General features: G+C 38.5%; 6 protein-coding genes and 1 long non-coding RNA gene across 9 annotated transcripts; 2 read left to right on the forward strand and 5 right to left on the reverse strand.

Moving 5' to 3' along the window:
• Positions 1 to 34868: 34868 nt before the first annotated feature.
• Positions 34869 to 45883, reverse strand: LOC122189508. Its single transcript, XR_006181839.1, has 3 exons — positions 45865 to 45883; positions 41232 to 41279; positions 34869 to 34901 (listed from the first exon to the last, which is right to left on the reverse strand). It is a non-coding gene; the product is annotated as an uncharacterized LOC122189508 (long non-coding RNA).
• Positions 45884 to 52073: 6190 nt separating this feature from the next.
• On the forward strand, positions 52074 to 77654 carry NPHP3 (nephrocystin 3). Its single transcript, XM_042888751.1, has 27 exons — positions 52074 to 52421; positions 52681 to 52806; positions 54077 to 54227; positions 55503 to 55655; positions 56923 to 57056; positions 57287 to 57447; positions 59337 to 59484; positions 60029 to 60103; positions 60637 to 60816; positions 62192 to 62295; positions 63001 to 63115; positions 63943 to 64086; positions 64625 to 64722; positions 65211 to 65313; positions 65941 to 66023; positions 67011 to 67149; positions 67695 to 67859; positions 68490 to 68587; positions 69432 to 69554; positions 69934 to 70123; positions 70262 to 70503; positions 70879 to 70954; positions 71801 to 71928; positions 73775 to 74015; positions 75686 to 75811; positions 76694 to 76809; positions 77011 to 77654. Exons 1-27 carry the CDS (start codon positions 52074 to 52076, stop codon positions 77189 to 77191), a joined length of 3948 nt encoding a protein of 1315 aa, XP_042744685.1. The 3' UTR covers positions 77192 to 77654.
• Positions 77655 to 79327: 1673 nt separating this feature from the next.
• UBA5 (ubiquitin like modifier activating enzyme 5) lies at positions 79328 to 88118 on the reverse strand. Of its 2 annotated transcripts, XM_042888312.1 has the most exons (12): positions 87973 to 88118; positions 87808 to 87853; positions 87621 to 87710; positions 86486 to 86595; positions 85962 to 86048; positions 85597 to 85681; positions 84626 to 84730; positions 84282 to 84409; positions 83314 to 83449; positions 82820 to 82895; positions 82266 to 82372; positions 79328 to 81707 (listed from the first exon to the last, which is right to left on the reverse strand). In XM_042888312.1, exons 1-12 carry the CDS (start codon positions 88116 to 88118, stop codon positions 81624 to 81626), a joined length of 1200 nt encoding a protein of 399 aa, XP_042744246.1. In that variant the 3' UTR covers positions 79328 to 81623. The 2 variants fall into 2 exon arrangements, with proteins under 2 accessions (XP_042744246.1, XP_042744247.1); XM_042888313.1 differs by lacking the exons at positions 87808 to 87853; positions 87973 to 88118 and having other exon boundaries at positions 87626 to 87710.
• Positions 88119 to 88489: 371 nt separating this feature from the next.
• Positions 88490 to 116087, forward strand: ACAD11 (acyl-CoA dehydrogenase family member 11). Its single transcript, XM_042888311.1, has 20 exons — positions 88490 to 88752; positions 90094 to 90193; positions 90444 to 90569; positions 91682 to 91843; positions 92055 to 92219; positions 93340 to 93487; positions 94024 to 94145; positions 94833 to 94939; positions 95074 to 95197; positions 96546 to 96623; positions 97006 to 97144; positions 97259 to 97366; positions 98512 to 98610; positions 109851 to 109917; positions 111901 to 111986; positions 112195 to 112266; positions 113099 to 113253; positions 114535 to 114651; positions 115094 to 115203; positions 115686 to 116087. The coding sequence occupies exons 1-20, from the start codon at positions 88616 to 88618 to the stop codon at positions 115798 to 115800; spliced, it is 2337 nt and encodes a 778-aa protein (XP_042744245.1). The 5' UTR covers positions 88490 to 88615; the 3' UTR covers positions 115801 to 116087.
• ACKR4 (atypical chemokine receptor 4) lies at positions 100640 to 105467 on the reverse strand. The gene is given in 2 exon segments (XM_042888314.1): positions 100640 to 102615; positions 105177 to 105467. Coding segments are annotated over 2 exon segments (1149 nt in total). The 5' UTR covers positions 105254 to 105467; the 3' UTR covers positions 100640 to 101543.
• A 1241-nt stretch (positions 116088 to 117328) lies between the features above and the next one.
• Positions 117329 to 169215, reverse strand: DNAJC13 (DnaJ heat shock protein family (Hsp40) member C13). Of its 2 annotated transcripts, XM_042888308.1 has the most exons (57): positions 169113 to 169215; positions 162832 to 162912; positions 159259 to 159334; positions 158636 to 158785; positions 158211 to 158252; positions 157429 to 157629; positions 156137 to 156343; positions 155964 to 156059; positions 155749 to 155840; positions 154815 to 154981; positions 154640 to 154719; positions 154391 to 154560; positions 153414 to 153513; positions 153067 to 153174; positions 152499 to 152654; positions 151703 to 151759; positions 150287 to 150408; positions 149076 to 149151; positions 147980 to 148075; positions 147696 to 147839; positions 146436 to 146450; positions 145692 to 145774; positions 144389 to 144542; positions 142246 to 142349; positions 142013 to 142172; positions 141325 to 141387; positions 140900 to 141001; positions 140661 to 140765; positions 139776 to 139978; positions 139249 to 139333; positions 138895 to 139049; positions 138312 to 138357; positions 137920 to 138074; positions 137160 to 137361; positions 136306 to 136421; positions 135378 to 135456; positions 134690 to 134825; positions 133535 to 133719; positions 132905 to 132979; positions 132656 to 132775; positions 131726 to 131905; positions 130827 to 130994; positions 130127 to 130240; positions 129776 to 129892; positions 129074 to 129251; positions 127992 to 128083; positions 127584 to 127683; positions 127144 to 127218; positions 126906 to 127018; positions 126346 to 126515; positions 125362 to 125404; positions 124707 to 124880; positions 123532 to 123711; positions 123177 to 123317; positions 121993 to 122136; positions 121081 to 121180; positions 117329 to 118162 (listed from the first exon to the last, which is right to left on the reverse strand). In XM_042888308.1, exons 2-57 carry the CDS (start codon positions 162897 to 162899, stop codon positions 118065 to 118067), a joined length of 6738 nt encoding a protein of 2245 aa, XP_042744242.1. In that variant the 5' UTR covers positions 162900 to 162912; positions 169113 to 169215; the 3' UTR covers positions 117329 to 118064. The 2 variants fall into 2 exon arrangements, with proteins under 2 accessions (XP_042744242.1, XP_042744243.1); XM_042888309.1 differs by lacking the exon at positions 146436 to 146450.
• Positions 169216 to 189739: 20524 nt separating this feature from the next.
• ACP3 (acid phosphatase 3) lies at positions 189740 to 208338 on the reverse strand. The gene is made up of 11 exons (XM_042888872.1): positions 208225 to 208338; positions 202416 to 202511; positions 200950 to 201036; positions 199933 to 200085; positions 197387 to 197485; positions 195944 to 196048; positions 194855 to 194987; positions 193390 to 193472; positions 191518 to 191624; positions 190793 to 190962; positions 189740 to 189858 (listed from the first exon to the last, which is right to left on the reverse strand). The coding sequence occupies exons 1-11, from the start codon at positions 208336 to 208338 to the stop codon at positions 189740 to 189742; spliced, it is 1266 nt and encodes a 421-aa protein (XP_042744806.1).
• Between the last annotated feature and the right edge of the window lie 5815 nt (positions 208339 to 214153).

A 214153-nucleotide genomic window follows, 5' to 3' on the forward strand; every position in this document is an offset into this window, starting at 1 on the left:
AAGAGGAAGAGGAAGAGGAAGAGGAAGAGGAAGAGGAAGAGGAAGAGAAAAAGGAAAAGGAAAAGGAAAAGGAAAAGGAAAAGGAAGCAGAAAAAAAGAGAAAAAGAAGAAAAGAATAAAAGGAAAAAAAGAAAAAGATAAAAAGTGAAAAAGAAAATAAGAAGAGAAAAAAACAAGAAGAAAAAGGAAGAAAAGAGGAAAAGAGAAGCAAGGAGGCAGGTGAAATATATGTTCTTTACAGATATGATTTTCCAAAATTATTGCACCACTGAAATCAATTACTTTGCAAGGATATCATAGAGCACTACTTTGTAGATTGCAGGTATTTCTAAATAATTGCATTTATTTTTCTACTTAAAAAGAACAATTGTTTTCTTTCACTGAAATTAACTTATTCTTTACTTTGCTGTTTTCCTTCATCTTGACAAAGATAAAATGAACTCGTAACTCTCACCAGGGCTGAAATTGATTCAGTCTTCAGTAGATGAAGTTCAAAGGAATTGCACAGACATAACTAACCTTATGCAGAGAACAATGAAGAAAATCCATCTGCACATTTTTGTCACATGCATTAGATCAATAAACTGATTATCTCGAGAGTCCTTATCAGCTGTGTGTTCTCAGTCTACTCTTCAATCTATACAAATTTCATTATGCCGAAATTTAGGTATGGACCTGGATCTCTTGGAAATCCTTGGTCCATACAGTAATCAAAATGCTTTTATCATATACTTCTCCATGATGGGATCTTTATGTTTGACTGCCCTTTAATAACGCTGGGTGCTATAAATAAGAAATACAGTGGTGCTAAGTGAGCATTTATCTGGGTCTTACAGTGTTGACTATCTGATGAGATCTGGAGAATAAAGCAGGCTCAGAAGCTCACAGAATTAATTACTGAAGGAGTTGCTCACATAACAAAAAAAATATTCAAAGAAAGTAGCACAAATGCAACAAAATTAGACAATTTTACATCTGCAATATTGAAAAGGTAAAATTGAGTTGAGTCTTCTAATGAGTCCTAATTCAACAGATTAATACAAGCCCAACAAAACATGACCACTTTCATTTATCTACTAGAACTGATGGCTACTCCACCTGATATGAAGAGAAACAGTAAAAAATTGAGGTATTTGGAAATATCTGCATTTAGGTTTCTTTATGCCTATCTTACTGTGGCCCTTCCTTTACAAGCATTTTTGAGTTCAGAGCTAAATTTATGTTTACATATATTTTGATTTGTTGACTTTCTGCCTATAGCTGTGTGTTCCGCTACTGTTAATATTCCCAGCTGTATTTGAAGTGCTCTCCTCTATGCTCTATCTCCAATCTAAAAACTTACAGTACTGCTATGCCTTGTTATGTCTACACAGAGGACAGAAATTTGCGTTTCAGAGCCACTGGGTAGGAAAACCTTGATGTCATTGCAGCAAGTTGTAAATCACATGTAAAATGGGAGCTGTCCTCATTTAAATTTGAGCAGTTTCTCTAGTTCTCTCATAGCAAAGGTGTTTCTTTTTTCAATTATAGCTCTTGTTATATAGTCTCAGCATAATTTACAACAGCTGTACATAGGACGTCCACCAAATAGGTGAGGGAGTACCTAATGAAGGTGAATTGCTGTTAGTTGGTATGAATTACAGGCCCCTTTACGTCCTCTGTGAGCAGTACACATAGAACAGCAGAGTGTACTGACTCAGGAAGTGCTTGGCCCTGCATTTTCTTCTATTTTATATGCAGCATTCTTGCAAACTCACCATATCTAGATTTGCATGTATGACATAAAATCTATCAACTGTAGTATACATTTAAATATTAAAATTCTCTGTACACCACTCAGTGAAAGGACACTGTTAGCTAGCTTGTTTTACTGAGAAAAAAAGTTCAATCAACACAAAATGCATTTATTCATTCAGGCCAGGATACAACATCTAAAAATCTGAGAGTGCGTGTCACTTGCAGGGCCACTCCTTTACAATACAATCTTTTTTTAATTCTTTCTTTCAAAATCTAACGTCACTGGGTTTTAATCTTTTCTATTTAAGTTCTGTAATTATGAGATGAATATTTTATCCTCTACTATATAACTCTAGGATGTTTAATTTCAGATGATGAACCATATTTTAACTAACACATTAAAATGCAAGATAATATCCAAAACGACTTGGGTTTTCAAATGCATTGATACATGGGGTGTGAACCTTACAAGGCACTTCCATTGTACCTACATTTAGTGTGAAATTGCTGTTATCTACAAGCTTATCACCACAAAGAATTGACAAACTGTATCAGCAATATATTATCACAGAGAAAACTTGTAGATTTAAAAGGGGTTAATCACACAGAAGATGTGAGCCTCAGTGTAAATGCTACCTACTTCTGTTTTGTTTCTCCCAGTGTTGCTAAAATCCATGTGTCTCTTTGGCAATTCCCACTCTCTGAGGAAGAAAAGATGTCATAGAGTTGGTGCTCTTGCACGAAGATATTTGGGTGCTCCAGAATACCTCTTATTACTCAGTTTTCTTCCACTCAGTCTCTTTCATTTCTCTCATTTTTACTTCTGTTAGCTGTTTTTCCAGTGAAGTAGTTAGAAGGAGTTGAGCCTAATTGTTTATGCGGGCTATGGCTTGGAATGTATCCATCCCTTGCCATGTCCCTTGCAAGAGGTCAACCTCCATGAATGGCAGCCAGATTTTAGCAAGCTAAAAAAGATGACAATGTGTGTGTCATGCCCATGAGAAAAATAAGTTACACACATCTGCAGCATTTGTCTAAGAAGACTCAACAATTTCTTGTTGAGTTGCCTTAAAATCCTCACTGGAGTACCTCTGCAAGGCACTAGATCTCGACCAGTCTTCAAAATTAGGATCTAGTCTGGATCAGTGCTCAGGGTCATCTCCATGTAGAGACTGCAAAGCCTCACTCCTGAACATTACACTCGTCTTCTTCCCTTGATTGCCCAGTCCTGTCTTACTGATGGCCTCTTTCACTTCCTTGCCTTTGTGTGGGAGAGATGTCTGAGAATAGTGGGTGAGCTTAAAGGTGTTGTTTTTTGTCTAGCATGAGTATTGTAGATGCTTTCGAACTTTCAGCACTGTCAAGTCTGTCACCATGACAGAGAAAGAAGACTGGAATTCTTGTATATATATTTGAGTTTGTCCAGACAGCCAGAGATTAAAACACTGTCTTGATACTGGCAATTGTTTGCTGCACCATACTAAACTGTTTAAATGGAATATGACATACGACCAGTAAAAATTTATGCACCAGTGTCTGGCAGGTCACACCAGAATTACAAATCATAGAATCACAGAATATCCTGAGTTGAAAGGGACCCACATGGACCATTAAGTACAACCCGTGGATACGCATAGGTCACCCCAAAATTCAAACCCAATGTCTGAGAATGCAGTTCAAACACTCCCTGAACTCCAGCACCTGGGGCTGTGCCCACAGCCCTGGGCAGGCTGTTCCATGCCCACCACCCTCTGCACAGACCCCGTCCCTCTCCTCCAGCTGCCCCTCCATTGACGCAGCTCCATGCCGTTCCCTCGGGCCCTGTCTCTGTCGCACAGAGCAGAGCTCAGCGCTGCCCCTCTGCTCTCCTCAGAGATGAACTCGTGATATTACTGTTGGTAAACTCTTCAGTGCAATAGCCCCAAGAGATTCTTTGTAACTCCTGCCTCTACTGTATAATTGCCAGCAATGCTATGATGTAAAGAAGGTATCTGTACTGTATAATACATCTGAAGAGAGACATCTGTTTCACAACTTTCAGCTTTATACATTTAGTTGTCAGGGAGCAACCAACTCGCAAGGAATGGTCGAAGGTACGTTCCCTCTCAAACCAGTCAATGTAAAACTCAATAAATTGCTAATCAGAACAACTGCACAGGTGCTATACTCCCCATACTGTTGAGAAAAAATACTTCTAGTCTCACTTCAGAGGTGTCTCTCCTCAGCGCAAATTACTCCCTAAGTCTAAACGCATAAGCAGGCAGAGTAATTTCCTGGGTGCTCTCAGAGCTCTGCTGCAGGCTGCTGGCCTGATGATTTCTCTTGGAGAAGTATTCTTTGTGAGATCTCCTAATGGACTCCCAGAGCTGCTAAGTGCTATAGAACACCAATGTTGCTGCCAGCTCTCATTCCGCACAGGGAACACATCAGCTTATTTTCGGGGGGGCACTTACTGGGCAAGTGCAGCCCTCAGTCATGCTTGGGCATTCCCTGCTGAGTAGAATAGGATATGGAAAGCAGGTTATACTTGTCTCTGGGTCACCTCTGTGGTTAATTAATATCCCATATCAAATATTGAATGGGTATCAGTTGCTCTAAGCACGCTGTATAGTTCTCAACCTCCATGTTGAGACTTATTTTAGGATAACCTCCCCTAATTTTAGCAATATGGCTCTGGCACTGTGCAGCTCCATTAGTCTACTCAAAATCCAGAGGTGTATCATAAGCTTAGTAGCAGTATTGTGTGTGTTGTCATCAGAAAATATTTCTTCAGGAGAGATAGTTTGGCATCAAACTTGTCATCCAGAAGTCCTTTGCTATGTGCTAAATGTACATTAAGGAAGAATAATACATGGTTGCAACTTTGTCTTTTTTCTTGAGTTTCTTCATCCTTAAAGCTTTGTCCCAAAAACTCACATGACAATTTCTTCTCGGGGTCTAATAAAATCTCAGAAGTTATTTCAACTCTGTTTTATATTGAAATTAATGGACCTTTTGCAAGAAATTACACAATTTATTGGGTTTGTGTTTGTTCAGATAGTATTATTAACAATTGTCACCAACATAGGCTTTAAAAAGTCAATAATCTGAAATAAAATTTGACAGTGCATAACTGGTATTGCAGATAGCAATACAATCACTTCACAGAAAATGTGTTGCTTCCATAAGATTCCTTAATTCAGTTGTATCAGTTAAATTGTTGACTCCGTTGTAATCTCTGTTCACAATGGAAAATTACATTGCCTTGGAAAAACTAATTACCATGTCTGGCCATTTCTCTGTAGCTCCTAGGACTTATATTAACTCTAACAAAGGATGGAATTGCCATAGCAACTGCCAATCTGCTTGCTTTTGCTGTTTTTGTTTCCCCGCTCGGAAGCCCACACCATTAGCCAGTTTCATCAGATGACCATCCATGAGAGACAGAAGCCAATGCTTTTAGAGAAGACAATGCTTCTCTATCAGACCAGGATGCTGGAAGTAGACAAAACAACGCATGAATGCAGATGATAATTACAGCCCAGCTGCACTTTGGAACTTTGAACGGGGAGATTCTTTGTCACAGTCGTTGAAATTTCCAACAACACACTTCTACAGCAAATGAGAAACTTAGGAAACTTATTCCTAATAGCAGAGTAATTTCTCCATCACCAAATATAACACAATGGCTAAACTACATCAAGTTTCTTAGAAGGAATGAATCAAACTATAGAAATCAATTAATAGCTAGAAAGAACTCTCAGGACTCTTCATACACTTTCTTTGATTTTAAGTAATAGGTCTGCAAAAGCAATTAAGTGTTAGAACTATGTAGTATATAATATATACTATTACATGATATTATTCTGCCTTTGTTGTCTTTTGATGAAAATACCTTCTCAAATTGTTCATTTCTTGGGAGAAAAAAACCACCTCTGTGTCTGTGCTACATAGTGTAGGGAATCTGCTTTAGCAGGGAGATGGACGAATGGACTCTTGAGGTCCCTTCCAAACCCTGCAATTCTGTGATTCTTTTCAAATATATGATATTATTTTCAGTTCTCCCTGCAATATTCCTTCTATTTATATCCTAGTAGCCTGTTATGCCTCATATGCCTAGTAGCATGGGAATTATAAGCTTGTTCTTTAGAACAGGGCAAGTATGGGACTGCAGAAAAATATTTCAATGACATCAGCTGCATTTGGCATGCTATGATTTAACTGGCCGTGTCTATCATCTCTGCAATTTAGAGGAAGTACAGTTCAGCTGACACATGTAAAAAGTTTCTGTGACCTGTTCCAGAGGTTTTGAGTTGTGGTCATAGAACAAGGACTGAGAAGCAACATGCTAGACAGCATATTCATCCCCTACCTGCAATCAAGGTTACTCAACACTCAGACCTCTTTTTGGATCCATCTAAAGCAGGGCCATCCAACCAAGCTTTTGCTATTACTGTTCTTAAGCTGCTCATGGTGGTGATACAATTTCTGATTTAAAAAATGATTTTCAGTATCTCCAGTGTTTCAAACTACTTCTTGTTTCACAAGTAGAGAAGCAGGACAGAAGCATCACCATATGCCTAACCCACCAGGGACTGGTTTCCATAGGACCTGGAGGAGAAATGATTTCCTTATCTATTGAAAAACTTTCTGAAGTACAAACAATGTGATACACAAAAATCCCCAATTTTGTTTCTATTATAGCTGCTGGAGATCATCTTAAGTATTTGGGATGATACTATTTAAAGGATAACCTTTTCTGTTAGGAAAAACAAAAACCACAACACAATCTTTTTAACTCCAGAAGGGTCTCAGCTTCATAGAACTGTAGATTCATCTGAGTTGGAAGGAACGCTTAAAGGCCATCTAGTGCAACCTCCCGTAATGAACAGGGACACCTCCAGCTGCATCACATTGCTCAGAGCACCATCCAGCCTGTCCTTGAGTGTATCCAGGGACAGGGCATCCACCACTTCTCTGGGCAACCCATGCCAGTGCTTCACTATCTTGATCATAAAAAGAAATTCCTTATCTCAAGTCTTAATCTCCCTTTCACACTTCAATTCTTCTGATCCTAAAACCTCACACATTCCAATTCCACAAAAATGGCTTGAAACAAACTTTTCCATCATCTCTCCTTTTTTTGTGGAAAGAAGGAAAAGCAGTCTCTTAATATATCTTGTTCCAGAAAACAAGTACTTACGAAGAAAAACAGTGCTTTCAGAAAGCTTCCTCTGAGGTTTCTGGAATTATCTGGCCAACAAATAAGCCCCAGCAGCCCTATGGGTTTCTCCTACCCTTTTATTGAATGCTTTGTGTTCCATGTGGCTGTTGTCTCATGGGCCTGGACTCCTAAAGCTTTCATTTTGAGCCATATCTTATGCTGTCTGGAATCCAGACTGAGAAAGAAAGCCTGGATTATGAGATAACAGGCCCTGTCACCAATTAGAGACATTCGTTCTCTGTGAACACAGAAAAAGAATATTTCAAAAGCTCCTAGAAATACATATGGAAGGCCATTATCTCTTTTTAATGTATACTTTGTATACTTCTTAGGCATCTGCATATTGATTAAAAATACCTTTGCACTTTATAGTGTAACTACTTAGAACAAATGCTTTTATAATATGTACCATATTTTATGATATTTTTGCCATAGGGAAGGAATTCCAGCCCATACTGGAGAGTAAAGAACTGCAATAAAGTTTGCATTTAAAAATTAAATATCCTAATTCTGTAGTTCCTTAAAATCACCCAGGGAATATATGTAGAATTTATTTCTCCAAGATCAAATGTTTTTCACTGAATCACCATATTAGGAAGTCTGCATGTTCTATTAGTAGTTAGTTATTTTTTAAGAAACAAGCACTATTTACCCTGTCCTTCTATAAATCACACTTACAGCTGTACTTCAGTTAGGAAGTGTAAATATTTTAGATCAGAGTTGAATAATCGCATTATACTTCATTCCTAATTTACATGTAAGAGTACCTCCTAGCTGTTAATGAAGTATACTTATAGCATCAAATACTATATATACTACTACCAAATAATACAGATTCTATTTTGGAACCTAATTTGCTCTTTACTTAAACGGATGGCAAAATCTGATGTACTTCAACAAATGCAGAAACAAGACCAGAATCCTTTCCTCTGACATGCTATAGAAAAGCACCAAAAATCTGCAACAACCAACGGAAAGAAAACTACCTGATATGCTCAATATAGCTCAAGAATAGTATAATCATTTGCCACGTGTAAAGAAGCAGTACAAATTCCCTTTATACAATAACCTTTAAAAACATTATTTTTGCAGCAGAGAGATCCAATACTCCATGGTTTGGAGTGGTGTCTCTGTAAAACACACCTGCCTCCACAGGCTGCTGATGACAGCTCCCAATTCCCAAGAAGCCAACTGTCTTGCACCTTGTTCCCAGTGAACAAGCATTGCTATTCTGGACTGGCACTACTGAATTAAATTTGTCCCATGTGTTTTCCACAGAGTCTTTAATGAGTGTGAGCTGCCTGGAAGCAAAGCCTTTGGGAGCACAAAGCAAACAGAGGAGCAAACTTTTAATCAAAGAATCTAAGTACGCTCAGAGCTTGATTGTGTGAAGGGTGGGAGGAGCTGAGGGTTCTCAGCATCCCACAGGAATCAGTAAGCAAGGCAGAAGGTGAAAAGCTTGCAGCCAGAAAGTCAAAATCACCTATTCTCCTAAATCAGGCTTTGTAAAGCGTCCCTTGTAGTGAGTGATTCACTAATACAGACAAATTCACAAGAAGTCATGTGTATTTTGAAATAAAAGCCCTGAGAGAAACTGTATTATATTTTGAGATATAAATAGATCTGAAAGTTCCCAAAGCTATTTAATGGCTTTCTGATATCATCCCCTTAAAATGATTCTTACAATCCCCTCTTCATGTCAAGATTTTAAAAGAAATTATATTCTGCAAATTCAGACTGAAAATTCATTAAGGTAAGGACAACTTTGGAATTTCCCTTTTCTTTAATTCTTTCTGTGAATTAATCATAAAAAAAACTACGGTCATATACACTTTGAATCTCTGTTGCTTAACAAATATTTTCCAGTCATACCCTGTGGCTTCAAGTATTTGTGTTAGAACATGTTTCATGCATCCCAAATCTCCTTCTTATCAGACTGTGTTATGGAAGGGTTACTTGCAATATTGAAAACCTCATAAGCCATGCAGCATAGGATGTAAGATTTTCAGATATGCAAACAGTACTCAAAGCTAAGATTGCTGTATCTTTACAGAAGACTTCCACAATAACACTCTGCTGGATAAGATCTGTTCAGATAAGAGCACGTTGCCAGATATGGGTCCTAGAAAGGGTTATAGATCCACCACACCCCATATCAGAAGCTGTAAGTACCTCTGAAATCAAGGCACATGCTCAGCTTTGCAAGAGCAGCTCGGGTGGATATGTAAACAGTACTTTCATCAGTTAGCTAACTAATTCTAAGCTAGGCAGAAAATTTCTACATGTGTAGCAGTGGTAACATGGGGCTTGGTCTGTACTTAAAAAAAAAAACAACAATAAAATAAATATATAAACTGTTATTCTGCGCTAAGCCTGGCAGCAATAGGTGAACTAGCTAATTTGTAGCTAGTTTCATTGTATTCAGAAGATCACTGCTGCAACGCAGCAGTGTTTGCATAAGAAATGCCCACTCAGAAATGAAGTAGGTCCTGGCAAACAGAGTGGTACAGTGGCTGCAAATGCAGTGGGCATTCAGCAAAATCCTTACACTGATAACAACTCCCTGAGCATCTTCTCTGAGCATCTGTGAGATGGGATCACTGCCATTCCCTTCCAGAAGGACAAATCAGTCATACAGCCAAGACTTTACTTCTGACATAGATATTCAAGCTATCCCAAGATTCATGCAAGGTGTGGAGGTGAAGTAGCTATATAATTGGCTGCCAAAATTAAGACCAAATGCCCAGAGAAAGAAAAGGATTTTCATATAAACAGGTTTATGGCTTTTAATCAGCTCTTTCTTTTCCAGTCCTATTGATAATGCATGGTTAGGACTGCCCATGCTGCTCATGGCACTGACCATACTGAATAATCTTTATATCCACTGTTATAAACATATTGCTTTGAAAAACTATTGAGATTTCCTAATACGTAGAAATGGGAACAGGAGATCAGGTTTTACCTGAATTCCATGAAATAAACATTCCTAAAAATGAACAGCATAAAGATTTACTGAACTAATAACAAAACATAGGTATCTTATTGAGAATTAGCGTTGCACAATGACAGTTTTTTCACCTGGGACCACTTGAGTGAGCACATCAAAGGAAGAGAGCGTAGTAGCTAATATTTTTTTTATTCTGGATAATAGTTCTTGTTCAATTCTGCATTTTATTTCACTCATAGTTACAGATACAACATTTTTTAACATGTGGTTAAAGTATTGGTGAACTCTTTCATGCATACTACCAAGACACATCTGTCCACCAGACTTACTAGTTTATTCTTTGTAACAATTACTTGAAACCTGGCCTTATCTATAGCTGGGAAATAATGAAATTCTGAATGTGAGTAAAGTCATGTTCTTCACATACTGTCAACAAGTTCAATCAAAATAATTCTTTTTTTTTTTCACTAACAGTTTTCAACATAATGCTGTAAGATGCTGAGCACTTTCCTTTAGGCTGCATCCAAAATGCTTTTCCCCAAAATGAGTGAGTAAACTGTTTTCCACATAAGTTCTTTCTGCTAGAAAAACTCCTGCTTAAAGAACACTGCTATCGAAGTGTTAGGACCAGATATCTGACAGCCAGAGTCTTTCTGACCTAAAATATTTGATGATTTTATTATTATAAGGTCAGCCAAGTACTGGTAGGAAACACTGATAGGTACAGCAACGCAGCCAAATAAATCCCATGATATCATCAATTAACGCAAGAGAGTAAGTTTCTGAGCACCAACAGTGCACCCGATTGGTGACAAGTCTCAGCCCTAGAAATGACCTCTGCTGCAGAGCTCAGGCACAAATACAGAATTCCTAAGACTCAACAATTGAAAATGTGTTTGTCTGGGGCTCATTTGTACACATTAAAATTCAGAACTATATAATTACTTGGAAAAAAAAAAACCTATATGCCAAGTCATAACTAATCCATCTAAAACCTTTGTTTTGCATTTATTTTCTGTTGGGATTTGGGGCCCAACTTCACTTAGTTGTCATTTCTTTTTGGTGTGTACTGTGTGACTGAGGCTTAGAACATCAATTATCACATCATAGTGCTCTGCATTGCTGGTGATTACAAGAGACCCAAAGGATAAGGAGAAGGTTCCCCATAGGATCCTGCATTCTGTGGATTTCTGATGGCAGATCTGCTTCTGGTTGCTGCTTAAGAATGTAAATTTAGAAAAACAAAGAGCCTGTCTCTAAGCCTATTATAATCAATAGGACTAAGTCTATTAATTGAAGTGTCTTAAAAAACTCAGAGATGTCAGTGGAAAATTGTATCTGACTCTGGAATAATCCCACAAAAGAATAGCATAATAATCATGGGATGGACATAATGTAAAAGTGAGGAGCCCTGAGCTGCAACCCAGATTGTCCAGGCACTTAGTTGCTTCCATGGCATATTCTCTAGACTGCTTTAGGTCTGAGCTTTATTCCATCTGGAATGCCTAATGCTCTTCCCAGTGGGGAAAGTCACTATGAATTTTCTAACTGGAAGTGAATTCATAGCACAGGGTGCAGACCATTTTCACCTGCTTTGAGATGGCTCACTATCTGAGCAGCTTTTCACTACAAGACCTTACCTTTAAACATGGTACGTACAACAGAGACAAGTAACTCACCAGCATACACACTACTTTCCAATTAGTTACTCCCCATGCTTCCTTTTTACCTATCAGAATGCAAATATCTTATAAAGTTTATCTGTTAGTTTGTGAATTTTCATCCCTTGAGAACAAAATGAACCATCTGCATGTTGCCTTTAGTTTGGTCTAAGCTTAATTTCGTGTCTTCATTCTTAAATTAGAAATTAGTTATAAGTAATATGCTGTTCTGTAATTAAGCTGCCACAGGGAAGATGCTGAAGTCTAGGAAACATTTTTATGGAGTCATTTCTCTTAATGATGTCCACATTTCATAATCGGAGTGTTCCTATTTCAGGAAGATTTTGGAATTCAGAGACTTTAAAAATGTAATATTCTTGCCAATAAATGCAATTGTGCAACAAAATAGTATTCTAAAAATTAAGTGTTTGATACTCTTCTGCACTGGACAGCTGCACCTATGGAGCACCTCTCATCACAACAGTGCTTGCTGACTTGATATGGAGTAAAACGGACCAATTTATAACCATTCTGTGTCTGCCTAGAAGGAACAACAGAGTTTTAATTCTTAATTATGAACAGCATCATTTATGTTCTTCTGAGCTTTCTATTTTCTCTCCAGCTCATCTTAGCCCCTGACTGCTTTCAGAATGAAAGGTTTTCACACAGTAAACATCCTTTTAAGCTTTGGCTTTTATTTCCATTTACTATGTTTTTTGAGACCATGTTTTCCGCAGTTTTCTACCAACTGCTGAGGAATATTCTGAACCTTTGAACACTGAGCGGCGGGGTTCCATCCTAAGCTCAAAGGATGCAATACTAAAGAGCACCACGAAACTTGTTATACATTTTAAAATTCATCTTGTTTTTTTATTTTACAAAGTCCTAAAAGTTTCTTGCACTTAATGACCTCCTTTTCCTAATTTCTCTGTGTATGTTCATTTCTGAGGTCCAGATATTAACCATTTCAACATCTTATTTAAAAGCCTTTCACTTAAATGTCTTCCTTTATTCTTTCTCTTTTTTCTCTTTTTTTTTCTTTGTTACCTTTTCATCTCCTTTCCCTTCTTTTCCTGTCCTTCTTCTTCATTGTCATGAGTGAGTAACTCCATTCAGTCCAGTGAATTTAAATTGCTCTAGATCCGGGTCAAAATCATGCTTTCACAAATTTTGGTGTGATGCACTTTAAATGAGTATCCTGGTTTGAAGGACTCACAGATGGACACAAAGAAGTGCTCTGTTTTAAATGACAGATCAAGAAAGAGAAGGCATGGAGACAGTCCCCACCTGCAAGAAGCTAAAATAAAAGGTACTTTTCCGTGATGGTTGCACCTTGGATAGTGAATGGTGTGAGACTGAGAAAATAAGCATCTGTATTGAATATCAGTCCCTGTCTGTACTGGTGGAAGCTGTCCCAAAGCCTCTGTGGCTGAGCACAAGGCAGGCGTTTGGTTTCCACAAGCTTGTGTGCTGGAGCAGAGGAGACAGTGCCTGCACAGTGCACAGCCACACTGCCATGTGCTCTCCTACAAGAGAGGAACAGCTCTGGGGAAATGATAAAAGCCATTTATGATTCAAATGACCACAACACTGATACTTACATGGTAGGAGTGAATTAACTCGTTCACTGTGTCTGGAAAGGGGTGAATTAACTCATCTAAAAGGATATGCCCACTCCTGATTCACATCAACATTTTTCCAAGCTGATTATTCTCCTTTTCTGAAGGATTATTAACATTATTTTTTCAAACCAAAATCTAAATCATTCTACTACTACAACAAGGCTTTTGCTAATGGAAAAAATAAAGAAGTACTGTAGAAGGCAAACAAACAATGCTATAAAACAGAGTGCTAGGAAATACTGACATGAAAAGCATGATTTGAATGGTAAGCATTGGTGTTTGGAAAAAGATCTCTTTTTATCCTTCAGTTTGCCTAACACTGTTTTGTCCTGCAAAGAAACAGCTCACCAGTTTGGATGATTACTGATAAGCTCCAGGAATTTACCAGTGACAGTGGAAGGGGCCCTCTGATTGCTAAAAGCAGGTTCTTGAGTGGATTAATTTTGCAGTTCATATTGACATTTTTATTGGTGCCATGCTACAGACATGTTTTCTGGGTGTCAGCAATGGTAACTATCAGAGCTCTTTCTTGAGATGAATGTAACTATTTAATTCCTAGTTCTTGATCTAATGCAGATACCCCCATATTTTGCTATGCTGCTCTGGGACCAAGCAGCCCTCTGGCCTCCGCACTAATCATGAACAAGTACTGGATCTTTTTACCAAACGTTGCATTTTCCAGATATCTCTGACATTTACTGCTTATAGGAGATTTTAATAAGGATAAAAGCATCCAGAGCAGAGGATACTAACAAAAAAGTAGCTCCTGTCTGGAGAAGCTTTGAACAATATTAAAGAAGATAAATGAAATCGTAATGTATGGCTTAATAATGGTTGATCATACATTCTCTTACATACTCCCCTACAAACACACACACAAATTAACCTTTTCAAAAGGATTTTTGCAGAGATTTTCCTGACAACGTACTAAAAATAAAAGCAAATAATTAAATATGGATTAGCTGCTCCAGGAGATAAAGCCAAACTCCATTGATTAAGAAAATGCTTTATCCTTCTTGTTGAGGCATTGGCAATCCTAAAGTCTACTAAAGTGTCCAGTAGCTGTTAATAACATTAAAATAAAATAAAATAAAATAAAATAAAATAAAATAAAATAAAATAAATCTATGTGAAACACAGACACAACCCATTTTCTTCTTACTCCTTGTATGACTCACATTTTCTTTAGGAGTTACTGATGGTTTCTGAACTAAAGGATATTGGGAGATTTTAGAGCAACAGCCTAAAACATGAATGAGAATAAGAAAGAAATGCAGTACCTGCTTGGACAAGGCAGCTGTACTAAGACAGTTAAGGATGGTGTATTAACCATACATAAAGTGTACTGTCCTCTTTAGTACCTTAAGCAATATCAGGGCATCACTAAGCCTGCACTAGCTCCACACGGACAACTATCTACCACTAGAAAAACACTTATTATATCTGACAGATTTCACAATCACACTGGGACTTGAACTAAAGTACATTACAACAAGCAAACAGCAATCACTCCTACCCTGTATTGCTTCAGGGCAGAAAGGATTTTTTTTCTTCCAGTTCTTTTCTTCTCTGAGCTGCAATGTCACAGTATGCTGACATAACCACGGTAGAAACTATCCAGTGTGTTGTATTTCCCTTCCCTTCCCCTTTTCCTTTCCTTTTCCTTCTTTTCTTTTTTTCTTCATGTAAAATTCAAAATAAAAATGTAGTTATCTTCCTATTTTTTATGTTAGTCACAGAAAGCAAATTTCATCACTTTCCCCTGGTAAAAGTGGGCTTCTTGCCCAATGGGTCATAGGTTCACATTTGACCTTTTTTTCAGGGCAGTCAAATGCAAATTAAAGCACACTTTTCCCTTGGGATGTTTTACATTGTTCAGTTGCTGTATCTTCCAGCAAAATTACTGTTAACCATGTGACAGCTTTGAATCCTCTCAATAAAATACCAGCAAAGCTCATCATCGCATCTCCATAGGTTTTAAATGATTTGGAGTTTACAGTCAGAACTGCATTTTCCAGCTCAGTGAATCCTTTCACTGACTGTTGCTCTAACATCCTTGTTGTTTCCCATCATTAAACAGAAAGTCACCATACGACTCACAATAATTTGGATTTAATTGCAAAGATATGACTTTGGTCCAAGAAGATAATATGGGAGGGAGGGGTGGAAGGATTATTCCCTTTTTCTAAAGTGATGACAAAATTTCTTGGAAATGTTTTCAAATCCCTAGCACCATATTTTTTCCTCCTTTCCAAAGGTCCTTATTAGATTTCTTCTAATCTAAAACATTCCTGGGGTTTCTCTCTTGTGAAATTGACTAATAAATGGTGTGGAAACTTGGAATCTTTCATAAAGGCTCCAACAACATGAAAATAGTTTCCATAATGAATAGATTTGGATCTCTAACTCCCTCCATAGAAATGTTTTAATCATAAAAGACAGAATGGAGTTCTCAGGGGGCTGTAATTTAAAATAGTACTGAAAAATATTTGCATCTACTATGTAATTGTGAAATATGCTTTAGTGCCCTGTTTACAATGGGCAAGCAGATGATTATTTTATTGCAAGAAATAACTGGCATCTTGAATGGATGTTTTGTGACTAAGTGCATTTTTGCTCCTTGAAATCCTCACATTTCTGTCAGTCTGAAAAATGATGCAGTCTCAGCCTACATCCTGACAATTTGTAGGAGGATATCCAGCATTTGGGTCAAGAAAGCACCTTTAATATATAAGATTTTTCACACGTATTTGAAGCAAATGAATATCTCACATGAACAGCAAGATGCTGTCAAAAGCAGTGTTCTTCCATAGCTTCATGCTATGGCTGTCTCAAGAATGATGATAGAGAGAACAGGGCATAAATCTAAATTTCTCATTTTCCACCTCCACATTTTGAAGTGCTGAAAATGGAAGAAATACAGAAAGGCAACCAAGTTTGCAGATACTGTTATAGCTCTGTGAATCTTGGCTCTACCTACAACCAGGACTGCAACAACAAAATTTCATCCCAGCTGCACATCCTGCATTTATTAGCAATTAACACCATTTTGATTTAATTTCTATCTGCTTCTATTCCTTTTTACATATGCAGCATGTTCCACACCAGCATTTGAGTTTAACCTTCTAGTATGACTGATAAATATGGATGTGATGGGAGGTTCGTGGCTCTGTAGGAAAAGAAAAATAACTCTGGGATTTGATTTTATGTATAATTAAGTAATGAAAATATTAATAATATAGTTTATATAATTTCACTACTAATCTAGTATTGGATGTGTAAGTAGAGAAAGAGTGACAATAGACTTACTTACACACAAAGCTTCCTGTGACTGCAAACATCCAGAAGGGAAAGTTAATTCTGAGCAGTTCAGTGAATGATAACTTATGATAACTGATAACTTATTTAACTGCAGATAGGCTGGCTTGGGAAGAAGGAAATTGTCAAGAATCTTTACTTAAAATCAGAATTCAATCAAGCCTTGAATTTCATTTTTCATATTATAATAATTTACTCTTGATATTGCAACAAAATTTTACTTAAATAAATTGTTAAAAATGTATTCCAGATCCTGTCAAATTGGGCAACAAAATATTGGAACATGAGGTAAGCAACAACAACACTGGGAGCATATTTAATTTATAACAGAGATCAATTTTCCCATGCGGATAATAAACAACTTCAAAGAAGTTGCGTTCAGAGATTCAAAATAGTACATTCTTCCCACTATTAGATACAATCTTAGTGAGAGCAGAAGCATTGCTGAAGAAACACAAGCAAAACAACATTAAAAAAAAAAAAAAAAAGCAGATGTTTTGAATCAAAACTAGAAAACCACCAAGAACTAAGAGTGTTAAGGTATCTGGTATGGTGCAAAAGTTATTTCAAGTGTAAGGGTATACATATACTCAAAATGACCTAAGATTAAGACAGCATCTAACAACCAAGTATCAACCAGCACTGTCATCTTATAGAAGTGTTCTGTATCCTTCCGTCTCCATTAGAGGCTATTCTATAATTCATAAACATTTTCTTGTGGCTCTGCTCAATGAAGATACATGTTCGCTGTTCAAAGTCATTACTATGCTTTTGTGACAAAACTCGTATGGAAGACAGTACTCGTATGCAATGCTGCTTGGAAAAGCTTAAATTTGTCTTATTCTTTTGAATTGCCAACTGAAATTCACCCAAAAATAAATAGTTCTGTTAGGCATAACTTAAAAATCCAGCAGAAGAAGCTCATAATTTGATGTTTTTCAATAACAATAACACATGCAGAGGCCTAGCATTTTTATTTCTATTAACTTGCATAGGACTTTCTCACTAAGGTGGTATATTGATCTCACAGCTCTTGTTGCAATGTTCCATTTTAATATACTGACCAAAAAAAAAAAAAAAAAAGGCAGCAGGATAAGCAGGATAAAATGCTCAGGAACTTTTGATCTAACATCTCTGAAGAGCTCCACAAGGACCTATTATAACAAAGCAATTGGATGATGTGATGACAAAATTAAATTGAATGTAGAAAATTGCAAGGTAGGAAAGAACAATTTAAACTACTCATATGCACTGATAACTTCTAAATTACTTAGAAGATGCCAAGGGGAAAGCAAACAAAACAAGCAAACAAAACCCATGAGTCATCAAGAAGAACTGAATAAAGACATTTGTTCAGGGTGCAGATGGTGCCTAAAAATCAAGAAAAGACATGAGATTGTATTAAGAAGGAAATAAGTTATACTATTGGAGTTAAAACATTATTAACTACATCACCGCTGAGTCCTTGCTTTGAATAGGGCATTACCTATCAAGCAATATTCTCGTAATCAACTGAAGAAGGCTACCAAATAAAAAACCTACCTTACCACTGAATTATAACAGATCAAAATTAGTACAGCCTTCAAATAAAGTTAACATTTCAAAAGAAAAATGGCTTGGTAGCTTGGGATCTCCACTACGGTTCTGGAGAAGAGGAGGCTCAGGGAAACCTTACTGCTCTCTATAACTACCTGAAGGGAGGCTGTCGTGAGCTGGGGGTCGCCTCTTCTCTCATGTAAGTGGTGACAGGACCAGAGGGAATGGCTTCAAGCTGCATGAGAGGGGATTCAAGCTGGACTTTAGGGAATACTACTTCTCTGAAAGGGTGGTCAGGCACTGGAATGGGCTGCCAGGGAGGTGGTGGAGTCACCGACCCTGGAGGTGTTCAAGGAACGTTTGGATTTTGTGTTGAGGGATATGGTTTAGTGAGAACTATTGGTGATATGCGGATGGTTGGACTGGATGATCTTGTAGGTCTTTTCCAACCTTGGTGTTTCTGTGATTCTGGCTTTCTTTTACTGAGCAGTTTTGGAGATTCATGTTGGAAGTAACAGTATTGCATGATGCTTGGGGCCAAATGGAAGAATTTGAGTGCTTTGACTTTAATTCCCTCCTGGAATTTATTTGTGCTGACTGCTGACCAAACTGTCTCAATCTTAACATTAAAAAGACAGGAATTACTTAGACACTGTCTCTTCTTTTGTGTGTCTGTTTCAAGTCCAGCCATCTCTGCATACACTGAAGATGAACAGACACGCTCATCTTCCAGTCTGGATGCAGGCACACAGTTTGTGCAGTATTTGTTTCTTATACAGACATATGGTTAGCTGATCTGTTTCATGAGGAAAAAGAAGCAACAAATGCCAAACTCATGCCAGTTGTAACATCACTGGGTTTAAAACAACATCAAACATAAAAATAAGAAAACTTTGCCAGAAAATGTATGACCAGACTCTCATCTGTTGCAGCTATGTTTTTGTATCAGTGGATTTCTGACAATTTACAGGAGGCTCTGGTCACTTTTATACTACGTTTGTACATCTTTATTTCAGGGATTTATTTGTACATCCTTTTTAAGGGATTCTTGATTCTCTCATTTTCTCTGTTTCACGCTCACAAAAGAACTTTCTCCACCATCTGACGTGAACATAAGAGTCTGACAATGAGTTCAATACTAAATGAGATGGAACTCTTGAATTATTCTTACACCGCTGTTAAGGCAGAGCCAACACCTATGGGAAGCCACCTCTGAAAGAACTAGATGCCACACAAGTAACATTTGTTGACTTATTCCTTTACAAGCTGATTTGCAACTGGGCATTTTTTTGTCAAGTTCCTTTGTTTTTGGTAATGAGGAGAGATGAAAAAAAGTGAAGAAATAGTTTAGGAAGAACTGAAAATACTGCACCACTTATGTACAGTTTAAGCTCCATCTCGTAAGGTCTATATAAAAGAGGTCAAATACTGAAGCGTTGAGTTAGGCAAAAGGAGCCAAAGGTACAAACAGCTAATACAAGCAACTGAGTAATTTTATATACAGTGCTTCTTGGCATAAGCAAAATCAAGTTCAGACTTTCATTACTGGATTACAATGTCCCACTTATTTTGACAAATTGGCCTCTTGATCTTTGATAAAAAAGCTTCATTTATTTCCAAAAATACACTTTAATTCCCATGTCCTTTTCTGGCAATCTGGCTAGTAAGGGTGTTTACACCTTCCTCTAGGCTGGTGTAATGCTGTGACAGAATGCACTCCTCAGTTTTTACAGTTGACACCTACGGATTTAGATTTGATCACAGTGCTGCCAAGAATAAAGCTTTCTGTAGGTACTTTACTTTGTTGACCAGGGAAGAAATATCAGGATTAGCTCAGAAAGAAGCAGGTTATCTGTGTTGATGACAGGAAAGTTGACTTGAAAGGTTGATCTGGAATATGCTTTCAGAAATTCTTCCCCTTTGTTTCTGTGAGAAACCGATATTATTGCAGTCACGTTTCTACCATATTTCAGAGCTTCTCTCAGTCTTCTTCAATAAAGTAATATTTTTCAAGGCATTTAATTCCTAAGTATTGACTAGTAGAGGATTCAAATTAAAGAAGACTTCACTTACATTTAACTCATTTTACTGAAATAATTTTTTTTCCTCAGGACAACAAAATATCACCTCATCCATTCAAATATTTTTATAGACAGATTCAAATGAAATTACAGGAATGAGGGGACAAAGAGCTGAAACAAATGCAATTAAATTGATCGTTTACATGAACCCAAAGGTAAGGTCACATTTCCAAATAGGGTCCCAAAACCTTAACCATGTCCTAGTATTTACAGGCAATTTCAGTGTCATTGTATTAATTTCAACGGAATTGTACCCATTTACAAGAACAGAAAATTTGATCCATCCATTTATACTGTCAGCATTCTTCCGACTAGAAGGCAAAGCCATAACTAGTTCTGACAGATGAAAAACGAGGCAAGAAAATTGAGATTGGGTTGTTTATCCCATCTCTCGCTGAAGCTGATTAGGTGCAGATCAGCCTAGGGTGTGTGGAACATTCCCTGCTGGTACAACTTTTAAATACAAAATAGATGGCCTCCTAAATGGACCTAATGAATAAAGTACTAATTGCAGATTCGTTTTCTTAGTACTCCGTTGTGTGAATTGTTAGATCATCCGAATGCTCATTTTGACTCAACAGCCTAAGCAGCTAAACCTGGAAACCAGCCAACAAGTAGATATACACATTTTCAGTTCATCCTTGAACGTCATATTTGAACGTTCTCTTACAGTTTGCAATTCTTGTTGACCAGATCAGCTGAGCTACTCGTGCCTTAGAACACCTGGTCACCAGTTGCTCAGGTTCTGGCTCATGTTATTTTTGCCCACTTCTTGGATGAAAATTAGTCAAATTTGGCAGATTTCAGAGTAGTCCCTTGGAGAGGAAGTACTAATGATGGATGCACAAGTGTTTTTACTGTAACCCCATTTGCACACAAAAGAAGAAGAAGAACTCCTACTTCCCTGATCCCCATCAGGAATGCCACACCTTACTGTAGTCAGCATTATCCTAAGATTCTCTTTCCCTTCATTTCTCAAAGGTTAGTGTGACTTTGGCTTCTTTGCTTTTCATTTTACTGCATTTCCTTTTCCTTCTTCCCTTTCTCCTGTTAGTCATAGTTCTGCATTTGTTTTGTAATTTCCTAGGAAAAGAATTTAGCCTTAATGGCTTCTGCTTTAGGCTTACCAAAAGCCTCTGTTCTGCCTGCAGCTTTTACTATTTTTGCTATGGTTGAACAATAAGGAATTCTCCCTCATCTAACCTATGTGGAAGAAAAATTACTAAATACAAGAGTCTTTAAAAACCGCTGTTGCATATCTTCTGCATGTGCTAGGTTCAGGAGCAGATTGGTGACTGATGGAAGAAAGTAATCTCCACTGCCAGACTCCCTGCTGGAGTATAAGAAATGCTTGTACTAGCCTAAAGATAAAGTAAAACTAGAGGAAGTACATGCCCTTCTACTATCTAGGTGAAAAGAAGGCAAAGCCAGGAAAAGCCAGTGTACAGAGAAATCTGAAAGCATGAAGTCACACGAAGAGATCCATTCTGCACAATGTAGCTTTCACTCAAGACCAACTCAGCATGGCAGAAGAGCAAAAAGAAATGAAAAGAATGAGCACCAATATGTCTAGAGAGTGATTTATGAAACTGAGTTAGAAAATAATCACCTTTCCTAGATAGACAGGTTTCTTTCTTTTTCCCAAAACAGCCCCGTGCAAATGCTGCTGCAAAATTAATTCTGAGAGCACTTTTTCATGAAGATGGGATGAAAAACTATTTTGTTGGTTGTTAATTTAATTCAAGTATGGTATGCATCACTGTTAGATGATGTTTAAACAAAAACCCTTTGAACTTTTACAAAGCTTGACAAATTAATCATCTAAATACATCTGTCAACAAAGAACGTAAGACATTTATAATGCATTCATTGTTATATGCCAATTAACAGCACCACGTAGCAGCATGTAGCCTTTCCTTACGCTCTGATGTTGATCAGCTGGATAGCTTTTGCCAAAATAATCACCATCTTCAAAACATCTTCCCCCTACCCAATAGTGAGAGAAAGCTGCTGTTGTTTCAGATATATAGATTGTACTCTTCTCACCACAAAAAATAACTGTTTCAAAGAAAACTGGTTTAGAAGTAAAAAGTGCTGGAAAAGACAAGATCTCAATCAAGCTTCACTGTCATGTATTTTAAGAAATCTCAACTAGATCTTAACCGGGCAGTCATTAACATGTCAAAAGTGACCTTACTTGAACAAGGGCTAAAAAAAAGTCCCAAGAGTCATTTCACTGATGATGGTCTTCAGTAAATCTCTGAATAAAATGCTTGTGAACAGCTGAGAAAGAATTATGGAGAGATTGACATGGAAAGAAAATGACACTTTCAGGTTTATGAAAATACAGAGGACAAAATGATGCATAATGTATTTCAGGTGCTGACTCTTTGGAATGAACAGTGAAGAAAATCAAAATTATTGAGGTTTTCCAATAAAGTAATTGCTTGACAAAGCACAACATGAAAATGTGAGAAGAAATTAACACCATTATAGGAACATATTCATGCCAGCTTTCCTCCTGAATGCTTCAAACATAATGAGCAACTAGCATTCTATGGTTCATCCTACCAATTGCAATTATGGATAATTACCTAGGCATGTGTTTTACCTACTTATCAAATGTTTAGAAAGGAATCTCTCTGGAACCTGCAAGACTTCTATATTTTATGTGCCGTGTTTTGAGTCTATCACAAACAAGCCTTTATGAGAAACTAGGTCTTTAGACGTGAAGATCTAAAAACTGTCAAGGATAAACATTTTTGCACCAATCTCTCTAATAAATTCATGTCACAGGTGACCAAATCTTCAGCTCATAAGTAACAGAGGAGGGAAAACCTGCTGTTCTGAGAGCTGGAGTATCATGTGATGATTGTAAGAATAAAAAAAAGCTCTTCTAAGAAGGAAGGGAAATTTGCAGTGAAGACATAAAGCTGTGGTAACTGAAGTCTGCAAACTGTTGCAAAACCTTGTTTCTATTAAAAAATATACTGTAAAAGCTGAAAACCAAGTATTCATTAGGAATGAGGATTAGAATGCAAGAATAGGGCTTCTCTGCTAAATTGTATGTTTTAAACAGAGGTTTCCAACTACACGCATCTCTGCAGAAGGAAGGGCAGTCATATTAACTACTGGGTAGGTAATTTAGTACAATGTATGAAAAAAAACACCTTAAATCTGATATTCTTCTGGGCCTCAGAAGATCATTCAAAAATCAAAATGGACAAACAAACAAACAAAAACAACACAAAAACCCAACAACCAAAGCAAGTCTCCAAGACAGACTGAATAAACCATGCTCAGCATTTCTGGATAATTCTTCTGCTATTTACACTGTTCTTATCAGATTCGTTTCTGCAGAACACATGCAAACAGACTCCTACCTTACTCACAAAGTACGTTGATTGTAAAAGCACTGTTTCAACAAGATCACAATAAACCTGAAGAGTGACACCCTAAGCATCAAATGGACTAGTTTTCTCCATCCCATATTTTTCTCCTTTTCTTCAACAGCTTTTGAAGAAGCTCTAAGAAAATGGAGATGCACTCAGAAGAAGTGTTTTATCAAAGCTCGGATTGCAATTCTTAATTCATCGTATAGACTCAACAGATGTCTGCAGATGGATTCAAAACAAACAAACAAACCCAAAAAAATACTAGAAGAATAACAAAGACATATCCTGCATTCAGTCTGAATATATAGTACAGCTTTTCTACTCTTGCTGAGCTTACCTACTGTTAAACTGGGTTAAACATGCCTTTTGAAAAGAATTTCCACCTTGAACCACCATGTATATAATGTGCCAGTCCCTTCAAGATCTTTCTTGTTCATTTACTAGATGTACTTGGAGCTGACATAGTTTATCATAGCATTTGTAATACATTACATGACATTTTACTTGCATTCCACTATGAAATAGAGCTAACACCAATATGAAGAAGTTATTACAATTAATAAAAACAAAGATGTATGAAGTCCTGGTTCTGAAGTAGGAGAATGGCAGACAAAATGCAAAGTACAGAGATCCAGCTGCTAAGAGAGAACTGGTACTGTAGTTGGTGATATTGGCACTGTCCCAAACTGCTGCCTTGCTTATATCCACACAAAACTAATCTTCCACAGACTCATTTATAATGGCCTCCTCGGGAAAAAAAACTTTCAATTCATGAAGGAAAAAAAATATATTCAAGTTCAAAAATACCTTTCATGAATTATCTAGCAATAAACATTCCAAAGTCCTGAAAAAAATCCATGGGTGTATCCATTTTGTTCCTCAACGCTTTAAAAATACTCAGACAACATGAAAAGGCACTGTCAGGGCCTTGAAGACGCCATGATTCCCGCAGAGCTTAAGACCAGCTTCCTGTAGTGCAGACAGCCTTGAATCGAAGTGACTAATTAATGACATCAGCTCCTTGGTAGCACAGGTGCCTTTTTTTTTTTTACTGTAAGCAGTAACAAAACAGCTGAAAACTGGAGGCCATGTAACAGTGAGTGACCAAGGAACAGACACCAGAATCACTGCCACGGTTGTGAGGCATTCAGGTGCAACAAATAAAATATCCTTCTCTCCCCTTTGTGTATTCTTAATCTCTTCAGATGATGAGAAGACTCAGGGAGTTGAACGCACTTTCTGATGCACTGCCTGCAAAATACAGGGGAGGCAGATAAAATAAGGAGTGAAGAGATTAAAAGAATGTTTTAGAAGCTGTAGTTTCAATTTGTGCTCATGGAAACTATTAGCATATGAACAGCAAATTGCACGAATAGAGATACAACTAGTAGCAGCAAACTGGACATTCTCACACACGGAATCCTCTATTACTTGAGATAAGGGAATTAGCTCTGAGAATGTAAGAGCTACAAAGGAGCCAGTTTCTGAGGGGATAAACATCAATCCACACTATTACTGATACACAAGGAAAGTACATGGAGCTCTCCCACCACGGGATGATGCAGAAATACCCAACTCCTGACCGCTTGGTTAACAGCATGCTTTCCATGACGTGAAACAGACAACAAACACCAATGTTCTTCTGGCTCTGCTGACACATCACTCACACTGCAACTAGACAGCAAGCTATGCTCCCATGTGTTACTACAGGTGGCAACTTTTAAGATACGATTTTCTCATTTCTTATGTTAGCAAGTACGTTTTGAGATGGACACGTTAAATATCTTAATGAAAACTAGCATGTAGGTGTTTTGCCTGTTATACAGTCTGATGCATCAAAAACATGCACACACACACAGAGCACTGCTCATTTCACACAGCTCATCCAGTGAAAGGAAGTTGTTGCAGGGTTTCAGCCTAAATAGACTGAAAGAAAGGATTCCAAAGCACTGTGAAAAACTCACTGCACAAATCTCCAGTCAGTAATAAACTCTTCCTTCCAGCAAATAGGTAGCAACTGTTTTCTAGGAATGCTAATATCTCATTATTTTGTTAGAAACAGATATGTGATGAAAAAGTGCATCATCTTCTGAAGGTTGCCGATAGCTGCTGAACAAAAATAGGACCCCATTTCCTCAGTCCTTTGTTCCCTAACTTGACATTTCTCACTTCATGGGCAAGAAAGTCATTATCTTAAAATACAGTGTTAGAAAAGAAAGAAGGAAATGAAGTGGGAGGAAGTTATATGTGGGGAATATTGAGGCACAACTTCAGAGCTCTAGATCTTCCAACAAGGGAAGGAAAAGGAGAAAACCAGACATACAATCTTATGTTCGCTGCTGAATAAAAATATCTGCTGGCAATTGGTGCTTGTCTTCTCGCTTACAATCCCATTGAGTTATTCCTTTAAGTCTGTGTTTGAGGGGAAAAAAAAAAAAAAAGCAAATCTCTTACTAATTGGAGTGCCTATTAAAACCTGAAAAGCTCCAATAAATTCCAAATTATTGTACAGCATCAAGTGGCTGATGAAATGCTTCCTTTTCTTTTTTCCTTTCTTACTTCTTTTCTCTTCAGGGAACATCTGAACAATTTTGAGAGTTGGAAGAAAACTAAAAAGCCCCATATGGTCAGATAAAAAACTCATTGAAAATACCAGAAAGCAAAACAAAATCCTTACAACTTCCAGAGCAACAGTTTAGTTGGACTCAAATACATCACTATGCATCAAAGTGAGTTTGTGCCACAAGCAAAATTTTCTGTGTCTAAGAATCTGCACATGTACACATGGATACATAGAAATACAAATTGGGAACCTCAGTTCTTGGCAGCAAAGGTATCGCTCAATTGAGGCTGATAAAGCCTAGGGCTGATTTAAAGCCCTACTATACGTAGCTTTGTACAGCATGGATTTCACTCACAGATATATAACTTGCCTGCTTACCAAGTGCTGAAGAACAAGAAGCTAGGGAGACACAGGAGGTCTTTTTGGTTTTGTTTTTACTCTTTTTATCAGTAGTTCAGTACAGTGCTTTGAATGCAAGCATTTATATCAACACTGACTCCATACAAAAGATTTCACTAGTTTTGCAAGCACAGATGCACATCAGATAGCTTTCCTGTGGCTACCTCCTGTACTGATCCAGTGGTGTGGACGTAACTGTGAGTCACACTGCCAATTGCCCACGTTAGACAAAGATTAATAAGGTAATGTTTCTTAATTGCAAATCTGTGAGAGAGCTTAAAGAAACATTCTGCTTTTAATCTTGAATTGCATCAGAAGTCTAACTATAACTGCTTAATTTTCTGGAACTGCAACGTTTTCCCTTTACTCGTTGTCATATAATATTTATAAGATACCTACACCTCCGCCCCTAGGGTGCTTCATAAGCAATTAAAATGCAATCATCATAATAAAGAAATAAATAACCTTAATTAAAACATTGCACAGGAACCTTCCTCAGATGCAGAGCCAGTGGGGAGCTGTCTATCTCCGAGAAATTTTACATATCTATCAGACTGAGATCCAAATGCAACATTGGGTTTCATGCGCACCATCGGGGTTTATTTCATTCCCTGAAGGCGATGGATTCATACCCCACCAAATAGATGATAGCCACATGTAGATTACTTCTTTGTTTGATGTGATTTTTTTAATTGCTTCATTTAATTAAATTTTAAGAAGTGTTCTGGATGCTTGGACCACACACAACCATCTCCCCCACTCCCCTGCTACTCTTCTTAACCTCTTTCTTTCAAAAACAAACAATACATCTTCAGTTATGTCTCTTCTTTTTGCACTCCTTTTGCATTTTATTTGTCCTCACTGGGCTGTTACGTTACAATCTTTAGCACTTCCTTCTCTTTTCTCTGTTCAATGTTATTTTTTTTTCTGTTCAATGTTACCGTTCCCTCATCGTTTCATACAAGGGAGAAATCTGCAAAATAGTCTCTTATTCCCCGTTCCCCATCAGCAGGGCTGGATTTTTCTCAGCTCTGAAGACTACAGGAAAAGAACACTATTAGTTTGAAACATGGCCATTTTCAAAAGCACTACACAGACCTTTTCTGGGTACTAAAACTTCAGAATTGAAGGAGGTGAAGCACAAAGAATTGATTTATTTTAAGTGATAGGGCATAGAATAGTAATTCTTCCTGAGTCTAAACTCTGTGACAAAATAATTTATTCTCCAACTACAAAGCAGTTTTTTCTTCTTTACATGGCATTGTATTTTAATTTTTTATACGGAGTAATCCATTCCTTTTATATATTTTTATACACTTTACAGTAACTCTGATCAATTTCTGATTCATAAAGTCTGTGACTTCCATTTTCAGAACAGATGCTTATCTGGCCCTGAACATCTATCATGGGTGTCCAAAATCTTGGCTCACCTGCGTCGCACTGAGTGAAGAGAAATAGCCTTGGACCACATGCAGAATATATTGTATAGTTAATATACATGAGTGTCAAAACCTATGTTTTTATATTTTTTACTAAAACATTAAAAAAAGGCAACAAAATCATAAAACAAGCGGGAGGGACACTTAGGGCAAATCATTTCTTCTGGATAAACAGCAGAACATGCAAATATTCTGCTGGTTTTGAAGAGCATGATGGAAATAGTCTTGAATCTGATGTTTCTGCCAGAGATATTGGCCATCACAACCCCCTTTCACACTTTTCATGAAAAGCCCATGCCCTTAAAGATGCTTGGTTATGGGTATAGTAATGGCAATGGATGTTTTCAAAGACATCAGAGCAGATCTTCCACCCAGGATCTTTTCTCTTACAGCTGCAAGTTCAATGTGAATGGACAACAAAATTCTCATGAAGCCCCACAACTAAAGATTCTACTGAAAGAGATATCTTTGCTATAAGAAAAAGACAGAAATGAGCACAGTCATTTTTTGCCTCACCCAAGTAGGCGTTTTCCACAGTCACACAGGAAGAGGTGCAGCTCAACTTCTTCACACCAGTCTGCTGTAAGATTGATGAGCTACATGTATTAGTTATGAATGATCCTTTCCACACATTTTGAAGACAAAGTCCTCAAAATCTGTACTACTGGTATTCACAAAGTGCCACGTGAGCTCACAGCTCTCACATGTAGCAATGAAGCATTCAGATTCTGACTGAGACATTTTAAATTCAGGAGATATCTCAGGTTCTAGATGGGCTTCAGAAGAGTAAAACACAATGGGATAACAACAATTCTTTCTTCTCTGGAAGGATTTCAGGATCTTTCCTTGCATAAGGCATTTCCCACTTACTTTCAGTTAGTTACTGAAGGCGAATTTATACACCAGGCTTGTCCTGTAATAACTCTGTTCAGAACATATTCTCCTGAGCTGTCTTTTTGTATTTCAATTCCAAACTAAAGGAAAATGAACTACAGGGGGCTGAGTTGTGGCAACATACGTAAGAGAACTACGATTAGATGCTGTACTTAAGGGACACAGTTTAGTGGGCAAATATTGGAGAAAGGCAGATGGTTGGACCAGATGATTTTGGAGGTCTTTTCCAACCTTGGTGATTCCGTGATTCTATGATTTTGTTCTATTGCTTTGAAACAAAGCATCATCGTGTGTAGTCACCCAATAAATTCAGTATAAAAACAACCATTCTTGTCACGGGTCATCTGATCAGATACTTATACCACTGTGCACATACATGCACGGCTAAAAAGGTAAGCTGTTTTCTGACTGACATCCGCATTTGGCAACTCCTGACATTGTTCTTAGCTTAGTTTCACAAATTACAATAATGTGCTTGATTAATTCATGGCATAATAGTCTCAAGAGGGCATCACATACCTCTGCATTTTATTTCTGATATTCAGAAGCACATATGGCACACACCGTCTCAGCATGGGCTCTCTGCAACCCACTGAAACAGCAATCCAAAAACCCACCAAGCCTCACGTCACTATCATTATTCGGCAGGCACTCCTGTCACTCCAGCCTGCAGCAGCTGCAAAGGCTGGAAGTAGCAGCCAACCCTTCTTTCTTTGTCTTTGTTACGTCCTCCTCCCAAACCAAAACAAGCAAATAAACAAAGATTTTATTTTGCCTTTTGTTCTTTCTTTCTGAAGTCATTGTAATTTTGCCCGTCCTTTCTGAGCACTATTTTTACGCTCTAGAAATACAGTGTCTCAGTAGAAGAAAGAGCTTAGAACATAGAATTTGTCCAATAATAATTACAAGTGAATCAGAGTAGATAGACATACCATTGCTCTATTTCCAAATGAATAAAGATTCCTGGGAGAAAAATGTTTTCAGTACTACTAAAAAAGTAAAGGACTACTGAAAGACCCAGATCACATTAGAATTGAGACTGAAGACTGTGACAGGATTTCAAACTGACAGACTTTGATGATAACTTACTACAGGGTATTCTACTATTTTTGTGAGAGAATGGAAGACAACCAGAGATAATTTTGGATGTAAAACACAACTAAAATTCTGTAATTCATAAAAACGCTTGTACTTCAATATGGATTTGAACCTCAGGAGAAAATTTAACAGCTGTAGATTCAGGAGGAGACATGCTATAACTTTAGTTTTTATATTTTTGGTACAGACAATGTCTTAGGTACAAATAAAAGAATAAGCATGTGTATAGATCTATGTAGTAAGATATCTTAGATATATATACATGCATCTACACTACAGGTATGGTAGTGGCATATTTGGCAACACACGTGTGTATCCATACCCATGAATACATATGTAAATGTAGCAATGTTTGTGATTTTGATAATAGTTTTATTTTTATTATTTTGGTAATATTATTATTATTTGCATGAATAATTTGGTTAAATGTGAGTATCAATCGCTTTTGTCTTTAATTCTATGACAGCTCTTGGAGTTACTGAGAGGAGATGTGAGCGTGTTTTAATTTGTAAATTCTATTTTAAAAAGCACCTGAATGTGGGTGCTTTGTTCATCTATAGCCATGTTTAGATGAGGAAGTTAGCAGGCAAATTTGAAATTCAATAGGTAATACATGCTCATTTCCTTTATTAACACTATTTCCTGTATTAACACTAAGTGTACAGAGTAAGTTAGAATAAACATGCAGAATAATTTTTCATGCAAAGGAAATAGATGTCCATAATATAAGACAGAGAGGAATTACTATTTCAGATTATAGTTATAGGTAAATTTGAGTGGGATAAAAAGTAAATTATCCTCTATACATTGAATGGTATTTAAGCAAGTTGCAACCCAGAGTAGGTGAAAGGTTGCCATCAGAAAGGGATTTATCTCACAATAGACTGGAAAAGAGAGTTTAACAGTAAGAGAAGCTAAAAGCTATCATCTTGTGAGATCTAGATCGTTTTCATGGATGCACTCATATATCTAAATATTTTTGTATGGGTTTATATTGCAGAGATTGTAATGAAGTCTTTATGGCTGATTTTAAAGTAATTCCATGATGACTGATTTATCTCATGTGCTTGCAAATCCCAGAGTTCTTTGTAACCATCATTACTCAATAAAAATATTGTAACAACATTTCTAAATCCAAATCTTACACTTTTCTCAGTTAAAGAAAAGTAATAATTTATAAGTTCCCCATTGTTTTTTATTGTGGAAGCCCTCAGGTGTAACATCTGATTCGAAAATACCTAAATCCTTTCCAGCACAGTAAGTGCTCTAATATACCATTTCATTTTACTCATGACAGTTTCTTCTTCCATTAACTATTCCTTCAATAAAAAGTGTCTTACAGTTCATATTAAATTAATATAAGTAGCAAATATTTGCCTTGCAGGTTCATACACAGCTAGGAGCTTTTAATTTACATACCAAAAACTACACTGGCCAAAATATTATTGAAAATAATATTGTCTGATGGTCTGTTGTCTGATGCTGTGCTAACATTTACATAGACAAGAGAACTCCAAAGGATGAGTGCAACGTCCCTTTCACATTTCACAAGTCTCATTTTTCTTCCAGACAGAACTTGAAAAACATTTTACTCTTCATCCTACGATTTATCATAACTAATTAATTTCCATAAATTGGGAGAATCGCAAAGATTCACCTGAAGACCGTTAGACAGATCACAGGTTTAATATATGCTGTGATTGAATTACTGCAGGTATCAAGTGTATTATAAATGAAATAAGAATTCTGAATGTATGTTTTAATTCATCTTAAAATTTTAAATCTGCAGTGCAATACTTGAGATGTAGCTAAAGGTTTTTTCAGAAAACTGTAGCAATAAATGCATGCTCATTTGTCTCGTGTCACCTGCCAAGGACACATATTTAGAATTTGTTTTCCTGAACTTGCCTCCACTGCCATTCCTTGAGATGATTAAAATCTATAGTTCTACCAGAACCCAGAGCATGGATGCTGTCTGTAAATAGTGGCATTTTTGCTGTGGCCCTTAGAAGGACAAGACTTAAACCGAAGCCAAAATGTAACAGCTTCCTTGTGGACCCCTGAGCATACAGCAATTACAGATCAGGTGAGACATTGCCAAGGCAGCAGCTATATAACTTTGTGAATCAACACAACTACTTTTGTATTTATATCTAATTACAATAATCTACAATAGTCAGTGCTTTGGTCAGAGTTCCTTAGTCAAGGCAAGAGCAAAGCCTGAAGTAGATTCTGATCCAAATTGCCAAATTTTTCCACTCACATTCACCTTCAAGGGGAGCAAGGACAGCTCAGCACTCTGTGCACTGCACTCACAGGGGTTTACTTTCATCAAAACACCACCAAACTATGAGAGCTAGGAGTCAGATGGTTTCATAAGGAATGAACACAGACAGCAATTACACTGGGTAAAATGGGTAAATTTCTTGTAAGTTATTTGGGCTTCTCATGCCCTGTAACCATGGCAAGTGCTCTCTCAAATGGAAAATGCCCAGCAGCTATTAAAATAGTATTATGACAAACTCAATTTGATTGTCTTATGGATAGCTTGAAATTGAATACACCAAGGTCATTAACCTTCAATACCCAAATTTTATTTTTCTGTAATTATGTTTTCTAAACACAGGAACTCTGTATATCAGAGCCAACAATACACACATTACACCACTGAACAAAAGTTGACCTTCACATTTAGAATTCATGGACAAAAATACTTTTTAGAGCAAGCATTTATTTTAGACTATTTCCCCTTCTGAGGGATATTCTGAATTTCAGGTTAAGCTGTTTTCCTTCCTTTGTCATGATTTGCCCCTAACTATGTAATAAAAATGCTCATACAATTCACATTGTATGGTAGTTATTAGCTCTTCTATTGCTCTTGTGTTGTTTGGAAATAAGTATGTATAAACTCAACTTGCCCATTCTTTATTGTGCAGTGGCACGGGATTATAGCCCTTCATTTAAAATTCTGGGTGTGTTTTATAGAGTAATAACTGCCTGAAAGCATTGTATTCTTCATGATCACTCTTTCAGAACATGAGATCTCAATTCTTATTGTGACCTTCAATGCAGCTGCACTTAAGGTAATTTTTCCTTTCATTGCCGTCTCAACACTTGGCACGTTTAGAGACCCCTCTTAGAAACTGTAGCACATACAAGCCTATTTCAGAAGAAAGTTTTCACTCCAAGCAAGCAGTTGGTTTGCGACAAACGTGTTGCCCTCCTTCATAAGGTGATGTATTTAAAGTCATATTGTAACCCACTTTTACTAACAGTTATCCACATTTACGGACAAAAGAAACAGCGTCAAAGGAAATGGCTGAAAATGAAATGAGAAGGACAAAAGGGAGATAAAGCAGTAAGTGATAGAGCACCCTACATGTCTGTATAATAAGGGAAAAAAATCAAATTGGCAGAAATCGTGTGCATTCTTTTTATGTTGACTTGTATTTAGGATTTAGTTACTTGTGGAACAAAATCACAGTTTTTTTTTTTGTGTGTGTGCACAGGACCTAACAAAGTGGGTCCCAAAGCATATCTACAGATTTCACTGCTACAGCCTGGTTTCTCAAAGACCTGAGGATTTGGATCTGAGAATCTGTAGTGCCTCCTCATTACATTCCGTGTTAACATCTATTTCCTAGATGTTAGAAATGGGGAAAGCAGCCGATTCTCTGTTCCACCTCTGCTAATAACAACAATCTTGTGTATGAGCTATGGTTTTAAACAAAGGTAATTTGATGTTTCTCTCAGTTTAGGTCCTATAGATTACTGTTAAGTACACATAACTTACACTATTAAAAGCCTCATTTGTTAGGACATAGAGGAGAAACATCTATCTTGCTGAACCTCCTGAGCATAGCAAAGAAAAAATAAACCACTTAATTCAGCACAGGGCAAAGTTCTTGCCTTCCTTCAAAGCGTAAAAGTACAGTTCTGTTCTTAAACATAAGCTGATAGAGTTCATCTATCTGTAGGTACAATTGCTTAATTATCATGGTGAAAAAGAGAGTCAAAAAATCACCTATCTCATCACAAAGGGAACAGCAACATACAAATGGTAGACCTGAAATCAGACAACAGTATTTTCGTTTCGTCATTGCTTGAACCAGGATCAGAATCAGTTTCACACCGGCTTTATTTTGTTAGCCTGGCCATTTTTGTGATCTCATCTTTCAAAATTTTTTTAACCCAAAATATCCTTGTGAAGTACTTCAAGACTACTTTTACTCAGTTAAATTCTGGTGATCTTTTAAAACAAATAGGCCAGATAATGCTCTGTGACATAAAAGCACTCTGGTGTAAACCAGTGCCTTCAAGAGGATTCTTCATGGATACAGAGATCTGAGCTATCACATTGCAGTGGAGGGTCAAGGCCTCATTCTCAACATTCCATAGGGATGCTGAACAAACTTTGCATTAACAGCACTCACCCTTACTGGGAAACTGTGAACAGTTTTGTTTGCCATTCCTGTCCTGCAAGCGTGTGAATGTTGCATTGCATCTCTCCCTAAACCAAACTCTTTTAAAACAAAACTGAAAGCACTGCAATCCAAAGGCTGCCAGTGTATCTAACTTATACCATTATGCACAGACTCAGAATTTCAAAATTACATATAGTTGACTTTTTTTAAATAATTGAAGGTATTTTATTAATCCCTATTGTTCCCTGCATACATACGACATATAAAAATTGATGGTCTTTTTGATATTTAGCAAATATTAAGTTGGATGTTTTATTTCAACTAAAATCCTGTACAGCAAAATAGCACAGGTATCACAACTAAAAATAGTGCTTCAGTGCAAAATATGGAAAATTCAGTTTGTTTTCTTTTGTTGTAGGACTGTATGATTTTTCTTCAAATGCATAATAATAAGGAAAAAAAGTGCAAAATCTATTTAGCATGATGGAAAACAGAGGATTTTTTCAAGTAAACATCATCTGGCATTCACATCTTTCTCAAAGCCACAGCTGTGAAAGGGATGCACTCAGACCAAAGATGTCTTCCTGTAAAAGAGGAGCAGTCTTGTAACAAGTTTGATATTCTACACACTCCAAGAAGTTCACTTTTTTTTTCTATTTGAACACATCAGAAGCAAATATCATTGCACCTTAAAAAGTACATATGTGGGCTAAAGAAAAGTTCATAGTAAATAGTTTCATGGTTTGTTTCTGTCTTTAATCTGCTTTTAACTCATATCCAAGGTTGAATGCCATTTAAGGAGATGACTGCTGCCTAAAACATCAGATTGAGTTCTCCTGTCTCAACATTATAAACCAAAGTAAAATTAGACCTTTGTCTTCCAAATGATGTGGATATATGCTTTGTTTTATGCACTTCAGACAGTTTCTACTTCCAACAGTTCCAGATCCCTGGGAAGCTGTGCACCTGTATCAGGCCAAAGTATAACAGTGCCCTTGTACCTCATGTTTAATGCTTGTTACTGAATAGGTCAGGTTGGTGACTTTGCTCTGAAAAGTTAGAACCTTGCCCTATGTGGCTGAGCTCTGTTTTATTTCTGTGCAGTTAAAACATAAGGAAATAAAGTATCTTCTCACAAAAGCAAGACTATCAGTCCCAGGGATGGCTTTGTTCCATACAGATGGCAGGGGAAAGCAATTTTCAAAAAGAAAGACTCAGCAGAGGAAAAATGCAATTGTAAAAAAATCTACTGTGGTGAAGCACTGATATAAATCAGCGTTTATGCAAGCACTTCACAACACTCCTTTTAAGAATACATGAAGGGCTTGAAAATAATGTCTTTACTGTGTTTGAACATAAAGAATCTTAGGTACCATCCAAAGACAAAACACAAACTTTCTGGTTGCTGGTGCTTGTTTCTCAAGGGATATTGTTATTTTCTAAAGGCAATAGAAATTACTAAACTTAATTTCTGCCTACTTCACCAAAGAAAAGTTCTCAGTGTTGAAAGAATCTTAGGACTGAGCCATTGGATTTTAACCAATGTAGTATCACAGTCATTTGGTGTCAATTAGCCTGATCAGTTAACCTGTTTTCTCAGTAGTTGATGTTGTCTAAAGAGGAACTACAGGAAAAAAGGAGACAGGCTATTCAGCAGGATCTGTGGTGACAGAACAAGGGGAAATGGCTTCAAGCTCAAAGAGGGTAGATTTAGGTTAGATATAAGGAAAAATCTTTTACAGCGAGGGTGGTGAGGCACTGGAACAGGTTGCCCAGAGATGTGGTGGATGCCCTGTCCTTGGAGACTTTCAAAACGAGGATGAATAAGGCCCTGGGCACCCTGATGTAGCTGGGGTGTCTCTGTTCATTGCAGGGGAGTTGGACTAGATGGCTTTCGGAGGTCCCTTCCAACTCTAAGGACTCTATGATTGTTACAAAGTAATGCAGAGTGGGGCTGCTGATAGGATCTTCCCCGGGTTGAGAAGACCATCTCCACCGCCATTTGGAATGTGGTTTGTCTTCCACATCACTGCTGCAACCACTGAAATACACCACTGTGCTGATATCTGTTGTTTGCTTACCATGAAAACATTCAGTGTCAATGACCATCTACGGGTGCAACTTAGTCTTATTATTGTGATTAGACTCAGCCCATTGATGCAGCCTATCCATAGCCTTCTGCAGAGCCTTCCTATGCTCAGTCAGATCAGCAGTCCTGCCCAACATGGTGGTTTCTACAAACTTACTGAAACTCAGTCATTAATAGTTAAACAAATCTGGACCCAGTACTGTGATCTGGGGAGTGCCAGAGGTGAATGGCTACCATGTTTGAGCACCTTCATAGTGGCAGTCTCTTCTATCTGGGAGTTTGTGCTATAGCATGAGCCTGGTGCCTCTCGTCCTTCCTCCACTTAATACCTCTGGGAAAGGTCAGGTTTAATCTTCCATGCACCTTGTAGGCAACTGCAGCCACCACTCAGAACCTCCCCAAGCCTTTTCTAAAGCTAAGCAAAAGCAACTCCCTCTCACTGTCCTGGGACGCTTGGTGCCCTGAGCTCTCCCCAGTCCCAAGGCCCTGGGATGGGACTATAAAATGAAACATAAAACACAAAAATGATGAACCCAGCTGCTCACTTCAGCTTTGCCTGTCCAGGTCAGGAACAAGCCTCAGAGATGACCTAAGGTTTTAGGTGCCTATTTCCATGCCTGCATACAAGCCACTACCTTGTTTCTGAGCCTTCTGTTGAGCTACTGGTCCTAGGTTCTTTTACAAACAGGTCACTCTTCAGACATCCTAGTATTGTCTTTCCCAAAAACGTTTCAGAATCTAATGTCAAGAGAAGTCGTTACCATGCAGCAGATGGCAGCAGAGGCGCAGTCTGACAAAATGGCATCTGACATAGAAATGTGCATGAAGCAAAGGTGTGGAATTGAAATCCTCCATGCAGAAAAAAACATAATGGCTCTCATTGACATCCATTGACATCTGCTGATTTTTATAGAGATCAAGAAGTGGATGTGAGCACAGGGAGGCAGCGGGTGGTGTGTTTCAGCAGTGGCAACAGTGACACGGTACAGATTTTGAGGACCACAGCATGCAGGCTCTTGTTCATCACTAGCAGAAATGCATAGCTGATGATGGAGAAAAACTATGTTCAAAAACAGTGTTTTGTTGCTGAAAATTTGCTCTATCAAATAATGCTACTGTGGTCTTTGTATCTGTTGTAGTTTCCATTGAAATAAACAGGAAGTATTACCTTCAGAGGGACCTACGCATTTTATATGCAGCCCAAGACAATTCCTCTTCACTCAGTGTGGTCCAGGCAAGGCAAAAGGTTGGATACCCACACAATTCTAATCAGAACCACGCTTTTCACCTTCGTGACTTTAGCACATCAGAACAGATAAACCTACGTAACCTTTATGGCAAGTGATGCAGTGACATTTCTCCATTAAAATCTCAAAAGAGCCTTTGAAGTGTCCTTAGTTTGTCATGTCTGAATTGGATTTTAACTGAAAATTCAACAATGAGTTATAATCTCAGCAAAGAGCTCTTGAACATATATTTTGTCATCACTGTATTGTCACTGAACTGAGAAGGACATCTCAGATTCTGCAGTCTCATGGTTATTTCATCCTAGACCAACTGACTGAATACTGTGTGTGGTCACAGTGCTTAGGAGCAATCAATCTTGTTCACCAGGAAAAAAGGTTAGATGGAAAGCAAAAACAAAACCAAAAATAAAATCCAGTGTAAAAGAGAAATACTAATAACAAACAAGTGATGCTGCCAAGCTATTGCTTCAACCAGGAGCTACAAAACTATACTGATGCTAACACAGAATGAAAATAGAAGTAGTAAAATGAATATTGCCATTAATAGTTCTGAGGGAACTCAAAAGTTCTCTTTACAAAAGCTTCCTGTGCTAGTAGGAATCTAAAATCTAGTAGGACCTTTTATATCTTATTGCTCACCGCCTTTCTGTCAGAGCCAAAAGTCCCAGTAGCTTACTCTCATCTGGATTTGCAAATTAGTCATGCTAAATCTAAACAAAGATTTCTTTAAAAACACATCTGAATATGTTGCGTGATTTCACTGGCTTCTTTATCCTTTACCAACTGGACACCATATCTTGTTTCCCCAGAAAAGCACCCTGACCTTGAGGCTGTAGGGAGATGTACAGCAGAGTGCATAGTGTGTGGGGGTAGAGAGAGAAAGCTAAAGGGATCATGATTCTCTAATCCAGTGATTAGGACTCCTTCTCTCTTCCAGCAAACTAAAAAATATCTGTCTCCAGATATACTCAACTACACCCAAATAACTTAAAGATTAATTCTTATTTCAGTTTATATGTTTGAGTTATGGAGACATCAGGGATCTCAAGAGAAACCAGGTATAAAGAACACATGGATAGAAAAAAAAAATATATTCTTTCAGGTAGCTATTGTCTTTGTTCTTCAGTATTCTGTCTGGGCAAATCTGACTCTCCCCTTGTAGTGTCTATAGAAGTCAGACATTTAAAGTCACTTATTGCACGATCAGAGCAAGAGACTTAAGAAGATGGCACATCTAAATTTCTTTCTGGAACAATCTTTACTCAATCATGAAAACAGCTGCAGTTCAGTAAGTTATCAATTTAGCAACGTGTTTTATAAGGCCTGCAAACATGTCAGTACTTGCTTTGATATCCATGGGGATAATCTCTCCTGCCATTTTTAATAGAGATTGGCGTCACTCTTGGTTTTTTGTAAAAGTAGCTTTGCTTTTAAGAGTTGCAAGAAAACTCATATAGCCTTTTCCATCCATATCCTCTGAGAAGATTGTTCAGAAATCCCTGTGTTGCTAGGCTAGCAATTCCCTTGATGGTAGCAGTAGAAGTGCCAACAGAGACAGCCATGTGGGCTGCTGAAGCTCAGCTTTAAGAAGATAAATACTGGAAAGTTGTTAGCATGTACATTTGAAACTCTGATTTCAGTTCTAAACTTGCCCCTGTATAAGTTCTGAACTCCTGCCTTCCAGCAGAAGCTCCTGTTCACGTAGATGAATATAAGATGCTAATTTCCTTTAGGTTTCCATTGCTCTCAGTTCAAATTGTGTAGCTGGAAGTGCTCACTGTTGAGGGATGCTGCTGTATTTTATCATTCATCCAGCTGAACTGAACATCATTTCAAGAAATCATTCTGGACAATGTGGAAATTGCTAAATGAATGAAAGAAAGAGTCTTGGGTATTTTCTATGGAATTCATGCTGTCAGAAAGAGCATCTGTTTTCTCATGTGCTGCATTAGCTCTACACATATGAACTGAATTTAACAACAGTGTAGGATTATCTCTCTAAAACAGTGTGTTGTATTTGTGGAGTTACTTTATATAGTTTTCTAAAGAATATGTTGGGCCATTGGACTAGCAGCATTTTTAGCACTTCATTGTTTGCAGTGTTTAAATTCTATATGAGAGACATGTATCAAAACCAAATGATGTTTCTCTTTTCATAACTGCAGCAGATTCTGAATGTCCTGAGGCTATGAGTGACTGGCACAGAGATTAGATAGCACTGCATAACAGCAATGGCTGGAGAACAGTAGAGCTGCATATACTGCTTTAAACATGTATCATTTTAAAAATGTGACTCAGATGAAGGAATATTTTGTGGTCAGATAAGTTACAAATTATTTACAAACCAAGTCTACATTGCAGCATTGCTGAAATAAGAACAACGGACAATAATATGGCATAAGGTTTAGTTATTTTTTCTCTGAAACATGTGAGGCATGCCACTGCCCTAACTTCTCCGGGGGTATTTAGATTGAAGGTATAAAGGTCTTTGATTACATTCCAGGTTCATGCCACAATTTGTCTTTCTTCAGGATACTGTAGCAGTGAACTAAAGAAAGTAGAAGGAAGGAAAAAAAGACTAGCATGCAATGCAAACATCAGAAATGTGCATTTGTAGAATTTGTCATGGTGTTTAATTGATACCCCATGTCTCCATCTCTTGGAATGGCTTCTGTTTATGGGTTGTGACTGTGTATATGCATCTGGAAACAGAACATAATATTGTAAATGAAAAATGATTGTAATCTTCTGAGCTGAAAGCATGGGATTGGAGATTATCTCCTCAATATCAACTCATACAAGCCCTTACCAGGTAGGTCCAACTGGTTGTTGTATAGCAAGACACACTGAAGATCTCCACATGCCAGTGCTAACCAACTCTCCTAAGGCTGTGCACCAAGTTTGTTGTGGTAAATGTTACCTCAACATATCAGTTGTAAAGATTACATTCAAGTGCAGTGAATTTGATCTCTGTGAGATATACTAGATTTACAGATCATGCTACACAAGTTGCATTGTGTGCTGTTTGTATGTGCTGTATGGCTGCAGTACACGCAGATATTTCATGACTGAAAAAGATACTACCAGTAGATTTTACTGAACCTGACTTGAAGACTTCAAAGAACTGGTTCACTGGGTAATTGTTACTTCATTTCTGAGAAGCTGTTTGTTGTGCTCTCCTCTTCCTTCCACAAACTCATTTTCTCTGCCTCTCAGTCTTCATTTCCATCCCATTCCCACCTTTCAATGTCTTTCAAAGCATGCCAAATAGTAAGACAACCAGACAGGTACTAGCAAGACCTCTTCATTCCTGCTACTGAAGTATAGCTGTTGCAACAGCAAGACATTTTTCTACACTCCCTTAGGTACTGCTTCACAGCACAAGTCTGAGTGCTCACTTAGCACCTAATTCAGTCTTCTGTCTTTTTTTTTTTTTTTTTAAACGATAACGACAACAGTGGTGCTGTGTAAGGAGATACCATGTATGATAATGGAAGGGGGGAAAGATGGGAGAGATGTTTCTGGCTGGGGGTCAACATGGATCAAAGGATCTTCAGTCAGCTGAAAGACTACAGTACCTCTTAATGTCTCTATGGTAGGAAACAGAGCACAGGTGCTACAAATCACTGGGGAAAGGCAAAAAAAAAAAAAAAAAAGCATACATTAAATACATCAGAAAGTTGTCTTTGCAGCCACAAGACCCGGACGTCTTTTATAAAGCTTCTGCTCTGCACAAAGACAGAAAGCTACAATGACATCTAACTCCCCAGAGCAGTTTCTAACAAAAACAAAGCAAAGTTTTTTCTCCATTTTACTTGTTTTAAAAAACTTTTATATTGACTTCAAAGGAAAAATATACTATGAAACACCCCATGTATTTATAAGCACAAACTGCCACTTTAAGAATAAACTAAGTAAAGCCACAAAATGCATAGCTCAGGCCTGTCAAAAACATATTACACTTAAATCAGAAGAAACATTTCACACTGCCTCCTCAAAACAATTTTACTAGCATTCTGTTTGACTATGAAATTAGTTGTGGAAACAGTAAACCTACCCAGCTTTAAATTGTTAAACGTCAGAGCTGGGGTTATGTTCACAAATGATGTAGAGCACCAACTGAATGACCTTTATTGAGTAAAAAATTTGTTGCAATCTCTGGTGAAGCCTTTCCATTGACATGACTTCAGATTAGGTGTTATGTTAGAATAAATACTGGCTATACCTAACAGTGAAGGAAACATTCAAGATACTACTTTGTTCTCCCTCCCTCCCGCCTGTCACTTCTTTCTCATGCATCTGCTAAAGCCCAAGGCTTATTGGAAACATTCAGAGCTGTCTTTGAAAACTAATCTGCATGGAAGAGAAATCGAAGTAATGACAACCTCTGCTCTTCCTGCTACTCTTGAATTGTGTACACAGATAAAAGAAACTAATTGTTTTTTCTGGGTTAAGGACCCGTTTGTGTCTCAAACTCAGGTAGCCACATGTTTTTGTTTTCCCTCATAAAACCAAAATGGATTGAAAATGAAATGGGCACCAATGGGCACCTTCAATTTAGGGAGTCATGATGGGGCTCCCTCCATTCTCTCATTTTCTCCAGGACTCTGAGAATTCATCTCTACACTAAATGACAAACTGTCTAAATGTGCTTGGGCTCAGAAACAAATCTCTCTAAATTCCCTAGGTTGGCAACACAGCACTATCTTTTTGGAATGGCATTCAGGTGCTTAGTTGTGTCCTATGCCAAGATGTGCTAAAAAAATGAATCTGGGCCTGTCTTCTTCCCATTGCAGTTCAGGGTGTGGTGTCAACACAGTAACTTGCTACCCTGGAAAGGATGCTGATTTGTTTGGATTCATCTTTTCAAAGAAAAATGTATCAGTCAGCCTACAGCACAGAATGATGTTTAAGTTGTGTGGCCTGCTTTTCTGAGCATGGGTATGGGCATGTTACATGAAGTGCCTCCTTAAGCAGCAGGCATTTTCAGAAGGGTGCAAAAGCAGAGTACCAGCCTAAGTACACAGCTCACAGACAAATGAGGAGCGCACAGATGGGATGCAGTGCCTGAAGCCCACATGGAATGAGCAACAGAACCGAGCACGCATTTTGTTTGGTGGTGATTGGGTAATGTCTGTGTGCTTGGTAGCGAGTCCTGATTTTGTATTTCAGTGTGGTCATGTGAATTTTGATGATGCTCAAGGAGCTAGCTATTTAATTAGTCACACCTGAGGGAATTTTCATTCACTAAGTGTTTGAGTGCCTTGCTCTTCTTATAGGACACTTCTGTTGTCACTGTATGAGAAGAACTGAACTTCTGTCAGTTATTTAAAATAAAACTTGTGAAAAACAGATGTAGAAAGAAATAAAGAACATGCTAAAAAATTTCTAATTCTTCCCTAACAAATGGGAAACTTACTAATATCTGTGGAAAATGCAACAGATAAAATAATAGGCCCTGGTGAATGATATATAAACTATTTCTTTATTGACTTGAAACCAACTGGTAAATTTACCAGATAGGGATAATTGCTATAGGCATGTTCATGCTTCTGCTACTGATCTAGCTGTTTAATTGCTCTTATAGGTTTGCTGTTCATTGGCTGTCACGTGTGTAATTTATGATCTAGTTCTTCAAAGCAAGGGACTCTGTACTTCGAGTCTCATCTATCTTCCTTGTAAGTACTGTTACAGAAAACTTCTGACAGGAGCATCAACTATAGATGCATAAAGCTATACAAAACAAGTGACTGAAAAAGCAATATACATGCTCAGAAAACCAATATAGTCAGCTTGCAAGATTCTGTGTGGAAAGGACATGAAACTGATTATTCCTATAAGTGATACGCATATATTCGGTTATCAGAGACATTTACTGTTCACCTACATTAAGCTGTGCAAAACTCAGCATATTTGGCTCAGTGCTTGTCAGCTAGAGCTCTTGGAACAACGGGGGACAGAGGAATTGTAAGAATAGTGGGCTGAAGGGAAGCAAAGAGAGACGGAGCCTGCACCAAGACAACACATTTGGATGTATGTGAGGAGGGGAGAAGTGGATATTAACAGAGCTTCCTGCAGTCATACTTCCATATGGTTAAACAGCTGTGCTTGCTTCTCTCAGAAACATACTTTGCTGTTACTGCCTGGAGCCTGATTCATTCAGAGTTACACTCTGGGCCACAGCATAATAAAGCAAAACCTTACTTTCTATTTGGATTGTAATAATTAAGTGCCAGGTACAACATTAACAAGCTTCTAGGCAACTTAAAAATCTAACTCCTCTTTCCATCAGCATTCTTAGTACATGATTGAATTGGTCTTACACTTTATTGGAGCCATATGAAAATGGATCTATATCTTATGTGTACTTAGATTTCTTTATTTTGATTACTTAGAAGTAGAAAATGAGAAATATTATTACTATACACATCAGCTAAATCACTCCAGCTGGATTGTGAAGCTGAATAGTACACAGCAATGCCAGCAGAAGAGAGTGAGGAAAAAAAAAACTAAATGTGTAAAGGAGAAACCAACCAAGGAAGATATTCAGTGTCCTGAAGAATTTTTTCCTTAATACCTGATTCTTTTTAGACTCATAACCACAAAACTGAACAGACCATTCATTCCTATTTCTGTATGTTAAAGTCTGCAGGTTAATGTATACTATTCAGATTGCAGAATCTTATCTTCCAAATCTTGATCAATGTCTATTTTAACTGTTGTCTTTGCTTTTGATGAAGGAGGGAGGAAGAGCATGTGGTCATATGCTATTTAGTTTCCCCCTTTTCTTCAGTCACTTCCTCTTTACTTTGCTATTATTCTTCAGGCAAGAATTATCAAATAGCATACATTAGCCAGACTTGAAGTTGAAACAAGGAATTTGCTCAGAATATTTTAGGAAGATGGTGGAACTTTAGATGCAGCTAAGAGATGTTTGCTGACATCTCCACACTGGGTGATATTGGATAAAAAAGAGTCATAAAGAGTTGTAAGATGATGTTAGGTTTGGATTTGAGCTATTTTTCTGGGAACTTGGTCCTGAGATAATACATTCTGAATTGAATATCTTTTTTTCTGTAGCACTTTTGTTTTTCTCCACTTGTATTTAGTACAAGTATTACCAATACATCTGTGTACACAATACAGGTAAGATTAATTAATATATTCTATGACTTTTCCATAAAGCTGCTACAGCTGGCAGTGCTGGCAATCAGGAGTAATTCCTGCAGATTCTAATTAGCTTCAGATTGTGAGGAAAGAACCAAACCCAAACACTACCAGAAATGACATCTCATATTTGAAAGTGTCTGTAACCAGAAAGGTATTCCTACTCTGCAAGTTCCCAGGAAGGAATTTCTCTTCTAAATATTGTAAGGGAGAGAAGAAAATTAAAATATAGCACCATTTTCATTGCATTTCAAAATCTTTAGGAAGACATACACTCACATTTATCTGCTCCTTTCAGAACAAAAACAAAAAGCCAAACCTGTTAGAGTATTCCAAATTAAGACCATAACTTTAAGTCCATTTTTCTTAGTCACATGCTGACTCAAAAAAATATATGTTGTGGAAAAACATGGTACTGCATTACATTTCTTAACCATCTCTTCATACAGTTATAAAGATTATATCCAAAAGAAGTTGATTTGACTAACGTATGCATTCCTTAAGATATGATCAAATGTTTCACAACAAGGAAGAAAAAAAAAAAGAACAGTGCTTGTGAAGAACTCGAGAACTTTTTGTGAAAATATCAAGAACCACTAGAAATATCACTGAATATCATAAAAGATATAAACAGAGAAAACTTCTCTTTAAAAGCACAAGTAAAAAATTATCTCTAAAAAAACTTCAAAAAGAGAAAGTAAGATTATTAAGATTATTTCAATTACGCAGATCACATCATGAGTTTTCTAAAGAAAGCATAATCCTCTACTAAAGCAGCTTCTTCAATTTGACAGTACAAGTTTTGGTTTGAACCCAGAAACCTCTTGTGGAGCTTTAATATCATCTTAACTAAACTTAAGAAAAAAAAAAGAAACTTTGCACAGGTTATTTTAAGCATTCCAAAAAGAACTTTTGCAAGTTTAATACATCAGGGTTTTTCTGTGCATGCATACAACCAATGAATAGACAGATGTTATAATTACAAAATACACCAGAGTTTGGCTAAGCTACTATACCAAAAAGAGAATAAATAAGAGTGCTTACCCTTATCCCACACTCACTGTAAAACTGCAAAGAAGGGATCTCCAGAAAGAGACCCTTCCCCACCGATAGTCAGCTCTTAAATGGACCAAGGAGAGGTGCAGCCAGGCTCCACCCCTTCCATCACACAGCTGAACTGCCTTCACCTGTGCTCCTCTGGCTGACTCAGTGCTCGCCTCAGGTGGTCTATCAGAGATTCAGGCTGTGATTCAGCAGTTGTCATACAGCATGCAACAGTCCAAACTTGTGAATATGTCTTTCTTTTTCATCACTTTCTCCATATATGCTTTTAATTTACTAGTTATACCTGTACAGCAACTATTGATACATCTGGACTCTGTTCTGGTAAACAGGAATTAAAATGCATCAGAACTATGTTTGCAATTGTGGTATATTTTGCATCACTTGAAATTTTTCAATTTGTGACTCCATTTTCATCTGACATAAATCCATGACCTGCAAAATTTCAAATGGAATGTATAGAGGTGCAATCAGACATTCAACTCAAAGAGAAATCAGATTATGTCTCTTTACCAGTCCTTCACAAACTCCATCTGGTCAGAGAGAAGCACTCCTCACTGCACAATCACGCCTCATTCATGTCATCGCTTTTTAGTTCTAGGCACACATTTATGAATGACTGTATTCAAAGATGAAGCACAGGAAAAGTGCCATCAAAAATCCCTGACAAACACCTTGAGAACTCACTGAGAATTGCAGCCACTACCATCAAATCAGACTGATACATTAATGTCACAAAAACAATGTCAAATATGTAGTTTTATGTTTGTATTGCTCTCCCTTTAAAAAAAAAAATGTTTTAATAAAACAAATTTTGTTACTTATACACATTAACTATGTTACATATAAGGGCTGTTCTGTAAGTAATGCCTCCTGTTTTATTACGTTGACACACAACCTCAGAGGCAGATGTTGGCGGTATGGCAGTAGAGGTTGAACCTTCCCACCAATATTCCATTGCATGTTGTTGCTGCGTGACAGATGGCAGCAGAGCAGCAGTCTCACAGAATGCTGTCTGACATGGAAGTGTGTAAGAAGAAAAGGCATGGAATTGAATTCCTCATGCAGAAACAACTGCCCCCACTGACATTCATCGACTCTTGCTGAATCTTTCTGGAGGCCAAACTGAATGTGAGCACAATGAGGTGGCAGGCGATGCATTTCAGCAGTGGGAACAGTGACAGTGGCTGGCACAGGCTCTTGTTCATCACTGGTAAAAATGCATAGCTGATGATGGCGACTCCACACATTTCCCAAACTGTTACAATTCTTTAAGAAGCTTTATTATAGCTAGAAGAGTGTAGCTTTTGAACTAATGATTTCATAGCTGTTTTAGCAATTTCCCTTCTTCCACCGCCTCATGTATCCCCATTATCTTGAGGTCTTACTGTCCTCTAGTGGTGAAGGACTATGACAAGTAAAGTTACAGGAGCATTTAAAAGTGGATATTCTCTCCATTACAACTTTCATCTTCTCCACATAATTTTCAGGCCTCTCAGCAAATGAATTCCTAAAAGCAGCTGCTGATCTCAACCGGATAGACAGTAATAAAGTTACTAAGTGTAACGTAGTAAGTTCAATAGTTTCTTGAACTGTGAACTATGGCCCAAGGCTGAATTCGTTAGGTAGTGTACAATTAACCACCAGTATATTGTATTATTTTTAAAAGGAAAATCAGCTTCCTTAGCAATTCTCATAAACATGCCCATAAAAATAAAGTGTGTTCAGACTTTAGATGGCTTTTTCAGCCTATTTCTTCAAAGTGCAGTCTTCTAAGTATTACATTTGTTACAAAGTTTTGCTTATAAATGCACACTTCTAACTTGCCAATCTAATGATGAATTGTAATAATTTCTGAGTTATTCTATCTCCTATATCCATTTCCAGCACTTCAAAGTACTAGAACCCCCAGGTAAGCCATTTCATGTTGGTCACAGAAAGACCGTGCAAGGCAGAAGTCAGTTACAGTGATGGATACAGCCACAGCCATACAGGGTCACATGAAAAAAAAGAAGACATCTACCTTGTCACCATCACCAGACAGCTGCTGGACCCTACAGACCTCTCAGAGCAGATGGTGAACTACGGAACTGCTGATCAGCTCTTGCTTAGCATAAGGGTGTCAGAAGAGGACAGACGCAGATTCCTTTCATGCAGATGAACAAAATGCAGGCACCATAACTGGGCAGAGGCAACAGTGATTTCCACACTCAGAGCTTAAGAGCTGGCAGTTTCAAACTTTTTTTTTGGAACAACTAGATTATGAGATTCAAAACAGATCGTCTGAATCGGAAAATCCCCCACAACTTAATTGTGTTTTATATCAAGACTCATATTACACAGAAGTAAGAAGCTGAACAAAAAGATCAGCCATTTCGCTTATTCAGACTTGCTGCACAGCTTGGAGCACTGGTGAAAGCCAACGTGTTAATAAAAGGCAGTCCAATAACAAGCAACCTTCTAGAGCAAGCTATTCACTGACACTGAGAAGAAGTAGAATCATATATAATCCAGGAGAAAACTAACTTTTGAAAAATTACCATCCAACTTTTCACTGCACATCCTCAAGTAGATTCACACTTTTAATCACACTTTATCAGACACAGATACTTTTGAATAATAAATGAAATCATAAAAACTGATCAATTTGATTCAGGGCAGGCACAGACAACTCATAGTCTCCTACAGAGGTCTGCTTACAAACTTTGTGACTGTGATATGTAGACATGAAGGACATTCCAGTATCTCAGTTAAAAAAAAAAACATTGTTTTGTAGATTTGTTCAGCTGTCATTTATGTAAAGCACCTTTTGCTTATAGATCATCTATTCTAATCATAACAACTCTTATTTTTAACAGGTTGTCAATCTCTGGCAAGCTATAACCTCAAAACCTTCATCAGATTCCTTCTGTCTTTCTATATCCTGCCCCTGTACACTAAATTTTACAAGGATATGTAATTGTATACTGGATACACTATTTTGTAAACTGAACATAGGCTAGCTTGGAGCTCATCTTAACAGTGTATGTAAATAACCAATCTTATTTCAGAAAGCTAGTTCTTGCAGCTTTACTTACCTCCGTAGGACAGATCCTCAGATCCTTAGATTTCGTTCATTAGCTGTTGACAACTCCTGAAATTAAACAAAGTCTAAAGTGAAAAACTTCAACAATAAATCATGTGATATTATATTATACATTAAAGACAAAATCAATCTCTCTAGAGATGTTATGTAAATATTTCTAAACTTCAGCCCAGTATATTTTAATTAACAGCAAACAACGTTTTAAGACAAAGTCAGGGCAGCTAATCAGAATTCAGCAAAGGGAAATGGCACGCAATGTGATGCTGAGCAATAAAACTGGGAAGTAGACTTTTCGAAGTAGCCAGAGCTTAGAGACTGGCTGAACAATGGCCTGCTCATGGGAGGTGCTGAGTGACTACCTCTGCATCACTTGTTTATTTCTCCACTATTTTACTTATTAAACTGTATTTACCTTGACCCACAAGTTGTTGGGTTCTTTTTTTGCTCTTCCAATTCTCTCCCTCATCCTGCTCAGTGAGGGTTGTGAGTGAGTGAGAAGCTTAATTGCTGGCCAGGGTCAATTTACCACAACATCTCACACATGAATTGTTTTAACTGCCTCTCTGTATTTGCTAAATAATAGCAATGTTAAACATGAAGGTGCTGAAGTGTCCCAAATGTCCATGCTGAATGGTGAAGAACATTATGACACAATTCACCCAGCATCGATGTCCTCAAAGGATTAAGGGTTGGGTTGCTCCAAACGAAGCTTAAAAGAATAATGTAATAATGTGAGTCCATTTTTAAAGAACTTCCTATGATACTTCATCCAGTGAACAATTTTCTGGGTCAGTTCATTTCAGAAAGTTAAGACAGCTCATCCTTAGATTTTCTGTGACTCTACTTCCAACATTTCTGCAAATATATGAACAGCTGGATGTCTTTCTGAATTGTTCTAAGGGGTGGTTTAAAGCAATACTTGTTTGTTTACAAATTAGACATTGAAATAAGATATTCTAATCTCTAAACATTAGAGAAAACCAACCCATGAAACCACAGGGAAGCAAGTATAATCTTTCTGTTCAGAAAGGCTTGTGCTAATATAGTCTCTACTACTCATTAAATTTCTGTAATGCATCCAGAGGCAGCATTAGAGAAACAATATCTACAGCCTTCTGAGCTATTTGCTACTGTTAAATGGATATTAGAAGGAATCCAGGAGCTCTTACAATAATGTAGTTTTTCTTCTGGGCTTAAAGCCTGGAGATTTTGACTTTCAAAGACTCTGAACTTGACAATAATTCAGTTTAGGCATCAGCATGAACATATTTCTGATTATTTCTAGAGCTCAGACAGCAGAATCTTGCTTTGTTACAGAATTACAGGCTCATTGGTTGAATCACCTTGGACATTATTGTCATTATTAGAGAAGACAGAAGCTCTCTTCTTACAGTTATAACATATTATATATACATTTTTTTTTTTCCTCACTGAAATGGATTTTAACTGGAACAGAAAACCAATATAATCACAAATGATATTCAGACACTAAATTATTTTCCCCCAGGAAAACATAGGGGGAAAGTCATCCAAAGTCCCATTAGTGGCAAATAGCACATTTTCTCCAAATCCAGAATTTCTACTAAGGGAAATACTTCTCCTCTATTACACAAAAGAGTAATTTCTCCCTTAACAGATTTTGAGATTCAGAACTGAGTCACTGGAAATATATTTCTAGGAGATTTCTTCTTTTTTTCTCATATTAAGATTGGTCATGGCTAGCACATAAGAGAGAAAAAACACTCCTTGAAAGTAGTGACATTATTGTTTTTCATGCTGACAGTAAAAGAAGTTCTGGGATTTGGGAACAAAATATTATCCTGACTTTAATGGATATATATCTCTGAAATACCCAGGATGGTTGAAGACACAAGACAAAGCTTTTGAAGAGGGTGACAGAGGAAAATGGTACCTAAGCCTGCCTTCAGCACAGAAAACTTATTTTTCATGAGACATAGAACACACTTAGTTTAAAAAACTATCTACCAAACATGCCTTGACTAAGGATAACTTAAGGGGCAGATAATCTACAGCTATCTTATTCATAAAAAGGAAGATTTTAAAATGGAGAATCCAAAAGTTTAAACAGAGCTGTGGAAGTAGCACAACTTTGGATTGGGTTGCCACACGCTGCAATTACTAGCACCTACTTCTTGGTAAACCCAATATCATCCATTCTCCTTTATTCTCCTTCAGCGTGTTCTAATAGTGTCCAGAGAAGGACAATAACAGCGTGAGGGATCTGGAGCACAAGTTTTATTTGGAGCAGCTGAGGGAGCTGGGATTGTTCAGTCTGGAGGAGGCTCAGGGGAGACCTGATCGCTCTTTATAGCTTCCTCAAAGGAGATGTGGTGAGGTGGGGATCGGCCTCTGTTCCCAAGTAACGACAATGGAATGGCCTCAAGTTGCTCCAGGGGAGGTTCAGGTTGGATATGAGGAAGAATTTATTCTGAGAAAGAGCAGTGGCACAGGCTGCCCAGGGAGGTGGTGCAGTCACTGTCCCTGGAGGTGTTGAAGAACCGTGTGGATGTGGCACTGAGGGACGTGGACAGTGGTATGATGGTGATGGGTTGGACTAGATGATCTTAGAAGTCTTTTCCAGCTTTAATGATTCTGTGATTCAAAGGTCACTATTTTAAGGTGGTGAAAGATAGATAGTTCCCCACAGTGCCTCATCCTTTTATAAACACATACGTTAGGCTTGTTATATCTCAGTTTAGCTCTTTTTTTTTCCCTAAAGCAGCACCTAAAAATCACCTACACAGTTTCAGAGGAGCAGATTCCCGCTCCCGTCGGCCGCCGCACCGTCCCTGTCAGCCTCCACGCCCTCTCCCGCCGCGTCTCAGCCCTTCTCCTTCCCTTAGGGAAGGCTCCCGCTCCCCCCGCGGCCGCCAGCGAGCGGGACGGGGCGGGAGAGAGGGAAAGAGGGAGGCGGCTTCCTCCCGCCCTCCCTTCCTCGTCCGGCGGCCAGCAGCGAGCCACGGCCCCCGGGCCGGGGGAGCACTGAGGGGCGGCGGCCAGGGCGGGACAGGGAGCGAGCGCGGCCCCGCCGTCGGGCACCTTCCCTGGGCGCTGCCCCCCCACCGCCGCGACGGCCCCCCCAGCCATGGGGACGGCGTCGTCGCTGGTGAGCCCGGCGGGCGGGGTCGGGGAGGTGATCGAGGACACGTACGGCGGCGGCGAGGCCTGCGAGATCCCGGTGGAGGTGAAGCCCAAGGCCCGGCTGCTCCGCGGCTCCCTGCGGCGCGTCGGCGCTTCGCGGCCCGGCGGCCTGATCGGGGCCAGCTTCAAGTCCACGGCCTCGGTGCAGGAGCTGGAGTGCGTGGCCGAGTACGAGCGTCTGAAGAAAGAGTACGAGATCTTCCGCGTCAGCAAGAACAACGAGGTGGCCTCCATGGTGAAGAAGGAGGCCAAGCTGGACAGGGAGAACAAGCGGCTGCGCGCGGAGCTGCAGGTATTTGCAGCCTCTGGGTCTGTCCTGCTCTCGTGGAGGGCTGTGGCGGGAAGGTGAGAGCCTGTGGATGGCTCGTCGCGCGTCCCTGAGCCGGGCTGGGAGCCGTCGTGCCTCTCTCTGGGCATGGCTTGGCATCTCCTTGGAGTAAGGAAAGTTGCGGGGTAGCACTGGATTGAGATGTGGAGTTTACTAGCTGGAAAGTGAGCTAAAACCGTTTATTGCTATTCTCTCGGTAAAATGGTGTATTCGATCTTTTCAGGCACTTCAGAAAACTTACCAGAAAATACTTAGAGAGAAAGAAAGTGCGTTAGAAGCTAAATACCAAGCCATGGAGAGAGCCGCCACGTTTGAACATGATCGAGACAAGGTCAAAAGGCAGTTCAAGGTATGGCCTGACTTTCCTTTTCTTGGGAAAATGATCAAAAGTCAATAAAGTTGACACTTAGACTCATTCCCTAAAGGAATATCTTTAAAACAGTGTTCATGAAGACCTGCCCTAAAATGATTGCAGTATTGTGGTTGCAGCTGATTATTTCCTTCCAGACAATCCTACCAAAACTTCTCCGTAAGATTAAGAGAAAAAGCAGAAAACAGCTTTTAAAATACTAAAGTAAATTATGCAGAGATATGTCCTAAACTAAATTCCTGTGTTATTCCAACACAGATTCTTGCAACTTTCATACCCAAGAGTGACAGGAAAATGTGGGCCTCAAATTGGCACATGCTGAAGAAACACAGACATTTGTTTCTGAATCTACTTATATTTAGCAATGTAAGAATTCGAACTCACATTGAGGTGTATATTGGTGCATCTCTCTTGGCTGCTAAAGTATGAGAGACCATTGAAGAGAAAAGCATTTGTACTGCTTTGAGGAAAAGTCAAACTGATGCTTCTGCTTTTCCTTTACTGCTTATGAGGGTACATCCACCACCTATCACAGGGAAACAGACCTCAGTTTTGCATTGTTTTCAAGATTCTTTGTATCTTTAATTATAGCAGGTGTTCATATTTAGCAGAAAAAGAACTGTTTTTGACTTCATTTAAGAAAATGAGACTGGAAGAGGATTTAATGTCATTCTATCTAAATCTAGTTTCTTGTTTCCTTCTTTTTGTGATGGTAATATTTTAAAATAGGACATCTGGAATACTCAATTGCTTTCTATTTTAGGAAATTTAAATTGCCACTATAGTCAAAACTAAATACAAGATTATATGTAAATGTTAAAAATACATGGAAAAGTAAAAGAGGAAGGAAAGTTAATTTGAAGGAAATTACCACGTGCATTGATTTCAGAAGACACTTAATTTAAAAGGTCAGGAAAAATGCTTCACATTTTTAATGAACTTCCCATACTAATGTGGACTCCTAACATTCAGAATAGTATGCTAAGCTTTAAAATGGTAAAATTTTCATGTCAGATAATTTTTAACTCTTTTTTTGCTCATTTATAGGCTTCTGATTGGTTTTTGTTCACATCCTCCTGCTTGCTTTTTTTTTTTTTTTCCTGCTAAATGAGTACTAGAATCTTATCTTTACAGTTGAAAGTATGTAATAGGGATTGAGGAATCTGATATATTTCAAAAGATAATGGTTTGTATTTCAAATTTAGTCTTTTTTTTTTTTTTTTTTTTTTTTTTTTTTAACCACCTGTAGATTTTTAGGGAAACAAAAGAAAATGAGATTCAGGACTTGCTGAGGGCCAAACGGGACCTAGAAGCAAAACTTCAGAGACTCCAGGCCCAAGGAATCCAAGTGTTTGATCCTGAAGAGTCTGATTCTGATGACAACTGTACAGATGTCACAGGTGAGAATTTCGTCCCCTGTATTTAGTGTTGTAATGTGACTGAAAGTCTGTGAACAGTAGAACAGAAGGCAAAAAATTATCTTCTGCTTATTAATCCAGCCTGAAAAGCAACAGAAACTATTCTAAAGAATTAAAGGAGCTGACTTTGCATATGTAGTTTATATTACGGAAGCCCCAGTTTTCTGGTCTCAGACATGAATCAATGAAGGAAATATAACTCTGTCAAGAAATAAAGAAACGGTGACTTAAAATAAAATTGTTCTATGAACAATTCTGAGTTTCCAGTCTATTCTGAGCTTTCTTCTGAGTTTTCTTAATCTAGATCTGGGAGATTATGTTCTAGAGGATCCAAAAGAGTACAGTTGAAACCAGAGGGAATCTTGGGTTGACTTTCAGTCTGTAAATCTGTGATGAAATGTGCCAGTCTCAGCTGCTGTATTTTTCAAAGTAGCAGAGCTAGCTGTTTAACAAACGTGATCTCATCAAAAGAGCAGTTTTGCTGGAGAATTTTTTGAAAGGGAAACCCTAGCAAAATTAATGAAACAGAAGACAAAACCTCATACACGCCATAAGAGATACCTGCTAACACAGAAAGGCTCTTTGCATGCCTGTTGTCCATTTGATGAACCATGGTTGTACAGGTGTTTGTTTCTGCCTTTTGTCTTACATTCGTTTTTGAATTCACACTTCCCTTATGTTTTTCTTAAGTCTTATTCCATTTTCTGTTTACCTTCATTAAAGAATATTTGATGTCTTGGGAGTTGATACAGTTTGACAGAAGTGTAATGCGTACATATTACAAAGAGATGCTGTGAATGTTGTCTCACAAAACACAGAAGATGTATTTCAGTCCTGACCTAGAGCCTCTTTGTGTTGTTTTAGTTCTGGGACATTCCTAAACAAAAGCTGTCAGTTTTGAGATGTGAACAAATGGCTGCATCAATACTGTAAACAGTTTTCCTGATTTGTAATCCAGGACAGCATTTGAACCCAACTGATGTGAGCAATCCATGTAATAACAAGCAACAGCAAATAACCTCACCCTTCACTAGTATGGCTTCCTAGTAACTTCAGATTAGCATTTTTTATTTGCTGCACACAGAGGTGAGAGCAAAACTGCTAAAGGAGAAAGAATTATGTTCAGTAGCTTGTGACAGGTGATATCAGCTCAAATATTTAAGACTGATAATTTGCCCTGTTTAGTGACAATGAAGGGGGTTTTGGTTTGTTTATTTGTTTGTTTTTTGGTGTTTTTTTCCCCCTCCCAATTTTTAGCTGCTGGGGCTCAATCTGAATATTGGAATGGAGGAGCCTTGGGAAGTGAGCCATCCATGGGCAGTATGATGCAACTTCAGCAGTCTTTCAGGGGGCCTGAATTTGCTCACAGCTCTATTGATGTTGAGGGACCATTTGCAAATATAAACAGGGGTAAGTAATGGGGAACTATATTATTGGGACAGTATGTATTTATGTCATTTTTGTATCCATTCCTACATAATTTGATGGAAGAACTGAGATACTTCTTTGTAACAACAGAAGGAATCTGTGTACATGCCAAGTTGTGTTTAATATATTTGGTAGCTATGGTATGTGCAGTATTGAGTTTAGCAAATAGTAGTGAACAGCTCCCAGTTGTGAAAAAACCAAAACCATTCCTCATGTAGATTAAGGAAGACAGTTATCTCTTCCAGTATTGACTGTGGCTCTTTTTTTCCATTTTGGTTAAAATTCTCAACTTCCTGACTGTTACGTTGGTGTTAGCATAAAGTGTATTCCTTTTTAATCATTTTCTCATTTACATAGTTTCTGATTCTTCTTAGGGTTCAATTCATTGAAATGCGGTGTGGTGACAAGGATACATTGTTATATGAATCAGTGTTAGATATTTTGTTAACAATAATTGTTACTTTTTAACTTTGTTTCCCGTATTGCCTCTTGCAAATTGCCTTCCACTACTCTCTTTTTCCTCACTGTTGGCCCTGGAACCCTTCCTGCGTGGCAGTTCCTCCCTTTTTTCTTTAGTCCTTAAGGCTCTGATTCAGAAGTTTTTGCTTACAGGGTGGGAGGGGAGAGTCTGCTCTGTGATAGCTCCAGCTTCCTGTACTAATCTTTCCACTGAGCCATTCGGTACTGAAAGGGGGATGTATTTCAAGCTTGAAAGAATGATGAACCACAAAATGAAGAACTTAGGAAAGCTTTAAAGTTAGTTACTGCTGTAGTGAATTGGCATGTAGTACAAACAGAGAACTCTGCTGTGCACTCTGTCTCAAGAAGAGGTGCTTCTGTGTTTCACCTTCATTGACTGGCGTGGTCTCATTGAAATGCATGCAGATCAGAAAGAAAAAAAGTAGTTGTTTGGTTATGGAGGTTTGTAATACTTCCTGCATACTTTCATTCATTTTGCAATCATCAACATGATTTTTGTGCACACGTTTCGTCAGTGCTGTTTGAAATATCCTTATAATTATAATACCTATATGTTTTAAAATACTGCTTTGCCATATTATCAAATTGTATGGTGCTATCAGATTATACGTGTTCTCTAAATTCATTTTTTTAAAATGAAAATAAGTGTAAAAAGGTTTTTACTATTTGAAATTAAATGTAGTATTAATAATGTTAAGAGATGATTACTTATCCATTATCCAGCATAATCAGATATGGAGATCTCCTGACTTCATTTTTTTATTGGCAGATGACTGGGATGCTGCTGTTGCCAGTATATTACAGGTTACTCCTCTGTTTTCCCACTCTCTGTGGAGTAACACTGTGAGATGTTTTATTATTAGCACTAATGAGACTCAACCAGAAGTGGAAATCTTCATTAGAGTGAGTACCTGACAAACTTTTTGTTTTCCCTGTGATACTTATTCAGAAATGTCTCTAATATTTTTTAAGAGCTTTGGTAACTATGTTGAGTTCCGTGAATTCAGAGCAAGTCTTTTGTCAAGGACTTCAGGGGAAGAAATTATATAGAAGAAAAATAATGAGATTTATCTAGGAGGTCCTTAACACTGTACAGATACAGAAATAAAGCAGTTATTCAAATTTGCTTTCAGAACTACTCACCAAAACTTCAAAGAATCTGTGAAACAATGGGCTACTTCTTTCAAGTTGTTCATTTTCCAGCAGAAAATGAAAATCATTTTAAAGAAGTACGAAAATGGGAAATTGAAAAAAGTTCATTAGTCATTTTGCTCCTACATCTGACTTTGCCAAGGTAAGTGTTTTTTAGGCTGGGAAAGCAAATGGAAACTGGTAACTTATGGAGAGTGCATAGCTTATTAAAATGTCTGTGATACTTTATTGAGTATGTTTCCTGAGATAGCATCTTCTGAGTGATATTTACTGGTGCAAACAGTTAAAAGAACGTATCAGCTTTGTTGTCATTTACTTTTTCCTGTATCTGTAGATTCTGTTAAAATACAGCATGAAATATGTCTTTGTAATAAGGAAATGTTTTGCTTTCCAAGAAGAGATTCTGCCAGGCATGTTGCTGAAATCTTAGGAATTCAAAGTGGCTGGCATAAATGTCTTCAGTGTTTTTCATTTGCTTATCTATCCTTACACCTGCCCATAGTATTTTGTTTTTGCTTTTGGTCTGTCCTCTATAATCTTTGTCTTCAGCTTCTTTCTGGACTGATTTCACAGCTCTTCTGTGCAGTACCTTGCACCAGCTCTCTACAAATGGTCTTACTGAACTTACAGTGTTTTAAGGCAAATGGTGATGCAGCATGTTCCATTTTTTCAGTGTTTTGTTGTATTTGCCTAATCTTCTAGACGAAATGTAACTCACTAAATGAAAAACACTGAACTGAAGATATTCTTAGAATTGTATTAGAACTATTTGTGTATTTGGGAATTTTGGGCAGAAAATTTGGTTTTCATGGTTTGGGAGAAAGGAGAATAAATCTTGCTGAAAAAGAGATAAAAAAGGATTAGAAAACATAATATAAAAGTTCATGGAATAATCATTCCAAAACACAGTATGGAAGCAAAAATCTGTAAGTAGTGATATGCTTCAAGTTTCAGATCAGGGACAGATCTTGAAGCTGAAGATTTCACAGCTGTTGCATTATTGGAGGTATCTTGTATTAACTAGACCTGCTGGTTCTGTAAGTAAAACATCTTTCCCCAGAGAACTAAAAACTGGCTTAAGACAGTAGTAGCTCAGATTTACAGTAGTCGAGTGCATGAGGGAACAGCCAGGTACCACAGATTATTTTCTTTGTTTTCATATAGAAGTCAGGCTGCAGCTGCCATGTTTGTTCTCTGAGAAAGTGTCAGCTGCTGAGAGGCCATTGCCCCCCAGGAGAACACTGCTGCCAAATAACCCAGCTTTACCTACACATGTCACAATTAATTCCTCCCCCCCCCAAAAAAAGCCCCAAACAAACAAAAAACCAAGGAAACAGCAAAACACATCAACAACACAGGAGAGTATTTCTGCCAGCAATATTCACTTATTTCTCTTACAAAATCTCTGATGAAACTCATAGTGCTCATATGAAGAAAATAATACTTGAGAAATCCTGTCTGCTACTGTCAGCATCCCCAGGTTACGCAGTTGTGGAACAGGAGTAGATTGCTCAGTTTGATATCCATGGTATCAATTCCTTCACACATACTAAGTGCTATGGAGATTAGCTAAGGGACTACCCTACATCTTACAAATGCTAATGGACTGTTCCTTATAACGTGTATTCCTTCTTCAAGGAATAAGACAGATACTTCAGAGAGGTGATTGCATGGCATATATGGTATTTGTTAATCGTGTGTGAATCAATTTTGTTTCCATACAGAGCAATTATTTTTCACTCTGCATTTTGGTATGATGGGAAGATAGACTTCTAATTTACAGAGCATTGACCATAAAAATTAATAAAGTTTTCGTATTTGTAGTACAAGTAGCATGAATTTCTCTTTTACATGCTCTTTGCTTCTGGATTTATCTTAAGTTCTCAGATGAAACATTTGGTTATCCTTGTTGTAAATAGATATGACTTTTGAATTAGATTTTGCAGTGAAACCCATCTTCGGATCTTGTGTTGATTGAGCTATTTACTACAGCAGTGTAATATAGCACAAGAATGCTGATTTCCAATCTAGTTGTTTGTTGGAAGACTGTGAAGAAGCCTTCTTGAAAAATCCAGAAGAAAAACCCCGTCTGATTTACCACAGAATGGGTGATGACAGAGTCAGCTCAGACTCAGTGCAGCAGTTAATTGAGCAAATTTCTTATGTGAACAAAGCAAAGGTATGATATTTCAAATGCTGTTAAATTTTAAAAGGCTTACTTTCCTGCGATGAATAAGATCAAATGTTAGTAGTCTAAGAAATTCAGAGAAATTACATTACACTCATTGCTCTGAATACTCATTATATGAGAAGGAATTGAATCTGAAATTTATGAAGATTATGAAATTTTCATTGTCAGGGGAAAGAAAACCCACTGCAGTTTTACTGAAAAAAAATCCTGTACTGTAGGGATGGAATTTCTCATCTATATTTAGCCATGTAAAAGGCAAAGGTATTTAACTAAGGTCCCTCTGCAGCCACTGAAGACATGCATGTACCTCCAGAGAGATTCTTTGCATCTCAGAATAGATGATCTCCCTCTGTAGAGAGGACTGTTGAGGACAGCTGAGACTGAATGCCAAAGTTTTAAATGCTTAAGCAAAGTGAGACCTACCTGAGGAGTACAACAGAATTGAGTTTAAATATGTTGTGGAATATTTTAAGTCCTGAATATTGATCCCAATTGGATTCAGGGTTACTTCATCCTTCATTTATTTTTTCAGATGATTGATCATGTGGGAGACGTGGAGGAAGGAACGTATGAGATCTATACTTGTGTGGAGAAGATAATTAAACAGGTAGGGTACTTCATGCTTTGCAGCATCTTTTCCTACTGAGATTTATGATCTCAGATGCCGTCAATGTGATTGTGATATGCTGATTCAGTGTAATTCAGGTGTTCTTTTTGTGTTACACCACTAGTCCAGGAAAACTTGGAATGGAAAAACAAAAAATACAAAACTAAGCAACATCTTTATGCAAAGAAGCAGGAATAACATGGTTGAGGGGTTGAGCATTGGACTAAATTCTCTGTTAATGTGATGTTTCCAATCATGGAATAATAAAAGTTTGCATAGTCCGTTCTCTCCTTAACCATCCTTGTTGTGTATTGCTTCCACTAGCAGAAGAGTGAAATTAGTTTATAGAGACCTGTGATTGATTCATGTAGTAGCCTGTTCAGTTACAGTCCCTGCCAGTGTGAAAGGAAATGAGCACACTGATGTTAATAGAGTAGCACTCATACACCCTGGCATTGAAAGTTACACTGTAAGTATCTATACTTCTAAAAATTATAGTTGTGGTTGTTTCCACATTATTCTGTTTCACTCAGGATATATTGGGCTGTGAAATGACAGAACTAGAAGGCAAAGATTTGGGTAATAAGGAAGAATCCACTGCTCCTGAAGAAGAAGTTTTTGGTGATGTACTGTGGGATGCACATGATGAACAGGAACAGATGGAAGCTTTTCAGCAAGCCTCTAATTCAACATGTGAACTGGGATTTGAGAAAGTAGGTACACTGCAAATGTATATGGATGCAGAGGAAACCATCACTCATTTCCCTGTCTTGTGAGGCAAGATGTAGTTCTACTGAAGAAGTTGTGTCTGAGAGCATCTTTGTGGCTGCTACTCCTTAGGCCAGGAGAAGCCATATGTCTTATATAGATGGCATATTTATTTTCTGGGAGAGATGCCAGTTTGCCTGTTGTTGAATGGCATTGATGAAGAAGCAGTTGTTGTTTCTACACTGGGGAAAAGCACTAGACTGATGTGCCAGAAATTGAGTGTCCTCCTTTTAGCTTTGAATATCAATCAGGAAAAGCTCGGAATGTCTTTTTTGAAGGAAATTGGAGCTCTATGTTGACATCTGGAGTCAGGCTTTTTGCAGATGGCTAATGCAAAGATTTCATCTCATTGTACAAGCAGAGGTATTTGAAAATAATGTAAATTTAAAGGTAAAGAGGTACTGAATGACTTGGTACTACCCTGTTATTGGAAATAATATTTTAAAGTGTTTCAATATGAAGGTGTCAAGAGCAGATATATGCAGGGGAAGGGGAAGTATAATAAAACGTAGAAAGTAAAAGCATTAAATTCATGGAAAGTGATGTCACATCTGATATGGGCAACATTCTTTGATGCTGTGATGTAGTGTAAGGATGCAGTTTCTGTGTTATTATAAATTAGGATCCCAATTTTACTGGTACTGTTTATTCTTTTACTTTGCTGTTCATTTATTGGCAGTGAATTGGAGGATGAAGCTAATTTTACTACATACCAGAACAGTAAATAATAGAATATTAAAAGGAAACATATATATGTATCTTAATGTGCTTCTACTTCTTATTTGCAGACAGAATATTTCTTTGAAGTGAAATAAGGGCATTTCATTTTGTTTTGCTATTAAATCATCCTGAACTCTGCCATAATGTTGTTGGTCTTCCATGTGTGAAAGAAAACTTTACTTTTGTCTGCTTAGTGGCTTCATAATCTCATGCCAGATGCAAACTTTGAAGGCTTTGTCCTGGTTAAGGTATCCAATACAGAGGAATAGTTGAGACGTGGAGAGGGAAAAAAAGCCTTAGTACCCAATTGCTTTGGTATATTAACTCCAATTCAGTTTATTAGCACTGGAAGTGCTTAATATATCAGGCTTTGAAAAAAATGTGCATGTACTTTACACTTTATTCAAGAGATTATAGACCTTGTGATTTGAGATTTCATTATAGATGTTATTTCCTTTTGCATTTGCTATATTTTAGTATTTATTTCTCTATCTTAATAAACTTGCACATAAGTGTAGTCTTTGGATGGTGTACAGTAACAAGCAATATGTTTTATTCTCAAACAGCAGAATGTTTACAATGGTTATTTCTTTTTTATAGTATTTTGAACGTCTAAATGACCTAGTAGCAGCACCAGCACCAATTCCACCTCTGCTTGTATCAGGAGGACCAGGTTCTGGGAAATCTCTCCTTTTGTCAAAATGGTACTGTAATTAAAAAAAACAATAAATAAAGTGTTACTTTTTTTAAATTCAACTTTTCCTTGTCCTTCCCCTTTATCTTTTTTCCTATTTTTCTTTTATCTTTTTTGTCGTTTTTGATGAAATTCAAGAAAAATGTTTCCATTACATTTAAAATATTGTATCAATTTGATAAGAGGTAAAGCGGAGTTGCTTGCAAAGCTCTGATGTTATCTGTCCTTGCGCAGCATACATAGGTGGTTTTTGTAGCTCATAGTGTTGCCCTTCTCTTCTACCTAAAGCAGTCCTTTGGAGTCTTTTTCACTCAAATAAATGAAAGATGAGACCAAATAATTTATCATAGCAATACATTTTACAGTCACTTCTAGGTTATAGCGAGATTTTCTGTCATAAAATAAATTGATAGTGCCATTACTTCTAAAAAGCTCAGTATGATGTGAATATCCAGTGCTACAAAGGGTAGATGTTAATGGCCACTGGTTCTGGGTGGAGCAAAAGTGAAAACAGACATAAAAGGTTCATTTATACGTCAGAAAACATCTGACATTTTGTAAGATAAACACTGAACGCCTCTAGCTCAGACATTCTACCTCCTTTTGGCAAAACTCATTAAGTTACATTTGCAAAAATAGACTGTTATGAGTAGGTGTTATTTTTTTGTGTTTTTGTTGTCATTGTTTCATTGTTGTTTTTTACTTCTCTCTGTAGGATTCACTTGCAACAGAAGCATTCACCAAACACTCTGATTCTTTATCACTTTGTTGGGAGGCCCATGTCTACCAGTTCAGAATCTGCATTAATAATTAAACGCCTTACTTTAAAGGTATGCTGTATTACTATATACTCTGCTTTGCCTGATTCACTGCAAAGTGCCAGTGTCTGTGTGTAGATCAAATGGAACGTTTCTCCAGGTTCTTCTACATCCATCAAGAGCAATGAAAGTGTAAGACGTTATAGAAGGGGGGGAAATTGAAACTATGCATGGAATGAAGATCTCTTAAATTGTATCTCTGGGATATTTGTAATAGTTACACTTCCAGTGACAAATACTGATAGCTTATAAAGCCATATAAGCTTCTTCCAAATTTTTCTGCCATTCTGCCAGAGAAGCGGATAGTATCTCTTATATGTTTGTGGGAATCTGAGGCTAGATTTGCCAGGTGGCACTGTTCTGTTCTTAGACCAGTATCTCTTCTATGTCCAATTATTTTTTAATTGTGTTAGATGTTTGGGAAATAAATGAAAAGTATTTTTGTGCCAGGGTCTGAACTCTTATTTCCTTCATATGGTGGCAAAAAAAAGACTTCTCGTAATAAAACCTTTAGGAAAATGAAACAAATTTTGTGCTCCTTGCAATTTTCTCATGTATTTTAGAAGTCCACCTTATTTAACTGTGCAACTTTGAAGTCCTTTTAAGTCTCCAGATCCCTTGTCCATTGTGTAAACACAAGTTCTCCTTATAGAATTATATAATGAATTCAACAAATTTTGTGTGTTCTATATAAACTAGAAGAAGAGAATCCTATGTGAACTTGACTGGAATTACCCCAACACTACATAACTTTTTTCTTTTGTGTCTGTGGATCTTTATTCAACTTTTATAGTTGACTTTTAAGGTAAAATTTGTTATGTTTGTTTATAATTCTGCAGCTTATGCAACATTCTTGGTTAGTGTCACCTCTGACCTTGGATCCAGCTAAACTTCTGGAAGAATTTCCCCGCTGGCTGGAGAAACTTTCTGCTCGTCATCAAGGCAGCATAATTATAATTATCGATTCTATTGACCAAATACAGGTATATTTACAGAATGCTTAGCATTTGTCTTTCCAAAAGAAACTTTGACTATTGCTATAGGTTCAGCTATATCTGCATAGCAGAAACATAAATGTTTTCTTTAGTGTAATGAGCACATTTAAAGTAATTTGCGGGAAGTGCAGATGAAGTAAAATAGTCTTCAGTTTTATAGATTAGATTTGCAGGGTTTTTTTTGCTTTGTTATTACCTTTTTAACACCTTTGTTTTTGAGCAGCCCAGATATATTTATATTTATGTATAAGTTCTTCATTATGAACTATTTCCTGGGCACTCAAGTAGCCCAGTCTTCAAAGTAAACGTGTTAACGGTGGTGTTCTATCTGCTTTATGTAATGTTCAGGCATGCTGATATCACTGGATCATTTAGTAGTGTTTCAAGAATCAGATCATGAACAATTTGTAGCTCTGCATTGGAGAACTCAAAACTCCATTCTCTGAGCTGTGTAATGAATGAAACCTATCAACTTCTGGCATTTGTTTTGAGCATTTGCATTCAGTGATCAAAATTTGTTTTTAAGCAAGCTGAAAAGCATATGAAATGGCTGATAGATCCACTGCCAGTGAACGTGAGAGTGATCGTATCAGTGAATGTAGAAACGTGTCCACAGGCTTGGAGGTATGTTATGTTTATGAGATGTTTCAAAGTAGCATGTCTTAAAGTAGTTGTTTTAAATTCAAGTTACTAGTTGAAGAGCAAATTGCTCAGATTTATTAAGGCCTGGAATTGTAATCAATAGGTAAGGTTTTGCAACTGTTGAGTATAATGGAAGCTTTTCAACGGTAACTGCAGTAAGGACAGTTTTATTTGTTACGAAACCAGATTTTTGTTTTATTCTGAGGTATTTATCCGTGTGACCGTATGGGAAGATATACTAAACACAGCCACGTGCATATTAGGAACCACAATACTGTGATGTAGATCCAGGAAAAAAAAAGTGGAAATTTGGCCAGTGATCATTAGAATTTCTTAGTGGCAGGGAGTAAGTTCAATTACTGATTTGATATCCATCATTAAAAACTATGGAACTTTGATGTACTTTATTTCCCACTCTTTATATGCCATCTAATCAGGTCTGAGTATAATTTCGTTCTCTTTTACTGAAGGTTGTGGCCTACTCTTCATCTTGATCCACTGAATTCCAAAGATGTTAAAGCTCTCATTAGTGCAGAATGTAGCTCTGTGAATGTTAAATTGACTAAAGAGCAGGTAAGTCTTTTGTAGTTCTTTGAAAATACTTTAGTAAAACTTCTGATGAAAACATGGAAAGATGAAATAAGTACAGCTGCCAAAAGAAAGTAATATATTTAGCTAAGTAATACTGCTCAAAACAGAATGCAGTTTGAGGTGTTTTTTTTTAATGGTTTTGGTTTTTTTTAACCTCGTGGCTCATAGCATCAAAGCACAGATGGAACAGTGTAAATTATTAACTGGAAAACTGTATGGTGCAGATATTGCTGTAAACATGTTCTTTCATTTTAGACTCACAAAAGGTTTAGTATTGCATAATAATGTAACTGTGATTGACTAAGTGCGGAAAAATTATTTCACCCCTTTGCCTTGGAGATTGATTCTGTGAGGTAATCCTCATCCTTAGAGATGCAGTGATTAGATCCTAACTGTTCTAATCCTAAACTAGAAGGGAAACTTTAACTTGCATGTTCTGATATCTAGAAAAACAACCCAGTATTTTGGGCACTAGTTTCATGTCATACTCTTCAAATGTTATAAATAGAAATGTATCTGAAACTCCTATTTTCTTGTCAAAATATGAACTACTTATTGGTGTGACTGATTTATCTTAGCTCACAGAGGTTTTTTTTTTAAATCTTACAGGAGAAGAAGCTTGAGAGACATTGTCGTTCTGCCACAACTTGCAATGCTTTGTATGTCACTCTTTTGGGCAAAACCATTGCTCGGTAGGTACAGATGATCCTGCAGTTACAGTCAGTGCTGGGTTAGAAGGTTGTGAGTAGATTTGTGAGCATTTTGAAAAACAGTCATTTAATATAGAATGAATCCTGCTAAGAAAAAACAGCAGAACAGTGTCTGAAGTTTTCCCACGTCACTGATTGGAAATGCAGTGGGAGTAAATGGGGGTATATGATCTCTGCCATTTTGATACTAAGTGAATCTGAATGTATCCTTCTACTTTTCTTTCCTTGTTTTGTTCCTTTAGTTTCTAGATATGGCAATTACCTTAATGCCTTTTAGTGGCATTTGGAGAATGTTATTGTTTTGTTAAATGGTTTAATTCAGGTCTGTTATATTTACTGATGCACTAGATAGCTTGCCTCATAGATTTTAGGGCTAAAATAGAGTTCAGTGTTTGTTTAGTTTAACATCCCACACACGATATTTTACTGTCTAATTCCTGCTGTGGGGAAAACTAGCCTTCCTTCTTGTGCAACAGAATATGTCCAAGTGCATTGGTTTATTATTAACCTAGACTTCATCTTGTTGAGAAAGCCCCATTTATAATTTAGAGATTTGATTCTAATTTACTCTGGGTGAGTGATTTTCTTTCTTTCTTTTTGTTGCTGTTTTACGTTCTGGAATGCTTAATTGCTCTTGAAAACACGCCTTGTAAATGCATTAGGAGAAACAGCAGCATGTGGTTTTATCTTCATCCAGTCTGATGTTCTTAGTCTGTGCTCTTGCTGGAGGAAAGAACACAGCAACATACCTTTTCTTGGAAATAAAAATGTTGCAGTTACTCAAGAGAAATTAAATAGGTGGCTTCAGGAATTTTAGCTCTTCTGCTTTTAATCTTGCCAGGTACTGTGAGCCTTTTGAACTCAACAGAAATTCAGAGCATTTTTGAGGTAGATCTTTTTGGAATTTTGTTTGTTTTGCTCAGCCAAATGTAATATGCTAAACCACGTTCTTTTTGTCCATCTTCTCAGTGTTGGAAGTGCAGGAAATATTGATGAAACCCTTCAACGGTGTTTCCAATGCCAAGACACAGTGTCCCTGTACAGGCTTGTTCTGAGATCAATTCAAGAATCGTTGTGCAGTGATAAGGAAAAAAGTCTTTTGAGAGAGGTAAGCAGTGGCTGATCTATATAGGAAATGTATATTGTTTCCTCTAAGGATTTATTCTTAAATTAAAAGTAAATACTAATTTACATATGTTCAAATGTGTAATTCAGGGAATGTTGCATTATTAACTATAGACAGGAAATTTTATTAATCTAATTTTAACTATTATTTAACATACGACTTCTCTGTGTTGAATGTGAGGTAAATCATTATCTCACAGAGCAAAACCAAACTTCTCCACTAAGATGTGATGTGGAATCAACATTTCCTTTTATAGCTTGACCAAAGGGTTAAGCACAGTAAGTCTAATCAAAACATGATGTTCTGTGAATGTAGGGCAAGGTATGTTTGATTTCTTATTCATCTTCCTGACTCTACAGAATTTCTTCATTCTGTTTAACTTTCATTTTTTAATTAGGACATGATACTTGACAGTTGCAAGAAGTTCTTTGGTTCTTGCAGCACCTTCAGTGTATTTTACTTGGATTAAAGTCCTTTTCAACCCAGGCCATTCTATGATTCTATGATTCTGTTTCTGCTTTACATAGATACTGTGTGTCATTGGTGTTAGCCACAATGGTGTGAGTGAATCTGAGCTGATGGAACTGTATCCTGAGCTGTCTTCTGCAGTGCTAGCCTCACTCGTTCACAGCCTGCACAAAATGTGTATGCTGACATATGGCTGTGGTTTGCTGAAGTTCCAGCATCTCCAGGTAACTTTTTTTAGTTCTAAACACGTGAAATTGAAATTCTGCCAATGCAAAAGCTTTTGTCCAGATTTTGGTCTTGACTGCACTGTGGTAGATAGCAAAGACGTTTCAGTCTATTTATGTCAACTTTATACCTAGTTACACTCAGAATTAATTTTTCTATCTTGAAATTTAAGCTGTTCATTTGCCCTGTGACACCCTTAATCCCTGCTGTTCTGTTGTTATTAATAACACAGTTATTAACGTCTGTGTTTGCTCATTCAATTTTCCTTAACTTCTTTCCTGATGCTAGAACTACTTTGAAAACTACTAGAGCTGTGTTACCACTGGTGGTCAGTATTGTTCAGCAGTTGAAAAGCTGGAATTTCAAGCATTCAGAAATTTCTGACTATTAGATGTTAACTCAGTGTGTCTTAGAAAGCACTGGTTCCATAACAACAAGCTGAATTGGAGGAGAAGGGAATGTTATCTGGATAGCCAGGTCTATGCTGTACTGCACGACAACATTTGTAGTGCCTTTGGAGGAAGACTTTGCAACATGAGACTTGTTTGATTAAGTAAATTCTTTTGTAGTTCTCTGTATGTCATTTGTATTTAACAAATACTCCTTCTCTCAATTATATTCTCTTTCAGGCTTGGGAGATGGTGAAATTAGAGTATATGGAAGAAGGTCTGAATGTTATTTCAGCCTACAGACAAAAACTTGTGGACTATTTCACCATGCAGCTAAGGTAGATCGTAATTCCTCAAGATGTGCTGAACCACAGGCTTTATGCCTTTCTGGATATATTTTTTTCTATATTCTATTTATATTTTATTATGCTTTTTTGTACCCAGATTGTAAATAATTGCTGCAAAATAACCCTAGAAAACCCTTGTTGTCATTTGTCCTGTTTGTTACTGATATATTGCTTTTCAATCTTGGAAAAGATTGAGGACAGTAGTGGGAAATATACATGAAAAGAAGTTACCATGTGATAATCTGTGGTGTGAATATATAATGCTTCTGTTATTTTGTGATAACTGACCCCATGTAGGTTTTTAACGACTAGTGAATGCTAGGAAATTTGAGGTTTCTTGGAACTTGAAGAGAAAAGAGACTTTGTATTCAGCAAGCAATAGCACATACATAAGAGGAGGTCCAATAGTATACCAGAAAGGCTACAAGTTGATGCCTATACTGAAAATGGGTTTGCATTTACAGTCCTCGGTCAGTTTACCAGCTGTGGAGTGCTGCTGCTCAGAGCATGAGTTGGGTAGCAGCTAACCTACAGGGCCACAGTGTACCAGGGAGAGGAGGCATAAAGGGTCAGTATTTTCTGGGCTACAGTTAGGCTGGCAGATCCAGATTAGCCCATGTGAGAGAGAGGAAAAGCTTCCTGTGATTTCCTGGGGGTTCCAGGGCTCTGTCAGGTAACAGTGGAATGAAGATGTGAGAAAAGAGCACATAGGTCTCATAGCAGTTTGTCTATTTAAACCTTCAGGCATGGTACATGTATATTTGCCTTTTTTCACATCACACTGATGAGTAGTGTTAGGTCTCTATTAATATTTTTGTGGCTTTTCTTTCAATAGTCGAGACCGAGTGACTTGGAGAAGTGCAGATGAACTTCCCTGGCTCTTCCAACAGCAGGGTGACAAACAAAAGCTACACAAGTGTCTTTTGAATCTCTTTGTATCCCAGAACCTTTACAAAAGGTACAAAGTTAGCCGCTGTTTTAGGGGGTATAAACATTTCAAAGTGTTTTTTTTTTATCAAGCACATAAAATATGAAGTATTTGATAGTCATTTACTTTAAAGTATAAATCAGAAAATGATAGATATAGATTTAAGGAGCTTACATAGTAGAGGCTGAAATGGCAATGCACTGGTGATCCTGCTCTCATGTAAATCATGTATTTTTTCATTTCTGGGGCTTTGATAAAGGTGTAAATAGTACTGTTAAACAGCAACAATCTCAACAGATTGTAGCATAAAGAGAAAACTCATTCATATGGCCCTATTCTTCTAACCTAGCATCAATCTGAAGAGAGGTGTCAGAGATAAGATGAGCTTCTTATTTCCTTGTTAAAACAGGGGACATTTTGCAGAATTGCTGAGTTACTGGCAGCTGGTTGGGAAAGATAAGAGCTCTATGGCAGCTGAGTATTTTGACTCTCTGAAAGAATATGAAAAAAGCTGTGAGGGAGAGGAAAGTATGATCTGCCTGGCTGATCTTTATGAGACCCTGGGACGGTTTCTTAAGGACCTAGGTCTTCTCAGTCAGGTGAGTACATTTAGAGACTTGTAACAGCAAGGAGGGAAATTGAGCAGAGCTGATCGTGTGCTTTCTGTTGCAGTTGTTAAAATATCGCAGCGTCCAAGATGTTGCCTGCTGTTCATATTCTGAACCTCGCTGTTACAGGCTGTAGCTCCTTTGCAGCGGTCTCTGGAGATTCGAGAGACTGCGCTGGATCCAGACCACCCAAGGGTGGCACAGTCACTTCACCAGTTGGCGGGAGTTTATGTTCAGTGGAAGAAGTTTGGGAACGCGGAACAGCTGTATAAACAGGCCCTGGAAATCTCTGAAAATGCTTATGGAGCTGAACATCCTCGGGTAGCCCGGGAACTCGATGCTCTTGCCATGTTGTACCAAAAGCAGAACAAGTAAGATTGACAACGCTGGTTTTTCTTTAATGTAAAAGTGCTACAAAAATAACTTTGCAGATATTTTCTTCCTGAAGCCAGGCTGTTTCTATAGTTCTTTTTTAGAGTTTCCTAAGTTCAACAACAAGCATATCCTCTGTATTCCTGTAGCAGGCCACCCAGTAGAGGTCAACTGCTCTGACTTCTAATAAGTCAGAGATGAAGGAGGAGCGTTGTCTGGCCCAAGGCATTTTGGATTGTCTTTATCTTGAACAAAAAGATAAAGTTTTTTTCAACATTCTTAAGTTCTCCTTATGCACTTAAATAACTTAAAAGCTTTTCAGAACACCCAGCTACATTTGGCATTCTCCTAACGCTGTAAATAACTGTTTTTAGATATGAACAAGCTGAGCAGTTGAGGAAAAAGTCCTTCAAAATACGCCAAAAAGCAGCAAGACGAAAAGGCAGTCTGGTAAGGAAATGGTTGATGTTTAGAAGGAATGCTCTGTTAAACAGATGATAAGTGTGCCTGCAAAATCTGATGCTCGAATGCTTTTGATAACTGAAGGCATAGTAGTGAGGGGCCTAGCAGTGGCTTTGGTAACTGCCCTTAAACTATTCTGGAAGTGGAGATGAATCAGGACAACTGGTATGGAGCTGAGAAGTAGAAAAGAAAGGAGTGGGTATATACATTTTAGGGGTGCAGAATTATTGCTATTAGAATTAGCTGTCAAAACAGCAACGGAGAACGGTATTCTCCAGAGATAACAGAGGCCTTTATCCTACAGATACTATGGAATAGAATCCTTACAGCAGTGGATAATCCCAGTAACAGAATTATGTGCCACGTTGAGGTTTTTTGTTTTTTTCTTTTCTGTTTCTTTTTTTTTTTTTCTTTTTCTTTCTGTGTCAGCTGCATGTTTTTAAGCTGCATGTTTTTTGGCGGCTGAGATCCACGTGAAGCCTCAAGTTATACTTTAAAGAAATGGCATTTAGGATAGGTGGTTGGCTTTATCTTTTTAAGTTTATAAACTTAGGAATTCCATCTGAATTGGTTATTTGAACTGTGGAGTTTAAATAAATTAGTATGTATGATATAGGAAAAAGGAGAGCTGTAGTACAGCACAGTAACTTAAATTTCATGGAAACATGTTTGGTGAAATTACCATTAGATTGTAAGTAAGCAGGATGCCATTGAACAGGAATTAAGTAGAATAGTTTTGCTCCTTTGGTGTAAAACTTGAGTCTTCTAATTTTCTGTCTTCAGTAACAAGCTTTGAAAGTAGTGATGGTTGACTTACCTTGTGTTTTGCTGTAGTGTGGCTTTGCTCTTCTACGTCAAAGAGCCCTGCAACTGGAAGAGCTCACACTGGGCAAGGATACACCAGACAATGCTCGAACCCTCAATGAGCTGGGAGTCCTTTATTACCTGCAAAATAATCTTGAGTAAGTTGTGTTCTTTGTGACACCTTCACTGAGTGTTCTCATAGATCACACATGGAAGCAAAGTGTGGAGAACTAATATTAAATGTAGAGACCTGGTCAGATGCGCATTGTGGTGATGCCTGTGGTTCATTCTGTTTTTGTTTACTGTGAAATTCACTCATGTTTTATAGTCTTGATGCTGCTAACTTGTATTAACAAGTGATGTATTTCCTGCATTCAGAACTGATGTTTCATGATTAAAATTAACTAGCCAGATTTGCAAGTACCAGTTCTCTCTCAAAATATACACCCTCTCACAGAATTTTTGTCACTGTCCTTTGTAGCGTTCATTCTTGAACATAAGGATTGTTGTTTTTCACATCACTTATCACTATCACAAGAAATCACGAGTTAAATATTTATTCACAGTGCGTGTTATCCTCAGGTCTTTTAAGGGCAAAGGGGAAGATGGAGCAGCACAACTGCTCTCTAAATGCAAGTAGAGATAAGCAGGGGTGTCGATGAAGGAGAGTGGCATGTGCAGTGCAGTTCTCATCACATGGTTAGAGATTTCTTTGGCCCACAAAGTAGCCTAGAAGTGTGTGCTATGAGTGAAATGTAGAGTCACCTTATGTCCTGCTCTCCTGAGCTGAATCTTTCCAGGAAAAAAGGAAAGTTCGCAGCAAAAGCACAGGAGTAAGTTCTGAAAATGTTTTTATGTTCTCCCTCTATTTGGTGTTTGAATTGCATGTGGTTCTTGGAAGACAGCAGTAATATATTTTAATTTAGAATCTGCATCTCTGTTAAATGTGAGATTTTTACAGTGACGGCCCTGATTTGTAACAGCTGTTGGAAATAGGTGGTGCTTTTTTCATTGTTGCTTGTTTTGTTTTACCCTCATGAAGCCACATGAAACTGGCTGATCATAGAGGACTAGTATCTATCTAATCTCATACAGAATACAGAATCATTTTAAATTCCACATTGCTCAAATGTAGTTCAGTGCAGCCAATTTTTAGAGTAAACACATCTCCGCTGTTTCACATGAGAGTGAAAGTATAAACCTTGTTCTGGTGAAGGTTTAAGTAATTTTAATGGTTGTTGTGTATCTTCTGAATCTGTGAGTCCAAGATTGAATTTCTTGATAATTTGATACAATTAGAGTGAAATCAATGGCAGAAGAGTGTGTTTCAGTAGCAGCTGCTATGTATCACACTATGTATCACACTTCATCCCATGGTCCTTGCAAGGGAGAACACCTTTTGACACCTGTGTTAGAGCTCCAAATTTGTATGTACAGTTCTACATAAATATCTTTCTAATGTGAATTTTTCTGATTTACTACACTGATGGGAACCAGAGTCACACAAAATTGGTGTGAACGTCAGGATGACAAAAAACCCAATTATAATGTATGCTGCCAGTATTACGTGGGGATCACTGATTATTTGTGTTAGAGGAAGTGCTGTAAATCCATAATAGAATAGTAGCACACTATTTTAGTGAGATGAATGCTTTTGATTGGAAAGTGCTTCAATGGTGGCATCACAGTGTTTTTTCCATGTTGTCACTTTCAAATAGATTCTCCTATAAGAATCTAGCTCATTATAATTGATAGATGTGATCACCTGATCATGAAGGAGCTATGGGATTAGTTTAATGTTTGCTGAAGTCTTCTAGACTGATTTTTCAGTTCTTCACAGAGGTACTTCAGTACTGCCCTGAAACATGTAAATTATCTCTGATTCTTAGGGCTGGCTTACATGGTTTCTACAGTTTCTGAGACTGAGTTTATTCTGTTTCAGTCACATCAGCCTGTATAGACATTAGCAGCTTTAAAATATTGCTCCACAAATGTTTTCTGTAGGACAGCTGAACTTTTTCTGAAGCGCTCCCTGGAAATGAGAGAAAGAGTCCTTGGACCCAGCCATCCCGACTGCGCACAGTCTTTGAACAACCTGGCAGCCCTGTACAATGAGAAGAAGCACTACGAGAAGGCAGAGGAGCTCTATGAAAAAGCCTTGGACATCAGGAGGAGAGCACTGGCTCCAGACCATCCCTCCTTGGCTTACACAGTGAAACACCTGGCAGTGCTGTACAAAAAGATGGTAAGCAACAATCCTGCTACCTCTTCACATCACCTAAATAATGTAAGGGCTTGCAGTGTCAGTCTTCCATACAAAACCAGTGGGGCTTATACACGTACACACATGTATAAAAGATGCATGTCAGAGGGACTTTGTTTCCAGAAGGCCTAGTAACAATTTCAAGACACACTTTGCTTAAAGGAAAGCTATTTGTGAGTAACGTCTTCAGTGTCTTACAGTGTCTAGTATTCATCACCACAATGGAGAATTTCTCATCTGCTTAAAACCTAATGCTTTTGTTGCAGTAGGGAAGCTCTTGCCAGCTGTATTTGAGTTCTGTTTCCTACACGACGTCCATTTACAAGAGTTCAGTGAGACATGTCTTGATGGAAAAATCGTGTTTTAGATAATACGTTGAACTTTACAGACAATGTGAGAATAACTTGAAGATTCCTGATGGAGTCAGTGCTTTACTTAAGGCTAGCTCATGAGAGAGCGAGCACTTAACAAACTGTGTGGCCAAGCCACTTCAAGCTTATATTGATTCAGTGAAAGATGAGAATTATGTTCCCCACAAAATTCATTGTCTGGAATAACATTAACAGAAGTCTCTACTTCTCTGTGTTTCATCGTTTCCAACTGTAAGTGCGTGAAATGGTTTTGGGTTTTATATTCTCTGCTCACCTCAGCTTCTAACTTTGATGCATCTAGAAACTGGAAAAAGCACTCATATTTGCATCCAACAGCTCTTTGCTAATTTGAAGTTGCATGAATTAAAATTTGTGGTGAATTAATGGCACAGAAGAGTGATAGAAGAAAAGGGACAAGTATCACAGATACAGAAAATGACAATTATTTATAATATTTTTTTCCAGAATTGTTACTGATTGTCTTCAGTCTATGGCACAGTGATGTTTTGAAAAAAATAAAGAGGAAGTTTGATTTGAATTTTGGAATTACAGTGAACCATTATACAATTTGTCAATGCTATTAAATAGAAGAATGCTAATAATAAAAACCTGAGCATACTTCTGAAGTATATCTGGTTAATATATGAGTAAATTAAATTGGGAAGAAAACATTTACTGGAAAAATAATCTGCATTAATACTGATTGGAATATGAGAGGAGAATTTTAGGGAAATTGGCCTAGAAGTCAAATCTCAATGTGGTGAATGGGAAGTGATGGGTTGTTGATACAGCATTGAACACCACAGCTGTTCCAGAGAGGACAGTGCAAACAGCGCTGAGAATTGCTCCTAAGTGAAGGCAGCTACATTCCCATTCCCATCTCGTCAGTAAAATTTAGGCACTTTAGATCAAAGAATAAGGTCTCTGCTCTCATTTATGGCAGAATGAGGAAATGCAAATGGAGAAAATTACTTAGAAAAGTACAACTTTAGCAGTCTTCAGAATTATACTTTTGTGGAAGAAAGTGAAATAAAAAAGAAGCAGCAGACATAGCTGGCAAACACATTAACTGGAGTTGAATATGCTCAGTATTTTGGAAAATTAATCTTAATAACTATTCACAGAGAATAATCTGTGTGGAATATCACTGTGAATTGACCAAAGTTAAACCCTTATTCTGGAAACAGTAAGACTTGTCCAAGCTTTTTGTTGAAAATAGATTTTTACCGTCATCATTTTGATACGAGACGACTGAATTGTTTTTTGCTGCGCTGTTTGTAGGGAAAGCTTGACAAGGCTGTTCCTCTGTATGAGCTAGCTGTTGAAATACGACAGAAGTCGTTTGGCCCCAAACACCCCAGTGTAGCAACAGCTTTGGTGAATCTGGCTGTTCTTTATTGTCAGATGGTAAGTTTGTCATGTCTGATGTGCTTAGCATTCCTGTGGTGGGCTTTTTTAATGACATGCACCTAATACCAAAGTAATGTAATTGCATTTATAAGGGAACTATATAGAACCTACAAATACTTACTTAGGTTTCATTTAAAAAAAAAAAAAAAAAGGAAGGATATTTGACAAGGGAAGTGTATGCAGGGGATGAATAATTGCTGAGTGGTGTTGTATGAGGACAATTGGGCTAATGCTTTGTAGATTATTCAAAATGCCCACATGCTTCATAGGACAATAGCAGAAGATGGCATTTCTAGCAGTGGCAGTCACTGTAGTATGATGAAGCACAGCTCCGCTGCTGACTCACTGGGTAACATAAGCTTTTGAAATCTGTGTCCATGAATGAAGACTGCCCATCTGCAGCAGCTGTGACACTGTGTAGCTAAAAATTTGAGAGCCTTTACAGCTGATTTACAATTAATATGAGATTTAAAGGAAATGTAATCATCTTATTACTGAATTCCTTAATTAGTGTCAATGGGAGCAAGCTGTTTCTTGTATTCTTTGTTTTTGCAATCTGCACATCAGTTTTAATCGGTGATTAAAGCTGCTTCAGCAAAATTAAAGAGCGTTTGGTAACTATATTGAGATTTCCAAGGCTGCCTAGGAGGACCATACCTGACTGGGAACTGGTCAGTGGGAATGGCATTTGCAAGTGAAAGCTTGTGGCTTTAACATTTTCAATTATCACCCTCATCTACCAGCAGTAGAACACAAAGCACCTTACTGGTTGTTGAATATGCATGAATTTCTACCCAGGATATGCTGCTACTATGTAAGGAAAAAAGCAGTAACAAAAGTAATACACTTTTATAACAAACAACTTTCTAATACCTAAAGAAAAAGCAGACTGAAGCTTTACCTCTTTATGAACGTGCATTAAAGATTTATGAAGACAGCTTTGGTCACATGCATCCTCGCGTGGGAGAAACTCTGAAGAACTTGGCTGTGCTCAGGTAAGATTATATGCTTTAGCCCTATAAAATCATGTTACTATAAAGGGTAGCAGATAAAAAAGAAACATACTGGACTTGTGTATTAGGAAAGTAGGGAGTCTTAATTACACTTGCTGATTGCATGGTGTGCATTTCAATGTGAACAAAGTGAGAGCCAAGTTTTATCTGTTTGTTTCATCTTTGTTTTACTCTTCTCCAAAGCTATGAAGGGGGAGATTTTGAGAAGGCAGCTGAACTTTACAAGAGAGCCATGGAAATAAAGGACGCAGAGACTTTGTTGATAGGTGGAAAAGCAGTTTCTCGACACTCATCAAGTGGAGACACATTCAGTTTAAAAAGTGCATTGTCACCAAACATTTTCCTGGAACCTGGACAAAGGTGATAGAGACCTGCTCAAAGAAAAGGTAGTTTCTATTGCTGTTTTGTTTTATATAAAATTATTAAGAAAACCTATTTTTCCTGGGTTAAATTACTACTTTGGAACTTAAGACTGTCTTCACGAATGACAGGAAAACATATTTAATCTTGAAATCCTTCCACGTTAACTTTGTGAACTGTGTGCTACAAAGTGAGTTTCTTCCATTGTATGCAGATATGTGTATAAGGTACTTGCTCAAGCTATAGTTAATGCCAAAAACATAGATTTAATACCTCTTAGCTTAAGTGCCAGGATTATAACAAGATAAACTGAACCAATGGGATATATTTTATATGGTAGTTCTTACTTCTGTGTTGTAACAGCCTGGCTTAGTGCATTTGTGTATTTTTGTTTCATCAACCTTCTTGACCTCTTCAGAAGCTTGTAAAATTGTTTCTAAAGCAATAAAAGTTTTGAAAAAGCACAATATTGTTTTACCCAAAGTTTTACCTTCGAGGTAATTTCATCTTTAAGCAAACTTAGTGTACAATTAATGAATATAAGATGCTATGCTATAACAGAGAGCTTGGCTACCATGTTGTTACAACAAAGCAGGAAATAGAAATGATAGATACACTCACCCCTAGCCTGGGCTCACATGAGAAACTCCGGTGGAGCGGATCTCCAGAAAGAGACCTTCCCCATGGCAGTCAGCTCTTAAATGGGTCTAGGAGAGGTGCAGCCAGGCTCCACCCCTTCCATCACTCAGCTGAATCGCCTTCACCTGTGCTCCATGGCTGACTCAGTGCTCGCCTCAGGTGATCAATCAGAGGCTCAGGCCCTGATGCAGCAGTCCCCATACACTCAGATTCAAGAGACTTCTTCAAAAATAATTGGTTTCCTTGGGAAACAAATGTATCTGAAGGTATCACTGTATACAAGTAAATCTCTTGTCACATTCAACAACTGTAGTTGTTCAGTGAAAACGCTTCCAGTGAGGAATCTGAATGAAAAGGAGTATGATATGATGCCTTATTGTTAAACCTTTAAATAGACTTCCATTTTTTAATCTCATTGAATCCTTTGCAATCCAACAATGCTTGTGTAAGCTACTGATACAAAATATTTTGCCATCCAATAAAAAGATGCTAATTAAATCTACCTGCTATATTTTCTTTTAATTTCTTAGTCACTCAGAAGAAGTATTTCCCAGTCTGTTTTTATTCAGTGCATGTTAATTTTTCCACTTGCAGAGTCAATTTTTCCCAGTTTGGAATTGAGTTAAAAGGGATTGCTCTTTTAGAAAGGTTTTCATAGCTTGGTATATTGGGCAAAAGGAAGTGTGTATGAAACTGGCATGCAATGAATAAACATGCAAGCCAGTATGTTAAGGCTTAGTTGAAAAAGTATTAAAAAGTAGCTCTTGAATTTCAGACAAGGTACCAGTAAGTGTTGATCCTTTGTAACAGCACTCTGGTCGTTTTTCTCTTTAGAAAAAGGCTTTTTAATCAGAGGAAGTTTTTCCTCTATATTCCAGCCACCTTAGAGACTCATGTTTGCAGGATTGCTACAAAGCAAGAAGAAAAAGAAATCTCCTCTCCACCCTTCTGAACTTCTATTTGTTTCTGTTGCCTACTGTTCTAAGGTGTGATGATACCCTTCTTTAAAGCCCATAGCATGAATTAACAATGTCTGAGCTACCTGTTAACTGTTCTGATTTTAATATGCAAGTGAAATAACTTGCTCTCAGTTTCCTTAGCACTTCTAGTTAAATAGGAAACTGCTTTGTAGACCTCCCCTGCCTAATCAAACTTTCCTCACTTAATGATTTCTAGTTCTGAATTATTACTGTTCTTCCTTTGAGTGACTTCCCTCCCTGTTTCTTCATCAGTCACACAGCTGCTTTTGGAGGAAAAAAGTAAGGCCCCAGAAATAACAGATCTTGACCATCCATGGTCCAGTTAGCAAAGGTAGTGAAGAAATAGTAAGCATTTATCAACCCAAAGAAAAACGTTAACAGAAAGTGTAATGGGACTATGATTAATAGTGGAGAGTCTTGTAGGCACTGAGTTGGCCATAAGCTTTGTAGCTATGGTCAAAATATTCTTAAGACAGTTTTGCATTGAAAAAATAAACAAACCTAAGCAAGCTATAGACCAGTATAAGCCAAATTTTGAATTTTATTTAATAGTTTTATAGAGAGTTCCACCTCAGAAAAGAAAGTCTTCAGTTTCAGTGGAGATTTAATCACATGGACAGAATATCAACATTTCAGTAACATTCATGACACACAGTAAAAACAGAGATCTTTGTTTATAGGACTGCCAACAAACAAAGCCAAACTAAAACGGTGCAATATGTTTAATTTGTTATTTCATAGCAAAAGAAGTAGTAGATTTTTCCACTAGGTTTTATGGTTGGAATATATTATACTTGTAAATGTCTTTTTTTAACTGGAAAAAAGATTCTTAAAGCTGCTTTTTGTTTCTGTCCTGATGCTGTTTACTTTTAAATCATTTTAACTATTTAAACAGTCTTCTCCAAATGTTTTCCAACTGTTCCAGTATATGCTGCTGACCATCTGAAAGTAACACAGAAGCATTTGCACACTTTGAGAGCGCACAGACAGAAAGGTACGAATTTGCTCAAAGAACTACATATGCAGGACAGTGGTAAACAGTTACCTCCCATAAAGCTGTCAATCATGTGTCAGCAGTCCTGTCAGTCAAATAGCTAAGAGTCCAGTTTAACTGAACTTGTAGAAATGAGAGAACCGTTTTCCTCAATCTCCTGAGTTGTGTAGGCTTCACTTTTACTGTTCCCAAGAGAAAGGTAAAGTATCTCACAAAGGAATGTGACACAAATTAACACATAGACTATGCTAACACAGACTCAGTGACACTGATTCAGGTATGTACCTTTTTTTATGATCTCCATATTTCCCTTTCCTCTTTACACTTGATTTCTTAAAACGTTTTCTCCAAAACTGAACTCAATCTAAAACCATCTTCCATTTTACAAAACAACGCACCTCTCCCTCAGAAAACAAACAAACAACTTCCAATGTGATTTTTGTATAAATAATATAGTCTCATGTTAACTGTGGAGAGAACACATTTTGAAGCTCGCAATCATTCCTCTGAAATCAGAAACAACTTCTTACACAAGCTACCCTAAGAGACAGAAGCACTTCCATAATATTACTCTCTTTTTACCTGCTGCTCGGATATGGCTGCTAATGCATACTGGCAGTATTTTAACTGCACTGTGCTGCAGAATTATTTTTGGAGAGCCGAAGTTAGAAATATTTTCATTACAGTAGATGCTCCAATTTATGTTCTTCTAAGCCAAATCTAAGTAGTAGTGAAGTTCTGGATCAGACACCCCTAGTTGAAATACCTGAAATTGGTACTTCCAGGTTTGTAGGTACTGGCACTACGTAATGTGTATGTTTACAAGTCAGTTCAACACAGGATCATTTAAAAGTAAATACCTCTGCCTTAACATTATATGCAGGACAACTACAATAGCTCAGCCATTCAACTTAGGTATTTGCAACACTAAACCTTTAGAGCATCTCATTTTAGAAGCCTTCCTATACAAACATTAAGTACATTAAATAGCCCATATGATGGGGATAGTTTAGAAACCAGTTAAAACAGTTTGATTTTCAGAGGGAGAAAATCTCCTGTGCATCCCAGAGTTACTGTTGATCTTATGGATTTTGCCATGGAAAGCACCCACCTGCTGAAGTGATGGCATGCCAATAGGCAGCCTGCCAGCCTAATTACCTGCTAATAAAAGCTCCTGCATCTCTTCATACTCAAAGCATTATCACATACAGGCAGCTAATTATGAATAAGCAGTAGTAAAAAATGAAAAAAACCACACAAGTTAAATATCCATATATATCCATACCAGGAATATTTAAGGCTGATGAAAAGGCTGAAATGTTACGTTTACTCACTGAAAATACAGACAACATAATTCATGCCAGGACTTTAAACAGAGTCCAGTGAACAACCTAGTTCAAGTCCAAGGAATAAAAGAAGCAGTAATGAGGGGGGCACTGTCAGCTGCCCTTGACCTATTCTATCTGTTCCAGTCAGCAGATTTCATCTTTCATTTGTCCCATGCTATATTTTCATAACCTGATATTGCATATCATGTGCTATGCATACATTTTTTTATTATTTCATCTATCTTTTTTAATTTTCCATTGATTATCTGGACCCCAGAACGCTGAAAAATTCAAACTTACAGTAGTGCAACTCTGTATGTTAAAACCATGAAAAGACAATGAAATATAAACAAGGATAAGTCTGTCTACTTCCCCCCTATATAACAGTTCAATTTCATTAGATATGTAAAGATAAGCTTCAGTGGAGGGAAGAAAAGTCTACTCAAAATCTGATGTCAATCCAAACTTCTATACTTGTCCTTAGTATCTGTTTTGCTACAAGTTCCGCATTTTGGCCATGAGATCTTCCAGGCTTTCTTCAGACTCAGCCACTGTTTCCTCAGCTGTCAGATTCTCTTCCTGGTAGTAAAAGGAAGAAAAGGTCAGCAACAGAAGCAGCACACTAAATCATCTCCACAACCAAGCTTTACTGCAGATACGTCACACTTTCCCAGAACCAAGCACTCCATTACAAGATAAGGCTCAACTCAGCACACTTTGCAAACTCTGTTCTGACTGAAGTTTGAAAGTTCTGCTTGCAAAACACACATTCTGTGTTCCCCAAATATACCAACTGCACTTTGACAAAGATAAAGATGGTAAAAATATCACTCACAAAAAGAGCAGTTGAGAAATTCACATTTCTTTTCCTTCCCACCCCAAGAAATACATTCACTCCTATCATTTCAAAACTGCATTCACACTAACATTCATATTTAAGGGAATATATGTCATGAAAACACAGAACCATAGGAGACACCAGCTGAATGTACTGAGCTTCAGTTCTACTGGACTTGTTTAAGATGATATTTTAAGGTTTGAAGGGTAACCAAAGTAGCTAATTTTATACATATAATCTATAAGATTTACTTAAAAAAAAAAAAAAAATAGTGTCATTGTAAATAATAAATATATTACCTTGTTTGGGATAGTATATGCTACAGTAATTCCAACAGGAAGATCAGGTACTGGACCAGAAGCAGCTTTCAGCTCATCTTCTGTAGTTTCTGATACTAATTCGATGCCTTTGCATTAAAAGGAATAGAGAACTCCATTAAGAGAGTCCTTTAATCACTACATTATAGCAAGAACAAAATTGCAGCTAATTTTCTGAAATAGAAAAAAAATTTAAAGCAGAAAGAGCTTCAATTTCAACAACTTCATTAACAATACTGCGATTTCCCTTTACAATATATTAAATGCTTCCAGATATGTAACTTTCAGATAAGAACAACCAAGCATATTATTTAAACATTACTAAGCTTTTGAACCTAAAACATGCTCATTATGATAAAACTATATCAAATTGTTTTAGTATTTCTGTCAAAACCTGTGACAAACCAGCAGCAATTACACAATGTAAGTTAGAAACAATAGGATGCATGAGAAGTCCATGCTCCCTCATCCACAACAAACAATTAAAATGCTGTTCCCAGTATCATGCTTCACTTAGTCATCAGCTGATTACTTACCCCAGTCATTGTCTTCATGCACTATTTCTTCTTCCTGATCAATTTCTTCTTGTTTTGGTTGTGCAGCTTCTTTTATCTGAAGGAAAAAAATTTAAAAGATTTAAAAATTTAAGGTATATATAGCAGTTCAATTTTCAACAGCGAGGAAGATCAAATCTAGTATTTGTGCTTGTTTTAAGGTACACAGTTCACTGTTTTGAACTTTGTTAGGCATAAAAAGGCAGAACACCTGCAAATTTTAAAACGTCCATTAACACTCAGTAATATGACTGCCAGAAAGGCTGAGCACGTTCATAGATCACAGAATGATTTGGGCTAGGAAGAACCTTGAAGACCATCTGATTCCAACCTCCTGCTGTGGGCAGTGACACCTGCCATCAGACCAGGATGTCCAGAGCCCCTTCCAGCCTGACTTTCAGCATCCTTAGTTTCTTAGCATCTGTAAGTTCTCCCCAGAGCCTTCCCTTCTCCAGGCTGAACAACCCCAATTTTACCTTATAATTTTCTTGCTGTTTCCTGCAATTTTGATCACTACATTGTGGATTTGGCTTCATAGCCATAGTTGGAAAGAAATCCTGCATCGCATTGTAGCCAAGATAGTAACTCACAGTACCAAAATTTAAAAGATACCTGATAAAAGATAACACAGACAGAGAAAGCAGGTCTTTATACACAAGTACAAACCTGACAAAGAACTTTTAGAATACTCTTTCATACCAGTGTTAAAGGCTGGTACTTTGTTGTGCATGAGCTACTGTCTCAGAAAAAAATGTGTTTAGAATAATAGGTAGGCAGTTTTCCCCTGTGCCCTAATTCATTGCTTAAAACACACAGGTGCCATGTATTTCAAAGGGAGAATTTTCAGCAGGAACCAGAAGCAGTTAATCATCTTTACTTAAGGCCATGCCTGTGATGAGAACAGAGATTTAAATTAAGAAGCAATATTTGCATCCTTCATTAAAGAATAACACGTGTTGGTATACAGTTTTTTACAATACCTCTCACTGTGCAGCTGAAAAATGGATCTTCATTGTTTGCAGGAATAATTGCAAACATTTTTTATTCTTCATAACTAGAATTTTCTGGACAACTGATAAAGGCAAGATAAGGCTAAAAGTTGTCTAAATGAAGTCTTATTTTCAAAGTATAAATGTGATTAAAGACTAAAATTTCAATAATATCAAGTTTCAAAAATATTTGCATGGAGTAACAGAAATTCTTGGGGAAAAAATGAAGACTTTTCCTTGCCCCGAGATGTTACATTAAAGAGAGCAGCTACAAAATAAAGACACCAGCAATTCAAGCAGTGTGTATCCCAGCCCTGTCTGATGATGCCAGTACCTTCAGTAAATAAGTCATAAATTTAGAAAAAGAACCAAATTCATCATTACCCAAGAAACCTGAAGGAACTGCTCTCTTATGGTGCTGCTGTACATTGCCTAGCAGCAACTCAAGCACTTACTTCAGAACATTCTGTACGAGAATTCCAGCCACAACACCCATGGTTGTGGGAAGACTAGCTGCACAAACTCCTTCTCGTTTTAATGTTTTCTCATCAATATTTGCAGCAACCACAAGTGGAGGAGCACACTGAGGGGAAATGAAGAAATACAGTTTAAGCAAAATGCATTAAGGAAAAAAACAAAAACAAAACCCAACGAAAACAAACCAACAGCCACGTCTCACACGTAATTTTAAGCTACTCCATTATCTGTGCTAGGATTACATTCACTAGACAGCTGATCTTCATACTGCCGGTCCCATTTCAAAAGACAGGAACCAGCAATTCCTCTGAGCACCACATACCGCAAAACAAGCGGATTCACCAGGAATGATCAGCTGGATGTGTCCTGACACTGCATTTTCACTCACTCCAGACTCCATCCAGATTTGTCCAAGCTCATTGCAGGCCTTAGAAACACAGAAACATACGCATCAGTACTGCAGAAGTTTAATGGAAAAAAAAAAAAAGAAGTTGTGAATTAAGAAGGATTAAACGTACTGACTCTCGTGCTTTAACACAGAAAGGCTATTTCAGAAAGAAGAACATGAAAAAGTAAAATAGAAACTGTTCATGAGAGTCAAAGGACAGATCAAAGGATAGACTAAATTTCTTCTCATGAAGCTGTGCCTTTGTGAGTTCCTGAGGACCTCTGTGCTTTGAACAACTACATGCCTTAGTGATGCAGTTACTACAGACCCCACTACAGGATCTAATTGCAAAAACTACTTATAGAGTGTTTTTTTTCCTATGCTTTGAGGCACAGATCCAGAGTATCTGTGTACACTCAGTGCATACAATCTGCAGATTAAGCTCACTGTAGGATAACAGAAACCATGCATTTAGCATTCACCCTGCATTGATTGCTAACTATAAAGCAAAACAGGATGACTCGGTGTACAGCTTTAAGACATTTTTAGTATGCAGAAACCTGTATACAATTCGATACATGAAATTAGAAAGTTTGTTAAGATTTAACCTACAAAGACTTAACAGTACCTTTCCTTAAACAAGGTAATTTGGAAATACAGAAAGCACTTACAACAACAATTCTTCTACTAACCATAAGCTGCTAGTAATTTAAAAGACTTTGCTTATATTTACATAAAGTATGTGTTATAAGAGCTGGGTAAAATATCAGATTCTGTTTCCTTAAATTGAGGAGGAACTTTCTTGGAAGATTCTTGAAGTCCCCGTCTTTTCTGCAGTCCCCACAATTCCTATTAGTACTTATAAAAGAAAACTGACCTTCATGAACTCATGCCTGTGGTCTTACCGTGTTAATTGCCATGCGAGCTTCAAAGTTGTCCACACAGCTTAGAACAAGATCAACAGGCTTCCCTTCCTCTAGTGCACCATTACTGAAACAAGTATCAGAAGCATGCATGAAACTGCTGGCAGAACGTAACACCAGCATAGCAATCAATGTATTTCTTTAAAGTACAGAGGCACAGGGGAAGTATACTTATAACCAAACTTGGGCAAACACAAGGTACAACTAGCAGCTCAATTGCAGTAGGAATAGCAGCACACTGAAGCTGGAACTTAAATATAGGGCCATTTTATATTAATATAATTTTTATATAGTATACACTCAAAATATATCAGGAAAAACTGTATCTATTACAATATATATTTTACCTTATTCTATCCATGAAATGTTCAAAATTGTCCAGTGTGGTGATGTTGTAGTTGTGTACTTCAAATTGCACATCAGGATTAATATTTCTTAATGAGAAAATAAAATGAGGCAATGTTAATGAAGATGGTAACTGGCATTTCATTCCCTAACTCTACAAGTACTGCTATAGTCTTCAGCTTCCATTCTGAAGGCTAAAAGGCAGCATAATTACAAAAATGTAGAAATTAGATGAAGAGACCCTCCCTCCACCCTCAAACAAAAGGAAACAAACCACCTAGATATTGAAATGTAATAATTTATATTAAACTTCTGAGCAAAATTAGCTATGTGCAGAAAGATTCACTTTTAAGGTTCTGGGAAGGACAAAAATGTCCCTAAAATATCAGCCATTCCCCCAGCTGCTTCATTCTCAAATTTCCACACTAAACCATGCTGCTTTGTAAGCAATTAAGCGTGAAACATTGGTTTGCTGTAGTGGCATCCTGGATAGATACCATTAGATATCCACTTCTCTAAGTCGTACCTCAAGGTATGCTCTGCTGCTTGCACTTTACTTAATCCAGCTTGATGAGGTTGGAAGAAGAGTCTGTTCATGTTTGCCAGTTCCACTTTGTCATAATCAAACAGAAGAAGCTACAATAGAGATTGTATTATGTGATCCTCCAAACAAAGCAGTACATAGAGCTCCAGAACAGGCCATTTTAAACAGCTGCTGTTTAAATACACAAATAGGCAATCTGTGTGGTTCTAAACTAAATACATTTGAAAGATTAGAGAGATTATTTACATGAACCCTATCAACTCTGTTCTCACTTTCCTACTTGCCATTCTAGCATTAACTAGACTGTGTCAGTTCTTTTACTTGTGTCTTGGCATGTAGTTCTTCATGAACAATTAACTTCAAGTGCCTACAGAATACTCATATGTTGACTGATAGGAATTTTGAATCAATAAATTATTGAACACAAGAAACATCCTTTCTAGGTACAGGATGCTGGTCTATCAGAATTGCTCCTGTAGAGAAAGGAGGAATATGCTTTGTAATGAAAAAACTTGCATCAGCTCTGTATTAAGAAGATTCTTAACTTCCAAGAGTAAATGGAGAGGTTTTGCCTGCAATTATGAACACCCAAGCCATTCCCCAAATTCCTCCTTTTAAAGAACAGGCTGTTAACTCTATAGCTTCTCACTATCTATACTCACATCAGTTATTTTTAACTGCTGCTACATGTTTAGCTGTATCACATGAAAAAATAATTTTTGTGGGTAAAAATACATTCAACATCTGATGCGGTTCAATTTCTTGAGCATTTACTTATTCTCATAGGCTTTAATGTTCTATGTGAGCTATACCCCCTTCTTTTCCTTTGTTCTGTTTTCCTCTTGCAATAACCTGGTGTGATATTAGACAGATGGACTCACATGAGAGTGCAGAGCACACAGAGAGTTCATGTGATGCAGGGCTACTGACCTAAACAAACGTTATTAGTGTTAAGAAAAATGCAGACTTAAGATCCTTCACTTATTTTATTTCAACGCCGTTCACGAGTGCTTTCTTCACAGCACTTCTACTCGGGCAAAACCAAGGGAGGAATACCAACTCTAACTTTTAATGACGCGGACCAGTCTATGAAGAAGTACAAGAAAACTCACATTACCTTACCAATGCCACACCTTGTCAACATCTCAGCAGTCACACTGCCAACTCCCCCCACGCCTACTATCGCAACTGTGAAAGTACGGATTTTCTGCAGGAAGAAATAATGCACAAATCAGTGCATCGCCACTGTGGAGCCAGGGGAGAGGTGGAAACACACAGCTGTCTTCGCGCAGACACACGCTTACCTCATAATCTTTGACAATTCCCATTCTTTTTAACGCCATCAAGCGACTGCAAAGAAAAGCAGCATCATTATAAACAAGATGTTTTTTATATTTCTCGCGGAAACTTTGCTTTTCAGATATTCTCATCACCCTCATTCCTTCCCTCCCTCTGCAGCCCGTTCCCACCTGTAGGGATTGGAATCCGTCACCTCGGGGCTCATGGTCTCGATGCGGCTCCTCGCCGCCGCCCGCCCGCCCCGCACCACCTCCAGCTCCCGCTCCAGCTCCCGCACGCGGCGCTGCAGCAGCTCCACCTGCCCTCCCTCCGCCATGGCAGCGACACGTCTGTTCTCGGCAGCGGCTTCCTGGAACGCCGCGGACCCGTCCGCCGCTCCCGCCACCTCAGCGAGCGTTCCCGTGGCGGGCCGGGCGTCCGCCGCGCGGCAGCAAACGCGCTCCGACGGGCCGAGAGCACGAATCAGCCTCGCCAGTCCCGCGCGGCACCGAAACCGCGCCCTGCGAGCCGCTTTCCTCCGGGAAAACCCGGCCGGCACCGAGAGCCACGGCACGGAGGACCGCTTTCGGTGATGGACCAGGCAGCCTCCCGTTGTCGCGGCAACCCCGGAAAGGGCGGCTCCGTAAGAAGCGTAGCGTCTCAGTGGGCGGGCGCGAGGTAGGTGCGCAAAGGGCGTATCGCTTGCGGCGGGTGGATCCGCGAGAAGGGTAGCGCCGCCGAGGGCGGGTGTGCGACCGCTGCGCGGGGACCGTATCGCTGCGGTGGGTGGCTGCATAGAGGGCGTAGCGCTGCCCCTGTCGGCACGGCGCGGGGATGTCTGTGGAGCCGGGCACCAGCGAGGTGCGGCGGCAGCACCGCTTCGATCAGGGCGGCCTGGATCGGTACCTGTGCCGCCGCCTGCCCGGCTTCCCCCAGCAGCCCGCGGGGGCTCTGTCCGTCAGGCAGTACAGGTGAGGAGGCTGTTCGCAGGCCTTCAGCGGCCGTGCTGGGGAGGGCGGCCTGCAGCCGACCGTGTGCTGGGCCACCTCGGCAGTTCGCTTCGGGAAGGCCGAGTTAGCTGCGGGGACCTTTCACACACATGGATCGGTCGCCGCAGCCCAGCAGTGTTGGCGGACTTTTGTCAGAGTTCAGGGAACGCGTCGAGAATCTGCTCTTCAAACGCTCGACAGATAAAAATGCTCAGCAATGTATTAGAGGCATAATAACAGGAATCACGGAATGGTTTGGGTCGGAAGAGACCTTTAAGATCATCTAGTTCTGACTCCCTTCTGTAGGCAGGGACACCTCCCTCTGATCCAGGTTGCTCACAGCCCCATCCAACCTGGCCTTGAATCTTCCATGGAGGGGGCATCCACAGCCTCTGTTCCAGTGTCTCACCACCCACACAGTAAAGAATTTCTTCCTAATATCTAGTCTAAATCTACCGTCCTCCATTTTAAAGCCGTTTCCCCTTGTCCTGTTGCTACACACCCTTATAAAAAGTCCCTCTCCAAAGGGAGGGAAATGTCCTGAGGAGCATGAAGAGAAATGCCTGCTTGATTTTGGTGTTCCAATATTTGTGCAGTCTTCAAATGAACTAAGAATAGGTCTTAAAAACAGTAAAGAATGAGGAGAGAATAGCATGTAGGTGAGCTCAGGTCCTTGAGGAAGGTAGTGATGAGTGAGTTTGATTGAGCTATGATGGGCAGTGTGTCAGGATGGGTTTAAGTAAGCTTTTACATAAATATGTGGAGAAGCATGTAATTCTTAGGATTCTTTGTCACTGCGACATTTATTCTTTAAAACATAATAGTTGCTATAGGCAGTCCCCTAAGAATAGCTTATGTATCCAAATAGATGGCCAGGCCTGAACACAAGGGGGTTTGGTGCTGGAATTCATCAGTGGTTTAAAGAGCTTTTTCTCAGCTTACATTGTTTAAAATACAGCTCACCGAAGAAAAATAGTTGTGGGCTAGTGTGAATTTTGCCTGAAAACTCGATCATTTAATGATGTCTCTTTAGGGTGAAGAGGTGAATACTATCCCCATTTCACAGAACAAATTATCTTTGACTACTCTGCAGCAAAGAGATATTTTCATATTAAGTGTAGCAATACAGCCTATGGCTTCTGATTTTGTAGGCTATCACTTGCATCTTTGTAAGACTATATTTGAAACAAAACTTGAGGAAAAAACTCTTTTCTGTGTCTTGCCATTTTGTTCAGGCCTTGTCATGGTGAACTTTGCACCATTTCCATTAAGTTTGCAAATTTGCATCTACGTTGCAAGTAATTACAGTCTTTCTCTTTGTAGCTCAGGACAGTCAAATCCAACCTTTTATCTTCAGAAGGATGGGCGGGCCTATGTGCTCAGGAAGAAGCCCCATGGCCCCCTTTTGCCTAGAGCCCACAAGGTAGGTAACACTCCTCAGCAAGCTCCAAACACTTTGTATTGCAGGTGGACTAAGTTCTTGTACAAGGTAATGCAGCCTTTTTCAGTTGAAGGTGTCTAAAAGTGCAGTGAATTACTTGAATCATTTCCAGTTTTCTATGCTGTACACTTGATTAAACATTAAAGAGGGTAGATTGTCATTAACTGTACTCAGTAAGATGATTTATGTTTAGGAGCTTTTCACTGAACCTTATTTTCTGTGTCTTCTTCAGGTTGATAGAGAATATCGTGTGCAGAAAGCCTTATTTTCAGCTGGATTTCCAGTCCCTGAACCCCTGCTGTACTGCAGTGATGTTTCTGTCATTGGAACAGAGTTTTATGTGATGCAGCATGTGCAGGTTGGTCAGCCAATCTGAGAGATTTTTCTTCTCCCTACTATAAGCAGATTTTAAGCTGTCTAGAACTTACTAGTCTTATTCAGCTTTTACTAAACTTTGAAGTTTGGTACATGCAGCTATGTATTAAGGCATACCAATATAATTAATCCAATCATATTTTTGAGAAGTATTAACTATCAGAGATTCTTACTGATTTCAGGTTCTCCAGAGCTTGTTTCCAGCTCTGCCAAAATATACAGTTCATTATTTACATCTTCTCCTTTATGCTGTCAGATGAATGTTGTGAAATGTCTTCATATTGCTGAAAAGGGTACTCATAACTCAGCCATAACAGTCAGGCTCCAAAGTTATTCTGGATTCTTGGAACAAATGGAACCCATTTGTTACTGATAACAGTAATCTATGTACAGTCATGTTTTCCTTTAAAAGCAAGCAGGATTCCATCTCAACCATGACTTTGAGAAAGAACATAGCATAGCTGTGCCGTCCATCACTCTAATCATGCTGTGGCTGAGTTGATATTGTTTCTGTTGGACTTGGTTGATTCTGAGTTTAAGTCTGCTGGTACTGTTTTTTTATTCTCATGGGAGGAAGATTTGAGTTTAGGCCTCTTTCATAATATCCTCTTCTATGAGGCTGTGCTTGTTTGGCAAGTTGTGATGTGTGCCAACACATAGTGCAGGGTTTCGTGAAATTCAGACTGTATGGAGAGCTGAAGCCCTGAAAAATACGGCTGTGAAAATATCCAGTTGTCTCTTGAGTGTTCTGGGATACTTAATTATAGTCTGAAATTTGGGATCTGAGGAAGAGCATTCAAACAATTTCAGATTGTATAAAACAACAGCACATGCAAAAAAAGAAAAGAGAGTGGGAAGATCATGGGCTGTGAGATAAGCGAATTTAATGTATTAACTGAAGGGTATGAAGAAAAAAAACACTGAGTTATACCCTTCATCTATCATGGGCAAAGAATAAGACAAGTGAGGAAGGAATTTTTTATTGTACAGGGAATACGGGTTCACTGCATTTGTTTTAGCTGCTGAAACATCTACCTTTACGTCTCTTTGTCTATGCCTGCATCCCACCAAGTATCTGATTTGCAATGTTTCCAGGGTCGCATCTTCCGAGACCTCTCGCTGCCTGAGGTGGGCCCAGCAGAGCGTTCTGCTTTGTATCTCGCAATGATAGAAGCTTTGGCTCAGTTGCACTCCTTTGACTTGCGGTCACTGGGTCTCCAAGGATATGGCAGAGGACCAGGATACTGCAGAAGACAGGTACAGCTCTTGGAATAATTCTCTCGTTTTGTCAGGTCTTTAATATTTTGTTCGCAAGCTGATTTGTTAAACTTAGATTACGTGTAAAAGTAACCATCGTATTTTAGCGATTCAACATCTTCAGATGGTTAAGTACCAGGGCACGGTATGAAGTTACTGCTATGTTCCAAGTAAATTCTGTAATGCTATTAAAGTGTTTGTATTTTTTCAGGTATCAACTTGGAAAAAGCAATATGATGCAGCTGCTCATACGGATATTCCTGCCATGAATGAGCTAGCCGAGTGGTTAGCAAACAACTTACCACCTGATGATGATGAAGAAGCCCTAATTCATGGGGACTTTAGAATAGATAACATCATTTTTCACCCAACGGAGGTATTTGAAATGTATTTGTACATTTTGTGCTTTGTTCTCCATTACTGACTCTTTACAGGGTAGATAATGGCATGACAAGGGGAAATGGTTTTAAGTTGAATGAGGGAAGATTTAGGTTGGATGTCAGGGGGAAGATCCTTACAGAGAGAGTGGTGAGGTGCTGGAACAGCTGCCCAGAGAGGTTGTGGATGCCCCGTCCCTGGAGGTGTTTAAGACCAGGCTGGATGGGACCCTGGGCAGCCTGGTCTAGTATTAGATGTGGAGGTCGGTGGCCCTGAATGCAGCACAGGGGTTGGAGCTTCGTGTTCCTTGAGGTCACTTCCAACCCAAGCCATTCTATGATTTTGTTGTTTGTACATGTTATGGGGCATTCCCAAGGATGTTCTAGTCATGGTTTGCTCTGTGTCGCTGTACTATCAGTATGGGGTCTGTTTTTGATGTTTGGTTATGAGCAGGAGCAAAGGATCTGTATTTTCCTTAGCATTAAAATAGTTGCAGTAATATACTTCTGCTTACTTTTCTCGTAGAACTGCTGGGATGTGAAATGATAAGAATTTTTTTTTACAAAATGTATAGAATTTAACTTACAGTTGGAATTATAAAGATGGAATTTGAGTTTGCGCTGCAGTGATGGTTGTAGTGTGGCTGGATATCAGAGTTGTGGCTGTGTGCAGACTCGGTCCGCTTTGTCATCTGTTCCCTGGGCAGCCCAGAAGTCTCACAAGAGGTTGCCTTGACACAGGGAGACTGAATTTCTGACCCCCTTCATGGAAAAGCCACAGATCACACAGATTCACATCTGTGCGTAGATCAGCAGATAGATGCTGGTTGGTTCTTTTGACTAGAACAGTTTAGAATTCTCTGACAGAAGAAGTATTACTCAAAAATGTATAATTTGAAGGAGATTTTCAGTGGAAAAAGGTGTAGTTTTCTGCCACTAGGTAAATGTTAATGTTTTGCAGATCCTTACATAGTGCTGTATGAAACCACTTTTGCTGTAGACAGCTACAGTGCATGTTTTTTAATTTCAAAGCAATAAAGCTCCTGGATACTGAGTCTGTTGTCCATCTGCAGATCCTTCATTCTTATAACTCATTTGAGGTTTTTATTTTTATTTAAGGCTCGTGTTTTGGCAGTGCTGGACTGGGAACTTTCAACCACTGGTCATCCTTTAGCAGATTTAGCATATGCTGCTCAGTTCTACTTTTGGCCTACATCTCTGAATGTCCCGGGTCGAGGATCTGTCTTCAATTTCAAAGGCACCATAGGTATGAAGTTACAGTCGTTTTGTCAAACTGAATTCTATGGTTGATTTGTATCTGATAGATTACTTTAACAAACAGCAGTAAAAAGTTAATAAGTACATCATTTTGCAATTGGAAAAGAGCTCTTCTGTAGTTTCCTTCATTGTAGGAGATGTGCTGATTGTTATAAGGTAGTTCTGTTTTAGTAGGATCTGGGTTTGCCACAGTACATTAATTCTACAAAAGGTTATTTTGAGCATTTCTTAGAGATAATGGGGGAAAACTGAAATTTAAATACGAATTGGTGATGTTTGTATAAACCCGAAATAAAACAAAACTGTGGTGCAATGGATTTCCTGACTGAAGGGGAACTGGGGGGAAGTATATGTGGAATTCTTGCAACACCTGTTTCCTTTTCACTTTCCTTATCTGAGCACGTGAGGAATGATATGTTACGTTTTTTACTGTATTAACAAAATGACTCAAATGTTTGAAGGATGAGGTAAATGCTAGTAAAGGCTGAGCATTCTAAAATACTCTGTTGTTTTTTGTTTTTGTAGAAAATCCCTCATTTGAAGAACTGATTTCTGTTTACTGCCGCTGCCGGGGTATTAGCACTACAATCCCAAACTTGAATTTTTTTCTTGCTTTGTCATATTTTAAAATGGCAGGGATATCCCAGGTAATACTCCCTTTTTTCTGAAATGTCACATTTTGATGATGAGTATATGTAGGTTGGTCACATTTTTCAAATGCTGAAGTATTGTACAATAACAGGAAAGGTATTTCAGTTTGTCCCTTTAGAAGCAGTATCTTTTAGATGCTTAAGACTGTGAGCTCTAGGACAGAATTCTTGCTGCATGAAGTACATAACGTGAGATATTCAGCCATTGTAGAGCAGGAATCTATTTTGTAGTTGCAGCCTACGATAAGGTTACCAAATGTGTTGTAAACTACCTGTTATTAATTTGGAGTAAGTCTGTGTATGTGTGTAGTTAATATAGTTGTGAATAACAACGTGTGCATTGCTGTCTGTTGGCTTGTGTATAGTATCCAATACAGGTGCACTCATTTAGCTCTACTAATTTTTATGATTTTCTTCAGGGTTTTTAACAGCTCCTCTGTCTGGCTTGTTTTTTTTTTTTGTTCTTGTCCAACTTCCTCTATTCCTGTCTATTATATTAGAAATACACCAAAAGCAGCATCATATCCCAGTAAAATCCATCTGAGTGCTCTTTCCCCCCCCCCCCCCCCCCAATCAAGAATGTGTATATTTAAGTGTAACTTCATAGTTGAAGAAATCACCAATCTAGAAGAGACATGTTTAAGTACACAATTATACCATTTAAGTCTTTCTTCTTGGTTGTAGGGTATATATGCTAGATATCTCATTGGAAATGCTTCTGCAGAGAATAGCCATGAATTTGCAAAGATGGTGAAGCCTTTGGCAGAAAAAGGGTTAGAGCTCTCAAAAAGGTAACATTGGTTTAAACTACTGGTCAGAGGTGAGGCAGAACTTACAGCTTCACTTATTTAAATGCCTGTATAAGGCAGCTTATATCATTGTGAGGGAAAATCTGGTCTTAATTAGTGCATTGGGTGTTGTTTAGATTGTCTTTCAGCAACATGCAGCACAGTACTTCTGGAGAGTTGTTCTATCAAAGCAGGAGAGGCCAAGAAATGCTGCTGAAGGTAAAGCAGTTCATGAAGCAGCACGTATATCCAGCTGAGAAGGTAAAAGCTTTTTGTAAACCTATTTATGAATGAGCATTCTATGAGCAGAGGTTATAAGAATGTAAAACCATGTGCTGAAGTCATGTCCCTGTGTACTTTCCTTCTTCTTTCAAGAGCAGCCTTGTTTTTCATGCAGTGCTGTTTGTGGTATTGCAGAACATTAATAGAAATCATTATTATGAATGTGATTTTTTTTTTGCAGATCTAAAGTGTTATATGCATTGAAAAGTTACTTTTAAAACTTTTTTGGTTTTTGAAGTTTAAGGTGTACTTAAAAACCAACAAAACCAAAGTCATTTTTAGAGGTATTTTATGAAATACCTTTAACAAAAGCTCTGAAGTCTTTCATTCTCATGTAGAGATGCTAATTTCCAGCAAGAGTTGTGTTCCTTTTCTTTAGGGGCCTCACAGACAATATTCAACTTCATGTGTTCTAAATCCCACTTGTTTTTCTCTCCCTTTCTCCTTGTGAGCTAATTTGCTTTTCAGTTCCAAGAAGAAAGTATAATCAAGACAGGCTGTCTAACAGTTGAAAATCTTCACATCAAAGTTTCTCAATAGTCCTTCTGTAACTAATTTTGAATTGTCTGAGGAACCCTCAGAGTAATTAAGTGTACTTGATTAAAAACAAATGAACCACAGATAGCCATGAAAGCTCTGTGGATGAGTAGAGTTGGGCTTGTAAATTATTTCTGGTAATGGGAAATGTGAGTCAGGACTTGTAAATTCTGCATTTGTTAGATGATAATTTCTTTGTTCTAAAACAGGTCCTAGGGCACTTTTGAAGGAGTGCTGGACATTACAGAACACTAGGATTACAAATACGTAGTCTTACTTAGTAACTAAACGTTGATGCTTGAGATGACTGTTTTGATAATCTGTTAAACAGCTGACAGAAAACAAGTGTATCATTTCAAATTTATAAAAAAAAAAAAGATAAATGAGTTTATATATCTGAATATATGGGAAACCTGATGTTTAGGTGTCGTCACTTTGGGCTTCTACTTGTGGTTTTAATTTGGGGTTTGTTTCTCTCATGCAGTGCTGCTGGTCAACAGTGGTGTTTATTGTCAGAAAACATTGACCTGCTGTTGTCAGCACACGTTAAATGTCTGCAAACCATTTCCATGTATGAAAAAACGTACTGATGATTGGGGTCGTCTCCATGGTGCATCTTAAATCTTGCAAAATGAAATGATTGCAATTATAACATTTTGCAATGAAACCAACGATAAAAAGTTGTGCTGAATATTTCATTGTGGGACACTGAGGTGTAGGGGTAGAAAAGAGAACATAATTTGTGTATGTTATAGCTTTTGTTAATTTAAACAAACTTTATTTCTCTTAGGAAATAGCAGAATACTATGCTAAACATGGAAATACTGAGGAAAGATGGAAGAAACCACCAGTGCTTGAGAGGCTGAAGGTATGGGATGGTAAATATTCTTGAGCGCTCTCGCAGTAAAAGAAACGGGCACGGACCTTAAGAAATGTTGTGTGCTGCTGGAGAAGTTATCCCATCTGTGTGGAAAGAAACAGTGAGGAAGCAAAAGGAAAAGAAGAAAGTGTGCAGAAGGAGTTGTGAGACACAGATGAGAGAGGAAAAAAGCAGCCCGTGAGTTCTGTGAGGTGGACATCTGAACTTTAACTCAAAGCTGTAGCTGTTGAAAATAGCTACTGAGGAAAGCCATCAGATACTTTGGACAGCGTGTTAGACATAGGAAGGAAGAAAATGGGCAGCAAGACAGAATTTCATTGCTGTTTGAAGATGATTTGCTAATGTTTTTCCCTGCTGATTCTCTGAACAGGAAATGGCCAAAGCAGAAGGTCTGTGGAATCTTTTTCTCCCAGCGGTCAGCGGTCTCAGCCAGCTTGACTATGCACTAATAGCTGAGGAAACAGGGAAGCGCTTCTTTGCTCCTGAGATTTTCAACTGTCAGGCGCCTGGTTAGCAAACACTGTGCCTTAACTATGGCACTGAGAGCATTAAAAACATTGGGCATCTAATGCCTTACCATTTGTGTGTCTGAAGAAATAAACATAACCACTCGTTTCTCACAGACACTGGAAACATGGAGGTCCTGCACATGTATGGGACTGAAGAGCAAAAGAAAGAGTGGCTGGAGCCCCTTCTAGAAGGGAAGATTAGTTCTTGTTTCTGCATGACAGGTAAGTTTTTGTTCCAGAAGAAAATAAGAGGCACATGGCAGAAATTTGACGATGACATGTAAAAAGTATAAAATCATAAGTTTTATGTGTTAGAGAATGCAGCCTGGTCTAATCCCTGTCTTAGTAGTTGGCAGCCCTGCCTGCAGTGGAGGGGTTGGAATGAGATGATCTTTGAGGTCCCTTCCAACACAAACCATTTTATGATTCTGAGAAATTAATACTGAAATTTCTGTGATATCTGTGATTGTGTTTGAATATGAAGTCATCTCTAGGATATGAGCACAAAGTGAATCAACCTTGCTGCCCCTCCCTCATACTTACTATTTCTCATACTCTGCCAAATTACGATTTCCGTATATTTTCAGTTTATTTTTAGTTGTAGTAAAATATATTTTATTGTGTGAGCCAGACTTAGAATTTATCCTGGTTTATAATGTGTTTTTGGGTTCTCTGGAAACATAGGCACAAGTCTGGTGATTTTGATAAGTATTGTGGTTTTGCGCTTGCTTTATGTTGGTAGCTCAGCATTATATTCCTGTTTGATCTTCAAAGCTTGTGGCATCGCTGGAAAAGTGGGCCCTTCATTTAGAAATGTAGCTTTTGAATATATGATGTCAGAACCTTGATCTTCCTGCATCAACAGGAGTCGAGAAAACTCAGCCTTGCAGAGCCAGGTGTTCACCAAATGGGAGAGGATTCTTTCCCTTGAAAGATGATAGCCTTCTCTGTTGTGGATGATCATTGGTGATGCTTTTCTGGCAACTTTATTTCATAATCCATCAGAAGAGTCATTTAAGTTTCTTTATTTTCATTTGAGAAAAGCCTGGGAGAACACAGGTTGAAAAGGATGACTGTTATCTGCAAATAGATTGGGGGAGGAAGGATTTAAAACATCATGGAAAAGAAGAAGGTTTACTATAAAGGGAAGTCTGAGTTCAACAGCCAGCAAGTTTAAGTTGGCTATGAATAACTTGTCATCAGAAAATAGAAAGTTTTTGACCACAGCAGAGTGAGGTACTGAAAACAGCATTTTCCACTGGGAGCAGAATGGTGATGTTTTTAGGGTATATCTAAATCCATGTGGTGGTGGTACTACAGCTTGAATACTTAATTCAGTGGTTGTGTTGTTTTTTTCTTTAATACAGAACCTGATGTGGCTTCGAGTGATGCCACCAATATGCAGTGCAGCATCGAGAGAGATGGCAGCAGTTATGTGATTAATGGCAAGAAATGGTGGAGCAGTGGTAAGTACAGAAACACTGCATAGGAGTGACTAAGTCTAAAATTCTCCTTAAGAGTTGGAATAAATAACTACAAAATCTGAAATGTTGCTCTTCCATTTCTGAATTGGAAAATTTCTTCTTGAGTAAAGGCAGTTGAAGGTAAAACAACGGAAAAAGCAGAATTTGTGGTTTTGGGTCTGTTTTAGAACCTCTTAATTTAGTTTGCAGAACAAATGCTGGTATTTTTCTTCAAAGTATACCTCATTCCCTTAGGTAACTTACATGTTTATGGTCGTAGTCTTAAAACAGTTTTTATGCAACTGTCTTTGGCAGCTTGTGTTTGAAATTGAGTGTATTGTGGCATTCTGGTAAACTGTGGCTGATTGTTAATCTAGTTTGTGATGCTGATAGTCTGCTTCTTAAAGGGGATTTTTCTTTTTTAACAAGAAACTTCCCAGAAAAATCAGTAGGTTGAACTGTAAGTGCTGAATGTCCCTGACTTTGGAGTACTGTTTTTGGTGTGCGTGTTTGCTTACCAAAATATGAGCGACCTATTCTGAAACATCACCATTCACTGAAAGTTTGGAAGCTAACCAGATAAACTGAGTTGGTAACTGAGTGAAACGTGGATGTTTCATTTAAGTACCTTTGTGTGGGCCGGCTCCCATGCATAGATTGATGTGCAATACCGAGACTCACCAGAAGATAGAGCTCACTCAGTTTCTTAGCAGTGCAGATCTGGAGGCAGAGGGAGGCGTGGTGTCTCAACCTGAAAGCATCGCTTGGCTGCTAGCTGCTACCCTTGCTTTGTATCTCCCACTTACGAATTGCAGCTCCTGAGGGAGCAATGGGAAAGTTCTTTCGGAGGTCGTTCACAAAATATATTACTCTTTAATTGATTTCACAGAATCACCAAATGGCTTGGGTGAGTTATGTGTGTCATAAGCTGGGGAGGAACTTTTTATAAGGGCAGGTAGTGACAGGACAAGGGGAAATAGCTTTAAACTGTAAGAGAGTAGATTTAGATTTGATATTAGAAAGAAACTCTTTACTGGGAAGATGGTGAGACACTGGAACAGGTTGCCCAGGGAGGCTGTGGATGCCCCCTCCCTGGAGGTGTCCAAGGCCAGGCTGGATGGGGCTTTGAGCAACCTGGTCTAGATGGAGGTGTCCCTGCCTATAGCAGGGGCGGTAGAAATGGGTGATCTAGTTGTTTATTTTTTCTCTCAAGTCTGGGTGAACATACAGACCTTGGATGTTTGGGAATTGCCTGGAGTTTGACAGCCCGGTCAGAACATCACTCCAGGTGCAATCACTCTGTACATGTGAAAACAAATATAACTCACTCACACAGGAAGTCCTTTGCGTCATGGAAGGACTGGAGATTATTACCAATGCATGCTTTGCTCATTTACAGTAAATCTAGTCTGGTTTAAGCATATCAGATTGATGATGTGTGCGTAGGCCGTGTGTCAAGCATTCCTAATTGCTCCACTATTCCTCAAAATACTGGACAAAAGTTCTAAAGGCTTTTTTTATCTCAACAGAGAGAAAAAGCTTGTGTCTTGCTTATGCTGCAGTTGTTTGTTGTCTGTCATTGTAGAGCTTTTTCTTTCAGTCTACAATTATGTAATTAGGAACATTGTCTGAAAAGGAGAGGTTCTTGTTGTCTTTCATAAGCTCTTTATTAGAGCCTGCAGGATGGTTGGAGGCTGAAAGAATATGCTCTAAATAATGCTGTTTTGATGTGTTTAGAAAGCTAATTTGTCAATGTGTTTTAAATCCTCCAAGAGATAAATAGGAAAACTGCAGTTGTTTATTTATCTTTTTCCTGGAATCTCCACCCCAGTACCATTGGTGGCAGCAGACAGCTTTTGGTACCTCTGAGTGGAGAAACTGTAGATACCCACCATTCGTGAGTGTGTGTGGAGTCAGAATCCCTCTCATTCACAAAGCAAGTAATTCATCCTTTGAGTGATTAAACCCTATGCTAGAGAGGCCAGTACCTACTCAAACAAAGCAAAGCATATAAAAAATGCAAGTCAGTACACACTGAGTATATTTTATTGTATCTTTGCATATTTTAAAAGGCTTTAGTTACCTCCCTATCTCATTATTTTACAAATTCCAACCAAAAATTCCAGGCCCAGTGTCTGAAAGTTAACTTTAAATGAGCATTTCTGCTCTTGCTTTGCTTGCATTACCTTGACATTCATGTTTCATCTTATGTTTACAGAGATCTGGAACGTGCCTCTTGTTGGCCACTGGGCTTATTGAAATTTAGGATGAGCAGAAAACGGAGAGATGAAAGACTGGTTTTGGTAGTTACAGAGCAGGAGTTAGTGTTTCTCGTGGGGGCTGTTCTTGTTGCTATATGTTTGTGCAGGCACATAGAAAATGACTTTTTTTCTTCTCTCAGTTCTCAATTGTGAACTAATATCTCATTTTAAGCTGCACCTGTGTGTCTGGAGTGAAAACTAGGGAGAAAAAAATGGAAGTGAGTTATTAGTCAAATGCTGTGAAGTTCTACAGAGCAGTTGGAGAAACATAAGATTATTGAATTTTGGTACAAAGGTTCCTCTACTGTCAATTTATTGCTGATGTTTTCCTTTTCTGTTTTAAATTGGTTGTTTAGACGTGTGCTGATTTTTCACTACACAGCAATTTAATATTCTGTTGCTGTGACCCTTTTGATTTTGTTTTCTTTTATTTGCTGCTATTTTTAAAAAATTATTTAATAAATACCTTGATTGTTTCCAGCATTTTCAGTATTTTTTCCTGCCTGGTGCTTAATTTTGATCTGTTCCATTTTTGAACTCCAGTGTAGTGTCTTGGCTTGTCTGCAGGCTTCAAAATTCATGTGAAAGATGACTTGCAGAGAAACAGCTGTCGAAATAATAGCCCCCGGGTTAGTAAGTAATCCCTATTTTGATTAAGATAATGAAAGGAACAGTCTATATAGTGAAGCTAATTGTTTCTTCAGTACGGACTTCAGGATTCATAGAGATTTCTTCAGGTACTTCATGCTGTTGTTGTCTTCTCCAGTACCCATAATTTTTTGCTATTTTCATAACACGCATTTTAAAAGAAGCACCCAGGAAGGCATACAGAATTGGGTTGAGGCAGGTGTGAAACAGTGCTATGCTCTTGGTGACCTGGAGTGCAATGTCTATGGTTTTACTTGCCTCACAGTCAGTAATCAATAGGTAGATGCTATCTATGGCTCGCCAGAACTTAACTATGTTGTAAGGTAGTTGGGTAATTATGAAAGCAGCCACTACTGCCAGCAGAACCATGAAGGGTCTAGATTTTTTAACGTTTGCAGATCTAAAGATTGCCCGAGCAGTGACTGAATAGCAGGTCACCATTACTAGGAAAGGAAGCAGAAACTCCAGGATAACTTCTAGGATCTGAATGGTTGCTTTTAAAAGTGTTTCCATGTTCGCTGGAAATATAGGAAGGCATTCATTCCTATTATTGTGCCTCATGACTTGGTTAAATATCAGTTCAGGTATGCTGAGCAGTATGGCAGACAGCCAGACAGAGATGCTAGTAACGCTGCAGTGTTTTCCAGCTCTTCCGTGACGTTGGGAGGTGGCCCTGTATCTGTCCACACTGATGCAGGCCAGGAACAGCATGCTGGAGCTGAAATTCATGGTGTAAAGGGAAGAAGTGAGCTTGCACATTGAGTTTCCGAGTTCCCATCCCTGCACTGCATTTGCAGCCCAAAAGGGGAGCGTAAAGAGCAAGAGCAAATCAGCGATGGCTAGGTGCATGATGTACGTATCTGTCTTGGTCTTTGGTTTCTTGCAGTAGGCATAAATTGCAACCACTAATGAATTTCCAGCAACTCCAACAGTGAAAGTCAATGCATACAACACAGGGAGGAATACCTTCATGAATTTTCTCACATCTTCTTTTTCACAGAGAAACTCGTATGTGTTGTAATCTATATCAGAGTTGAGGTAATGCTCATCATCCTCAATCCAGTAATCAGTTGAGTTGTTCACCCAGCCCATGGCAAAGCTGAAAGTCAAATAAAAAGAAAAAGGGGGGGGAGGGGGGGAGGGTTGGGAAGACATCAAAGAAATAATACGGGCTTCAAGTTTTAAAACTTGATACGTAAAACACAGCTGTCCTAAGGAGTCAGTTCCTGAATGGCTGTGGAACAGACTGAATTTAGTCTGCTCCTACAGATCAAAGCAATGTGGGTACCCTGGATCTTGCCGCTGGAGACAGCTCACGATGGTATGCACCCAAAGGAATCCTACCACATACAAAACTGCCCACAAGCACCCAAACAGTTCTCAACTTCAGCTGTTTTTTCAAGTCCTATCTCATGATGAATTCATTTTGTAAACACTGACTGTATCCTCACTGCCTGTTTAAGACTGAAGTTTAAATGTTCTCATCTTCAGTCTTCAGCAAGTCATGTCCTAAATAATTTTCTTCTCTAGGAGCTGTGTTCTCTAAGTGATTAGCTGAACTTCTTTCAGTTGTAAACTACAGTACTGCAGTGCCATGTTCCCTGGAAATAAATGGCATTAAGATTTCTTCATGGCACTAGCAAAGAGCTGCTGAGGATGAAAATCACATGGCCCTTTCTCACCTTCTGCAGTGTCTCAGAATTTGAGGTCAATGTTACAAGAAAACAGATCCTTGTCAGATATTCTGCACAGAGCTCTTAATTCATGTTTATTTTTTTCAATCTTGGCAAACTGAATGCCTGTTTTTTAGATAAGGTTTAAATGAATGGTTGCTAAGTCTTCTCCTCAGAAATATTTTTTAATGTGTTCTGTTTGCCAGGAAAAAAAGCTACTGACTGATGTCATATTCAGGAACACAGATTGATTAAACAGACAGAAATGAATAATTTCTGTTCTTACTTGATATTTCTTCCAATACTTGAAGGGATCTTATAAACAGGAGGGGCTGTTTACAAGGGTGGATAGTGATAGGACAAAGGGGAATGGATTTAAACTGAGACAGGGGATGTTTAGGTTAGATATTAGGAGGAAGGTTTTCACACAGAAGGTGGTGAGGCACTGGAACAGGTTGCCCAAGGAGGCTGTGGATGCCCCATCCCTGGAGGCATTCAAGGCCAGGCTGGATGTGGCTCTGGGCAGCCTGGTCTGCTGGTTGGTAACCTGCACATAGCAGGGGGGGGGTGAAACTAGGTGATAATTGTCCTTTTCTACCCAGGCCATTCTGTGATTCTACGAGTTGTATATGGATGTATATATTCAGTGGATCTGCTATATACACTTTATAAACTGCTTCAGATGGCAATTAACTGCTTGGTTTGGCTTTCACTCTTTATGACTTTGTTGGATTTTTTTTTTCTTCTAACATTTCAAAACACTTTCATTAAACTTTAAACAATGATTACTCTCAGTTTAAGACTTGCAATCTGTCATGTACTGCTGCCCAACTGAAGTGTGCGGAATGGGAAGTCATGGAATTCCATTCTTTACTTTGGCAAGGGTTACCTATTTGTGCCTGGCAGTGTCTGTTAGCAGGATTTCTCAGCCGGGGTAATCCTTTGCAGCTTTACAGTACTTTGAGGAGAGAATCAGACATCAGCTGTGAATGTCTCTTTTTTTAGTAGAAGACTACAGGACAAGTTTAATGCTCTTAGCCAAGGCTAGAAGAAAAATAAAACTTTAATTGAAAAGCTTGGGCTGTAATCTAAACTGTTGCTGCAGAAACCGTCTGGGAACACTTAATCAAATTGGATCACAGGCAGATTTTCTTGAAAGCAAAATGATAAACATTTTGGTGCAAACTTTCAGAAGTCTGGGTATGACAAAGCACTTTGGCTGTGACAGGGAGCTTGCTCTGCTGCCTGACGTGATTTTGGCTGACTGGACTTCGTGATGGCAAGAGATATGTAGTGTTCAGCTGTTGATACATCTCTCTTAAAAATAAAGTGATGTTTTGGCTAGCATACTTCTTCATATTTGTCACTCCTGCCTGTGTTATTGCTCAGGCACACGTGCATGCACTTTGCATAAAGCCCTGCTGTCCTGCGGAGCTGCTGAATGGCAGTGGAAGGGACTTAGCCTCCGTCCCACACAGTGCTCTGAGTGGGATTCCTTGTAAGATCAAAGCAGTGTGGGTCTGCTGAGTGTTACAGTTGTAGACACCTCAGGATGTTGTGCACAGAAAGGAATATTCTCACGGACAAGGAATGTTACCATGTACAAAACTGCCCACAGTTACCCAAGCAGCTCAGAACTTTGGCTGCTTTTTCAAGTATTTTTTTCTATGAGATACAGTTTTCTTAACAGACAGCATGGCATGGTATTATTCCAACCTTCCATTTAGACACAGATTCAGTGTTTCTGTCTGTTTAAACTCTATGTGGGATTGTACAAGCACATATTGAATGAAGTTAGTGCTCCCAGTTTAAACAGATGTTCCTCATGCATTGAGCAGTAACCTGTCTGACCGAAATAACTGAATTTTAACATTGGAAATGATATCTCTCTGTAAAGCTGACCTAATTAAGAGTAAAACCTAGCTTTTCTATTTGTAAGCATATCACACTTAGTATACAGAGCAGTAAGAAATAAAGCAGAACTAACCTTTTGTCAGCAGGCTGGCAGGAGATGCTCTAAGTGAGATGTGCTTCAGTGGAATGGTCTGACTTGGTCCGACGCATTACATTTTGTCAGTAAGCACCACACCCTCAATCTGGAAGGCAGTTGCACTTTCATTTTGATTTGCCAGTTTAAAAAAAAAATAACAACAACAACAACAAATCCTGTTTTCCTTGGAACCTTTCCTATTGAACTCTCACGTTTCCTATTTTCCTTCCTGTTCAACCCTGAATGCAATGTTCTCTGGAACGTCAGTGCTCTTTTCTTATTTCTCCACATTGTCCAGATATGCTTCACATAATCAAGAGGCTTTTGACAAATTACACATTTAAAATGTGAAGAGGAGGAAAAAGAGGAGAGATCTGTCTGGGGCAGCTGCCAGTAGGGAGTCACCGTATTGTTTCATCAGAGCAGTGCTGTGCTTTTGATGGCTACCTGTAGAAGGATTGAACAGAGCCTTATATGCTGTGTTTTAGTAACAACAAAAAGATAAATTTGCTTTTTGTGAGACAGAGGAGTTTTCTCATCCAGTATTGTGCTGTGGGATGAAACTAGGAATGTGATACCTAAAAGATATGAAAGAATCAACAAGTATGTGAGCAGATAGCCCTGCACCCTGCGGGAGAGTTCTCAAGGCCTGATGTTGCCAGTCAGGCTCATAATCAAGTCACTGTTTGGTAATGTGTTTTTATAGGAACTGTAAGCAAGGCAGGTGTTGTAGAAGAAAAATAAACAATGCTGTTTCCTTTGAGGCAATGTTTCTTCTGCTTTTGGTGTATTCCCTGTGCTATAAAGCGTTGATACTTTTACAGGAAAGGAAGGATGGAAAGGTTCTGAGCTTTGCATGCAGACATTTTGCTTTTGCACTGAGGTGTGAACTTACCTGTACTAAGAATTCCTAAGAAGGCTGGATCTTGCTTAGATTTCCATGATCTGTACAGCTCAAGTTGGCTTCTTGTGCAAGAATTACCCTGTGCAGAGTGTCAGGAGTCCCTCGTGATCTCCCAGTGTTTTTATTCTGTTTGGATTTTCCTGTATCCTTGTGAGTTTCAGTAAATGCAGTATTGATGTCGAACAGGGAGAGATGTTAGGCAGACCACAAGTCAGTTTTTGCTTTTTGCCATGCTGGCTCAATCGACCCACTTGCTGTGGCTGAATCAGTCATCAGTCTTTTTTTTGAGTATTTTGGAACATGGGAAAGGAAAAGTTCTTTACTGTGGTCAGCAAAGAAAGTAACAGGCAGATTCTTATAGCCTCATTTACGTTCACAACAAAAAAGAAGAATATTTTGGGAGAGGAATTAAAAGCTAAAGAAAGAATTCTGCAGTGTTTGTGCATAGTTGTGTAGTTTCCATCTTGAGCTGTCATAGCACTGTGGTGTTTCCCCACAGCCATAGATAAGGATATTTGGGTTGCTTCCAGCATATCTGCTTCCTGCAACTTGTGTCACTGCTTAAGAGGCCTGGCTGTATCTCTTTAAAATAAGTGAATCTTTCAGTTCTCTGGAATTATCTTTGTCTTAATACTGTCTCCATCAAGATAGAGTTATCGTGGTAGAACTGAGAAAGGTCCTAGAGATATGGAAGATGGAGGAGAGGGAAGAAAACATTCCTAAACTCTGCAGCTGCCTTCACTGGTGCCATCAGAGGCTGTGAACTCAGGCTGGGAGTAAGTAGTGGCCACACTCAATGCAGAACTGAGTCGCCTCTGGTGATTTTCTGCAGATCCCCAGCACTGTCTGGCTTCCTGTTTCCTTGAGAGCCCATTATAACCTTTACCATACATTGGGTGTCCAGCAGTGTTATCTGGAGAGAACTGTAGGACTGCAAGTGTGCCAGAAAGTAGAAAATACCTCTTGGGAGGGTGGTCCTTTTGTATCCATTGGAAGATCTCACTGACGGCAACCAGTACCACACTGCCATCCACCTGACATCTCACAGGACAGTCTGAATCATCTGTTCATCAGTGCCTTTCTAGGAAGTTGCCAAGCCAGTAAATGTCACACACTGGAACAGGTTGCCCAAGGAGGCTGTGGATGCCCCATCCCTGGAGGCATTCAAGGCCAGGCTGGATGTGGCTCTGGGCAGCCTGGTCTGGTGATTGGCGACTCTGCATACAGCAGGGGCGTTGAAACTAGGTGATAATTGTGGTCCTTTTCAACCCAGGCCATTCTATGATTCTATGATCTTTAGCTGGGAAGGGTAACATAACGCAGCAGGCTTATCAGTCAGCAGCCAACATGACAAAAGTCATAGGTATTCTGAATATTCAGGTAGTAGATTGTCCTGCCTTAGTGTCCCTAGCCAAACATTTGAAGGCTGGACACTGAAAAATGGTTACTAGCTTATGAAACCAGGCTGTAGAGCAGCTCTTTAAAGTAAAGTCTGTGCTGTTTGTGTCTATGCTACATTCAGCATTTTTTACCTAGAAGAATTCATATGCAAGTTGATTTTTTGAAGGTCAGTATTTTGAGTATCTTATGCCCTCTGGTAACAGTGATTAGGCAACTGGTAGGATTCTGATCAACCCCCAGAGTGCATTTTTAAATATCCCTGTCTTTGCCTATGCCGATGTCTGAAGGGTTTAAAAATACAGAAAGTTGCTTAAACTTGCAGTGTCTCCAAATGTAGCAGTGTTGTGGTATAAAAGTTGTGGACAGGTTGTGTGGATCTATGCTTAAAACTCACCTAACACCTCTCTTATTTCTCTTTGTTGAATTGTTTCTTGCGAAACTACTGCTAACTCCTGCCAAAAGGACAGGCGTCTCTGCCTCTTACCCCATCCTCCTGCAGCTTCTTGGAATTCCATAAGGAATGTTTGAATGCCATTTATAAATGAGGGGTTTATTCCATCCAGGCAGTCTGCGTTTTTTCAAAGCGATGCAGTCTTTCGGAGACCTACACTGCACCAGGACTTCAGAGTTGGATAAACAGCTCTGAGAAGTGGGAATGGCCAGGAAGCTGTCTTCCTTCCCTGTGCACAGATGGATGAAAAGTTCATTTGAAACTTACTGCTGCTCCTTGAGAAGTCCTCGCCAGACATCTCCTTCTCAGTGAACTCCTCACTAAGTTCAACTTCTGCTTTTTTTTTTTGTTTGTTTTTACATAGAACAGAGGAATGCTGCCCTTTTTGAAGCAGGGATATAACTTGAAGATAGTTTACAAACTGTTTGTCGTGATTCCGGAAAATAACCTTTGTTGTAAACCACACCAAGATAAATGTGGTTTAACCACATGTGCAATTCTTTGGGGAAAAAAGTTGAATGCTGCTCATGAATACAGCATTTCTCCTTTTATGGTGCTATGCTGCAAGGTGTATCGTGTGCTATGTGGGGGCTCACTGCCTGCTTGTTGTATTTGTCCAGAGGAGTCAACTGTCTGAAATTCTAGTGAGTTGATTGATCCCCTCCCATGCCAGCTTTTCATTCAGCTATTTCAGTGTGTTGGTGTAGTGCAGCCTGTAGGCCACAAATAACTGTGCTTTGAGGCCAGCGGACGAAGAGCATATTTTGCAGAAGAGGAAGGCAGACAACCAGCAGTCTGGCCCTCAGAGTTTGGTAGAATGAAAGAAATCTCTCTTCCCACTCCCTGCCCATCACAGCAGTGGTTCTCATAAGGGAGCAGCTCATCTCACAGCCAGCTGATTGCACTGTGTAGACTGGAGGCTCCCAAACCCGGTGAGAACAGCTGCCAGAAAAGCTACAAAGCCTTCTTTGTTTCTGGCATCAAAACACCTGAAGTTGGCATGCGTCAAATCTTTGAATCTCCGTGGAGCTTGACATCTCCCTTGTGATAGAGAGAAAGGTGCTGCCAATAGTTACATATGTCAAGTATAATCCTGCCCTTCCTTCCCTTTGTTGCCTGCGTGAGACGTTGAAAGGAATGGGAACATGCTTTGGTACAAGGAAACTTTTAAAGGAAAAAATAGTGGGGATCAGGTCTCTTAGAATTATGGCACCTTAATCAATGGCCAAATCTTTTAGGACTTGTACATTAGAATGGTACAGAGGTGTGTATTGATGGCTTGAAGTGCTACCAAATTATTTTCAGATAACTATTTACAATGAGATCTTTTTTGAAGCACAAACTAAAATCATACGCATAAGGGGGAGCAAAACCCTAATTCCAGAGCTGCTGAAGTAGTAGCAAAGTTGTCAGTGGTAGCCTTCAGTAGTCTTATTTGCACAACTCAAGGGCTGTCATGGGGTTGACATTTCATTCCCATACAGCTCTTTCAGTCTTCACGGCTTTGAGAAGTTTTGCTTTCGAAATGGCAGCGTCACAGCTTCAGGTTTGCTTTTGGGTCACACGTTAAGCTGTAATGCAGACAGAAGTAAATGGATTCAAGTTCCTTCTTGTTCTCTTTTCTTCAGAAAAGATGGTGGAGCTGGACCCTGGAGGGTTGGATATTTGGCTTTTGGTTTTCTCCTCCCAAGTTGACTCCCTTTTTCATATTAAGCAATAGGATGGATTTTGTTACTGTCTGATTAAGATGGATTTTGTTACTTACTGTCTGATTACTCAGTATAAACACAGAAGTAGATTGCATTCCTTTGTTCCTGCAGCACGAAAGGAAAGATTTGTCCATACGAAGCTGCATTTGATTGTACACTGAGATTTTTATATTGAAAACTATTCTTGTGTTTGTGACTTTTTTAAGGTGCTGGGAACCCAAACTGCAAAGTTGCAATTGTAATGGGCAAAACCAAGAACTCCTCAGCATCCAGGTAAGGATTCTTAGGAGGTTCAAAGAACTGCCTATAATTTGTTTTCAGAAGGTGCCACTGCTTGCAAAAGCTTTAGACAGGGTAGCATGAATTGCTTTGATTGGTTGGTTGGATGTGGCTGTGACTTGCAGAGAACTTCTGAACCCTTGGCTGTGTTTAGCTAAAAATACAGATGACTGAGATCCTGATTTTTTTTGTTGTTTTGGTCAGCTCTGATAACTGAAACCTCACGACCTTTTCACCAACTTGCATCCTAAGGCTTCCCCTTCCATTGCACTCACTGCAGTGCTTGTGCAGCTGAGTGATGATGGATTGGATCAGGAAATTCTTAGGGTAACCTGAGTTTGGAGGAGCCTCCGGGATCATGCAGGCCAGTTCCTGGCTCCGTGCAGGGCCACCCAAAATCACTCCTTTGAATTTTGCCTCTCATTCTCATATGCTGAATCCTTGTATTTGGGGCAGAATGCGTGTGTTAGCTTGTGAGAAGGGTTTAGCTTAATGATGGAAGTTTATGACGTGAATGCACCTGACACTTTGTGGAATGTTGCATCCTTTCAACAGTAGCGTGCTCCTTTTTTTTCCTTTCAATTTGCAGTTTCTCAAGTCTCAGGCTTACAATTTACTTTCTAAGTGTGATTTATGAAAGCAGTTAACAAGAACTGCTTGCTTAAACAATAATAACACCAAAACCTTTCATAATTTTCCTGAACAGAATGAGTACATGAGACATATCAGAGACCTACTAAGGTTATTAACTAGGTTTTTCAGAAAAAATTATCTGCAGATATAAAAAGTTTGAAATATGGGGATGTTTCTGTGAAGTTACGTGCAGTGACACCATTGCACATCTTTAATCAGACCTTCTGATTGCATTCCTATATCATAGAGTCATAGAATGGTTTGGGTTGGAAGGGATTTAAGATCATCTGGTTCCAACCCCCTGCTATAGGCAGGGACACCTCCCTCTAGACCAGGTTGCTCAAGGCCCCATCCAGCCTGGCCTTGAATGCTTCCAGGGAGGGGGCATCCACAGCCTCACTTGGCAACCTGTTCCAGTGTCTCACCACCCTCACAGTAAAGAATTTCTTCCTAATATCTAATCTAAATCTACCCTCTTCCAGTTTAAAGCTATTTTCCCTCATTGTGTAGCTGAATATATGTGAATATAATATTAACTTCTTTCTGTTTCAAGTAAATAATGCAGTGTATCTTGTTCAGCTGTTTGTTAGTGCCACGCTAAAACTGCCTCTTGCAAAAGCCACGTGTAAAATGCTTTGCAACTGGGCCTGCTGAAATCATGCAGCTTGTAGCACATACAACTGGAAACGTTTGTCTCTAAGTTGGATCGTAGCCCAAATTCCAGTGATTATCAGAAATTTCTGGATGTGTTTAGGCTCCCTGGGGAAATAAGCATTGTTTGTTTTCCAGGATCCAGGGGTGGGTTGTCCAGCAGCCGTGTGAGCTGTGGCATATGCTGGGCTGTCTGGAAGCTGCACAAAGGTTGATGGAGGGAATGACAGGATGCTGCTTTCTAGAGCTGGAGCTCAGAGACTCAGGAGATCACCTCCAGTCCCGTGTGACTGACAACCCTCCTTAAATGTCCTGGAGGCATTTAAACGAGAGGATTACTTTCCTGAGTTATAGGCAAGCTAAAATGAGGATGATGATAAACATGTTCTGAGAATAAAGAAGGAAGGCTGGGGGAGGAAATGGACTGTATGAGACAGAAGCAGATGGTAGAGCATTGCAGAGGTGGAGAGGGAACAGCTTTTCATTCAAGGTATGTTAGGTGGCAGTGGTATATTTGGTGGTCCACGCATGTGCCATACTACTACATGCAGACAGGATGGCTGCAATATGCAGAAGTAAATGTCAACATGTATGCAACTACTAAATTGAGGGTAAAAAATAAAAAAAGTGAGGGAATAGGACAGAGAGGAGGCTAAAAATTAACCACAATATGTACTTTCTGTCTTGATGCAGGTACAAGCAGCACAGCATGATCATTGTCCCCATGGACACCCCGGGAGTGAGGCTGATACGACCGCTCTCGGTGTTTGGCTACATGGGTAGGTGCTAGGAGTTACTGACTGTGCATCTGTTACTGTTAGCCATCCCAGGAGCTGTAGTAGTACTGATCAGTGTTGGGTATGAAACAGACCAGTAAAATGCATGTAGAGAAAGCATTAGGAATTGAAGGCCTCTTGTTTTGCTTTCTTTAAGCATAGACATTATCCTCCTTCATTTACCCTGCTGCTGTTTTCTCTGTACCTGTAGATGAGATCCACGGAGGACATTTTGAGGTACATTTTAATGATGTACGAGTACCTGTCTCCAATATAATACTGGGTGAGTTTCAGTATTAATTGCTCCTTAATATGTACAGCAACAAATCAGATTTACAAAAACGGTGGTTTATTTTATGAATCACCAGAAATTAATGTAAACATTTAATGGAGGATTCCTTAGATAAGGTGTGTCCAGCTGTGGTTGGCAGTCTGCCTGCTGCTTGGATCTAACTTGCTGAGAGCAAAATGATGACTGAAGGAAGGACGTAGCTGTAGCTGTTGTGCAAAAGTGAGTTCCTGGGTGTGGGGCAAAGCAGAAAGTGTAGATGATGTTCTTTCCCCCACACCAGTCCTCATGGACTTCACTTTAAAAAAAAAGAGCTTTCTGCTGCAGTCTGTGGCCGTCCAAGCCTGGGTAGCTGCAGATTTAGAGGAACTGAAAGAAAAATGCAAGAAAGAGCAGGCCAGCAATGTGACCTTCTGCAGGGAGAGTTTTGCTCTAGTTCTCTCCATTGGAAAATGACAATTTAAATAGTTTTCTCTTTTTAAAAAGACTTTTATTGCGCTGAAAGAACTTTCTTTAGTACTCTTGGACTTGGAAACCCCAAAGTCTTCCCTCAGCTTCTTATAAATGCATTTTTCAGTGTGAGATTAACATTTAAATTATATCAAGTAAATCAAACCCTCTCAGCAGCCATCTTAAGGTGATCTTTGTGAGTAGTATTAACAATGGGTCAGTATAGATGTAGGTAAACAAGCACAACACTTAGACAAAATAAACTTCAAAGTTTATTTCTAGCTTTGCTGCTGTGTAGACCCTTCTGCTTGGAGCCATAGATCACTTCAAGCAGAAATCAAGGGATCTGCCTCTGACTGTTTTTCTTTCCACCCAGGTGAGGGAAGGGGGTTTGAGATAGCACAAGGTCGGCTCGGGCCAGGCCGCATTCATCACTGCATGAGGTCCATTGGTGCAGCCGAAACTGCTTTAGAGATCTTGTGCCAGCGTGCAGCACAGAGAGAGACTTTTGGGAAGAAATTGTACCACCACGTAAGCATGTTTTCACCTTGTCTCTATTCACATCTATTCCAGCCATCACCTTTTGTTTTGCCCATATCTGGAGCTCAAATACAGTTGCACAAGAGCGTGCTTACTATCTTTTATCAATAGGAATAAGAAGTTGGCACTCTGGCCATCATCAGCTTTTAAAAGTTGGTTTATTGTATTTCAAGTGTTCCTCAATCTTACCCAACAGCTGGGATGACTATTAGAAAGAAACTACTGGAAAGAAACAAGTGAAGGCAATGGAAAGAGGAAGCTGAGACAGTGTCTGGCACTGCTTATAAAAAAAACTTGTGCAGACCCAGAGGGAATAATCTTACACGTACATTTTCCAGTCGTAGCACTGCCAAACCTGCCTTCGCTACCAGAGTGAAAATTGGATGAGGCGCCCTCTGCATTTCTCAGAAGTTCACCACAGGCACCCTGATGCAGCAACAGGCAGCACCTTGGGGCAGGACACAGCTGCAGAACTGAAGCAGGTTCTGCCCATCTGAGAGGGGAAGCTGGTGGCTGTCTGGGGTGACAGGCTGACCATCACCTCCACCCTGCCCCTGTGGAAGCGACAGCCCTGGGAGCTGGCAGCAGGAGGGAGCGTCTGAAAACCTGCACAGGGGTTCTGACCACCTTTGCTGCTATAAACCAAGCCCCCAGACCTTGCACTGAAGTGAGTGCTGTTCCTGCCAAGGCTGCAACATTCACACTCCTGCCAGGAGCATGCCTGAAGCTGGCTCAGGCTCCAAATGGCTTTTTACTGACAAGCATCACGTGAACAATGCACTATGTGGGCTGCACAGGGAAATGAGCTAAGAGCAGGGAGGGGCTGCTAGGAGCATGTTACAAGCAACCACCATGTATTTCATGCTTAGTTTGGCTCAAGGGAGCTACTGTTGGATCACTGTGAAGATAAATGCAGCAGGCACAACCCTGCAGCTGTTTGCCTGCATATGTAACACACCACCACTAGCTTAAGAAAAACAGAATTGAATTCTCTCTTCCCAAATTTTTGTATACTAGGGCATGTCGCACAGGGAAGATTGTGAGTTGTGGTGTCAAGTGAGGGAAAGCAAACCAGCCTTGAATGGCTTCAAGAAGAGAGGTAGCAGGCAGTGTGGATGGGCACAGAAGTGGGAGTGGATCAGGATCTGGAGTCTCTTAATGACTGAGCAGTGTGGGCGTCTTCCTAAGGGCAGGCTTAAGCTGACCAGGCAAAGGGCATTAAATGACTTTTTGCTTCTTTTTTCTCAATGTTTTTGTTTTTTGTCTCTGCAGGAAGTTGTTGCCCACTGGATCGCTGAGTGCCGCCTTAGCATAGAACAAGCTCGACTGCTTACCCTGAAAACAGCCAGCAAGATTGACACGTTGGGCAACAGAAAAGCTAGGAAAGAAGTAAGTTGTTTTTTTGGCAGCCTTGGACTAGGACCTGTGAGATGAATACCTGCACATTTTCAGAAGATAACTAGTTGAAATTAAGTGAAAACATGTTGCTAGAAGTCTGCCTAGTCACAGAGCACAGCTTCGCGTTGCAATGGAAACTGTTAGGGTGTGCTTTTGCTGCTCCTACTGAGAGTATATGAAACACTCAGCTTAAGGACTTCAACCTGGTGAGATGTACTTGAAAACTAAAACAGTTTAAGTATGGCTTAGCACACCAGCATAGTTTTGCATGGCTGTCCCTCCTAGAGACTTTCTTGGAGCAGGAATGGGAACAGCACAGCTCTCATTCAGTCCTCCAGGAGACCGTAGTATCTGATACCAGTTTTCAGTAGAACTGTTAGGTAAACATACTCACTTATGAAACTGCTATTAGTAAGTTCTCTTCTGCCTACAGATAGCCATGACCAAAGTGGTTGTGCCTCGAGCTGTGCTTAAAGTGATTGACTGTGCAATCCAAGTGTGTGGTGGAGCTGGAGTTTCCCAGGATTTTCCTTTGGCTTCTATGTGAGTAAGGAAGACTTATCTCTGCTGTCTGAGGGCTCTTTTTAAGATAAGATAATGGTGTAATTCCAGTACATGTTTGTTTTTACCTCAAGTAGCCAGAAGTCACGGGCCAGGTGCCCACATACACAAACTGAATTTTATTATTAAATGGCCATGCTTTATCCCAACAACAACAATCACCAGACAACCCACCCCAAAATAGCAAAAAAAACCCACACACATAGCTGCCAAAGGAACTAAACTACTCCTAACATGCAGCATAGAGGAGCTGTTTCTAAAGCTCTGTTTAATCCCTTGTGCATCCCTTGGCCTTCAGAAGCCTTCAGAATTTCCAGCACATGCATCTCAGCCCTGCCAGAAGATTTCAGCTGCAACGTCTCCCATGCAATGGCTCTTTTAATAAGACTGAAGAACATGACCAGTCCGGTTCGCTTTTGCAGCAGGGCTGGAACTCTGCCCCTAATTCAGATCTCCCTGCACAGGTTTGCATACATTCGGACCTTACGTGTGGCAGATGGGCCTGATGAAGTTCATCTGTCAACAATTGCAAGGTGGGAACTACTTGATCAATCAAAGAAGCTAACTGCAAAAATCTGATGTCAGCAGAAATCCCTCTTACGTGGATGGGGGACTTAGAAAAGATGACGCTGCTCAGTACAATGCTGTTTAAGCTAAAAGTGAATGAATACAAAATTCTTATTCCAGCTTGAAGCAATCAGTATTCTCAACCTTTACCCGTAATTATTGCATTTACTAATCACTACACTTTCCATAAAATTTTTTTTACAATCCCACACCTGAAGTAAGGGCACACGTAAAACAAATCAACAGCAGGATGTTCCTGGGTTCTTTGTAACACTGAATAAAATCTGTTTTCTAACAGGCTTAAAGTGCTTTATTTGCTCTGAGCCAAAGCACTGCAACTTTTTATCGTCAAGTCAAAGCAACATAAACTTCATTACTGATCAAATGACATAGAAATGCCTTCCTCTTTCCAGAACATGGCTCCAGTCCAGTCCTCTTTCCTCACCCCTTCTCACTCCCTTCCTTTTCAGTGAACATTACATTCAGTCCTTCTCCCACCCCCCTGCCCCCCAAGTCAGGGGTAGTGCAGTGCAGGACAGGGCTAGGACACAGCAGATCATCTGTAACTGTTCTTTATTTTAAACAAACTTATCTCCTCCCTTTTCTTCCTTTAGTTTTCCCTTGCATCCTGCCTTGCACATCTTCAAGCCTCCTCCTGGCTCCAGCTCTTTCTTAAAGATATCTGTGCTTAGGTGGCACTTTCCCCTCTGAAGGGCTGAATTTTGACTGGGTCTAATGCTGACTTGCACAGGGCAGTTCATGGCCACTGCACTCAAACCCAGCTCTGCTATTTTGTGTCCCTCTGTGAAGTTCTCAGAGGTCACAGTTCCTCATTAACAATCCACTTTTGACTCCAGTTACTTACAACACAACTCATTAATACAACAGAACCAAGCAGAGAATACTGCACCATCAGTAGTTCTACTTCCTATAAAGGCAGGGCTTTTCAGCTTATACAGGGTTGATCAACAACTAACAACTAACCAAGGATAACAAGTGTCTTCTTTTAACATAACCAACCCTAGCCTGATACTCAGAGAGCATGCATAACTGCCAGGCTTAAGGTCAGAACTTGCTGCATTCTCATCCTGAAGACCAAGCCAAACTCTGTGAGCAGTCACCAGAAAGGTGTTCTAGCAAAAGCTGCTCAACTCAGAGTAGCACAAAGGCAAAGTATTTACAGCTGGAAGCTTCCTGCAAATAAGTTTCTTCATATCAATTCTTTACATCTGAGATGAGAGCTCCTGTCAAGCACTCAAATAAGAATCTACATTTCCATTTGTCTTGGTTTCCTCTTGCTTCCTGCCAAGAATGTTTCCTTGGGAGTTAAGAACGTCCACAAGTCAGTTGCTGAAGTGCATTTCAAATATGAAAACCTACACTGTTCTGGTTTTGGAGTTCTGCTCCAGAGATTCAAAACCTTCACATTTGTCCAAGCAAGAATTGCCAGGAACCCAGTTTAGCCACACTCTGTAAGGCCTCTGACCACCCTGACTTCCCCACGCCCTCAAAGAACTGCTACGTAAGAACACCACTTTTATCTCATTAACAAGGCTCTTAATTCCCTTTATTTTAAAATTTTATGTACATATGAATGATCTGTATAATGTACACTCAAATATAGAAAGTTTTTATATACTGGATAATGTATAGAACATTTCACAATTACACTAATCTCTTACATAACATGTCAACTTGAAGTTTTTTGCTGAAGCTTTTTCAGTTTGGTAAAGCCAGTTATACATACGAATGTCTGATGCTGTTTGATCTCAGGGAAATAATGTTAATGATTAAGGACACAGTGAACCAGGAGAGGGACAAACCCTTTGGAAGTCATGTTCAGTGGGGAGTGATCGTGTCCGACTGGGAAGAGAAGGGATGCCTTTTTAGTGGGGGTTGGTGAGGTCAAAGTGATTTTAGCCCAATTCCTCTAGACTGTAGCTCAACTCCAGTCATGCTATTTCACAAAATATAAAAACTAGGAAAGTTTGATTCACAGTCTTGTAAACAAATACAAAGGAACAAAATGTGCTTACGTACAACAAGAAAAAATTCTTGTGTACCCATTTCAGCTGATCCACAGAGTGCTTTCTTACGTTGCAGTGTGATAGAGCCACTGACAACTTTTTCCTAAAAAACAGTCATAGAAAAAGGAATAACACTGTCATTAAACACTTGGAAAGGCAGTAATTTCACTTCAACATCTTGGAGGAAAACAGAGTTCCTCATCACTGGCCAGTCTGCCTTTGTGTCTCTTTGATGAGAGATTCTAGTCCTTAGCTGATATCTCCCACTTCGTTGTCTACCGGGGGCGGTATGTTGGGCATTACAGATGACGTCGTCCCTGCAGTAAGATAACCAGCAACTCCAGGGCCTTTTGGAAAGGAAACAGAACACCAGTGGTTAGTTTCAGTTCTGAAAAGTGATAAAACAGCCTAATTTTAGACTCTGTGATCTTTGCAGGTCCCTTCAAACAGAGCCTTTCTATTCTAATTCCCCCTGGTAACACAGATGCATAATCCAAGTCAACCAGACAAGCATTTGAAAGTTTTCTTTTGGATTCTTTGGGCTGTAGGGACACAAGGCGTTAAGGCAGTAGTTCCCTCAGTCATTAGGTGGGGTAGCCTGCATAAAGCATTCTCAGACTCGCTCAGTAGGTAAAAAAAGACAACAAACAACAGCATTATCCATCTCATCTTCCACCACAGAACGGGCAGTAAAGAGGAGGTGGATTTCCTTCACCATGGAGAGAAACCACTGCAGAAGTGAAATGCCTTTGGGCACAAGCTCTACTACTGGGAAAGATTTCCCAGGCACTTGCAGGAAACAGAAGCACAATGTGCTGCTGCCTTACAGCCAGGCAGAACTGCCCTGCACTTCTTTAGGGCAGCTCCTTGTGCCACTGCTTAAAAACTCAGCTTCGCACTGCAGCCATAGCCTCCCACCTCCTTCTCCCCCCCCAAAGCTCACAGTTAACACTTAGTCATAAGGAAACATACAGCAAACAATGAAAACTTGTGCTGCAGCATGAGGTGTTTTAACAGTGATTCTTATCAGATTGACGACTGTAGAAAACTGCCAGCTCTCAATGTGTTTTTCCATCAATAAGTGACCGACCTGCTATCCAGCATACAATGCACATCTTTGACACAGCGAGTCCTGCTTGCTCCTCTGCTCTCTCCATAAATCATCCTCTCTGATTTCTCCTCTATTTCCTCCCTTCATTCCCCACCCTCCCTTCCCACACTACAACAAGGAGCCGGAAGACCAGAGCATGGTTTATCTCAAGACAAAACAGTCCTACACTGCTGCTGCAAAAGCAGGAGAACCGAGCAAGCAGCACCACTGCTAAGGTGATCCCTGCCTTTGGAAAGGGACTCTGCAGCACCTCAGTGGCTCCTGCAGACAGAGCCAGACCCAATCATAAACAGCCCAGTGCAACAGTTCACCAGTGCTCCTGTCCCTCAGGCTTTTCCATTACTTATTATTTTCCATACTTCAGGAGTTCAATTCATCCATAATACCAGCAGGAATCAGCACCTGCAGTTTTTAGTTGCCTACTGCTATGTGCAGAAAGAAGGCAGGTTTGTCAGTGTTTTTGTATCTGGGAACACACGTGTTAATTCCATGGCATGCATCTGTTACTTGGAACGCAGCAAATGCAGCATGCATTTTGCATGATGGTATCTACCTGCTTTAGAGAGCTACACAGAAGTTAGCAAGCTGCCTGGCAGAGCAGATCTAAAGCCCACTTCTCAGGTGAAGGGGACTGCTGCCAGTTAGAAGGGAAGGAGAAGAGACACCTGAGGGAAGAGAAATAAGCAAGGGAAGTTTCAAGGGAAGTGCAAATAGCAAAGCAATTTGAAGCAAAGGCAGAATATAAGGTGAAGCAGGTCAAAAATAAAGCCTGTAGTTTGGTTTCCATCTGTGGTTTGCGTTTGTACAGCGTTTTCATTCTATATTTGCAAGCAGTTAAACATTAAGCAATCTAAATGCAGCACAGTTTAGAGAGCCACACTGCCCCCAGTCTGAAGCCTGACAATTTCTGGTAGAAGCTTCAGCCAGGCTTCACTTCACATTTTTAATGCACAGTATTTAAGAAATACCACAGAATTCAGCACCAACCACATGAAGCGTTCAATTCTTCTTTGTCAAAGTGGCATTAAATAGTAGTGATGCAATATACAGTAAATTTCTGCAAGAATCAGTGAACTCTTGTTCAGAGCTGAAGTATTCTTTTGTGAAATGACATAAGAGTTATTGGCACATAAGTATCTGCTTCTATAATCTCCAATTCCAGATTTTACAAGTTCTTGCTTCATTTTCTCCAAATACATGCCAGTACCTCACAAGAAACTTTTCTGCCTATACACTCATCTGATTTATACCTCCTTATTTCAGTTGTGCTCTTAATCAAAAGTTTAAATCAAGATTCCTGTATTAAATTAAATGAGAAAGTTCCATGCAGCATTGGAAGCCATCACAGTGACCTGTCACCAAAGACTAAGCCCATAGCTGGGAGGCTAAACTGCCATGCCATTACCAGCAAGAAGTTCACACTGTCTGCTTTGTGTATCGAAGAAAGGTGTGAGTGCTCTTCCACACCATCAATGAGACCAGTGGCATCATGGGGCACAGCTCCAGTCCTGATGGTACCAGTAGGGGACTCACCTAGAGCACACCACAGCTATGTTCATGTGTGCTGCAAGCTCCATATGCTGGCATGAGGCCATTCCCACCAAGGAACATGGCTTCAAGCTCGGGCTGCTGGCATTCAAACTGTTCTGAGCTATGACCACAGCCTGTACACTACGCAGCATAATTCACAAGGCAAAATTAATACTATTCACCTACTTGAAGTATCATTGCCTTTCAAAGTCTTAGTTCAGTTTTGAGGAGTTTTATTCTTGATCCCCCAACACCAACTTCAGAAAACAATCTGCTCTAAAACCAAAGTAGACTGATCCTGAGAAGGAGTGAGAAGCTGCCCTCGTCCATTAGATCTGATTAAATCTGTCACTAGTGTAACCTGCAAGACTTGTTGGTGCCCAGACTACATTTCTGATTATTTTAAAAGTAGGTACAGGAAAGGCTATCCAGAGAAATACATTCTCTATCAGAAGAAAATGAACTCACTAAAAATGTTTTTAGAAACTTCAGGTATTTCTACAGCATTCAGGCCGAGCGATGGCACGAGATACTGAGGATAAGCACCACCTCCAGAGTTAAGTCTGACAACTGAGTTAACAGTTCAGTATGATGCAGGACCAAAAATAGGAAGGGATTGTTCACCTGTGAGGTATCCTGCTGTTTGAGTCTCAGAAATGAACAAGTCATGTTTCTGATCTTTGAAGGCACTCCACACAGAAGAACGAGACAGAATTTCATTTACCTGCAGAATTTGAACATATGAGGGCAGTGAGCGACACAACATTCTATGGGAACAAACATATTTCCTAGAACTAGAACTTCCTGAAGTGATCACCAAATACCAATAGGCTGGAATACAGAAATCACAGATTTACAAGGAGACTGCAACAATTTGGTTTTTTTTTTTTTTCCCATTTGAACTGTGTGTATATTTAATAATAAATATTAAATATTTATTTAATAGCCCATAAAGAAAACTCATTTAGTTGCTTGACTTTCTCCCTCATCCCACTATCAGGCAAAAAGAAAAAAAAACAACACTGCAAGCATTTGTTTGCCATGCATCCATAGCATAAGGAGAAAAGGACTTTTGCTATACTATAGCAAGATAAGGACAAGGCTTTCCTGCAAGTAGGCCTTAGCTTTGAAAAGCATTCAACAGGGGCATGAGAAAAGGATTTGAACCAATTTGCATTTACATCCATAACTGCCGCAGTTGTCTGCAGAAGCATTCATCAAGACAACAAGAAAAAAAATCAATTTCTAACAACAGTTCTGAAGACATGTCAGTAAAGCAACAGGCAGTCTGCAGAATACTTCTTGCACTTGGAATTTGTGTTTTTACCCAGTGCTTCTCTCTGTGCATTGAATCGGTGCCTCCTCCACAGGAAACCAAGACTGACAAGCTCTAACAAATCATGATTTTGTAGTTATTCTTAGTAATGTTTTGGGTGGAATGATGCTCATGAAAGCCATAACAATCCTAAACAAGGGATGTTCAGAGTTGGATGTTCCATACACAGAAAACTCAGTTCAATGCTTTTCAGTATGTACCTGTTCTCCATACTGTAGGCTGCGAGACATGGATTTCAGAGCTTTAACAATCTGAGCTTTTGTTGCAGATGGGCTTTCCAGGTTCTCAAGACCAATACCTTCAAGTAGTTTTAGAAGATAAGGGACCAAATCTGCCTTCAAAGCCTGCAAACATCCATAAAAGAGTCACTTTAATATGGACTAGGAAGCTCCCGATGTTCCATATTTTACATTGTTGTATTACTTTTTTTGTGTGAACCAGAAGTAACAACACCTATTACAAAGCATTTATTTAGTCAGTCAGTTTTTCCTGAGCCTCCCAAATACAGATAAGCAACAGCAAAAATACTAACCAACAATCCTGCTGTGCATAGGTGCAGGTTCCATTGAATTACACCTCTGCTTCCATGTTATGCTTTCTCAGCAGACAAAAGAGAACGCTACTGTAATACAAGAAGCTTCAATGCTTGGGCAACACCTTTGACCAGATCTGCATTTTGGATTCCTGACTTTTTTTCCAACATGAAAAGCACATTAATTAGGTGGCTTTCAGAAGGTCTCCCGGACACCGAGTTGAATCACAGAATCATTTGAGTTGGAAGGGATCCTTAGAGGTAATCCAGTCCAACTCCCCTGCAGTGAACAGGGACACCTACAGGTGCATCATCAGGTGCTCAAAACCCCATCCAGCCTGACCTTGAATGTCTCCAGGGATGGGGCATCCACCTCCTCTCTGGGCAACCTGTGCCAGTGCCTCACCACCTTTACTGTCTTCCTTATGTCCAGTCTAAATCTCCTCTCCTTTAGTCTGAAACCGTTTCCCCCTTGTCCTATCACAACAGACTCTGCTAAAGAGTCTGTCCCCTTCTTTCCTACAGTCCCTCTTGAAATACAGGAAGGCCGTGTTCCCATCCATCAGCACTTCCAAGCCTTTTCCAGCAGGGCTGTGCTCCATCCAGTCTGTGGATCCCCCAGCCTGTACTGATGGTGGGGGGTTGCCACAACCCAGGTACAAGTCCTTGCCCTGGAATTCACTGAACTTCCTCTAGTTCTCCTGAGCCCATTCTTTGAGTATGTCTAGGTCTCCCTGGATGACATCCTGTCCTTTGGGCACGTCAACTGCAGCACACAGAATGGTACCTCTGTTCCTATGAGCAGACTTGATAGCCAAATATCACATCTCTACAGAATGAGAACATACTTACTTGGGCTACCAGGTCATTTTGTTCCTTCTGAAACATTCGATTAAGTGCTTCACAGGCCACACCAATTACATCTGGTCTCTTTTTCATTCCATTCATAAGAGGGCTAATGGTCTCAAGTGATGCCATCGCTCGAACACAAAGCTATGAAGAAAGAAATCAGAGCACTTTACTTTATGCCAGATCCAGTCAGCCACCTCTAAAGTTTCCACAAGAAATAACGTTTCCTTTATGCTATCAATTCTCCATCTGATGTTCCCAGCATGCAGTATTTACAGTCAGAATAACACACTTCTATGAAATTGATACAAATACTCCAACTGCACTTTTCTGCCTGAATGCTCAGATGATCCAGTACCTCATTGTCAGACAGTATGTGTATGACCCGAATGGCACTTTTAGGAATGGCATTGTTCTTGTGGTTCATAGCTTGGATTATCTTGTGAAGATGACCGAGGGGAGGGACTTGATCAGCTAGCTGAGGCTGGGCACTGAACAGGCACACAGTTGCTGTGGTAATGGTTTCTAAGGTTTCTCCCTGTAGGAAAAAAACAAAACCAGAAAATATAACTCAGTAAAGCCTTACATATGTAACATTTCTTTACTGTTCCACCTTATAGTATGCACTGCGTTCCCAGTGTTTGTATCATGTGGCTTTGCACTGAGACTTCAAGCAAAAAGTTCAGGAGAATGCAATCAGCTCCAACAGCAAGAGACGTCCACTGAATCTCTGGAGCACAGGTTACATATTAATTACCATTAGGTACCATTTTCACTAACTAGAGAACCTGATGTTTGGCTGCAGCCTATGTATGCACAGCAGCACATGCTAAAACGTCCAGGAGAATCACAACACCGTAATGCCTCTTAAATGCTTCGGAAGTTTCTGCAGTGCACAACAGCACTGACACACACTGCATTTCGCATGCTTCCATAGACTGCCACCATGTGTTCCTAATAAAGATGTCTGTTCTGTTCAGTGTGCAATTTAGTTGTCTCCCTGCAGATACAAGCTAGAAGCTGTCTGAATGCTGTTTAAAAATTCAGTTAGTATAATTAAGCTGCCAGCTTGAAAAATAGTCTTATTTAAACTACCTAACGTTAGCTCTTCTGCATTAAGCTAATTCTTAGGTGGGAACCTTATTTAGGTCATATAATTTACACCATCAGAGTGGGAAATTGGAGTTGCAGAAGGACACTAGAATTGTGAAGGCGTGAAAGTTATTAGGCTGCATCAAACAAGTGCAATTTTGTTTGGTTTGGCCAGTCACTGAATAACAATTCCTTAAGTCTTGTCATTACTCTATCATAAGCCTCTAAGACTTAGAGATACTTCTGTGGCTTCGGGGACTTTAAAATTACTCATACGCAGAAGTCGCTTAAGCATACCTACACATTTCTACATTGAGCAGACAAACAAATCATTCATGGTTCAAAGAAGGTGTAAGAATCAAAGTTAATCAAATACTGAAAGACCAGTAACGCGAGATTACTAGACAAACTCAAAGAGTAGAGTCAGAAAAACAATCTTACATGAGGGTTATTCTTCTCCAGTAGTTCAGTGAACTTTTCCAGCAGCGCAATGAGAAATTCTCTCGGTTTCCGTAAAACCCAGGCCGGCTGGGCAATAAATATCCTTAAGAAGACTCCTCCCACTGAAAGTTCACCATCTGCCTCACCATACACCACGGCAAAGTCTTCTGGAAGCTGTTAAGTCACAAACAACAGGGAGTTATTACTTAGCAACGAGTATTTGCAAAAACAGTAATTGTTCCTGACAGACCTAGCACAATGGAGCAGTTAGGACTGTCTCTGAGATTCAATGTGTTATTACTGTTTCTGAACACTGACTGACTTTTCACCTGGTAGTTTACGACAGCTACCTAATAAGTCACAGGACTTCTTCCAGCAAACTAGTACTCCCCGGGGTCACTGAATTACTTAAGTCTTGAAACGAGCTGAACTGTCAGAGAACTCAGAGTATTACTGGCAAAAATACTGCTAAGTGTCTGATTTCCAAATACAAGCAGAAGTGAAAATTAAATTAGAATAGTCATTGCAGCTTTGAGTTCCTGTTGATGCTCTGAGAAAGAAGAAAGCACATAAACAGAAAGTGACATACATCCATGTATTATCAGCTGGCTTATAGTCTCCCTGAGGAGATCTCAAGCAGAAAAAGTACTTTTACCTTCCAGTTAGTGTCAGGGTTGTCCCTCTGAAGTTTAAAGTGCCTGTAAAAAAAAAAAAGTATGTTTTAAAGAGCAGTAAAAAAAAAAAACAACAAACCACCACCACTCTTCCTTTCCTGCTTGATACCATATCAATCTCCCTCCATCATTTGTAAGGTAGTTCCATTAGTTTTTAAATCCCATTCTCCTCCTCCCAAATCTTGTGGCAGTGCAAGTTTCACTAATATGGATTGCAAAGATTCTACTTCTTACAGACAGAGCTCTGCGATAGTTTCTGTAGTGACTCTGGTAGAGACATGGAATTTGCCATGGAAAAATAACAGATTTCATTTGGAACGAGCTGAGAAGCAGGTGAAAGCTGAACTGTTCCACATATGCAGGGTGGATCAGCAGTCTCTACTCTGCAATTTGTCACATACTAAGAGACTTAAATATATATATAAAATATTAAATTATATTATATTAAATTATATTATATTAAATATATAAGAGACATAAAGCCTACGTTTTCTAGGTTCCAAATCCAGTAATTCATGGCTATGTCAAAACTTAAGCTCCTATTTTGAAATTGTTATTCACTCTCATACATGCAAAGGAGGCTCTGAAAACAGAAACAGAGGCTGGATACAGCGCGACTACTATCTGAGTTTACACATGGTGTGAAATAGTACAATGGAAATACTGAGATTGCTATCAGTTTTGGCCTGTGGGCATTTGGTTTTCCATCTTCCCCTTATTATGGAGCAGAACTCCCCAAATGTCACTCTCTGGTAAGCCTTGAAGTTAGTGTGGGAGTGAAGTATGGCCTCTGTGCAGCATGGTTGTTGTTTATCCTGTGCTTTTTCTCTAGGACCTCTTATGCTCCTTTTTGTCTCTCATTTCTTCTAACATTTGCCATATGAAGGAGGAACATTTTGTTGCCATTCAGTATCACTAAGAGTGTCTCAGCTGAGGACATAGATAAGCAGCAGGTCTTCACATACTCAAGCATCATTTCTCGAACTGTTGTCGATACTTTCTCCCTGGAGTTGTCATTCCAAATTAACTCTGGATTTTCATGAGTTCCCTCAAAGATATGAACAGCAGCTTCGGGGTTGTCTCTCATAGCATCCATGAAGACTCCAGGCAAAAATTTCATCAGCATAATCCTAACCTAGGAAGGATGAACACAACTGACCTTTAGTAAAACGTAAGGTCTGAAACAAATCAATACTTACTGACAGAACAAGTTGAGAACTCAGGAAGTGTGGCTACAGAACAGAACAGCGCTGTGACTTCAAACAGTGCTAGCTAATGTAAGGTTTGAAGTCTAGGTATCTAATGTAGTCATTACAAATGGAAACCAAACTGCTTATTAACAGAAGTGTTTTATTCACTGTAACTAACAGCCCATTTAGAAATTAAAAGTTAACTGTTTTTTGAGAAAAATAGCTTGCTCTTCACATGAATGTTTAAAGTCGCAGAAGAAATGGTTTCATTCAGTCTTTAGAGAGGTTGGCACTGTCAAGATAAGAGTTCTAACTAGAGCCATTACAATCCTTACCTTTGGACCCACCAGCTTATCTGCAGTCATTTTGGCAAAGAGCTCTGCTGTTTGGGCTCGGACCTGTGGATGAGTTGAGTTGCAGAACATATCTAGCAAGTAGATTAAAGCACCTGTACAAAGAAATAAGAGAGCATTCGAGCTTTCTTCTAGTCACAGGTAGCATAAATTTACTGATTTGACCACTGTTATTTTGAGTCACGTTTCAGAGAAATGGGATTTTGATTTACTACTGTACCTTTTGCCATGGCCTCTTTAATTATTTTGGTGCTAGATGTCAACGCATACAAGGTTTCAAGGACAAGCTGCCGACCTGCCAAGAAAAGAAGTATTATTAAGCTACACAGCAAAGTTCTTTACTAATCAAAGAACTCGTGAGGAATATCAATCACACATTCTCATACAGCAACTTAATTGAATGTTTACTACCTAAATTCCCTAAAACAGTCAATTAAATTACATGCAATTCAAATACAATTTGAATATCTGAAATTCAGATGCTTCAGCTCACACATTCAAGGCAATAACCAGGTTACTCAGAATGGTTTCAATAATCATCCCTGCTGTAACAGCATTTTAACATTGCAGTTAACAGTAAGCACAGTCAGCTCCATTCAAACTAGTTTTAGAATTGGAGCACTTTGCCCTGCAAGACTCCAAGAATTATACAGTACATACTTGAAGGTAAGGAATGCAGGAGTGCCAGTAAGTTCGCAAGAACCATCGCTTCAGCAATGTTGTTCACACATTCTTGGTTACTTGTTACTATGTTCACTACCTGTAAAAGTGAAAAAGCAAGGCTTGATTACATTCCAGCTTTTCGGACATCATTAAGAAAATGCAGTGCATGGTGAAGCAACTTATTAGCCAATATACAGCCTTTAATCCTGACACCAGATTGACTTATGTCAGATGAGAACGGGACAAGGACACAAGCTGTAACTTGTTCCTCAAAGGAGCTGCCTGACAGCTTGGACCCCAGGCCTTGACATGTTTTAGATGCTACTCTTCACAGCTACATCATCAGGCTGACACATGCTGATTGGCTGTTGACTTTTTGTTGCTCTTTTGTTTGTTCATTTTTACCTCCAGAGCCAACTGCTGCACCTGGCCAGCTCCATGAACACGCAGAAGGGAGAATATCAACTTAAAGTGGCCTATACATTCACATTCAGAACCTGGAAGAGATCAAAAATAATTCACTTCACATTTGCCCAGACATTCACTGAAGGCCATCCTAAGCCCACATTTGACTTGCAAAGAGATGGTAAAGAATAGATGCTTATGTATAGTCAAGTAATTACAGTAGTTCCTACAAGAGGGCAACTACTGCAGAGTTGAATCTAGCCTCCACAAAGTCTCGGGTCAACAGTATTTCAAAAGAGTAGGATACTTCCTCTAAGGCAAGAGACTGCACCTGTTTTTGGATTGCCTAGTTCTATGCATTTTTACAGACAAACAAGGAAGTTCACTTATTTGAAGTATCGCTGGTTCACCAGTACTTCTTGTCCTCACATACACTTGTCTGATTTGTGCAGCTCACCTTCTTGCTGCCTGCATCAGTAACAGCTACCTTCACAATTACAGCTGCAACATACAGGTTATTCTCAGACTGGGTTCCGTATCACTAGAAGCCATAAGTGTAACTCTGGTTGCTGTTAGAACCAAAAACATCTCCAATCATAGTGTCTCAGACTTTTCCAGTCTGAGTTCCTTTGACATGTACTCATAGATATTTGCTGACCACTCTCAAGAGTATTCTCTCTTCCTGCTTAGTAAGACACTGGCATATTTATTGCTATGCAGTACTCAGGTCCAGGGGGCTCTTTTTTGCTTGTTTGATGCAAGGAAGTTCTTCAAAGGATTACAAAATGTTACTTAAGCCCTCCTGGCAACATCAGTCCAGAGTTACAGTTAAAAGCTAATGTTTTAGAGAAGACAGATAAGGCTCAAATTTTGCAGAAAACGAATACATATACTGATAGTGTTCTCCAGAAAAAAAAACCCACCACAAAACCAAGCCTGTATATAAGCCTATCAAGAATACTAAGGTCTGCTAGCCAGCAAAGCTTTCTTTCAGCTAAAAGGAAGCTAAGACTAGAGTTCTGTATTTTAAGTTTGTCTTTAAGAAAGCCCACCAGCAAAGTGTTTGGTTTTTTCAAGCCTACCTGGGTTGTGTTTTATCACATTTCTCAGAGCCTCCAGAGCCATTTCAACTCTCCGTAACCGATCTCCATGTTGATTGGACTCTACTTTCCCAGTCTGTGTTATTGCCATTAATGTATGAAGGTATTGTGCTTGTGAACCTATGTAATCCAGAAGGCTTGCAGCAAATGCTTTAGGAAGCTTTGAAGAGATGAGAACATTTTCAGTTTTGTGATGCAATAGTATTCATACGACAGAAACATGTAGCCAATCACTTACCCACCTTTAACAACTCTTCCCAAACAAGAAGCATTTTTCCACTATTGTGGCTGTAGCATTTGACCCATGGTAATCCTAATAACATATTAACACACCCTTAGAAAGCTACTTCAGTTGCTTAACATGTATAGCTTTTCCTAAGTACAGACAGGAAGCAAAGCCAGGTGGCAGAATCACCACCTCCTGCTATTGATCTGAGAGTCTGCAGTACAAGCTTGTGGAAGAAAGGTATTAAACCATCCCTAGCAGCACATCTTTACATCTTTATGACAAACTCATTCTTGTCAGTTTATTCTGCTCCAATAGAAACATCCCAGAACACGCTCACTCTGTTGGACATAACTTCCTTAAAATCATTTTTTCCATTCATTTGTACCAACAGATAAATAAAGTAACATTCCAATAACAGTTTGGGGTTTAACGAAAAGATTCCAGTCAGATCTCACCTCTAGTTGGAAGGTAGGAACCTCATTGTAGACTCTAACAAAAATTTCTCCCACAATAAGCTCTTTCGCATGGTCACTGAAGACAAAATCAGATCCATAGCTCTTGTCACATTCACCCTTTAAACAAAGAGACAAGCAGGTCAAGCTCAGAAAGAAAACAACCAAAGAAAGCATAAAGCAATAACCTGGGCAATGGAATAGATAACACTTAAAACAGATATCCACCAAAGTTTTCTGCTCACCTATACCACTGTATTATAAGCAGATGTACCAAAACATGACATAATTTTAAATCCCATTACCATTCATCTTTAATTTATTTATCCATTTTCAAAATATGGAACATCTTACTCTCTTAATCATGCTTTCTTGTTGAGATTCCAAGAACTCAAGTAATTCAGCTCTTGTCCCGTTGTTCCAGATCAAGTAGGGATTCTCTGTGTTACTGTTAAGCATCTTCAGGGTCTAAGAGACAAGGAATATACAAGATTTACTACGTCTACTCTGCATAACCAAAGCTAAGTTTTAATCTTCATGTTTATGATATAAGTACATTTAATGTGGGTTTCATAAGCAGGTTTAAAGTGTCAGGCTTTCCAAATACCAGGAAAACAAGTTAGTTATTTGGTACAGGACAGTCTGTATTGTAATTTCTCTTTATTCTTCCTCAAGCTGCACTTCAGATTCTCCTGGTTTTGACAGTGGGTAGCAACTAACTGCAGCATCACATATGTTACTTCCTCAGCACTTTCATTGAGAAGTTCAGTCCCTGACATTGTAGTTCTTAAACTACCAATGCTTAACTCAGCTTCTTTCCTTCCATGTTTGTCTTGCAGATCTTATTCTACAGGCTGTTGATTCTGACCATTGAGCCTGAGGCCAAAATAGGTTTTTGTTGTTGTTGTTATTACTCCAGATGCAGAGAAAAATTACATTGCTGTTCTCTGTACCACGTTGGTGTAAGAGAGCTCCTGTGCTTTAAGAATGTTACAAGTGACTAATTACTTCTTCCCTAACTCCCCAGAGAAAGTTTTGGCCAACAGGTACTTACCTCAGTGGCACTGACCACAGCAAGTTTCCTTGCAATATAGGGTGTCAGCATTCCAGCCAAGCTTTTTCTGATTGCTGGGTTTTCAGGTGTAGCTTGTTCTTCTGAGAGATACCCTCCAAGTCGACTCAAGGCTAGCAGACTGAGTTTAGCAAGGCTATTTGCTACCTCCTGAGAAATATAAAAGCAGTTTTAAGACAAGAACTAGCTGGAAAAGTACCACAATAACTAGAAAGATTCATCCAAGACTGTCACACCAAGGTAAACAAAACTCATGTTCTCTACTTATCAGCATCACTGATGATGCACCGACACCTAATACTGTTATTGGCTCAATAGATGTAGTTATACATGAGTAGAAAAAACTGGGTCACAGAAATGAGCCAAAAGCTACAGAAACTGTTACACTAGATGGCTAATGTTCAGCAAACAGTTCCTGCTAGCAGCTGTCAAACAACAGTGTACACCTTTTCCAACAGTGCTACTAGAGTTATTAAATAAAATACTGTTCAAAACTCATCCCATTCAGCAGCTGAGGAAGAAGTACCCAACTAGTTAAAGAAAATGAAGTGTGAGCCACTTATGTTGCCAAAGGCCAAAGTAACAATGCAGCTCTGAAGTGGTACGTTAGATATGTTCATGGATATGTTCATGGAATCCCTAGCTGACACTCCAGAGAAGTTGTTTTTCCTTCTCCTAGCACAAATTTACCTTTTTACTGTTAACCATACATAAAAATCCTCCGCTGTGTGAAGTCTACTAGAAATCATTGTTCTTTAGTTTTAATGGTTGTCCTTGCAATTCGCTGATGCTAAAAAATATTTGAGTACACTTATTTTATTAGTAAAAGATGGCAAACAACTACCCACAGTGTCTGAAATCCTGCACCTTTTTAACATTACCTGGTGATTAGAATCTTCACTTTTCTGAATACCGCTCTCCTCTAGTGTGTAGTCATAGTTGAAGAGGTAACCCAGCAGGTACCACAGAACTCCCGCTTGGAACAAGTGCGTTTGTAGCCAATAATCTAAAGCAAAGGAGCTAACACACTCTACTCCCAAAGAAGCTACACGTGGTATGTTCTGAAAGGAAAAAAATTCACTTAAGCACTTGTAACAAACAAAAGCCAACTGGCTGCCTTACCAAAGAGTCAAAATTTGTTAATCAGCACTTAGATGGAGATGACGAAACGCGTGCAGTTGAAGTCCAATGTTCGGTAGCCAACAAATATACCTGATTAGTCAACATCCTTCAAGGAAGAGTCTTTGAATAGTTGTTTCTTAAGACTAGAAATGAGTGTGGATGAGCTAAGGGAATAACAATTGAAGGTAGCATAGATTCCCAGGCAAGTGGTTTTTGGCAATACATGTGCTGTGCAGGGACTAAAGAACCTGTAATCAAATACTATGTAGTGTCATTCAAGCTTTCACATTTTCACTTACTATGAGAAGTTGGAGATGAGCTTGCTGTTCTCAGTTCAATATAAACTCTGCATTTATAACAAGATTCACGTTCTAAGAGCTAATTAGCAAAAAATTTCTTGAAGGTTGTTCCCAGAAATTAAGCTGATTTAAGAGTGTTTATACAAGACAGCACATCAGTTAACAGTCAAAAGCATGTGAAACCTTGACAGTAAACTTAAAATACAGTCATTAAAACTGATACAAATAGAAAAATAAAGAACAAGGCACTAGAGTTCAGTATCCCATAAAAATAAACTGGGATCTTACATACGTCTTTTCTACTGTGCTCCTTTTTGCCTTAAAATGAGAAGACTGCCCTAAACAATGAATAGCTATGTATTCATTTAGGAAAAGGACAAGAGCTCTTACCTTGCCATAATACAGTAACCTACAGAGGTCCTTAATGATGTTAGGCATTTCTGTAATTTTCTCTCTGCATTCCTCAAACTGAGCTGCCACACTGTAACATTTACTAATATATCCACACACCTATAAAAAGAAATACTTCACTGGCACCAATTGAAAGGCAAATGTATGTTTACAAATTCATCTTTTTTAAAATATATACATACACAGTTTCTCAGAAGACTGATATAAATTAAAGTTGCTACAACTTACCTGTACAGACATATCATCTGGCTTACTAGAATGAGTCAAGACTGCCACACAACGATTAAATGCTTCTTGCAGTACCTGTGAGGATTGGATGATATGTAAAAGTTCAGTCACAACAAAAACTGACAAAGGTTGGCAGAAATAAAACAGGTTTGGTAAGCCCATATATACTGGCTGAATGGAATTCCTGTTTGACAAAGCAGTCTGTTGCTCACTCGTGCTTCCTAGGAAAAAATTCCTTCCAAGTGCTGGCACTAGCATTTGGGGCTTGACAAGAGTGGACAGCATTCATACGTGAGCAGATATTCGCAAAAAAACATTTCTGCTTACGTGGCTTCTTCATGTTTATCATTGTTTCACTTACAGAATACAGAAGCCCTCAATAGAATCCAATAAATAAGTAGATAAACGTCGCGTGTAGTTTTCTTATCCACAGTTGAGCAAACACGTCTAAGCCTGGAAAAGAGTGTACTCTGCAAGAGATTTCTCTTACTATGTCCAGAAAAGAAAATATGTACAAATGGAACTAGGTCTCAGGAATGATCCCTTAATGTATCTGATGACCTTTGCATTGAGGAATCTAAAAGACTTAAATCCAACAAAACCACCTTCAATAAGTTTCTTTCAATCTACCTCCATTCCATTTTCTCTTCGCAGTTCTTCTGCGTTTAATGCTGAACAATTGACTGTATAGAAAGCAAGTTCTGTGGCAGCAGGCAACAGAGGAGATTCTTTGGAAAACAAGAGGTCATCTGATGTTTCAATGGTAATAGTCTTAATCAGCATAGGATAGCCTGCATACTTGTAAGGTTTCAACTCTGGAAAAAAAGAAAGGTCTTGAAGATTCCATATAGGCAGAGTTTATGCCATTTAAACCATAACATACTTATCAGTGGAACATATATGAGCATATAAAGACTAAGAATCAAAGAAAACCAGCGCTTAGGAAAATCAGAATAAAAGGGAGCAGCCCACACAGTCCGACTCCCTGACACATCACATAGTTCATGCTGAATGGAAACTGACAAAATATAAGGGAAAAAAAATAAGATTCACTAAAAGAAATACTTCAAGGTAAAAAGACTTATCTACAGCTCACAAAGCCCCCAGGCTAATAGCTTTCCAAATAATGTCCATCTCCAGGAAAACATCTGTTCAGCTTTGCTATGTCTTCCCTAAGCCAGGATTGTCTTAGGGTTTAAGAAGGAGCATGTAAGGTCCCATTTGTTTGACACAGCAATTCTGTTCTAGTTTTATTTTTCAATACTTTGAAAGCCAGCAGAGATTAAAAAAAAAAAAAAAAAAAAAAAAAAAAGAAAAAGCTGGGATTAGGGAACTCAAACCATACCTCTCTCTCTCATTCAGGCCCTGAAAGAGGTGGTGCTACAGGGGACTCCAGTCAGAATTTCTGCATGATCACACTTTTGTGGTTATTAAAGCGAGAAATCTCAGATTACCCAGCATCTGCTGTCTACTTACTTCGTGCTAGTGAGGACCTTTCTGAATAGATGAGAAGTTAGTTATATATGGAGGAAGATTCACACTGATTAGTACTGGAGCAGAGAATTTCAAAAGCTACTTCAGCTTTTTCTAATTAGGTTTAATTAGAAATTTTATTTCGTGGAAAGAAGTCCTACTTTGAAGCCCACTAGCAGACTGACATAATGCTGTGGCAAGGCAGAAACTACATCAACAGAAAGCAGACTAAAGAACTTTGAAGGGTAAAGCTGACCACAACGTCCAATAAGGAAATGAATTTAAAACATTCTTCTGAGATAGCATGCCTACCTTCCTTATGCCTGTTGAAGAGGATGCTTTGAGTTTTCAAAATCAAAATGATGTTTTCAGGATCTGGCCCATCTATCACTTTGGCAGACTTTGTGCATAGAAACTCGTATGCTTTATTAACTTTCTCAAACATGTCCTGCAAATAAAAGTAACAACTTCCAAATTACTACAAGTCTACAGCTCAATTTGTACACAAGTATAACAAAACATCCACCAGCCCCTATGCTGGTTTTGTTGCCTTATAATGCTTCAGAAAATATTCTGGATAACCTCAAGAACTGTTGACAGTTCTGCTGTTCACAGTTGAGTTTTCTTCTATTTTCTGAACTCCACTATAGGAGAAAGACTAAAACTATTTTCTTGTAACAGAGATCTAAAGTTTATTTGACAGTAAGAATGGGCAGAGGACTCAGTGTCTTTGAAAGTGAGCTGTTAGCTTCTTTACATGCAGAGTAACTGTTTAAACTAGATGCTTTCTGAGATGTGGTTTGACCTGATTATACAAGAGTTTACTGTGAAAATTTTAACACTGCTAAACAGTATCAGTTCAGTTACTCATCTGCAGTACTAACTGGAATCCTATAATACGAATAAAGACAATGTGTAAGAGGGAGATAGAAAGTTAAAGTGGACATTAAGAACTTTTAAAACAGCAGAATCTGTACCCATTTCTTAGTATTATACATACCCTGCCTTCGGGATTCTTGTCTGGGTGATATTTTTGGGCCAGCCTGAAATAAGCTTTCCTGATCTTGCTTTCGTCATGCCTGTCAGAAAACAAATCCCTTTATACCAAATAACATCAAGAAACAAGCCTGAATTCTCAAAACACTATTAACAGTAGTACCTGAAATTAAGTGAAAACAACAAGGCTCTCTATTTCAATTTGAGTATCCTGCTCCATCACCTGAACTGACCAGGTAATCATGCAACCACAAAACAGAAATTTCAGCACCTCTTGCTCAGATATACTAACCAGAAGGAACTTAAAATCACTGGGTATTTTATAAAAAAAAAAATATAAATGAGTTGTTAGTGATAAAAGTTAAAAGTCTGGATGTCTGAGTTCATAACTTGTAGTAAGTGTACAGCTCTTAATACACTACTACAAAACAGTGGTATTTTTCTTTTTGAGGCCTGAAGTTAAAAACAAGTGGCAAGGTACTGAGTAAGAAATTCCACTGCTATCATCAAGAAAAAGGACAAGATTTAGCAGGTGGAAAGATGGAGCAATAGAGAAACTGAGTTCTACTTTGAGCATATTCAGATTCTGCCTTATTCTCTGCTTTATTAAGTCTAATATATTTAGTTAATGCCTCAGTCTAATATTCACCATGTAGAATAGCCTAGTGAAAGTTAAGGGACAGTTCAAAGCATTTTTCCCAGTTTCAGTTCATCTGAACATTTCACAGTTCTTCTCTCAAGAAGAGCTGGATTTTCAATGCTCTGTATCTTAGAAAAAAGCAATCTTCCACTGTAAAAGACATGGGTACAAGATATAAGTGAACTGGAACCAGTAACTGGTTGCAAGTACTGAGGTAAGCTTCAGTTTGTTCACTGTACAGAAATTATTCAAGTGTAGTTACATACAACCTTATACACTGAAAACAACTTACTGTCCTTGTCCTCTGGGAAGGTTAAGAACTTCATAAGCATCATCTATTGACATGGTAGGTGGCTTCTTTTCCACCTCCTTCTTCCAGGCTTCTAGTGTGTCTTTCAGAAGTTTGATCTAAATAATTACAGTTTATTAGCATTTCATTCATACTCAATGCAGTACATATCATTATTAAAGCTGCACTTTGCTGTATGCATATCCTTATCACCCATCACCCTGAATTCAGAGACTATTTACCTCATCTTTTTATTGTTAATAATTATGATTCTCGCTCCAGTCAGGTAAGGGAACAAGACTTTGCTTCACTGCAGTGCTACATTTTATTCAAGATTTAGAGAGCCTATGTGTTTATGGAAGAGTCACAATAGAAGAGGAGAAGCCCTTAAATGATAAGTAGCTGTGAATTATTACAAGAATCATAAAACTGCATAAATGAAATTGACTAGATGGATCTAGTCTGCTAACTGTATCAAGATCTTATCAATTCAGTTAGTATCAAGCTACTCAGTTTCCTATTCAGCACAGACAAATAAGAACTAGGAAATGTTTTTTCCCCAACAGCTGAGGTTCACTGAAACACTAAAGTTTGTTGAGCAGTTGGATGGGTTTTTTTTGTTTGATTGTTTTCTAAAGCCACTACAAGAACTGGTTAACCTTTGGCTGCTTCATAGCATGAGGTCTATTCTGCTTTAGGATAAAGGAATGTTTAACCTGTTTGCTTATTAATTGAAAAGACAGGATTAATTATTTATTTCCAACAGATGTGGCTCTTGATTTCCTTACGCTTTGTTACAAATCCCATTATGAGTCTGAAAGAACAAGAACTGAATGAGTTCTAAAATTCTTACTTACTGGATCTTTAATTGGCCAGTCTGGAAATCTCAGTGTATCACAAAGATGCTTGAGGTAATAAATATTACAGAACAGTTCATTTTCCAGTTGTGGATAGTTGATAACTGGGATAGGACAGTACTGGTAGAGTGCCCTTGTATTGCTTTGAAGGCGAGGAGTGAAATCAGCAAGATGAGCAGCAATCTTCTCTATCATAAGACGCCTGAAAGTTACAAAGCCAAGCACAGTCCTCAAAATATGGTTACTGCTGAAGTGCATTCAACGACTTCTAACAGAAAGATTTCCCCAAGTTGTATGCCAACTTACAGAAGGGACCACTGTCCTATTCTGTCATGAAGCTATTGAAAAATAACCCAAAATGACATTTTTCCTCCCTCAATCTCTCTGTCAAATACCTTAAAAATTTATTGTAATATTAGAGTTGACTCTCCTAGACAGGTGGTAGTAGTAAATGAACACAAGTGTAATGCAGCCTGCAGAAGTAGCGTATTCTCCACACATGAGAGGAACTCAAGTACGACACAGATGTCAAACACTGTCAGATGATCACTGAAAAAATTCCCTTCTTTCTGCCAATCTCCTTGCCTGTTATTTTTGATAGAAGCACAGGACACTGCCCATGCAGAAGCAAAAAAGGCATGCAGTACAGACATAGAAAACAGCTATTTTAGATTTCAGAGAAGTTAAAACTTAAGACCTATTCAGCATGAGATGTAGTTGTTCAGATTCATCCCTCTGACAGGAAAAAAGAAAAGGCTACCTCATTTCATTGCTCCAAATTGCTTCTGGAGTGTCAAATTCCCCAAGAAATATCTCTGAAAATTTTTCTGGCTCATAATTTTCCAAGTAACACACCATTGCTTCAGGAAGAACATGTCCAAGAATACTTCTTTGAACTATATCTTGACTTTTAGTCTATGAAAAAACACAACACTGTCATCTCAAATTTAATCTGAATTCAGCCTTCCCAACCAACTCCAGAACTGGAAGATCCCCACCCCCACCTCTCCCTTATAGATTCTTAATGAATTTAATGAACTCCCTTCCAATTCTTAAGAACTGAGAAGAAAAGCATGAAGTACAGTTGAAGCAGCCACAGGTCACTTGCAAAACCACTTGGAAACAGGAGATTATTTTTTATAATTTACTCACTTCTTCAGACTTGAAGGCTTGCTTTGTATGTGCATATTTCAAAAACCTAGGAAAATAAATAGTATTTTCTGTTTTAATTGATACTTATAGCATCTCTGAAAGATAAGCAGAGCAATATTATCCAGCTGGCCACACATTCACTTCAAAATAAAAGAGTAACAATAACCACTGAATGAATCTGAAAAAAATCCACCAAAATCTTGGGAACCCCACTGAGTATTTCCATGTTTAAGTGTTGCCTAATGTTCACCACTTTAGTTTGAAGGCCTTGTTCCCAAAAGCTTGTTTCTTCCACATAAAAACAACTGAAAACAGAAGCTGACAGAGACAGCCTTTCCCTACAAACTCCTTCCTGCATCATTTCATAGATGCAACAAGACAACACTTCCCTCCCTGGCAGGGTCATAAGCAATTCATGACATTAGCAGCTGACTTGTCTGTGTGATAATGATTCATTTAGAAGAGAGCTTTTGCCAGCAGTCTCACATTGGTTCTAACAAAACATCCCCAAGACTGTTTAGAGCAGTAGCCATTCCAAGTACAACCTGGTCACAAGGCATTTTAAGCTATTCTTTTTCCTCACCTTGCAATAGGAAGTACATTGGAACCCGTGTACATCATGATAAAGAAGAACACTCCACTCAAATAGAAACGAGGTAACTGAGGGTTATCTTGCATGACATGAAACAACAATATAGCAACTTTTTCCACAAGTATAGGATCAAAAGTCAGCAGCAACTGAAATCAAAGAATGAACGTTTACATTAGTTGCTCAAGGAATTCAAATTACCTATCAAAAATTCCAGTTTTAACCAATTCAGTTTCAGAACAAGCAACTCAACTTTAACATTTCATTTAAGGAATACTTCATACAGAAACTAACAAGTTCAAAGTCAGGCTTTTACTTATTTCCATGCATTTTTGGACAGTTGATTACCTGAGTGATATGAGGAAGGCAAGTACTATCTGACAGGAGTCTCTTCACTCTAGGCAAGGGCCTTATGATAGCATTGTCTTGATCCCTAAAAAATAAGTTGGTAATGCATTAAGCAGACATGTCTTTACTCCCACAACAATGAACAACCTTATTAAGCCATAAGTATCAAGCTATTCAGATCAGATTCAGTGTCATTAATAAATCAGACATTCTAAGCATAGTTTAATACTACACATCAAAGACACCTTATTTCCAAGTTAAATAAGAGCCTGTCAGTCAGAACAAGGCTCTGCTGCTGTGCATTAGGAATGTAAAAAGCTTGTGCATAGATTCTTGCAGTTGTTATCACAATATTAATAGTCTCATTTAGAAACTATTTAACCACAGGACTAGTTACTAATACTAGAAGGATCTTTAATACTGTTCATTAACATGCTGCTTGGGTTCTAAGAAAAGCTTGAGACAGAACTTGCATTTATATGTCTGCAGGAGAAAGTTAACCACTTCAGCTGACAACTAGTATTTACCTGCTGGGAAAATATCCACACACTGTGATGAGCATGTTGAGTATAAGGGTAGCAAGGTCAGTCTCATTCAACACAGCCTGGCCACTGGCAAGCAAGCACCACTTCAGCTGAGGAATGACTTGTAATGGTCGCCAGCCATCCATACCTTGAGCCCAGCAACGTGTTTTTGAAGTCAGCTTTCCGCTATCCCACAGCTCCTGCATCTATTGCAAGAGAAGAGATGATTTAGTTGATTCATGCATTGAGAATGGCAGACTCTACCACAGTTCCATGAATTCTAACAGAACCAGTCAGTAAATATGAAGGAAACGTAGACAGATTAGTCTCTGTAAAATTGGGGCACAAAAGGATAGACAGTATTGCCAAAGGCATTTAAAGCTTTCATCTGCCATTGGGAAGAGTGACTGAGATGGCAGAGTGACTGCTATTTTAACAGAATGGATCGAGGCTTTTCTGGAAAATTTAGACATAGGAAGTTCACTGTATTTTTTTAATTCTCATTTAAAAACAAACAAACCAAAAAGTCATCCATGTCCCTACTTCTCTTTCCACTCATCCAAACAGTCAGTCAGGAAAGAGACCTACAACTTTTAGGTTAGAAGAGCCAAGTCACTTGAGGTACACAGCTACTGCCATACTGTGAAGAGAGTTCCAACCACAGAGAACTAAGATTTGCCCCTTAAAATGAACTAAAAATTTATGTAACAGAAGCTATAGGCTACAACAGACAATTGCTGTAACAACTCTTACATCAGCACTTGTTTCACAACTAGGCCTTTGGTCCCACATCCTCTGTACCCTTAGCAGGCCTGGTTCTTGGCACAATGCCCCATCATCCAGATGGAAATTTCTTCCATCAGACTTGAGTTAGAAGCAGATAAATACCTCTTGAAAGCTGTAAGGACCACTCCTTTCTTTGTCAGCATTGCCAAAGTACCATTCTTTCTCACTCTCCCTCTTCATATCAGGTGCTGCCTCAATCACGTTGCTCTAGAAATCGGTAAGATCAGCTTCAGTGCAACTATCACATTCCCACAGGAAATTTAACAAAAACACTGATTTTTTTTAAGTGTGGTCCTTTTAGCAAAGCAATATACGAATAATAAGAATCAAAGGCTGCATACCTGCAGAGGTACTGTGGCTCTGCTTGTGTGAAGATGTGCTAGAGTGAGCAGATCCACAAGGATTCTAATTCCATTTGAATCCATAAGGTCCTTCACATTTTTCTGTTGATGGATGAACTGAGTTAACAAAACCATTCTCTAGATAAGAATTGTTACAAGTACTGAACAGTTTTATCCAAGAATCTATTGTGAGAAAATTTAAAGCATTAGCTAAAATGCCCAGCATGTTATCACCACCAGAATACCTACACATTTCCTTCAACTTTCTCACCAATAAACCACAGTTACCATAACCAAGAATACACAGCTTTAAAGCCTGCTTTGAGATCTGATTTTTTTCTTAAAGTTAAACCTGAATGACTACATCAGACCATTTTATACAGCTGAAAGACCCATGAACTGTTAACTGTACAGGTGTACCTTACCTTATTAAGGATCAACTTGTTGAGAAACAGTATCAGTCTATCCCGCTCAAGCCTATCAGTGCACTATTGAAGCAGAAGAGAACAAATCAGTGTTTAATAGCATATGAGAAGTTACCTTCAAGAATCAATACAGTTGTGCCCACAAAGACCCAGTTACTTTTTTCCTGCCCCAAATAATACCACTGATTATTAAATGCATTATTTACGCACAGCTTTCTGCTACTGAAATTGAAAAGTCCTGTTCCTATCTACCATCATCTTTTTTTGCTCTAACAAGAATCAAGGCAAAATATGAGACTGGTTCAGTTTCACTTAAAACAACCATATCTGAAACCCAAACTGATGTGAGCAAAACCCCCCCTTCTTCAGATTACATGGAGATATATTTTTGAAAGTTGTATGTGTTATCAAACATGATTCAGCAAACACACTGGATGGCCAAAGCAGTTACCATTAAAATGCAATGCATAGCATGTGTCCATCTAAGGCTAACATTTCATTAAGTCTGAGGTTGTTGCCATTATTCTTAAAGTCAGCATTTCCAAATACGACCTGGAACAAGGTCATCCTCTTAGAAGCTTTGTTTCTTGTGCTCGCTTCAAATTTCACAGCAACTTGAAGAATCTCAACACATGCTGGACTAGCTATACATTAATTACTGTTTCACATTGTTTTCCATAACTCTTACCCGTTCTAACATCCCAACAATATACTTAGTATCTGAAAACGGTCCTATTTCTTCATGACATCTTCCATAAACAATGGCCAACGCTTGCAGACATAGGCATTTCATATTTACTTTTGGGGTAAGCAAGAAGCGATGGTAGAGCTCATTGAAGAATTCATATCTATGAAAGAGAAGAGGTTTTAGTAAAGAAAAACAGACTCCAGGGTAAGATAAGGTTTTTAGTAATAACTCACGATTTTTTGATTGCTCCACTCTCTTCAGTTTCGTCTTCTTCCAGTAACAATCTCAAATAATAATCCCCTATTTTTATTTCCTCAGAAAGGCACTCATATTTTACCTATAACATAAAACAGGTTACTCAGTGAACCAAAAAAAAAAAAAAAGCTTACTGTTTTTACTTGCATATGCATTAATGCATTTCCTATAATCTGAGAAAGATTAAAATCCCTTGCAAATTTGTGGTTTAAGTATACATCTAAAAATAAAAACCTTAATTAAGCTCAACTGTTGTTTCCCTGAACAAATGAAGTACCTGATGTTACTGAAATTCCAGCTTCCAGTCTTTAACTAACTTGCATTTAACATCAGTATTTTTAGCAACTTGGATAACATGATATATTCAGTGAGTCAAGCTTTAATAAGCAGTTACTGCACTGCAAGATATTTTATTCAACGTTACTACAAGTATGAAACACCAGCATCACTTAATTGCTAGCAATACTTGATATTATACTAGGTAATTAAAGTCTAGATGCATCAGTATACACACAGAGAAACTGAGGTAAAATTGCCTAATGAGAACCATCATTAACTTCAGGACAACTATATTACATCTTAACCACATGCCTTGCTGTTTAATGGTTTAAGCATTTGGCAAGCACCTAATTCATAGCTAACTATCTACCACAAGCCACTCATTGCAGTAGTTGTTCCTATCTACTATTTACAGACAACTTTTTGTGGCCCCATAACAGTGATCTACAGATTAAGTGATAGGACACAATATGATGAGGTCTCAGTAACAAGCAACCTTCCAGAGCAACCTCAGACCGCAGCCCTCTTTGCAACGTGACCCGTTCTACAGCTGGTAGAGTAGCCTCTGTCATCACTACGTGAGCTAACTGAAATACTTAAAAGCATGGTCTGAAAGTCTTGATTTAAACAGCAAGCAGAGAGCAGCTGTTTTAAGACCACAGTGCAGGATTCCCCATCAAGTCAGTCTCAAAATATCCTGGGTTGTAACTGCAAGAATGCTAAGCAATACATTCCAGTAGCACAAGCCACAGAAGGAGCACAAAATGTGTATAGGAACTCTGTTTTAAAGCTTCAAATCTGAGCTTTTGATTCTGCCCCAGTTAGCACCTCTGCAAGTGCAGAGATTGGAGTTGAGATAGCAGATACTGCTGTGCCTGCTTCTGACCCATAACTGAAGGATGCAATACAAACCCAATTCAGCTACTCGGTCTGGTGTGATGGGGATAAGTGCAGTACCTAAAGTAGTTCTTCCACTTTGGTGACTATTCTAACAGATCTGACACTCATGTGACATCTGAGAATTTCTCAAAGCAGTAGTTTTACTTATTTTGCTCCTGCTCAAATTTCAACATGAAAGTTGTACTGTGACAACGTTGGTATTGACAGTATCTGTGAATACCTTATAGTTGAATTCAAGTGCAATTGTGTTCACTCTATTACATGTTACATGCACAGATCTGTACGTACCAAAACAGTACTTACACAAAAGCAGAGTAGAGGAAATGTTTATTAGCATGTTACTGGAAAACATCTGCCAAGCAATTTTGAGTAAGCTAAATTAGGATTATATCAATCCCTTAACAGGAGCTTACAGTGCTGTTCTGACTTCAAGTACTGCTATTCCTAGAATGTGAAAAATCTTCCATCTGTAATCTACTGAGCAACATGGTTTTAACCACATAACCACTTCATGGTTTGACAGATCAGTACTTTATTTCCACTGTATCTCTTGTGCTCCTAGGGTAATTAAGAGTAGAAACTTGCAAGCAGGAAGTGGCTCACAGAACTACCCAAAACAAGTCTCATGAACACTCAAAACCAAGTATGACAACAAGTGTGGCAACAACATCATACTAACTTGCCTTTGTTCCTCTTATGCAAGTATAATTTATCTTTAAAGTGTCACTTATTACTCAGCAAGACTGAAACCTCTTCAGCTTGACAGCAGACAATACAACCCATCCATAGCCTCAAATTCTGGCAGTTTATTCTATAACCCCAGAATTGTAGCTTGCTGCCAGGGACTTTCAACACAACATGTACTCAGGCAGCTAGAAACAAAAAAATGACAATTTAATTAGCCATATTTTACAATGCAAGTTCTCCAACAGAGTCATTTACCTCAAACTCCTGATGGTTCCACGAGATAACACTAGCACTACCAAGTTCTCTGTCAATATTAAATGCTCTCATTTCAGACTCAAGAGTATCTCTCAGTTCTTCCCGTGTTTTGAAGTTCCAAATCAAGTTTGATCTAGCATGATCCTGAAGAAATCTAGGAAAGAAATTACAAAGTTAAAACTCCTCAAACATCATCTGAAAGGCCGACAAGAATCAGCTAGCAAGACAGAGAAGGTTAGCATTACTGAATCTTAATTAGAAGGCACTCAGTAGCAGTCTCTAGTTTATTAGAAGAATTACAGTCACTTCCTTTTACACTGTTTTCGTTGTCATGGACATCTAAAGCACATTATTTATTTCCTCTCTTTTGGCTCAGTTATCTGCATGCAGCTGATGAACTGGGTATTTGCAAGCTGTTCACTGTATATCAGGAAGGGCTAGAAATGAACAACCACCCAAAGCAGCAAAAAAGCACACAGCTTGTGCACATTTTGAACAAGAAGAGTAGTTTATGCAGGAGAAAAAGTTGGTATCTCAGATGTCACAAGACAGTCAGAAGATGCTGTCCAGTGACAGTTTAAAAGAAAAGCTTGGATCTAGAGACTGGCTGAGAGCATTACTTGAATACACAATCAGGAGCATGTTGAATCCTTCTTTTATGGAGTATTTCTTTAGAGACAGAGCACATAATTTGATGTTTTGAAACATTAAGCACCAAACACTTAAGTCTGTTGAACAGTCAGGCTTTACTAATCCATTTCACAACACTCCCAGCCAAAGAAAAGTGATGTTCACTTTTTTTTTCCCCAGATGGAGGCCCCTTCCTTTTAAACTTGGACAGTTGTAAGAACTCATAGATAAGCAAGTTATATTTAGAACTTGTGACACTATTTAAAGTCCAATATACAAATATTTTCTCCCCATCAGCCTTAAGTTCATTTTTATTCAAGTTAATAGTTTATCAATGAGCATACAAGTTGATGCATCAACATTCTACAATATTAGCATATTGTAATGTTACTTTGCTTCAGCCTTCAGCATCATGGAGACCTGCACCTGTAGCTTGTTGACCCCTTTTTGATTCATGGGGTAATAAAAGACATAGCTTGAAAACATTAGAGAAGCTTTCAGATTTCCCTTCCCCATACCTATCTTACAATTTCGTTTCTGTTATTAAGCACATACACCATTTCAAGGCAGGCAACAATTGGAAGCAATCCAGAGGCACTCAGTAGATATTAAAAATATACATCCAGATAAAAAGTTGAATCAGACTCCCACCATATTAATTTCAGTATTTTACCTGTAGTAAAAGAGATCCCAGTTTGCTTCTATTTTTATTCTTTGCCGTCGTTTCCTTAATATCACTGGCTTTTGAATAATATTCTGCAAAAAAGCCAAATTTAAGAAATTAACAGAGTCCACATTTTGCCTTTAAAATAAATAAGCTGGTGTTTTTATTCCTTCTAAAGCTGTACTTTAAGTTAAGCCTCATTAATAAGCTCTCTTTCCAGTACGTAGCAGTAACAGACTTTAACAAGTGTTATTTTACACCATGCTAAATCATGCTAGAGAAACTTTCAGCTGTTTCACAAGTCAGTTGTTTAAAAGCAAGTTCTCTCTCACTGAGAAAAGCTTAGCTCCCACCACCAAAGCAGTCTCAGGGCTAGCAAGATTACCAGCATAAATCAGTATGCTTAACATACTGACCACTTAATATAACCATGCAAGACAACAGTACTGTTAATGCTGAGCTAAACAGGCAAGCAAAGCTTTGAAAACTGTTTCAAAATAAATAAATAAATAAATAAATAATAATAATCCATGACCAGCAGTTCCAAATCTGACTTCTGGAGAAAATGCCAGAAGACTACATAGTTCTTGAAAGAAAGTAATTAAGGAAAGTCACGTAAATACGTCTCAAACCTGACTTGGCTGCTGAAAGGTTCCCCAGGTTGCTCAAGCATTAAATCAGTGTTATGTACTACATGCAAACAAGGGTCTGAGCAACATAATTCACACGCATGGCTGAGATACACAGACTCACCATATTATTTCTGTCCTGATTTTAATGCCAAGTTGGAAGAAAAGAAAAAAGGAACGTTTAACAAGTCACAACCATTGAACCAATTCAAGGTGGTAATAACAAACTTGCTACTACCCTTTCAAAGCTACAGTTGCATGTATGTAAAATTCAACAGCTCAGAATCCTGGACTGAAAAGCAATCAATCACTTAAGCTCAGTATACAGACAAGGTGCTTAAAGATGTTTGCTGAGACTAATACTGCAAAACATCCTGAAGTGCAATTCATCTTTACGTTGCCATTTTCCACTTTTTCCATTCATGCTTTGCTTTGATCCTAGTTTAACATTATTCTGCAGAGTATCTATCAAAATTCTGCACCTCATCGCACATCAAGCTTTAGCAACATTTTACAAAGTTAAGGATTTCCCACGTTCAAGCTTAGTGTTGCAACAGATGAAGTATGAAGACTGGTGTGATCAATACTTCACACTCCCTGCTCTTTCCATCCTTCCTTATAAGGAAGGAATTGTAGATTGCTTCAATTTCCAGAACGCACAAAAACAAGTTTAGTCACGAGACTAAAGAAAGTTAAAGGGAAACACCTCATGATTCAAAGTCTGTCACACAGAACACAAAAACAGAATAAGAGAAAAAGGAAACTTCCTACTCAATTATTGTTTCAGATCAAAGCAACCATATACCACTGCAATGTTGAGCTTAGTTTTATACATAATCTTGTATAATTTAAGCACTGAAATACTTGACTTGCTGTGCAGCTTTGTCAACCTTCAGTGAAGTTCAACTGATAAAGAATTTGTATTGTTGGAATGCAATACAAGGCAGTATTAAGCTTCAAGTAGGTCCCACCACATACAAAGCACATCATTTCAGAAGTAAACAGCTGTTTGGCTATATTTGGAAGAATATATAGATGTTTTTGCTATGTTTCAAATAATTTCCTATTCTCCTGTATAATTAAAAATGGAAGAGATGCACATAAGCTGCACTGCAGTTTGGTAAGATGCACTAAAACAAGAATAAGTTAAAGCTTAATCTATATCCCAAATGCATTTGTTGACTGCATTCTTCTTAGAACTCATTTCTAACAAAAGATGAAGACCAGTAAAAGTCAGAATTTAGTAAACAGAAGCAGAAGAATGAAGTTTCTCCTGTGTCCACATGTCTATTACTAGAAGTTTTGCTATCATTTCACGGAGATGGTGATGTTCCTCCCTATGCTTAGTAAAGTTGCTCTAAGAGAGAGCGTTAAGTATTTTTACCTCTTTTTGAGCTATTCCCATTCTATCTCTCCAGTGCATCAAGACTAAATCCACTTTCTCTTTGGCAAATTTTTCAACTTCTTTAGCAGCTTTTCCAGCTAGTCTCTGCCACTCTGGCACTTTATTAAACTTGCCATATTGATCCTGCAGAATAAATACCATTAGTTAATAAACTTGCAGCTACACATAACATGTTAGATGCAAATCAGTGCAATATTTAAATTTCTGCATTAAAAAACAAAATACACATCTGAATGGAAGGTAATACAGGTGCATTTACTTACAGTTGCTATTTTTAAGTTATCTCTAACATGCATCCTATCAGCATCTTTTTCAGGAACAGGATCAGTACTGTCAAGGTATGCCAGCAAACCTGGTGGCTAAAAATATTTAAAACCAGTGTGAACACAGCTGCAACTGAAGAAACTGAAAAACATTACAGTAGGCAACAAAATGCTTTCTTTAAAATAGAAAACTTCGAAACAGGATGAATATTCTGTCTAAACCAAGTTTGTAAAGTTGAAGCAGCTTTTGGTTTGTATTAGTGAAATGCTACCATCCTCAACAGACAAGTAATTAAGCTTAGGTACAAAAGAGCTCTTTTGCCTATAACCTATTGCTTAAAAGAGAGCTTGTTGAAGCTGAGGACTGCAGAAAGAAATGAGGAGATCCTACAGCAGTACTGAGGCAGGTGAACACTGAGAAGGACCCAGGCATGACCTCTCATATGGACACATGACATGAGAGACAATTTTCTCATTTGACTAAGCTTTCTGGAAGTCAGTGACCAAGAAAAAGGACAGCCCACTTTGCCAAAGATAGAAATTAAAAATTTCTATCAGTTATTCTAAGCATCATTTCTCCAGATTTAATAATTCCTTACAACACTACTTGATAAACTAGTTTCACTGAAGCAACTTAAAGAACTCCTCTGAAAAGCTGCAAGAGTGAAACAACACAGGAAGTATCAGCCAATATGTAAATGTAGCAGAGTTATGAGCAACCAAAGCTAGAAAGGCCTGAAAGCATAAGCAGAACTGTTGCATTTAACCCTTATAAGCACTAAGCACTAGGGACCACTGTTTACCACATCACCCACATTTTTGTTCTTTCAATTAAGAAAGTCAGACACTATTGTGTTGAACATTATTATTATTATTATTATTGTTATTTTTAAGAGTGGCTGGAGAGTAACATAAGAATTTGTGTATTTTCTACAGGCCATCAGTATCCTTCAAATAGATGCCAGACTGCTGGTCTTGCTGGCTGCAAATCCCTCCCCTGATGGAAAAGCAGATGTTTTAACTATAGCATATTTCAAATTTCCTAGTACTGCAGCAGATTTCAATATTACTCTGTCTATATTCCATTTTTGCTTACCAAAATACGTTTCAGCAGGTTCATAGCAGTTTTGTTCTCAGCTGTCCAGAGGCCAACCAAATGTCTACTTAGCTGCCTGAAAAAAGTCATTGAGAGGAAAAAATCCTGCAAGTTAGTATTTTATATAGCTTTATAAACTACAGAAATCTATACCCTTACCATGCTGGTGAAATGAAGATGAGCAAGAGGTTTGTGGTCTTAAGTGCGTAAGAGCACAAAGCAATATCTTGTTCCAATTCAAGTATATGCTCAGCATGCTTTGATGTGTTGGCTTTAAGAAATTCTAGTGAAATTAGTGGAACAGTAGCAGCCCATGCTTTTTGATCTAGTCCTAGAAGAACACTTGAGCAATAGAGCAGAAACTAAATGCCTAATTTAGGTGTAAGTTTATCCAGTTGATCTTAAGTTACAGTTAGATTTAAAGTTCTTAGCTGCTCTAGTTGAAGTCCTTAATACCAGTTGTTGGCTAGGATAGCCTCCTCTGGAAGCCTGCCTTCTATGCCAACTGACACTTTCTGCCAGTGTTTGTCAATGATGGTTCTAATGTGTTAAACTAAAGCATTACTCCAAACAGAACTCATAATGATGGAGGGTTTCATGCTATCTCTCTTCTGAAAGACAGAACGGCAATAAGTTTCACTGGTTACTGCACTGCTTCAGCAACTTCTAGTGCTTCAATAAGGTGCATATCTTCTATAGTCTTATATTAGGAGTGATAATTCAGTCGATTCCCCCATTCTGATCTGCGTGCCCTCAGACCTGCTTTTAGCAACTTCTACTCATTGCTGAATTTATGGAACAATTTCTGCTGAGGCAACTTCTCTCAGACAGGGTTGTTGATACTAACTGCATGCAAGATGCCCGAGGTATGCATACTAGGATTTATGCAGTTGCCTAACAAAGCTGAGCCTTTTTGCAAGTTCAAAATATTCCACTCGCTTTTTCTTTCTCTGAATATTTTCAAGAAAAGCAAAACAAAATAAAATTGGAGCTTTTCATGAACAACCTGAGTCCCAATTTGGCAAAGAAACAAAATCATTTTGGCTGCAGTCTCAGGTCAAGTTTGCTCTAATTAAACATTCCATCTGCTGAAGAAAATATCATTCTAAAGGATTGCAAGAATTCTTTCCTGAGCTCCCAATGTATCCAGTGTGAGCTAGGCCATTACTTAAGACTTTTTAAACATGATATATCAAGTGAGACTGACATACCTATTAGTAAGCATCCTCTGATCTGTGCTTATTGTAAACATAGCAGTATGCAAGTGACGAGGTAAGGCACCTTCACTGAGAGCAAGATCTTGCATTTTGGTAGCAATCTCTTTGTCTCCTTCCTTTGGAAACAGGGCAAGATGATTACTAGAGAAAGAATCTTAGTTAAGCTGTTTTTATCTTAGTCTACAGTTCCAAGACCTTCTTGACCATCAGCTATGTCAACTAATACCTAAATGCCTGAAGCTACATTACAGTGTGCTTTAACTGCAAGTTTTCAACAGCAAATGATCAGTTGGAGTAAAGTCAAGGACCAGATGACTGGTAGTTCTACCCATGAGGACAGTAACTGGGTAAGTGAAGATGTGTAAGACAGCTCCTATGATAGATCAGTTATACGTTTATAATTACCACCCTCACGCTACAATTGCAAGTCAGGATTAAAAAAAAGTAAGTAAATGACAGCCACAAGTAATTGTTGCTTGAATTTGGTTGATAGGAACTATTTCTAATAATGGCTTGGGCTCTCTGCTTTAGACAACCACATGGATAAAAGCCACTCATCCAAAATATGTTGGCTGCAATGAATAACTGATTGTTCTATTTTTACTTGGCCATGCCCCTCTTTAGTTCAAACGACAAGAGTCGCTGAGAACAGTATAACCACATTTAGCTAACACTATCTGGTGTATCAGTGGAAACTTGCAGGTTTACAACATCTCTATTTCAAGTGTTCATTCACTTCCATTCCAATAAACCACTAGATGCAATTCAGATGCATAAGCTGTTGTGACAGTGAGGCTCTAACTTAAGACCTGAGCGCTGAGAGTCAGTTAGCAAGGTCACAATACAACAACCATGAGCACGCCTCCAGAACTATGGACTTGGCCCATGCATCATGATATAGCTCTGGTATGGAAGCTATCCAAGTCAAATCCTTCATTAAAGCAAGAAAAAGAACAGAGGCTGACATAACTAACTTTCTCTGGAACACTGCTGCCTGCAAATTCCAGTTTCCCATTCCATCTGGCCATTTATTTAAAAAAAAAAAAACAACCCAAATATGGCTTATTCTCCCTAAGATACCCTCTTTAACATGCAGGACAAGTCTAGTGGTTCTAAGGTATGTGATTGAGCTACATACAATATTAACAGCCAGACCTTGACTGCAGTATGAAAACATGCAAGGCACTACCTAGTGTCCCAACCTGCATGCCTTCTAAACTCTCAAGTGCAAAATAAACCAAGTTGCTATATCAAAACACCCAGAATTAATTCTCTTCTTTAACCTCCCCCTCAAAACAATGGAGAAGCTAATGTAACATTAACATCAGGTATTGTTGAGAAAACATTGAGATTGCAGTTCTGAAATAAGCAATGCGTATTCAGTATCCAAATAACACTACTGAATCTCACCTCTATTATTGCCTTCATGACCAAACCTGCTCCTTTCACAATTGCCATGGAAGGGTGCTAAAACAGAAAGTTGAAAAACAATTACTGCAAAATTCAAAGACTAGGTTATCCAAGTGATTCAGTCTCCTTAACTCATCCATACAGATCCTCTTAACTCCAGCTCCGGGCAAAAATTAATTGTAGTTTTGTGAAAGTTAGCCCTAGGAAGAGTTCCAGTCCTACACCTTTAAACAAGATTCTGTCAAGCAGGCATCAGTTGGACTTCTACTGAAGAAGCTAATGCTTCTAACTCTTACTCAAGAGAAACAAAGTTGACAGGAAGATGATCTAGCTTACTATCCAACTCATATTTTAAGGTATTTCCAGAAACACACCTCAGATAACTCTATTTTGCAATGATTTAGCACATCATTCACTATCTTCAGATGTTCCCTCAAGTGAACATCTCAAGATAAAGCAACAAACAGAAAAATTTAAGGTGGATAAAGTTTAAGCGCATTAATGAGCTGAGCAGTAGAACAGACTTGTCTTTCAGTAGAGCCAGAAAAAAAAAATCATACTAATTTCTTACTCTAATGACATTAAAATTCATACTTACTTACTAATTAATGTCAGTAGAGCAAGAACAATTCATATTTACTAATTGACGTGTCCGATAATACATACTCAGCATTATAAGCAGTTAACAATAAGGTTTCCTCTTTAAGAAATTGAGAGAAAAATCTGCATTTTAAGCAGTAGCAGGACTGAAGTCGTTCTTATTTCAGACAGCAGAATAATAATTCCCAAGTCTCACCTGAAAGAGCTTAAATAGTGTTCTTCCATTAGTTGCCACCATTTCCAACAACATGTCAAACTGCTGCCCTTCAGTAGTCTCACTATACGGAGCACATAGGGCAAATGTCAGGAAGTCCAGAAGTGAACTAATTACTAGAGCACCTGTCCCATGATCCTGGAATTAGCAGAAAAACACTGCCATATTACTCAGAGTAATGACAAAGTATTGACTCCTAGAACATACCAAAGATTCAGAATCCCATATATGAGTGTATTGCAAATTACTTTTTCTAAGCTTTAAGTCAGTAAGTACCAGTTAATGCTACCATCTTAGTTAAATGGAGCACCCTGCCTTTCATATTAAACACACTTTTTTTTTTGTTTTATATGACATTCCCCAGATTCTTCAGTACAGACAGCTACCTTTCTACCCTGCTCAGACCCAAACAGATTTAACACTGAAACTATTCCATGGTTTCTGCATTTAATCCTGGGTACCTGGACACTGAAAGATATAGCCAAGCATGATTGTTTCCACAGCAATTGGGAAAAACACTTGAAGCTATGGGTTTCAAAACCTGACTTACCACATGGGAATTAAATTTCTCTAGCAGGTTTTCTAGAAATTTCTTTGAAAAGAGAAGGGAAGCTTTGTTCAGCTGTTCCTGCCTCAAGTCATAGTCATCATGCATGGGCTATAGGAAGAAAAAAAAAAAAGATCAACAAAACATCATCATTTCAACCCCAAATTATTAACAGCCATAGTGCAGAAGCCACACACGTATTACTGCGGGTCCAAGCATACTGAGAAAATATTATCTCAAGTTACTTTATGTCTGAGCACACTTCCAGCTAAGCTGCAGTCCTTATTTCTACAGCTTTTAGCTTGAAATCACATATTACAAAGTGAAAGATATTAGAACTTAATACTTACACACATAAGAGCACAGAGCATGTCAATAGAAGCATGGGTTACTCCATCATTGTTCCTTTTGAGGGCCTTCACAACCTTCATTCCTAATCGTTCTCTAAACCTTTTGAAAGAGCAAAAAAAAGCAAAAACTATTGAGATCAGATGGGAGTGTTTCTAAGTTGAAAGTCCAGTCATGGACCAGAAGCAGCCTGTTCACACTGCATTTGGCAAACCAAAACCCTGATGTTTATAGAAATTTTGCATTGCTTGGTAGGGGCACATTAACATTAGACTTCACTGTTGACAATATGCAGTGCAATCACAAAAACCAGTTATATTCGTATAGCATTAATGCAAGACACTTCACACAAAAAATATCACATTTTTTTAAAGGTCTCAGACTATGTATGTTACTCTTCATGTCATTCAGTGGCCCCATTAATCTGAAATCAGAAAGTGTTCTGAAGAATTTCATTTTTCAGAAGAACACTAAACATTTTTTTCTGTTTCCTTATGCTAGCCAACTAAGACAAACCCTGAGAAGCCTATACTTATTACTGCAGGAGCACAGCTCAACTTATAAGATAAAATTTAATGTTGAACTGAAGATAGCAATAACATCAACATTGCTCCTTATGCTTGAAGTATCTACTTCAAGGACAGATGAAGGTGCACTGTAGAAGTATTTTGTCTAGGAAAAAAAAAAAATTAAAAAAAATCACTGAATGGTATTTGACCCTTAAGGGAGAGTATTTAGGAAAGAAATACCAGCTTGACAAACTAGTGACCACTTAGGGTTCTTAATTTACATGAAAGCCTAATAACAGCCTTAAAGTACTGGGAATGATGATATGCACAAACTTTCAGTCTTTCAGAAGGAGCCTTATGTCAAATTCTCACCTTTTGACAACAGACAAAAAAAAGATCAAACAATACCACCACCACCCCCCACAACTGTTTTCACCACTGCTTCCAAGCATAAGAGACTTCTCACTTACTTTGGAAGTTGAGTAAAGGCAAGGAAGCCTGCTTTTGAAGCCACCAGTCTTCTTACTGCTTGGAATTGGCTTTCGAGCTCTGCATTAGATGCTGCAGTATCTCCTTCTTGTGAGAGCAGTGCTGTTATGGCATTATTAATGAGTTTCTCCTTGTTTTCTGAGAATAGACCCTAGTTAAGGAGTAAGAATTATTAATATACTTATGCATTAACAGCATCTTAAGAGGAAGGGCAGAGGATTTGTTCTTACATCCTGCGTAACTGCATGTAGTACTCCACTGTAGGAAATGTTAGCATTGAATCTGAATACAGCATCTGCAAAGTTACCATCTGGAAGAAGATACAAATGTAAGTATGCAGCATCTGACTAAGCATCTGGATAGTTAAAAGAGCATTATAAAACAACATAATAAGCTTCAGCTTACTTGGAGGAGCAGCCAAAAACCTCAAATGAAGGCTCTCTACTTCTTCATCTACAGGCATACTGAGTAATCCCCAGCGTTGGCCTTTTTGTGTGGAGGTCATTTTCACACAGACATCCCTATTACCAGAAGCTCTCGCTCCATCCAGCAAACTAGCTAGGAGGGAATCTCTGGGTTGGGAAAAAAACATGCCAGAAGTTAGATCAGAGTAGTGGTGCTAAAAGAAAGATGGTCAAAACAGAAATCAAGAAGAAAATGAACAGCAGCATTACATGGATGCTCTATCAATAGCATTGCTAACACCTACACCTCCAGAAGAAGTCTAACTTTCTAATGTACATTTCCCCACTGTATGAACAGAACTGTCTTATATCAATTACAGACAACTGCAGTCTTCCACTAAAGGGATCAACTCTAGATTATCTGTGAATGTGTTACATGCGTTGAATTTGATTCCTCCTTCTCCTTTCAACAAAATCTCACTTAGCAGGATTACACTGCATTACAACTGCAACCACACTCAGGACTAATATTCTTTTGGTTGTTTCAAGTATAATCAACTAAATCTGCGTCGAGCCTTTGAGCTGTCTTCTTTACAGTTCTCATATTACTCTCTACTTCAATAACGCTTTATTTTCACTTACTTTACAGCCTAACCTAGAACAACAAGCACAGAACAATACTGTTTACAAGAAACAACCTTCTTTTCTTTTTAAACTCTTGAACACCCTTACATCATTATTTGAAAACATACTTGAAGTTCAGATGAACGTAAAGGGGAGAGATTTGGATTCTGTAACAAATCCTGATTTATGAGTGGTAGATCACGAGGATAACAAAACATTAACACCTTCCAGGGTCAGTTTCTGGAGGCTGAAACTCCAGAACACTACAGAGACAAACACCTGAACTCATAATCCATTGGAACTCCAGATACCTTTCTGTTGAAGAGTATTTCCGAATTTGTCCTTTGATAAATTCAATGGTAAAAAGCTGGGGATTTTCACAGTCACATACTATTGCAAACACCTAGAAAAACAAATCATATTCATAGTTATTTTTATAATCTGTAAATACCTTATACACATTATTCAAATCGTACTGTTAGAGCTTCAACTTGAAAGAGAGTTACTACAGAAGGTTTACTCTTACCTCACCCAAAGGTTTCAAAGTCACAATGTTATAGGTAGCTGGATCCCGTTCAACTAAGCAAGCTTCTGTAAGAGCTAGTACTCTTTTCACAGGTTCCTTAAGAAAAAGGATATATTAGGATAGAATTCATAGCACTTCAGAGAAACTAAGTTAGGTAAGCGTGATACCCTTACCAAGTGTCTAGGTGTTATTTTCTGGACAACAAACTCTGCTAAAGACGTTATAGATTCATCATTGCTGTATTTTCCAAAGCGAAGATTCAAGTATTGCTCAAATTCTAAGGATTCTTTCCTTATCCGCAGAGAGATGCCTATGAAGTTGCCAGCATGCTCTATTGCACTTTTGATAATTTCCTCCCTTTGCTCAGATGCGAACAGGTGCTGCAAGTTTTGACAAGAAACAGGTAAAATATGTGGCACACCACAAGAAATCACAGTTCTGTACATAATCCTTCATTATATATGTGCTTAACAGTGGAAAATCTTCCCAGCAGCTGGGCTAGCTAGGGTTGCCTTTGTTAGGTGTATAAAGAGAAAAGGTATTTATTACAAAAGATATCAATGACTAGGTTTAAATTTCCTTCTCAAAAAAAATTAAACACATATTTCTAAAGGCTATTATATATATAAAATATATATTCCTAAGTGATATCCTCCCACATACTAGCATTAAAGTAAGTGTCTACGCAATCTTTTTTCCACTCTTGGCAACAGGCTGGGAAAAGTGAGGAGCCAGAAGGAACCTCAGTGTGGCAGCCTTGTGAGCTATCTCTGTAGGGCCACTATCTGATCTTGCTGGGTTGGTTCTAGAGTGTCACATTCCTAGTTTTATGACATAAAAAAGCATGCTGCAGTACAAGAACAGGGAAACCCTGATCTAGAAAAGATGTTCATCCACTGTAGTGACTGAAGTAGTGGTATTGAAGTTAGCAATCACAAATTTCTGGAGGTCAATTTAAGTCGCTAGTGACATAGTATTTAGAAACATTTTTTAAAATTTTAAAACAATATTGCAATGCAACAGGCATTTCCCAAGCAAAGTTACTGAAATATCACCTAAAAAATAACTGAAATAAGACCTAAATAAGCAGCAGCATCAATGACCAATCTATTCCTGAATACTTGCATCAATTAGTTACATTAGCAGTGCTGCCTGCCACTTCTGCACCTTTGTGAACTGTCAGCAAATCCTACATAGACAGAGCATTTATGTTCACTACCCATACACCAGTATTATTTTACACTCCAGTTTTCACATGCAATTAGCAAAAGCCCCACATGCTGTTCTCAAATGCTTTGATTTCTCACTCCTGTGGAAAAAAAATATTTAAAACCTGTCAGCAAACCATGAGGATCCACAGCCGTATCCCACAGCTGCACATACTTTGTTCAAACTGAAGCCTCACTATTGAATATGCAGATAGAAACATCCTAATACAATACCAAGATGTTGTTTCAGTACTTACCAATCTACTAAATCCTCCATAGAGGATACAGAAGCCTCCTTGATAGCCAGCAATATCAACAAAGCCTTCTATGTTTCTGTAGTCATAGGAGCACAGGACTTTATTTGTTGCAGGATCGATTTGGTCAATACCTCCAGGAGTCACTTCCAGAATCACAGACTTCCTTGTATCACTCCAGTGGTGTTTGTAACAGTTGTACCTCTGCAGTGAGAGCTACTTTTAGGCATTTCCACAAACACACCTTTACTACATAGCAATAATTTTTCAATTTTTAAGTAGTGTGGGAGTAAAGTTCAAAAAAATTATATAACTTCCCTCACTGCTCTTATCTATAATGATAACACTGAATTAAGGGAAGGTAGCTACCTACTGGCAAGGAAATCACAACAGTCCAAGTTTAAGCAACACATTTTGAAGAGAAAACAGCAATCCTAAGAACTTTATCTTGCTGTAGAAAGCAGTATAGCAACAGACTACATGCATCTGTGGATAGTTAAGAAATTACTTATCACACAAGATGCTGTTCAGCCAATGACATTCACTGTATGTACCACAGTGAGGCTAGGACTAAGGGAAGAGAACTCAAACTACTGTGCCATTCAAAGGATTCTCATTGCTATTGAGAAAAAGCAGAACTGGCTCAAAGCGAAACTTCAGGTCCAGATTTACAAGAGCTATTTAAAGTAGCACACGTAGCACAGACATAACTTCCAAGAACAATGCAGAAATCTTTAAATCATTCCATTAAAGAGCATGTGAACCAGACAAGCAAGATACTTTACCCGTCCTGTGATTTTTCCTTCTGAGAAGTCTGTCCTGAATCTCTGTTAAAAAAAAAAAAATAATAATAATAATAAAAAAATAGCCACAAATGAATGCAAATATTGTAGTTGATCTATCCAGGAAGTCTACATTTAAACTGGCACACCTGATGTGTCATTTTAAGTGATATTAACTAAGCCTCCTTGAAGATTCACCATTTCAGTGCAGTTTAACATATCCAGTATTTGTAGCTTTACTTGCTACCTATGCTACACTAGTTGCTGCAACAGGCACTAGATTGAGAACATCAATGTAACAGCTCAAAAGACAACTGGCTTCTCAACTTTTTACATAAGGAAAGAAAACACAGTAAACCACCAGTAAGCCACCACAGACTGTAACGATAATCAAGGAATTACTGCTTGTTTGAAGAAAGATAACTTACCAGTGCCTCTGTTAGGAGTTCTGTTCTGTGCTCGGTGGAAAACTTCAGAGTTTCAGACTTTTTTCCACTCCCTTTGCGAAAAGTTAGACTAAATTCTGTTCCTTGTCCTTTTCCAACAGGAGAAATACTACAGATATCTCCATAAGGCCACTAGACAATTGAAAGTTAATTAGGTTAAAACTACATCTCCACTTACAACTCCTTAATACCTGTAATTACCAAGTCAGTTGCTGTAATGAGACAATAGCTGGCATACAAGGTGACAGTTTTAGCTTGAGCTTTCTATTTGATACTTACTAAAGTAAGTAAACGCCCCAAGTCCCTTCAGGGATACAGCCTTACAGTAATAAAACTTATCCCAGTTCATTTCTAACAGCACATCCAAAAGCAAACTATCGTTTCCTGGCTATTAAGTTGCCTAATAGCACAAAAAAAAGAAACCACTGGATATTTTTAGAGCTAGCGAAGGCAACACCAGTTTTTGTTTCTGCTGCAGCTCTCTTGTCTCCACTCAGATCCCACGAGACTGTAGCTTCTGAAGACAGAATGCCACTATGCACACTGGATAGTGTATAGAAGTCAGAAAGCAATTCTAAATAACCATGTTCAAAAGGAACAGTTACCTGATTTGTAACTTCTAGAGTGTTTGGATTGTACGTGGTGATGGCGTGAGTTCCAACTGAAAAGACTCTCTTATACCTAAAATAAGAAAGAATATGTTAGTTCTTCCAAAAATCAAATACAAGTCCTCTTCAACTGCAGACATTAAATTAATGTGCTGCATACAAGCCGTTGTTAGGAAATGGATAATGGTTGGTTCTAGAGTATGTCACATTCCTCGTTTTATGCCATAGAAAAGCATGCTGCAGTACAAGAACAGGGAAACCCTGATCTAGAAAAGATGTTCATCCACTGTAGTGACTGAAGTAGTTGTATTGAAGTTAGCAATCACAGACTTCTGGAGGTCAATTTAAGCTGCTAGTGACATAGTATTTAGAAACATTTTTAAAAAAATTTAAAACAATATTGCAATGCAACAGGCATTTCCCAAGCAAAGTTACTGAAATATCACCTAAAAAAATAACTGAAATAAGACCTAAATAAGCAGCAGCATCAATGACCAATGTGAAGCTGTCTCAGACTGAAGTTGTAATATGAAATAATCCCATTTGCACACCTGGTCACAACACTGTAACAAGTTTAAGTGCTACTAAGCCAAACCTAGTTTTCTTCACTTTGAGGAAAGCTAAAACTACTATATCCAGAATGATTCACATTGCAGCAGCTTAAGTTTGATACATGGCTAGTCATTTTACACCTATTTCACAGGCACATTAAATACTGACATCCATAGTGTATAAAAACAGCTGTAGCAAGGTCACTGGGCCTATTTCAGACACATCAAAACCAAGAGGCACCAAATAAAGACAAGCATTTTCAATACATAAGTGTGAAAGTGAAGCTTTACCATGGTTTCATTTCTTAGACATGATCTACACAGCATATCCTGAAACAACACTACATAAGGAGACTACTTAAATTTCTGAAATAGCATTGCAACGTAAGTAACTGGAATTTGAAACATATGATTATTACTGATGCCTTACACTTCATACAAAGCTCTAGTTCTAGAGTAATTCTGCCTGGAATTAGCCCCATCCAGAAAGTCAAGTCAAACCTGAACCAAGCCAGTTAAATCCACAGTTCTCTTGACTAAAGAAACAGGACCTGAACATTGATATCTTTTTTTTGAATCTGAACAAAATAAGAATACCTTGGCTGGTTGTCCTTGCTAAAATCCAGTGTAGCAATTTAAGTTTTTGGTAAATCAAGGCTTGGCAGAAACAGGTAAGAGATTAACTGAATAGCTAACTAGACTTATTAGAAAAGCCCACATGATTTTCCATACAGTTGAATTTTCCTTATTTAATATGTTACTATATCATTTAAGAAGCAGGTCAAGAGAAGTGGCAATGAACATCTGAAGCTATTACTCTTGAAGTTACTATGGCTGCTAATAATTCCACTATATTCAGTCTGCCAATGAATGCTCCAGTTCTTGGAATACAAAGAAAATCTTTTGAACTGTTTCTTCTTCTCTTGTTGCACAATTTAGGTAAGTACTCTTTTATGTTTTGCAAATAAAACTTGTTCATGCTGTTCTTAAGAATTTATCACAAGCAGTAATACACTGTTTAACATTTTATTCACTCATTTAATATATTAAATACAAGTTTCTGCTGCAACATAACAAGCAGCAAGTATCTACCAAATAATCCTATCCCTTTTATTACAAGAAAAGGTGAAGTGACAGTGAGTTTTCAACATAAATCTGTTCTAGATTTAGTTTTAGGTTCTATAAAAGTTGATCATTTATGACAACAATACCAAAGTTCAAGGTCATCCTACTGTGACTTCAAATGCTTGCAACATAAAGGAGCAGGCACTTCAATGGAAGGTGATGGGCAAGAGATGTAATTTGAGCACTGTATTTTACTTCCACCAAATGGTTCAGTTTGTTTGCATCCTAAACTTGAAGGCATGCACAGGAACTTCAAGGGAAAGATCAGATCTTCTATTGTGTAAAAGAAAGATTAAGAGAGAAACTAATTTTAATGTTCAATCCCAAAATAATACTTTATTATTACTAACAGAGACAGCTCAGTCCCTCATGCTCACAGAAATCCAGATGTGTAGATCTTAATTCAGGTAAGCTTTGATTTAAACAAATACTTATCTTATTAGAATTGTGATATTTCAAATCACACTTAAGAATCCATCCTGATAGAAGAAAGCTTTCGCCCTCAGAGGCAGTTGCTCAGTTCACTGTGCACTCTGAACTAACCAGAGGGTAGCTTTTGATGATCAAAGGACAGGGAACTCTCCAATTAGATAATTAAGCAGTTTCATGATTCTTCAAAGCACAACTGAGAAAGGTCTGCATCTGCCACACTGCAATCCCGTCTTCCACCCCAATACTCCCAGTGTTCAATAGTGAGAAATCAGGAAGCATGATAATTAGAAGCCACGTGCTCATCTTGCCTGCAATAGTTAATGCCCTCCATTGCGGCTGGCATGGTGCTGTGTTTTGGATTTAGGACTGAATAATGTTGATAGCTGATCAGTGCTTACACTGAGTCAAGGACTGCTCTGTTTCTCATGCTGTCCTATCAGCAGGTGTGCAGGACACACAAGTTGCTGAGAGGAGACACAGCCAGGACAGCTGACCCAATTTGGTCAAAGGCATATTCCATACCATGTGGTACCACGCTCAAAAATAAAACTGAAGGAGCTGGCAGGTGGCTGCCAGTGTTTGGAGACCAGTTAGGCGTTGGTCAGCTGGTGGTAAGCAACTGCACTGCGCGTCACTATTTCTTTTTTCCTTCCCCTTTCTTATTAAATTGTCTTCATCTCAAGTGATGAGTTCTTGCACTTAATTTTTTCGATTCTCTCCCCTACTCCACTGGGAGGAGTGAGCGAATGGCTGTGTGGTGCTTAATTGCCCACTGAGTTAAACCACGAGTCAAAAGAAGTCAGTTCCCACTTACCGTCCAAGCAGATTCAGGCCCCAGTGTTCAGTTTTACAATTTGAACAAAACAAAACTTGTTCTCCTGAGGTGCAGACAACTCACCCTTTCTGCTCTGGTGATGTTTAGGTAGCAAGCAAAAAATCTCAACAGTTCATAAAGCTGTTGTGCACATGAGAAGGACAGTGGACAACATTACCAAGGAAATCCCTGCACAGCTTCAAAAAGTATGTTTAACAGCTGACTTCAAACAATATAACAGATATGAGAACTTAAAGGATAATTTTATTTAGAAGTCCCTTAACTTTTGAAGAGAAGCACTGCTGAAGATTCATTTTTTAAATCTAAGAGACTTCCATCAAGTATAAGTGTGTATTTGAGGATGTCTGTTGCTAGAAATAATCTCAGTAGTTTAACAGATAATCTATTACACAACATGTTAAGTATTACACCAAAGCATGGGAACATGTACAAAGGTATGCTGAAACACGATGTTTAAAACTCAAATTAATTCCAGTGAAGACACAGTCAGTTCAAAGACTATGCAGGAGGAGCCTTTAGTTCAGTTTTCACATGTGAATACAAAAACTATCTAGATAACTCCAGCTATGGCAAGGAGAAATGTCACGTGTAACATTAAAAAAAACCCAAACACTTCAAACTACTTACTTTCCCCTCCATGAATGTTTTGTTGTGTAGAAGCAAGCAAGATCTCTGTTTTCTCTAATTATATTCATTTTGTGCCAAAACCTAGGAATAAGAGAAACATCATGATTTTCATTTACAGCTGAAGTTCACTAATCATTAATATGCTTTAAGACATTCAATTCGCTGCTCTGTCAATTCCGCATAAAGATACCTGAATGTTTATGTTTAGCAAACAACACATGGGTTAAGTGCTTGATGAGTTGAACACGAATCATTTATTTCCCAGTTTTATTATATCAGTTACTCTTTATGAACACTAGAGCACAGCCATTTGCTCCCCATTACTTGCCACATTACCACAATCACACTACTTTCACAGCAACATTGCAGTTCCAGATTTAAGCAAGTTTTAAGTCACTTCCAGAACACCAGCCTCCTGGCAATTCCATAAGACTGAAATGAGCCCAGTAGCTTAGTTACAGACATAGGGAACTTGTGTTGCTGTTTTTTTTTTTTAAATAAACAGCAAAAACCATTTGGAAAAACAGAACAGTTTTTTTCAGTCTGAAATGCAATTTGAAATTAAGAAGCTTAGTCAGCTCTTCAAGCACACTGCTTGGCTACTACATACCCTCCTCTGTGCTGTAGAAGTTGAAGCAATTCCACAGCTAACATCCTGACATACTAATTTCACACATTAATATCTACTCCCCAAACACATAAAGGAATTCAGTGAAACTTGCTGACAACTGCTTAGTTGCATCCTTACTTTTGGAGCAGCTAAGTTCTAAGGAACATTTCTGAACACTAAACACCAACTTTTACAATTGCAACTCCTGCATCCTGAGTACTTGGGAAGTCAGGCTTCCATTTTACTTCACTTTGTTTTTTTTAAGCATGCAAGGCACTTAAGAGTCAAATTCTTATCTCTGTTTACTGTATTTATTACATTAATTTTATTTTTTAACATGTAAAAACATGATTCTCTTTTCTTGATTACTTGACTAGTACCAGTGTAACAGCAGCCTTGGAGCATCACACAGAACAACTGCAAGAGTTCATATTCATTGCTTGCCTGAAGCAACATTAAAGTAACTCAGCACACTGCTATAATCTGGTTATCTTTCTGCATTCAGACAATTCTACTTGATCAACACTGGAAAATTTCCTCATTGTTAATTTCTACTCCTTACAACTTACGGCTGTTCTCTTTCTGAGCAAAGTCCTTAGCAGTCACACAGTCGTAAGAAGAACAAATGCCCAACTGAAATTAATTTGAGAATTCTTCCCCTCAGGTGGAGTCAGCACAATCACTATTACCCAGCAAAGAGAACTTGTGGCACTACCCCCAGGTTAAGAAAAAAGAAAGTAATGTTTACATATTTCAGTGACTCAGTCTTCAAGTCAAATTTTCCAGAGCTAATAACCCCACTGACTTGTAGCAAGCTAAATTCTCTACATCTCACTTTTGGGAGTAAAGTTTCAGGAGTTAAGATATTGAGCAGCATCATTCCTGAAGTTCTTAAACAGGCTAAGCTGGAAAACTATGACATATTATTGCCATGAATAAACATCAAAATAGTAGGCTGAGTTTGTCCAAACTAGGGAGTTTGATACACAACAACACATTTCAGATGTGATAATTTTTAAAGTTAGCTTTCAGAATAAAGTGCCAATCCTCATACCTCTCCTTTTTAAACTAGTTCTCTTGCCATTAACATATTAGCAAGTGGAATATAAGCTTAAAGCAACACTACCTCCATTAAGTATGGAATTGCAAGTTTGATTTGTCTGCAAACTCCAGTTTTGTCAGCGCCAGACCTCTCAAATCAACTCCTGCATCTCCCAGACCTGACCACCACCTGCTTCAGAATAAAGCAAGATGTTCTCACGCTTGCAAACACGTAGCTCTGATACAGCTCTGGGGAACACACAGGAGTCCCTTCCACCAATTCTGACAACAGCATCTAACTAGATTCAGGATACTGATACATGAAGCCTCACAAGCATAGTGGAAGTGACAAATCCACTTGCCTTTTTTTTTTTTCCTTAGACTAAAACTGCTAAAATCATTAAGCTTTAATGCTTTACTCATCACTGTGCCTCTGCAGAGTAATTGCGACCATCCCCCCCCTCTGAGAAGATTAGCAGAAAGGCATAATATGCCAAGAATTAGTGACAATTAATTCTTATACACATTTTCCTGCTGTTTAACAGAGAACAAAGCTAACAACAGCTGAGTGTTCTGAGCTGCTGCAGTGAAGTTCAGAGGCTATTTTGTAGTTACCTATAGTTCACAGTGAGGGCAAGATGAAAAACTAATTCTAGTCAAAGATGTCTTTGAAATAAGAAAATAAACATTACCTCCTTTGACTCAGACATTATAACTTCAGTACCTGATAGTACAACCACAGCAAGTTGTATTAATAATCACGTTTAGCCATAGTGTCAGTGTAAGATGCAGTGGCTTGCTTAGTCATATCAACATTAATTCACCAAAAGATAACACTCTTACTATTACCTCTGCCTTCTTCTCCTGCCATCTAAGATAAATCCATTTCTGTGCCAAGTCAGTCATCTTTCTAAAGTTAAATGCTGCATTTCACGTTTAACAGCAGTCAAGACAACAAGGCCTCAATTTTCATGATTATTTTAATGCCCTGCAGCACCCACTAATAAAAAAATCACATCAAGGGTTGCTGTGAAGACATTGTAGCACAGACTTTGGATATCCTATGCACGTGGCTCTCAGTTTTGTAACAGATCAACAGTTCAGCTCTATTTCTACAGGCAACTAGTCTGAAAGCAATATTTTAAAAACATTTCATCTGTTTGAATAAGAGAGCATGTTGAATGTGGAATACAGTAAAAAACAAAACAAACAAACCCACACAAACAACAAACCTGAGGTTCCTGTAGGCAAAATATTGCCCGTGACTTCCATATTATGTTTAGAGAAGACCTAATGCACTCTCTCAATATCTGAATAGTTTAATTGGTTTATGCCACAAGACAGAAGTTCGACAGTGCTTTTCTTTTTGGTTCTTGTAGTACTTTAAGTAGCAGTGGAACAGCTTTTGGGGAAGAGTTGAAACCTCATCTATGTTTTGCATGTACCACAAACAGCAGGCCCTAGAATTAAAGAGATTGGATTGCTACCAGGACACCCCTGCCACTGAATTTATGCTACCTGAATAGGTGCATTACACAAGCTGCATTCAACTTGCATAAACTTATCAATTCTCTATTCTTTCACATCCTTCAGACAAAATTACCAGCTGGGAAACTCGAGTCTATTTCAGGAAACAGAGATAAGTCAGTCTTAAACTAATACTTGTAGAGTTCGAAAGAAGCTGTGACCTTGTAAGCATCAAAGCAATAGGCATAGCTGTAATTACTTAAGCTAAGGAATACTTAAGCGTGCCGTCAGAAGTTTGCCTGTGGGTTCAAAATTTATTACAGAATTCAACTGCCTTTTTACCTGGCCATATTTTTCCTATGCGAACAGAAATCTTCTCTCTCTCTCCTAAGTGAAGTTTTAACCTATGCTAAGGTAGCAGTGCAGGGCCCCAAATAGGATTGTTCCACTACGCTGTCACAATGGGAGGGTAGAAGCATTGATAAGATTATACTTAAAGCTGAAGTGTGACTTTCCTGAGAGAGAGAATGCATGCTAAGAGGATAAAAAACAGTGACCAATTGAACAAAAGTAAGAGGAAGGCACTGGTAAAGAACATGGTTCTGTTTATCTGCAGTTCTACACGAACACCTTTTAGCTTACAGCTCTGGAACCTAATTCCTGTCATTTACATATCTACTTTAAAACATATTACTGTAATTTGTACCGAAAAGTTTTAGCTGTCTAGGTTTCATTTGCCTCTTTCACTGCTCTGTTTGCTAATTGGCAATGTTTCACCTTCAGACAGATTCTTTAGGAATTAAACTTCTCCCTACAAATGCTCTGCTCTTAAGGTACTACAGCATAATAAATTTTGGAAACAGATTTGTTCACTTTTTGTGCAGGAACTCACAGCCTTTTTGCAAGGTGGGAAAGATGAAACCCCCACAAATCCTTAAAAGATAATCAGTTCAGGCTACCTCATCCACAGCAGCACCAGTGCCTTCGCTAAACCTGGACACAAACAGGCTGAGAATTTCAGCCTCACTACTACCAGGAACAACAGTGGTGACAGTTGTGTCCATCTCAGCTGACTGCTCCCACTCACACACTGAAGAATGGTACTGAGGACAAATTGTTCCATGCATGTTCTCTTTTTCTCTTCTGTCTAGATCAACTTTTTGTTGAATCAATGAACCAAAGTGATCCAGTAGCCAAACAGGTATGAGAACAAAAGTGTTTTTTCATTAATGGATAAAAAAAAATGAGTGTCCCTTTCAGTCATAGTTTAGCCATCTTGTCATATTTTTTCAGAGTATGGTTCTATGTCAAGTGCTAGCAGTAAGGAATGATAATCAAGTCTTTTCCGGCATGAGAGCAGCCTTTTTACAATCAAGCTGAAAAGTGAAACAGTTGAATATTCAATACACCAAGAAATGGCTGAATACTAGGTGGAGTTCGTTTGTTTTTTTTACGTCAGTAAGCTTCATTTACTGAGTTTGAAACAGGTTAAAAGAAAAGTCACTGGCTTGGTCTGAAATTAGATCTGGCCTATAAGACCAGTCCTTAGTGTAGCACTAGAAATGCAGTGATTCAGTTCCTCAAGACAATTAAATCTTTGGAAACCATGACGAAAACCCACATGACACCCAGAGGAGCAAGAAATATATATTAAATCATTTCAGAAATTCATTCCGGCAAGGCTAAAATGCAAGGTTAAGTTCCTGGAAAGTTTTTGCAACATGGGGATAGATATTCAGCTCTGAGTCTCCAAACACTTAGAAATTTGTTTCAAATGGAAGAATTTCCAGTAGTAATGGAAAGGAATTTCTGGTTAAGTGCTCTGGCACTTGGCCATCTACATCAGAGAGATGTACAGAGACACAGATCTCTAAAATGAAGCAGGCTACAGCCAAGCATTGTTTTTATCTCCATAATATTGGACCTGTTATTTTGAACCAAGTTGTTAGCATCTTACCAACTCGATTCAGAGATGAAGCCCTTGGGCAGCCTTCCCTCCTTCTCTACAAATCTCGCTACAGGCAAGTAGCCCAAAGAGACAGTCTGTTTATCAGCCAGAAGTAACAGTTATTTTAAATCAAAGCTTCAGTTCTGAAACAGACTATTTTCTGAAAGGCTCTATTACTTAATCAGCAGTAATAGAACAGAATCAGAAGAGAACCCGAAACAAAGCAGCCATCTACCCAAATTTGTTTTCTCAGATTCACTGCCATTGATCCAATTTCTGGAAACATGCAAGAGGAAAAGGGAAAACATTCCAGATGACCTAAACTTCAAAAGCAGCTCCAGAGCAGAGAATAAGCACATTCACGGAGACTCCAAACCCAAACATTCCCACAGCTTGGGAGCACAAGGCTGGAAACGAAACTAAAACAATGCCAACAAACCATAGCAGTTAGACAGCATTTTCCCAGCTCGGAGCTCACGCCCGCTGTGCAGCTGTCAGGGCACACAGCAGCGGGTGGGACACAGTCCTGCAGGCTGCACGCACAGCCATTTCATCTGCCTGCTTAGTTCGACTCCCAGAACGCAAGTAGTACGTGAAAAGCTACCTTGGTAAGAAACGTCAAAACTCCGTGAAAAATAAGCACATTAAGGGTAGATTTTCTGAGGCATACACTTAATTCTGCCCGTGCTCTTCAGGCATACTATTAATACTGAAAAAAATAAAAAAGCCTTGTCGGCATAAGCGCAAGCCTTCTCCTAATCTCCCCTACTCTTCATAAATAATTTCCAAGGCACCTCAAGCTGACCGTATGCTGATCTGTGGCCGGGAGGAGAGCAGTAAGGTACCCCCTTTTAATGGGCACACGGGCGTCTATCTAGAAGAGAGCACACATTCTGGCCCGCGGCCACAAGAGCTGCATGAGGAACGCAGGGCACGCTGAGCACCGAGAGAAGCCCATCCTTCCCACAGGAGAGCGTTTCAGTGCCCGTTTCCACACCTGGGGGAGCGGCGCCGCGCCGCACGGCCCGCGGGGGGACCTCCGACGCCCGCCTCTCGCCGCACGGCGGCAGCCCACGCAACCTCGCAGCCCAGCGGCCGGGCGCGCGCCCTCACCCCACGGACAGCGCTTCACGGCCCGGCGGCCCCGCCCGGGGCTGTGGAAGGAGGCGGGGGCCGCCGCTGCCGCCTCGCCTCCCCACCGCCGCTAGGATTTACCTGGCCGGGGAGCCCCCGCTGCCCGGACCGCCCCCAGCAGCGCCGCGCTTCCAGCGATCGGGGTGAAGGGCCACTGAGCGGAGCCCTCGCCCCCCGCCCGGCAGCCGCTACACCTCTCCAACTCCCTCAGAGTCTGGCGCTGGAGGCCGCCATCTTAGCTCAGGCAGCGAGACCGCCCCCTCGACGCAGACGCCGTCAGACCCGGACCCGTCACGGGACACGGTCAGCTGACATATTGCTCTTCCCCCCCACCCTCTCCTCACCCGCTTGCCCGGTCCTTGAAGCCGCTTCTCCCGCCTTCCTCCCTCCCCTTGCCCTGCCCTACAGGGAACTGGCAGGAGGGGGAGCACGGCCCGTGCGCATGCGGGAAGCTCCCGTGCCTTCCCCTCACCTGAGCCGTGGAGTTTGTGGGGTGGTGGCTCGGGTCGTTGAGGAGCAGTGGTTGAAGGGGGGTGCCTGCGAGTTTGGCAGCTCTCCTTTTTCTGTTGGGTTTACACCGATTTCTGTTGGCTACGCCGATTAATTTGGGGCTCGCTGGTCGTTTCCTGTATGTGTTAAGTGCTTGTGTGATTTTTGGAGAATGCCCAGAGTTTTAATTACAGGGCTTTTTGGGGATAAACCGTGTGTTGTGGTAAGGAGAGCTGCAGCTCTGCTAGTTTTCCGTGCCCTCTACATCTTGGTTAAGTGTTCTTGAGGCCTGGTGGTGGTTTCTTGCTCATCACTGAGGTGTGTGTCACTAATGAGAGTGATGCTTTAATTGAATACGCAGCTTTGCTAACCTGTAGCTACCTCTTTAAGGCTGTACGTTAAAGTGCCTTGAAAGGAGGAGAGATTTAGATTAGATATTGAGGGAAGTTTGTCACTGGGTGAAGTGCTGGCACAGCTGCCCAGAGCGGATATGGATTCCCTGTCCATGGAGTGTTTAAGGCCAGGTTGGATGGGGCCATGGGCAGCCTGGTCTGGTGGCTGGCAGCCCTGCCCACAGCAGGGAATCAGAGCTAAATGATCTTTGAGGTCCTTTCCAAACCAAACCTTTCTATGATTCTATCTGGGAGAAAAAGAAAAAGGAAAAAAAGGATAAGTTTAAAGTTATAGGCTGCACATGGCTATTTTGTAATAACCTTTTCAGTGTCACATAAAGCATTCTTCATGCCTTACATTTTACAGCAGATATTAAAATGACTGAGAAGTCATTTTACAATTGTCCTGAGTTTGGGAAACCATGTTAAAATAGCACAACAAAGATTACTTTTGGGAAGGTGAGAACTTATTTTGGTCGCAGAAGTTTGAGAAAAAGTTAAGATGCACAGTTTTCTCAACACAGGAACTATAGAAATCTAATTTTGAGGAGATGCAATATGATTCAGAAGAGTTGGTTGTTGATGAGTTGATAAGCCTGGAGGGTTTGCTTTATTTGGGGGAATTAAATTTAGTCTTAGTATATTATTCATGTCAATATTGATAAGTAAAACAGCAGGTGACTCATCAGCTTGGTAGATGCTTATTACTAGATGCCAAAAAACAATATTTGTATAATGAAATTGATATAACAAAGCTAGCAATGAATATTTTCATAGCTAGATTTTAATTAGGCAACAGACTATATTTCAGCATATTTAAGTCAGCTCCATCAAGCGTTTCAGAAATAAATTATGTGTTTACCTGTTGTTCTTTTATACACTACCTCTATTTCTGGGTATGCTTTGGTACACGTAGTGATTTCAATGGTTATAATGTAGGGGGATGATAAAAGGAAAATACAGATGTGTGAAAGTAGAACTGAAGTAGTGACTTGGAGAAAAAGCAGATCGTTTCCATAAATTTTATTGTACAATATTTTTCAAAAATTAAGTAGATCAGGATTTTGTAGCTGTTTCATGTTAAGGCATCCATGAAATCACAATTGTATACAAACAACAGCACTCTAATATTCTTGGTCACTTCTTGTGAGATGTGTTACTCCTGGGCGCTTTTAGCGATGTAACCTTGTTGTTGCTCTTTTGTTGTTGTTTTAACTTTTGTAGCGAGCCTAGAATACAGGAAATGTGGGGCATTTTACCATCATCTTCCAATTCTGAAGCTTAGAATTTTATTTAAAAATAAATAAGCAAAAAGTCAGCAAAATCCTTGTAGCATTGAAGTTGATGGTAGTACTATTACTAGCTGTGATACAGGCACTGATTCATCCTTAGTTTATCCAATCACTTACAGTCAGGAGCTGTGCTAGAGCTGTTCTCGCTATTAAAATAAGAATAGCGGTTTTGATGTCTTTGAAAGGTAAAATGTTCAGTTGCTTCAGTCCACTTTGGAGAAGGGAACCCATCTTCATTACTTTAGTAATTCTTTAGATTAAAGTTCTAGAAGTAATACAAATATCAGTCTGACCTTGTCAGTTTAAATGCTGCAATTTGTTAAGAGTTAAGGCGACCTTCAGTCTAGGAAGCAAGGTCTCTCCTTACATCCAATTATTGAAATGCGGAAGGAATGAAGAGTTCCAGTCCACTACTAAATAATTAACGCTCCAGTGGACTATTTCTGTTATCAGCACCTAATCTAAAAGACAGTGGTTTAGGATGGCTTAATTCTTCCTGCACACTACTGTACTTTGTGAGAGCAGAGAGCCAGTCTTCTGCAGGAGCAGTAAATACAATGATTGTAAAAAACAGCCTATAGTAACAGGACTCCAATGTTTTAAAAACAGATTTATTATGGTTTTTGGCAATAACAGAGGATGAGTTTCTGCCCAGCCTGCAAGCAATGAGCAAAGGACGAAGTAACTTCTTCTACCTGTACTGTCTGTAGTGATGAGGCAGAATTTTTGTTGCTATTGTGCAGCTTTCTGGAGAAAGGAAAGATTTTTCTACCCTTTGCTGTCTTACAAGAAAATAAGTTTCTGGTAGAACTGGGAAGACACAGTTTTGCATTCTTACTCATAACTTATATATGGTGCAGGATTATCAACTTTGAGCCCATCTACTATTTTTCTGCCACAAAGTGATAGGGCATCAGTGATCCAAACCTCTTTGTATCTAAGTGGCACATTGTAGTTAAGCATTAAGTGTGGTAGGATAATTCATAGAGGAATAAGCTTAACAGTTGTATTTTTATTGTTACTTCTAGCTGCTGACTTAATACTTTGATGACTTGTTATAGGACTTGACTGTTAATGGATAACAGAAAGATTTTCAAATGGGCAAGGGTGCGATAAGTGTACAAGACCCAGCCTCTCTCATAAATCTCGTCACTTTTGCTCCTAATTCATTGCAGAATCCAATATATAGCATGCACAAAGAGCCTTCTGGGAATCAGGCTCACATGACTGTATCAGTCTTTGTTTTTCTCTTTGTTATCCCAAAAATACACTGAGGCTATGCTGAGAGTATGCCAGCAGTTCAAAGCCCCCTTGCAGTTTTTGTGAATCTTAATGTGTTTTGTCTAAAAACAAATGCTGATTGTATTGATAATGAATATTCTCTGTGAGATTAATGAGATATCCTGATAGATTTGTTAAATGATAACTTGTTCTTTTGTCTCAGCCAGTAGCTTGATAATAACAGCAGCCTCAAGTGATTAGCTTCATGATACTGTTTCTGAATTTCATTGAGTTATTAGTAAGGAGCTTCTTCAGCACAGTGATTCATGCTAAACTGCACTCATATTCATGTAATTTCTTTCAGCTACAATAAGCTATTCTCTCATTTTGGCGTTCGCGTACATGAAATAAATAAATTCATTTTACTTTCTGATCTCTACACTGGCCCATAGCCTTGAATAATTCAGTCTTTTTGGTGTCCTTCAAGGTCTGTACAGATTAAATCTTACCTACTTCAGCAGGGAGGTTGGAGTCTATATTCTCTAGAGGTCCCTTCCAACCCCTACAATTCTGTGATTATTGTAATATTCCACTTCAAACACTGATTAGCATTATCTGTTCAGGACTATGTATTCAGTGTTGGTTGTCTGCTTCATAACACATTTTGCTTTGATTTAAAACTTAAATGAAAGTTAAAGGTAAAATAGTTGTGTTGTTGTGTTTTTTGTTTTTTTTTTTCCAAAGAAGGTGAAGGAACAATACAGTGTTTATTCCACATAAAATATCCTACTTTCATTAGAGAAAGTCCTTCCCTTCTAATTTGACTGCATTTAGCCAGATTACATAAATCTGAAGAAAAATCACATATTCAGAGGAGACATTGATAAAATGTAGTGAAAGTTTCCAAATACTTAGTTCATCCTGAGATTGCTCCATCTTCAGCCTGCTGAAAGGAAGCTGCTATGTCTCTGAAATTGCAGACTCTTGGGGACAATTCTGTGACATAAAGTACTGAACATGTCTCAGACTTCTTGTCTTCCTACTCTTGATTTGCAGCCCTTGCAGCAGAATGGCCTAAAACACGGACATCAAAAGATTGTGCAAGAGGCTTAGAGGAAGAACACATTGGAGCATAGGAAAAGAAAACTGGAACTGCAGTTCCAGTTCCCGAGCAGATGCCAGATGAGGCCGGGGTCATTGGAGTGGATTTTGACTGTGGGAATTTGAGACTATAGATGAAGGTCTTCTAACATATTATAGAGAACAGGAGTGACCAATTAATTAACTTCAGCAAGCTAGACCTGAGAACTGGTAAGACAAGAAGAATAGTGAGGCCACAACTTGGGAAGATTTGGGAGGGGAAAAAAAATTTATGATCAAAAGAAACACTTCTGTAGGGAAAAGGGGGCATTTTCTTAAGGAGACTGGTACAGAGAACTCACAGCATAGAGAAGATGAAAGTGTGTGAGTAAGGAGAGAAACATAGGGTAACACTGCTAATGGTACAAGAGGCTAAGAGAACAGATTGGGAATGGCAAGAGAACACACAGCATGGACTGGGGAATAGTCTGAGGAACAGAACTGTCTAAATGAAGGAACTAGAGCAGGATGGCAAGAAGGTTCAGATGTAGGAGAGAGGGAGGGGAAAAAAATGGGCTTAGCAGAGCAATGGTATGGAAAAGGCAGGACAAAAAAGCAGAACACACAATAGCCTGCTAAAACAAAATCCAGCGTTTCCCCAGGATCATTCTGGCTAAGTATCCTAATGCCAGAATGTTCATCTTTATTGGATGGCAACTTAATCTGTTGCTAGTCTCTGTTAGCTTTCATATCAGAGATAGGTGAACATCTGTATGTGATACATCTTATAAACCCACGTCATAATTCTGTGGATTTCTTTTAAAAAACTATGGAATTAGACAGCTATGCAATATTGACAGTGCAAAACCAGAAGGCTTTACAAAATAGAAAACTCCAGAAAATTAGGATTGCTTTGGCAAATAGTTGCATGTTTACGCAGTTTTTTCCATGGGATCTTTGCCTTGCTAATTCCACAAGATGAAAGGACTCACTGAATGAATGTGTATGCAATACTGTGTTCTATCTACACTGGTCAGTTTGGTGGCTCAAGATTTTTTTAGTGTATGCTATAAGAACTCTATTATTTGGGCTTTAGATTCATTAATTCCCATACTGGCATTTCTGTGACATTCTTCAGTATACTGCGTGCTCCAGGAACATGAATGAATTTGTTTCCACAGCACTCTTACCCTTCTAGCATTTGACTTCTTGAGAGTACACTATGCTTCTTTTTGTCTATATTATTCTGTATAATGTCCAACTATCCTACCAAGAGCGGGTGCACAGGAGGGCAGTAAGATGTTCAGAGGGCTGGAGCACCTCTCCTATGAGGAAAGGCTGAGGGAACTGGGCTTGTTTAGCTTGGAGAAGGCTCTGGGGAGACCTCATTGTGGCCTTCCAGTACTTGAAGGGAGCATAAAAACATGAGGAGGAACAGCTGTTTACAAGGGTTGATAGTGATAGGACAAGGGGGAATGGTTTTAAACTGAGACAGGGCAGGTTAGGTTAGATATTAGGAGGAAGTTCTTCACTCAGAGGGGCTGATGCACTGGAACAGGTTGCCCAAGGAGGCTGTGGATGCCCCGTCCCTGGATGGTTGGCGACCCTGCACGTAGCAGAGGGGTTGAAACTAAATGATCATTGTGGTTCTTTTTAACCCAGGTCATTCTATGCTTTTATGATACATTTCAGGTTCATTCAATGTGTTCTATGTGAAACCATGTCATGTCATATTTTACCTGCTTTACATATCTGAGAAGTCTTTTTTTTTTCCTTTTTCTTCCTTCTACCTTATTAAGTTCAACCACTTAAGACTTTGAATAAATACTAGCTCAGGAATAGAAATGCTAACAATCTGAGAAACTGCAAGTTGAGAAAGTGGCCAGAATCTATGTTCTGCATTTAAGGTAACAAAGAAGGAATGAATTCTTCCAAAAAGGGACTTTGAACACAGCCTTTTACTTTTTTGGGGAAAGGAGGTGAAGTCATTGGTAGAAATACCTCGAGAACTTCCTTCAATGTGTCTGTGGTTGCATTGTCTTGCATTGTATTTAAATGTGGGCATCCAGGCCAAAAGCAGCTCGGAAAACATAAACAGGTTCTCTGCTTTGTCACTGCAGTGGACATCGGTGCCACATCAGAGGGAGCCGTGTATGTTTGATTCTTCATTGCAGCTTGTATAGCATTTAGAGGGAAAGTAATTACAGATCTGCTGATTCCCATAGCCTGGGGTCAAATCTTAGAATTATAAACAAGAGTAGGGTTGTGATGCCTAATGTGGGCAACAAGGAATTATTAATCTTGGCCCGAGTGCCTCAGGCAATCAGAAAATTGTTACTGCTTCAAAGAGTAAGAGAGTTCTTGAGAATGTCCAGCCTTTCCTCCGTGAGAAAATGAAATGAGTAAAGAAGAGAAGAACTTACGGTGATGTACTTGCATGGTGAGCCTTTGAAATGATGGCCTCATGAGAAAGAATGTGAATCAGAAGGATTCTTTTGTTAATTACGTTCTAGAAAAAACAAACAAAACACCATCACCACCACCAAAAATAACAGCAAAAAAACAAAATCCAAAAAAACACTTATTTTCCAGTGCTGTGCTCTTTATCTTTTGAAATGACAGATAACTGAGAAATGCAACCATGTACAAATGATAGAGCTGCACGTTTGTTTTGAAAAAACAATAAAATAAATAAAAGAATTTTTTGTGTCCTAAGAATGTTCTCCAGCTCTAATGATTATTTGAACTCTACCAGTAATAGCAGCAGCAATGAAAAGCCTGCTGGCTACAAAATGTACATTGCAATAATATGCAGAAGCTGTATTGATTTTTTTTTTTTTATTTTTTTTTCTAATTTGAGCTAATGCACTTTCTGTCTGCATACTGGATCTCCAAGCATATTTTCTTGGTGGATTTTATTGAAATGTATTTTAATTTCATGAATGTTCAGTTAAGCAACAGAGTACAATTTACAAACAGGTGGTCTACAATAGTTCAGATCTGCTTTGCTGAACCGTGTTCAGCTGCTCAGAGTACTGAGCTGGTTCACTGTAAGATTTCATCAGACACCCCTGCACCATGGCACAGAAAATCGGATGCACAGTCCCCGCTGCTCTCCACATTTTGTTTGCTGTTACTTAAAACCTGCCATGACTTCCAAGTATTTCAAGGGTTAGCGTAGTTTCATGTATATAGGCTTTGTGTTATCTGTATCTCATCTAGGCTGCTCCCTCCACTCTTCTGCCTTTTTTTTTTTTCCCCCCATAAAAATAGAAAACTAAGTCTAGTGCGTTTGCTTTCAACTTACTTCAGTCATAAAGCCTAAAAATCTGCAGTGGTGGTATTTTGTACTATATTAACCAAATACCTACAGGTGTAAATTCCTTCCAGTGCACATGAGGCCGTATGGTCTCTGCATGGGCAAAGCTGGCCTGCATGCACTGGCAGCATGAGGTGCATCTCATTTACTTGCCGCTTATGCCTGAAGCTTCTGATGGATCCAGAAAGTCCTTCATCCCAGGAGATGTCCCCTTCTCTGATGCAGATGGACCTCAGATCCAAAATATAATGTGCAGTGATCCCAGAGTCCTTGATTCTAAATTCCCAAACAACTCTTAGTGTTACTAAGATTCTCCTCACTGATAGCTTCAGTGATAGATTTCAGTGAAAATTCATCCTCCAGAAGTACTGGCTAAGATGAGAGCCATGACTCAACATGGAAAAAAATATAACATTTATTCTTACAAATTAAGCAGCAGAACAGAAACTACTGGGTAAAAGAATACAAAGAATGGTTCACTGTGCAGCCTTTCTAAAGATTAACAGACACTTTCTCATTTAATCCATGCTTTGAGGTCTCCACAATTAGGATAAAAGCTCTCTCTGTGGCAGGAGAGTACAGAGACCAATGCTGGTGATCTACTTGTACTGCAGTTCCACTATATGTTACAATTACTATCTCATGCTTGTATTGTGATTTTAGCATATTGCTGTATCACACTTCTAAATCAAATTCCCACAGAATATCAAAATCTTTCAGTAAGTAAATTCGGTATTAAAACATTAAATCCTGCCACTTCAGACCAGCTGAATAGTCAAGAGCTTGTAGTCAGGACAGGCAACTCCCAAGTCCTCTTGGCATTAAAAAGCTGACAAGCTCCAGCTGGCCTATCTTTCTCCAACATTCTCCTCATTGTTGTAGGGGTAAAGAGACCTGGAGCAAGCAGAATCCAGATAAGGAGAGGCAAGTGGCTGCTGTCTTTTTGGTAGTGTGTTGAGGAAGTATTTTGCTGAACCACAGACCAAGTTGTCCATCTTGGCAGGGAAAGGAGCATCTGGAACATCATTTTTGACATCATTACCAGTGTTCTTGTAAACGATGACACAGTGGAGCCTATGGAGCAAAGGTGGGCCCATAGGTATACCCTATAAATATATATTTTCAGTCTCTTTGGAAGAAGCATCCAAGGAAATGAGCACAGGCAACGTGCTTATGAGCTACATTCAGTGATAATTAGTTAATATCCAGGTTAACAATAGAGAGAGAGTGCAACAGCATACAGCAACAGTGATAAACTCCAGCACTGCGAACTGTGGATGCTGGGAAACTAATAGCTGGCGTATCCCTTGTTACTGAATGATGTTTAAACTAAATACCACACAGTGAGTCATTGAAAGAGCACCAGTCAGCATAATTTTCAGGCTCTTTCTTTCTTTCTGTAATAAGCAGAAGCAGCGCTTTGGAAATATCTGTTTTCTTTGGGGTTGGTAGGTTGTTTTTTTTTCTTAAATATTCAGTCCTACCCTAATTTTCCTCACACTATTTCTCCTCAAAGCTTTCTATTTATGACTGAATTATTGATTTCCTTACCAACTTCTCAGTGTGGCAGAGATATGAGCATTTCAGCTTTCAGAAGTTTTGCTTCTGATGATAATAAAGTGTTTTCATCTTTAATACCCTTAAAATTGTAATCAGATGACTGTGCCACTTGGCCGAATTAATGGAAACAGAAGTATACAAGTCTGAGAAATCACAGCAAAGAAGGCAGAAATGTACACATGAAGTTAACACCGCTCCAAACCTCCATTTCAGGCAGTGTATCATCCATACTATCTTCCCACTTGTTCTGCTTTGCTTTGACACAGATCGTGACCATCGAGCACTATATAAGACACATGCTGTTGCTTTTAAGCATAAGCATATGGATACTTATGTAATTTTATTTAGTGCTGGTTTGTAATGATGCTATAAGTGCTTGGTTTTTTGGCAAAATTTCCCTGGAACTTCTGCTGTCCTATTTTTAGTGTAAGGCAGAGAAGCATGTAGCAAAAGGAACTTGAATAGTTCCTTACTTACACCTCTTTACTTCATTAAACTATTGAATTACTGGTGTATTTTAATAAGAAAACATATTTGGATTATATAAGTCAGTTATTTACTTGATAAATTTCACAGTAGTGTAATTGAAATTAGCTTGTATGCCTGTTTAAGTAATTGGCCAGCAAGTAACTGCTATTCAGGTTAGACTAATTAGACTATGACGTTTAAAAATGCTTGAATGTACATGCCTGTTGAGGTGGCATTATAGCAGCCATGAAAATAAACATGTTATCTATCATGTGGGTTTTCTTGTTTCCGCTCTTGGATTCTATTTGGATAATCCACTGTTCGCTATTTCTCTTCCACTATTGGAAAGTCAAGAATAAAATTCATGAGTACAGAAATCAATCTCACAGTGGCTCAGGCTTTTTCTGATACTTCTTCCCCACATTCTGCAAAACAAGTATTCACCAAAAAAAAAAAAAAAAGTGCCAAGATTAACCTTCTATGGAAAAAAATCTTTTATTTTGCATGATAACAGAACTGACCCGACCCTTCCAATACAACTTTTAAATACACAGTGAAACTGAAACCTAGAAAGCTACAGAACATACTCTATAAGAAATAGCCTTAAACTAAATTGTTTATTGACAGTGACATTAAAAATATTTATTTCTGCTTTTTTTTTTTTTTCCATATTAAAAAGGACTATTTTGTATTTGAATTTAACTTTTTCTCTATGACTTATACTGACAGATCTAGTGTTCTTAGGTTTTTTGGGAACACTAATATAGCTTTTTATAGAAGCACGCAGTGATGACTCAACACTTGGCACAGTTCAGTCACGGCCCTAAATTTATTTCAGTTCGACCAGTAAACAGTGTTGTAGCATGGTCATTGCTGCTTAAAAACAAAACTAGAAAAACTGGCGCTGGATTTGACTGTGCTACAGCTTGTAACGAGCTGCTCACGTGGCATTCAGATTTCTTTTAAGTCCGGGTAGCTGTTGGCAACTGGCATTCCAATGCAAACATTACTAGGGATTTTTTTTGTTTCTAGAAAGAATTTGTTTCCTCTTCTGGAGTTCCTGGATAAGGAGATAAGGAGAGAAATTATGCCTCTGTCCCAAATTTGAAGTACTTGCATTTTGGCAGTTCTTTGGTTCTCTGCTCATGCTTTACCATCTCGGAGGACCTACCTTTCCAAGCCTTTGCCTGTGCAAGCACTCTCAGTGTGAGCAGTCAAGAGAACTATCTGCATGCATGGTGTGTAATCACACAGGGGAGGATTTCCAAGAGGTGGCTGCAAGTATACTGATGACTTTTTTTTCTCTATCTTTACACTCAGTTGCCAATTTTTGTCTCATGCATGCTCTCATGTGCTCCTTCTTGTGTTTTCTGAATGTTTTTCAAGCAGCATTGCTCTGTGTTTCAAAATGTAACACAAAGTTAAAAATTTCTGATAACTAACTTCAGCTGCCTCAAGAAATGTCTTTTCTACTGTTAGTACTACTGTTAAAAGCAGTACAAATTCACTGCAACAGTTAAACTGACTTCAGCATATTTTAGTTTTCATTAGTTCTGCTTTCATAAGATCTTGAAAGGAAACTTGGAGGTGGGAATTCCCTTGTCACACATCATTTCTCAAACTACTACAGGCTTGTCTATTAGTAGCTTGTTCTTTAATAACTTTTTATATTCTGAATTTTCCCCAAATTAGAGAACTGCAGAGTTTCAAACTTACTAGGCCTGAGAGGTCTGTTTATAACTTAAGTATTTTACTCAACTGACTTTTGATGGAAAACCTGTATTGGTGTGCAATAATAGCATTAGACTGCGAATGACAAAACATTTTAAAAAAACAGCTGAAATTCCTAGCATTACGAGTGGCTGGATATGGTAGGATGGATTCATCATTATAAACATCAAAAAATGAGGAATTTCTGATGGAAAGTCTGTGATCAGGCTGAAAATTGACATTTCTCTTCACATCCTTTTTTGGGGGATCCTGTTGCATTCGCTGACTACAGTAATTAAGCAGTTTGGCTCAAGAGACTTTCTGTAGAATTGTCAGTAATGCTGTGGAAGGTGAATTTGCAAATTTTGGTTGATTAAAGAGGCTCCCAGCAGTGGCTCTCAAACATGCAGAAGTCGTTAAACTCACAAAACAATTAGCTAAATCTGGTGCTCGTAGTTAACAGACTTGTCTTACAATAAGAATATTCTTATCAAAAAAAAAAAAAAAAAAAAAAAAAAAAAAAAAAAAGAAAAGTTTTTTTTTGTTATGAATACTGTGAATGTAGCTTGTTGAAGAAATTAACAAAAAGCACCACACGTCATTTGAGTAGAGCTGAAGGTACCATAAATTAGTGCAGAACACTTGGGAGGTACTGATTTCTCAAGCGCAGCATAATTATTCCTTGCTTCTGTATAACACAGATTAAGATAGATACAGACTAACAGAAGGTCAGGAAGAGGTAGTTGTCATCTGAAGGTCAGCCATTGAATATGACTGAATAGGAGGTTTTGTCTGTGGAAAAAAAAAACAAAACCTGATTAAGCCCTGAACTGAGAGTTTACTGAAGTCTTTTATTTTCTGATCCATTCATTTGCTACTAATCTACATCTCAACTTCCTGCATTCATGATCTACAAGAAAATTGTTAATGATCTTTTCTACTCCCTTAGAAAGGAAGCTATCTCTGAAAGGGCAGAACTGGCCTTTTAACATCCTAGGTTAATTTGATTCAAATCTGAAGCGTTAATGCGGGCTAAATCCCATTTAAGGCAAACTGCTATAATTTATATGGAAGGCTGCACAGAGCCTGCAAAGGCAGTAGGTGGCAGACTGCTCCTAGTAATCAGTATGAGCTTATGATTCGAGCCCTTTGGAATGCCCGTGGAACTTAGTTAAGAGTGATGTAAAAATTCACTGTTTCCACAATCTTTCTGTATGGGTAAATGTTGAAGTATTGGGAAGAGTCCTGGAGTTCAGACAGGCTGCCTAGTTTTATAAAGCATGTCAGGGATAGCCTGGTAAGGACTTGCCAAGAGGAACTCGTGCTCCCTCACACCCTGCATTATCAGCTTCTGAAATAACTGTGGCAGTTTATCCTGACCTGCAGTAGTTGGGTGACCCTGATCTTGCTTTGGAGGATTTGCCCCTGTTAATAGCAAATTAGTGCTCCCATGGTTTTACCACCTCTAAAGAACAACATGTCTGTAGTTTACTCACTACTCTGAAACCCCTCCTAACTCCCGATATCCAAAGGAGTTTATTTGTAACCAACATAGTTTCACACATGTATAATTATTTCTGAAGATGTCTACAGATAAACCAAGGCCTCCACTGCTTTCTGCATGCATGTGACATAAATGTTATGTTGCTCCAAAGAGCAAACCATCCCATTAAAATAGCTACCCAAAAGCTGGGATCCAGTCTTTTGGCAAAAGCTTTTTCTAATGCTTGCCCTTTCCTAAATGATGCTAATCTGAGGCAAATTTCCTTTTCTCTACACATCAGACCTTTTCAAGCTTGGATTCACCATGAGGGTTTTCCACGATGCCCTGCTGCAAATAATGTAATTAGAGAAATACCTTGTCTCTTAGCTTTTGTCTCATAGGTTTCATTGTAAAAGAAGCTTGTGGTGCTTCCTCGAACAGATAGAGTTTTATGCTTTTGTTTGCTGGCTGTCAAGGCAGTATCTAGTACATACAGAGACATTTCACTGGCCACGCAGGACTAGGCTCTTGTATCAAAGCAGGGCACAGACCCACTGCTGCAATCCATAGCAGTGGTTGGCAAACACTTGGGGGAGCTGCCTGTCCACTCTGCAAAAATGGTATCCTTAGATAATCACCAAATTATCCACAGATAGATTTATCACTAAACAAAATTTAAAAGCAAAAGAATGTATAAACATAAGTTTTCAGTAATGGGAAAAGCATTATTACAAAGTAATCAAACATTGTGACGATTACATTTTAATTAATCTCATAGTATTTTTAAAATAATACATCTTCCACCGCATCTACATTTAAGCTGGCCTCTGGGACTGATCCTTCAGGCTCTATTCATGCTCACTGGGACATTGTATGTATGCAGAGACTTATTTTTGCTTTCCTCCTCAGGCTATTTAACATTTCTACTACATACTTTGTTTAGGCTACAACTATGCCATTAGTCTTTAAGGTGCTTTCTTCTACTTATATATTTCTTGAAACACAATGGAATAACTTTACAAACTGTACAAGACAAAGCATATAGCTTGGTTGTGTTCTTTTCTGTTTGCAATTCTAATCTGCTATCAGTTTTGCATCAATTCCTTAGCATATAAATGAAAGATTAGTCTGAGGATACGGCGTCCAAATGTGCACCATTCCTCTCTTTCCTCCCTCACACACTTATTCATTCAGACTCAGGGGAAATCCTGAATGATCTTGTCACAGCATTTACTACAGCTCAATGCACATATAACCACATAATGGAAATTTTGTTTTCCATTTTTGGGAGAATTTTTGGAAAAAAAAAATCTCAGATTTTCACAGAATGCTAGGAGATACACAGATGCTACGAGAACAGAAAGAATAGCTTCAGGACCATTCAGTCATTTCCTGAAGGAAGACCTTATTATCAAAAGTTTAATAATAAAGTGTGGATTTTATTATTGGCAACCTCCAAAATTCATATGATTTTACAACTCTTCCTTTAGTATTTGCAGTTGTCTTTGGCTCTTCTTTGAACAGGCAGGGACTGTAACACCTTTCTGATTCAAGGGCTGTACTTTCGTCACTGTGATTTCAGGCTATTTGGTCTCTCGCTCAAACAGTCAAGACCTGTCACCACAGAGCTTTATATGAGTTTTTGTGGTTTTACTGATAACAAATATACTCAGATCTACATCCCAAAGGAGAAAGATATGTCATTAGAAAGTGACACATTCAAGAAGAGTCAGATTGCACATAAAGTGGCAGTTACTTTTTCAGGCATTGAAGAATGTTTAGAACTCTGCTTTTGATAACGTAAGCTTTGGTTATGGAAATCTAACATTTTCTTCAGGCATACTTCTCTGAAGGATCAAGTAAATGGTTATTAAGCATTTGTACTCTGTATACTGTACGCTTACCTGCAATCCTGCAGAAAATGGGTTTCTTTCTTCTCAAGTGAGACAGTCATTAATGAAAGCACATTTCACGATGGAGATTGGTCTTTGCAGAAAATTGGTATTCATATCATAATGAAACATCGACCAGACAAACAGACCAACAAAAGCAGCTGCAACTCAGCTAATGGATTTTTGAAATATTAATATTCTTAAGTTTGTGGTCAGAAACAGGGACATAACAATTAGTAGAGACTGTGTTCAAGTGTCGTCTTTAGAATGAAGAATTGAGGGGAGAAAAGAACAATTTGATTCTCTATTTATGATCAGATAGTTTTGATGCTTAAAGCATGCAAGTGTAAGCAAAGGCAGCTCATATTGTTCAGTACAGTTTAATATACCTCTCCTTCATCCCACCAGTAGTACAGAGGTGAGAGCAAATAGCCTCACAAAAAAAGACAACTCAGTAAGTGTGCTGCAGATTGGCCACCCTCCACACTTACAGCTTAATTAACCTGTGTTTGCCAACTTTCCAAACAGTAAAGAAATAACTAGGCTTTTATTTGTTAGAAAGGAATTTTCATGTACTTACTTAAATGAAGTATTTTTGATCTAGATCTTTCTTTATCAAGAAAAGAAAAGTCTTTCTCTGTTTCTTATGCACAAGTCAATTGACACATCTCTCTTCTGCCATCCTATTACAGAGGGTACACAAAATTCTCAAAGAGCTGCTTCAGTCAGCAGCAAATTTTTTCATCTTTTTATGATAATGCAACGTATTATTTTTGAATTGTTCATTTAATTTGTCTGCTCTGGAGGAAGTGTACTGTTCTGTGAAAGTACTTCGGTCTTAATTGCACGGGTGAAAAAACTGTGAAACAGCAAACTGTAGTTTACTGCTCACATCCATTTTCATTTTAGGTGTATGTGGTTTAAAACTTCTGGAAAATAAGCAGTCTTCAGATCCGATTCAGCTCTTGCTGCTTCCTGGGAGCCAGCCAGAAGAATATCTTGGAATTGAAAGAATTGAGAAGCTCAGCTTCCAAGTACGGGAAATGTCCTCAGCTCAATACTTGCGTGAGCTATTCCAATGGGATTTTACTAGCCTGCCTGTAATTATTTATCAAAATGCTATTGTGATTAATGATTCCATGGAAAATAGAGGCCATGTCCTTACCTATGTGTACTTCAAGATACAACACAAATAATAAGTTTTTTTACTCCCTATATCCTTTCAATTCTCATCTTACTGAAGAAAAGCCTTTATGATTGTGCTGCATATAACCATTCTTTTTTGTAGCATTGTAGTATCTTAGGTTAGATATTAGGAGGAAGGTTTTCACACAGAGGTGGTGAGGCACTGGAACAGGTTGCCCAAGGAGGCTGTGGATGCCCCATCCCTGGAGGCATTCAAGGCCAGGCTGGATGTGGCTCTGGGCAGCCTGGGCTGCTGGTTGGTGACCTGCACATAGCAGGGGGGGGTGAAACTAGGTGATAATTGTGGTCCTTTTCAACCCAGACCATTCTATGATTCTATGATTGATGAGCTAGCAAAACTGCTGTGTCCTGTGAAAAGAAGACAAGAAGTTCAGCTGCCATAACCAGGACACAGAGTCATTAATGTTTTTGACATGGATGTGGCTTCAGATAAATATGCATTAAAAAAAAAAAAAAAAAAAAAAAAAGCTGGGGCCAAGACTTTTCTTTTGCCACTATTTTGATTGAAAAATATGTCTTTACTTTCTTCACAGATTTCTTTCAATAGATTGCTGGAACTTCAGTCTGCAGAAAGGATGGCTTTGGCAGTGTATTTTAAGTCTTGGGAGAGAAAGTAGTGGCATTCCTCTACTTAAAAAGAAATAACACAAATTGGCATGACTGGACTTGAGATGTGTTTTCGTAGCTGCCTTTCATATTGTATCTGAACTCCCAGATGTGGTCTTGCAGACTCTGCCAGTGCTAAAGTCACTTTAGGAATGAAGTTGCCTAGTCATAGAAGAGACCTTGCAGTGTAATTGTTGAAATGATCTGTTACTTCAGTAACAATTCATGGCTTTTTGGTAGTGGTGATGCTTTGTGAGTTTTTTGGGTTTTTTATTGCTTTTGTTTTGTTTTGGTCTGTTTTTTTTTTTTTTTTTTACTATTAATAGTTAGCAGCTTCTGATGAAGAAGCACTGTCATAGAAGTCAATAAAACCATTCCTTTGTAGGTAAATGTCCACCTTTCATCTCTATCTTCCCTTAAAAGAAATGCTTTAAGGTGTAAATATTTTCAGCTATTTCAGGCCAACAGTGCAATCCTATGCAATTTTGCTGACATCACTTTATCAGTGATTTATACAGGACAAGATGATAGGTCTGAGAATAAGCCAGCTTCTGCCTTTATCGTTTACTCTATTCAGATTCAATGTCTGTAAATCTTTCTTCTTCAAGGAGTGAAAATTGTAGCATTTTTTTGTTTGTGGAAAAGAATGTAGAAATAAAACCTTTATCATCTGGGATTTGATGTTTTGAACTGATATATATATATTTAGTACCATGTATCTGTTACTGTTTTCTGTATCTTACCATATTTAAGAAAATGCACTTAATGAGAAGAAATAGTAGCCTTAGGATCAAGTGTCCCTATGTTACAGGAACAAATGAAACAAACGCCTTGGAGTGAGCTGGTATTACTTAAGACAAATAGCTATGCTGTACTGTCCCAGTTTGTACAATGTTTAGGACTCCGAATAAACAAATCCCAGAACAAAATCAATTCAGTAGGAGAAGGTTGTTGCTGACAGAGCTGGAAGATGCTGTGTAAGCATTGCTGTCTGCCACGCGCTCCAGGAAACCCTGCTGCAGAGCTGCCAGTTGCTACTGTGATTATAGCAGAGGCAGATGATGTCACTGCTAGAGGGCAAATGAAAGAGCTTGATGTCATCAACGTTAGCATTATTTATGCCAAAGTATCACCTTTAAAAGTCTGTTCTTACAGAAGAAGCAACACTTTAAGCATTCACTTTGGTTTGCAAATTATAGGCATGCTGAAAGCTCCATTGCTTTTCACTCAAATAAAATTACAAATGCATTGTTTCTTTAACATACTTTATTTCAGTGCTACAAACTGTTTGGAGACAAGATATTTTCTAATCAGAGTCAACAGATTCTGCTGTGCAATTTGTAAAAATCGAAAAAGGACAAAAAGCCATGAGCTTTTTGCAATCTTTTACTCCACCTGGCTTCGAACAAGGCAAAGGCTCTTTACTAAAAATGAGATTTGAGACCTAAACTGCAAATGTATCACATCCTTATTGTAACTTCATTAATTCCGAAGTTACATCTGAATCTATCCATCACATTCTGTGTAACTTGAATTCACTGGATTCTTTCTAAAAGTAGATAGGCATTTCCAGGTATGCCTTGTTAATAAAGCAGGTGTTCCTACAATAAAGTTCTGACAGCGTCTGCTGCGACTAGAATTACCTCATCTCTTAAAATCCTTTGAAACAGCTTATGAGCTTATGCTTGAGTAGCATCGATGACAAAAGATGTCTCAGGCACTTTGCATTTTACTTTCTACCTGGATGTGCTTCATTTTCTAAGAGTCAATGCCAGAAAAACCTGCTCCGTTCTGCTCTGTGTACTGACTAGCTGTGTGATATCTTACGAACAATTCTTGCTGCAGTTTATCAGTCAGTGATACATCTTCATTTGTCAAGGATCTGACTGCTTCTGGTAAAAAGAAAAACAACCATACCCAATCTGTCCTTAAGTGAGTGTTAGTAGCTCTGTGGCCATGGTAATAGAGCTCAGCATCTAGTAGTCACTGAGAATACGTATTTAGGAGTCAGGATCTGTTTTGCAGTTTGTGCTGAGCTCTGCCCTACTGTGAGTCCACTGCTAAGAAACCAGTTCAGGTTTGTTCTGTAGAGCTTCTCTAACACTTCTGATTACAACATAAACAATTAAGTTTTTGCAGTGAGGATCAGAGCAACTAGTTAAAATCTGAAGCTTGTACATACAAAACATCTGATTTACAGATAGCTTTTTTTCTTTTTTTTTTTTTTTTTTTGAGTATTTTACCCTGAGTTGTTGTACAACAAAAAATCTTTACCATGTAGGAATCAAATCCACCACTTAAAATGGATGAAATGGAAATGTCAGGGATAGTAGCAAAAGCTTTTTGCTGAGTGGGAAATATTTCTTCAAAAGGTGAATACCTCTGCAGGAAAAAATAGTGATGTTTGGAAAGCCCTGTATTCCCACAAGTATTTGTAATTTTGCTTGACTTATGCCATTTAATATCCATACATCTAATTACATCCCATTTGAAATATGTCTGTTGATGTAATACTGAGGAATTCTGTAGATTTGTAGTAGTTGACTCAAGCTTCTGTGTTCCAAATCGCAGCACACAGATGTGTGCTAAAGTCAGTCCAGAAACAGTGCAAATCATAGATGTGATTCTGTATGTGATTTAAGCAGCTCCATCTCTAGACTTCTGCACCTATGTGGAAGTCATCATCTTGAGCACACAATTGCTTAGTGTTTCTATCAGGCTGAACTTGCTGTTGGCACTTGTCTGTATAAATGTCTTGATTTTTCAAACGGCTTCCTCATGGTAATGTAATGCACAGTATCCTCTGCAGGACTGCAGGATGAAAATCTTGATTCAGCCCTTGAAACATATGGCAATAAGCACTATTTCATACAACAACATCAGTGCATATAATCGTAGTTTATGATACTAGAGAGCAATTACGGTAACAGATTCCCTACCACTAGGAGCTCACAATCTAAACAAATACAATATATTTCACAGAAGAGATCAATATACGTAAAGCAGAATTGTCTTCTTTCTTCTAGTGCATATATTACTAACTTAAGGGATTTTGAGCAGGACAAGAAGTTATTGTAAATTAAAATAATGAGGAAAGCAATAGCTGGAGGAAGCATGGCTGAGAGTCCTGAAGCAGGACAGGATACAGACCCATCAGAGGAGTAGGGCAAAGCGTCATCCATAAATGGGAGCTCAGCAAAGTAAGAAGAGAACACTGCCAAAGCAAATAGATTTCAGTGTATTTACTTATCTGTATTAGCAAATCTGTGGACACTGACAAAGATCCTGTTGCACTAAGCTTCTTGGTTAATGCTTGATTTTTGTGACAGCCCCCCCAGATTTCTACAAATTTCTCTGAGAGCTGTAGTAGCATAACTCCTTTAAAAACAGGCAGTGGGCTTTTATTAGCTGGAGGCCAAGCTGTAAACCCATGCATGGATTTGCATGAATAAACGTAATAAAAATAAACAGTATGTTCAAGTGCTGGTATCAATATTTTTCACACGGTAATTGCAGCTTCTGCTCACTGAAAACATTTTCCTGTGCATCATCAAAACAGTTGTTTATAAGAAGTAAGAAAGATATTATAATTTGTGATTTTTGAAAAAAGACTCCTTGAGCAGGACAAGGGAGGAGCAGAGGGCAATTCCCACTCCCAAAAAAAGCAAAAAAAAATAAAAAATCATAAGCAACAGTACTCCTTTACCCTCATGGATGGCTGGCTTAATGATGTTTAATAGTAGTGAAAAACCTGGAGGTAGGAACTGAAGTAATTCTTTCTTCCTACCAATTTATATTCTTAATAATAATTTCCTACAGTGTTTCTCACTGGAGATACTCAGTCTTTTAGGAGTGAAACCTCAGCTCTTCAAGTTTGTGGAATATGCTCTGGAGATGTATTTGGCCAGAGCAAACTGATGGATACAAGCCAGAGCAATTTAAAGAATTGCCTGATGTCTAGCTGCTCACTTTTATCTCTTCACCTCTTTTTTAAATGTCTTGGTAATTGTTTCTGCGCCTGCAGCGTCCATAGTGATAAAGGAGATAGAGTAGAACAAGGTTGAATATGAACAACAAGCCAACGGCAACATCAAATCCAATATAGATATCTGTAAAGAAAAAAAAACAAAGGAGAAGAGTGTTAAGGAGAGACATGTGTGTATGTTATCTTACATACAGAGATAACAGTCTAATGAAAAGTATGTACTATGGAAATGTTTTCATAGTTGAACTTTCATATTCATATCAAGGTTCGTAGTCTGTGTTACATTTAAGTTTGAAAACATACACCTTAATCCTGAAAGCACATGCAGTTTCCTGAGAATGGCCAGATCTTATTTCTAGGTTTTCACAGGGGAGGAGTGACAGACATCTTGTATGTAGTTAATGCAAACCAAGAGTTTCATCAGGGATCAGCAAAACATTGAATATATTCAGGATGGGAGAAATATACTATGACTAATGGAACGTGGCAGTTGGTGCCTTGACCTCCTGAAAATAACATTCAGGAAGGAAGAAAGGAATTTGGCAAAGGTTATCAGCTGTCAGCTGCTGGTAGTTCAAGAAAAACAGCTGCTCTGACTGCACAGATCAACTGCGCTGCATGTGTACAGTGAAAGCTAAGGTATTATAGTACATGTGCCAGAGATTCAGATGCATAAATCTTACTGTGCATGTGCAAGCCATTTATGTTTTGCATCTACAGAAGCTCTGATGAATCCAGCATACACAGGACTCCTTGCATAGCACCTATATGACTTCTATTTCTGTTGTATACTTGCAGTGATGGAAGCTCCCCATGCGAATGTGCTAATAATCATAATCATAATCATAATAATAGCACTGCATTTCTACTGTCGAACAAGTCTATCCTTTACATCCTTACAGAAATTTAATTTAATCTGCTTTCTTCACCCATAGTAAAGCTGGTGCACATCTGTTAAAGGGAGATCAACCTATCACGTGGAAGATACAAATTTTGTGGCCATTGATACAATTTCTGCTTCCATGTCTTACTCAGAAAATTCAGTGCTGTTACACTACCTTTCATTCTGTCTTTATTCCCACATTCTTTTGACCAATTTTCGGTAATTATAGGAGAAACTAATTCAGCAAACTTCTCAAGTGGACAAGAAGAGGTGCATCCTGGCAGAGTGAGTAAGTAAGGATCCACTGAAGAGTCATTCCGATAATGCATTTCAATGCTGTACCGCCTGATTAATGAAATTGAGAAGATTTTTTAAAAACTTAAATAAAAGTTCTTGAATAAAAGATTTCCAACAGGCAGAATGTTGCAAACAGGTTCTAGCACCCTACTCTAGAACCCATTCTTGAAGAATGGAGGTTTTCTAAGAGACATATGAAAGACAGTTTGCCAAAGACAGTTACCACACAGATCACCAGTCAGATCAGAAGGTCCTTTTGAAGCCTTTTGTCTCTTCTAAACCCTCTGGTTTACTTGGGATTTGTGAGATACCTGGGAGATGTTGCTACCATTTGAACAGTTAAGTTTGATTTACCATTTGCTTCCAGTTGGTAAGGACTGTTTTCTTCTTCTGGTGTCTCAAAGCACACAGATATATGCATATCCAACAAATGTGATTTTTCCTGTTTTAATATAACTTTTGTGCCTGTTTTGGCTACTCAGTGAAATACCAGTTTAAAGCAAATTTGTATCCCCTCAGAGTATATGAGAGAAAATGATGTGCAGGAAAAGGGAACCAACTTCTAAATACTCCTTACTCTTACATAGGTAAGAGGATACTTGCCCGCTGTTATCTTGGTAGAGTTCAAAAAACTGGCAAGCAGCATATGGTGGCAGTTTTCCATTGAAAATATTGAGAGCAATCTGGATGGCCCCAATTGTGGTGTCATGCTATTAGGGAAAAAAATCAAACAAAACCATTACTGAAATTCAGTAAAATGAACTACCATTTATAGAGAGTAATGAGGAAAGACTAGAGAGGGGGTAGAAATCCAGGTAAAATGAAACCTGTGTAAATTTGACTGTCAGAATGCATTCAGAGTATTCATTATCAGGCAAAATGTTTACAGATTACTTCAGACAGCAGTGGCCATTTCCATAGAGTACTGCAGTATGTATCTGACATCTTCTGGCAATACTTTCTTAAGAAGAAATAATGAGGGAAAGCATGATTTGGTCTGCGAAATAAATCCTTTTTTTCCAGGCATTTTGCTATCCTTGCCCTCAGGAATGAATTTTGGTTCCAAGAACAGATTAAGGCTGTACAGGGCAGTATACTTGAGGGCATTTCAAATTAAAATCCAAGTCCTTTGAAAAATACTGTACAAAATATTTGCACGCAAAGATTGTTTCTCCTCACCTCCATATACTCAGAACTTTTTAAACTACTGTTTCTTCTGTTCTGACTTACACAATAAAATCTCAGTTTGGCTTCTATTTTTGACAATCAGTGAACCTCAATCATCCACCTGCAGTCTCTTCCTCTCCCCATTACCTCTTTTCTGTATTGTAGTCCCTCTTCTCTGTATTATAGTCTAACTTCTGCATTTTAATTATTATGCAAGATCTTGAACTTCCTAGAGTAATCAGTTTCAAAAATAAGGGTATATATGGTCCCAAGGCTTTAAAGCAGCAATGAAAATTCTGGATGCATATTGTACTTCCTTTTCAAAAAGAATATAGTAGATCTAGAAAATACACAGAAAAGGCAGCCAGAAAAAGTTGTGGTGTTATGCAGCTCCTAAAAAAGGAAAGATTAAAGCAGTTAGGGAAAGGAAAAATGGAAGAAACGAGACAGAAAATAGTACATTCATAAATGAAGCAGAGAAAGTGAATAAAGAATGTCTGTTCTCTTTTAGCCACAATAGAAATGCTAGGAGGGAGTTAAATCAGTATAAAGTTTTGAAAAATAAATAAATATGGAAGTACTTTTTTTTTAACACACCAGTTTAGAAGTCATTGCCACAGGGTGTTGCAGATGCCAAAAGCTAAATGAATTTTAAAAGCAACTAGATAAATTGATGAAAAAATGTCTGTTGAGAGTTATTAAAAGCATAGACAAAGACTCTGACTCAGGAAGTCCATAAACCACAGTTTGCTGAGAGGTTGCATCAGGGAAAGCATCACCCCATGCTGGCATTATTCTCACACTCTTCCCTGCTGCTGCCCACTGACAGAGACAGGATAATGTATGAGCTGAGTGGACCTTGATCTGACCCAAACGGCCCTCTGTGTCCTCTAAAACAACATGAAGTGGAATTTTAAAAAAGAAAGAAGAAAGAATATTCAATGTACTATCCTTTTCTAAGAAGAGGAAGCGTTTGGAAGGAAAGCTGGAGTTCTGCTGTGCATCCACATCTCTGGATAAGGAGCACTTAAGGCAAGATGCAACTTACATAAACTGCACAAAAAATCGCAGGATGAAAGGATATAATACACAGATATCTTTACCACGTACAGTTTGATTGAAACAGGTGTGAGCCTTGTCCTGCTATATTCTGATACTGCCCTGGGTTGAGCTTATTAGCTGAATTGGATTGTATAACTGAACTGAACTATATTTACTCATTTAACTTACATGGAGACTGATTATTTTCTTTCAGAGCTTTTTACTAGTGAAATTGCAGAAATTTTTATAAAAAGTGAGGATACTTACTGCAGAGTAGACCTCCATTTTTCTTTCTTTTGAGGAATTGGTAGCTTGTTTAATACTATTTAAAATAATATTCACAAGGACACCTTAAAAAGATGGAGGGGAAAGGAAGAGGAAAATGAAGATATAACATTTGCATACAACCAAAAAAAGTAAAGGGTTTTGAGTGTCAAACAGAACACATCTACTCAGATCTCATACTCATTTTTTAGCTCATCCCAAGTTCACAACTAGTGAGAAAACAGAGCAAAGGAAGGTTAAATGTATCATTCATCATCCAGGCCAACTGAAGTGACTGGATTTACAGAAATCAGCTAGAATGATCTTTAGATTTATGGCCAATGACACTTCCAGCTTTGTTCTGCTGAGATCTCCATTGTTTTTTATCTCTTTGGAGTGCTGCAATAATGACAGCTGCACTAGCCACTTCCTCTCTAGATGCTGAAGAAATATTTTTGACTATTTACTTTCACAAGTCACTCAGTATCAATTCTTGATTTTATCGAAGACCTTTTGTACTTCTTGTCCAAACCAGAGACACACCAAAGCCAATAGAACAAGGGTAGCTGAAATTCCTTTCAGCACAAGTTATACCATCCTAAGGGAAAAGCACAAAAAAGAACACAAAAAAGAAGTTCTGACCTCATGTTATGGTCAGCTGCCAGCTAGCGAACTTCACATCTGAGCATGTAATTTTTAATGGCTTGACCCAGTGATGTGTATGCCTAGATAATGAGGTTGCTAATCTTTAACTAGGTCTAGACTGTCGAGTAGGTGCATTGCAAAGCATAGCCCCAAACAGTCCAGACTTTGGATACTCAAGCTCACTTGTCCAGTTTTCCTGCTCATGGATACCTGTGAACCATACACTGAATGCCTGTGTCTTATGCTGCTGTATAGTCAGAATGTGCGTAGCTTGTGCACCCAAATCTGGAGCGAAGCAGAAGTGTTAGTTCTTGCAGTAGAAATATAACTTGAATCTCTCATCTTCCACTCTGATCAGACTGTTTTGAAGCAACTTTACATCAGGTTCTGAGAGAGCTATCAGGGTGCTGCTAAGGTTCTGGCACAATATAAAAACAGTGCATCAAAGGAAAAAAAAAAAAGATCAAGAAACATCTAAAATAAATATTGGGGAAAAGGAACTTACACTTAATCTAAACAAATATCAGAGAAGTAAAGATACCAATGATGTCTTAAATTTTTTTCCTTGTTTCTTTTTCCTCAAAATTTTAATTTCCTAAAAAATCTATAGGATAACAAAGACATTTATGTTTATGTAAACCTGTTTTTTTAATGCCTAACCCATGCAAATCCCCATATTCAGCATATGTTATCACATTTAACGTGTCCACAGTTACAAACCAATGTTGTGATTAGTAATTTTTCATAAATAAGGTGACGGGATGTTCTATGTTGTTACAGGCATTTTCTCATTCTTTCTGGGAGTGAAGCATTTTTTATTTACCTCCTTGTAGTCGTGATTTCTCTTCTGTTTTATAAACTCCAAATAGTGATAATAAGGCCAATTCTGCCAGTTTTTCCATCTTGCCCACTGTATCTTTGGTGGCCCATACAGGTAGAGAGTAATTGTGAATACTCTAGTGAGAAAGGAAAGCAATGTTTTTTTATTACATTCCCATCTTTCTATTGCCCAGCCTCACACTACTACATTTGGACTCTCTGAGGCTGTCCTGCATATCTTTGTCCATTATGGTTTTTCTCACCAGCATTCCATGAAATACCCTCTGTGGAAACAGGGATCAACCTGAAGTGGATGAACAGGAAGTGGGCAATCATCTGTGCTGAGGTAATCTCTTGTGAGGCACCATGTATTATTACTGTAACAGTACCACTTTTTTATTCTGTTAGTGTGACAAATTGCAGGCACATGTCTTACCCTCTTCCTGTCCCCTAATAGTGGCCCTTCAGGGTAGAATCTAGCTCCAAATTGTCCCGCCTTTTCCATACAGTGGTTCTAACACATCACTGATCACTTACAGACAAGTGTCACTCTACTGTCACGTAACAGTGATTGTGTCTTAAAATACAGAACAGTCCCATGCTGGGGACCAGTCTGACTCTGTTCACTGCAGCGATCAGTTTTCTATCTTACAGAACAAATTTTTACCTTTTATTTTCAATATGCATGCATTTTGATATTTGCCTTTTAATAGGTTAAAAAAAAATAATCATTTTCTTGTTAAAAATCAATATGACCCAGCCAGCATGCTCAAAGAAAATATACAGCAACATATTTGAAAGGGAAAAAAAAAAAAAAAAAGAAAAGGAATAAAGGGAGTAGATTCTGGTATCAGTTCCTTATGGTAAAACATCAAAAGAAGACAACAGTTTTGAAAGCTGTAAGCTATGTTCTTGGAGTATCTATCACCATTGCACTAAATGAGGATTTAGATTCAAAGTTAAAAAAATAAGCAAATTCAGGATAGAGGGTAATTCTTTTCTAAGGAACCACATTTATATTGTTTAACTGAAACATATATTGGAGTTATTTTCTTAAACACTTTTTCTATAACACTTATTGCATTGTTATTACCTCACAGTACAGTGTATCATATGTATTCCAGAGCTGGAAATTGTCCAGTATTTTCAGATTATTTAGTTCAAGTCCTGTGTTAACTGCCATTGTTTGCAAAAAATCCTGGGGGGAAAAAAACCACCACAAATACTCAGTACATACAGAACATGCATGCATACAGATTCACTAGCTTCCAACCTGACAACATGCAAATGTTTAATGTAATGTTACACACATGAAATCCCTATAAAGGAATATTCTGGTTGAAGTTTTCATTTTTTAACAATTTTGGGATGCTGATTTCTATTTCAGACACCGGTTTTTGCTCAGCTTTACTATGGATGTCTGGTATTCTTGCTGCTACCTTCTTCTCTTCTCCTGACGGCTCCAGGAGGCTACCTGCATCTCATCCACCCTTCAGAAGTAAAGAAGAAGGTGGCACTCAAGACAAAGGAAGATGAGAAATAAAGGGCGAGGGGAAAATGGAAAACTAAAAAAACAACAACAAAACAAAAAACAGAGGCAAATACTCGGGATGAGGTAAAAAGAAGCTGAGGAGGAAACTACACTTTCCTTCACCTATTGAAAGGAGGCTGAGGGTCTAAGTAATAGGTCCACAGCAGTTCCCAAGAGGATTCTTACTGTTTGTGATACCACAGAAGAATAAAGGGAGTGGATAATATTCCTTATTTCTACATTGCCTGTTTCATGCTGGTAGTTGAGAGAGGACTGCAATTTAGTTTTAATTCACCTCTCTGGCAGGTGAATGAGTCTGCCTGAAGTGGCTGAGCTAGCAGAAATTTAGATGTAAGCAAATAAAAATAGAAAATGTTGGGTTTAGCCCAACAAGCATAAGCAGGAAGCCTGCAGCTACTTAGAGAGAATGTCAGGGTAAGGGAAACAAAAGACTCCTGCTTCATTTGTGCAGTAGTGCCATTACGAAGTGCACCAGCACAGCAGTGACACCAGTGACCACAGTCCAGAGCATTTTCTGTCCACACAGTTGCATGAGACAGATATGTTATCTGTACATCCACATTCTTCTGCAGCACTGCAATGGGAAATTCAGGAACACTGACTGTGAAGTTTTGTGTTTGGTTAAAAACGTAAGTCATTGTAGGTCTTGTGATGGACCTAAAATGCAACTCTGAAATAAATTTAGAGTGTTTGCCTGATTGGGCTTGCTTTAGTGCTCTGCTATCATAGAATGATTTGGTCTGAAAGGGACCTTAAAGACCTCCTAGTTCCACTCCCCATGGGCAGACACCTCTCACTAGACCAGGTTGCCCAAAGCCCCATCCAACTCGGTCTTGAACTCTTCCAGGGATGGTGTAACTACAGCTTCTCTGGGCAGCCTGTTCCAATGCCTCATCATCCTCAAAGCAAAGATTGTCTTCCTAATGTCTAATCTAAATTTTCTGTTTTAAAGTCCTTTTCCATTTCCTCTTCATTTAGTCTCACCATGTATGGTTGTATTCTACTTTGAAATTCACTAGATGTTTGGGTTTCATTCTGAAGTTCATCAAAATGCGGACAGCCACGCAGAGGAAAAAGCAGCTTCTGAAACAAGAGAAGCAAAACTTAAAATAGTTTTAGAACTAATGAACGCATCTCTAGTTTCTCTGTTGCTGAGATTTCTGATGTAATATTTGTGATATAAGTTCATGGCCCTGCTACAGCGACTCAGTAACAGTTTGTTTGGGTGCCTTGTTCATGAATTCTTTAACAAAGGAAATGGACTTGTGACCATGATTGCTGGATTTCCATCAATTTAACCAATTTTGACAGGAAGCAGTTACACGTGTGTCAGGGGATTGTTTTCTGAAATGGATCAGAGTTCCATAATCAGGAATTTTAAAAAGCTAGCCTTTCCCTCTTAATTTCTGAATCCCTGGGAGATGCTGCTTGACCCCACCTACTGAATTACCTCTTAGTATACACATGCTGCTTTCAGCTTTTTGGAGATAAGTACTGCATTATGGTAAGCATTTTAAGTAACTACTTAATGGACAGAACTTGAAATATGAGTGACAAATAAACTGTGCTCCTGAAATATCAAAAAAACACGAGTCTAATAGCTCTGTTCTTGTTTGGGGGCATGGTTTCATATTTAATAAACCCTAGTCTATGAAATATGAGGTCACCTAATAGTACGTATTTGATCTGAACCACATATAAATACATATATATGTACTGAACTGTGTGCTGGCAAATATATGCTTTACGCCAGTTGCAGAAGCATCTAATCCAGATGATACCTAATGAGGTCTGTCAGCAAAAAATTACAGTGAGAAAAAATAAATTCACCAATTTATGCCACATCAGAAGCATTTTTGACCCTGCAGTAATATTATCCTGCAACAATACAAACTGTGTAATGGAACTTATTTAACATACAGTGGAAAAATTCCCTGTACAGGGGCTCTTAGTAAAAGCCACTAAATTTGAATATCTATTGCCTGTGTAGGACTGAAAGAGGAAGAAGATCTGCTCTGCCATTCGATGAACAACAGCAGACTGTAAATAAAGGGCTTCTCTTTTTGTTTTATAAATATGAGGCGTTGCAGCAGCCACCAACTGACAGTAGTACACTTTCAGTTGGACACACTTCCATGGGGGCATTTTCTCTGCAAAATGAAGCTGGAGAATGTTGTTTAATTACACAATAACAAATCTTTCTCTTTCTGTATGGCTTAATTATGCTCCTCTAGGTCTTATTAATTAAGCCACTCCTTTTGGCCTCATTAAACAGTGTTCAGTGCTGCTGCCTGTCAGGTCTTGGGAGATCTCAGTGGCTGAAAAATGAACTGTGATTAGGTTGTTGCTTTTTTTCTTCAGGATTGTACTTGGCCTCAATTTCCCATTTTGTGTTGCTTGGGGCTTGAAAACACTGTCAAACGTCTGTCTGGCTTGGCAAGACAACAGTGGTTTTTTTTTTTCAGGTGGTTTGCATAGTTAGCAAGAATTTTGAATTGATTCAGTGAGGTTTCATCACACACTGTGAAACATCAATACCCATTTCTGAAGCAGCTTCAGAAGTGAGGGGGTACCAGGCCGTCCTACAGATCAGCTTGCATTCTCCAAACAGGTCATGGCACTGTGGTACCCCTAGACACCCGTAAGGACTGTGAGATTTTATATACATAAGGCTCTGGCCATTCTGATGCTTTTACATGTCCTGTGGTGTGAGAACTGCCCCTAGTATTCCTCATTTAAATAACAGTGACAATATTCTTTTTTGTTTAGGAACATAGGCAAATTTCAAGCTGAACTGCACTGTGCCCAATCAATTCTGTGGAAACCCCTTCTCCTTGTAGCTGCTTTTGAGCACAACAACCTTTTTTTCCTTGTCACAGGTGCCAGTGATACTAAAATCTAAACCTGAGTCAGCAGGAAGACCTGCTTACAGCAAAACTTCGAGAAGACCAATCATTCAGATGGGACTGCTCTTATTACAAACTGTACGGGAAATGTTAGTTTCATTAAGTGTTTGTACAGCATAAAAGGACCCCTGTCTGTAATTAGAGTGCCTAAGTGCTACTAGAACAGGAAAGTAATAATTGAGAGGTCATTACAGTGGCTGATGTAAATCCCATTCCTTAATATACTAAGAATCAACTTGCTAAGGAAGGGAATGTTATCTAGCTGAATGATATTCAGAAAAGCACTTCCTCTCTATGCTGTTTTTGGACAGCTTCCTTGTAATACTGTCCAAATATGTCCTTTTCAGGAGAAATGTTGGAGCTTGATGAAAATGTGTGTGGTTGACACATCAGGTATTCTGCAATGTGTCAAGAGTGAGGATTTTATTTTCATGCAGCTATTACACTTTAAGTTATGTGTGTCAGCCAGTAGCTATGGTTGATGTTCTCTATCAGATTGAACTCAAAGAGAATATAAAATGTTTGCTATAGTCTTCTTTAAAAAAAAAGAAAAAAGGAAAAAAAAAAAAAAAAACCCTTGGAGAAATCCTAAGGCATTATAGGAAGCATCCAGACAATACTCACCCGATCTGTTGATTTTGTTACAACATGAACAGGAATTGGTTGCCAGAGGAGCTCAGGGTTCCAAATTTGACTGCTTGTTGGTGGAAAGAGGCCAGAAAGGTATGACTGGGCACTCATAATGGTACGGTCAAAATCTGTGCTTTGGATATAGAACTGAGAATGAAATGGCAAAGAGTTAGTAAATAAATGGCAACAATAAAAACAAACAAACAACAACAAAAGAAAAAAAAAAAAGAGGAAACAACTCAACAATCCTGGCTTCATGTTTTCACTTCTGCTTTCGCATAGAATCAGAGCAGTGAAACCATAACACAACTTTCTAAGGCTCTACTACATTTGCATAAATGAAATTGCCAGTGCATCTTTAACTTTGGAATCTAACCTTCCATCTGAACTAAAAAGAACAAGAACATATGTTCTAAAAGTATGAAGCTTTCCATTTTCTGATGTTTAGGGTTACACTGATGCACCTGCTGTACCTCAAGGATGAAGGCACTTTTAACCATAGTGGGTAATAAAACTTCTCTTGAAGACATGGCAAAGGTATAGTCTTTTATACTTTCTCATCATTGCATCTCTCAGACACTGACCAAAACAGTAGTGCTGTTTCCCCTCAGTGAGTCTGTGCTATGTGACAAGCACATTCTAACAACTGGGAGACTTCTTGTTCACAGGATGACGCACGTGAACATGGCTCATCGCATTACTAGATATATACTCATCTTTAAACAGAGTAGAAAAATATTAGGTCACTATGGATAAATATCCAATTTATTAGATGGTGTTGAGCTGTTCAAGCCTGGAAAACTGGTCAGTGGAATACTCAAACTGAATGTAGAAGCCTAAAGTTAAAGTCTCGACTCCATGTTTTCACCTTGACATAAAGTCTGACTTTTAAGGTTCTTCTGTTACCTGGATTTTGCATTAATGAAAGAAATATGATGATGTCCTTTTTGTACAGAGTCCAACATTCTGCTATTTCAGATAATTGTCCTACAGACAAGTTCTGCTTTATACCTCTTTCCGGTTGTATGTGCTGTTCAAAAAGTTTGAATATCTTTTCCTCGTGTACTGTCCAAGTTCAAAGAGCTGCTGCATTCCAGTCTGTGAGGCAAGCATACAGATGGCAATTAGATTAATATGACTGGAGAATGTTAAATATGTTTCTTTTCTATTTTCTTTTTTATCTTCAGCAATTTCTTTGTACATTACTGTTAACGACTTGTACAACATACTGCATTTTGTGGGTGATAAAGAATTTTTAACTGAAATGCTTATAAATATTTATGAAAAAAGAAACCAATCTGAGATTTTAAGACTCCAGCATTATTGCAGAACAGGCAATGAACCTGATTCTGTACAAAGTACTGTTTCCACAGTGCTGTAGCTCTGTAAATGCTCCTGGAGATATTAATAATCAACACTAAAGAATATGTCTGTTAATGACATCTGAAAAAGGAAGATCGATAAACTTGTGTTCATTATTGTCATTGTTATGCTATTTGATCAACCTGATTAATTTGTGGTTTACATTACGTGTCTTAAATAACTGTTTTCCCTTTGGTTTGGTACAATTGCAGTTGTCTTCCACTGCACGCTCTCTTTTCTATTATTCATTTCAAATGCTCTGAGCAGAACTTTAACTTTTAGCTGTCAGAGAAGTACATTCTTATTATGGTTGATAAAAAGATAATAGAATAGAAAAAGAGCTCCCCCTAAAATCTATGCCAAAGCAGCAACTTTTTGTTAAATTTTTTATTATATTATAAGCTCCTTGCAGGGAGATCATAACGTGTTCTCTGACTGCCTGAATTTTATCGATCTTTCAAGCCTCCCTTCAAATAATAAATACTGAATTGTCTCTGATTCATGCTTCTGCATCATGATGATGTATTGCTACAGAATGCATTGGCCGCTCTTTGCTCCACATTTGCATATGTCAAATACAGCTAAAGAGCTAAGGCTTGATGTTAAGTAGGTTCAGCATATCCTACTGAAGCTCTGGGCTGAAGGCAGTCTCATTAAAAGACACACTGTCCCCAGACGCAGCTTTCTCCTACAAGACTTGCCTTTCTTTGTGGGTAGGTGCATGCTAGTAAAATTACAAAATACGGATTCATCACTTGACCTGGTGTGCACGTATAATTAATTAATCCTAATATAGATCCCAGTGTTTAGTGGTCATCAGAACTTCAGTGATGGTTGATCATGGATAATCTTTAAGCTTGTCATTTGTTTGAAGGCAGACAAACTCTCAGGAAGCGGTTGTTTGTAAGAAGGTATTTATGTAGCTATGATGAATAAGACTTCAGTTTAACAGAAGCTGGATGAATAATATTCCACAAACATTTATGAATTATTGAGGATTGCTAATGGCAACTGTCAGTATTTGGGATTTGCTGATGTTTGCAGAGTACACATCAAAATCTGGCCACTTTCTATTTTTGTAGCATATATAAGTGCTACTAGTGAAATTAACATACCTTGGTAAGTTGTCCAAATCCTTGGGGCCATTCACTTTCTTTGTGTAAATCAGTTGGAAAGTTTACAACAGGTGATCGGTCACCATGCCGGAAAACCTAATAAAATTCACGTTAACAAAGCAAATCAATTACTGCTAGCATTCCATTCTTCCCTGGCTAGAGGAACAATCACACAATTTTACTTCCAGTGCCATTTTTCAAATATGAATATTAGAAAATAAGCAGCAACCTAGTCAAGTAGGATTAGAGTACGTTCTTTACACAGAAAAATAGATACTCTATATAGGAGTTCAGGGGGCATGATCCTGATTGTTCCTTCATTTAGAACTCAGAAATCTAATGAGCCAAAATGCCAATGCCCAGATTACATTCATAGCTAGGCATCTATACAAGAAGCTTGGTTAAATTTTGGTCACTTGACCACTCCAAATTTAAAAACAGTTCCTGGTGTGCTTATATGAGGATTTAACTACTTTGGCACTGCACTTGAAATTGTATAGACTACTTTTTTTGTAGTGTTACCTTCAAGGCACTCTTATGTTTAATTTCGTGCTCATACCATAATGTAAAGAAGTAAAAGTTTATCAATTACACTTTTAGCTTACTTAATATTTATTGCTATTTTTACACGTATTTACTAGAATATTTAAGAAAGCATCTTTAAATTTTCCTGTTAACTTCAGTGACACCTGTAGAGTTGAGAGACACCAAATAGTTTGGTTGGCTGGACATTCCAGCATGGTGAATGTTAGTTTGATATTTGCAGTCACACGATTTGTACATCAAGAAACTTTAAGTGAGCCTTCTAGTATCTTTCTTCCACCATACAAGGAAAGTACCAACTCCCAGTTAAATAGCTCTGAAAATGTCTGTCTTACTCTCCCTAAATATGCCATGTACAGACTTAAAAAATGAACTCCACAAAAATTTCATCTGGAAAGAAACACTGGAATACAAATTCATAGGGTTCCAGGCAATAGTCCAGGGATGCTGGTCCAAACTTGAAACAGTTACCTTCACTTGTATCAATGTTCAAATAACCAAATTAATTCCTGATTTTGAAGAAGAAAAAAAAAAGTCAATGTGAAAGTGTGGTATATTTGTTCATAAAGTGTCATTTATTTCATAATAACACACTGATATAGTGATATATAACTTGATTATAATTAGTACTCCCCATTGCCTAACTAAGCCACATCATTCTTCCCATACATCAGTGACATGAGTTTGTTTGCCAGTGCCACATTTGCTAGTTGAACTCCACTGAAAATGTGGTCAACCTGAAATAAATACTGCTCATTAAATCAAGAAGTCATTTTTTTTACTAGCATCAATAAAATATTTGATTAATAATGAATTGCTGAGTTAAAAAAAAAAGAAGATAATTCTGAGTTCAAGTATAGCAAAATAGTTCATAAAATATTATTAAATATCTTATTTTTATCTCTGTATGCAATTTTTAATTCTGTACATGCTTTTTTTTTTTCACTAGTCTGGAATCTCCGTTCATTTTCTGTAATCATTTCTCACTGAACTTGTAGAAAACAGCAGAACAGGCAAAGAGGTACAATGTCTGGTCCTCGATTCAGTTGGAGACATGAGAAATGAGTGAGGGGACTTTTGTGTTAGCGCTTATTTCTAGTGTTTTGACATGCTGATATACTACATTGCCATGTAGCATTAATTAGCTTTTCTGAACAACCTGATGTCTCTGTAAAGAATGAAGGTTAAATTCCCAATTAAAATGTAGCTGTGTACTTTCTTGTTAAATTACCCAACTCAACAGAAAATCATTTTAATGCGTAATTGACAGTTATTCAAACTGACACGATTAGATTGCTATTTTTAGGCAATATATAGTAACAAATCAAAACCTGGCCCAGAAGTGAGCCTTTTTCATTAGTCTAAAAATGTGTTAGATTTGAAATACTAGTTTGTGATGCTTTACACTTAATATGCAACACAACCTGCTGTGTATATTTCAGTGTCACAACAGTCAACCCCGAAAAACATTCAATAAGCCAGAACAAGGTAGCATTTTACCTGATCAGAGGTGAGAAGGCAAAAACAAGGATCCAAATATATGATATAAGGAGAAAGACCTGTGCGTCCTGGTGGGCAACAGGTTGGCCATGAGCCAGTAGCGTGCCAGTACCTGCTTCAGCAGGGGGTTGGACTCCATGATCTCTTAAGGTCCCTTCCAACCCCCACGACTGTGATTATGTGATTTTGTGAATATAAGAATATATGTGGGAGCTGGCAATCTAAAGGAAAAGATTTTTTTTCTCTCTTTTTAACACTGAGAAATGGAAAGAGTGGGAATTGTTCTCTTCAAAAAGCAGCACAGTTTCTTTAAGTTTACTCAAAAGAGAAAAAAGTTCATTTCCTTATTTGAATTTTTGCACCAGCATTGTATGGTGACACATAAATATGATATTAACACTAACGTGGAAGTAAAAAGAAAGAAACAAAAACTACTGCTAAGACTAGAATCCTGTTTTTAGGAACTGAAAGACTAAACTTATCAGATAGCTGATTTTTGTTTGTGTTCAAACTTTTTTTTTCCTTGCTGCTTCTGAAAATGACCTTGCTTCTGTTATGATTGAAAATGAGATAATGACCTCATCAGCTGCTCAACACAGAAGGCCAACTCATTCAGTAATATCAGTAATATTCAGCTATGTGTCAGGACACTTTTTTTTTTTTTTTTTTAACTTGGGCCTTTTGTCTTCTTTGTTAGACTACTTGATGCTGTTAAGAAAAACATATCCCTACAAAGCCTGCCCTGATCAGCAATATGTATTTTTCAACACTCTGCATTTGGAACTGATCATTCCAGTAACATTAAAAATATTGGTGCGCTGCAGAATTTGTTACTCTTGGGTTACAGATTGTCTTCCTGACCTGTCAGAGGACTTGCAACAGGGCAGGATTAGAGAAAAGGAAGAAGGAGGCATCATATAAGGAGAAAAGACAAACAAGAAGGAGAAGAACACAAGGAAAATACACATGAAAAGTGGAAAGCACACCTCCTGTGTGTGTTCACTTCAGCATCTCAATATGTCACTTTACATGACCTCAGTTCTCAAAAGCATAAGATGCAGAATTTCCTCTCCTTCAGCACCAGTGCAGCTTGAAGCTGATTTGATGTTTCGGCTCTCCCATTCTTTATTACAGCATACTGAGGGTGAACACATCAGATCAAAATGGCCACATGACTCAGACTTTGGCCAGCACTTGCTCCTATTGTTGTCAGATGAAAGATCGTGTTGAAGAAAAACAAGGGTAGATGAGGGGAAAGCTGAGAATATGGCACGTATATGTGTATAAAACATCTTCATTCAAAAACGTCATTAATTGCAGTGCACAATGTGGCACAATAGTGAACCTCACATGGAGGTTTTTTTTTCAATTTTTATTGACAGACTCAACTTCAAACAAGATTTCTTATATTGCAGCTAGCAATAAGAAGGAAAAGAACAGGAGATCTGTGGAACCAGTCATGCTGCCAGTCCATCATAGATGCAGAAATACTGAGCATGTTCAGTCAAGATTTCAAATGGCTTGTGTTGATTAGATAGATAACATCCTTAGTCAGCACATCCTGTTCTGAGGAAAGGCATGATGAAATCACACCACTTCCAAAACCACACCTCTTTGTGTAAATGATAGCTGAAATGAGTGCCTGTCTGGAAGCAGAAGTTACAGATCAGAACTTCTTTACAGAGAGACAATAGATCAGTATTGCATTTCTACCTGGATGCCTGATGGTCCTAGATAGTTGCTATTTCCTTCTCTTACATCCAAGTCGGTGCCTAAGAATTATGGTAAGGGTTAATATCTACAAGTGAGGAGGAAACCTGAAACAGCATTTTGACAAATTGGCTGGTGTTACAGCTTTTCACCACAAAGTACTTGTGGCTAATAATTAAAACACACAAAATCAGCACAAAGGTGGAAGATGCGAGAAGAGAGCAATTCAGCACAAATCTGGAAGTGAGCAAAAGGGAATTTGTTTGGTTCCACCCTCCCTAGCAGATGCGTTTTATATTGTGCAATTCTGCTAAGAAAGTTCTTAAAAGTCATTAATGACACTTTTTCACAGTGCAATAATACTCTCAGGTGACTACATAGCAACTTACAGACAATACAGCTGGAAAACGGCCACTGAATTAACTCAGAAAGGTGTAGACTTACATCGACTGTAGCCTGTCATTTTATCCCATTATGTCAATGAAATGTTCTGGGGCCAATTTCTATTAGTTTCCCTTTCTGTTTCTGCTAGTAATTCTGATCACATGTGAATTCAATCTGTGAATTTAGAAGACAAAATTCTTTTTTGAGCAATCAGAATTGAGCAATCAGAAACCATGCCTTGAGAAAGGAGGTATACACTGATAATAAGGCTGAATCTATTGTAACTTTTCAGCTAGATTGGTCGATCTAAGAAAAAGTGTCAAAGATAAAAGAAAGACATTTAAATGTATATTTAAAATTAAATATACAAATTTTAACATTAATTCTGATAATTCATAAATAGAGTACATATCAAATACAGTGCTATTTTTTTTTTTTTTTTTTCTTCTCTTTTGGGTAGGTGGAGAAGATAGCTGCCCAAGTGTGATAAAGAAGCTGATTTAGGATAGGAAGGATCTTATCTCCATAATGGCAAGCCTTTCCTGTAACTATTTTTTTTCCAGTAGCATTGCTTGTTAGCACACAGTAACTGCAATTCAGTAAATGCCTCATTCTCTTCAGAGAGTTAATTCTCCAAAGCATGCTGACAGCCTGAATTGACCCCTGCATCTAGCTAGTTCTCCCTTTCACCACTGAAACATTTAAGGATATTACTATATACAGAACGTTATGGAATTAGTTAGCGTCGAGTCCCTGCCTTCTTTAGGGTCTGATAGAGCAATAGGGCTCAGCAGGAATAGAAACTGGTTTTTCTGGTGCACTCTGGCCTCTCTCCAAGTGGCACATCTGCATAATCTAGCCAATACAGAAGGGTGGAAGAACATCTTAAAAGTAAAATTCCTATTTATATATGTAAATTCAAATCCTCAAAACTTTATGTTGAAAATATCACTTTAAACTAACTATTCTATATCAGTATACCCTTCTCATTACAAAAGAAAGCCCCAATTGGAATGCAAAGGGTTGTGATGGAACCTTCACCATCCAAAATACTTTATTGAATTAATCTCTCATTTACTTTAGCTATGGAGGAAACTGATGCTGAAGTACTGTCCAGTTACTTTAAAAAGAGCAGTGAACCAGGACAATACAATTACAGTCTGGTTTCAAAATAACTACAGTAAATGTAACACCCATCTCAGATCTCTACAGAAAATGCCCTTTTCTTAGTACACTATCCTGATTCAGTTCCTGATTCAGTTGTTCTGAGCAACTGCTTCCATTTTTATGGTGACTTCTATTTTGCAATTTCAGAGCACCTTATACCATCAAAAGCTTCAGCTTCCAAGCACAAAGAAGGTAGGCCACGATCACAAGGGCTGACTATGGAACAGATAAACTAGACTTAAGATCTCTGTGCCCCTGTGCACTATGCCTCTACCACAAAGCGACGTGGTTTGTTTACACTGAAAAATAACTAGGAATTAAGAGGTGAAAATTCTTGTAGCTACAGGCATTCTTATCTTAAGAAGCCTTTAAATTTAGTAAGAAAAAAAAAGGTTGTATTTTTAAGTCTAAAGAGAGGCTAAAGAACTGCACACCTTGTTTGACTTGACAGACACACCAAATTCCCTGCATATCCCACAATTAAATAGAAAACAAATCTACTCACTGCAACCACGAACTTCAGTTCTCTTTCTGCAGTTGCTAGCTGAAACAGAATGAAGGTAACATGAAAAGCAAAACATAGAATCCGAGATGGGTTGGGCAGCCATATCACTCCCATCCTGGCAGCAGATGAAAAAAGTACTTGGAGCTCCTACAGCTGCTTGGGCTAAACAGCCAGGAAGGGAGGCTGGACTTCAAAAGGGGTGGAACTGTGGCTGGCAAATTTCAAATCCAGGAGGAATGTTGTGTGACGACACAACAAACCCCATCACTCTTTGTTTTCAAATTACTATTTACATTCCATTGAATCAAGTCATAATTCATTTCCTTTTTGTCTGTGACGTTTTTCTCTTTCGGAGTTTAAGGATGAGGCTGAAATATGAAGAGTTGCTAGGCATCTATATTGTTCTAACCTACCTGTTCAATTTCTACTTCTTAGGGCTTCGAATTTTTCCAGATGATAGCACAGCCACGAGGATGAACTCAGAACCAAGAGCCAGACAATACTGCTTTCTCTTTTCTGTCCAGTTAATCCTCTTTTCAACTTCTCCACCTACCTTTTTTCTCTCCTCATCTACGTTGTCTCAGCAAAATCAGAATAATTATTTTAAAGAAGACTTCAGCTTTCACATAAATAGTTAAGCAAGCCTTACAGCAAGTACATTCTTCAAGCTGTTTCCTGGGCAGTTTATTTGCTCTTGGAGTGTTTTGTTTTTCTTTTCCATTGGAGTGTATCTATACTTCTGCTTTTGTAATTCATTATGCCAAATTCTTTTTTGGCCCCAATTCCCAAATAAATTTCTTTTGAGCAGGCCCTGGATGCTCACTGGCTCAATGGCTTTAAGCAGATTGCTCAGCTTGTCTCTCCTGAATTCCTCTCTATAAAATAAGTCTAAGAATGACATTATTTCTAGTCATAAAGCTTTTTGAAGCAAGCAAAGTACAGTCTGTAGAGACCTCTAAATAGAGTTCCATAAATGTTAAAAGTTAAGGATCATCCACATATTGTCTGAGTCATACCATTCCTTTCATTCTCCAGTCTGTCTCAGTGTCTTCTGTTGAGCTCTCTGCAGTAATATTTTCTCTTCAACAGGTACTTTAGCATTTCCCAGATATTCTGTCCATAGGATCCTATACTAAGCCTCAAGTGTTCTCTTAACTGTGTGAATGGCCTTAAGAGTCCATTTCCCCTGATGGAAGGGAGGAGGACCACAGCTTCCAGACTTCCCCATCTCCTTCCCTCTATCTGTACCCAGTATTCAGCACTCACTTGAACTTCTCTTTCCCTTCACTGTTTTCTCCCTGTTGTCTTTGGTCTCTCCTGGTGTGATGGTGCCTATGTAGGAGATACAAGAAAGTCATTCATACTTGAAGATACCTATTACTTTACCTTTCTGAAAATAAATGTAAGATGATCACCTACAGTATTATTTAAGAATGCTGCTCAAAAAAGACATTTCCTTAAGAATTTTTTAAGACTATTCAAAATTCAAGAAAGGATGCCTTTGTTTTTTAATCTGTATAGATTTTTCAATAGGTGGTTCCTAAACACTTTGGATCAAGGATTGCTTGGTTTTCAAAGTTTTTCTCATTATTAAACCTTACCAGGAAATTCATAACTCATGAGTTTCATAAGGTTTATTGTTTCATTGTGTTCCTGTGATGAGTGACTGTGGCTAATGAAGGTGAGAAGCCATAACCTGAGAATCTTATTATTACAGAACCCATATGGTAGCTTCAATTGAGAAATAAATATTTTTTGTGGTGTTGGATGGCATCATTTAGGAAAGCTTAACAATTGGCTGTATTTTGTAGAAAGGCTTTGCTAACAATTCTTTCAAAATGACATTTCAACCCAAAATCAAGTATATAATAAAGTTTTACTTTGTGTGGCATCATTCCTCCTTTTAGCATATTTATTTTGCTAGTGGATGTGTTAGCAGACATATCTCCCGAAAATGGGCACCATAACCTAAAAAAAAATCATTACACATTGCAAAATGAAAAAAACAGCCTCTTTCCTGTGCAGTGATTTTAAAGACAGGGTCCTGCAGGTATAAGTATGTATTTCATTTCTAAATTTAGTTACTTGCCTTGTATTTTAATTCCAGTTTGGGATAAAGGCAGACTGCCATTTTTACTGTGCTTTTGACAGCTGTAAATTTGTCATACTTTGCAACTAAATCCTTTTTTTTTTTTTTTTTTTTTTAATTTGCTTCAAAATAAAACTTAAAAAAAATTATTCTGAAGTTAGTCATTAAAATTTTCAAAGCATCATAATGTAAATAGACTCAAACTATTTGTATAATCTATATGCTAATTTGGCTCCATGGCATATATTGTAATTATTAAATTATGGCATTTAGTGGAATTAGCTTGAGCACAATTTGTCTATTTTAAAAGCATGTGCCTGTCTTGAAGGCTTGCTGAAGCATAGCTGGAGTGGCTTTGAAGCAGACTGCTTGCAAAATAACTCACTCTTTAATGTATGGAAGGGTAACCTTAGCTAACTGCTAGCAGTGTAGCACAGCCCAGGCACGCACTAGGTGGAAGTTGTTGCACTGAAGACAGAGATGAAACTGCTTCCTGCATTTAGGGATTGGCACTGGAACAGGCTGCCCAGGGAGGTGGTGGAGTCTCCTTCTCTGGAGATGTTCAAGACCTGCCTGGATGCCTACCTGTGTGACCTGGTGTAGGGAACCTGCTTTGGCACGGGGGTTGAACTCGATGATCTCTGGAGGTCCCTTCCAACCCCTACGATTCTGTGATTGTGATCAGTATATGTTAGAAATTTATTTTTTCTCCACAGGAATTGAAATGCTCAAGACGTTTACTAGGTCATGTAGCAGGGAAGAAAACATCATCCAATAATGAAAAAGGAGAACATTCTGTTGTAGTTCTGCAAGAAGCTGGCACAGCTTGGATGCACATCTGAAGCTGAAGGGAACTGCTGGAGCCAGGCCACAACTCCATGGTCCCTCATTCCAGGTCAAAACTGTGTGACAGAAGAAAGGTCTTTACATGGTTCTGAAAGTTTTGAGAGGTGAATTTGAATGAGGAAGGGGAAGAGGATCTACAAACTGTAGGCTAAAGAGAATAATGAACAATGTCTCAGCTGTATAAGCGTTGCACTCTCTGCTTGTTCAGGTCTGGGAAGACAGCAGAAATGTTACCCTTGCCTTTGGTGGGAAAAGAATGAATCCCCCTTTACAGCTCTTGAACTTCCACTCAAAAATATCTGGCAAATAAAACACTGAAAACAATTCAAGCTGATACAGCTTCAGAATAAGAAGAAGAAATAGGAACAAGTACAGAATAGAAGAGAAGGTGCCTAAAATTTGGTTTTATACACCAAGGCTATGATCTTGTAAGTAAGTCTTACATTTTCCTCTCTAATTGGTTTTCTTTTGCTTTTTTAAAAATATTATTGCTGTTAAAGGAGGTGTGATGGTCACTTTTGTCCAGGTGTGTTGGCTTTGCAGTGAACCTTTCAAAGGGTTTACACGAACTCTCCTATAAGAATGGCCAGATCTGGGAAGGCTCTCTGCTGGCGTCTACTATGGACGCTGAGGCAATATGGAGAAAAAAAACAACTTGATCTTTTTGCATTGGGAAGCAGCTACAACTGGCTGTCTCATTCTGTTCAAAAATGTTTTTATCCTTGTTTACTTGCTGCATCTAAAAGGATATAAAAAACGTTGCCTTTTATTTCACTAGAGGCAGTAATTTATTTCTATCTGTATTTTTGAACCTGTTTGCTATGAAATTTAACTGCAATTCTTCTTCCTAAACTGCTTCTTATGGAGGCTTAGAAAGCAGAGGAATTGTTGCTTGGGCTCTGCTGAGGAGAGACTGGGCTTTAACAGTGAGAATTCTGAAACTTCAGATTTTTGTTAAAGGGAAAAGAGATCTTTTTATTTTTTTTTTTAATATTCTTTTGTAGCTTATGTACTAGCAGTTACTCTGCTTCTGCTGTAGTTCTAAGAGGGGCACACAATTTATGGGCTTAGCCTGCATTTTCAAAGTCAGGTCCAAGGAAAAGAATGGCAAAATTCTTTGTATTTCATTTTCATCTGTTACTCTCTTTCTCTTTGAAGTGACCTGTGGGCAACAAGCTTCATATATCCTCTGTAAGAAATTAAAAACAAACCTAGTTTTTCAAGCAAAGAAATGTCCGCTGCTGTCAAAAGTTATCTGCATCTGTTGATTCTAATCCACTGTTCGTGGTAATGCCATAAATTGTTTTTGAAATAGCAGTATTAGAAAATAAAATGAGTGAATTATTGCCCAGCACGTTCTGCATGTTTTAACTAGCACAAAGCTGCAGAGTCTTTTGTGTTGTTAGTAGGATCTTTCTGTTAACATCAAGAACAACATGGACTGACAAAATTCTCTGAATCACAGACTTTATGTTATCAGAGCAGAGTACATTATCAAGGTAACAGAACAAAAGGAAGATGTTTGTAAAGCTATTTGAAGTCACAAATGATTTTTCTTTCAAAGCTGACACTTAGCCTTGCTATCTTTTTGGGAAAAGACACAACGACTCAGTATGTGAAAGCCATATTGGGTCAACAAATTGCCTGCCATGTCTTTATGACAGCCAGACTGATTGTTTGTAGGCTGCTTTTAGCTGTAGCCTCATGGTCCATTATTTCCTTAACTCTCTCCTTCCTTCCGTATACAGGTGTAATATTTGTGTATAAATACAAAGAAAAAGACCACAACCACTCACCCCACTCCCTGCACAAAAGCAAGACAAATATTCACTAAGTAAACAGCCATTATTGTTATTTTTGTTGCTTCTGAGATCTGTGTAAAATAATTATTTCTTGAAGAGTATAAAGTATGAGGAAACTATAATGGCTCCCTAGTTGCTGGCTCCTTTTGGAGCACTGCCTCCCTCACCAGTTCTGGAAGTTGTCCCAGTCTCCGAAAGGGTACAGAACAACACTCTTCAGAAGTATTTTCCAGTTTTGCTCTACGTTAAGGCTATTGCCCTTCAAAACACTTTAATTTATATTATGTTCTTGAATTAGTCCTGTCAAATCACTTTGCAATAAATAAACCTAGAAAAAATACTCAATTGCACAATGCATTTGGGTTTCATACTTTATAAAAGAAAGCCACTGTTAAGGAAGGATAAGTTACTGCTTTCTGTAATTTTGCTTTGCTGTACTGATGAATGTGGGGTTTTTTTTGTGTTTTTCTTTCTTTCTGATAGAGATCAGGAGACTGTTGTTCATAATGATGGAAGTTAATGAGAAATTTCAGACTGTAGTAACATCACAGTGTGGGAGGAACTGTTTTGAAAGCTAATCACGCTGAATTTCCTGGAGGCAGCACCTAAAGGTAAGACAAAATGAGAGAATCTTTCTTAGCATATAACCTTGTCAGAAGACATGCCAAATATATCGCTACTACTTGAAGAAGCAGGTAGGTCATACTAAGTACAGAAAAGCTGACAGTTTTGCTTCCATTTGGATGGAAATAGGACGGAAGTAGGAAAAGTCTTTTGAAATTGAGAGCTGATCCATACTGAAAATTTCCAGACAGATAAATGTAGAGAAATGCTTTATCTCCTCCACAAATGTATTGAGCAGTCTTCACTTCCTATGTTCCATGCTGTGGTCATCATCATGCGGAAGAACTTGGCTCTGATTTATACCACTCTCAAACATTGCTACTGCCCTCTGGTGTAACCTGTATTAGCAATGCTTTCCTAATCCCTGTATTTCCCTATATTGGGTTCATAAGTCATCTCCATGAGCATTCAATTAGGCATATTAAGGAAACAACTCCATGTTGGGGAAATGGCGTCTCCAAGTAGAATAACCATGTAATGTTTACTGAGCTCAGTCTCACCCTTCTGTTTGTCAAATGCTTAGATGCCTATACAGTTAAAGTGTTAACAGTTGCATAAGGAAAGGACA

Source organism: Lagopus leucura, unplaced genomic scaffold (genome assembly GCF_019238085.1).
Source record: "Lagopus leucura isolate 7727_CA_CO unplaced genomic scaffold, USGS_WTPT01 Super-Scaffold_100157, whole genome shotgun sequence".
Taxonomy (NCBI): Eukaryota; Metazoa; Chordata; class Aves; order Galliformes; family Phasianidae; genus Lagopus; species Lagopus leucura.

Excerpts from the sequence above, each read along its gene's own strand:
- ACP3 (XM_042888872.1), bottom strand. The coding sequence starts at position 208,338 with ATGGGAGTGATATGGCTGCCCAACCCATCTCGGATTCTATGTTTTGCT. Across the intron at positions 202,512-208,224 it reads AACTGAAGTTCGTGGTTGCA|GTTTTCCGGCATGGTGACCG; the intron begins GTGAGTAGATTT and ends GAATTTTATTAG. Across the intron at positions 191,625-193,389 it reads AAATGGAGGTCTACTCTGCA|CATGACACCACAATTGGGGC; the intron begins GTAAGTATCCTC and ends TTTCCCTAATAG.
- ACAD11 (XM_042888311.1), top strand. The coding sequence starts at position 88,616 with ATGTCTGTGGAGCCGGGCACCAGCGAGGTGCGGCGGCAGCACCGCTTC. Across the intron at positions 98,611-109,850 it reads CAAGAAATGGTGGAGCAGTG|GTGCTGGGAACCCAAACTGC; the intron begins GTAAGTACAGAA and ends GACTTTTTTAAG. Across the intron at positions 109,918-111,900 it reads AAGAACTCCTCAGCATCCAG|GTACAAGCAGCACAGCATGA; the intron begins GTAAGGATTCTT and ends GTCTTGATGCAG.
- DNAJC13 (XM_042888308.1), bottom strand. The coding sequence starts at position 162,899 with ATGAATATAATTAGAGAAAACAGAGATCTTGCTTGCTTCTACACAACA. Across the intron at positions 142,350-144,388 it reads GGAACCATCAGGAGTTTGAG|GTAAAATATGAGTGCCTTTC; the intron begins GTAAATGACTCT and ends TTTATGTTATAG. Across the intron at positions 132,980-133,534 it reads GAAGAGAAAATGGAATGGAG|GTACTGCAAGAAGCATTTAA; the intron begins GTAGATTGAAAG and ends CAATCCTCACAG.
- NPHP3 (XM_042888751.1), top strand. The coding sequence starts at position 52,074 with ATGGGGACGGCGTCGTCGCTGGTGAGCCCGGCGGGCGGGGTCGGGGAG. Across the intron at positions 60,104-60,636 it reads TGGAGAAGATAATTAAACAG|GATATATTGGGCTGTGAAAT; the intron begins GTAGGGTACTTC and ends TGTTTCACTCAG. Across the intron at positions 71,929-73,774 it reads TACCTGCAAAATAATCTTGA|GACAGCTGAACTTTTTCTGA; the intron begins GTAAGTTGTGTT and ends TGTTTTCTGTAG.
- UBA5 (XM_042888312.1), bottom strand. The coding sequence starts at position 88,118 with ATGGCGGAGGGAGGGCAGGTGGAGCTGCTGCAGCGCCGCGTGCGGGAG. Across the intron at positions 86,596-87,620 it reads CAAGGTGTGGCATTGGTAAG|CTTCTTCTGTTTGATTATGA; the intron begins GTAATGTGAGTT and ends TCTCTATTGTAG. Across the intron at positions 82,373-82,819 it reads GCATGAAGACAATGACTGGG|GCATCGAATTAGTATCAGAA; the intron begins GTAAGTAATCAG and ends TTTAATGCAAAG.